Raw genomic sequence first — 250,138 nt, 5'->3', positions numbered from 1 at the left:
CAGTGCTTTCTGAGTAAACTACATCCAGTCTCCAGTTTAACTTTTCCTCCAGTGTCCCAAACCATTAAAGGAATGTTCAGATGTATCCACAGAGAACAGAACTTCTGGAACGTCTGCAGAAAGGATGTGCTTTAAAACAGGCAGATAGTGAGATTTTTCTAAAGTACACACGTAGTTGCTTTCTAGATAAGTGCCTGAAATTAAAAACCTTATTGATTAAAAAAATAAAGTGCCACTTGTCCCAAACATTAAATATTAATTACTTTTAAATACTTTATCTTGCAGGAAAATGAACCCAGGGTCCCCTGTGTCCAACCAGATCTGCATGTCTGCACTGTCCCACCTAATTATTGAAAAATTACTGTTCTCCATCAGGGTGTTCTTCAGATGAACAACAAAAATGGGGTGGGTGGGCAAAGCTACTGGGCAATGTCTACTTTTCCCTCCAATGCTCAAAAATACTTGTCAATGGGAGAGAACAAAAATGGGGAAGAAATCCAAACCCCAGCCTCTCTCTTGATTGTGCCAGTATTGCAGAAAAAAGCCACCAGACCAGGCAAGAGCATCCTTAAAGTGAAGTCACAGAGAACCTGCGCTCTGCACGCTCTTCTCCCCTTCTTTCAGCCCTTGGGTAACTGAAACCCCATGTTCTTGTGCACCAGTAAGGCTGGGAAACTGTCTGAGAGACAGAATATCCTGCTGCCAGATGCTCTTTTTTCATTCTAACACAGTTGTTTTTCTCTTCACTTGATAAAGTTAAAATAAACAGTCTCTGGGGTGAATTACAGGCATCAAAATTGGATTGGCATGTAAACTGTGGAGCAGTTGGTGGTGGGGAGTCTGGGGAAAAGGAAACAGCAGGTTTTAGCTAGAGGGGACAACAGCTTTATTTCCCTTTTGGTCCTTGACAACTAAGCAGATGTCCTACAATTATTGTTTTACCTTCTAGAAATGCAGGGCCTCCTCCCACCCTCCCAGGTGCGCGCGGGCCCGGCCCTCCCGCAGATGTGCAGGTCCATCCCCTCCCTGCCCCACAGCCCTGCTGGTGCACCGCTGGCTCCATCTATTGCTGGGAAATGGCTGGCTGAGAGTCAGGCACCTCCCTGTCTCTCCCTCAGCCTGCTGGGGTGCCTATTTCCCATCCCGTTAATATAGCCACAGCTGCTGGTCTGAAGAATAATATCTTCTCTGATCATCTGGCACGGGCTTTTCCACACCTGTTGTGTTTATCTAGCACAGTGCTGCCTGCAGCGAGGCTTTGGCCGTGTAGCAATTCTGGGTTGGTGTCTGCTGTAGGCACAAGTGTCTGTGGATGTCCTCGAGGGCCCTTTGGTGCAGATGTCCCTGAGCCCTGACAGCAGTGGTGGGTGACAGGAGGTGTCCCTGGGCACCCACTGTGCAGGGCTGGAGGATGGTGCTGTTCTGACGAGCTTGGGAAGTCCAAAAGTGGGCAGAAGAATAAATACTGGGGAAGAGAGTCCAGGTTCAATTAAATTTTAAGGTTCTGGTCCCATCTATAAAGAAGTGCTTGTTGTACATCTGGGAACACCTCGGGCTGCACACCTCAGAGCTCACCTTAACATGCTACAGTGAGCTGCACTCAAGCCTGAAAAACACAAACTTTTCTCTTTGTTTTTTTTTTTTTTTAAGCAGTCCTGAAATCTGTTTCTAGCCTTAACAAAGCTGCAATCCAGGTTTATCATCCTACAAGACATCTGACAGGGAAGTTAAATAGCACTCCAGACACGTTTTTTAAAACTTACTTGGGATAGGAGGAATGCTTAGTGCTATCTCAGCAGGTGGGCATTGGAGCTCAGGTCTGTCTTCACTGTAGTGCACAAACTCCCAGGTATTTTGGTGTCTGCACTGACACCTGCCTGCTTTCCCAGTTTTGTGTTCAGTGCTTTCTCAAAGTGTGAATGACAAATGACATCTTGAATTCTTGGACCTTTTGAAGAGACACTGGGTAACTTGGGATGCTTGACAAAATCTTCAGTGTGGTTTTTCCTCTATGAAGCTTGCACCCGCTCTTGCAGTGTGAGAGGCAAACATGCTGTTGCAGGGTAACTAGAGGAAATCACCAGGCAATTTTTTGCTCTCTAGAACAAAAAGAGTTAGAAAAAGTCAAGTCTTACCAGATGAGGCTGGCCTCTGCCCAGGACAGGTTTTCATTAGAGCTGCTCAGAGGCAATGCAAACTGGCCAGGAGGGAAAGCACTGATGGTGCTCCTGACCCCTCACCACGGCTGTGGCTGGTGATATTCCAACATACTCCTGGTTGGTGTGCATTCCTACCTCCCGAGCTCGCCAGCAGCTCCTGTAGTGTCCCAAGGTGAACTTGTGTCAGGAGAGGAGCCAGGCAGGGAGATAATCGCTGAACCGGAGAATAAATGCACCATGTGTCTCTCCTGTTCCAAACCACTCTAATTTCAAACATCTCGCCTCAACAACGATCTGTTAACGAGCTGCAAGCCAAGAATCTGTCAGAAAAATTTAAATACAATTCTGACAAGATCAGAACTAGATAGACTCCAACTTTACCAACGTGTGGTTAAACCAAAGCTAATGGAGTAAGTGTTTGCCCAGGCAGGACAGAAGGTGAGCTTACTGGGATCTTCTTCATTGCAACTGAAACTTCCAAAAGCAGACTTATTTGACATATTTAAAATCATTAGAGGAAATGGAGTGTTGACTTGACTCCAAGAGGGTGCCTTCATTACTTTGAAAACTGAAAGAAGAGGTTGAAGCTGGAGCAGGCAAGGGGATGATGTGAGATGTGAAGGAAGCTCCACGGAGCTTCTGAAAGAGCCATTTTCTGAATGGGAATGGCTTCTGGCAGAGGCTTGGATGTGAGAACAGACTGTTTCCCTCCACGGGACAGGATGTCAGCAAAAGGGATGCGTGTGGGGGATTCCCAGTGCAGTTGGGAATGTACACTTGAGTTGACTGAACTCCGAAACTGCGGAGACCCCCAGGGCTCAGCTGGACACAATGCGCTTCCTCTTTCTCCACATCTGTGCTCCTGTAAACTGATGTGGAACTGCTTTTGCCAGTTGTTTGTAGACCCTCCCGTCTTGTGACTGTCGTGATTAAACCCAGTAAAGAGATGGTTTCTCCACTGCCAGGCTCCTGCAGAGAAGACTTGGGCCATCTGCTGAATGGTCTGTTGCGTTTCTGGCCGCTGGTGCTCTGCTGTTGTGCAACAGCCACGTATGGAAAGCTTTAGCCTTTAATGTGAAAAATGGGAAAGACAGATGCAATCTGGGTCTCATATTGTTCTTGTGTGTTTTCCTCTCATCTCTCAGGAGCTCTCTTGCTGCTGCCTTTCCTCACTCTGAGCACCAGCGCTCCTGTATTTACTTGATAAAGCAGGCACAGTCACTGTCCCCCCAACCCAGATCCCTGCCTGAGGGTGTTTCTCAGGACCTCCAGAGGATATGAACCATCTCCCCATGATGGTTGTGACCTCAGCCTGTGCATATTGACACCTCATAGAAATGACTGTTTGCAGAGTTTTTTCTAGCTGTCATTCCAGGTTCAAGTAGATGCACAGTGGGTGTCTGGTTAAATCAGCAAAACCCCTTTATTAGAAAAACATGGAAAAAAGGTATCAGGAAAATTTAGTGTTTCAAAGAGGATCAGAACCAAATGCCCTGTCTTGCATGTAGGAGGATGGGAGATTTAGGAGAGTTAGCTTGAGAAAAAAAAATAAGCCAAACCACCAAAAAGATGAGTAATACAGGCAGCTCCCATTTTTTCTATGAAGTTTCTGGGCTACACAGATTTGTAAATGATGGCACTAAATAACCAGCCGTGCCCAAGCTCCCTGAAAGGCTCTGTAATATCAGCAGCTGATGTCCCACTGCGCAGGGACACAATTGGGTCTGTTCCTCCAGACAATACACCTGTCACTGGGAAACAGAAAGCTGGCAATTAATGGGGAGGCTCTGTGTTGGGCTTTCATCCCAGACAATGAGAAGGGCCTGGAAGAGTGAGATTAAGGCTGGCATGTCCACATGAGATTGCTGAAACAAACCTCACTGAGACTTGGGGGCATTTAAGAAGCAAAAACAAGAAAATAAAACCCTGGTTAAATCTAACTCTACAAGCAAGTTAGAACACAAAATAGCACTGGAACAGGATCCTTTGCATTAGAAATGTGAGTCTGGGGTTGCAGAGAAAACTTTCTTATCAGCTGAGATGTCTTGTAGTTGTCAGTGTACCACAGGAAATTAAACCAAGTGAGGTTCTGCACTCAAGAGCTGCAGAATTCTGGGAGCTCTGCATTGCTCAGAGTGTTTAAAGGTGTCCCAAATTACTGACCCTACAAAGGCCCTGAAAGCAACGCAGCAGCAATGCACTGAACAAGTAGAGTCAGTGACTGCTTGTGACCAGTCCTGAGCCTGGGAGGGAGCAGCTGTTAGAAGGGAACTCATTTGCTCAGGAAGTCTCAAACATTTTTTTTCTCCTGGTGCAGGTGTTCTTCCAACACACAGGAAAGCCAGAGGAAAATTAGGAAAATCTCCTCCTCGCTCTCAGCTCCATCTCCCCAGGATGTAACTTAGGATTGCCACTTGCCATAAAGCAGTGGGTGGGGGTCTCCAGTGATTACTCCCATGCTGTGCTTTGAGCAGAGCTCCAAGCAGGGGCACAGCTCCCACTGCAGAGCCCTGCACATCCCTGCTCACCAGCGGCTGAGGTGTGACTGCTGTGCTGAGGAGGTCACCTGCTGCTGGCAGGGGCACGGGGGAGTGAGGGCTGCAGGGAGAGCTGCACATTTTCTGTGTGAGGAGGTGGTTGGTACAGGCAGGCTCTTGAGACCTCCGTGGGTCACTCTGTCCCCTTGGGCAGGTATTGCTCTGCCTGTGACCTTGTGCCCTTTCCCCTCAGCTTCCTGGGGACATATCCATCACCTACCAGGCTCTTGATGGGAAGCCTGTAGCATCAGGAAGTTTGGGCAACCCTGATGTGACAGACTTGAAAGGAGAAGGGGAGAGGAAACTAAGAGAAATAGACAAATAATGGCATTGCAAAAGATGCAGGTGTCTGGCCATAAAATCACATCAGTGCAGACCTTCGGTGTGCAGGGTGAGGAACTCGTTTGGATACCTGAAGAAATAGCTTGAGCACGTGTCCTCTCTGTGCCTGCCCTGCTGAGCTGGGAATGGGAAATGGCACCTGCCACGCCAAGTCCAAAGTGTGCACCTGACAGCTCCTGCGTGGCCCCTCAGCGGCCGCTGTGCAGCTCCAGAGCCCTTCTCTGGGTAAGGGGAGCGTGGGGCTCAGGTGGTGACCCTGTGCCTTTGTCCAGAGGGGCTGGGACAGTTGTCTAGATTTTCCCAGGCACTGCTGCTTCTGCCAGCTTGATCCATGTGAGAGTGGCAGGTGTGTTAAGAGCTCCCTTGGAGCAGCAGAGATGGGATGTCCTGCCCTGAGGAGCAGGAGCAGGGGGAGCCTGAGCCGTGAGCGGAGCACTGCCATGCAGGGTTAATTGCTTCCTGAATGCTGATGGATCTTCTTTTGGGAGAGCTGGCATGGAGAGCCCGCAGCAGCACAAGCCAGCAGCAGCTTGTGAAACATTCAGACGTGTGAAAGGGTAAAGTAATTGCGATATGGCAGTGGTGTGACACGCTTTCACAGCCCCAGTACTGGGGAGGGAGGTTAGTCTGCCCCTCTTCCACTGGTGCCTCCTGAGTCAGCCCTTGGGAAACCCTGCCTTGGGTCAAAACTCATTCTAGTGAAAGTTTGGGTGACACTAAACCGAGTGAGGAGGAGTTGGATTAGAGGGAGTGTCAGTTCTGAGCAGTAAACAGCAGGACAAAAAAGACTGGAGAATAGTATGTACAACTGGGCCAGGGGAATGCTGCTTTGAAGGATAACTCTGCAAGGGACAGACTTGCACATGACTGAGTGATCTCTGACACGCTCTGTGCTTTGTTTCATTTCTCAGTGCATCTTGCTCAGACACATGGCTTCTACTCCATTTGGCAAATATTTGATTTATAAAGATTAACACGTTGCTCGCCCATGTGCTGGGAAGGGCTGTGTGAAAGATGTGCCTTGAGGGTGGCAGCTCAGGGTTTACTCACTGCTAAGGAAATGTTCCTTAAAATGCACCTGAGCTGATTTTTTAAATTGACTGAGTGTAAACAGAACTGCAATGTATTCCAAACCGAGCTAACCCAGAGTGACAGCATCATCCAAATGGCACAAAACAACTTGCCCTTTGCTCAGCTGCTTGTTAGAGAGATTTACCAGCATTAAAAGCGCTTTGGGATTTTGCCATCCAACCATCCCAAGGTTGTATGTCTGCTTTCCAAGGTCTTCATGTGCTGGACAGACACCTCTTAACTCTAGGAACTCTGTCATTTCCCATTTATGTTGAGATGTATGAATGAAGGTGATTGCAGAAACTGCAGTTGCCCTGAGGAGACAGCTGACTGGCTTTGTGGGAATTAGTGCTGATACAGTGAGGAACTGCCAGCACTGGTGGCAACAAATCTGCTCCATGGCAAGGAGCAAACAGCTGGCAGTGCCCATGTGTGCATAGAAATCATCTGGAGAGCCGGGAGGTCCAAAGGAACCACGCTTCCTGGGCTGTGCTCTTTGGGGTGTTTTCAGTGTGATTTCAGGTGAAAGCACAATGGCATGCCAACTGTTGGTTTCCACTTGCTGGCTGTGACCTTTCCTTTGAAATGCCAGTGATGCTTTCTTGCCAGGGTCTCTAGAGCCATCCTTGATGCCAGCCAAAGCATCAAGTCTTATTTGAAAGTCCAGTGTATACTTATGGAAATTAGTTTATGTTTAAATCCTGATAACTGGTGTAGGTGAGGTTGGAAACTTGGGTGGCATTCAGTGATCACAGGAAATTTCCCTTCACCTCTCTGCGCATGCACAGAAGAAGGTTTATTTGAATATACAGAGAAGAGTGAGGCTGAGGGCTTGACCCCTTTTCTAATGCTACCAGAAAACTGTATTTTGTGCTCTTACAAAAGGTGATTCATTCTGTCTAAGACATAGGCACAAAGACCACAGTTTTGCTGTCTGCTGGGAAACTCTAACTCTCATTAAACCTAATCCAGCCTTAAATTTAAAATAATTTTGCAGTTTCCCTCTGAAGATCTTTGGCATAAAGTTGGGCTCTGCCTTGTGCCCTTTGCTCCCTCCATTACCAAGGGAAGCAGGATCCAGTTTTGGGCAAACCACGGTGGGCAGCAGAGCCTTCTGCGGCGCTCTGTGCCGCGCTGCCAGGAGCGCCAGGCCATTTCCCAACTGGCACCTAAGCACCAGAGCAGCTGCCTCCAAGGTCCATTCTTCTGTGGGAGATTTATTGCCAAGAGCAGAGGCGTTGGGATGGGAAAATTGCCTTCATTCCCAGGCGAAGACCCTGAAGAACAAAAGCCAGTTGCTGGTGAATCCATGGTGTGGTTCAAGCATTTACTGGGACGGGAGGAGTGGGAGCTGTGTGCCGTTGCTGTAGCAAAAGTGAGTGGGCATCAACCAAAGGAGCAGCTCTGGCTGTGAGGTGGGGAGTGCCATGGGGGTGACCTGGACCCTCCAGCCTTGGCATTGTCCCCGGGGCAGCAGCAGGCCCCAGTGTGAGGAAACGCCGGAACGCTGAAGCTGCTCGGTGAGGACATGGCACCAGGAACCCACTGGACATCTCCAGACCTGTCCCTCTTCACCCGCACTCCTGGGCTGGTTTGGGTTCTTTCTGCCGTGAGGATCCCTAGTCACTCCCCCACTCCCTGATTTCTCTGCCATGATCATGCGCCAGATTTTCTGGGAAGGTTTATTGGCCACTTCCATGGAGCAGTGACTGCCAGGGAAGAAGATCCCGGCGCTGCTGGCACAGCGGAGCGGGGAGGGTTGTGAGTGCTTTGGTATCGGCGATGGGCTGGGCGGGAGGGGCTGGGCTGGAGCGGCGTCCCGGGGCGCGATGTGGGCTGAGGACGTGGGCAGAGGGGTGCGGGGGCGCAGCAGCGCCCCGGGGACTCGGCATCGCCGTCCCGCTGCCCAGCAGGCCCGGTGCGGGGAGCGGCGGCACCTTCGGTGCGCGGAGCTGCGGCGGAGCCCAGCGGGGCCGCGAGGGGCGGCGGCGGCGGCGGCGTGCGGAGCGGGGCGCGGGGTGCGGGGAAATGTGCGGAGCGGGGCGCGGGGTGCGGGGAAATGTGCGGAGCGGGGCGCGGGGTGCGGGAAGATGTGCGGAGCGGGGCGCGGGGTGCGGGGAAATGTGCGGAGAGGGATGCGGGGTGCGGGGAAATGTGCGGAGCGGGGCGCGGGGGTGCGGGGAAATGTGCGGAGAGGGGCGCGGGGTGCGGGGAAATGTGCGGAGAGGGGCGCGGGGTGCGGGGAAATGTGCGGAGCGGGGCGCGGGGTGCGGGGAAATGTGCGGAGCGGGGCACGGGGTGCGGGGAGCTGTGCGGAGCGGGGTGCGGAGTCGTGGCCCTGCTCAGCAGGTGCGGAGCGGGGTGCCCAGCAGTGGTCCCGCGGAGCGGGTGCGGAGCGGGGTGCGGAGCGGGGTGCGGAGCGGGTGCGGAGCGGGGTGCGGAGCCGTGGCCCTGCTTAGCAGGTGCGGAGCGGGGTGCGGAGCCGTGGCCCTGCTTAGCAGGTGCGGAGCGGGGTGCGGAGCCGTGGTCCCGCGGAGCGGGGTCTTCAGCGGGGTGCGGAGCCGTGGGCCCGCGGAGCGCACCGGCCGCGGTTCCCGCTCCCCGCCGCTCCGGACACGGCGGAGCGCCCCGCCGCCCCGCCGGGCTGTCGCGCTTGTCCCGCCGGGCTGTCGCGCCTGTCCCGCCGCCCCGCCGGGCTGTCGCGCTTGTCCCGCCGGGCTGTCGCGCCTGTCCCGCCGTGGCCGTGCCGCAGCTCGGCCCTGCCCGGGCTCCCCAGGGCGGCCCCAGACCCGCGGTGCCCTGAGTCACCGGGCTCGCCCCACGGGGACGCTGGGCTCTCGCAGCTGGGTCACCGGGCGCTCCCCACGGCCCCGTTTTTCTGCCCAAAGCGGGTTCCGTCTGCAGCATCTCCAGGGCCCTCCTTGGAGAAGGGGACACCTGAGGCTACAGGCGCAGGCTGAGGAGCGGGAGACTGGCGGTGCCGTGGCTCCCTCCCACCCATCAGATTTATAATTTTCCTTGGAGGGCCAAGAGCTGTGTTGGGTGTTTCCAAAGTCTCTGCTGAACTTTGGAAGACTGTGAACACAGAGCCCGGGCTGCAGAGCAGATCTCCGAAGTCCCTTAGCAGCAAAGTGCATAAATGCGCTTTTACAGCGTGCACGGGAGAGCCCGGGGAGAGCAGAGATCACTCACAGCCGCTGATGCCAGTGCCCAGAGCTTTAGGGCTTGTTTGCATTGGCGTTGCCAGTTTCCATCTTGTGTCTTTACGTGCCTCATCTATGATTTTACCAGGCTTTTTACTGTCGTGCACTCAGAGTTCCCTCCCCCTGGGGCAGAGGTGGGCAGATGGAGGATCACTGCCAAGCCCTGACGCTGGCAGCTCCCCGGGATGGCTCCGTGATGCTGGGCTCTGTGCTCGGGCTCACTGAGGCTGGATTTACTGCTCTGCAGGGTCTGCTCCGGTGCTCTGCTCCTGCAGGTTTTAAAGGCAATGAGAAAATCTGCCAGTGATGCAACACTGTTTAATGATGCCATTTATGGTGGCTTTTTTATTTAGTCAATGCAGATGAAGAGGCTCTGCAATCTTTCCTGTTCCCTAATATGGCACATCTCTATGTTTTATGCTTAATTATTTTGTATCCTGCAAACAAATGTTAAACTGAGACCTTAAAATCTTCAAGAAGATCTGGAAAATCTTTGGATAAGATACTATTCAGGACAGGTATTTCAGAGGGAGTCGTTTTCTCCTTTTTGTTTCAACACTTTCTGAGGAAAGCAGCATTGTCATGGGACGTCATTTCTGCAGAATGCCTCTGTCTCTGTGATGCATCTCCAGTAATATTTTATTTATTCTAGCAAAGGGTGAAATCTTCCCAGCTGGTCAGCATGTTTAGGAGAGACTTGAGACCTGATTCTTGCTTCTTCAGCTTTCTGGTGAGTATTACCAGGTTTTTTTGGTTGTTTGTTTTTTTGTTTTTTTTTTTTTTTTTTGGTTGTGTTTTTTTTTCTTTGTTTTTTTTTTTTTTCCTTTTTTTTTTTTTTGTTTGTTTGTTTGTTTGTTTTTTATTCTGAGTATTTGAGATAACATTAATGTTTCTCCAAATGTTACAACACATCCTCTCCACCAGGTCGGTCTGTCCAGGAGTCTCCTCGCCTTTGCAGCCCTTGCCAAGAACCAGACTTCTAAAGGTTAGTGTTTTTATCAGCACTCTCTATGTGTTTTACAAGCAAAATCCAGCACAGAGAAACAAAAGGTGTCTGGTGGTGCAAAAAAAGGTAAAGAAACTTTTTCTGTTACTCTGTTTTGTGCCTAAAATGCTGTTTGCAGAGCTGGTATTTGCCAGGCTGTTTGCTCAGCTGCTGCTCTGTGCCTCACTGCAACTGCAAACCAAACAGATTATTTTGAGCCTGAAAATTGCATCTGCAAGTGCAGGAGCTGGGATGAGCTTTTTAGGGATAAAGCAAGTAAAGTTGTTTTTGCATAACTGCTTTGAGCAAGCTTTTCTGAGGGCCATCCCTGGGCAGAGCAGAGTGAGCTTTTCCTTTGTGCTGAGCTTGGCATGGCTTGTGTGTCCAGGGGAGTGTGCCCAGCTCCAGCCCCGGGCCAGAGAGCACCCCTCAGTTCAGGTCCCATGAGGTCTGAGCTCTGTCACACTGTGCCCACCGACCAGCCCAAGGGCTGCGTGGGGAGAGGAGCATCCTCCAGGATGCACGAGGCAGTGCTTTTAGCAGTGGGCTGGAGAGGCTTTCTGTTCACCCAGGCCACGTGTGTCCTTCTCCAGGTTTTGCTCCTGTCACAATTGAGACCCCGAGACACACGTATGAATACGTGGCCACTGCTCTGGACTGGTGGCAAGCTGACAGGTACTGTGAGCAGCACTTTGCTCAGCTGCTCTTTGAGCCCCAGCACAGCGAGCAAGGCTCCTTCAGCAAACTGCTGCAGTCCCACCACATCAGAGGTTCTGTCTGGCTAAAGGAAAGGGACAGTGTCCTGCACAAAACAAAGAGGAGACGTGAGTATAAGTGGACATGGGCTCTTTAGAGATGTTTTCATACTGAAAAATATGGCTGGAGAAGTCATCCCTTGTTTTTTTTTATTGTCACTTTATTGGCCTATGCTTCTTCCTTTCTGCTGACTGAAATTTCTCCTTCTAGGTGGCCACACTGTACCAGTCCTGGTATTCAGAGACAAAACAGACACAAAATATGTGAAAGTGCTCTCTGACTTCCCGGCACTGCCTGCTGTCACAGCCTGTGCCCACCTGCAGTGGGACACCAGGACCCAGGAGATCGCTACCATCTTCTCCTACGCCGTGCCTGCTTTCATTAACGAGTTCCAGCTCCGTGGCTTTGTGGATGAGGAGGGCTTTGTTCGCTTTGCTCTCATCGTCCACGGGCACCATTCCCCTTACCTGCCTGTGTTCCGTGCTGATGGACAGTGGCATCACTTCTGCGTGACCTGGCAGCAGGAAAATGGGACCTGGGCCATCTATGCCGATGGGAAAAGGAGAGCGTCAGCCAGTGGTTTGTGCTCTGCGGGGCCCTCTGCCCCCCAGGCCATCCTTGGCCAGGGCACCTTCATAATTGGGCAGGATCAAGATTCCCTGGGGGGCACCTTCAGGGCAAAGGAGTCCTTCAGTGGGAACATCACTGACCTGCACATCTGGCAGAAAGTCCTCAGCAGCGAGCACATTGAGAAAGTTCGCTCCTGCTGGGTGGTAGAGCAGGACCTTATTTTTGGGTGGAGCTCAAATGCCCTGGAAGTGGAGAGCACCGTTCAGGCAGTGGCCACACAGCTTCTTTGCCCAGGTAAGTCTCAGTATCCTCGTGGCTACTACCCTGGCTCTTAAGGCACAGCCCACAGCGTTTGTTGTACCAGGGCTTGTGGATTGCTGCAGGAAAGGTGATACCTGCTGGGGGTGGCGTGTCCCTGGGACACCCTTCTGTCTGTGTGTGTTTCCACAGGGCCTGTGGAGGAATGCAGAGTTTTGGAAGTCGGCAGCAGTGGATTCAGTTATGCATCTTGTTTGCAGACTTTGCCTTTCATCTGTCACTACAGCAAGGGTACAGCATCTGCTAGTTATCCATGCATTGCTTCCACCACACGCACTCCTGGAGGTCCCCACCAGGCTGGGCTGGTGGCCAGGGATGGGGAGGCCCCTGCTCTCAAGGGGTCACACGCAAAACCCTCGGGGGCAACTCCAGCTGCCTGCACTCTGGCAGGGGGTTTGGCTCTTCCCCAGCTGAGCTGGGCAGTGGTGGTACACCCTCCATGGGTGCAGTGCTGTGAGTGCCTCCCAGCCCAGGCATTCCCAGATTTACTGGCCAGGGGAGCATGGGGAGAGGCAGAAAAGGAGTGTGGAACTGTCTCTCCAGATGGGATCTTGTGCTAAAAATAAAATACAGCTGTGGAGTCTCCTTGTCCTGCATGCCCTGCAGATTTAGCCACCCTGGGAGGACCATTGCCCAGGCTTTGAACGTGGCATGTGTTAACCATGCTGTTGGACACCTCAGCAGTGGTTCTGGTTCTGGTTTGTCCCCAGATGCATACTGGCAACTGAAGAGAGCTCAGCTGGAGTCCAGTCACTCGCTCGCCAGCCGCGTGAACAGCCTTGCAGTGAGGACTGTGGTGAGTCCTGCAGCCCCAGCAGTGGCACCTGGAGCAGGCAGGAGCTGCTGGGGTGGAACGTGTTGGCACCTAGAGCTGTTTGAGGTCACTTTGCCCACAGCTGTGCCTGGGACCTCTCCTGAGCTGCTGTTGGAGATTGTGACCAACACAGCTGTAACTTCTGCTGTGATCAAACAAGCAGTGTTGCTTCAGATTGACTCATCTCACTGAGGACGGGAGTCTGGACAAGAAATCCCTTCCCCCAGGGTATTCCTGGTTGGCCAGACAGGTGTCCTGATGCCAGCAGGGGCATGCAGGGCATTGCCAAGGCACAGCTGATGACTGGGGGGAGTCAGGGCTCTGCACTGAACTGAACCATCTTTTCCATGACAGATTCCTGACAGTGTCTTCACGAGTGGTGTGCAAGACATGAACCTCTCTGTGGCTCTTGATGCTCTTGATATCTTGGCAACTGTTCTGAGAGAAGGAGAAGTGCCCATGCTTGAGCCATCTGACCTCCTCACAGTCCTTCAATTACTAAAGCAAGTTTCAGATTTGGAAATCCAGGAGGGAGATGAGCTGGAGATGCTGGAGCAGTTGGGCCAGTATTACATGGAAGTAACTGAGTTAATTCTGGAAGAGCAGAATTCTGGGACGTGGTCATCGATCAGCCAGGTAATGGTGTCCCCAGTGTGACTGCTGTGTGCCTCACCTGTTCATCCTTGGCCTGCTGCAGCACCACAGGTGGTCCTGCGTGGCCACCTGTAGCCTTTGTGGCCCTACCTAAGCACGGGAAAATGCTGCCAGCACAGACATGGAGCCTCTTCAGCTCAGACCAGGGCCAGCTGCCTTGTGGTGCCTCATTTGTTGGAGGTGCAGCCAAGTTCTCGTGCAAGCAAGTGCAGTGCCAGTGGTGCCTCCCTTGCAAACCCCTCTGGTGGTGAACTCAGCTCCCCTCAAGTTCTCCACGTTGTCAGCCTGGATTGACAATTCCCAGATTCCCGGGGCTGTTTCCTTGCTCCCACATCCCACGTCTGGCAGGGACACGCCCTTCCTTTACAGTGTGTTGTGTTTTCTGTGGATGGGCTGCCAAGGAGCTGTTTGTCATCAGCCCCCTCACTGCTCAAAACACCATCAGGCTCCGCATAAGGGACTTACATCATCCCACCCCTGTGAGGTTTTTCTCCATGCTCACGTGTGCTTTTTGTGCCTGATGCAAGGTCTGCACTCTCCACCTGCCTCTGGAAAATGTGTGACAGTGTCTGGCCTGGCCTGTGCCCCAGGAACCAAGCCAGGGATATCCAGGGATGATTAAAGGAAGCTGAGCAGTTCAGAGCTGGCCTCACTGTTTGCAGTTGCTCAGGTCTCCATGGCCACAGCCACTCACAGCTTCCCACCAGTGGCACAAACCCAGCGCTGGCCCAGTGCAGCTGGTGCAGCTGACAATCTCAGGGAGAAGGGTGGGAGCTGTGCACTGCAGGGGTGGCACTTGTGCATCCAGCACAGCAGGACCTCGAGCAATGGGACCACTCTTCTGCTGCCCTTCAGCTGGTGAACCCTATTTCTGGGTGAAACCTTTTCCAGGAAGAGCAGATGGTTGTTCTACAGCTTTGCGAAAATCAGAACTCAAGTCTAAAGGTCTTTCTTTCCAGAAGCTCATTTAGTGATTTATTTCCATGCTGTTTTAATGGCTTTTTATGCAGAACAGCAAGTTTCCCTCGTTGCCAGACTTGTCTCCTTGCTGAAGGAACTGGGAACATCCTTCAGTAAAGAAATCACAGAATAGCAAAGCCAAAGCCTTGAGTCTCAACTTCTGTTTTCTGCCAAGGACTAAACGTTTAAGGAAACTCTTGTGAGCTGTGGGAAGGGAGGGCTGATGGTGCAGGTGCTGATTTCCATTGTCCTCTCTGTTTTTGCAGGTTATCAGGGGGCCCATGGCTGTGGTTGAGCTCTGTGACAGAATGGTGTCACTCTTGGTCCCACTGCTGACCACAGAGAGGACAAAGATCACGATCCAGCATGGGAATATTGGTGAGTGGCACTGGAGGGCATCTCACCAAGACGCAGATCAGCCACCCTGTCTGGTTCCCAGTCCAAATCCACTCCTGGCTCCTCTCCTCCTCTGGCCCACCTCTCGCCAGCCCTGCAGCCTGCTCCCCATTTCCTCTGTGCAGCGTGTCACAGTGTGAGGGCACCTCTCACGCTGTGGATTGCAAGAGGATTGTAAGAAACCCTTGGGCCTGGCAGAAAGTGAGCCCAGATGGCCTCAGTTTGCACAGAAAGGGACCTGTCTGCTGCTGCTGTGGGTCTTGGCTGGCCTTGGGTGGGACTGTAGTGTCCTTGTGGTACTTTGCTGCAGCAGTAGCTCTGGAGGAAGGCTGAGCCCTTGTTCAGCACCTGACTTTAGCTGTGCACAGGGATGGAGGTGAGGGAGCTGGAGCTGAGCGAGCAGGAGCTGAGTGGCTCGGCATACGTGATCCCGACCCCTGAGAAAGGCAGGCACGACCTCATCGAAGTTCCCGCGGAGGAAATGCAAAGGCTGAAATCCAGAGGTTTGTTATGACACCTGAGCTTCCCCTGGTACCTCTGCATCACCTTCCTTAGTGGCACAAACTGTTCACTCTGGCCACGTGAGGTCTGGAGAAGTCTGGGGAGGGGAAACCCTTGGCAAAAGGGACATGGGCTGTGGGGGAGAGGTTCTGTACAGCCCCTCTAGAGACACAGCTCGGAGCTGAGCGTGTTCTGGACCCCAGCATCACCCCCCAGAGGAGGGCAGCGGTGCCCAGCGCTGCCCCGTGCTCTGTACCTGTCCCTGTGCCCTGTCCCTGCAGGTCTCCACAGAGTCACAGTGAAGAACATGTGGTTTGGCTACGGCTCCCTGCAGCGCTGCCTGTCCAGCAGCGGCACCAGAGCAGTGTCCCAGGACACGGCTGCCCCTGATGGGGGTCAGAAGTGAGTGAAACAGAGCCCCCCGCGCCCCAGGGCTGCCCTCAGCGCCACGGAAGAGCTCGTTTCCAAATCTGCATCGAGCTGGTGCCTCGATGTTGGGGTCACCTTCATCCCGATCCGTCTCAGCCCTCGCACTGGGCTGCCTGTGCACCGAGATGCCCCGTGGGGTCTCCTGCCTCTGGCTGCCGTGGGTTACCAGCTCAGCTGGCAGGGCACGGAGCCCGCGGGGGCTGCTGCAGGGAGCTGCTGGCTGGGCAGAAGGTGGCAGAAGGTGTCTCTGGAGATGGCGGCCCTGGGAGCGGGAGGCCGGGCTCGCTGCGCTCCCGGAGCTCCGAACACTAGGTGGGGATGGCCGCCCGCACATCCCGCGCACGCTGCGCCCGCTCGGCTGCTCGGCTGGAGCCCCTGGGATGCTCCAGTGCCCATCCCAGTGACGGGCAGCGGTGGGGTTCTGCCGGGTACCGCAAGGTTCTGCCCCGTGCCCGGGGCCCCTGCAGGCGGCCCGGCAGCGACCGCATCTCCGCCGCTGCCCTGTGCGCCGGGAGATCCCGTTCTCGGAGCACGTCCTGTGCTGCCTGTGCCTGTCAGCAGCGTCCTTCCCCTGGCAGGTACCTGAGCACCACAGTGGGCACAGCTGTGGTCTCATCCACCCTGCTCAGTGACGCCCAGGAGATCAGCACGTCCGTGCGCTACCACCTGCAGCACCGCGCCCAGGTACCCCCGAGGGGCTGTGCCCCCCGCCACCTCCTGCCACCACGGCCTGGCCCGGCTGTCCCCAGCCACGGCTCAGCACCCCAGAGCTTTGGGATGAGGGCTGTCCCTGCCCGGGGCTCTTGCCTTGGCTCCTGTGTCCCTGGGGAGGTGTTTGTCCTGTGCTGACAGAGCCTGGTACAGCCAAGGGACTGACCTGCACCCCCGTGTCCAGCACCTGCATGCCTGTGTGACCTCTTCTCTCCCCTCTCTGCCTGCAGGACCTGCCCAATACTCTGGTGGGGCCCATCTGTGCCTTCTGGAACTTCAGCCTCAGGTGCCTTGTTTCAGTTCAGGTCCCCAGATTTATGAGCTTTTTATTTCTGCTGGAAAACCAAACATCTCAGTATAAATGTAATGGTAAGAGTAGAGATCTGGAATTTTTTGCCTCCTTTGCATGCTGACATCCCTTGTCTGCTGGAGCAGAATGATTTCCTGGGAAGATTTCCTTTGGAGAAGTCACTCACAAGCAAGTGACCTTTAATGAGGTATATACAACTCAAATGGAAAGCCCTAGTTAATTATGGTTGTAGCCTGTGACAAAGAAGAGTTAGTCCAAGATATACACCCCAAAGACATGCAGGACTCCCAGGCTCATAAATCCTGCCTGGCATGGGGATGTGTTTTTGCTGAATGTCACTGTGGTGAGAATACTGAGGCTGTGATATATTATAGATTGGTAATTAAGTCATTCAAGTGGAAAAAGCCTCCTTAGAGTCCCAGACTTGTAGCAGGCATGGATCAGGTAGGGGAAGGTGGGAAGGGTGATTTTGGAAACAGCTGGTTATTGTCCAAAGGGTCCCTGCTCCAATCCTGACCTTCCTGTGGTACTGAGGCTCGGGGGCAGTGGGGGCAGAGCTGCAGCCATGGTCCCTGCCAGGGAATTGGGATGGGAGCATTGCTGCATGTCCTGAGGACCCTGTGGCACCATGCTGGCTTTGTGGCAGGCTGAGCCGTGGGCACAGCTGGACACAGCCAGCCCAGTGCTGCTCTCAGTGAAGGGGCTGTGCAGGGAGCTCTCCCCAGAGCCGTGCAGTAGCTGGCTTCTCTTTGAAGCTGTCATGGCTGAACTCCACTCTTTAATGCACACATTGACTCCAGGTCTGTTTTCACTGTGTGCCTGCTGGATGAGGCAAGGCTGCTGAGACAAAGGGGAGCTAAAGGGAAGTCCACATGAAGACCTGTTTCTGATATCCTCATCTTCCTCCCTTAAACTCTGCTTTTTCTGGGAGAATGAAGTTCCCATCATGCCCTGGCTTTCTGTGGAAGTGAAAGGTATTTTCCATGTGTTTTCTCTGGTTTTGCTGCACGTTAGCCCAGATGCTGGTGGGATGTGGTCCACAGCTGGCTGCTCTGTGGCCAAGTCTCTCCCAGACTCCACTGCCTGTTTTTGCAACCACACCACAAATTTTGCCATCCTGCTGCAGGTGTACGAGATGGAGGTATGTGAGGAGCCTGTCTCTGGGGTGGGTGCTGGCACTGCCAGCTGGTGGGGTTAATTCATGAGGGATTTGAGTCTCCTGTTGTTTCATGTCTGGAGCAGAGGACCACCAAGGAGGAGTTCACACTGCAGACTTTGACTTTTATTGGATGTGGAGTTTCCTTCTGTGCCTTGATAGTCACCTTCATTTTGTTCTTGGTAGTTCGGTAAGAAAAGCCTGGACACTTGCAGCCTTCTCTGTATTTCCTACTTGGTATTTTACTTCAGAGCCTTGCTCAAAGTGTCCTTTGTCAGCGTGGGGTGATGCAGCTGTGTGGGAAGAGGTGGGAGCTGCCCTGTGCTCCGTGGCAGAGGGGAGTGGTTGGTGTTGGCTGGAGAGGGGCTCAGCCCTGGTTGTTTCTGTGGAGATGCTCATTGATCTGTGCACACACCTGCGTGTCTGTGGCAAGATTTCTATCAATTGCTAACGATGTTTACTATAAAAGCTGCTCTGCTAGAATTAATTTTTATAAAATAAATGGAGCAAGGACTATTTCCTTGATTGCCAGTCCTTCTGTGTCACTTGGCAAGCACAGAGATCTGCCTTGTGAGCACGGCAGTGGCTCCCTCTGCCTCCCCCTCACTGCCTGTGCCCTGGAGCCGTGGCCAGGGGCTGAGCAGCTGTATCCAAGAGGGTCCCCAGCACCAAGTGCTCGCACAGCAAGGCTGTCCTCTGCCCCTCTGACTGTCATCTTTGCAGTCAGTGGCAGAGAGACCTCAGGTTGCCCAGGCAGGCCTGCACAGCCCGGGAGGACAGGGAGGACCCTTTTGTGGTGCACCCTCTGGTCTGGCTGCAGCTCAGGGCTCCCTCTCTCCCTCCCCAGTGTCCCCAAGAGCGAACGAACAACTGTGCACAAGAACCTGATCCTTGCCCTGGCTGCAGGAGAAGCTCTGCTCATGTTCAGTGAGCTGGCCAAGGCCAACCAGGTGAGCTCACCAGGAATGGCCCATTCAGCCCAGGTGGCCAGGCTCCAGCATCTCTGTCAGAAGTATTTATTGATTCCCTTAAATTAATTAGAGGGTAATTACCTTACCCTTTCATTAACTACCTGTAACTGTCATTAGGGTAGACTTGTCTCTCTGTTTGGAGGTGCACATATATGCGTTGTGCAGTGTGGTTTCTGTCCTCTCCAGGTGCTGTGTTTCATGGTCACTGCCTTCCTGCATCTCTTCTTCATGGCAGCCTTCTCATGGATGCTGGTAGAGGGGCTTCTCCTCTGGAGCAAAGTGGTAGCAGTCAACATGAGTGAAGGCAGGAGAATGAAGTTCTACTACGTGACAGGCTGGGGTATCTGCACACTCCTCTGCCTTGGGTCCTCAGAAAATACTCTTTTTCTTTCCTAGTGAAAGTTTTAATAGGAGAGATGCACAATTGTTTGATTTAATTTAATATGAGAACTGGGTGCCAGTGCCCTGCAGAGGCTCCCTTGAATTATTTGTCAAATTGCTAGTCTTAGAATATAAGCTGAGCAGCATTTCTGTTATACTTCTAAATCCAGGAGTTCAGTAAAAAAAACAGAGGAGGAGATTTATTGTAAGTTCTTGTTCTTGGAGAGCATCACCATTGCCTGATAGTAATTAAATATAAATGTGTTCCTCACTAAGCACCTTTTATTCTGAGGGAGCCCTTTAGGGACATAGAAGTATTTGAATAAGCTGAGTTTTGTGTCAAAGAGGAGCCTCTTTAGGGATGTGCTGCTCAAAGAGCACACACCTCGCTGGACACTGGGCAACCACTTCAAGTATTTTGGATTGGTTTATGTCTTTGATTGTCCATTTTGTTAAAAAAGCAATCTGAGGAATAAATTGCTTTGGTCAGGACTCAGGACTTGGAATGCTTTATACCTCAGAGAAAGATGCTGACAGCTTGTAAATCTGGCTGTGTTGAGCCAGGACAGATTTCAGCTGCAGAGAATTGATGTTGCTCATGGGGTTTTGGAGGCTTGTGCTGAAGTCTGTCTGGTCTGGGGGGTTTTGAAGCAATTGTCTGGTGCACAGTGCCCTGCATGGGGCATCTCTGCTTTTCCCAGGGTTTAACCTGTGGGTTTTTCTGCAGGGCTTCCAGTCCTTATCGTGGGGGTGACCCTTGCAACTTCCTTTAACAAGTATGTGGCAGCCAACCATTGCTGGCTGAACGTGCAGACCAACGTCATCTGGGCCTTCGTGGGGCCTGTGCTCTTCATCCTGGCTGTAAGTGCCAAACCCTGCTGGGAAGGTGGGAGTCCCTTGGGCCTGCTCCTAGAAAAGCAGTGCAGAGTCAGGGGTGCAGCTCATTGTGCCTGCTGCTTTTAGGGGAAAAATGTTGTTTTGCTTTATATAGACTTCTACAACACAAGTAAATCTCTTTAATCAAAAAAGCTTTTTGATAGGAAAAAGTGCTTTAAGAAAATTTTGCTGACCAGTTCTTGGTTGGCTGTTCAGTTAGGAGTGTGGCATGTGACACTGCCTCAGCTAAAGGTCCTGTATTTTAGTATAGGAACATCTACATCCTTGAAATATCATTATACAAAACACAGCAGCAGAAAAAGGTCCAATGTTAATGGGGTCCAGAATAGGCCTTTAACAGGGAAGAGGTTCTGTAGGACAAGTTTTGGGATAAGTTTCCTAGATTTCATACATGTATGCACAGCTCTGTGAAGTCTTCTGATTTCGTTGCTTTCCTGGTAGTGACATTTGTCCCCAAGTTCTGACCCCAGTTTCCAGCAGAGAAGTCTCACCCTCTGGAGCTGAGACTGCAGGATGTCACTGAGCCCAGCAGCTCTGCCCTGGCAGGTGAACAGCTTCGTGCTGCTCCGGGTGGTGGCGGTGACTGTGGCCAGCGCTCGCAGGAGGTCGAAGATGCTGACGCCCAACAGCAGCCTGGAGAGCCAGATGGGAACTCAGATCTGGTGAGCAGGGAAGGGCCTGGCTCTCCCAGCTGTGGCTGCTCTGGGTGTGAAATAAGTGAGATTGTGTTAGATACGTGGGAGGAATCCTTCCCAGTGAAGCTGCTGAGGCACTGGCACAGGTTGGCCAAAGCAGCTTGGCCAAGTGAAAGACAGCGAGCTGTGAGAGTCAGAGCAGAAGGGGCACAAGGGATTCTCTCCCCCAGGGGAACTGTGTCTCACCCAAAGACAGTCTCTAATCCCTGCTGAGAAGCCCAGCCAGCACCTTCAACTTAGGGAACCAGTGCTGGTCTCCATCTGCACTCACACTCCTAAATCTCATCCCTTTGGGACAGGAGACCCTTGGCAGTGCCTGCAGCAACCCAAGCTTGGGGCTTGGTGGGTTGAAAGTAAGGCTGGGGGCTACACACACAGGGGAAAAGGCAATGGGGACTTCTGTAATCAGTCAATACTGAGAGACCTCTAAAAAACTGCTGCCTGAGTCATTACTTTATCATGCTCTGTGAATTTTTATTGTTGTTAGCTGGCGCCGGATACCCCTGCTAGACACGCATTGTTCCCCTGTAGCATAAATAAATTTTCCCAAATTTACAGAAGCACAAAGATAGGGCATTGCTGGAGGGCAGGGTGACATCCATGTGCAAATAAAACAAATAGAGGAACCCTCCTTGTAGCAGAAATTGGGGGGAAATAGCTGTTTTCTCATGGCTGATGACGTCAAAGAGCTCCCTTCTTGCTAACTTGCAGTGATAAATGAAGAGCAGGGCTGGCACACTGGGGTCTGGGATGTGAAATATTTGGTTTTTCCCATCTTAACTTATTCTGTTTGCAGAGGAATTTGTTCCACAGCTCCTGTCTTGGTAGTGTTTCATCTCTGAAATGTGCCCGGATAACCCTGAGCTCTTCCTCCCACCAGGGCCACGGCCAAACCCGTCCTGGTGCTGCTGCCCGTGCTGGGGCTCACCTGGGTGTGTGGGCTCCTCGTCCACCTCAGCATCGTTTGGGCCTATGTCTTTGTTGTGCTGAACTCCCTTCAGGTGAGTCCTGCCCCACGTGGGTGCCCAGGCCACGGCCAGGCCGGCGCCTGCAGTGCTCTCTGCCTGTCCTTGTAGCCAGGGACACTTTAGCTCTGAAGCCAGCCCAGCTTTCCCAAGCCACTGGGCTATTTTGTCTGAGGAAAACTCATTTCATCCTTCCAAGATACAAAATGTGACTCTGGAGACCTTGCACATCTAATGGCTCTCAGCACCAGTTCCTGGCAGTGTCCTACTGGTGCCACAGGTTTCCAGTTCAGATCCTGTTTCTTGTGCAAGTTTTTCTCACATCAGTGTGGTTTCAAAATGGCAGTCACAAACTCATTAGAGTCTATATTTGCTCATATAATGGGTAATTAAAATGGTACCTGTGCAGTCAAATGGGGCAGACATCCCTCCTGCTGTTTGCTCCTGGGAAATGAGCCTCTCCTGCAGGACAGGGCTGGCCCTGGGTGCCACTGTCCCTGTCAGAGCAGGGCTGCTGGAGGAGAGCCTGCCAAAGGCCACATCCAGCCACAGCCTGCTTGACTGCTGCTTGGCTGGTGTGTTCCAGGATGGGTGTTTTCCATCCAGCTCCTGCTCAGACATTCTGAGAGGCTGTGACCTCTGTGAACAGGTCAGGCAGAGCCACCTTCCCCTTGCCTGCAGCTCAGCTTTACTGAGGGAGCCTGGGGAAGAACTAGGAATCAAGAAGTGAAAACTTTTACCTCTGAAATCCATGTTGTCTGCAGCCATGCAGCTACTCCCCAGGGATGCTCCCAGTGCCCAGTGCCAGCTCTACTGGGATCTGGTGAGATGCAGGAGTGTTTGCTGTGCCAGCTTTGGTGGGCTGCTAAGCAGAGCCTTGCTTGGGACAACTGCAAGTTTGGGGGTTATTTCTAGCTCTGACTCGCAAGACCTTGTGTGGATAATATCATCTCCTTCATACTCTTCATTCCTCTTCGCCACCTGGCTACATTTTTAAGGCTTTTTGCTTGTCTTGGAATCTTCCAGGGCCATGGCTGTGACTGCCATTATTGCAGTCACGTTGTTAATCAGATGGTGTTAATAGGGAATTCTGAAAGTAACTTAATTACCTGGTGCATAAAGCAACACTTAGTATTTGTTTCTGAGTTTACTGTTTTCATCAGAAGACTTTAAAGCTTTAGCCAGCCTGTATGTGGTTAAGAGAGCAAAGCAAACCGTGTCAGTCCCAGCAGCCAGGAGAGCTCAGTTCTGCACCAAGCTGGGACCGTTCCCAGGGCCTCGGGATATCTGGAACTCAGGGACACATGGTGACAAAAACTCCTGGAACACGTGCTTGCCACCTGCGATTCAAAGCATCAACAGAGACCTTGCAAACCTTGAGAGCAGGCAGCTGTAGATGGAGCTAGAGAAGCACTGAACACCCCTGGACACCCCTGCACACCACGGCTCCCAGCACGGTCCTCAGGGGGACGTGGAGCTCTCAGCAGGCAGGTGGGAGCGGGGAGCAGGCTGGGGGGCACAGCGTGGAGCAGCCCAGCCCCGGGGCTGAGGCTGTGCCTCACCACAGGTGCCCAAGGGCACTCCCTGGACTGTCCCAGCCCTTGGCACTGCGTATTCAGGGTCCCTTGCCCAGTGCTTGAGCACAAATCCCACTCCAGGGGATCCAAGTCAAGGCAGCAACTGGGCACTGCCCTCCAAACCATGGATGAGAGAGTTTTGCACTGCCATCTCCCATTTTTCTCTGTTTCAGTGGCAACTGGCTCCTGCTGTGCTGGCGGGGCGGCCGGCTCCGCGGCGCTTCCCTCCGGCACACTTGGCAGTTTCCAGCGGAGCGCTGGCCCCGCTCTCCCAGGGTGAATCCCGGCCTTATCACCACGTGCACAAGATGGGTGGCTGCTCAGGGATGTTCTGCCGGGGCTGGCGCTGCTCCAGCTGCTGGGTGCTGCTCACGCACATCCGTCGGGCCCCGATGGGAGGCTCCAAGGCCAGACAAGGGCTGCCTCTGCACATCTCCGCTCTTAAGGATATCAGGAGGGTGGCAGGAGGCCCGTCTTGATGATAATTAAACAGCATCAGTTCTCCGTGTCTCCTCATGCCGTGCTTGGGTTATTGAGCAGGAGAGAACTGCAGGCCCAGAGCTCTGTGGACAGACATGGCTGTGCTCTACTCACTTGCCTCTGCCCCTTCATTACCAAGTTCAGGACACTCTGCAGATTGCCCCAGAGGAGAAATAAATGCTGGTGAGAAGCTGCAGGGTTGACAGAAAGCCATCCTGTTTCAGCCCCTTTGCTTACTTCCTATGGATCACTTGGAATTTCCTTTGAGGCCAGAGTGTTTCTTCACGTGTGCAGTTGTTCTGTTGCTGGGGTTGTTTTTTGTTTGACTGCTTTCTGCTTGTCTGCAGAAGCCCAAGCCTGTCTTCAGGGCTGCTCTGTGCGTTGGCACCAAAGGCGACAACTCCTTGTGCAGCCAGGCAGTGCAGGAACCCAGGCAGTGAGTGAAGAGAGCCCGTGGTGCTGCGGGGCAGGAGCAGGGGTGGAAGGGGAGGGGGCAGGAGGGGCTGCCCCAGAGCTGCATCTCCTCTCCCGCCCACTGCTGCAGCTGGGCCTCCTCTCCTTCCTTGCTCTCCTCCCAGCCGACCTCTCCGCTCCCCCCTCCCCACGCTCATCCAGAATGATTCTTTCAAGGAAGACCTGCCTTGGAAGCCTGGCCAGAAATCTGGTCCGGGGGAGTGACCAGCATTGCTGGCTGAAGGACAGGTCACGGCACGGTGCCAGGGGGCTGCTACCATTGCGCCTGCCAAGAGCTCGCAGATGAGAGCAAGGCTCGTTGAAGACAAGATGAATTGCATCTCTTGCTGCAGCTGATTTATCTAGCTGCGATAACAAAACACCCACAGATATAACATAAATCTGGTGGGCCAGATAGGGCTGCCTTAAGGCCAAAATCGTCGGTCTGGAGCTGTAATTAGCCCCAGGCTGTGGCCCCCAGGCAATGCTCGCTCTGGGCCCGGCCTGGGCACTCTCCCTGGGCACATCCCTCGCACAGCTGTGCCCAGCGCTCCGTGGTGGCCGAGGTGCCACTGCTCACGGCTCCTCTCCTGGTGTGTGAGAGCAGCAGGCTCTGTGAACAGCCTGCTTCAAGTGTGGAAGGTGCTTCCTGCCTGGCTGTCCCTGGCTGGGCTGTGCCCACCATCTGTGCCAGCCTCACCCATCCCAGTGCTCCTCCAGCCTGTTTGCTCCATGAAAAGCAGCACAAACCATCTGCACATCTCTGACCCTTCCTCTGCTCTCTCCCTTCCAGGGCCTGTACATATTCCTGGTCTACGCAATCTATAACAGCGAGGTAAGAGATGGATTCAGTCACCCCTCACAGCAGCTCTGTGCTGGCATCTGGGGGGAGCTGGGTTCTGGCAGTTGCAACAGGCAGCACAGCCCCACTGTGCTTCTGGAACTGCAGCTGCTCTTTCTCCATTCCTTGCTGGAGCTGCTGTGGCCCTCTCTCATGTCCTTGCTCTGCTCCAGGTGAGGAATGCCATCCAGAGGATGAAGGACAAGAAGAAAGCTCTCTCGTTCACAGTAAGTTGGGAGGAATCCCTGCTGCTCCTTCATGCATCAGCTGCCCACCAGAGGAGGGTCCCAGCTGTACTGTGGGTCTGCTTTGAGGAGACGATGACGGAAAGAAATCTGATTTTTTTATTTTTGTCTGCCTTCTTTGTGATCTTGTTGGACACCACAGACCCACAGATAGCCTACCCTTATTAGGCAGCAGCCTGCTCTGCCAGGGTGGATGGGAGCCAAAGCAGTGATGGTGAAATCGATCCTTGATGTTGGACCTGGCTCGTTGCAATTTTCACTGTCCTGTATCTCTCTTGCCCGTCATTCCAGAACTGCTCACATCACATCAACTACCTATCCAGTCCAAGGAACACGACCTCCTGGGACACAGGGAAACTGAGTCCTGCAGCTGAGACTGCCCTGCCAAGCCCTGTGCAGAAAGACCCTCCAGTGAAGAATATCACCAACAAAGGTAAGAGCGTTGTTCTCGCTGTTAGCCCAGCCTGGGTGGTGACACCACAGTAAAATGTTTTTCCCAAGACTTGAATCTTAGTGCAGCTGGCACTGCATTAATTCCTTTGCACACTGTGCCTGTGTGAGCACAGGGGCTGCAGCTGCAGCTGCTGCAGGGGAAGGCAGAGCCTCGTGCATGTGGGTCAGGCCCATGGCTGCAGCCTGGCTGGGTGGTCTCATCAGCATGTTAGGCAGCATTGCATTCTCCTGATGCAAAAATCCATGTTAGTGTCCTAAAATTAATTTTCTGGAAGAGAGGCAAAGGTGACAGTTGAAAATAGGGGTTTTGGCTGTGTGGAAAAAAAGGTTTTGCATTCTCCAACCAGTTTGTGGGTGCAGTGATGCAGAAAACCCATTTGGTCCGTTTGCTTTAGTGGGGGATACAAAGCACCAGGTTTTTGAGAAAGCATGAATATTTCTGTTCTCTGGTCTATGAACTCATTGTGCTGCTTCACCCTTCAGGAAATTTTGGAGCCAAAATTCCCATGGGCATTTCATCCATTATGTCACCCGAGAGACCGGTATGTAACATCTCGTTATCCTTCCACCTTCACCCGTCCCAGAGCACAGCAGCTCTGTAGGGACACCAGCTGAGCCTGGGCAGGGGGGACAACAGGGCAGGGCACCTTTCCAAGGGCAGGAGAGGAGTGGTCCCAGAGCAGTCGAGTTCCAAGGCAAAGGCTCACCCTGAGCCCATGGGGATGCAGGAGGGTGCTGCAGGAACACGAGGTGCCTCTGAATTCGGGCCATAAAGCCCTAACTGAGGTTGGTGTGGATCTAGCAGAAGACTTTCCCAAGGACAGCAATTTAAATCAGGCATGGCAGGTGCCATGGGCAAGGCTCACCTCTCCCAGGAGGGCTGTGCTGCCTGCATCAGGAGGGAGAGCTCAGCAAGGCACGGCCTAAAGCAGGGAACAATTTAAATTTGACTACTCTGCTCCCACTTCCATCTCCTGCTTTTGAAATGATCATCAGTTCTTGTGTACTTGACATACAAGTGCTGTAATTCCCTCAGAATAAAATCCAGCACTACTTTCATGAGTCTCTCACTGAAGGATCTCTCTTTCCCTCTCTAATATTTATCCTTTGAAAACCTATGTCACATAGACAGCTCTTATTTATCCAATAGATAATACTTCTACAGCTGGCATATCGTTCTGAAGGCACTCAGTAAAATCCATATTTCCATCTCTCATGATTTATATTGTGGTTAATGCCGCAGCACCAGGCCCCTTGTGCTGAACAGCACCAGGACTCACTCGCAGGTGATGCTTTTCTCAGCCAGCCAGGTGCTGGCTGTGTGAGCCAGGGTCAGGGCTAAGCTCCTGGCACCAGATACGAGACGTGGGGATTAGCCCAAGGACCCGAGCTCCCTGAGGCAGGGGCATTAGGAGGCAGCAGAGCCCCTAAATGCCAAGGCTGTGGCATTTCTGAGCGGGCAAAGACAGAAAGTGCTTCCCTCCGCTGAGGGTCACTGAGGGCTTTGCTGTATCTCTGCTGTATCACAAACACTGCATGTTTAATGTGCTTGCTCCCTTTTGGGCCAAGGCAGGTGCCGCAGCTCCAGGGCACACCTGGCAGGGTCCGTGAAGCACGGCAGGGCTGGGCACAGCAGGGATGGGCACAGGGCTGGGCACGGCAGGGATGGGCACGGCAGGGATGGGCACGGCAGGGCTGGGCACGGCAGGGCTGGGCATGGCAGGGCTGGGCACGGCAGGGCTGGGCACAGGGCTGGGCACAGGACTGGGCATGGCAGGGATGGGCACAGGGCTGGGCATGGCAGGGCTGGGCACAGGGCTGGGCACAGGACTGGGCACAGGGCTGGGCATGGCAGGGATGGGCACCGCAGGGCTGGGCACAGGGCTGGGCACAGGGCTGGGCATGGTAGGGATGGGCACAGGGCTGGGCATGGCAGGGATGGGCACAGGGCTGGGTACACAGAGGGCTGGGCACGCCTGTGCCCTCTCGGTGTGCCCTGTGCTGCGCGGGGGCTGGGGCTGCTTTCAGTGCCCTCAGTTATGTAAGCCAGGCTGTTTTCCCTGCTCCCTGGCTGAGTCACGGCGCTTGCCAGAGGAGCGGCGGACTCAGAATGTCACTGGCAGCTGCACAATAGTTTGGATGAAGAGAAGATGCTACTTAAAGGCGTTTGAAAACACTTAAAATGACAAAACACTGAGCGAATGGAGATTCAAACACAGACAAGATGTTCTTCGTGCTTCAGCTTTTTTAAATGTTGTTTGGTGATCTTTGTTGTTGTTGGACTGGGAGTAGGAATTTCACATCTCCCAGAGCATTAACCATCCTTTAAGCACAGAGTGCAGACTGTGTGGGCTCTTCCCAGCGCAGCACAGGGGTGCTGTCATCCTTTCCTGGGTTTTTCCTGTGGTCACCAGCCTGGTGGGTCCCCACGGGGCTGGAAGGGTCCCCAGAGTGGGCGTTGGGAGCAGGGTGTCAGCTCCCCACTGCTGAGAGGTGCAGCTGTGTCCGGGGAGCCTGTGCCAGGTGCTCGTCCCTCGGGGCTGCGGTGAAGGCTCCGGTTCCCAGCCTGTGCAGGGACAGTGCGTGGCTCAGTGCTGGGGCAGTGGGTGGGGGGGTTCTGGGGAGCCCTGCCTGGCCCCAGGGAGTGGGTTGGGGGCAACCAGCAGCAAAGCCATCAGACCCATCCCCTCTGCTTACACACGTTCTCCCCTCTTTCAGGCCGTCGAGCTGACAGCGTTCAAATGCTCAGGTAAGCTTTGCCTACATCACGTCCTGTAGTTTTTGCTGCTGTTGGTGCTGGTTCCTGTGGTTGTGTGTTGGAGGGCTGCCCAGAGGGCAGCTGCTTTCTGCTCAGGCTTCAGGAATCGTCTTATTTCCAAACTGCCCTGGTGGGTGCTGTCCTGGCCAGGCTGTGGGAAATCTGTGTCCCCCTGAACAGAAGAGGGACAGCTGGGGGCTGTGGAGCCCCAGCAGCCCTGCCAGTGGCGCTGCCTCTCCCAGCAGCACTGCTGGCTCACCCCAGGGCACCTGCCTGTTTCTCCCCATGTCTCTGCACCTTTCTTGCCCGTCCTTGTCTGCTCCAGCTCCTGGGGCCCTGCTGTGCCAGCAGAGCTGGGGGTCACAGGCATGGGCAGGTGGCAGAGCTCCTGGTGCTGAGCTCTCTGCCTGCCCCCCGGCCCCACTGCTCTGTGGCAGCACCTGGGTTTCTTCCAGGGGGGCAGCAGCTCTCTCTGCCCTGGGCTATTTTAAACCAGCAGCTGTGGCAGAAGGCACTGGTGAGTGCTGGGAGTGCCATGATCCCAAAGAAGGGAAGCTGGGGAAGGTGGGTATTCAGGGCTGGATTTATGAGCTTAAAAGCAGCCATTTAGCTTCTTGTGTTTCAGGTTGTAGAAAGGCCAATGTCACCATGGAGGTGGGTAGAATTAAAACCAGAAATCCCTCCTAAGCCCCAGGCCTCGCTGGATGGCAGCTCCCTGCTACCTCCTCGGCTTCCCAGCCTGCTTTGGGCAAGTCCCCATCTCCTCAGAATACAAATGCAACATATTTCACTTTATTTTCTTTAACAACCACTGCTGGGTACTCCCAGTGCAGCCTCTGGATGGGGACCCTCAGGTGGACAGTGCAGTGAGGACACACCGGGCGTGGAGCGATCATATTTTCTCTGCATTGTGACATTTTCTTTTGTCAAGGCAAGCAGTGCATTAGCAGGTCTCTGATTTTGCTCCACATGAAGTGTCTAAGCAGGGCACCCTCAGACTATTTTCGAGACGATGCCACCCAGAAGCAGTGCAGCCTTCCTCCCCACACTGGACACATGAGAAAGGCAGAAACGGTGGCACCCAGGAGTAGCTGTGCAGCAGCATTTTGGGCACAGGAATGGGGTCTCAGAGGCACCAAGACCTGCACTCACCACGGGCATTTGTGCTCTGTTCACCCACCCTCACCTTCTTCTGGGTATCTTTTAACCCACGTGTGTTATTAAACTCCAGCTGTGCAAAGAAGTGGGTTGTTTAGTTTGGTTTTATTTTCTCAGGGGAGCCCTCAGGGTGTTTTTAGAAGCCCAGGTCTGCACAGAGGGTGATGGAACGCCAGGCTGGGCTCGGTGCCAGGGGTGGAAGGAGTGCTGTGCATCTCCCTGAGCCCCCCAAGCTGCCCCCGTGGCCGGGCAGCCCTTGAGGCTGGGGTGAACGAGAAGATCTGAACCAGAAGAGCTCTCCTCTCACTCTTGTGTTCGTGCAGCCGGTGCCGGCTCCCCGCTGCTCCGGGCTCAGCCACGAGAGTCTCCAGCCATTGAAGCAGATAACAAAGGGCTGTAATGCCCAGCTGCAGGGGTGCTGGAGGACCCAGGGCAGCTCAGCCTCACGCAGGCTGTGCCTTCACACTCTGCTCACAGAGCAAAGCGCTGCGGAGCCCTTGGGTGCCAGGATGGGGACGGATCATTCCAGCACAGACACTGCCCCCCCTTCTATTTGTTGTCTCCCAAACAGTTTAATGAAAAGAGATGTGTTTAGCCCCAGATATCTCTATTTGAAAGCTGCCAGCCAGCTGATGAAAATGGTGCTGCTGCCAGCAGGAGCTGTGGCAGAGTCAGAAGGTCACCTGTCTCTCCCAGGAAGGCTGCGCTGGATCTGGGATGGGGTCGGGGTCCAGCACCTCTCTGCTCCAGGGCCTCAGCCACACTCCTGTGAGAACTCTGGGCATTGCACTGGCTCCAAATGCAAGAGCCAGACAGTGGGTCCATGGGGAGGTGGGAGGTGGGATGGGTGAGGATAAGGGTGGATAAAATCCAGAAAAATTGGGAGTTTTGCAGCGTGGCTGTGGCAAGAGCCAGGCATGGCCTCCCCCCACAAGGGCTCAGTCCATGGAGCAGTTGTGCAGTAATGAGCTCCAGCCCAGCTGTAGGGAGCTGCTCTGTGCAGCGAGCCCTGCCTGGCTTCATTACACACTTTTTGTGAGCAGGGCATGGCTGGGGCAGTTCACATATTTGCACAAACAATAACTCCCATCTTCCTCGTCTTGGCAAACAAGGGCTCCAAGAGGCCTCCACATCCTCCATCTCCTCAAGTGATGGCTGCTTTGTTTCCCCACGATAATTTCATTATTCTGTTTGAATACATTTATATGTTGCTAAGCCACACATAGCAACATGGATCTTGTCTCCACAGCCCAGCCTTCCACTGATCGATACTGAGTAATTCTGCAACTCTCACCATATTGTGTTCCATAAGCTTGGTTTGAAATAATAAGGAATTTACGAGTCTTTGGGATTCAAAGCCAGAAAAGGACCTGAGTGTCATGGGGAGAAATGCAGACCCTGTCCATGGCAGCCCTGCTGGGCTGACTGTGGCAGGATCACCCCTGGTGCCACGGCCCTTCCTGAGGAGTGCCTTGTGTACCCTGCGGAGGAGATGCAGCCCATGGGGCACCAGTGCTTCCTGCCATGGCAGAGCTGGTGTTTTCCTTAAATCCCATTTCAAGCTCATTGTTCCGTGCTCCCAGCACTGGGTGCTGTGCTCAGGCCGATGACTGACAGGGAAGAAGAGGCTTCCCTACAGCCACGGCCCTGTGCATGGAGACTGCTTCGGCTCCCTGTCACAAGGGCCGTGCTTCAGAGGCCCCCAAAGGAACAGGGGGGTCTCTGGGGTGGCAGAGCTGTACCACTGCCAGGCAGGGCTGGCTGTGCCAGCCTGGTGCCAGCTGCACCCGCAGCTCTGTCCTGCAGCAGGTTTGTGCTGTGGGGTCCCGCCAGTTCTCCCCCTGCCCTGGGAGGGACCCCTGCCCTCCCCCACTGCCAGCAGAGCTGAGACCATTTCTCTTTTGCTTTAGGTTTCTGAGAAGTTTCTGGGTGACGAGCCTGCAATGCAGAGGGTTCTCCAGCAGGAAGGATGGCAGGCTGGAAGAGCTGGCTTCCCATGGAGAGCTTCCAGCCCGGGCAGAGCTGACACCCTGCACTCCTTCCCAGCACCACATGCTGCCAAACCAAGGCAGGGGCAGTGTGGGGTCTCATGGGGCTTTGTCTGCTGCTGATGACTGCCCTGCTCCTCTCCCGGGTGGGTACTTGTGTTCTGGGGTCCCCACGGCTCCTGCAGCCTCCGCCAGGGCAGCCAGGGCTGGCCTGGGGCGGCGCTGCCCCCACCGACCCCGGCCCCGCCGGCAGCGCTGGCAGTGCAGGGTTGTGGCTCTCGTTGTGGCTGCCTGGGGGAGCAGGAGCAGTGGGATGGGAACAAGCCCAGCTTGCCCGTGGCAGCCGTGCCCAGGCACTGCCCACGCTCCCGTGCCCGTGGGGATGGGAGCACCCCTGAGCTGGGGCAGGGCTGGCACGGGCTGTGTATGAAGCACATGCACGAGGGAACCAGCAGCTGGCTTCAAGCCTTTTCTAAACCAGCTGACATCAATAGCATCTTCTGCTGTTTAGGACAAAAATCCTCTCCCTGCTCCTGCTTGGGTTCCTGCCCGGCTGGCCTGGCCCCTCGCCAGCTGGGCGCTGCTTTCCTTCCCTCTTCTCCTGTTACCTCTGTAGTGTTTAGAACACAGAAAATGTGGTGGGTTTTTGCTGATTATGACAACAGTAAATGCTGATTTTAAAGACAACCTCCTCTCCTTGTTGCACTGTGTCCAAAGGAAGGGGCTCATGTCCAGCTCTACGTGGCTGAGCCCAGAGATGGGGGGTTTGGCCATGGTGCAAGGACCAGGGCACAGCCCACTAATTGCCCACAAATGTTCCTGTTCCTGCATTCACTTGCAAAACACTTTAAAAGTCACTGTGGCCATTCCCAGCAGCACTTTGAACCAATCTGGGGTGCCCAATGCCCAGAAGCAAAGGCAGCAGCAGCCCCCTGGCACAGCCACGCTGTCCCGGTCCCACGGAGGCAGGTGCCACCCCAGGAGTGCACCCACAAACACCCAGCCCTCCCCATGCCGAGCACCAACCACAAGGCTTAGAAAGACAGCCAAAAAAGACAAAGTTTGCCATTTTAAATGAACTGCAAAATTTATTACAGTGGTTTGCTCCTGACAAGGAAGTTGGTAACCTTCTGCCTGGGAAGGAAGGGGGAGGAGTGGGGAAGGGCAGGGATGAGAGGGAGGAAAGGATGTAAGAGACAGAGAGAGACACTTAAGGGCACTTTTCATTTTCTGAAAATAAAATGTCTTTTACCTCCCAAAACATTTTCTCCAGTTAAGTTCACAAAAAGAAGAAGGTGAAACCAAACCACAGACTTCAGGAGGAAAATGCACAAACGTGTTAAAGCAGAGACAAACATGCTCTTTCTTCCGTGTCTAACAAGCTTCACAAGCGGCGCGGCTCCGGGCGCAGCCTCTGTGGCTCCTCAAGGCACCGGCTCTGCAGAGCTGCAGTGGCCCCTGGGCACGAGGACATCCCCGCCCTGGGAACAACCCTGAACAAGCCCGGCCATGCTGCACGACCCCCGGAGCTGGGGGGCTGTGGGGCAGGGGCTGTGCCAGCCCCAGTGCTGGGGCAGAGGAGAGAGAGCACGGCAGAGACCGAGAGAAAGCAACAGGGAGAGTCCAGCACAGCCCAGTTTGGGGGGGCTGAGACCCCCAGTGCTCCCAGTCCTGTCGGTGAGCCCCATTCCCATGATGGGAGAGGAACAGAGAGCTCTTTGCCCGTGGCTTCGGCACAGCATTTGCTGTCCCCTGGGGACATGGCAGAGTGAAGGAGGGGGCCAGGAGGCCCAGCATGAAGTGCAGGTCAATCCTTATTCCTCCTTACCCACTCACTCAGCAGATAAATGCAGGGGGGCACTGCAGAGCTCCCCAAGTTTCCCCAAGATCCTGAGCACGTGCTGGAGCTTGCACCTCCCTCCTGCCTGGCTGCTCTGCCACCATACCTGTGGGCAGGAGTGAGCTGTGCTGCCCATGGGGCAGCTCTGGGCTCTGGGCGCTGCGGCTGCCACAGAACTGCTGCCTCCAGCACCAGCAAGCACTAGGAAAACACACCTCAGCTGAGGATTCAGCACTGCCCATCCCTGCCTGCCCTGTCTTGGCCAGGGCAGCTTCAGGACAGAGCTGGCAGCAACTGGGACCTGGCATCTGCACCCTGGGGTCCTGGCACTGCTGCATGGGCCTGATGTCTCCAGCCCAGCCCCCACATTCTGTGTGTTCCCTGGTGCCTGGAGACACCTCAACTGCCATAAAACCACAGCCTGGAGGGGTTTCACCTCCCCTCTCTCCTGCCCTGTGCACGAGGGGCCCTGAGACATGGGCAGGGTCAGGGAGGGATGGTGGCAGTCAAGAAACAGCTGGTGGGGGCAGCAGGAGAGGAGCAGAAATAGGAGAAAAACCAGGACAGGCTTTCCCCTTCCTTGGTGCTGCTGAGCCGGGTTGGCAAGTGACAGGTTTGGGCACCGGGTGTGCAGTGGAGCTGGAGGTCAGCACTGCCAACGGGGCAGTGCCAAGCCACGGCCCTGCAGCCTCAACTGTCCTTGCTGTGTGCGAAACCTTCTGGGGCGTTTCCAATAGCAGAGGTTAAATAGCATCACTGAGGAAGGCAGGGTGGGAGGCGGCGCCTGCCAGCCCCGGGCACCAGTCCTGCCCCTGCTGGAGGCGCTGGGGTGCTGCCGGGTCCTGCTGGTGGCCGCTCAAGTCCGCTTGGCGTGCAGCATCTCGATGAGGAGGTTGTTGCAGGGCACCTCCCCGCTGAGGTGCTTGTGGTACAGGTACTCCTCGGCCTGCAGGCTCAGCGCCCGGACCTCGGCCAGCCACAGCAGCAGCTGGCGGAACTTGTCCGTGGAGTGGGGGTAGTGGCACACCGTGTACTCCAGCAGCGCTGCGTTGGCCTTCTCCTGAGCATCCTTGGCCAGCGTGTGGTTCTCCAGGTACTTCACGTCTGCAGGGGGGGAGGATGGGCATGAAACGGTGCCAAACTCACGGGTCTGCCCCATCTGTGCCACACTGCGCTGGGTGAGCCAGGGGGGACCCACACTCCTGGGTCAGTGTCCCTCATGCATGAAAACACAGTGCAGGAGGGGTCCCACAGCCCGTCCCTGCCCAGCCGTGGGCTCTCCATCCCTACCCTGCTGCCCAGGTCTTCCCTGATGCTGAAGACAGATTCCAAACCCCCTGGCAGAAGGACTGGTGTCTCCCTGCCCCTACTGCCCAGGAAGGTGCAATGCCAGAAGGTGTTGCCAGCTGTGCCAACACATTGGGAGTCGCTGCCGTCAGCCCTCTTTAATTCCTGAAGGTCGAGGAAGCGGCTGAATTAATTCCCTGATAAACCCGGTCTTTCCAATGTGGCAACCAGGCTCACCAGCCTGGAAACCCTAATCCTCCACGCCTCGCCAGGGCCACAGCAGCTTCCCATAATCCTGCTGCCAGCTCCGGTGCCAGCAGGGTAGTGACAGCTCAGCAGGCAGCGGCACCGAGGTGCAGGCAGGGCCAATTGTCCCTGCACGCAGACTTCGGTGGCTTTAGGAACCAGTGCTGGGCATTGCCCCATCACCACCTGCAGCTGCACACAGCCATGGCCCCACTCACCTGCCCAGCAGAGACCTCGCTGCCAACCCTGGCACGGTCCGTCCAGGGCAAGAGGATTTTTCACTGTGCAGGACGAGGTACTTGGGAACACTGCCTCGGTCACAGCCCCTCTGGCTGTGCTGCACACAGACCCTGATGTGCCAAATTCCCGGCTGGAAACGGGCAAATCTGGGCACAGGGTCTGGCCAAGGCAGCTGGGAGTTTGGGGCTCCCTTGAAGGGATCGTGGCAGCCGAGGCTGCCGCAGCCCAGCCGGGGGTCAGAGCCGGGGGAACTGCGGAGCCCCAGGGAGGGGAGGCACAGCACAGCCGGGGGGCCGTGAGCCCCCGGGGAGCCCCAGCCTCGGGCCGTGCCCATGGCCACGGGCACTGCGGGGGCAGGCACAAAGGGCACAGGTTGTGCCAATTTGCAGTGGATCGGATCACCCTTCCCTTTTCACGCTGACAGCACATTTGCTCCTATTGTCTCCTGCTACCCGGGTTGTTGTTATGAAATCTCTTTATCTGCATAAGGTTATTGTGCATGTCATTAAAAAAAAAGAAGTTATATTGATAAATGTCAAATCTATCCCCTGAGTTGGCTCAACAATAGCTAGTTCTACTCGATGAACTCACCTGGTTCTCTGAAAGACCCTATTCACTGTTTAATTGAATATTTGAATAATCTTTTCATTCCTGCAAGGAATAAAGAATGTTGTCCAAATAACATTGACTCACTTCATTTAGAGACACTGCAGCAGTTGCAAAGACTGTCCTGTGACAAAGCCTCCCATCACACATACAGATATGCCTGGGATTATTTCTATGCCCTCAAGTGTTCTTCCTATTCACAGCTCCTTTTGTTTGGGAGAAGCTGCTGATAAATTGCAAACGCTTAAGGGAATGTGGGCTATAAAAGCCTCTCTTCCTCCCCTCCCCAAGAGTAGCTGCTTCATGAATGTAAGTCATGAAATCGAATGATAGGTCAATCCATTAAGGCTCTATTAAGCCCTTCTGTAGAACAAAGCTAACCTGTGCCGTCCTCATAAATATTGCTATTTTGAGAAGCCCTAATTTTAATTAAATCTCTTTACCTGCTCAGGAGAGAAATCTATTTAGAACTCAAATGGCAGCTCTTGTGAACAGGGCTTGGCTTTGACTGTGCTGTGGCAGAGTGGTAAATGTGGAAATTCTCTTGTTAAAGGCAATTACATCCTGCACATAATACACAATCCCGTCCTCTACAGCTGAGCCTACGAAGGGCAAATTACTCCAAGTGAGCTCTGCAATATGGAGAGAAAAAGTTGCATTTGGGGCAAAATGATGTATGGGAAAACACAGCTTTTGGATTCCATGCCCTCCCTGAAAGCCGCTGCTCTAAGGAAGCCATCGGAGGGGACGCTGCTCCTGCTCGCTGTGCTGTGCCATGCCATGCCAGGGGACACAGGGGGACCCGGGCAGCACGGGGGGATCTGGCCCTCCTGGTGCTGAGGCCGCGGGGCAGCAGCCGGGGAAGGTACGAGCCCCCCCGGCTCGCTCATTTCCCAGCCTGGGCGCTGTTTGTGCTACACTTTATCACTGCTTGAGCAGCGAATTATCGTCTCTCGTTTCTCTGGGTTTCTAAACAGCTCCAGAGGAAAGGAAAGCCGAGGGAGGAGATGCTGCAGGTGCAGGACGGGATAGCAGCGCAGCTCCCACCGCTGGTCCCTGGACGGGACCCCGCGGGTGCAGAAGTGCAAGCACAGAGCCAAGGCACTGGAACAGGGACAGGGCGGGGACGGGACGAGGATGGGGATGGAGACCGGTCTGCCACAGACGGCGGTGGGCTCACCATGCGCCAGCACTCGGCCGACACAGGGCTCGCAGGGGCAGGAGCTCTGCCACCCCGGGCACGTTTCTGGCTCTGGCAGCAGCGCCCACGGCTCCGGTGTTATTTTGTCTGGGTGAGGTGGGAGGTGTGAACGCGCCGGCCGTGCCCGACCGCAGGCTCCGGGCTGAGCCTAATCAGGAGCGCGGAGCCCGGCCCAGCGCGGCGCACGGGCTCTCTGACGCAAATCCCGGCAGATACGGGCGGCCCGGCCTCTGTCAACACGCCTGTTTTCCCGCAGCCCTATCAGCGCTTGTTTCCCTGCCCGCTGTGATGGGCGAGTGACCAAAACAGGCTCCGCTTGGCCAGAGGGCTGACAACGTCCCCTGCAGCTGGAGCAGAGCCCGGGCCCGCAGCGGGGGACGTTTTGTGTCCCGGGACAAGAGAGGGGGACAGGCAGGTGCCAGCCAGCTCTCGATCCTGGCTCCTCGTTAAAAGCCCCTTTTGTCGCACAGCCGGACCCTGGGCTGCGTGTGCCCCCTCCAGCCGCGCTCCCACCCCAGGCTCCGCACGCAGCAGCACGGCCGTGACCCCGGAGCGGCTGCCCCCTGCCCCAGTGCCCCCCCAGCTGCACTCACCGAGGCTGAAGAGGATGAGGAACTTGAGGCAGACGAATTCGTGCCGGTCCACCTGGAGCGAGTGCAAGTGCAGGACGAGCTCCTGCGCCCGCAGCACCAGCGTGTTCAGGATGGAGCCGGCCTGGGCTGCGATGGCCGACATGTCCACCTGCGAGGACAGGGCTGGCATCAGCTTTGGCAGTCAGTCCCCAGTCCCACCACAGCCTGCTGCAGGGCACCTGACATGGGGCAGGAGCCACGTCCAGCCCTGAGCACTGACTGAGAAGGGGGGGTGTCAAAAAAAAGACTGATGGGCGAAATGGGAACACCATTTAAAACAGGGGGGGCCCTCACAGGGTGCTGGAATTGTAGGCAGCACATCTCCAAAAGCCACCTCCAGGGAGGGAAGGGGCCCCTCCTCCCATCCCACCGCTGGCAGTACAGGTGGGAATATTGATCTCTCCATAAGCAACATTATTCTCCAGAACCAGGAGCTGTGTGGCTTTGGGACAGGATGGGACAGGATGGGACAGAATGGAACCTTCTGCACAAGCAGACCCAGAGTGTAACACCACCTGCCTGCCCTATGCTGAGTTGGTCACAGTGGGACAAAAGAAAGAAAGAAGTCACTCCATTTCCCCATGCAGCCCCTGCCCATCCCCACTGCCCCTCCACAGCACCACCACAGTCCCAGAGGCCGTTTCTCACCTCCTGGCCAGTGACCAGCAGCACGCTGTGCTCCTTGCCGTGCTGCAGCTGCCGGTAGATGTGGTCAAACACCAGCAGCTCACTCCAGCAGTTCTGCAGCAGCTTCATTTGGTCACCCACCTGAAACAGAGTGGGAGCTGACACCCACCGTGCTGCAGTGCACAGCACCCACCCTGTGCCTGGCAGGCACCCCATGGGTGTCCCCCAGGTGTCCCCTGGGGTGAGCACGAAGAGCTGGAGCTGCACCCCAGAAAGGGGGACCCCGGGCTGGAGGAGAGGAGGTGGGCAGATGGCTTTGCAGAGCTGGCTTCAAAGCAGCTCAACATGTTTCAGTGGCACTTGCTGGCTCTTATCAGCACGGGTCTTCCCCCAGCAGGCACAACCTCCTCCAATCGCACACAAATTTTAACAAAATGACTGCGGGAGGGACACGCGGTGGCTGCACAAAGGGCCTGTGTGTCCAGACAGCCCCTCTGGATACTTTAAAACGAAAGAAGACAGTGCCCATCCTGGACTCCCTGGCCAGGATGGCAGGCTGGGGGGGCAGCAGGGCCGTGGGGGAGCCGCCGGGCGCGGGACATCGCTGTGCCCTGCAGCTGCCAGCCCGGCCCTGCCCACGCAACAACACACGCACTTGTGACCACGTGCACTTGTGCACATGTGCCACTGTGTGTGCGCCCAGAGAAACACCTGGGACTGTCCCTGAGAGGGGCTGGAGCCAGGACATCAGCTGGAAGGAACCCCAGAGGTCTCACAGGGCACTGGGGACTGCAGGCAGCAGCAGTGACTGGTGGGATGAGTTGTTGCATTTGCAAGAACTAAAAGGCCCCAGAGCTGTGGCAGGATGCAGGGCACGCTGCCTTCCCCACTGTCCTGCCAAGAAACACCACGGGTCACTGGCTTCATCCCCTCGACACTGCTCTCCACTGAACCCCAACTCCTTTCCACAAAGAACTGAACTCCTGCCCTGCCTGGATTCCCCTCTCCTGCGGGGCCAGTGTAGGGAAAGGGTTGGGATTACGGTGCTGCCTCCACCACCGCCCTGAGGAGCAAATCCAGTGCCAGCAGCCGAGCTCTGCAAGGGCCATTGTGCTCCCCCGTTAATAGAGGGAAGACAGATGCAGCATCACAGGGCTGGATAATGCCCTCGTTCTGCTGAAGAGGCTGCAATAAACCCACGCTGGGAGATTGCAAAAGGAATAGAAGCCAGATGAGAAAGAGCTTTATGGTCTCAGAGCCGGCAGTCCCCGTGAGCCGCCGGGATTTGTCTCTCAAGGGTGGTGGGTGGCCAGAGCCGGGCGCGCGGCAGCGCAGGGAACGACATGGGGGGGGAAGGCAGTGACAGTGGCTGGGCTGTGGCACCTCTCCTGCCTGTTTGTGGGGCCGTGGGCACTGTGGCTGGGCTGTGGCACCTCTCCTGCCCGCCTGCAGGGCCGTGGGCACTGTGGCTGGGCTGTGGCACCACTCCTGCCTGCCTGCAGGGCTGTGGGCACTGTGGCTGGGCTGTGACACCACTCCTGCCCATCTGTGGGGCCATGGGCACTGTGGCTGGGCTGTGGCACCTCTCCTGCCCGCCTGTGGGGCTGTGGGCACTGTGGCTGGGCTGTGGCACCTCTCCTGCCCGCCTGTGGGGCTGTGGGCACTGTGGCTGGGCTGTGACACCGCTCCTGCCCGCCTGCAGGGCTGTGGGCACTGTGGCTGGGCTGCCCCCTCATCCCCCAGCCAGTGCAGCAGCTGCCATTCGTGGCGCAGCACTTCAGAGCATGAAGCTCCTGGTCAGCCGCTCGACAAAACCCTGGGGCAAAGCTCACTGTGCACTAAACCAAAATGGAGACTTTCTGCACCCGTGGTGACCCCTGCCAGCAGGCGAGTGGCCGGCTGTGGCGGTGGCCAGCCCGAGCAGGGAGCTGGGGCCAGCCCAGCTGCACGATCCCGGCCGGTGCCGAGCGCCTCCGCTCTGGCTCACTCAGGGTGTTGTTTTGGAAGTTCTTTCCTGTGCCTCATTCCTGAGCGGGATGAGCTCCAGAAGAGACAGACAGAAAGTCTTGCCTTGAAAACCATTCTAAAAAATTAGCTTTTCCAAAGAAAGCACCTCAACAATTTTGAAATCTTATTTTCTTCCTTTAAAAATTGCTAATCAGCTTCTCCCAAACTCTGAGGGGTGTTTGGCTCCCTCCCTGAAGCCCCTCAGCAGCACATTTCACCCTTCATGGCTGCTGCAGGGCTGCTCCTCTGCCAGCATGCTCCGGTGTGCCGCGGTGTTTCCTGGGAACGTCGCAGTGCACCAGAGCCACATGGCCATGGCATGGGGGAATGTGCTTGGGGACATGATGGGGTGGGCTGGGGGCTCCATGGGCCAGTCAGAGCTGGCTGGGCTCCGTGGAGTTTTCCCCAGCACCAAGCTGGGTGTCCCCAGGCTGGGTGGCAGCGGGCAGCACCCACAGCCCCGCTCCAGCACTGAGGTTCTGCTGCAGGAGGCTCAGGCTGGGGGTCACCGGGGGCACCCCGCCCTGGCCTGGCCTGAAGGAGCAGGGGGCTGCTAATGGAGGGCACTCAGAGGCAATCAATCCTCCCAGCCAGGCGGCAGCACACACACTCGCCGTTAAAAGTTAAGCAAAGGATCTTCCTCTTTTAATGTCAAGGCTTTTCCTCGGAGTGCTTTATCAAAGGTCTGATGCAAGCTGTCTTTGAGAGGCAATCCTTATCTTTTTTTTGAAGCGAGCATTTAACCCATTCACAAAACACGTGGTGAAACCCTCCCCACACTGGAAGAGCAATCCCTGATGGGCTGCAACCCACAGAAAATGCAATTCTCCATGGGAAAGGGTCTGGGATGGTGCTGGAGGGGAGGCAGGGCATACAGAGGCAGGGATGGTGCTGCCCAGGCACGGGGCTGCAGGACCTGCATGTGGGTGTAGTTTTAAATCTTCTGCAACCTTCCCTGGGGGTTCATAGGTGCAAGGTGAGGGAGCCCCTGCAAGTGTTGGGGCTCCCCAGAATGTGCCCAGGCCACGCAGGGACAGTGCAGCGCCACAGCGCTCACTGCTCCCTGCATGGCTGGTTCAGGGCAGCCCCACCTCGGGTACCACGGCTTTAGGAAGGAGAGTGACCCCCCAGCAGCTCTTCTTTGGCAGGAAGCCCTGAGCTGGTGCCAGGACATCCATCCCCAGCCACGGGCCCAAGCAGCACTCAGAAGCCCCTGGCTGTCCCCACCACACAGATGCCCTCCGGGCCTCCTCCCACATCTCAGGTGCAGGAATTGCCCCACAGCCCTCCGGCAGGTGTGTGGCACAAGTCAGTACCCCGAGCAGCCCCAGCAGTTACTGAGTGTGAGCAGGACCCATCACCTTGGCTACTGGGAAGTGTGAAAGTGGACTGGTGTCCACCGGCCACCCGCAATGGAAAACCCGCACACGTGCAAGGTGTTAATGGTCAGTGCAGGTCCCCATTGCCCTGCCCAGATACCACCACGATGTGCATCTTAAAACAAATAGCCATCAACAGCAGTGTGGCTAGGCCAGGATCCCATCCCCCTGCTGGCTCCCAGGCTGGTGCAGCCCCGGCTGAGCGGGCACCACGGCTCTGCAGGCAGGGCTGCGCCGGCCGGGGCGCCACAGCCAGGGCAGCGTCACATTTCCCCCAGTGCATGGGATGCTAAACATCCACATGCTGCAGCATCCACCACCAGAAGGAGATTTTAAATCTGCCAAAAACGCTCTGGCCATTGGCCAGGAGATGGGGTCAAGATGACCCACATGTTAAAGGCAGAGAAGCAATTGACTGCAAATAGGCTTTGTCGCGGCTCTGGGATGTCTAAGCACAGCTGAGGGAGAGCAGCCCAGCAGACAGACCCAGTGACCACAGGGACCCCTGGGTCTGTGGGAACAGTGCTGCCCTCAGCATCCCTCCCATCCCTGGAGCTTGCCTGTGGATGGAAGGGTAGTTTGCCCCAGGCCCTTGGCACAAAAGGGCTGAGGAAGGGGCGACACCATCCCACCACCCTGCGGCTGCGCCGTGCCCCTCCAGTGGCGCAGGGACCCACTGCACACCCAGCCCAGCCCGGCCTTCGGGCTGAAACCATGGCAATTTGTTTAACATTCCTGGCTGCTCATCCCAATCTAAAGGTCACTGCAACCCTGCGTTCACGATGTTGATATGTAGGTATGGCAGTGACACCTATATAAACCAGGCTGTGCAGGACGTGTGTGCATAAACCACACCAAAACCAGACACAATGTGAGCGTGCAAGCACGCGTGCGTGCGTGCACATCCTCTGTCTCCATATACATATAAAAAAATTACATCTGAAAGGACAAAGTTGCCTGAGACTCACAACCCAACAAAATATATTTCACCCCCGGCCTATATTTTTCTTCCTGAAAAGATGCTGCAAATCTTCCCTCAGTCCTGACACATCTCATCTAGACTCAGTTAAAGTTCGTATTTATGGGCGTCAGCGCTGACCTCTTCCACCTCCGCCCGCGCGGCCTCGCGCCGCGGCTGCCTGGCCGGCCCTCGATAAACAAGCGGGCCCCCAAATCCCCCTCTGCCGAGCAGCGTTATTAGTCTTGCCTCCGAAGGCCAGCGCAGTCCGTAATTCTCCTCCTGGTGACACGAGATGAACGCCGCGACATCAGTCTCCCGGCGGATTGGCATGGGGACCCTCGTTTGTCAGTGGCAGACTGACAGAATTACTGGCCCTTAAATGAAACGATATATCTGGGAAGTTAAATCTGTTTTCAATCTGACTGCCCCGCGCCTGCGGGCGGACGTGGCGTGTGAGCCGATGTCAAGAGGCCATTAGCCCGTGGCCCCCCTCCTTCCCCGGGTGCAGTGCTGGGGCCAGGGGGGCTCTCCCCAGTGTCGCCCAGCCCAGCCACCAGGCCAGGAGTGTGGAGACAGCAAAGCACCCGTTCTAGCCCTTGGCAGATTGCTAGGGTGGGAATGGGAACAGGAACAAGACTGGCCAGCTCCAGGGGAAAGTGCTCCCTCTCTCCCTGGGCAGGCACCAAAGGCTCGTCCTAACCAGGAGTGAGCCAGCAGTTCCCCATGTCCCTGAAAATTTGCTCCTTCCTCTCCAGGCACCCTGTGAGGCCCTGGGGAGAAGCCAGGTCTCTGCTAACAGCCCTGTGGAAGGAGTATGGTGGTGCTGGGCAAGCTCAGGCAGGGCAATCCATTGATAGGGCAATCTGCCCACACCTCCCCTTCTCACCTGCCTGCACCTCCTCCCATGGAGTGCCAGCCTGGCACGATGCCCTGGAGAGGTGTCCCAGCACGGTGCCTTTCCAGCCTGGATCCCCGCTCTGGCCTCAGCCAACAGCCCTTCCCTGCTGGGGCTGGGGGCCGTCCCCTTCACACACACCTTCCTGGGGGACGGAGGGGGCTGCTGGCAGCCCTGCCCTGAGGAGCCCCGGGCGGGGACTGCCGCTGCCATCGATCCTGGAGATTGTGATGTTCCTCCGTGCTGGCTTTAGGGCAGAGCCGTAAACCCTGCGCTAGCAGGAGTTCATTTACCGCCCCAGCAGCCGCTTGCTTTTATGTGCCAGGCAGGAGCAGGAATGAGGATTCAAGTTCTCAGACCTGCTCCTGCTTCCCACTGGCTGCTCTCTCATGCCTCAGGAAAAGCCTCGGCCCTGGCCAGGGAGGATGGGCTGTGTGGGGTGGGCAGGGGCAGCCCCAGGTAGGGGCACCGAGGATACCGGGCACCTCTGCTCTGTGCTGGGCTCGGAGCTGCCTGGGGCTCTGTGCACGGGAGGGAGCCAAGGATGGCCATGCCTCATTCTCCCTCTCCCACTGGAGCCAGGGTGGGCTGTGGGTCCTGCAGTCCCCAGCCCTGGGAGATGCTGGGAATGCGCCCCACAATCACCATGAGGATAAGGCAAAATCTTGAGCCCCCCAGGATGGCAGTGATGGAAGTGGGCACCCGCTGAGCACCGAACCCCCTGTCCTGAGCACGGCAGGGCACGTGCCCTGCTCCCAGCAGGACACTGGCAGCTCTGCCCAGGTAAGGCCTGTGGCACTGCCATCCCCCTCAGAGTCCCACGGCAGGAGGAGCACCCGCCAACACCGATTCACACAGGAACAGCCTATTTTGGTGGCACAATCACGCTGACAATGGAGTTACAAGGCTACACAGCTATACAGCTGGGAACTGAATTTACACTGTTTACAATATCTCCTGCAAAACAACAGCCACCCTGTTCCCAAAATCCAGGCTGGACACTGATATGATTGAAACAAGCCCAACCCACCCCCACAATGCCATTTCCTGACACTGTTCTGAACGACGGGGGCTATTTTGAGCCACGAGGCTAGGCCACACTCAGCCCCATGGCACCCATGGCACAGGGAAGAGCCTGGTCCTGTCCTACAGCACAGTCCCACTGGAAGAAAGTGATTTTGGCCAGAGCTAGGCAGCACAATATCATGCTGGAAACACAAGAAAGCACCTGAGTCTCATCACAGCTGGCCCAGGATGTTGCTCTCTGGGTTTTGGCCATGTTGTAAAATTTTCTCTCCCATTTTTGCACCAGTTTGGGATCTCAGGTCAGCCCAGAACATGAATGGAAAATTCCTGAAGGCTTGGTAAGGTGTGCAGGGTGGCAGAAGCTGCTCCAGCCCTGCTAGCCCTCCCCTGGCTGCAGTAAATGTTCAGGGACATTTGCTAGAGGGATGTCTTGGCAGGATGGAGGTGAGCTCCATGTCCCCCAGCCGGGCACACTCGTGGGCTGCTGGCAGCAGACACCACGGCTCTGGAGCAGGCTCGGGCTGCCCCTCCTGCCTGGTGCTAATAGGACCCACCTGACCACATCGATTTTCCTCCTAAAGGCAGGGGAGAGAATTGTCTCAACTATAATTCCTCAACGTTACATTTTTCAATTATGTCTTGAGCTTGACACCACAGTCACTCTGCCGGCGATTGCCTCAACACCTGCCCCCGCCGTGATGAATCTGAAATCATTAGCCCCACACGACAGTGGGAATCGCTTCGGCATCGCAGCCGGGCCCCGGCACCTCCAGTCCTGCAGGGAGCTGGGAGCAGGACTGGCACATGTCAACACATCTGCAGTGATGGCCCCAGGCTTGTGCCCACGAGTGTTTCCCCGTCCTCACAACATTTCACCCTCAGTCCTGCCCACAGCCACATCCCGTCCCCCATTGTCCCCCCAGAGCAGCGCCCATCCCACTGACAGGTCCTACCTCCAGCTCCTTGAAGAAGATGCAGCTCCGTGCCCACTCCACGATGGAGAAGAGGGTCTGGTCGGCCATCTTGCACATGAGGCCGAAGGTGCTGAGCTTCTCGTGCCGGCCTTTGCCCTGCTCTTGCTGCAGGCAGGACAGTATCCGTGCCTTCACCTGGGCCTCGTCGGGCTCCAGCTGCAGCAGCTTCAGGATGACCTCGGGGATGTCGGGGGGGGAGCTGCTGGGGTAGGTCTCTGGGTACATGTAGGCAGGCACGGCCTCATGGGCGTTTGTGTAGTGGTCAGGGTACTCGGACTTGATGGTGCGGTTGGGGAAGGAGGGGTAGTGGTAGCCGGGCAGCGGCGCGTGGCCGGGCACTGTCATTCCCAGGGAGGGCGTCCCGTAGGGGCTGCGCTCGTAATCCACGGGCGTCAGGGCGGCCGGGTTGGGCGGCAGGGTCTTGGACATGGCGTGGATGCTGTGGATGGTGGAGGACAGGCTGTAGTCACTCTGCACGGGGGACATGATCTGAGGCACGGTCTCCAGCTTGAAGCCGTTGGCTCGGATCAGAGCTTTCTTCTGCTGCTTTAAGGCACGGTCCCGCTTGTACATGGGTCCAAACTTGTTCCTTCCGCCACGCATCCGGTCTGCACGCACAGCTGGAGACAGAGAGAGGGCAGAGACTGCAGTGACCCACAAGGAGAGAGACCAGGGCTTCCACAGGGCACAGAGAAAATGCTGGGGGACACGACTTAGTGGCAAAAAGGGTCTGGGGGACACTGGGGAAACCTTCCCAGAAAGCTGACGGCAGATTGTGTCACTCCCAGCCCAGCCAATGTCACCCTCAGAGCGTCTGGGGATTGCAGGAAAGGAAGAGACATTTGGCTTTCACTACAAAATGAGCTGGGGGAAAAAGCAGCTTCCATTCACGGTAGGTTGAGGGGACAGCCCTTAAAGCCTGAGCAAAGGAGGGGATTTGACACTCACTTTAGTTTTAACAACCCGTGTCCCTGGACCAGCCCTGGGATTTCTTTGTCTCTGCAGCGCTGGGACCCCACAGTCCCCTCGGGACCCTGGCTCTCTCCATCCAGGCTGCACGTGCTACTCCTCAGCAGATCTCTGCCCCTTTTTCGGGCAGCACGGCTGGCAGGTCGCAGTGGATGCACTTCACCCCACGGGCCTCAGGCAGGAGGCTGCCAGCCCTGGGGGTGCCAGCCCTGGCGAGGGCTCTGCTGGAGCGTCCTGCTGGCAGAGTCCCTCTGACGGCTGCAGCAAAGCAGATGTTCCCACCAAACCAAAGAGCCCCAAGGATCTGCCAACGTGCAAGGGAGCAGGTGCTTCTCTGCGGAAGGAGCCTGTCCTCCTGCACTGCCTTGCTGTGCTCCGGGGGCTGCTGCCCGGGCATCCCCTCGGAGGAGCCTCAGATCGCTGGAAGGCAGGAGCGGGGGGCACGGCAGCGGAGGAGCGCGCCCGCGAGAACGGCCCGCAGTGAGCATCAAAGGCAAAACCCCTCTGCTATCTTGTGTTCCTGCTGACAGCCAGCGGGTCTTGCTTTGCCTCTCAGCTGTTACCTCTGCCTTTCTTTCGCCTACTTATCCTGGGGCTCACAGCCAGCCCCCCCGGAGAGCTGGAGCACCTCCCCAGCGCTCCCGAGGCAGGCTGGAAAGGCGGGAGGGTGGCCGGGAGCAGCAGCATTTCCAGGACGAGCAGGAATGTGCTCCCAGGAGAGCCGCCCTGGCTTCCTCCCTCATTCTTTATTCATGAAAACAGCATCTCACTGGGAGCGGGCTGCCAGCGGCAGCCTCTGAAGAGAGGGGTGCTGTGTTCCCGCTCCCGAGAGCCGGCCCACGCCCCTCTGGGCGCAGAGAGCTGTCCCGGGGCAGCTCCTGACTCGGGTCCGAGGGAGGTGGCCACACTCAGACGTGTGCACACCCAGCCGGGGTCTCACACAGACAGGCAGGCTGACAGCCCGCGCTGGCACAGGCAGGTCTGGTAGCCCTGGCCACAAACCCCAGAGCCAGAGCACACCAAAAACCAAATCTCACACCCACTCGAAGTGATGTTATCCCCCCACTGCTCGAGGTCGGGCACAGCGACGCCCAGGGATCACATCCCAAAGCAAACCCCTGTGACCCTGGGCAAGGGTGCGCGGGCAGAGACCCTCCTAGGGCTGCCTGCACTCCCACACACAGCGAGAGGTGCTCACAGTCTGGTCTCACAAGCCCTCCAGAGGCAACTGCATACACCTCCTCCCCTCTCCCAGCAAGAACACAAAGGGAGAAAAGGCCTTTTAATTCCCTCCTGCTCTGCTTTTCCTGCCGTTTGTCCTACACTTGGGATTGGGAACGACTTGCCATTTGCTGTGTCCCAGCTGACAGCCGAGAGGAAAATGATGCATCCTGACCTCCAGGGCAAGGGGGCTCAAGTGGAGCCACCCAGGAAGCGCCTGCACCCCCACAACGACCCCAAAACCATCTGCAGGTGACTCCCGAGCCACACACCCACACGGTGGCAGGAGGGGTCTCCAGCACCCTGCAGCCCCCCTTCCCACTCGCACTGCCTTGCCTGCTCTCATCCAGTGCAGAGCCCTGGCTGGGGCAGGCTGCTGGCCAGGCTCTGCTTCCCTTTGGCCACCATTCTTTGCCTGGGCAGGGACACGGAAGGAGCCATGGGTAGTGCCTGCAGGGTGCCCAGGGCTGTGGGCAGCCTTCGGCCAGGGCTCTGCTTCTCCTCCTGGGCAAGTTTCGCTGCCACCTCCCTTCAGGCACTTTGAAGGGTGCCTGTGTCAACACTATGTTCCCAAAATCAATCACCTCGAGGTTGCTGTTGTCGTGTGGACCTATAGACTCACCTCCAAAGCATCACCTCAGATGCCTTGCCCAAAAAATCTCGGGGTTGAAAAAGGTGGTCTCTTTTTTACTACAAAAGAGACGGTTCCACGGGAATATTGCCTTTGGTTGGGCGATTACCTCGTCTGCCCAGCTCTGCCGAGGAGCCAACAGCAAGAAAACGCACACGAAAAGGCTGTTGGGACAGCTCTGGGACTAAAACACCTCCGCACGTACGCGACAAAAACTGCTAGAAAGGGACAAATTGAGACCATGCCTTTTCGCCCCGGGCACCCCAAGCACTGTCCCTGCCCGTCTGTCGTGGGGTCTCCAGCCCCTGCCCAGCGCCCAAATCCCCTTGCGACATCGATCAAAACGGCCAGAGCATGCACCGAGGGATCCAGGGCACCAGTAACTCCAGCCCAGGGAGGAGAGTGGAACTGGGATCTGTTTTGGAAGCCAGCCCACGCCGGGAGTTTGCAGAGGCTGAGTTTGCAGCTCGATGTTGTGTCTTACTCCTGCGCTTCTGCTCGCAGGCTCCCACCCGCTCCCGGAGCGAGCGGCCGCCCTGCCAGAACACGAAGGACTTTCCGATGAACCGCGCTGCGTCCCGAGCAGCGAGCCCGGCGGGCGAGGGGCTCAGCCGCGCCAGGGTCAGGCGGGAGGGCTCAGCCCACTCCCACCCGCTGCAAAACGCAAACGATTTCAAGCGCGATGTGGGGAGGGGGCGGCTGACTCTGGGGTGGGGGGCTCCTCCTGCCTCTGCTTTTGCTCTGCCATCCGTGCCAACGACCCGTCCCCTCAAATACATTTCGTTGCCGGATGCTGAGCATTGCAGAACCCGCAGCACGGACTGTCGGGGCCCGACTCTGATGTCGGGATCCTCTGCGCCGACATCAGAGAGAGGCGGCGGCTGTGGGGCTGGAATCGTCCCCCCGGGGGTCAGAAATCCGTTATATTAAATGTCACCGAGAGGAAAAAATATAATTCGTAGTGGGTCTGCGGCAGTTTTATTGCGATCCCCATAATTTTTAACGTTTTTCCTTAAGTCTCGGCTTCTGGAATTATGTGCTTAAGGAAAACAGTAATTTATTTGCTATTTCCCAGCCTTCCTGCCAGCAAAAAAATCCTGGAAAGTTGAAGCCGTAGCAGCAGGAACCCCGGAGAAACAAACAAAATGAAACAAGGAAAAGAAGGAGACGACGCAAGAAAACGATTTTTTTCTTAACTTGGGAGGGAAAAACGGAATCGAAGCGCCGGCGGGACTGACCGGCCCGGGGAGGAGGCTGCGGCGGGGACAGCGCGACCGGTCCCGGCAACTGCACAGTCCCCGCACAGTCCCGACCCAGTCCCCGGCCCCCGCCGCCCCCCGCCCCGCCGTGCCGTGCCCGGGCCGTCCCTACCTTCCAGGCGCATCCCCACGGTGAGGCACTTCTGGAAGCGGCAGTAGGGGCAGCGCTTGCGCTGGGTCTTGTCGATCTTGCAGCTCTGGCTCTCGGTGCAGGTGTAGTGCTTGTTGTTCTGCACCGTGCGCTTGAAGAAGCCCTGCGGCGGCGGGCGGCGGCGATGCGGTGGGCACCGACACCGGCATCCCGGCACCGGCACCCCGTCCCCGCCGCCCGCCTTCGGCAGAGGCTCCCGCCGCGCTCGGGGCTCCCGTCGCGGCCGCGCTCCCCTCCCGCCACCGGGCGCGAATCCGCCGCTAACGAAAACGGGCGAGAGAAGCCCCGCGGCCGGTCCCGCCGCCCCGGCCCCTGCAGAGCCCCCTCCCCGCTCCCTACAGAGCCCCGGACCCCTCTTCCCCGTGCAGCGCTCCCCTCACAGCCCCGGCCCCACAAGGCGCCGGTCACGCAGAGCCCCGGCCCCTCTTTCCCGGCCCCGCACGGCCCCAGCTGCGTTTCCCCAGCCCCGCACAGCCCCGGCTCCGCAGCCCCGACCCCGCGCGCCCCGGCCGGTCCTACCTTGCAGCTCTCGCAGGTGAGAAGCCCGTAGTGGTACCCGGAGACCTTGTCCCCGCAGACCGGACACAGCTCGTCCAGGTCCTCATCATAGGAATAGTCCATCCCCTCCAGCGGCCCTGCTGCGGGACGAGCCGCGGTCAGCGGGACGGGATGGGACGGGGAAGGGGACGGACGGCGGCCCCAGCCCCGGCGCTGGGTGCGGACCGGGAGTGGGCGCGGTGGAGACCGAGCGGCAGGTGCGGGAGCCGGAGCTCTTTATAGCGCCTGGAAGAGCATCTCCATGTTGGTGCGGGCTCACGGCCAGCCCCCCGGGGCTGGGGAACCTCCTCTGGGAGAGCGGGCGGCTCGCGGCGGCAGGGACGGGGCGGGGGCGGAGGGACCCGCCGGCCCGGGGACCGGGGACACCGCGGCCGGGCTGGGGAGCGGCTCGGCCAGGCCTCGGCAGCATCAGGGATCCCCCCAGGGACTCCCCCAGGGACAGGCAAGGGGCACGGCTCTGCGGGAAGGGGCGTGAGACCCTCCTTGCTCGCCCACACCATCTGTGGGGAAAAAGTCCCCCAGCCTGTCTGAAGGGTCTGGCCTGAGAGAGGCAGGACCTGCTGAGGAGCACGAATCTCGGGGCTGGAGCAAAATTCACCAGTCTGGGCAAGAGCCTGCTCTGCTTGGTGCACAGCCCTGGACCACCAGCTTTGTGGGAACATAACATCACCCCCTACCAGCTGCCCCTGCCAGCCCAGGGAGAGCTGCGTGGGGAACACTGGGGTGTGCAGCCACTCCTGAAATCTCCTCCGGGGCCACCACTGAGGAGATGAGTTTGGAACTAGCACTGGCCACCCCACCAGAAGCACCCACTCCCAATGGTGTCCTGGTCTGCCTGTCAGACAGCAGGTATTGAATCAATGCTTCACAATCAGGGTTTCTTGATGAAAGGTTCCATGACGGCAGCAGACCAGCACAGGAGCGCCCCGGCTCCCTGCATGTCCTGTTTATCAGGATGCCCCAGGCCACACGCCTCGGGACTCGGCTATGGGGAGCTCGAGGCTCCAGCTCTGAGCCAGACACTGGAGCTGAGCCCGTCCTGCAGGGCTCAGGGACCCTTCGTGGCTGGTGCAGAGCCTGTCCCAGCATGGTGGGAGCCTGCTGCCAGCACAGCAGCACTGGGGCCTGAGGCTCTGGGTGCCTGGAGCCCTGGCACAGCTGAGGACCGAGCTGCTGGCAGTGCCCCGCAAAGGAAAGGCATGGCTGACGGCACCACACGGCTGATCCTGCCAGGCTGACCCTGCATGGGTTGTCTTGAAGGGCTCATCCCACAGATCTCATCCCACCCAGCTCACCCCACACTCTCACCCCACACAGCAGCTGCCCACGGGTGCAGCGGGTAGGAAGCGGCGCTGGCAGGGAGAGTGGCAAACAGGAAACGGGCTCAGCGGAGCATCACTCCAGAGCCACCAGGAATGGAGCCCGGGCTAAGAATAGCAGCAGAGCGGTCTGCAGCGCGGGTCAGCGCTGTTCGGCCGGGAAGGAACGCTCCCACCGCCGGCAGAGCCCCTCGGCCAGGGCCCCCATTGTTGCCACGAGCTCCCGGGGGAGCTGCCAGGCAGCCACGGAGCAGGACCTGCCATTCTGGAAAAGGAGCCCGGGAGGGGCTCTGAGTTGGAAGAACTGAGCAAACACTGCGAGGAACAAAAGCAACCCAGGGCTGAAGGCTGTGATCCCTGCCAGTGAAGGATGGGGACGGGGCACAGGCTCAGCCAACCCCAGGAGTCAAGGGGTCCCAGATGCCTCCCATGCCCGCTCCAGGGTGTGGACGCTGCCTGTGCTCCTATGGGCAAGTCCCAACCCTTGGGTGACCGGGGACCCCCAGGCACCACCAGCTGGGCTCCCAGAGCCTCTCAGCAGCCTGATCTGTCATTTCTGAGCAGCAGCTTGGCCGCGGGGCCAAGGCTGTGGTGAGGCCTCGCTCTGCTGCCCGTGATCTGCAGAGCCGCCATCCCCACGCCCGCTGACGGGGACGGGACGGGAAGCGGAGGCCCACACACGACTCCTGCTTCCTCGTCAAGCCCTGCCGCGTCCCCAGCTCCGGCCTTGGCTGCCACCATGCCGGGGAATGGCGGCCGTGGCTGGGAGATGGCTGGGATGGGGGACTGGGTTCCCCCCACGGACACGTACTCACCGCGAGGCGGCTGCACGGCTGCTGCGCGTGGGGCCGGCGGGTGGGAGAGCCTCGCTCGGCCACCGGCCAGGAGCTGTGACCCGAGGAGCCTCCGTGGGGTGTGGGCACCGCTGCCCTGTCCACGGTAGGCTGGGGGATTTATGGGGACCTGCGTCTCTTGGGAAGGTGTTGGGGCTCTGGCTGCGCACACGCCGCCCTGGGCAGGACACCGGCCAATCTCCTCCCCATGGGGGCCAGGCTCAGCCGGGATGGACCCACTTCGGTGCCTTATTGGCTTCTGCAGCCACGTGACCATGCTGAAAAACATCATAATTAAGCTAGAAAACGCTGCCCATAAACTAGCATTAGAAAGTGACAGCGAAGATAAGTGGAACCCCTGCAGCAGATAAGGTGCCCCGAGAAGGAGACCCTGCAGGGAGGTGGGGGGCACCACAGTGCCCCAGCACCCACGGCCACCCTGATTTATGGCCAAGGGCAGGAGGGAGGCGGCCGAGGGCACGGGGCAGGACACCTCTGAGAGGAACGCGAGCTCACCTCACCCACCCAGCACCGGGATGCAGGCATGGCCTCCTTGGCCCTGAGAGGTCTCCTCTGCAGGGGAGGACGGGAGGAGGCTCCTCCACACTCAGGGCCCCACTCCCAGGTCCCTGGGACTCTCAGCGCCGGCGGCCAGCAGCTCTTCATTTGCCAGAACAGCACTCACAGAAAGCCAGTGCCCCTGGGTCTAGGCAGCCACGCCTTGGCTGTGTTTTTGCCATGTGTGATCCCCCACGTTTGACTGCCGTGCTCAGTCCTACCCACGGGCACTGTGCTGGCAGATCTCAGCTTCCAATTGCCCTGTGCAACACAGGAACTGCAGTGCCAAGGCAAGAGGCTGCATAGGAAACCCTTCCATGCTGCCAGAGTGGGGATCTGCTCTCACTGCCAGACCCGTGCTCTGTCCATGCGTCACCACGGTGTCTCCCCACGTTTGCACAGTGTCCTGCTCTCTGCTTCATCCCACAGGGACGACACAGTGCCTTGAGAAGGGCTGGCTGCCTCAAACCCCACACCAGCCCAGCAAAGGCTGTGCCACGGCTCTGCTCTGGCCAAGCAGCTGCTGGTAACCAGGGTGGGACAGCAGGACCCACGGTCCTGGGCTCAGGGAAGGCTTCGTCCCCTCTCTGTATCAGCACAGCCCTGACATGTGTGACAGTGAGGTGCCCTGCAGTATTCCCATGCAGAGTGAGGGAAGCGGTGAGCCCTGGGTGCTGAGGGGAGAGGAGTGGGAGTGTGGGCTGCACAGCCCTGCTTGTTTTTTCCTTGCTTTGCAGCTGAAGAGAGGAGAAAAACTAATGAAAACAGAGCTCTGGAAGAAGCGCCAGGCCTGGAGCGGCTTCCGCCCCGATCCCCAGCAATTATCAGCCACATGCCAGATGTTCCGATGCGATGCCAATGTCAGAGAAAATAAATCTGTGTCAGGTTCAAGGTCCCTGCCGGGCCGGCACACAGCGGCTCGCAGCTCAGCGCCGTGCGAGGCGGGACAGAGCTGCGGGCCGGCCGCGGCCGCTTCCTCCTGCCAGGCATTGTTCCCCTGGGAAGCCCCGGCCTCACACCGGCCACTTGCTATTTTTGCAGCAAGGTGCTTTCGGGGGTAAATACGTCCCTGCCGGCCTTGGGCACTTTCCTCTGCGCGGGGCCTGGCCAAGGCTGTGGCCTGGCTCCTGCAGCGGGCGCGCGGCCACGGTCAGGGCCGGCGCATGGGCCGCGCTGCAGTGCTGCGGGGCCGCGAGGGTTGGATTTCTGAGGGTGGATTTGGGAAGGCCACGCTGGAGTGGCTGCACAGGCACCGGGTAGAGCTGGCTCCTAGCAGCTTTAGGCGTTCCTGGGGACGGCGAGGAGACACTTTGGAAGCCACAGCACCTAGGAGGGAAGGATGAGGCGGGTCTGGCTTCCAGCAGCACGGGACGTGCTGGGGAGGGGATGCTCAGGGCTGGGGATAGGCCCCAAAGCTGCTGCCCTGAGCAGTGCTGTCCTGGCCATGGGAGCAGCACAGCTCTGTGCCCTCGATGGGCCCAAGCACTGGCACATGTCACCAAAGCTCCCACTGTTGGTTTGGAGTCTGCCTGGTCCCATCTCCTTCCCTCACGGCCACGGCGCAGCCGGGAGCCCGCGGATCCACACCACCCGCGGTGGGCCGCGGCATGCTTTGGCTCCTTGCTGGTGCTTAGCCTTGATGCTCAGCAAAGCATATCTCCTGCTCGGATTTTATCTCCATCCACTCAGCTTATCGGCGCGGGGCAGCCCTCCTGCCTGCGCCACGTTCCCGGAGCGTGCCTGCAGCAGGTGTGGCCAGCGCTACTGTTTGCCAAGCGCCGCTGCCTGCCCGCAGTCCCTGACTCCAGGGCCCGCGCTGATAATGCGCGTGCGGCGAGGACTTTGGCGATAGCGTTCCCCATGACATTACCTTGTCCCCCGCATTCTTCCGATGCCACACACGCCTTCGCTCGGGGCGCGGGCGGCCCGGCCATGGCGGCGGGTGCAGATGCTGTGCAGGCAGCACTGGGAAGTGCTGGTGGTCTCCTCCCGGGGGGACTCATTGACATATCAGTCACATAGTTCTGCATAATTGGGACTTGGATGCAGCCTCTCTTTATGTTTCCTCTTGGAAGTTGCCAACAACATGAAGCACTCCTGGGTCAAAATGACAGCCTTTTGTTTACTATTCCTGCTTATGTGCCTCATTTTCTTCAAGGATAAGAGCTCTTTATAGGAATCTTTATTGTGATGAGGTTAGCAGAGAGAAGGATTTCTCTCCAGCTTTCTCTCTCTCTTTCACAGCTGATTAGCAGGGTCAGCCCATGAGGACAGTGATGTGGAGCACAGACCCAGCATTCGCCTCAGGGTCCCCCCAGCCATGAGGCATCTTCTCCAGCACAGCCCCAACCTGCTGGCCCCCCAGCCCCCAGCCCGTGGCACTGCTCCCCTCCTACTCATGGCAGCCTGCAAGGAGGGGATCCACCACCCCGATAAAGGTACTGAAAATCCCAATTGACCCCAGAAGCTTGGACAGGAGCTTACCCGGAGCACACACCTCCCCTCCGTGGTCTTACCAGGCCACCCATGATGACCTATCCTTCATCTGACCTCTGCAGTGGTGACCAACCCCATGGGAAGTGTCCACACTTGGCAAACTGAGATGTGAGAGACTCGTGATGAACCAGACAATGGAGACCCACCAGTCTGCTGCACTCAGAACTCTGGTTTTCAGGTGTGAACTGCAATTGGACAGTGACTGGGGAAGGGATGAGGAGAGATGTGGGAGCAGTTGGTGACAAGATGGGGAGAGCTCATGGAATAGACATGGGCAGGGTGGACATCAACGAAGAACCTTCCCCGACTCTGGGAGAGGCCCCACAGGACCATCCCAGCAGATCTGTCACCCACTGCTGGAGTGACTGCGCCACTGCAGGGAGGTGACCCAGCTGACCCCGCAGCCCTGTCCCAGCCCGTGCCCATGGGGTGACACACTCCTGGGAACAGCCACTCCTGTCAAGAGGAAAGCAGCTTACCCTTGAAAGTTACTTTGCGAAGGTCAAGAGTGGGACTGTGACAGAGCAGCCTGACAAACACATCTCCCTAAGTCCTTGGGCCCGATAATGTATGTCCCATGCAATGTTGACACTAGTGATCCACCAAAGATCAGGTTAACAAGTTTGACGTTAGTGACAGCGTGATTTGTTCTGCGCTGGCTCTGAATTCATAGAGCCGCCGGCCTTCGGTGATAAACTATTGCGCCGCGCACACGGGGCTGTGGCAGTTGTCACCCGCCGGAGCACCGAGATGAAAAGGAAGCAGAGCTCTAATCAAAATACAGTGGTCAGTAGGGGTTGAGCTGAAAATTAAAAGGTGCTGGTACTTTTCCCACTCCAGCCTGGCTTTCCGGGCAGCGCCTGGTGCCAGAGCGGGGTGAGGGGAGAGGCTGCCTCGTCACCTCTGCGCGGCTCCAGCTTCGTTTGAAGGCGAGGACAAACCCGTCACCCCACGTGCACAGAGCATCCTCTGCCACCTCCCAGGGAGCCCCACCACTGCTGGTCTTCAGGGCCCCCTCTCCAGGAATAAATCCCGTGTGGCACAATGCCCTCATCCCAGCTCCCAGCCACAGCAGCAGCCCCAAGGCCTTCCCCACGCCCACAGCCCGTTCCAGAAGCACAGCAGCAGGCAGGGCAGGGCCACAGCCACCACCCAGGGCAGCGCTGGGCTCCCCCACCCTGAGAGAGAGCCACCACCACGAGGGGAAGGCACAAACAGCCTGGAGACACCAGCGGTGCAGAACATTTCACATTTATTAGTTCATACAGCTAAACACTCACTAAACATGCATTCAACACTTATTGGTCACATTTCCACAGGTAGTCAAGTCCCAGGGCAGAGCAGCGGAGCGGGGGCAGGCCGGGCTGACGCGGACCCGCCGGCAGAAACATTCATTTGGTCGTAGCGCGGTGAGGGGCAGCCCCCGGTGCCCGTTCCCCCGCGGGTGACACGGGGCCGGGCACACCCTCCTGCCCCAGCCCCGGCTCTGAGTGTGCCAATGCTCACCGTGTGCCACGCTGAAGCAACATCCTGCTTCCCTGATTTACACAAGGGATTGTGGGAAAAATGAACGGGAGAAACCGTCACTGGGAACGTCACCCAGAAGGAGCCGAGAGCTGGGACTGACCCTCTTGGAAACATCCCTCACACCGGCAAGGGGCCGGCACAAGCAGCAAACCTGACCCAGGGCTGCCCAGGATGGACACGCGAGGAGCTGCGAGGTCCTGTGAGGTCCCAGCCTCTGCACCAGGACTGAGCTGGAACCAGGCCTGGGGCTGGCACCGACACAACCCAAACTGCCACGAGCCACATCGTCCCCAGGGAGGGACACCGGAGCACGGGACACACAGCAGAGACAGGAGCCAGCCCCAGCCCACAGGAAGGGAAACACAACTCCAGCAATCACAGCCCCTGTTCCTCGCTGCCAACAGACACTGGCAGTGTTTAGTTTTTCACACAATCCCTTTGAGATGATAAACAGGATGTCACACGAGGTAGTTTAGTTATGGAAATTGAGTCAATAATGTTATCAACTATTACAAGACATTTTATAAATTGAAAGAAAACAATGAATCACAAAAGGCTTTGTTAAGGTTGATCGTCATCTGGTCTCAATTTCTGTTTCTTTTTGCCCTTGGGGGCATTTCTTCCACTGAACCGTGTTGCTTCTTTCACAGACTTGTCAGAGGGCAGCTCACAGGAGCTATTTTTAATTTTTTTTTTTTTCCAAGGGAAAGACACTGCCTGGATTGGCCTCCCCAGCTTTTTGCGAGGCTGGTTTAAACTCAGATTTGCAGACTCTGGCTGAGGGTGCTGGGAGGGAGTTTCAGCCCTTAAAACTTTTGCTGACTCTCGGTGCTGGCCCTGTCTGTGGCTGGATGGGGCTGTTTGGACACTTGTAGCAGCTGTAACCCAACCAAAGTCACACACCAGCACCCTTCTCAAACTGCCTGACTGTTCCTACAACCATAGTGAGAAAGTTGTACTGATGAAAATTAAGAATTCATAACTAACAAACAGAGTACAGAGCCCTGTGACTGGCTGCCAGGGACACAATGAGAAATTTCTGTTTCCCCTGTTCCATCAACAGTCAAATATTTAACAGCAAAGGCAGAGGGATGAGGGAATGCAGAAATAGAGCCCCACAGACAGAGCTGTCCCCAGCTGCTGGGTGGCACAAGGGCACAGCCTCGTACAGCCCCGTGCACCTTAGGGATGCTCTGCCCACAGCACCACGTCTGGGCCTTCAGCAGGCAAACTTCCCACAGCCAAACCCAAAGCTTTTTCCCCCAAAATCCCCATCTGGGGCTTGGGTCAGCTCTCAGCGGGTCCTCCAGACAAGTCGGGAAAGAAGCAACTGTTGCAACATCAAAACTAGGGTTTCTCTGGGTCACATTTTAAATACTTATCCCTGAGCTTCTGTGCATTGAAACAACACACCGTGTACCCAGAGAAACACCACAGCTTGATACTGATAGCTATGCACTCCCTCCATTTACACATCATCTACAACTTAAAAATTAGTTTCATACTTTAACTAGTTCCCCAAGTTTCCCCCTTTCTCCTGCCTTTCACGTGGCAGGGATGATTGCCGCTTATTATCCTGAGAAATAACAACATTTTCACAGACACCGAGCTTCACAGCTTCAAATCAAAACCAAGAAGGAAGAAAGAATGAATGGGAAATAGCACATTCACAGGAGAATATTTTTTTTCTTTTTTTTTCCTTTTAAAAAATGTAGTAAAGATAAAAGAAATTCAAGTGGGTTTTTTGTTTTTTTTTTTTAAAGTTGGTTTGAAGGACAAGACTTAAACTCCTTTACCTGAAGTGGCTGTGGGTCTGTGCAGAAGGCTGAGGAGCAAGGGCAGATCCTGCTGGCACAGGGGAGGGACAGCAGCAGAGGCACTTGAGCCTTTGCATGGCTGGGGACGAGGCCACCAAGGCACCCTGCAGCAAGTGAGAGCAGCCAGACGGAGGGGTCAAGGCTCAGCCCACCTGGCAGGAGCCTGAGCTGAAGGGGAAGAAAACTCACTCACTTTCCAGAAGGTTCTGTCGAGGCCCCGGGGTCTGGCATTCACCTGGGACGGAGCCCCGTGAGCGGGACCCTTCCAGCTGCTCCTCAGCAGCCTCCCCTGAGCACTTCAAATTTATGTCCCAAATCTCTGCTGGGATTAAAAGTAACTCTTCAGCTTTCTATCTGCACAGATGCTTTGAAGGAGAAGAGGGGTCAGCCAGCCAATCTATCTTTCAAATCGGGGATAAAAATTGACTTGTCATGGCAGAAAATTCTACCAAAGACTATTATTGTTGATAGATTTCTCTATGACAGAAGGTCAGATAAGCAAGAGCAGATAGATACCAAAGATAATGAACTTCCCCCAGTAGCATTAAGCACAAATAAAATATGAGTCCCTGTAAACTGAATGTTACATGAAGAATGGAACGAAAATTCCAACCTTTCCAGGGTGTCCTTCAAACCAAATTCACAAATACATCTACCTAACGTCGCTACGTCTCTAGCTACATTCCTACCTTCTCATAATACCTGAGTTTGCAATGCAACACATTCACATTACCCTGTTTAAAAAATACAAGTCATTAGAGGACTTGGTGCAGAAGATATCAGGAATGACTGTCCAGTGATTCCATCTGGTCTGTTTGCTGCTTCCTTACCTGTCAGTTCAGGAAGGATTTTCTACTCCCTATGGCAAATGTGTATTTGGGAACGGATACTGCTGCCAATCAACCTTCGTAAAATTTGCTTTCTACCACAGAAAGTGGAACATTCATGTCTGTTTGTCATCATAACTGAGTTTAGGTTTTTGGTTGTTGTTGGTATAGCATTAGTTTTGGGAGGCTATTTTAGAAAACTACAGATTACCCAATAGATTATTTTTGTTGGGTAGCTGGCAACAAGATGACTGCTTTTATGTACACTAATTAGAACAGTTATTCATCAACAGATTATAATAATTCAGTAACTGTAGAATAAAATCACTCCTATGCAATTTTAACAATTCCTTGAGTGTATAAAACAGCAAGCCAGAAATAACCCGTAATAAAAAGATCATATCAAGCTATTTGGAAATTAAACTCAAAAGCTGAGAAATACATTCTAACTTACAAACAGATACACTAAAATCTTCCCCTGAACACGTGAGGTATTGGCTGTATGCAGAAGGCTTTCCTGAGAATACACACGTGTCTCATTGTACTGTCAGAAAGTAAATGAGATTTCTGGAGCCACCTTTGGGTGCGAAGCTCCACCGAGCTGAGCCGCCGCTGCGCCCAGCAGCTGTTACCCGTAACATCCTGTTTAAATAATGAAAAGTGAACAGCTATGGACTCTTGGAAGAGGGAGAGCGTTGAGCTGGGAGATGCCCAAGCGGGATGCCCGCGGTGAGGAGGCAGCAGGGCCCTGGCGCGGCGTGACCGCAGCCGCCGGCGCTGACCGGGCCGTGCCAAACCAGCACAGCCCCCTCGGGCTGCGACCAGGGAGCACCCGCCGGGCCAGGGGGGGAGGGAAGGACGACTTTGGTGAACGGGGTTTTGCTCCTGCTCACCGTCACATTCACGCACAGCAGCTGCAGCCTGCTGAGCTGTGCTCGCTCTGTGCCACGCAGCTGCCACCAGGGAAAGACAAGAAGGTAGCGACTCGTCCCTCCTACCCTGAAGGAACAAAAGTTGTTTCCACAAGTGTTTTTAAATCAGCATTCAAACACTTATCGAGGAGCCACCTTTCCAAGCGAATGCCAGATTTACATCTAAGTAGGCAGGGAAGGAAATCCAGCCAAGGCTGTTTAGGAGAGTGACAGAGTCTTTGACATAAATTCCTAATGAAGGAGATGAGATCAAGAGCGTCTCATCCAACCTCCCCATCATGAGCAGGAAATCATGAGGTCACTCACGAGAATGCCCAAGTTTAGCTAAACATCAGCACTTAGCAATCACTTAATCAGCTAATCAGCTGTCATTATCCAGTTCTCCCTCTGGAGTTGTGGAGAGCCTGCGAGATGGAAAATCCAAGCCTTGCAACACCTAGAACACAACAGCTAACCAAGTACAGCAGTAATGTAGTTTTTCCTGGGATTCCACAAGGAACAGGGCAGTCCTGGCAGGATCTAACTATGGAACACCCATTCCCTGAGTCCAGCAGAGAAAGCCATGCCAGAGGACACTGGAGTCCCTCACTCCACTACACAGGCCCCATTCAACACAGGATACATTAACTGCTCCCCAAACAGGGATTGCTGCAATGCAGAAGTCTCACGAGTCAGGTACCATGTGGGAGGCATTAACAGGGGCAATCCTGCCTCTTCTCTAAGTAGGTTTTTCCTGCTTTTGTAAACCTGAAATGGATTTTAAGGAAGTGATGATAAAGTCTTTGTCATTCTCTAGCAACAGGAGCACCTTTGTGTAATGCCAGGAGTCTGCTATGAACTGCAGGAACACAATTTCAGAGGAATTGGCAGGTGTTGTGGCAATAGTAAGAGGGCAGCTGGCCAGGAGGGGCTGGGGAAGACCCCACCTGCAGCTGCCCAGACAGGACAGGGCCAGGGAGCCCCTCAGAGCACTGCCATCCCACTGGAAACCTGCATCTGGAAACTGCCAGGGGAAAAGAAACCAACTGCCTAGACAGACTTCTCCTTCTCCACTCCTGCCTTTTTAAAATTAAAGAAAAAGCTTGGCACTTCTCTAGCACCCACTTCTCCAAAGTCGTCCCTTTGGGATACTAACAGCTCTGTCAACATCTGCTCTCTGTGACAAATGCTTTGGATGCAAATAATGGAAAGAGCAGTGTGTGAACAGCATCTTCTCCTTGAGGTAGTCTTAGTCATCTCGGTCCCCAGCCCCAAATACAAAAGAACTAACCCTAACAAACACTGTAACATTAAACATCTTCACATTCTGTAAACTGCTGGAGAATGCATCTGCCGCATTCTTACAGAACCATGTGCATCGTGTTGAAGATCATACATTCAACTCTGTCGTGAAATAAATATATAGGAAAAGGAGTAAAAAAAACAAAAACAAACAAAAAAGATTCTTGCTACAAGGGCAGGGAGGCCCACTGCCCTGTCTCCTGCCTGGATGGCGTTTGCCCCTCTCCCGGGGTGAGCCGGCCCCAGGCTCAGCGTAAGGCACCGGCCGGGGCCAGCTGCGCTCACTCTTTGCTCACGCTCGTCTTGCAGGAATGTAGAACGGCCTTAAAAAGGAGAGGCAGTTGCTCCAGAGGGACATTCACCATTTTTCCTGGTAAGAAAGAAACCAGAATCAGCAGCCACAACTGAATCAGATTTCAGAGACACCTAAGCCAGCAGCACTGGAGACAGTTTTACCTTGAACCTTTCACAGAAACAGTTAATCATCGTATAACTACATCAGACATTTGATATGCATTTGGACACAATATGATTTATTTACTGAATAGAAAGCAAAATAAATGGGCAAAGTCAGATCAAAATTGTTTCTCCACAATGGAGAAGTATTTATAGAAAGTGGGAAAGGCTAAATCCCATCTCACCTCAAACCCCCTTGTTGATCTCCATGAGTAAATTACGAGAGCTACTCTGAGATTATTATCTAGTTCATTATGACAGAGTAGGATGAAGCATACAGAGCCTTGACACAGGGAGGCAAGCATCTCCCTTTGCCATAACATTCAGGAACAGTTTTAGTAACGCTAGGCCTTGGAGATCTCATAAGCAACACAACTGCAGCTGAAAATTCACCTGCGGATTTCTGAGGTCCAGGTGAGGAAATCTGGGGGTTACCCTGATCTGGCTGAACTGTGCTGATCACTTTCTGCTCAGTTCAGGGATCTCCCTAATTCTGATGAGATAATTACTCAAACCAGGATTACACTCTTTTGAGACAAAATGCCCCCTAGCTGGGAGTGAAAGAAGACTAAGGGGAGACTGAACAATGCACTTAAAGGGTGTCAGGCTGGAGCAAGGCACCTCTTCCCCGAGGGACTAACCCTGTGCCCACCAGCACCACCAGGACACCTTGCCAAGAGCCCCTCAGACTGGATGAGCTCAGGGCAACGGGATGGGCTTAAAGATGTGCAGAAGCCCTGATAGGAAACGGTCCCACACAAACATCCTCAACCAAAGCCCACAAGAGTTTTGCTGCAGTAAGTTAATTATCCTTCAGAAGTAAATGTCATTACTTGCTCCCAGCGGGAGAAGCGCTCAGGAGTTACCTGCAATGTAGCGTATCTCTGGCAGACACATCATTAAATCCGGGAAGCGGTTTGGCTGGTGCGGGTATTTGTACTCCGTGAAGTCCTGGCAAACGTACCAGTACCGCTTATTCAGCTGCTCCAGCTGGGAGGCGTTGGTCAGACCCCTGATATCTGGAAAGGATTACAATTAGAGCAATGAAAACATGACAAATACGTCTCAGAAGAGCAGCAGCCTCGCACTTACTGCCACTTCTTCGTGGCAGACCGATTTCTGTCACTCTGATCTGGGTCCCTGCTTTGGAGACCGGCTGCCAGCACCCAGTTAGACCAATACTAAAACTCCCATCTCCCCTCCTGCTCTGCCTGCATCATGGATGTGTCTTTATATGTGTGTCTGGATCCAGGATTTCCCTTCACAAAAGGCTGGGGAGAGAACAGCTAATGTCCTACACTGGTCACCTGCAGCTCAATAAATGCTCTTGGAGAGAACAGCCCCAGCAACCTGAAATCCCTGCCTGGCACAACACAGCCAGGTGTCAGGGTTTGGTCCTCACAGCAGATCAGGGTAACACCTCCTCAGACAGGAACACATTGGTTTTAGCTCTATCATCTTGGCTGAGGACAGCGCTCAGCTCTATAATTAAAGATATCATCACATTTCTCCCCATCTGCTTATGAATCGTGCCACAGGAGCTTTATAAACTTGTCAAGTCCTTGTTTTTAAATTTAGCTTTGCCAGTGTCAGGCAGCACACACAAAGGAAAAAGGGACAGGCAGGAAGTCCCACTGGCAGTGTGAGCAGCAGCATCGTGAGCACTGGTGGGTCCAGGGAGGATCCAGCACAGCAGCGAGGAAGCTGCGGGGCAGGCTCGGTGCTGGGAGCCCATCTGACGGAAGAGGCATTGATCTACTGCCCAAAAGCTGACTTTTAAAAATAAGTCTCAGGTATTTCACATAAAAAATTGCAAACTCCAACTAAAAATAAAAGAAGACAGGAAGTTAATGAAAATACATTTTGGAAAACAATGGAGACAGCTCGAGAAGTGCATTATCCAGTGTCAGGAAACTGCCCAGGGAAGCAAACCGGAACCTCAGCCCGGCACAGATTGAAGTGTCAGCATTATCTCCCTCTGGAAATGAGCGGGGGAGGAGGGAGCCCGCAGCACATTTTTACAGACTGCAACTATCTTTCACAGTACAAAAGACTCCGGGGACATTTATTTCCAAAATTACAGCTGAACACTGTTCACTGAGCATTTGTCTCTGCATGGATTTTGAAATGCCCAGGGTCTTGAAGGAGCCTGAACTGCCAGCTTTAATATGCTGCTTAATCAACAGGAGGATATAGCCCTTTCCTAGGCTGAATTCATGGCCTGCATGTAAATACTTCATTTGTGATTACCTTTCACTTTGAAGAGTCAGATTTGGGTATAGAACCTAAAAAGTAGGAACCCAGCTAAGAAACCTACGGATACATCCTGAAGGTAAACATTTTAATGAGTCTGAAAAACTCTAAAAAGAGAAGAGCCAGTCTTACAAATTCACCCTTTGAGGCATAAAAAATGAACAAGTGGGGCTGGCAGCTCCTCTCTGCCTCACCTTGGTTGAGGAAGTTGATGGCTTTCATGCAGGCGTACTCCTCGTTGCTGACCTTCAGCTGGCTGAACTTGCGAAAGAGGTAGATCAAGCGCTCCATCACCTCCATCCCCTCTTCACTGAACCTGGAGGACAGAGATCACATCAGCACACAGACTGGACAGTGAAGGCATGAAGCTTATTAAAGTAACTTCAGAGATTTTAACACCTTGCAAGAGAATTAAAAAAAAAAAAGTCATCAAAACTGCCCGAAGTCTGCCGGTACCAAAAATAAGGAGGAAAATGTCTCGTTTGTGAATGCAGAATCATTGAATCATGGAATGATTTGGGTGGAAATTACCTCAAAGCTCATCCAGTCCCGTTCCCCAGCCAAGGGCAGGGACACCTTCCACTAGACCATGTTACTCAGAGTCCCATCCTGCCTGCCCCAGGGATGGGGAGTTCAGAATCTACAGATATTTGCAAGGAAAAACCTCTCTTGGTGATTCAGTTCACCACCAGCCTGCTCTGACAGCAGAGAAGGTTTCACAGAGCCAGGAATCTGCAGCCAGCGACAGAGATGGGCACCACAGGGCATACTGATGCACAGAGAACACCCCAAAACCTCCTGGAAAAGTGCCTGATGGAGATTTTGTGGGTGCAGAATGAGGTCCTCCTGCTAAAGAGGGTGCCACACTTCATCAGGAGAAATACCCCACGTGTGCACCATGAGAAAGCCATGGGGAAGAACCAGGCTGGAGAGGAGTGGGAGGGTGTGGAGGGCTGTGAGTGTCTGCAGGCATCTCCAGACCATCCCACGCCTGCCCAGGGCCAGAACAGCCTCTTGGGAACACATCTCACAGCAACAGCCCTGGCTTCAAAGCAGGCACATATTGCAGAAGCGCTCAGAAGTGGGACAGAAGTGTTTCGGGAAGCTTCAGCGTGCTCTGGCATTGTGCAGCACAAAGAATAAGAGCACAGCCAGCAAGCCATCTCTGAATAGAACAGAAATAGAACCTTTTTCACTGAATAATACCTTATTTTGGCATGTGTGTTTGTTTACTTCAAAGTTATTTGTAAAATGCATGGTGGGGTTTGACCTCTGCGAAGAGAAAACAAGCTGTCTGAACTCCAGGTCAGTTCTTCAAGAAAGTAATATTGTAAGTGATGAAAGCCTTGTCGGCTAATCTAAAGTTGTACAAGTTTTCTTGCTCTCCAGTTGACATTAAAAATCTTGCAGGTGCAAGATTGCAAAGCTCAAGAAGTTAATGAGCACAAAGACCACTCAGTCATCTGTGGGGTTTAATTGTTTTTAGAGCATGCACATTTTTACCAGCCACTCATCACTTCATAAATCCAGGAGAGCTCTTCTCTCATTCCTGCAGTTGAACTGTCTTACTTTTCTGCACATACTTTCCTCCCCCTTTCAAACAAAGCTGTTCTGTTTTTCACAGCCCTATTTCTTCTTGAGGACTGACTCCTCCACACACTTTTCCTCACAGTTTACACCAGGCAAGTTTCTGGCTGGGAGTTGTCGGCATCAGCTGGGGAGGAGGGGGAAGGGAAGCGCTATCAGGAGTGCTGGGGGAGGTCAGGAGTCTATTCATTTCATATTCATCTTCAGAAAAACAGCACAATAAAAGAAAACATTTGATCTAGCAAGCAAACAGAACATTTAGCCAGTTGTTAGAAGCAATTAAAACAAAGGGGATGGGGAGCTTATTCTATGCCTTTATTTGTCACCTATGCTTTAGCACTGCTCTTGTCATTTTGTTAAGAGCAGAAATTAACCCTGAAGTGCCGGACCATCCCTGCTCAGTGAGATTTCTCCAACCAGGTGTGAGCTCTAATGAAGTTCCCTTTGCAGTCATGCCTGATCAATGCCAGAGGAGCCGGGGGCACTTTGAGAACACCCACAAATGGGACACCTCTCCAGAAGGGTCCCTCTCAAATCCAAAGTGACCAGATATTCCACGAGTGCTTTGGACAGGGAGAGTGATACCCATGAGCTATCCCACTGCTGCTGGAGTCAGTCAGGCCATGGGCTGAAGGACCATGAAGACCAGTGGGAAGGAGCCACGCAGCTCCAGGCCCCTCATCTGTGCAGCTTCCTGCTAAATGGCTTTTTGGGTGGGCATTCTCCCAGGTTACTAATGACAATTAATGACACTTGAAAAGCTAAATCACAAGAGGAGACTGCAGAAGCATTCCTCTCCCAAGAACACCTATTTTCATCCATGTGCACAGATCTTCTCTGAAGGACCTTCAAGGCGACCAGCTCTGAATTGCCGGTTTCTGCAGGGCGAGGATTCCTCCTTTGTCTCGTTGTCTTACCTCTCGCTTGTATTTATCACAAACTCAGAATGAAACAAACACTTCTTTTGTGAGGCTCTGACCAGGACAGCAGGAACAAAAGGACAGCTGAATGCAAGAACAAGTGTCATTGTGGTTTTCTATGACCCTCAGTGCTCCTCGCAGGAGCTGCACCAGATGCACGATGAATGGCTGTGCAGAGCAGCGCCGCAGAGCAACCTGTCCCAGGAAATGAGACACCTGGGGCCAGCTCCCCGCCACGGGCTCAGCCAGCCAGTGCCTCTGCTTGTCACAACAGATGCACAAAGGAGCCCCCAAGAACCATGAGACACTGCAATGGCCGAGGACCACAGCAGTGTTTTAAATCTCTGCTCATCAGCCATCCCCTGGTGACTCCGGCAGCATCGTGAGCCCAGCAAGGGCAGAGAGCAAAGGGCTTTAAAGGGAGGATGGGCAGCAGTTTCTCTAAATCCTACCTGTTCTGCCACAGTATGGTGAGATTGGGACTCTAGTACCAAAAGAAGAATCTGACACCAAGACTACAAAACAAAATATCCAAACCAAAAAACAACACCCTGGCCAACATGATAAATGAAAGGCAGGCTCCTCAGAGCATCAGATAATCTGTACCATGGAAAAAACAAGAGCTAAGTTGCAACATCTTTAAATTTATCTAATCAAAACAATGAAATAGCAATTAATAATCAACACTTTGATAATACAGACAACCAGCTATGCGAACAACCTTTCCACTGGCCCAAAGGGTTTTTAAATAAGACTTTCTTTCCTGTGTGTCAGGGTTACCCAAAGTGTTGGTTAGTTTTACCCTCCTCATAAAAAGGTGGCTTGTAGGGCTCTGTTGGGGGACAACAGCATTGCTACATGGAATTCAAACAGCCCCACATACCACTGTGCCCTTCCCTGGGACAACTGTTCCCTAAAAAATAGAAAACAGCCACAGGTAAAGTGACCTGTCCCAGGAGGTGGTCAGAGAACACCTGTCTGTTGGGCTCCCATGGCTCCTCATCCCCAGATCTCGCTGCCTCGCCCTGAGCTCAGCCCATCTCACCTGTGCAGCTCGTCGTCAGAGGGAGAGTACTTGGAGGTGACATCAGCGAGGTCACCAAAGATCTGCTTGCTGTAAACAGTCAGCGAGGAGAGCAGGATCAGCTCCTGCCACGTAGAGCTGAGCAGGCAGGTATAGTCCTTGATGGAGAGTTCGCAGAAGAACGGCAGCTTCTTGATCCAAGCAATCTGCCTGAAAAGCAATTCATCCGCCAGGCGACACAGCAACGCAAACAGCTCTGCCTGAGTCACTTTATACCTGCAGGCACAGTTAGTACAAGGGCAGAAAAAACATTAAAAACGTTGAATGACATCATCTGACGGGGAACTTGGAAACAAATGCCAAAGGAACTGGGTGTCACCTGGTGACAGGAGCCGCGATGGTCGGCACCCACCCTGCCCGGGCAGGGGCTGAGGGGAGCCCTCGTGGCCCCTGGGGTCACCCCCCTGCCCAGCACCCGGCCTGGCCATGCAGCCTGGAGCCCCCTGGCAGCCCCAGCCCGGTGGGACGGGGTCCGCTTTGCTGCTCGCCCTGCGCCCCGAGGATGTCCCCGCGTCCCACGCACCCGTCCTCGATGAGCATGGGCGTGCCGAGCGGCTCCAGGTCCTCGGCACACACCAGCTGGCTGATGAGGCCGTGCGACTGCGGGTCCAGGCTGCGCGGCTGCGGCGCCACCAGCGCCGAGTGCGCCGAGTAGCTAAAAAGGTGCGGCAGGTACTGGTAGTGCGCGGACACCGGCGTGCCCAGGTACTGATCCCTGAGTGCAGCGAACCCGTTCAGCTCCACGGACCTACTGGAAAAGGAAAAGCTCTTCAGTACACCCCCCAAAACTCCACCTGATGCATTTCAGTGTCGCGCCCGGCTCCTGCAGAAATGTTAACAGAAATAGGGAAAGCGAACGGAATGGAAATGCCTTTGTGTTTAGACCCTGCCCCGGAAAGAGCCGGGTGTGAGCTGCCTGCACACCCAGCCTGGCTGGGCACTGGTTCCACGTGCTGGAGATCTGGGAGCTGCTGCTGAGCTGCCATTCAGGGAGCAAAGCAGAAACCCAAAACCCACCTGTGCCCAGCCTTTCCACCCCGGCTTCCTTACGGGGCCAGAACTTAGGACTGTACATTAAGTGCTCACACAGCCAGTGAACACAAACAAGGCCAAGCTTAAGCTGCAACTGAAAGCAGATGGGATCAGGTCTGAGATTCTTGCTGTGTTTGCAATCAAAGGCTGCATCAGGAGCTCCATCAGGAGGTTTGCACTCACAGCAGCCAACTTTAACATAACACCACCAATTACTAATATAAATGGTTTTATTTTCAGAATCTGAGCACTGTGCAGAGAAAGAGCTTATGCAGAATGAGCAATGAAAGGTGATCAAGTTCTCAAGATCTTCAGAAAACACAAACAATATAAACTGAGGTATATTTTAAATATGATTGTAACTCAAGATTGCCTTCCTTTGCTCACAAACATTTCCCAGTACAATTCTCTTCAACCTGGTGACTGTTTGTCTCAGAACACAATCAAGAGGTAAGAACCTGCTGCATGACCAGTTTACACAAAGATGCACACACACGTTTTCCCTACACTGACCCCAAGTATCACTCAGGAAAAGAAATCCAAGATTCCTGTAAGACCAAATTCTTCCAGGGTTCATTCCCACCTTGAAGATGGAGTAGAAACAGGTGAAGGCTGGTTGCTCTCAGAAACGCCATTTCCAGGGGAGCTATGGTCACTGTCTCCATTGTTGCTCCATGACATGTTTGCCTCTCCCTCAAATTCTTGCCCAGACATAATTCTCTCAATCTCTTCCTCTGATATCTGTCAAATACAGAACACTGTGGTTACTTTGGCTGGGAACAGAAAAGCAGAGCCTCTGTTTGCAAGCACCTTGTTCAGGCCCATCCAACAGGGCTGACCCTCCCACCCCCCTGCAGGTACCACATCCTCCCTCTGCATTTAACAACACACATGGAAAATTCTATTTACAGGTGATCGTGGTGACCTCCAGCTCCAGCAGTACTGAGGGGAGCACAGCAGGCAGGAACTGACACATGAAAAGATGATGTCACATGGACATGGCAACGAGCTGTAAATCAGCCACTGCCACACCGTGAAAAACCTGGGAGTAATTGAGGCCAGTGCACTGGGAACATCACTCAGGACTGGCAGAGGGAATGGCAAACAGGAGGTGGGGCAGGCTCTGGTTTGATAAAGCCATCAAGAGAGGCAAGGTGACACATATAAAATCAGTCAGGAAAACACTTACAGGGAGACAAGAGCTCCCAATTTTCCTCCAGACAGAACCAGGTGGCACCTGTAGTAGCAATTGAGCATCTAATACTTAAGTTCTAGAGAACAAAGCTAAAATAGAATTAATAAAATAGAGTTAAAAATTTGTAACATTGAGTTCACTGTAATATGAAGTTTCAAGAAAGTGCTGGGCATGCTCCTGGAGGAATGTTCCACCTCTAATGGGGAAATGCAACAAAAATTTAGATGCATCTTTTTTTTTAAATCCTGTGTATGTCCCTTAATGCAAACGGAGGAAACAGGTTTGTGTGGCTGCAGGCAGGCTGTGTCTGACACTGCCCAGCAGGGCAGAGCGGTGCTTGCTTGGCTCCTCACGCTTTGGGCTGGGCTCAGGGCTCCTTCCCAGGCACTCAGACCCACAGAAATTGCTTTCAGCATTATTTCTATTTTGCTAAAATAAACAGTAAACTTTTAAAAGGCCCCTCTCCAGAAGCAAGCTGGAAATGGCCATCATTTCTCAGGCGTGCGGCTCAAGCTGCTGTGCTGAATTCCCTCTCTTTACAAGGCACCTCTGGACAAGCTGTGCCATCAATCAGAGAGACATTTACTGGTGCCCTGCTTGCCACAACTGAAGGGATTGCAGCAGGCAGACTGAGATTTACTGGAGTCATGGAGGGACAGACGTCCTTGTGTGGCTCACAAAGGACAGGGTGCAGCGAGCCTGTCCGTGTGTCCAGGCAGCACCCAGCTCTGTTTGCCCATCTACAGCTCCTGACGTGTTTCTGACAGAGCCAGAGCCCTGCCACGCCAGCAGGAGGCACGGCCAGGGGTGATGGAGGCTCAACCAAGCCAGCCCCAGCCCAGGCAGAGCTGCTGCTGAGGTCTGAGCCCAGCCCAGCCTAGGCCAGGAGACCAAAAGCTGAAGGGAACCACGGAGGGACAGGCACACGTGCTCACCTGGACAGGTCCGATGCTTTTGTTTCTGCCTCCTGGCATGCCATCCTCCCTGATTGCTGAAAGATACAACCCAACCTTAGTGAGGAACACTACTGCCAGGTATTCCCAAAGTACATAAGCAGATACCTGTTTATGTTGAAAGAAGTTTTTATACCTTAAAAGATTCATTTTTTTTTCATTCAAGAAGTTTACAGAGAAACCTCCAGTGCTTGAGCAGCACACACCATGGTTCTCACCCCAGAAGGCACAGACACATCAATGGGCCTACAAGCATTACTCAAGGATTTTAGTTTCCTCATGTGCTCCTTGAGTGACAGGTAATGAAGAAATAGCAACCCTCTATCACAATTAATTCCAGCATAATTTGAGAAGCAGCACACGGTGTAAGGAACCCTACCTGACCCTGGAAATAACCCAGTGAATGCCCAGGACTGCTGGAACATGAGATGTGGAGCCAGCACGTCCAGCTCCACCTCCCACAGCCCCGTGAAGCACCACGAGCCAGAGCCCACCAGAGAGACACCACCAGCCTGCCACCAGCACAGACACAGAGCACTGCACTGCTGCCTGCCAGCCCTGCTCTCACTTCAGAGGCTCACATCTCCTACAGCCACCACAGAAAACGGAGGGGAGATGTTTGACCCAGCTGGTTGCTTGCAAAGCCACTGTTTCAAACTCAAGTTACCACCCCGAGCTGCACAGCTGCGTTTCAGAGGGGCAGCCTCATTCCTCAGCTGCATTTTTAAGGCTCTTTAATCAATTTCCAGGGAGCTGCAGTGAAATCCAGCTAAGGGGATGAAGCTGGAGCAGTTTCTGCTCCTTGCTCTTCCCTCTGCCTCTCTCTGCAGAAGGCAATGGCAGCCCTGGTCCCCGTGTCCCCCCTGCCAGGCTGGTCCCCGTTTATCAGGGCCCCATCTCTTTCCCACCACGACCTGGCCAGACTTGGCAGGAGGCTCTCCCCAGCTGCACGGTGACCTTGCTGCTGCACAGCCTCACCCTGCCTGGCACAGGGGCTGCAGGAGGCCCTTCCCAAGCAGAAAATGACACCAAACTGAAGCAAAAGTTTCTGTCCCAGAAAAGCCACGCTGCTGCTTGGTTTGAGATATCCTCAGCTCAAATCCTCCTCGTGTGCCTCGAGGCTGCTCCTGCAGCTCAGGGAGTGCCTCAGCAGGGCAGAGGAGAGGGCCACGGGACCTGAACTGTGCCTGCCCAAACCCCAGCCACCGACCTGAGCAATGCACAGCACTGGCTGTTTATTTCCTATGAAAGCTCTTTAAAAAAATATCAGGTTCTCACTTAAAAAAAAAAAAGGTAAAAAAATCTGCCATAGTTAGCCGTTACCCCCTTTAGGTTTTTTTAACTTACTGGAACTACAGGAATTACTGGAACTACAGGAATTCTGGAATTCCTAATAAATTACTGCAACTACAGGAATTTTTCTCATTTTCCAAGATATTTTACCACTAACTGTGATTTAGAAGCTTCCCATCAGCTCATTCCATTATGAGCCCTGGGCATAAATTATCTTGGTCATTTGATTTCAAAGCATAATTTTAGCAGACAATAGCTTACACCTGGAACAAAATGTAGGAATGTTTTTTGCTGGAGGTTCATCAAAAAGGCCTCAAGAATGGTTCCCAAATACAGATGGAATATCATCCTGGTGGTCCTGACTGGGCTGCATGACAGCCAGTCTCCTAAAAGCATACTAAGCTCTGCACCTTATCTGAATTTAAAAATTATTGTATTTAGACCTAATTTTGAAGGGATTTTCCAACCCAACAATGCCATAACTTGGGCACCAGGGTAGGAAGAGAAAGCTCCAGAACCCAACACCGAGGGCCTTCGGGGCTGCCTGGCCGTGGCAGAAACACCAGTGGGGAGTGAAATTCACGTGGTTGCTGGGAGAAGGAAGAAAAAGGAAAGGAGGAAATGAGGGGAAGAGGAAGAGAGGGAAAGGAAGGGAAAAGAGGAAGAGAGGGAAAGGAAGGGAACAGAGGAAGAGAGGAAAAGGAAGGGAAAAGAGAGAGGGAAAGGAAGGGAAAAGAGAAAGAGAGGGAAAGGAAGGGAACAGAGGAACAGAGGGAAAGGAAGGGAAAAGAGAAAGAGAGGGAAAGGAAGGGAACAGAGGAACAGAGGGAAAGGAAGGGAAAAGAGAAAGAGAGGGAAAGGAAGGGAACAGAGGAACAGAGGGAAAGGAAGGGAAAAGAGAAAGAGAGGGAAAGGAAGGGAACAGAGGAACAGAGGGAAAGGAAGGGAAAAGAGAAAGAGAGGGAAAGGAAGGGAACAGAGGAACAGAGGGAAAGGAAGGGAAGGAGGGGAGCAGGGAGGGCGCGCGTGCGGCCGGCAGGTGGCGCTGCGCCCCCGCAGGTGAGAGCCACCCCCAGGTGAGGGCCCCGAGCCGCCCCCAGACCCACAGCACACCCCCGATCCTCGGGTAAGGGGCTCTGAGCCGCCCCCAGACCCACAGCACACCCCCGACCCCACAGTGAGGGGCTCTGAGCCGCCCCCAGACCCACAGCACACCCCCGACCCTCGGGTGAGGGGCTCTGAGCCACCCCCAGACCCACAGCACACCCCCGACCCCACAGTGAGGGGCTCTGAGCCGCCCCCAGACCCAGAGCACACCCCCGATCACAGCTCTCCCATCTCGCCCCGATGCACTTTCTAAGGAAGATCCCGGTGGATCTGCAGTGAATTCATGATGTTTCAGTGCCTCTGACCGGCGGCTTTCGCATGAGCGGTGGCCCAGAGGCCAGCAACAGCCACATCTAGAACCACGTGGTGACACTGGGCTGTGGCAAGGGGGATGGCCACTGCACTGCCTCACTGCATGGCCAGGGCAGCACAGCCAGCTCCCACTTGTGCCACCGAACCGAGGAATCCCTGCTTTGAACGGGTAACAGCAATTCCAGAGGTTAAACACCTGAAAGGCTGGAGTGAGGAGTAGAGATGTGACACCAAAATCAACCACAGCCCGTTCTTTGTTACTAATTTCTGAGTTACTTCAGACTGTCCATCCTGCAGGTGACACCACAGCATTCCATCACCTCTGCACACGTGGGGATCGGGGTGGCTGTCCCTTACCCAGACCACAACTGGAAAACCCTCACACCTCACCCGTGGGCAGCAGCTGCTGGTCTGAGCACCCACGACAGCAAAAAGCCTGTTTAAGTGCTTTAATTTTTGCCTCGTTAGTTGATTGAAGGATGGAAATAGTGACCACTTTGCTCAGTGTAAATACAAACATTCTCAAAATATTTATACGCGCTTTCAATTCATACAGATTTTTCCTCCATACAGGAATGAAGTAGCTCAGAACTTAGTGCCTGTGCATAATTTTTAATCCATGCACGACTTTGCTGAAGTTTTGGGCTCTTTTTGCCGGGAGTTTCGGAGGCAGAGCTGCCGTAGGAGACGGCTGAGGCAGGGGCAGCCGAGGGAAGGGCAGCCCCCAGGGTGGCCCTGTCCCCGCTCTGCGCCTCCCCCGCGGCCGTGGCAGCCCCGGGGCCGTTACCTTTGCGGTTCATGCCCATCTGGAGGCACTTGAGCAGCCGGCAGTACTGGCACCGGTTGCGCTGCTTGCGGGACATGACGCAGTTCTTGTCGCGGCTGCATCGGTACACGCGCTTGTTGCAGATGCTCCTCTTGAAGAAGCCCTTGCAGCCCTCGCAGGAGATGATGCCATAGTGCAGCCCCGTGGCCCTGTCCCCGCAGATCAGGCAGGTTCGCTGATCCACCCGCTCATCTGCAAGGCAAGAGGGAAGCTTTGAGGAGGACCCCGGCATTTCTGTCAGGTGGGTCTGACTGAGGGGCAGCCACGGCGAGCCCGTGAGGATCCATCCCACAGGGGCAGCTCCCTCCTTCCTGTGAGGAGGTGGCTCCATCCCTCCCATGAGGATCCATCCTATAGGGGCAGCTCCATCCCTCCCGTGAGAATCCATCCCCCAGGGGCAGCTCCATCCTTCCTGTGAGGAGGCAGCTCCATCCCTCCCGTGAGGATCCATCCTATAGGGGCAGCTCCATCCCTCCCGTGAGAATCCATCCCCCAGGGGCAGCTCCATCCCTCCCGTGAGGAGGCGGCTCCATCCCTCCCTTGAGGATCCATCCCACACAGGCAGCTCCCTCCTTCCTGTGAGGATCTATCCCCCAGGGGCAGCTCCCTCCTTCCCGTGAGGACCCATTCCATGGAGGCAGCTCCATCCCTCCTGTGAAGATCCATCCCACACAAGCAGCTCCATCCCTCCCATGAGGATCCATCCCATGGAGGCAGCTCCATCCCTCCTGTGAAGATCCATCCTGTGGAGCAGCTCCATCCCTCCCATGAGGATCCATCCTATAGGGGCAGCTCCATCCCTCCCGTGAGGATCCATCCCCCAGGGGCAGCTCCATCCCTCCCTTGAGGATCCATCCCACACAGGCAGCTCCCTCCTTCCCGTGAGGATCGATCCCAAGGAGGCAGCTCCATCCTTCCCATAAGGATCCATCCAACAGTGGCAGCTCCCTCCTTCCCATGAGGATCCATCCCATGGAGGCAGCTCCCTCCTTCCCTTCCCCACTGCCAGGCAGGACCCTTGGGGCTCTCCCCAGCAGCCTCCATGGATCTTCCTGCTGTTCTTAGCAGAGAGGGACAGAAACTCCAATGGGGAAAAGAGGGTTCTGGAATGTCCCACCTCAGCTGCACAGAGCAGGGTGTGCAAATACAGAAACCTGGCAGACACCAGTGACTGTGAAATCCTGTCACATCTCTCAGACTCCAGGGGCACGAGCCACTGCCCAAGAGTTACAGAACCCATCGTTACAGAACCCATCGTACAGCTAAGCCACAGCCGTGTGATTTTACTGATCCTTTCCCAGATCTTGGAAAAGCCTTTGGATGACTACAAATGTAAATTTCAGGGCTCTCCGCAACAGGAGCTGTCACATTAAATTCAGTATTTTGGGACTCTGTCGCTGCCTGAGGGGGAGAGCAGAGGTGATGCTCTCTCGGTGAGATGTCCAGACAGGGCTGTCACACAGAAAGGGAGAAGTAAATGACGCTGAAGAGACCCAGGCAGTTCACCCAGAATCTCATCACCTCAAACTGCACAGGGAGGCCTAAACCTCACTTCAAGTCGGCTATGCTTAAAATAATGCCAGCGAGTTGCACCAGCAGCTCTTCCTGTAGCAGATGTTTCACAGCTCAACAGTTTAACCCCTTGCACGCCAGGCCAAGCTGCCCCCAGCCCCCACATCGTGTTTTAACCCATCAAAATCCCAATGGCTGCAAACAGATCTGCACTGCAAAGGTGGGAGCTATTCAAATACGTTCAGGGACACAGGAATCTGCTGTACTCCAGTATTCTCCATGGGGCTGCTTTCCCAAATGCCAAACAGGCACTATCCAGACGACCAGATCACCCTGGCTGAGCCAGGCCCTGAGGAGAGAAAGGAACCACTCTGCTGCTTCTCACCCTTCCTAGGGATGCTGGTTAAACCAGGCTGTCTCTGGTGTTCCTTGGCCTGAAGGCAGGACAGTGCCATTGCCCACGGGGCAGAAACACCCACGGCCCAGGCAGGACCCAGGAGGTGGCACGGGCTCTCTGTGGCTGCCTGGGGACAGAGCAGGGCACGGCAGCTCCCCGTGCCCACCACCCACCCTGGGAGCCAACGGGGAGCTCAGACTGGGCAGACACAGCTGCACAAACCCACAGCGTGCCTGGGGGGCTGCCCACACCCACTGCTCCTGTCTGGACACAGACCTGCCCCAGCCTTTGGACAGCACTGGCTTGTGAAGATGAGCTGAGTCAAACTCGCTCCAGCACAACACCCAGCCTGACTGTCCTCATTGAGATTTGACCAGGGAGTTTTCTCAGACAAAGCTGTTTATCTACAGGATGGATTTTTGGAGCAGCAGAGAGTCACAGTGAAGCCTTCTCTAGCCTCAATAAAGCACAAGCAAGCTGACAAACCAGGGTGTAGCTTCTTACTACAGCAGCACATGTGAATGCAAGAGAAATGAATGAGCCAAATGTATTGGGACCAGAAATTAAACCAGTTTTCAGTTACACAAGCCAAGCAAAAATCTAAACCAGCTGCTCCTACTCACAAGCAGCTTTCTCCAGAGCTTAAACCCAGTAGAAACCAGAACCAATCTGTGTTAATCTCTAAAAGGTTTGCCATGCACAGCATGCACATTTGCACTGTTCTGCAAATTTCACTGCTATAAAACATTAAAATAAAGGGATGAACAAAGGAAACAGAGACTTTAAGTGAAGAAACATTCCCGATTTGCACCAAAACATTCCCAGTTTCACATGACAGACCACCTCAGGTATGTGCTGAACCCAAAGGAATGTGGGTGCAGATCAGGAGCGGGGCTATCTGAGCATCTCTGAAGGGAGGCAGCTAAACATGACTTTGTAGCCACCAAGTGCATAATCTCCACCTTCAGCAATCTGATAAACGCGGGGAGGGGGCCGGGGATTAGCCAGGACAGAGGAGTCCTCTATCTGCAGGGTTTAGCTCAGCCTCGGCTTAGCTCCTGGCCCTCCCCCTGCTCGCACAGCGGTGCCACAAATCCCGGGCTCGGGGGGCACGGCCGGGCAGGACCAGGGCATCGCCACCGGCTCCCACACACGGCCAAAGGCAGGACCCGCCGGGCTGCTCCAGCACCACGGCACAGCCCCAGGGCTCCCTCCTCACCCGGCAGCCCCGGCTGACCACGTCAGTGAGGGCTCATTTCCAGGCACGGCTCGTTTTGTTGTGGGAAGAATAGGGCCGTCACCCAGGCAGTGTGGGAAGCCCGGATGATTAAAGCGAGGAGGAATCAGAACCCTTCCCTCGCCATCCCCGTCCCCCCAGCCGAAGGGGGAGATGGTGTGAATGGAACTGCACACACCTCCAGCAGAAACTGCTCCTCGGCTTTCCAGGTTAAAGCTGGAAACGGCAGCGGCACAAACGGGAACAAAGACAGACCCAGGGACCACAGAGGCGTCTGCTCCCCACAAGCAAAACGGGGAGATGAAAAAATGGTGGCCTACAGAAAGTCTTAGAGGTTTAGATCTTTTAAAAAACCCTGCAGGGACCACGGCCAGGCCCACGCTGCTGCCCTGTGCCCACGGGTTTGCCGTTCCCGACCTCTGCCAGTTTTCACCCCACGAAATGCAGCGCCTGGCGTGGGTGAAGGATGGAGAGATGGGGCAGAACCACAGGGAACTTCACAGAAATGGCAAAGCACGAGCAAATCTAAAGCAGTTCTGCACTGAGGGTGCTCTGAACTCCCTTAACCTTGAAATTTCACTAGAATATCAAAACAGATCTTTAAGTGAATAAGCCCTCCCTCCTCCCTGTCCCTGTCACCTCTCATCTCACTGATTCCTCTGGTTTCAAACGCTACACAAGACAACACAGATTAGGGCACAAAGCAATTGGTAAGAATTTTTTTCAAATACCTGTTTTATTTCAGAGAGGGAGCCGAGGAAGCTTCCCCTTCCCCCCTACCGAATTTTCCTGATGGGTCTTACATTTAACAAACTCATACACGGGATATTCTGGCTTTGTTCTTCCAACCCATTGTAGCAGGGGCCACTAAATCAAACAGTTGCTGCTACGACAAAAGCACTCACAAAAATCTCAACCTCATCTTGAACCCTGAAGATTTTTATGGCTACTCCCTCGCTAGCCCCTCCCCGAAGCCACATTAAAGGATGTATTGTTTTCAGAGGTCATGGTAGGTTTCATACCACGTACAATGTAAATTCTCCAAGAATATGATGATGTTACACAACAATCACAGAAGATGGAGTAAGAAAAAAAAAATTCTTCTCATCTATGTTTTATAAAACAAACAGTAAAAGCAGTACATTATATTTTTCAAGAAACTGCCTTTTGCCATCAGCAAAATGAGCAGTCTTGATAATTTTTTGAAGAAAATTCCTGCGGAATTCCAAAAGGAAATATCTTACAATCCTGCTGAAACACACAGCAAAGACCCAAACAGAAAGCACTACGGCAGATGAATGAGATTCTAAAATGCACAGGAAATAAACTGCAGCATGGGGACACACAGCCAGCACATCCCTGTCACTGCTCCCACCTGAGCCAGCCCCGTGCACAAACACCCCGAGCAGCCGGAGCTGGGAGCGGGGAGTGGCACCGCCGCATTCCGGGAGGGCACCAGGGGCTGCCGGCAGGTCCCCAGGCTGCCGGGGGCTCACAGCCACCCCTGGAGACCCGACTGAAAACTCTGCAGCAACTACAGCTCCCTGCGAGATCTACCTTGGAAAGCGGGCAGCGTGCTGGTGCAGCCGGCCTGGGGGATTTTCCACAGTGGTGCTTTACGATGGAAGAGAAACAAAGGGTTTATTTCCAAAAGTAAGGCCAAAAGGGAAGGCACAGCCCCTCACCCAAATCCCAGAGCAGACGGTGCTGGGATTTGGCCTGGCTGGAAAGCAAGAGGGAGAACAGAAAAAGCTGCCACAGACAAAACTTCCCATTTATACAACAGAAGGTGAATTTATAGCGAAGAAAAATCTTTTACAGCTGAGAAAAAAATTACAGGCAACACTCAGCACTGCAACTCATTAATATATTTAACATCTTTTCAGCTGTGTGCCAGTTATTTGCTTCTTCATTAACTGACCCTATCGCAGCCCCCTGCAGCACCCTTTAGCTGGGTTTAAATCTCAAGCTGCTAAATACCAGCTGTTTGGGGAGGGGGGCGGAGGGGGAGATCTCACACATGTGTTACTTAAATCCCAACCGCATCTCACTCTCCTCTCGCCTCTGGTGATGCCTCGAACACAAACAAACGTGTTGGGGTTTCTTTTCCCCTTTATTTTTCCTAACGATGTTTTTTCACCGTCAATTTTTAGTTTCAAGAAAACCATCCTGTGAAATTCAAGCCGCAGAACTGGAGGAACTCCCCCTTCAGTGTGAAGCGCTGCATTGTCCAAACAAGCCCACCCCCAAACCAGGCGCCTTTGCTTGAGGGGCCTTTTTTTTTTTTTTTTTTTAACTTATAATCGATGAACACAGGGATTAAATTTTCTGTGCGTTGGCCCCTGCTCGGGACGGCAGCGAGCTCGGCGGCAGAGCCCGCGGCCGGGTGCACAAAGGGCCGGGGCGTCCCTCTCCTGCTCCCCATCGACCCCGCAGATGGGGGTCCCAGCCCCACGCTGGAGGCGGGCGAAGGCACCGCGTCCTGCCTGGCCAGCCCGGCTCAAAGAGCAGATTGTGCTGCCCCGGATCAGGCCGGCCGTGATGAGCGCTGAATAGAATTAACCCTCTGTGAACTAAAACAAAAACATTTGTGTGCCCAGCTGGGAGAAAGGTTAATTTATATGGACAAGCCTCCTGTAAAAAAAAAAAAAAAAAAAAAAATTATATATATAGGAGGGGAAAGAAAGAGGAAGCCTGCAACCTTATTCCCTGTACTGTAAAAAGATGTTCTATTCACAGAGAATCTCATTTTAAAAAGCGCCAAGTTAGTACTAGAAAGAAAAGAGGAGAAATGCTGCACTAGAGGAATGGCCAGTGCATCTCACGCTGCTCTCCCTTTCCAGTAATGAAATCCCAAACTCACGTTCTTATTCCACCCTGATTCTGTTTCTGCCCAAGCAGAGTTCAATCAAAAGAAAACCCCCATTAAAACACCCAGAAATCATCAGCTGCTCCTTTTCGGCTCGGTATAAATCAAGAGCGTGCAGCTGATGAAACCCATCACCCTTCCCCAGCCTGGGACACATCTCCATTTGCATATCAAAAACTCATCTGCGAAATGCAACTTCTCCCGGGCAGGGGAGCCCCGGGCCCGCCGCTGCCTCACCCCGACCCCAGCCCCGCGCCCCACGGACCGCACGTCCCGGCGGGCGGGGGCTGCCGAGGGACACGGGGCGCTGCGGGACCCCCGCCCCGCTCCATTGTGCGGGACGGGGAGAGGACGGGTCCTTCACTCCAGCCAGTTGTTGCACAAAGAGTTTGGAACAAAAGCCCGCACACCAAAATGTGCCCGATGGCCGGGACCGCAGCTGGGGACACGCACGAGGGTCTCGGTGGCGCTGCCCACGCTCGCAGACCCGACTCCGAGTTCAGTCGCTCTCTCAAGTGATCAACTTTCGCTGATCCAATTTTAGCAAAATAAAGCTCCGTGCGCGGTCGCTGCCCTGGCTCCAGCGCGGCCGGCACGCTCGGAATTAACGACTGGGTCACACTGGTTTGGTTTTTTTAATTGGTACATTACAAAGCGGTAAGATGAAGCCCTGACTTACCTGCCTGCCCTAAAACCTGTTCTCTTGGCCCTGTTGAAGCTGTCTAGATGTGCAACCGCTGAGAAGGATGCTGAATTAAGAAAATCTGAAACTAACCCCACCCCCAGCAGTCCGGGCTGCGAGAGCAGGGCCTGGGCACAACCGAAACAGCGACTTCTCCAACGCGTGTTACCAAACACGCAATGCTCTCTCCTGAAATATTTCATCCTCACTCTGAAGATGAGCTTTACCGCTGTCTTCAGTCACAGAGGGGAAAAAAGGCTGCAAATACCGGGGGGGGCAGCGCCGGTCCCGGGAGGGCGGGCGGGCGCTACCAAGCGCCTCCGTGACCCCGATACTATCCATAATTAACGATACTAAAAAAAGCTCCTCCAGATGGTCGGAGGGATTAGGAAGTTTAAAATATAAACAAATCAAGCCACAAAACAAACTAATGCCCCCTTTTTTTTTTTCTTTTTCTTTTTTTTTTTTTTTTAATTGCATAATCCTGCTCGCAGCCCAGGGCTACGCTGCCCGGCCCCCGCGCCCCGGGAGCCGTGAGAAGGCAGGAAAAGGGGAAAGCCCTCACGGCTCCTTGTCCCCGCGGTCCCGCACGCCGCGGTCCGAGCCCCGCACGCCGCACCCCGGACGGGGCGGCCCCGGCCCGGTAGCGGCGGGGGGCGGCGGCCCCGGGCCCGCGCAGCCTCCGGCGGCACCGCCCGGACAAAGGCCCGGCCCCGCTCACCTTCCATGCAGGTCGAGTCCCGCTTCATCCCCGGCCGGCTCCTAGGGCCGCCTCATGGCGGCGGCGGGCGGGCAGCCCGGCTCGGCCATCGCCGCCGCCGCGGGCCGCCCTATGCTAACGACGTGATGTCAGCGCCGCCCCCGCCGCACCGGCCCGCGGGGGGGCCGGGCCCCCGCCCGCCCGACAGAGGGGCTGAGCGACCGGCCGAGACCGACCGACCGACAGACCGGCTGAGAGACTGAGCAACCGACCGACAGACCGACTGACCGACCGACCGGCTGAGAGACCGACCGACAGACCGACTGACCGACAGACCGGCCGAGAGACTGAGCAACCGACCGACAGACCGACCGACCGACCGACAGACCGGCCGAGGGACTGAGCAACCGACTGACAGACCGACCGACAGACCGACAGACCGACTGACTGACAGACCGACCAACCGACAGACCAGCTGAGAGACCGACCGGCTGAGAGACCGACTGACACCGGCTGAGACCGACAGACCGGCCGAGAGACTGAGCAACCGAGAGACTGAGTGACCGGCTGACAAACCGATCCGCCGACTGACAGACTGACCGACTGACCAACCGACTGACCGACAGACTGACCAACCGACTGACCGACAGACTGACCGACAGACCAACCGACCGACAGACTGACTGACAGACTGACTGACAGACCGAGTGAGCAACAGACAGACCGACTGACAGACTGACTGATCGCTGCCACTGCCCTGAGGCATGGCCTGGGCAGTTGCCAGGAGGCAGCAGATACTGGCCATCACCACCAACCACCGGCCATTGGCCACCGGCTGTTGGCCAGCAGCCATTACCGCTGGCCACCGCTTTGCACAGTCCTTCCACCAGCTTGCCAGGGAAGTTGAGAGCGCTGTTCACTGCGGTGTGAAACAGTTACCACTGACACACACAGCAACAAAACCCAGGGATCCCCAGCATGAAGATAAAAGTTGCCCAGAGCAGCTGCGGCTGCCCCATCCCTGGACGTGTTCAAGGTGAGGCTGAACAGGGCTTGGAGCAACCTGGTCCAGTGGAAGGTGCCACTGCCCACGGCAGGGTGAGCTTTAAGGTTATTTCCAACCTAAATAATTCTGAGATTTTATGACTCGAGGAAAATTATCTCATTAAACTGATAACAAGTATTGGCTGAAAAATTGTGCTTAGTTTTAATCACCAGTGAAAAGCAGTACAGACAGAGGCAGTACCAGCCAACAGGCACAGCTCACCATGCTCAGGTCAGTGCCCTCGGGGAAGCCCCTTCCCATGGCCACACCTGGCAGAGCACTGTGAACACGGGCTGGGACTCCCAGTTTCCCAGAACTGGGAATTCAGGTGCTGCTTTGGTGGTGGTCACTATGGGGCAGGGGACTGGAGCCCTCCTCGCAGGGGTCTGCACAAGTGAGGCACTGGAGTTAAGATGGAACACAATAAATCCATGACTGATTTAGCTGGCCACCTCAAAACAGGTACCACTGGCAGCACTGATCATGGTGAGCTCTTCATCAGACACAGCCGCGTGTGTCTGCACCAGAAAATATTTTCATGAAGCTCTTCTGCCCCTTCATTCTCTCTCTGGGCTACAGTGCAGCTCACGTGTCCTTGGTGCCCAATAAACTGTCCTGGTGCTCAGCTGTGTTTGATCAGCCCAAAACAATGCTCACCACACCACAGCATTTAAGGGAAGAGCATTTCTGCTGATGCCCAATCCAACCTGTCATCCAGATGTCTGGATGTCTCAAAACTGGCTTTTCTCAAAAGCCACAGTTTGCTTCTGTTCCTTGTCCTGAGGACTGCAGCACCCAACTGTGCTCTGAGAAATGCCTGGCTTAGAATAAACAAGGCACAGAGGCAACAAAAGAGGTCATATTTCACTCCATCCCAAGCCTGAAATTTTATTGCTTTCTGGTGACATCCAGCAATGCAAGTAACCTCGTGAGCATGCAGGGCAGAGCTCAGTGGTGTCCTCCTGGCAGCCCGGGGCCCCTGCTCCAGCTGACCCTGCTTGGGCAGGGGATCTGGCCACCAATCCCAACCCCAACTCCAACCCTTCCATGATCCTCTCTACTCATAATCCTGTTTTTAACCCAGCATTTCTGCACAGCAGGTGCCTTTGCAGGAGCAAACTCTCACAAGCCCACCCTGCACTGCTTTGCTGAGGCTGTAAATCTGTGCAGCTCTGTGTCAGTGAGACCCTCGTGGGACTGCCCTCTCCTTTATCAGTCACCAAGCCCGGGCTGGCTGAGGAGCCGGTGCCGCCGCCCTGCAGCGCATGGCCAAGGTAAGCCAGCCCTGGCTGCACTATTGACACAGCTGTTTGCAATTGTGCTGCTCCCAGAGCTCCACATTCTTCATCCCATGCGAGCCCTTCGCTGGCTCCCGGCACCCCTCGGAGGAGTGTGACCAGAATGCAGAGTGCTTATTTTGTAAAGCCGCAGCGTGGTGTGGACACAGCAGGCTGAAATGAAGCAACTTAATCTCCAGATAACACAAAGTTGCTCCCACAACTGCTGTTTGGACCCAAAACACAGACACAGAAAAAAAAAAAAAAACCCACCCAGAACAAACCCAGCCCCTCCTGCCCCAATTCTGAAACTGCAATTACAGACAAAACCTGGCTGGGAAAAAATATAATTGTCCAAACAACCCAAATCTTCCAAATTATTCCAAACTCACATTAAATACACACGGCAGTTTATGCATACGAAATCCTTAAGGGCAGAAAATAATTGCAGAGATCCAAAACTATTCTGTAAAACCACAGGCCAACTGGGAATGGGCAAAGGGCAGGTGAAGAGACTGGAAAAAGGAGTTCTGTTGTCTGACCCAAACAGCCATGCAGCAAGTCTGGGCAAAAGGAAAATAAAGTAGCTGGTTCTTATTTTAGCCTGTATCAGCCAATTCCCACCCAGACAGAAAAACCTGATGCTACTGTAACCGACACCTAAGAATTTATAACGACACCAGTTCACAACAGTAAAAGCCAAAAGCATTGCCAAAAAGTGGGCAAGTGGCACTGCTGCCTGCGAGGGATTTATTGTCCTGATGTTAAAGCCATAAGGGACAGGCACAGGAAGCAAGAGGAGGTCCTGCCCCTCTCCCCCTGCTCCCTGGTGATGTGCCATGAGATCATCATTCCAAAGAGAAGGAATTCTCAAAAGATGTGACCTTTTTCAGAAATATGGAGACGAAGTGGCATCATGAGCCACCAAAACGGATTGAACAGTGCCAGGCCAGGCCAGGCCAGCTCTCCCAGGACACTCTCTGCCAATACCATCACTTGTCACAGCCAATCCCAAAAGCTTTGATGAAAACCCCGAACTGGGGCAGAGCAGGGTTGGCAGAGCTGTGTGGCCCCAGGACAGGGGCAGCCCTTCCATGAGCTCTTGCTCTCCCACCCACGGCCACAGTTTCATAATTCCCCGTGCTGCAGCGGGGCTCTGCCCATTTTCATGACAATCGGGGCTCTGTTGTGTCCCCGCAGTTTGAGCCATCAGCCCCTTTGTGGCAGGAACAAAGTCCGGGCTGTGACAACAAAACCCAGCACATCTCGGCGCTGAAGGCGACAAACCCAGGGCTGCCCCCACACCACCGAGCTGGCCGCGGACCAAACGACAACCCCGAAGGGGATTTGATTTCAAGCAACGAACAGACCCTAAGGAAATACTCGACTCCTGGCTTAGTTTTCATTTTACCAACAATGGTGCTGCTGGCAGAGCCTGAGCCCGCACGGGTCGGCAGGAACATGGGGAATGAGACCCAGCACCCACAGCCAGAACCAGCCTGGTTTGCAAATACAGCTGAAAAAATGATAAGAATTCAGATTAACACATCTCAACAGCCTCGGTACTGTGGACATTACTGCTTTCAGGCACTGCAGTGAGAAAACTGGTTGGAGGTAAACACAGCATGTACTTTCCCCAAAAGATCTATTCCACTCACTATGGATGCAGCTATTTCAGAGAAAAAAAAATTAAAATTAATATTAAATTGCTTAGAGGAGCTATAGAAGAAACTGCAAGGAATTATAATAAACATCCACCTGATGTCTGAGCTGTTCTTGATAATGGTTTAACAACAGATTGGGTAATTCTTCTCCTCCCTGGCATTAAACACACCAGGAGTGTGGTGTTAATAATTCTAGTGAAGGTGGTCACATAAAATTAAGCTATTTTCTTCTTCTTACTAGTTTGATAGGTCATTGTGTAAATTGAACCCTTCTATCAATTTCCGGTTTTATCTGTTTATTTATATTTTTATTCGCCTGGCTACCGAATCTGCCATCCCAGACAACTGAGTGGTTACAAGAAGCGTTTCATTGCACCTCGCTTGGTGGGTGACACACAGCAGAGAGCAGCTCTGTAACAGAGGAGAAGGCAGGGGGGAGGTTAAGGGCTCCTCAGAGAGGTCGCCTTCAGAGGAAAAAGGGAAAACAAATGGGATTGTAGGCATGGGAAGTATATGGTTTTACTGCCTTAGTGGGAAAGTACAAGAAAGGGGAATTGCAAAGGGAGAAGCTTTACATTTCTATGAGGAGGCAATCGAGTTCCCTTCCCTCCCTATGGGATAGCTCCATCCCTTCTAAGAGTGCATCTCCTGTAACTCCCAGTAACCAAATCAGGTCACACAGCCTCAGAGCATATGGGAAAACACGGGGAAGTCCCTGGGCTGGGTCCTGGCACCAGCAAGAGCCTCACAGAGCCTCGAGCACTGCATGGCTGGAGCAGCAGCGGGCCCAGGGCAAGGTCTGACCCTTGCACCTCCTCCTGAGGGCAGCTGCTCCTCCCAGGGCTCGATATTCAGCAGTGGGGCTTTGTCCCGGCGTGTCCTTACAGAACCAGTGCACCCATCAGCCAGGACACAAATGAGCCCAAACCTCTTCACCCAAACCTGGGCAGAAGATGATGCTCAGCAGGATGCAGGGACAGAGGAGAGGCCTGTAGGCCAGGAGGCAGAGAGTATCTCCCAGATTTGAAGAGGTGGGGAAATTCTGTGCATTAAAGTGATAAACTGAAAAGCCAAAAGATGACTTTATGCCAGACTTAGACAAACTGCAATCACACAGATACACCAGTTGCTGGTGTTCTTAATAATAGCAACAACAGACCAAGTTTGTTATTGTAACTGTAGTTATTATAGTTCTGAACAGTATTTACAAATTTCAGCTTGGTGGGGAGCAGCAATTTTTTGCATGGCCAGGGAAAAACAAACAAACAGTGAGGACATTTCCTCAAATTTCAAGTCAGATGGCAAAACAAAGAAGAAAAAACCTTCAGAATTACAACTGCAGCCAACACGTTGTTGGGACTGCAGCAGCTTGGGAGCTTCTTTGGATCATTAGGTGTAGGGGAAAGTCCTGTTTGGGAACTCCATGCCTCTGGCACAGCGGTGAGACTCGGCAGAGGGACAGCGGGACGGGGAGGTGGCACACCGTGACACACAGAGGGACCCGGGCCACGCGTGGGACGTGGCCGCGATGCCGAGCGAGGCGGAGCAGCCCCGCCGTGCGCGGGGGAAACGCTTGGATTGTGTCGGGAAACACCGACGGATCCGCACCCGTGGGCTCTACAGCGAGTTTGACGCGGGCTGCGCTCCAGGGCTCCCGCGGCTCAGCGGACACGGGCCCGGCCCCCGCGCGTCCGTGCGGCCGGCGCTGGACGGGAGAGGGCAGCACCCGACCGGGGACACGGCGAGCGGCACGGCGGGACGGCACACGGGAACGGGGCTGGGCACCGGGAACGGGGACGGCACACGGGAACGGGGCTGGGCACCGGGAACGGGGCTGGGCACCGGGAACGGGGACGGCACACGGGAACGGGGCTGGGCACCGGGAACGGGGACGGCACACGGGAACGGGGCTGGGCACCGGGAACGGGGCTGGGCACATCGGGAACGGGGCTGGGCACCGGGAACGGGGCTGGGCACCGGGAACGGGGACGGCACACGGGAACGGGGCTGGGCACCGGGGACGGGACGGCACACCGGGAACGGGGCTGGGCACCGGGAACGGGGCTGGGCACCGGGGACGGGACGGCACACCGGGAACGGGGCTGGGCACCGGGAACGGGGCTGGGCACCGGGAACGGGGACGGCACACGGGAACGGGGCTGGGCACCGGGAACAGGGCTGGGCACATCGGGAACGGGGCTGGGCACCGGGAACGGGGCAGCACACGGGAACGGGACTGGGCACCGGGAACGGGACGGCACACGGGAACGGGGACGGCACACCGGGAACGGGGACGGCACACGGGAACGGGGCTGGGCACCGGGAACGGGGCTGGGCACCGGGAACGGGGACGGCACACGGGAACGGGGCTGGGCACCGGGAACGGGGCTGGGCACCGGGAACGGGGACGGCACACGGGAACGGGGCTGGGCACCGGGAACGGGGCTGGGCACCGGGAACGGGGACGGCACACGGGAACGGGGCGGCACACGGGAACGGGGCTGGGCACCGGGAACGGGACAGCACACCGGGAACGGGGCGGCACACCGGGAACGGGACAGCCCACCGGGAGTAGGGCCAGGCACACACAGAGGGGCCGGGCACACCGGAGCAGGGCCGGGCACACACCGGAGCAGGACCGGGCACACCGGAGCAGGGCCGGGCACACCGGAGCAGGGCCGGGCACACCCAGCGCTGCCAGCCCAGCCCCTCCCGGGACACCCCCGGGTCTCACCCGGCTCTGCCCAGCGCGGAGCGAGCACGGCACCGATGCGGGCCCGGTTCAGCCGCAGCTTTTGCTCCCTCGCAAGGCGCCGGCTCCGTTCCCGGCGCTGCCCCGGCGCTGCCCCGAGCAGCCTCCCCTCCCCGGGGCCGCACTGAAGGGTCCCGCTCACCGGCTGGGTGGCACTTCGGGTTTATTCCTCCTGCAATTAGCTGTTCTGCAATAGGAGCAGCTATTTTAAATTATTTCTGCTCCCAATCATCTTTAAGTATTCAATTTAACTTGTTGACGTTTGTAATCCTTTTTTCCTTTTTTTTACAAGAAAATGAAACACTGAGTTGAAATAGCCTTCCAAAATTTACAAAAACGGGAACAAAATTATGGAGGAACTATCTGGTGTACCCTGAGAAACCCTCAGACTTCCCCTTTGTACCCATGTAACCAGCCAAGAATACAGCCATGCAGAAAACAGCATATTCCACTGAAAAAAAACCACATCACCTGAACTCCCAGCTTCTGTAAGAACCTCCTGCCAACACCTCAGCTTGGAGACTGAGTGATTTACCATCTACAACCATCTATAAACAACAATTACTTATTAAGATGAATTCAAGCTTAAATCAAATTGTGAAATGTCAAAATCTATGGAAAATGTATTTATTAGAAAGGCAAGGACAATTGAGGATAACAGCACAGGACAACAGCACAGGAGAAATCCCCATACTCAGTAAGTCCTTGTGTAAATTCAACTTCCTTTCTGGAGGGCCTCAAAGCAGCAAGGAAAGGCAACCAGCACAGCAGAGTGGCACAGTGACACAGCTGGCCCTGTTTTTTAGGGGGATAAGGGCCCATAATTTGTCATGAGCTCTGCATCTCCTTTTGCTGCCCAGCCATAACCTGAAGTGCCCAGCTCAAAGCTGCAGAGGGGATCCTCTAGAAAAAATACTTCCATCATTTTAAGTTTCTGCTGTTGTAAATGGGAGGAAAATGTCCCCATGAGCTACACAGGTTGTCCTGGCTGCAAGGTCAAATCTTTGTGTGTCCAGCATGTTGTGTGATTTCAGATCAACACTGCAGAGCACAATGGTGCTGGGGAAGTTCTTTGTATCCTGTTCAGTCCTTTGGAGCAGCCTGGAAATCTGAGGCATTTCTGCACTGCTCCCCCCTCCTACTAATATTGGTTCCAATTCTGAATGGGGCAAGAGCTGAATCCTGAAAAAAATATGTGTTACCTCCCTGTCTTCCTCCTGCTAAACCTGATCCTCATGCTTTCCTTCTGATAAACTGGATAATTTATGCATCACCTGTACCAGCAGCTCCCAGGCCCAGATACCACCCACCCCAGTTAGCACGAGGTTCCAAATTAAGATGTACGTGACTGCAAAGAGCCAATTTTATTAGACAAACACTAGGGGGAAAAAAAATCTTCCATCCTCTTCTCATTTGTGAAGCCACACAGGGCAAAGTATTCCCATGCCTATTCCTGACAGGGAGCGAGGCTGCCCCAGCACAGGGGCTGCTGCTCTGGGTGTAAAGACTGAATTGAACATGCAGTATTTAAGACAATTAGGTTTTCAAAGAAACTACACTAAACATTTCTTTCATGTGTAATCAAATTATGTTAAAGCAAACCTCATAATTTAAACCATTCCATTGGTCAGCTCCTATTTGTTTTCCCTGCACCCTCATTTTTGCTCCAGATCTGTCACATTACATTAACACCTTTCCTACTCACTGCCTACAGAAATAACAGCCTTCGACATGCCTGCACAATCCATTTGTCCTGCTCTAATTACTTTTTGACATAGCCTCTTCTGCTGTTATCTTGCCTTTTCTGACCTCTGTCTGTATTAAAGCCATTTAAAACAATCTTTACACTCTGTATCTATTGTGATGTGTCTTACATGATACTGCTGGAGCATCAGGCAGCGACATTTTGTAAATCAAATATTTAAATCTGTGGTAATACGATAATGTACTTGAGGAGGAAAAGCTACAGCACAGTGGGAACAGCTACAACTGGCTGCTCATAACACGAGCCCCCAGGACTGCAGCACATTTTCAGGATGAAATTTCTATAGTCATAGAACTGTTCTACATAAGGAAGCTGCTCAAAGATAAACGGGGTCTTCTGTGTACTGAGGAGTTTCCCTTGATTTCACAAACGGGGAGGAAAGCAGGAGAAACTGAGAAAAGTGGTCATCCTGCACAAGAGAACCCAACCAACCTCCAGACAAATTGAGCAGACAGGAAGAGGATCAGGCAGGGTGCACCAACAATGCAACCCATGACAAATCACACTCTTCTTCAAACCCAGAGAAGAAACCATGAGTCTCTAATCCCAATATCCCTCTGTTTTCATCAAGCCCATTCAAAAACTGTGCCCTCATTTTCTTTTGTGGTGATTCACAGAAGATGAGCCTCTAATTACCAGCTACTTCCCCAGCTGAAGCAGAGGAGGATCTGCTCTGTGCCAAGTGTCTGCTTTGGAGTCAAGAACTTTTCCACATGGTGGAACTAATTTTTTGGATATTAAGTTGATCCCGACGTATGTATGTCTCACCATACAGTCTAACTACATCTTTACATGATATTTTCCACATGATCCAGCCTCGGGCTCACTTAATTGGTATCTAGTCAATATTTTACTCACATTTCCAGAGATTCCTCAAACCTACATTTGCTCTGGTTCATTTACAGGGTAATTATCCAGCTCACACCAAGTCTGGCCTTCTAGATCCAACCAGTGCAGACACAGGCACAGCTCTGCTGGGAAAGCACAGCTCTACACTTTGTCTTCCAGATGACAGCACTATAAAACCGACGGGGGACGAAACCAGAGTCAATTAAAATACATTAAATGCAATGCAACAATTCTATGATTTGTCATAGAGATTTTATTCCTTTGAATTCCTCTGACTGTGTCCTCAGGACATTAAATCCCATGAATGCTGTGGAAAGCTCTTCCCACAACACTTCCCTATGCTCATTTTTCCACTTTCCTGTCAGCAGCCCTGACCACAAACCTCGGCCTCATTAAGGCATCTAAACAGAGCAGGGAGCCGTGGCTGCAGGACCAGAGCAGTCTGCTGGAAAAGCAGGAGAGTGAGACAATGCTGTGCTTGACCATGGAAAGGTTTCTCAGCGATGATTTCCACAGGACCTCCAACAGCAGGAGCGGGTCATGCCCACAGGAGCTGCTGACACAGTGAGGATTTAGGGGACCAAAAGCAACAGACACCAGACCCGGAGCCAAGGCCATAGAGATTCCCAAATGTCATGCCTTGTGTGTGAAGAGGCTCCAAGCTCCTCTGTCCTGGCACAGAGCAGCATCTCCTCCAGCCGGCTCCGGAGCAGCGGAAGTCGGGGCATGAATTCCTCGTGCAGGAACCTCGTGCTCGGAGCAGACCCATGCTAGGGCCCTGATTAGTCCTTAACAGATGCCTCTGAATTGCCTGCCCGAGGAATCCACCTCTCCCCGAATTAGGGGGGTTGATTTCCCCTCATTAAGCCTGTCCTGAGCCGCTCTCTGCAGGAACCGGCCTCGCCACAGCTCCGGAGAAACACTGGAGCTCCAGAACCCCAGCACGGCCTGCTCCTCCTGCCTCTGGGAGTGGGAAAATGGCAGCTCAGCTAAAGCAAACAGATCCTCCTCTTTGGGGCTGAGGAGCGGGTGCAGCCGTGGCCCCACTCACAGCACGTCTGTGTGTGGAGGACAGACAGACAGACAGACAGAGCTGCTCCTGCCGACCACGGCCATAAATCCTCCCCAACACAGCACAGCGGGTTTAGCCCGAGGGATCCTCCACAACACGAGGTGCTGCAAGCAATGTGAGAGGGTTTGAGAGGAAACACGTAAGATTCGGATTTGAAATTAAAATGTTCTGCCCCAACAACAGCGCCTGGATTTCTGCATTGAATCTTTGAAATTCCAATGGCATGATGCATTCGAGTTGCTCACCCAAGATAATCCCACGCGTTTTTTTAGGAGTTAAAAATTAAAATCTGCATTATGGTTTTTATCATACGTCTTGGAAACAAGGCAAATAGAAAACTCCCAGTGCTCACCACCAGGCATCTTATCAGCAAAGCTACGGGGCTCTTTGTGCTGTGTTGTGATGACTTTGCAGCACACGTACTCCTGAAAACAGCCCCTGCTACTCACAGGAGACACCCTGGATGCTCAGAGCCACAGATCTCAGCAGGAGGTGCCACGCTGTGTGTAAGAACAGCCCAAATCACGCTGAGCGAGTTCCTACACCGCATTTAGCAAAGTGCACTTGCACTACGTCTGCAGGAGCCAATGTAAGATGTTAGACGTGGGCCACACCGGGGTTATACACACTCAGTATTTGGGTAAATCAAGAATTACACTTAGGAGTTCTAGGGGTATGAATGTCACTTAACAAAACAGAACATAAATACCCACAGGGCAGCAACCCTCTTCTTTAAAGCAAAAGACACCCAGCTTTTCCTGTGTGAGTCGTGCCAAAGACTAATTACATTATTGCTTGTTATTTGTAGCAAAACATAAACATTTTCCTTATGCCCTGAGACAGCAGTCACAGAGGAACCCGTACACCCTCACCTCTCGTGTGGGATATAAAGCACTCTGACCTAGTCTCATCCACCCACTGAATTGCTCCAAAGTTTGCCTGCACATATTCTCTGCAAGTCCAGGGAGAAGCTGCTTTCTGCACTGGCAGTACAGCGAGCAGGGTGACAGTCTAACATGGTGTCCTGCTGAGATCCAAGAATAGCAATGCCTTAAAAGGCAGCGATGTTGAGATCACAAGGAAAAGAGAATTAGGGCACAGCTGTGGAGTTCTGTAGGCTAAAACATAGACTCAATATGTCAGAGAAAATTAAATCACAGAGCTACATGTAATTTCTAGTCTCATTTGGAACTTTGCTGTAGCTGTGCAGAATTTGTGCTGGGGTCATACATGCGAGTCTCTGTGTTTCTGCGCACAGAAATCAAGCACAAAATTAATTTAGAAAGAAAAAACAAAGGAGCTGCATGCCACAGTAACACAAACAGCTATGTTTGGAAGGATGTGCACATGCTACTGCAGCTCACACACAGTTCTGTGGGCAGCTCTGCAGCCAGACAGCAAAGCCCCAGAGCAGCCTGTGACACAGCCTCACCTGCAGCACAAAACAAAGGTAAACTGACCTGACAGATCTGGAAAATGCCTGTTTTCCTGTGGTTGTCAGATAAGTGAAAGGGACCCTTCCTCAAAACTGAAGGTACGAAAAGTGATAACAAACTTTAGCACAGGCTTTTCCCCTTGAAGATGTTACATTTTCAGAACAGTATGTAGATATAAATTTGCCAGTATTTCTTTATCCTGAGAAGCCCAGCACCAGCTTCTCCTCTGAAAGCATTCAATATCCAACAGAATACAGTCCATTATCCTCTGCCAATATCTACTACTGCAATCTGTGTCCAACTAATGAATTTTCGGGATGTCAGGGCCCGTGCCTGTCGGTGCAAGAGCTGTGCCTTGAGCCAGGAGCTTGGTGCCCTCCCCAGGGCCTTCCCCCCAGCTCCAGACAAGCCTCCAGAAGGCAGAGACCAGCACAGAGGGGTTTGGTGGCAGGACTGTGGATTCCATGGGAGTGCCTGGATGAAAAGCTGACCTTCAGGCAGAGCAGGAGGGGCTCTCCTGGCCAAACCTGGACCCATGGAGCAGCTGAGCAATCCCTCACCCCACAGGAGACCAGGCTTTACCTGACCAGCAGAATTACCCCTTCAAAAGCCTCTGAAGGCCAGGGACAGATAAGAGAGAAGATGAAGGAGATAAAGCAGCTGGCAACAAGGGAGCAAGACTGATTGGGATGAGGTGTAGATAGCCAGGCTTTCCTAAATCCCTGGTACTTGAGCACTACTGTGGTACAGAACAGCAAGAAAACAGAGGTTGGAAGCTGCATGTAATTACAACTGTGTTTAGCTAAGTGTATTTCCTGTGGAGCTCACAGAGCACGGCTGCACTCAAAGCTGGTGTGTTGGTACCAGCCATCTTTTGTCCCTAAAGAGGTAAATTATACCTCTCATTTGTATATAACGTTCAATAGCTGCTAATGGCTGTGCTTGAGCTGCAGACAGAGCTGTGGACTGACATCTCCAGGAGTCAGTTCCTGTGAAGAGTTAGTGCATTAAGAGATTTTACAATGGGGGAGAGATCAGCAGCCAAGAGACAGGGAGAAGTGAAAACAAGCCAGGGAGGGATGTGCAGGGGCAGCCTGGCGAGGTCTGGCTGGGGGACCAGGCTCGGTGGGACGGGACCTGTCGGCCCCTTGGTGCCTGGTGAGCGGCAGCGCTGCCCACAGCAATGGAGCCAGAGCATCATTGAGGTCCAGCCCGAGCTGTTCCCTGATTCTGTGACCCAGCTCCTGCCGGAGTTCCAGAGCTGTGTGCACGTGGCAGTGCTCGGGAGAAGGAGGAATGCACCGTGATAGCATCACATGGGAAGGAGAGACCGCAGGAGTGCGGATGAGCGGGAGGGATGTGGGAACGCAGCCCGCAGTGATGGAGGAGAGCTCTTCTGGAAACTGCCAGCACCGGGAAGGGTTAACGGGGCAGTTCCCAGCACAGGCGCTGCACGCAGGGGCACACGTGCACACCACGATCTAATTAACAGGGAAGATGCCAAATGCTGCAGATGAATTGCTCTTCCCGAGCAGACCCCACGTATTACCTACTTTAAGCACAGCCCGCTTCATACATATGCAATGTTCCTCACAAACACCGCACGTGGTGCGGGAAACAATCCCGTAAATGAGGGTGCGAAAGGAGGTCACTGATTGTCCCGGAGTATCCCCGGGAGCCGCAGACCGCACACGATCCCGGCCCGGCCCGGCCGAGCCGCAGCCCCGCGGCCGCTGCCAGCGCCGCTCGCCCTGACCCAGATTCCCGCAGCATTTCTGCATAGCGACAGAGGTCCGGGCAGGACAAGTGGCACCTCCCAGCCCGCGGGATTCTCCGCTTCCTACCGCTTCCACTGGATGTGCCCAGCCTTCACACGCAGGCACACACACAAGCACGGCACTGCACGTTAAGTGTAAGTAAACACGGGAAGAGAAGGAATTAGAACAACAACAAAAATCCTGTTTTCGCTCATAGAATATTCCTCGGAAGTAGATACAGGGCTGTGAGAGTGGCTACATGAATATCCATCCCATGGATCCTCCTTGGGAGAATCCTGGCAGTTCAATTCTGGCCAAAGCTCTTTCAAAGAGACTTTGCTCGTTTCTGGCTGGTCTGAGCATTCCCGTTGCCCTGAACCATTCCTGCCCTTTCACTTCCACCAAAAGGAATCCTATTTATTGAGCCACCCAGAAGATTACAATTCCTTCATTACCCCCAGCCAAAGCTCTGACGCTGTGAGGAAATGCATTTTCCCACCCCACATGTACTGTCCTATTTCCCTCAGTCCCTGTGGAATTACAGTGTATTGACTGCAGATATACTGGCAGTTCTGATGTCATCTCCAGGCTTTTTCTTTGTATTTTTTTTTCCTAGGTGAAGCACCTTTATTTCCTCTGTTCTGAAATTTTGTGCTGAAGCCATAACAAGCCAAAAATCTCTTCAATGGGAAATTTCACAAACGGAGGATTATGACTTCAGCTCCAGAATAAGCAGCAGGAGCAGATGGAACTCTTCAGAAACAATGATTCCATTTTCATGCAAATTTCCTTAGTAGTTAAAAAAAGACGACGAAGAAAAAAAACCACCAAGATATCAGAATGGTCTCTAAATGGAAGATTTTTGAATGATGCTAAAAGCAAAGGGCTGGTAGCTCTCCAGAGTCCCAAGCATTTTAGCGGCAGCCAGGGTGAAAAAAAACCGTGACAAACTAAACCCAGACTCCATCCCCACTCAGAGTCAGGATAAGGGAAAGGGAAAATGGAGTGCATGTGTATTTTAGTTTTTATGATTTTCAACATCCTCGGCTTTGTGCTAATGCGCACTTCAGAGCTAATTCTTATGCTCTTTAGGAGCACAGGCTTCATTCATGAAGCAGCATGACAAAAATTCTTTATCCACTTGATGACTACAGAAGGTGACAGGCACCGAGAAGCAGGCAGCCACGGGGACCCTGTCAGAGTGCTAACCTGCAGCGCTGCTCCTCGGAGGACAGCGCTCCCCTGATTGCAGGAACACAGGCATGCATATTTCATAGCCCAAGTGTGGAAACGGAGCCAATTCTTTTGTTATTAATACTGGCAGCATACCCTAAAAAACAAATAACGCACAGAGTTAGCGGACCCTGTGTCTGGCTCTTCTGCTGACTTCTTACTCAGTTTTGGTCTTGTGCCTTAATTTTCCCCTTGTGTTTACTTCCCAAGTGAGAGAATTCGAGCTGCTCCCTCACTCCCAGCCTGGTGAGGACAACTGGCTTTGCCCAGCAGAGCGTGACTGTGCCACACTGTAGTGCCAACCACTGTCCTGTGGTGCACAGAGCACACATCCTCTCGGTAATAAATGCAATACTTCGGAAGGCCCAGGGAGTTCCACTTTCACAGCCACTCTTTTACGCTGAGGTTTCAAAGCCAGGAGGAAATGACACGCACAGAGGAGCAGGAATGCAGCAGCCCAGTGCTGTCTGTCAGGGGGAATGTGCAGCCAGGCCTCTCCTGAGCAGAGCTGCAGCCACCGGCACGGCTCCCTCCAAATCCACGCGTCCCTCCTGCCACAGCTGCTCCCTGATGCTGCTCCTGATGCTTTGCAGTGAGGCTTCATAAATGCTTATCAATCCTATCAAACAATTTCTGTCTCACTCAGTTTCACATTGATTTTTTAAATTAATTTTATTGTTCCTTTTTCATGCAAAAGAGATACAAATTTGGCTTCAAATAAGGCTGCCAAGAGTAAAGGCCTCTGAGCCATGTGTTCAATACCAAGAATACTTCTGTTTAATCCCATTCTACCTACACTTATCCCTTTCATCATGTCACTGGCCAAATCTTTTCACTTTGAATTTGCTCTCAAGCTGAATCTCTTTCCTTCTTCATCAAGTTAGATGGATTTAAGCAATGACAGCTACCAAAAGGGCAGAGCACATACAAAATAAATCCAAAAATGGACTCAACAAGGTTTATTTTCAATCTCTTCCCTTGCTTACTTCTTAGCAGAAGGATGTAAAGAAACAATTTCCTCACTTAATCCCTCCTTGACCCAAATTAACTTTTTCCAAACTATTTTCTTAAATAATTTCTTTATAGTTTTGCCTGAATGAACTTGACAATAGGCACATCTCAATCTCCAAAGGAAAGGAAGAGAACAGCAATACAAAGATAACTTAGCTGGCCTGACCAGCACAGTGCTGCACACTGGGGTGGTAGAAGAGGGGAGGTTCAGATGAACACTCTGGATTTCTCTTTATTTCTCAATAAAGATGGCACAGGAGGGAAAAAAGACACTTATCCTTTAAGCCCCCCCTTCTTCAGTTGCTGGTCTTTGAGGTATGAAGAGAAATGAGATCCATCTGCCCTGGGTCTGTCTGGATCAGCACACTGCATCTGACCAGAATCATGGGAAGTCTTCCTCCCTCCTTCCTCTGTCTTGTCACAGCCTTTCTCCAGGACGAGAACTGCCAGAAAGACTCAAGGATAACTGGGGGAAGCACAAGGGAGCACTGGCATTGCCTCTCCTTTAGAGATCAATGCCTCAATGGATCTCCATCGCTTTTTCAATTTGACTTGGGTAAATTCTAAGCAGCAAAACGTAACACAAAGTTGATGACAGCACTGTAAAATGGCTGAAAGGCTGAAAACTGGGTCAACCCCCACCTCCTGCCCCCAGCCCCATCAGCACTGACAGGGTCCTGCAGGGCCCAGCTCGGGCTTGGAGGAACAGCCACGGCACCACGGCCTCGGCTGCAGTGCCCTTGCCTGGGGAACTTGTTCTCCACGGCTGTGCCAGCAGTTCACTTCCCAACGGGAAAGGATGTTTTCCATGGACTTAGCGAAGCACGGTTCTAATTTAGCAATCGCCATGCTCATCCTACTGAGCAGGACTGAGTGTTTTGAGAATGAGAGCAAAATAATTAGGACGAGCCTCAAAATATTCAAGCGACTCAAACATTTGAAGATCACCTCTGATGTGGGGACAGAAGAAGGCACCTGGAGATTGGCATGTGGTTGTGCTTGTACGCTGGGCCAAAACTCTGCTCCCTTTTCCAAACCCGAACATTTCATATTTGAGGATTTCTACAGTATTTCTGCTAATCTTAGAATGGGTTCCATAGCTGTTCAGACACCTTGTAAAGCCCATATGACCCTCAAAAACAATCTTATGGATTCATTTTTATTTTTAATAAATATGATCAAAGATACCATGTGTTTTTCAATCAGAAGCCCACTCTTACCTCAGCAAGCACCAAAATGCATATTTTAACAACTGCATCAACTGTGTTTCAGGAGTGTAACTAAATGACTCAAGAAATGAAAGACAGTCCTCAAAAGAGGAGGCAGATAGGAAGCTGTCTGGGAGCTGGAGAAGTTACTACAACGGTGATTGTGGGCAGAATGGACAGCAGATAGGAGTTATCTCCTTCACACTCATGCCAGGGAGGTGGGAACCTCTTCACCCACATCAATAGCAGCTGCGTGACAGTGATACAAGCCTGGGTCAACATTAAAGCAGCATGTCAAGCTGCTTTTTTTTTTTTTTTTTTTTCTTTCCAAATTGCTTCCTTTTGGATGAGTTCCATGTAACTGTCATTTGTTTCCTCATTCCATTTTCATTTTCCATTTATGCATTCATCCAGCCCTTGAGGGGGAATTCTACAGAAATCCGTGTCAAGAATGCCCACAAGGGCCCTCTGACCCACCCCTCCCACTCCTCCGTGTCCCTGCCAGTGACATCATGGCACAGCTGAAAAACTCAACAGACTGGGCCAGCAAAGGGCAGGAACTGCATTGCCACTGCGGCTCCTTCCCTTCATCCCTCACCTGCAGCTGCCCCGGTGCCCTGTCCCAGGGTGCTGGGGCTGCCACACCACCGAAGCACCGGAGCCCAGAGCCAGCAGGGGTTCCTGCAGGGCATTTTAACAGCAGCAAAACAGAGAGAGAACAGCCGTGCAGTGTTAGAGGATGAGAACCTGTCCCGCGGGACAGGATCCTAGGTCAGAAGGGAGCTCAGGAGTCACCCAGTCCAAACCCCCTCCAAGGAGGGTATCCAGGGTTTTGGACTCCCCTCTCAAAATGTACTCAGAGAAAAGGTCAGTAACTGAAAAAAAAAAAAAAACAGAGAAAAAAAGTCTAAAAAACCTGGAAGAGTTTTTAGAGAAAATACAACACAGACATTGATTTCTCCCCACTGCTCAGCCCTGGGTTCCCTCTGAAAACACTTTACAGAAAAAAAGTTAGTGCATCTTAGTGCAGCTCCGGAGACATGCCAGTGTCTTGTTTCACTGTCCTGGCACAGGGAAGGGATGCAGACCAGTTGTGGGAGCAGCTCTGAGTTTTGTCAGTGTCAGGCCACTGAAACTAGCAAGGTAGTGCACTTCATTCATCATCAGGTGGTCTCATTGAGAACGTGTTTTAAAGTGTTTTATTCGGTCCTGCCACAGAAACGGCAACGGCTGTTCTCGCTGTGCTGAAGAATGGAAAGGAAACCAACACAAGTGGAAAATCTCGTCGGTTCCTACGTGTGGATCAGGGCAAGGCTGCCGAAGGGGTTTGGAGGGGCTGTCCCGCCGCTCGAGGGGACAATCCCGCGCCTCTCCCGGAGCCCACGGCGCTCCTTAAAGCCGCTGCAGCCGCTCTCTGGCACCTTTCAGGCGCCTCCAAGCGCCAGCGCGAAGTGGCCTCGCGCTGCCGCCCGGCTCTGCCCGCGCCGTGACCCAGTTTCCCAGTGGCCCAGAACGCCCGGGGATAACCGGGGCCGGCGGACCAGGCCCGGCCGCCGCCCGCCGGGGCCGGGTGACAGCGCCGGCGGCGGAGCCGTGCCCCGCGGTGCGGCCGGGGCGGGGTGCTGGTGGTGGTGCTGGTGGTGGTGGTGATGATGATGACACCGCGTCGCGGCGGGGCCGCGGGGCAGGTGCGGGCCGGGCCCGCCCGGCACCCAAACAAGCGCGGCGCTGCGCCCGCCGCCGGGGCGGGCCGGACCCTCAGGGGCGCGGCCCAATGGCGAGCCGGCCCCGCGCCGCCGCAGCCAATGGGCGCGGCGGCGGCGCGCACGTGACGGCGCGCGCGGCCGCCCGTCAGCGGGCGCTATATAGCGGGGCGGGGGCGCGGGCGGCGGCGGCCGCGGGGGCTCGGCGGGTCCGGCCGCCGCTCGGGGCCCCGCCCGCCCCGCGCCGGTGGGCCGCCGGTCAGCGCCGGGAGCTGCCGGGCCGGCCGCACCGCCGCCAACTTCTGGGGAGAGCGAGCCCAGCGCGGAGCCGAAGCCGGGAGCGCCCCGCCAGGTAAGGCGTTAATCCGAGTCCGTCCCGGCGGGCCGGGGGGGGAGAGCCGCCGGGGGCGGGGGGGGGGGGCGGGTGTCGCGCTGCTGCCCCGACCTGCCGCCAGTTGGTTTGGGTTTTTTTTTATTATTTATATTTTATTTTTCCAGTCTCATTTCTGCACGTGCTCCTTTGTTCTCCAACAGAAGCGCTTTTTTTTTTTTTCATATATGTGTGTATATATATATATATATATATATATGCGTTAATGTAACGCAGCTGGAGCAGCCGCTCCCCGCCGGTACCGGGGGTGGGGGGAACAGGCAGCAGCTCCCCCTTACCCACCCCCCCACCAGCCCTCCCCGCTTTATTCCCTCCTCCCCCGAAGAAGAAGGAGAAACTCGAGCGATTCCGCAGCGCTGGAAGTTGCTCGCGGGTCCGGGTCGGTAACCAGACACGCGTGTCGCCCGAGGGCTGGCGGGGAGGAACTGAGCCAGACGGGGACACAAAGGAGGGGGGCAGCCCCAGACACGCCGTCCCCGCCCCGCGGCGGCAGCGCCCGGCACCGCCGAGACCCGGGCGGGGACGGCGAGGAGGGAGAGGATGCCCCCGGTCCCCCCTTTTGTCTGGCTCCGGTGGCACCTGCGGGGGCGAGCGCTCGGCCGCCCCGCCCGCGGACCGTATCGCGACCGGCGACGGATTAGCGACAGTTGCGGTCGGAGAGGGGCGAGACAGCCCCGGCCTCGGCGGTTTGGTTCTGTGGCCGTGCAGGGCTCGATTCCGTAAGCCTCATGTTAATTAAGAAAATCATTAAAAATACCAAAAACTGCAATAAAATGAGCCCCGATGTGCAGTATTCCGCCAGTTCTTGCTTCATCACACCCGGAATTTTTATCGTAACTTGCTCTAAAAGAAATGTAACGTATTTGCTCCCATACTGTCGACAGCGATTAGCTGTGCCGATTGCAATGAACTCAATACAATACCTAAAAGAAATTTAATGTATTTGCTCCCCAAAAGCATCTGCAGTGATTTACTGTGACGATTGCAATGGGCTGTGTATACGATATCTAAAAAGAAATTTAACTTATTTTCCCCCAAAATCCTCTGCAGTACTGGTTGGGCTTCATAGAAGACGTTCAGCGTACACTAAAAAATCTGGTATTTTCTAAGAAAATAATTTTCATAAACTTTTCCTATCATTTCCTCAGCAAAAACAACCCATTACGAAAGCTCTAAGTAGAATCCTTCCACAAGTTTAGCAAGTTGAGAAGGGGACGATTGACCCTCCTTGTTTTGTCCAGGAATGCGAGATAGCATATTTTAAAAGTTAATAAGTATTAAAAGCCACGAGGAGCATCAAAAGTGTCTTTCCAGGCGGCGTGCTCGCCGCGGCGCGGAGCCGCCAGCGCAGCGCCTGCAGCTCCACGCAGAGCAGAGGTTATTCACATGGCTGTTCGAGAAACTCCATTCATATCTCTGACTACCTGGATTTGAATAGAAACCAGACAGCAATTCTTTGGTCCCAGCCACTATTCGCCCCGCTGGACAATAGAGATTTGTTAGCACACAGGCACAAGCCCTGGGACACAAAGCTGGAGGCAGCAGAGATAGGGGCTTCACTGCACAGGAAATTACAGCTTTTGATGCACTGTTGGCAGGTCTGTCGGTTCAGAACAGCAACATGCCTGTGCCATGTTTAAGAGCTCCTGACTGCCATTTTTAACCACCTAGAATGTCATAAAAGCTTTATTGTCGCAGTACATAAAATCATGAAGTCCATATGGTTACTTTTCAGCTGCCCTGGGTCTGGAAGGCAGAAGCATGATCTGGCTGGAGATTTTAATTTGATGGGGGGGAGTGGGGGAGAATTAGAATTTGAGAACAAAAAAACCTCAAAGTGTTTATAAAAGCAGAGATTTGTTACCGAGGCAGCTGATGTCCAGCCTGAGATGGGGTGGTGTTCTAATGGACTTGGTTTAGCAGTGGCTGTAAGGGCAATATGGCTGGGCAGCTTTTTTCATCTTAAAAGGTCCAGTAAATTTACTCCATGCAGCTCCAGTACCAGCTGTGGAGAAGAACATTGTTCAGTTGTGTCAACTTGGCAAACACAAAAATAAATAAGAAAAACCAAACCGCTCGGTGTCTGGTACCTCCCATTTCCCCTGCTTTCCCCCCAGTCTGGAGTTAAAATGAGAACTGCTCGGAGACTGGGCTTTAATCTGCTGATTGGAGCCAATGAGCAGAAATTATCGAGATTAGAAAACCAACCAGCAGGTTTTATTAGCTGAGAAGCCAGCCCCTCGCTGTGCGCGGCGCCGCGGCCGCGCGCCGGGGCTCGGGGCAGTCCTCGCCCAAAGAGCGGGAGGCTTGGGGCTGGTCCTCCTCTCTTTTTGTATTTCTCCATAAATCTTGCCTCCCCTACCACCTTAGAGCCAGATGAAATACCCGGTCCAGCGGGCTTTTAGACAGTTAAAATTCTGCCGGGCACACAGCGTGTCTCTAGGTGTGAGCCTCGCTGCGGGCGCAGCGCGAGTGACATGACTTGGCTCTTCTTCGCCCAGGAAAAACAATGAAAGTGAGAGTTGTGTATTGCACTTGGGAAGTGTGTGTGTGTTTGTTATGAGCTGCAGCCATACAGCTGCATCCTAAAATACAGAAACAAACGTTGGGCTGTTTGCTGCCGTTAAGCGTGTTTTTACCAACACAGTCCTGGTGAGCTCAGGAAAAGGGGAAGAGTTAAAGTAAGGAAGGTCCATCCTCCAGGAGACACCTGGGAAGAGCAGTGCCAAGGCTCTGCACCAGCCCATGAGGCAGATGATGGGCAAAGAAGGGCAAAAAAAGGCTGGATGACTAAAAGAACACACTTCTAAAAAAGGTGCCTCTTGTACGGCTAACAAGCACTCGTACATGCGAGGGGCCAGCTTCACAGAATTTTCAGCTGCTATTTCAGAACATTAAAAATATAAATGTGAATGTAAATACTTTTCACAGGAGTTAGTTTTGTCTTAAGTAATTATATAACTTCCTTGAATTCTCTTCCTCATGGAGTACAATGGCTTGGGTGTATTAGTTCTCAGTAGAACTTAGCTTGATTGTAATCTAGCCCAATTCTTATCACCGATTTTGATTTTTTTTTTTTCTTGCTGGTACTGACAAACCCAGAAGGACCTACCTAAAATAGGCCTTTGAACAAAAGCATTATTATTTTTAATAAATGTTAAGGATATTGATGGCTCTATCTACAACACGCTTTCACATGAAATTCCATGGTATTCTTAAAATGCAGCAACTTTTTCTCTTACCTGTAAGACTGCTAATACTTAATATTCATCCAGATGCTAATGTTAAAACCTACCCCTTGAAAGTCTAAAAAAAATGTGCTGAAAAGTTAAATTCAGTCCTTGCAATTGGGTCGTAAGATTTTGAGTACCTGTTAAGCACATAGTTCTGAATGGAAACCAGACCATTATAGGTAGGCAAAAAGCACTTCAGCTTAATCGAAACAGCCATAAGGGGAAAGTCTGGGCATAACCCGCCCCCAACAACATCAGCAGACTCAGCCTGGACATGGCAATAATCCCATCAGGCACACAAGAAAAGGATGCTGATGGCTCTTCTCATGTGGTCAGGGTTTATTTAAACCGCACATAGAAATAACAGATAATTCCAAAGTCAGTTCTCAGAACTCCAGTTACAACTATTCCAAGGGAAAGCTTATAAAGCCTGAAGCACTGTCACAACCACTAACAGCACTGGAAGTTGCAGCAGATGCAGAAGACCAGCGCGTGCATAATCCAGCCATTAATAGATGCTATTGCATTACAGGGTTGGTTGCCAATAAAAATGTGTCAGGTATGCTGAGATCTCACAATACACTTGGCAATTTAACAAAAAATGTGGAATCCTAAGAATTTCATTTTATCTTAATAATAGCCAGCAGATGTAATCGTTTCAGACCCACAGTGTTGATTAATAGTGCTCAACAGTTTCAAATGTTAAGAACTCAAAAGATAACAATTGGGTGTTTTGATAAAAGGATAACGTGGAAGCATGTGTTTCCCTAAGAAGCACCATGGACACACAGACGGATGACATCACCTTTTCAAACAGACTTCAGTCATTCCTGCCCTCCCTGCTCTGCCTGAGAGTAGCTCAAACCATCTGCAGCTGCCCTGTACCATAACACAAAGAAATGAACCCCACAGCCAGCAATGACCTGGGTAAAACTGCACATTTCTGAGTGCTGCATCTCAAACCCAGGAACCCTCCTGCATTAGCAGTTAATTGTGTGGGAATGAATATTGCAGGAAGCCTGGGAATGGGGATTCAGCTTCGGGATCCCGCACAATTTGGGTTTGCAGCACCACGCTGCTCAGCCCTGCTGTTAACCCCTGTTTCCCTGGCAAAGGCTGTGTGTGATGGCATGCCCAGCTGCAAGGGCTGGGTGGGCACGGGCAGCACGTGGAGCATTAACGTGTCCCCTCGCGGGCACTGCCCTCTGCTCAGAGCTGCCCCAACACGCAGGGGACGAGGGACAGGGGCTGTGTGCTCTGGGGTGGCACAGGCACTGCTGATCCAGGGCAGGCACATTGGAACGCAGTGAGTCCAGCAAAGCATCAGTCCCCAAAATTCTATCAATACATTCATTGATTCTCAATTTGGTAACCAAATCAGTTTATAGTTCTCTTGGAAAAAAACCTTGTCATAGGAGTATTCGAGGCTTTCCTACTTCGCTTTTTCCAAGCTTTGAGCACACATTACTTGAGCATTAGAGCACACATCCATCCTTCTGTTCCCATGTGCAAGCCCACAGTGTCTCTGTAAATAGTGCTACATCCTGAGTCTGGTGTCATGAACAAAAAGGATTCATCTGGTCTATGAGCAGAAGTGGTCAGGGTTTCACCATGCGCTGCAATTCCCAGTCTCCCATATTTACTTACATTTCCAGCTGCACGCACGCCAGTGCCCTGGAGTGACAGCAGCTCCTTTTACATAACCAGGGCTGGGTACCCCGGGGGCTCATGCTGGAGCTGAGCCCCCCAGTGCAGGCAAGGAGAGAGCTCTCACCTCTCTGAGAACGCTGCTCCTCGCTGGGGGAGGCTGGGGGGGCCCACCAGGGCTGCCACGGTACAGAGGGTGCTCATGCCACGGACAGAAAACCCTCCCCTGCAACTGCCTGTGATGAATGGCTCTTCCCACTCAGATTTATCTCTTTAGGCAGAGCCTCAAATTCAGACTGTTCAGATGACCAACACGTTTGCAGACAAGGTTCACATTAAAAAGGTCCTAGTTACAAAACAGAATACATTCAAGTTTGCCATATATTATTTTCTGCTAAAGATTTAAATATCATGTGGCTTTAGCTTTCTTTCTGTTCACTGAATATCAAGGTCAATTAGGAATGATGTCTGGCTAGTACTCTCAGAGCAGATTAGACAGTTGCATCAAAAACTAGGACCATGTATAGGTCATCTGTTACTGTGACCTAGATTTCTGAGAATCTGTTCAATTTGTTTTATTGAAAATGTGATCCTTTCTCAGTTCTGTTTCTCACAGCAAACCTTTCTGTAATAGCAGAAAATAGCTTTATTAGATACTTAGAGACATTGCTTACTACTTCTGCTAAGACACAAAGAAAATCAAATCCATGCAGCAGACCTGTGCCTGTCATCCATTTAATTTTAAAATAACTTAAGGTTCTGAAAGGCTTATGCCTTATAATCTAAAGCATTTGGTCCACATGCCAAATACTAAGCAGTCTGAAATACATAATAGCTTAGCTCCAGCTTTGTTTGCCCTATTTAATTCATTTTTTGCCTTCAGTAACCAGTGTGTAGATGCAATATTTCTGCAGTCTACTTTGGAAAAGAAGGAAGTACTGAAATATTTGAGTGAGGCTGTTTTGTTTGTACCTGTGTGTGCTTTGTGGTGCCCTGGGAGGAGAGTTGGTGTGGACTGCCCAGATCCAGACGTCCCTCCCAACCCCGCCTGTTTACTGAGGAGAAGGATGGGGCTGTCTGAGTCCTGACACTTTACAGTACATCCACCTATGCTTGCTGGGTCGTCATTCTGAAACCACATAAAAGCAGATTTCCATTTGGAACATTTTAGCCAAATTTCCTCTCCTCTCACAGCTCTTAATTGTTCCGGTAGAAATCAACTGCTAGAACAGAGACCATGCAAACCCCGCCGTTGGTGGTGAAAGTACGGGCGAGAAGGAAGACAAGAAGGTGTATCTTAAAATATTAGAAAACCCATTTTCTAAACACCAATGAGTTCAGTGTAAAAGAAAAACTATAAAAATGTTGAAGTGATTGCAGAACTCGCAATCCAAAGACCACCAACCAAATTTGAGCATTACCGTCGTCATCAGTCTCTGTGGCTTTATCGTGCTGGGGTACAGCGCACATCTGGAACATCTGTGCTCTCATCACACCCCAGGACAAAAGGTCTCACTCCCAGGCATCAGGAGAAAGGGCACCAGAAAAGAAAATATGCCAATAGGTTGAGATTCACAAATGAAAATCCCTCAAATCCCTCACATCCCTCCCTCCCTCATACATCAATCTTAGGAAATCTGTTCCCATTTTTTCAAAATTCTAAAGCCAGTTCTACCAACTCATCTGAATTTTATACTACTTTCATATTCAAACTTTTATGTGCATCTCACAGCACACTGGGACCAATTTATTTTATAGGCAAGATAAAACCCTGCAATATTTGGTGACGTTATCCAAAGATCATTCTTCTAAATGAACATAAGTACATTTTCTCCTTTTTGTTTCACATGATGACTGCATTTAAATAGGCTAAATGGATAATTCAGAGAAGAATGGCAGAGTCCTGCCCACCTGGGGGTCATATCCACATCTATCCAATATTTAAAAGCACGCAAAAGCAAAGAAATTAAATATATAAGAGACGGGGGAGGAAGGCTTTCTTCCAACGGAATATTTGCCTGGTAACCAGATAGAAGAGACTGCCTCTTTTTTTACCCCCAAATCACAGTTAGTAGTTCTACAAGTCTTTGAAGACACTTCTATTTTAAATGTTAACACCTGAAGGAGCAGTTCAAGATGTGCTGCTTTGGCTGAGCCACACACGGTGGGAGGAAAGTCTCACAGAAACACAGCTGAAGCTCTGAAGCCAACACTGCACATTCAGACCACGTGTAAACAAGGCTGAATGATTTTGGTGTGAGAATGGGAAAAAGGAGCAAGGAAACACAGTGGAAATCCATCTGTGGTGTGGATGGGACCGTGCTTAGGATGTGATGTTTCCCTGTCAGCCCCGAGCACGTCCATCCAGGCCTTGTGGTACCTGCTGGAGCTGACTGGGAATGACCACGGCCAGAAGATGGGAGCAGGACCTTGCAGAGGTTCAGTGAGATCAGGGCATTTCTGTGTGGCACCTGCTCAGCTCAAGGAGGACACTCCTCATGGAAAGAATAACGCGCTTCCAGCTAAGCCAGATGTTGGCAAGAGATAAGAAATCTCATAACCTTTGTGAGAAGGATGAGGAGAAAGCCCCGTAAGGATTCACTTTCCTGCTCATTACAATGTCATCATAATGTCATTTTCTTTGCTTCAGTTATATATACTTACTGGAAATAAAATCTTCATTGCAGTGAGTGTATCGTGAAATGGAGTCTTACAAGGTGGCAGCATAAAACTGACCTGGAGGTGCCACACCACCAAAACTGAGCCAAAAAGTGAGATTGAACAGGTATCTCTTGAGAAGAACTTCAAATCTTGAAGTCTATCAGATGAGAACTGCTGGATTATAAAGATGAAAACCAGGAACTAATTATCTTCAAAGGGACAGTTATCAACAAATCACAAGGAGACATTATGATTATGAAAAGCAAATCCTCCATTTGATCCCTCTCCATCCATACTGCTTCCCAAGCAGATAACCCAAGCTTTATCCATATGGAATTGCTAATATTCCAAACAGGGAATCAAATATAGAAGTCCCAATTAGCATCTTTTTTAAAACTGTATTTTTATAGTGTTGTGTATGATCAGTGTGTGAACAGGGACACATGGCAGCAGTTCTGTGGGGGTCATATCCCTGGTCTGAAGTCACAGGAAGCCATCTCATCAAAACAGACCTCAGATTTTTCTCTCAGTTATTTTGAACCATATTTTCCCCATGTTTGCCCATTACAAGTGCAAGTTCTGGGCATGACTTCAGTATCTCACATGGGAAAACTGAAGTGATTGCTGTGAAACACATCCAGGGTCAGGCATCCTGTTGGGGTGAGCCCACCCAACGCACCGCCCCACCAAAGCCAAGGAGACCTTCACTCCAAACCCAGGATTCTCTGGCATTATCCAGCTACATTATCCATCCAGAAACAACGGCAAGGAAACCTCAGCTGGACTCGTGGGACCAGCAGGAGAACCAGTGGTGCTTCCTGCCCTCCCTGCCCTGGCAAAGACCAGCAAGTCCAGCTCCTTCCAACCTCAGCACAAGAAGGCAATTCTCTGCAACGCAGGAATGAATTTTTGTGAAAACTGTCAGTCTGATGATGCTGCCAGCAATTTCTAAAAAGCTAAAAGGTGGAAGACAACCTCGGTAACAGAATCATCTGCAGTTAGGATCATCTCTCTCCTTCCCCAAACAGGCACAGGAACTATGCCTGAATCCACAGCTAATGGGAAATCTTTTGATCTTCACAGACACAAAGCTGCCAACCAAGAAGAGCAGTCAGCACAGGACCTTCTGAAGAAGCATTTATCCTAAATTCACCACCACAATAAATGTAACACATCCTGGGTCTGGAGCAGCGCAGTCCTCAGTGATGAAGACCTGTGAGCATGTTTAATACAGCAGAAAAGACAACACTATTTATATCTCACAAAGCTGCTTACCCAGTGTTAGATGTGCCTGGCTGTAGTGCAACTGCAGGAATCCATCAGGAGGACACCTGAGATTCCTCTCCATTAAAAGGGATGGATCTAACACAGCCAACCATCTTCATGGCAACAAATGTTATCTTAAAAGACGGGAGATAAAAGTTCACAGGGAAGCTGTGCAAATTCATGAAAAGAAAAATGCATTCCTGGTGACTGAACGCACAGAAGTCTGTCTCCAGAAGTCTGTGTGTGTTGAAAAATGTCTGGAAGACAGGAGATGATTAGCAGGAAATATGCAAGCTTCTCCTCCTTGTATCGTTCTCCAAACATCCATTAGCCACTGGTTTGATTTTATTTTAAGTCAGAACTGCTTTATTGATTACAGCCAACAGCTGCAATTCAGTAGTGGCCCCAGACATCCAAAGTAGTTTTTTCCCAACAAAGACAATTTCTGAAGTTCTGTGAAATGAGACGACGACATCATTACTGAGACATCCTGGGCTGAGGTCATTTTTTCCAGTCCAGGTATAAACAGTTCATAAATGGAGCTCCCTCCAAACCCATCCCTCTTGTCTGCTCACAACAACATCCCTGCCACCACCCTTGGGGTGCTGGGAAGCTCTCAGAGTGCTGAAGAAGCTCCAGGTCCCCTCCCCAGCCTGCCTGGGTGGGAATGTGCCCAGTCCTTGGGAAATGTGGTGTGGGGGCAGGCAGGGCTGGAGACATCACGTGCTGATCCCTTCACCTTGCACACAACAACTCTGGAGACAGGACAGCGAGCTGGGCTCTAATCCAGGCAATCACTCCTGTCTAAGTAGGTCAGCAAGGAAGCCCCCCCTGCCCATGGTTGTGTCTTCCAGCCCCCCCCAGCAAGCAGCTTTGACAACTGTTTCCTTTAGGAGGTCACAGGAGATGGAGAGTTTGAATCTGAGAGCTTGTGTGTTTGTTCTAGAAACATAAAACAAGTTTCACTTCAAAAATACATCTATCTCACCATTTTGATAGCTCAGAAAGAGTTTGGTGAAGCACCTAAAAAACCACAGCGTTACTCAAGCTGGGATATCAGATTGGAAGAACATTCAGAGTAGCTCATTCATAAATGCCTTATTTTAAAATATTTAGGAAAAAATCATGACCAAAATAATTTTACTTTTACTTTTCGTTGAAATCACTTGTTGAGTCTTAGCCTAGCATTTTTCAAGCATGAGTGTCTAATTTTCTTGCAAAATCACATCCCAACAGGTCAAAAAAGCTTTCCACTCTTTCATATGCTCTTGAAAGACAAGTTGGTGCTTTGAGTTTCTGAAGACTCAAACCATTTTTCCCTCCTGCTCACACCCACTGCCAAGGTTCTGCTTCCCTGCTGTGAAGCCAGACCCATTCCCAAACCCAGAGCAGGGTTGCTGTGCTCTAACTGGCTCAGTTGTGCAGGTAAAGATGTTAAGAGACAGGACAAAACTCCTGAAGCTTCACTGGTTTACCTCAGAGAACATTATTTTCCTGGTGACAGTCTTTAATTGCTCTCCACTGAAAACTTTCAGAAACCTGCTCAGCTCAGTGATGTCTTCAGGGCAGCCTGTGCCAGAACTGCCTAAGCATCCATCCCTTCAGCAGTTTCAGGAGAAGTAAATGCAGATGCACCAGCCTGTGCTGCTGTTCAATATTTCATTGTTTGCACAGTAGTAGGAGTCAGATTGTGCACACACATGCAGTTAATTATCTCCGTGGCAAGTACTGCTTCGTGGGCCCAGCCCTTTATCCTCACACATGGTCTGTATTCCTTGTTCCCAAACATGGAACTCTGCATTCAGCTGTGCCAAAGCATTCACTTACACTTGATTTATCTGGAGATCCAAATCTGTGTCACTCTTTGTCTAAAAACCCCAAACCTGCTAATATGGGATACTACGTTTCCCCCAGGCCTAAAGGGATGCTTTAGGATGTGGCCAACTCATTCTAAGGCTGTGCCAACTGGATCAAGTTCCCACTTGGAACTGCAGTTAGACCTCCCCGTTTGTCATTTGTTAATCCTTTTAACATTTGCCACAGCAAATTTGTATCATGCCAGTTTAAATTGTCATTCAGTATTAAGTCAAACACCTTACAAAAGTCTAGGGTATGGTGCATCCACAAGCAAGCTTGTCAACTTAGAATGAGATCAAAAGAACTTGATAAGTCCTCCCTAGATTGCTGGAAACTGGTACAATCAGCATTTCTCCCAGGTCCCAGAAGAGCTCTGCATCTCTTTAGGATGATCATCACAGCACTGTGTTCTAAAAGGGCAAAAGGAACAGATTGGTGACTTTGTCCCCCAGTTTTATGTAGCCCCCAGACTTGTCAAGTAATAGTCCCAAGGAATTTCTGGGCAGTTAAAAATAACCTCCAGTGCTCACTATAGAAGACTGCTGAATCTGAAGTGTTTGGCCATGGCATTGCTGTTAAACACTCACCCAAATTTCAGTGAAACAGCAATAACTAAAATTACTGGCAGCAGTTCCATGCTCTTGTCTCCCCAAGGGGTATTTGCATGCTTACCCCGCTGAAGTCATTTACCTCGACAAAGAAAACACATTTTTATAATACAATTAAAGCTTGTTCCAGGACAAAGCAAATGTGCTTGCACATGGCATTTGTGTGGATGCTCTGGGCAGGCAGGAAGAGTGTCACGTGCTGAGGACAATCCTGGCCCCAGTTTCCTTCACTGGGGTCACACACCTCCCTCATGAGAGTCACAGCTACAGCACAGGGGGTGGGAGGAAAAGGGAAGCTGTTTTACTACCAGATGCATATGTAAAATTTATTTAGTGATACTTTAGGGCGGTGCTGTTGGGATTCCTGCCCTGCTAAATAAAAGCCTTATTGTGAGGAGCTAGTAGAATGATTGGATTAGGGTGTAAGAATTGTTCAGGCACCATAAATACAAAGAGCACAAGAAACATGCACCAAATTAACTCAGTCCTGAACAGTTACCTCTTACAAACAGGTTAACCACTGTGTTTCAGGGTTTGTATGCAAATTTTGAGGAAAGCATTTTCTTCATACAGAAACCCATTCTCCACTGTAATTTGAAAGAAACCCCCGTGTGCTCTGAGTGTTCAATACTTCAATTCATAGAAAAGGTCTTGTTCAGCAGTCACTGCCTCCTGACTGGTGGCCTTACAGGGATCCCACTGTACAAGGTGTTCATGCAGAGAACAGAGCTGGGTCTCAGGGACCCCTGTCAGCATCTGGGGAGGGCCCACTTCATGCTTTTTTCACAACAAAAAATAATAATTAAGGAATTACAATGGGGGTGGCAGCTGTCAGGTCTAGTTTCAGTGCTTCCTAGGTGAAAGAAGTCTGGGAGAAAGGAAGGTATGTTGAAGGTTCCGTGCAGACTATAACTTTTGGAGTGTACCTTGCACATACTGCCCATTACCGTTTCCAGAGAACTATTTTATCATTTCAGAGTCTGTCCAAAAAGAGAGCTTTGAACTTTGCAAAGGGGAAGGAGTGTGCAGCCAGGATATAGAAATAACATGTACAGTTTAACTTAAGAGAAGAAATTCAGGCTCTGAAATCGTGGAACAAGAAGATGAAAGTTCCTACCTCGAAGGTCATTGGAGGGATAAAGGAGGAAGAAGTAGTAAATTGAGAAAAAAGCCTTTCTCACAATGTCATTTAAATATAAACACACTGTTTTGGTTTGTTGAAACCAAAATTTCATGCTTGACTTGAACTGAGTTTCCTTGATTTATGTTATACCTACCACATGTAGTCACCCTTCACACTGGGACATTTCTGAGGCTTAACGCTCCAGGCTGAGCACTGCTTGTGATTAATTCAAATTGTCTTTGTTCTTTCCACCAGCTCCTACTCCAAATGATGGCAAGAAAAAGGTGAGACTAATTTTTGGAGAATTCTTTTGATTTTCAGTATCAGCTGATGTTTAATGATACCATTAAAATCAATCAGTTTAAGTGCAGGCTACAAACTGTATTCCTGGAGCAAGATTGCTTCAAGGACTTCATTAGACAATACACTTACTGTTAAATTACATGTATCAGCTCAGGATATTCAGACAGAAACTGTTAGATCCCTACAACAAGAGAAAACACTCTGAATTTAAAGCAAGTTTCCAGCATTTAAGCAGTAAATTATCCCCACTGACTCTGTAAGCTCCACTGCACTCACAGCAAAGTTACTTCAGATACAGCAGCAGATTGACTTTTTAACAAACAAACTGCAAATAAGTCATCCCTCTGGAACCATGCAAGCCAGGTGGAAAAGGTGAAGATAATTAGATGCAATATAGAGCTTTAAAAAGACTAAACCCCCTTTTCCTCTTTTTAGGGGAAAGAAGAGCAGGAACAGGAGCTGTGGAAACACAGACATTATGTACTCCACCAAGTAGATCCCCTTCTCTCACTTGTGTTGTTTTAGCACTGTGGGTGAGCCCCCACTCTCAGGTTTTTTTCAAGTGAACTTTATAAAGAAATCTTACTAATTTTAAACATCCTTAGTGCTCTTATTGAGAACATGCATGTCCACAAGAGGAAAGGCTTTTTCCACAACTGCAATTCCGATATATTCAAAGCTGGTTTAAGAAATACTAAGTGAACTCAGCATCCATAACCAGAGTGTTACACTTCTGCAATTCATTAGTCCTCAAGGTTCCATTCCGTAATTAAAATACTTTGCAGTTTAAGGCTTTACAATAAAGAATGTGCAGTCCTCAGCAGTGTTTCCACTGCCAGTCTATGGAAAACATATGCATGGAAAATCTGTGCAGTGCATGCGTGCAGCCATCCTTGGATAGCTTCAGCGAACATTCAACGCTGTCGGTGAGTTTGAGAATTAGAAAAAACCATCGACCGTTGACTGTACCTTGAGGTTTATCACAAACCCTCTGTTAAATGGAAAGCCTGAACCTTCAGAGATTTCACATGTGGTTGCCATTAGCAGGTCATGATTTACAGATTATATTAAGAGCTACAGAGGTTGAGTTTTTCCAGTTCTACTTTCTCTAAAAGTGAATTGGTGTATAAGAAATGCTTGTTTTCTCTTAAAAAAAAAGAATTAAAGCTTTATACTAGTGCAGAATTTCTGCAGAACAGAGTATAAGAGATCAATGGAAGGTTTTGTATGGGCGGCACAAAAGCAGGAACGTATCTGCACCATATGGGACACTTGGAAGCAAATCTGAGCATGGTATATATTCAAAATAGCAGAATATAGGCCAGATCAGGAGGGAAACCTTTCCATTTGGGCTGGCAACTTGAGCTTCGCTGGAAAAAGCTCTGGAATGTCAGTTCATTTGCTCCCAGGAACCTGCAGCAGCTGCTCACCGGGCAAGGAGCAGGCCAGGTCCAGCTGCTCCCGCGGCTCAGGCTGTCGCCCCGCAGCCAGGCAAGCAAGGAAGCAGCCTTGCTTTCCAAGGCACAGCAGCCAAGGGCTCAGGCACCTCAGTGGTAGCCACGTGGAACCTTCTCCAGCCCAGCTGGCTGACCAGGACTGCAGGCTCTGGCAGCGGGTGCCTTCACAAGGGTGCAGGCACTTGTTCTGCCTGTACAGGGACTGCAGAATCCATGAAGTAAGGAAAGACCCAAAGCACGTGCCAGGGAATTTTGTCTTGGGCTGCTCTGGAGTGACAGCACCATCGCCGTGGCGTGGCATCTTCAGCATCTAATGGCTGCAATCAACATTCATTGCTGTCGGTGGGTTTTCATTTCTACCAACTCACTGATCAATGAATGCAAACTGCGGACCAGCCAGCCAAGGAGCACCCCTCCGATGGCCAGGGTGGCCTGTCCAGCAGGAAGAGTGACACTTTGCCAAAGAAATGCCCTATCCGAGTTCTGCCTCCCAAAACTGTGTGAGGCTGTGCCATTGTCCCACCAGAGAAGGTCAGGACACATCATCCAGCTCCTTCATGAGCAAATCTGAGTGCTAATTAAGAAATGCACAGGGATTTTTAAAGGAGCAGAACATTTGAGGAACTAGTTCAGTTTTAATAATAATAAAAGTGACACCCAATTGGTAAATCTCTCAGTAAAGCATAAACCTACAGTTTTACCATGTTATAGGAAATTAAATTACCAGGTGATAGGAAATTCAACTTCCTCCTGAGTGAGCCAAGCTATGGAACAGCACTGGTCCTACAGAGTGACCAGTGAGAGATGAAAAGGGACTGAACTGTGGGGCTTTGGATTGACAGGGGCAAGAATGGGAGGAAGCAAAGCAGAAAATAACGATTTAAGGTGCTGCTGCAGAGAACATTCTTCAGGGCTGTGGTGGGCAGGGCCAGCCTCAGTAATACTGGAAAGGTGAGGAGCTGGAGCTGAGTGCCTGGGGCAGGCAGGGACCTTCCTGCTCTGTGGCTGTGCAGGGAGGAGCAGGCATCTCTGCATGACAGACAAACTGGCACTGCAGACAGAAGAGCAGCCTCTCGAGCTGCCCTCCAAGTATTTCCACATGAGTGGCATGACATACCTGTCCCAGAAATGCCCCTGTCTCTGCACAGTGCGGGGCAGGTCAGGAGGGAGCTCCTGCGGTGCCCCCACGGCACTCAGAGCAGGGATGGTGGATCTCACTCTGCTCAGCAGTGGTGCCAGTCACTTCCCTGGGCAGCAAAGGGTCCAAGCACTTCTCTTACACCTGGTTTGCTCCCCCAGTTGCTCACAGGATTATCCTGAAGAGCCTGTTCAGACATGCTGTGCTGCCATCCCACAGGAACCCTGTCCCTCTCTGCAGCTCAAGTCAGAACAACTCACCAAGGACTTCTAAACTCCAGTTTGGTGAATATTCAAAATATATCTGCTTGCTCTGTTCAAAGACTTTAACTTGTTCAATTTTACACAGGAACAGCTCCAAGTTCAACAGCTACACACTAAACAGACTGAACTTTGCAAAAGTGGAATTTTAGGGAAAATCTCCCCTCTCTCTGATGGCAAAGAGCCCTATTCAGTCACCCACAGCCCGGGTAAGTGTGGTGGCTTGGTACAGGGAATTTACCACAGCAGTGTAACAGTGAACAGCCCTAAAGCATGCTTGCCAAATTGTTTTAACATTATGAAAACAAGACAAATGACTCATTTTTGATGCAGTTTGACATTCTGCCTTTGAAATCTCAAAATTTTCAGCATGCTTGGCAGACTCATTCGGAAGTGAGAGTGCACAATTTGGATTTTTTCCAGAGACATCTTACATGATGTACAAGAAAGCACTTTTGTGTTATTTTAAACAGACATTTCAGCCAACTGGTTTTCCTCATGTATACCTGCATGAAAGTAGAAAATGTAGAAGTCCTGACAGAGGTGTTCATCTTTACTGTGAGGACATGTGAAAATAATTCACTGCAATTACTCTGAATAAGACATTTCAGATAAACAGGGAAAATTACAGTAAAGGGGCCATTACCCCAGTTTGCCAATGCACAACAAGCCAAAGGCTTGAGCACACATTCCACACCTCTCAAATGCTCTGGATGCACAAATAAGCTTAAAACTTGGGTTCCTACTTAAAAAATCCTCCAGATTTTTTTTTTTTTTGCTTTAATTTTGGTAAGGAGACAGCAAGGGAAAAAAAAACTAAGGGAAGACAGGCATGTTCAGAATGTTTTTAAATCCATGCTTGGGAAGCTTCAGATGTTTGTGTCAGCAACTGTTTGCTGCCTACCAGAGACACCACCCCGCAGATCCACCTGCCCCAGGGCACATCAGGGTGACACTGAACACCAACACACTCAGTGCTGCCACCACAGCCATGGGACAGCTGGGGCTGGGGACGTTTGGGACCTGCCCAGCAGGAACTGCCAGGGCTCATCCATCCACACTGGAGGGCTGGGTCATGGTCATGAGTGACCAGAGTGGCCACCAGCACTCACCGGGTGATCGAGAGACAGGGAGACATCAAAAGAACTCGAGGAGCTCGGTTTATTTAGTTTATCAAAAGTTTATATAAATATCTTCATAGGGAACAGACAAGCATTTTTCAGTTTAGCAAAAGATAACAGACATGAAAGCTGTAGCTAGACAAATGCACACTGGCAATAACATACAGTTATTTAAGGGGGGAAAGAGGGTCAGTCAGCTCATGCTGGACAGCCCTGCCCTTTTTCTGCAGATACATTCTGCTGGGAGAATACTGTGGAAAATTTAGTTATGTTTTAATACCTGTCAGTGCACAGGAGTAAACATGAGCTATATCAGGCCACAAAGGTTCAACAGAGCATTAGCCAGTATATCATCATGAACTACACGTCTCTACATAACAAATTATTCTACACACGCATGTGAAATTACCTGTTTCCATATAAAATTGATAAACTGCATGAAAACCTAGCTAGATACCAACAAAGATGTGTTTTATTAATCAACAGGCAAGTAACTGCACACATGTTCACAACTGGGAGCCTATCCCCCCGTGCATGCACTCCACAGGGCTGTTCTCACTATAAAGGAAGGAACCAGATTTTCACTCCCATCACACAGGAACCACAGTTCCCCAGTAAAAGTAAGTGCAAGTCCACCAGCACAAAGGCATGTGGAAAGGACCATGTCCTGGCTCTGGGAGGCTTTTAGCACTTGTGAACATCTGAACATTACTTTGAACCGAGCTGCCAGATAAAAGTCTGCCACATTTGAAAAATCCACAGAGTTCCCAAACAATGAGATGAAAAGTTGCTCTCAATGAGGGGTTCTCAGCCCTGTTAAACACACGGTTTCCCAGTGCCACCAGTCTGACAAGGGCCTGTTGCCATCTAGTGGATTCCCATCGACTGGTCCCTCCACAAAGCAAATGCCACTAGATGGAGTGTTAAGAAGGAATTCTGAATTCCTACTTTTTCAGGTGTCCAGCAGCTCAGGTTTTTCAAAGTGTCAAAAAGTTACAGGCCCAGAATTACCCTGAAATTGAGGAGGATTTCACCAATTGCTCTTGGTTTCATGAGAAATTTCAGGCTATAGATTTTCAAGTGTAATAATGACACACTACAGAAAAATACTCCCACGTCAACATAATTTACATCAGTGATAGAAACCCTCATTTAACACTCATTTACATGAGTGATAGAAACCCTCAGGGGTTTCTATCACTCATGCAAGGGTCTCCCTCACTGAGATACCTCTGGTGGCAACAGGTTTGACACAGCCTGCATTCTGCTGGTGTAAATAGTGATGTACAGACCTGGTCTGTGCTACTTTAGTGAGAAATACCTCAGCAGCTCTCAGCTATGGGAATCCCCACTTCCATGAACAAATACCAGCTGTAAAACTTCTCCAAGTCTCTACCATGGAGTATCAATTCACATCTCTGGATTATCTCAGAATGAGAAATTCTACCTGGTCACACATGGCAAGAAAAGGGTACTTACTGCCCACGGAGTTCACAGGGAGGACAGGAGAGGAGGAACTCATCTGCTCCACATCTGTAGCTAATGGGAAAGTGAAAATGAGAAAGATGTGATGTGCATGTTACCGAGAAGGTTTTACTTTGAAAACTTTCATTTACACTGAAATGGAATACACATGTCTTCAGTCACCCGAGGAAGCTGCTTTGAGGAGCAGGTCATTTTAACAGCATCAGTTCCCCCTTTCAAGGTATTTCTATCATACACATTATCTGTAGATCTGCTTTTCTCAGCAGTCATATTAGTAATTTATAACTTGTGATGGTTTGAGAATATCAATTCAGAGCAACTTCCAGCACAAAGAAAGTCTAAATTATATCAGGTTTAAACTGTATGCAGAGCATTACTGTGAAATGAAAGGACATGATGATCTCCCATCTGTGGCCAGTGAACCTTCAAAAGATTCCTGATCAGAAGAGAGATCCTCTTCCAAAGGCTGGCAAGCTGCTGGAATTTGATCTGGAGCAGCATCAGAAACAAGTGTCTTTAAGCACAAGACACTCCAAAGCTTTATTTTCTAGCAGCTGAAAGAAGAAACAGAACTTCCTGCCTGTGTCTGCCAGTGAAAACCCTCAAAGTCAGAACGTGATCAAAAACAAATGCCAGATTGCCCTCTGTGTTTTGGAAAGGATCCACCTTTCCAGGACTCAAACCAGGAGAAAACCATCTTGCACTAACAGGGCCAGTTTTAACCCAAGATGAGGTGGAGCCAAGATGCAATCTTTGGGCTTGATCTCTCCCAAAAACCACAGCCCCTCTCAGCACATCACCACCAACACCCAAGTCAAGCAGCTCAGTCTCCATCTCTGTGATTTTGATGCTGGTAGGTCTCACATAATTATATACTGTGTAACTCTTGTTTAGCTCTAAGACCCAATAAATGCAGACTACAAGTTTGCATTCCTAACCACAGAACACAGCCCCAGAAGCACAACTCCAGCCCACAGCCAGGCTTTGCTGCCAGCCCAAATCCTGCCTTTCACATTCTTGCAATTCCCATTTCTCGGGCAGTTCCCTGAGGACCACTGTTTACACTGAAAGTGCAAAGTTCTGCTCTAATTAGGCAAACCACAAACAGAAGTAAACACTTCAGCAGACCATCTTTACAGAACGTGAGAGCAGACACTGCACCACACTGACTAAATCCTGCTGCCCTACTTTGATACCACCCCGAGCCTCCTCAGTGTAGCTACTCAAAGCAGCAGCTTTAGTTCATCATGTTAAACACCAGCCATAGCTGAGAACAGCAACAAACACAATTACAGACTTACTCAGCAGTGCCCTGGCTTGTTCCTGTCCCACTCCCCACTGAATTACCAAGGCATTTACTGCCTAGAACATCTACACATTAATTTATCATCTTGCTTGGCTCTTGCAGCAGTGCTCAGAATGAGCATGTGACATGCTGGCTGCAGACCCCCCAACAGGCTCTGGATTACACTGCACAGGGCTCTGATGTGCTCAGAGAAGAAAAATTATTTTGCATCTTCCTATTTTTCACCTTAAACTATAGTCTCCCTAATTTAGGAACTAGCAAGCCATATATTACACGTGTTTTGTAAATGAAAAAAAAATATATATATATTCATATGTAGTACAACCATTTCAGGTTCCTGGAAAGAGTTTTGTATTTTGCCTATTGAAAGCTACATATGCTTTCACATACATCCAAATGAAGGCAAGCAGTAAGTGCAGGCTGAAGTTACTCTGACTCTTTGGAGAGCAGAGCAGAGTGAGCACAAGCTGTTTTTGAGGAGGGTTGAGGGAGCAGCCCAGCAGATGGTCACTGAGGTTACCTGCTGCTCTGGCACACGGAGGTCACTGCCCGGCCCCGGCCAGATGGCACAGGGCAGGCACTCGAGCTGCTGCTGCCAGAGCCAAGGCACTCAGGGCAGTAAGCTACACCTGCCAACATCTGGAATAGCTTATCAAGTATCATTCAAAGAGCAACTAAATAATGCATGTGCCTTCTGAAGAGAGGTTTCTGAGCGGGAAGTGTTTCAAGAGAGGCAGCGCAAATTCTCCAAGTCCTGAAATTTTAGATGTAATGCCACGTTACAGGCTGCAAACAGCAAAGTGTAACTATTTCCCAGCCATGCTTGGAAATTTCAGTTCCTGCTTGGAATGACGTGTTTTACTGACTATTTGTGATATGTTCACCAGCACAGACACCATGCTCACCACCATGCAGCTGCTCAAGTCTGAGGTCAGAGTTCCCCCAATGCCCTGCCCTGTGCTGCTGGGAACCCGGTGGTCCCACGGCCCGTGCAGGAACCTGGCACAGCTGTGGCATCCAAGAGCAGCAATACAGCAACATTGCTGGTCTTGTGCTACTACTGGCAGATGGTATTTATAACATATTAATCTCAAAATCACACTTTGCTTTTTTTCTAAGTACGTAGAAGCACAACTGCTTATTCTACACCTGGCCTTGAATAGATGGATTTAAAAAATTCTCTCTGTGTAAAAACACAGCTGTTTATTGAAATATGGTAATGCTGGTTTGCTCTCTTACCCATAATCCCCCACCCTTCCCTCCAGCCCTTTTTATCTTTATAATGATACATAATCCATTAAATTCCTAAAAACAATTTGTCTAAGGGAGAGGAGATACGGACTAACAGCCAGACTAAGATTTTGGAAAGTGGTTTGCTCTAAAAGAGGAAAAGGACAGAAGTCTGCTCAGCTATGAAGAGCTGCTGCTGCCAGTACAAGTATTTACCTCCTGACCTCTCTGCCCACTCAGTGAACAGTGCCAATTGTCTTCCTGTATTATATACTGTTTACAAGCCCTGAGTGGTATGAAAGGAATTAATAATTCAGCTCATGGAGCTGATGACCTTTATTGGGGTACCCCTATTTGCTGAGCAGAAATCAAAGCAAAAAGCTCCCTTGAAACCACAGGGTTTCTTTTTAAGAGTTTTTCACTTTACAGTCTAATTTGCCACCATAACATAAATCAATTATTTCTCGTGCTTTAAGCAACAATGCTACCTATTCTCAACCCCTCGATTTCTAACTTCCCATGCATCAAGCCAGGCCTTGTTCTTTGGCTTTTCCAACAGTCTGGTAAACACACTGGCAATGCCAGCATGGAGGATCAGGAACATTTGGGAAAACCAGCAAAAAAGATGATGCCATTTTGAACTCCTCTTGACCTCTGCCTGCCCTTGTCCCTGTTCATGCTAATTGAAGGGGTATATGGGCTACTCCTAGAAATGAACTTAGCCTGAACCTGTGACTCAGCATTGGACTTTGAGGTGCCCCCTCCCCAGTCTGGAGGAGCTCAGCAGGTGGCACAGGGCAGGTGGCACAGGGCAGGTAACAGCCCAGGTAACACAGTGCAGATGGCACAGGGCAGGTGGCACAGTGCAGGTGGCACAGGGTAGGTGGCACAGGGCAGGTGGCACAGTGCAGGTGGCACAGGGCAGGTGGCACAGGGCAGGTGGCACAGGGCAGGTAACATACCACAGGTGGCACAGGGTGCCCTGAGCACTCAGGGATTCCCGAGGTGGGAAGGAGCAGAAGGGGCTGACTCAGGGAGTGCCACCATGTCCCCCGTGCCCAGGATCAATCACACGTGGATCCGTGTGGCACAGGCAGTGCTGCTTGTGGGGCTGCAGGCAGGAGATGTGCGTGGGACAGGATGCTCCAGAGGTGACCCTGCCATGTCCCACACAAGGCACCAAGGGCTTCTGTTGGCCTCGTGGCCATCAGCTGTCACAGGCCCAGCCTGCACCATTCCATGGGGTTATCCAGGTCCAGGACTTGATGGTTGTGTCTGTTTAATTTTGAAGTTTCCATCAACCTTTTCCTTCAGGTTACTGAGGTCCTTCTGAACAGCAGCTGTGCCCTCCAGAGTATCAGCCTAGTGTCATCTGCAAGCCTGAGGAGTTTGTCCATCCCACCATCCAGATGGTTGATGAAATTGCTCCACAGTGTTGGCCCCAACACTGACTCCCGAGGACAGTCACAGCATAATGGCCACAGTTAGTGCTTGAACTCGACTGGCACCCTTTGAACAAAACAGCCCAGGTTTTCACCCAAACTTCCTGCTAGGATGACATGGGAGACTGCATCAGAAGCCTTGCCTAATGCTAAGGTTAATGACAAAATTAACCATGGATCCAGTCATTTCATCACAGAAGGAACGAGGCTGGTCAGGCACGATCTCTCCCTCTGGTAAACCCACAGTGAATGTTCCCAATTACCTTCCTGTCCTTCAAGTGCCTGGAAATGCCTTTTGGGAGGATTTGCTCCATACCCGTCCCACTGAGGGGCTGAGACAAGCCTGACCAGCCTGCAGTTCCCCAGAGCAGCTACTACTCAGCAGAGCTGAGCTGAAGGTGATTCATTATCCCTTATCAGCTAAATTTTACTATACAGAGACATTCCTCCCCTTTCCCCTACATTGGGTAGAGCTTGTCTCACCTCAGCGCTGAAAACACACATTGTTTGCAGAGAGGAGTGGGAAATAAGGTCATCTCATGATAAGTATTTTTACTTATTTTCATTTACATGGAACACAATCCCAGTTCCTGCTCACCAACAAAGCTGAAAGGAAACCTACACAGAGCCATGTACCTGCACTGTATTCCTCAATACACTCTCTACAAACATTGTTATTTTAAATGCCTGTTTACATTCCAGTAAAATTCTGTCAGCATGCTATCTGATTTATTGATGCCATCAAAAGTCACAGGATTCCTGACGTGCCTCCTGAGGCACAACAATCAAAGCAGAAAGGAGATGTGGTATCAGCATTACCACACACCTTATGGGCTGGGTTTCCAGAAGCCTCTGTGGTTTCTGGGACAGAGCACAGTGCTCTTCTGGAAAGCTGCTGCTTCCCTGAGAGGTTCAGCAGGGTCTGCTCCTGAAAAATGGGGGGGGCTGTGGAAGAAGTGCCCCCAGAGCCAGCTCGTGGTAAGAGCAAGACTCAGAGCAGCTCTCAGCCAGCTCATTCCTCTAAAGGGGACTCATACACATTTGGCATCTTATTTCAGACTTTTAGGCTACCAAAAGGGAAAACACAGTCAAGCACCAACGCTTTTCAGAAAAATTATGATGATGAAGAAAAAAGCCTGCCCTAGAAGACAGTGATCACGTCTCTGTTTCACACCCAGTGCCTCTCAGCACGCAGCACCCCAGCCCACAGTCACACTGTCTTTGTCCCTGGGCATGAGATTTTTGCATCTTCTCTGCCTGGAGGATGTTTTGGTTTATTCGGGTATTGCCTACCAGGCAGCCCAGCCTACTCCAGTACTGAAAGATCAATTGCATAATCAGTCTGTAAATCTGGTGGAAATTCTTTATTGACTTTTTGATCACTGATAAAGTGTTGGCCAACATAAGGCATACCACTGCAGCAAAATCCATCTAGAGTGCACTGGAATTTCCTACATTAAAAAAAGCAAGAATTGACTGATATTATACAAGAGATGCTATTTTCTGAAGAGTTACCATCCATGCAGATTAATACTGATCTCCTGCTAAATAACAGCGTGTTATGATATACAGAATATGGCAGAAATGTTGCAAACGAGGCAGCATTCCCAGAGGCAAGGTGTGCTAGACGGGTTAGAAACACCCCTGTAAGGGGACACCTGTCTGTGGGAGCAGAGACAGGTGTGGCTCTCATCTTTGTGAGGCCACCAGGACGTGCCTGTGGCTGCAGTAACTGAGCAGTCCTTCAGACTCCAGGTTTTCCTTCCGTTATTGATTCGAGCGTCTTGCTCCCGAAATTCAGCGATCAGAGCCCCACGGAGCACGTCCCTGTCACCAGAACAGCATCCCAGGTTTTGCTGGAGTGAAAGGCTCATATTAAGCATTTGGCCTCCCAGGGACAGGGATTACAAACGGGCAGGAATCAAGGGAAATTCGATTCTTTCTCCCCACCTACCTCTCTGCCTACTGTCTTCCATGTTTGCAAACCGTATTAGCTCCTGCTGCTTGCAATTCCAGAAACACTTCCCTTTCTCCTTGGGGCTCATCCCAGCCACATCTGCCTACTGCTGTAATCTCATTTTGCAGGATGCCACATCTCTTTGTAGCTTGTAATTGTGGTAACACATCTAAGCATGTTAGAAAGCACATCAGAAACTGCCTGACAGAAAAATGCTGTTTGGAATAGAAACATCCTTCCTGGTGTTTGGATATTTGTGGATATCTGTCTCCACTTGTACTAGAAAACTACCTTAAATGCAGAAAAATATCTACATTTTTAAAGAGAAAGCTCCTAATCTTTTCAATGAGAAATTAATTTTGGATTGAATTTAGTATACACTGCTGCTCTGAAGAACAATCTGACTCTTAAATGACTTTTAATCTAACCTAAATATACAGCAGTTCATGTTTTGCTGATTTCCATGAAAAGACAGTGCACAGTTTTGTCTTTTATAAAATCTATGTTGGAAGACATATGATTACAAGCTTTACAATTTAAAAATAATTGTTACATACATTTCTGTCTTCTTCCTTTAGGTGCTCCACAGATGGTGGTGTTCTGCTTGGGCAGTGGTGGGTGAGGCTGGTCCCCTGCACCCCACCCAGCCACAGACCATGGCCACACCTGAAACATCTCACTCTCCTCAGGAAAAATCATCCCAGCATGATCCACTGTCTGCTGGGCTGAGGGAGATGAGAAAGGCTGTGGCACTGCCATTTATTTTGCCATGATTATGGCATTTCTTATGTAGCAACTATTGCAGAGGTTTTCATAGGAAAAGAAAAAGCTATAAACAGGTCTCTTGTTCCAATTTATAGCATCTTACTATAATATTTTGTAGTATTTCTTATTTGAATTTCAAATTATTATTTGAACTCTTACTTGAATTCAAATAATCCCTATCCTAGAATAAAATATCCTACAGATGTTGGCAACTACAGTTCACTTATTATTGAGCAATCTACATATACTTCTTTTAGCATAACCCAAAGACAGAGAGGTCAAAAACCCAGAGGTGCATTTCTTCCCCAGGACCAGTTTGCAACAGAAGCTGTTTCAAACTTATGTTGTTTCATGAAAAAAGAGCAAAATTTTAAAATTCTGATCTTCTAGATAAAAACACGCTGCTGCTGGACCTGCCACTTCAGAACATGGAGGTTTGGGAACAGGAAACAAACCCTTCACCTACCAGCTATGGAAAAGAGGTAAATAAAAAAAATACAATCTACAAACACAACTCAGCATTACTGAAAACAAAACCCTGAGTGCAGGCTGGAGCTGGCGATGCAGCACAGCCCGTGGTGTGCACAGATTGCCTTTTACAAAAGCTGGGTGTAAGTTACCACTTGTGAGTAAGGACCAACACAGCCCCTTCCTTCTGTCCACACGAAGGGACGTTTCTGGCAGGGCCGGCGATCCCTGTTTCCCACATCGTGTGATTGATTGCACTCTCCCCCTTAGAAGAGTTGATTGGTTTCCTGGTGCCAGGAAAATGATTGATGAATATTTCAGGCCATGGGCCTCTCTTCCTGCTGGGTGTCCTTTTCACATGTCTCCAATGGGCCTGGGGATTTTTTTTCAAGACTAGGAAGTGTCATTTTTATGGATATCATCCTGTGATAGGGACAGTTCACTGAGCAGAGGCCTTATGTAAATCCAAGTGAAATACTAAAGGTCAGCTCAAGTGTTAAGGTGATGGGCCCAGCTGGCAGTGCCAGGTAAGCAGGAAAGCAGAAGTGGGCAAAGAAAAGCTTCACAAAGCAGCAGCAAACAGGAGGCAGCGAGCAGCCACACCCTGAGCTTGGCACAGCAGCAAACTGGTACCCAACACTGGCACCTTTCCTCAGCTCCCTTCAGTTGTGTACACCACCACGAGTACAGTAAATTTGCAGGTAAGAATAACCCACAGAAAGGGATTTCCTTAGCACTGCTGATAAAACAGGCAGAGGATAGAGAGTCTCCTGGCAAAAGCACTCACAAGACATCTGAAACAACATTCTTAGGAATAATTCTTTGTAAGTATTGCCAAACAACATAAAGCTACAGCTGTGAGACTGAATGGAGAGATTTTTGGAGGACAAGCTGGTGTTTGGCACAGCTTTCAGAGACTCGGAGCTCCTTTACAAACCTTTACTACAACCACGACAGCCATCATTGGATCACTTGGATTCAGGACCTGAGGGCTCTGCACCAGTTCCCACAGGTAAACCCTGGGCTGCTGAGCAGCAGCTAATCAGAATAAACCCTGCTCTGCCAGGAGCCCCGTGCTCATGCACAGCTCAGGTACAGCACCAGCAGGTGGGTGGGCAGTGCAGGGAGCCCACCACAGTGAGCCCCTTCAGACACTGCACCCCACATTTCCTGCAGCAACAGGAGCCTTTATCCAACACGAAAATTGTCCAAAGGACATCACAGTCCAGATTATGTTCCCATAAAAACCACTGAAGGTGTCCCCCCAAGTTTCACCTGGGATGTATTTCCAGACAAGGACATCACAGCAGTTTGCAGTCAGCCTGGTGTTAGAGCTGTGATAGATTTTTACTGGTTTTGGGTTGTTTTGGTTTTGTTTTTTACAAAGGAAAAAAGGGCTTTAAAAAATTAATCTTTCCCACTGACCAGACATTTCTCTGAGTTTAAATGTCACCACCTCTACAAGCCTACAGCTGGGATGATTGGGCAATGGAAGGCAGACATGTAACTTGTGCTCTCTGAAGGACGCAGGGTCCACCCTGGGTAAATGAAACCTCCTTATCGAGGTGCTGGGGAGAGCTCACATACCCCAGGCATATACTGCTTTCAAGATAAGTTATTGGCAATCATTTACCAATAAAGAACTTCGCTGAGGCCAGCCTCTCCGTGGAGTATTTCCTCTTTCTAACAAAACCTGGACAGAATCATTTTTATCAACACATAAAATCTGGAAGTCTTCTAATTATGTAATTAGAACTGTAATAATTAAGACCAAAGCTAAAGCTTGAAGGGTCCCCTTGTCCCCCAACTTCCCTTTCTCAATTAACTCTGCACAGTGATAACCACTTTGGCTTAAAGGCTAAAAAAAGGACAGGATCAAAAGGCTGGTTTAATACAGCTGGAGGGAAAGAATGCATTTCAGCTCCCCAGCAGCCAACTGATGAAACCCTGGGCCAATTCCCTATGTAAATGACTTAATTAGAATTACCAGATTACACTGCTGAAGGCTTTATTTAAATAGGCAGTTTATCAACAGGATAAACTGTGCTCCCATTCTCACAGAATGCTGGTGTAAATGCATCTGCTCAAAGCTCTACCACGTAGGAGTTGAACAGTAATTCAATAAACCACTGGCACATTTTCCCCACCAAAAAAAGAAATACCACAAAGGACTTGCCAGAGGCAGGACAGAAAGACAGCTATTGCTTCCCAACAATCAAGAATTAATCTCCCAGATGGGAAAGTTCCCTCATTTTCTATAATTCAATATCTTTATATTGTTTTATAGCAAAGCAGGGAAAAAAATCCTGTGGTTGCAGTGTCACATCACACACTGCAGCTGCTCAACATACAGCACTAGTCCTGGGCTCAGCACAAAAAGGCATGCATAAACCCATTTTCCTGATTAATGATCTACAGAAGCCATCAATACCAAATTCCAACTTTATACCAAGAGGTATTTTTCCATCTTTACCATCAAGTCAAAGAAAGGAGTTAAGTTGTTCCTAAATTACAAGTCTTTCATTTCCCATCACAGAACTGAGAAAATAATGCATAGGATTCTGAACTATTATTATTTACAAAAGCAAGAAACATCCACATTCAACAGGCCAACACTGAGCTGAAATAACACTGTAGCTTCTTGTTTATTCAGAGACATTTGACTTCAGCAGCGTTGCCATTCGACAACTCCATTTGTTTTTCTTCCTAAATCTTCAAAGAAATGTTTATAGCAAGTAAACTAAGACCCAACTATATCAATGAAATAGTCTTTGTTAAGCAAAGGCTTATCTCATCAGATGCAAAGCAACCAAGCATAAAGAACCACTAAAAATGTCAGTGTGCGCCAGTAAAGTTTGGGAATGCTGTGGAAAAGGGAAGGGATGCAGGCAAAGGGATTTTTCTTTGAAAACCTTACATTCTTTGTGCTCTGACAACTTTCCTCTTTTCTCTGGTATGAAGTTTATCCAGATCAGCAATCTGCCCATCTGAAGCTCTGATCGTTTTACGGGAACACAAAATTCAAGTTTTCTTCTTAGTTTTCTGATAAATCCAAGACCACAGTACACAACAAAGCGTCCAAAGCTACTTTAATTCAAGCTAATCTGTTGTGTCCCTGTTTTAGCTAAGACAAAAAATAATTAAAACTACATAAAAGCATCGTATCTCACAGAGGAAAAAGATGCCAACTGAAGCTACAGCAAGACTGATCTTAAATGGGACCCTGTTGAGAAATAATTGCTACTACTGCAGGAAAAATTAATGCCTTAATGAAATTGCTTTAAAAAAAATGGTTTTAGGAGTTGCTATTGATTTGCTCAATGACAAAATATGTTTCTTACATGGAAGAGGAAGTACCCAAATTGGCAAGGGAAAACCATCCTCTTATGTTCTAAGAACGTCAAGTGTCCCCTCAAATAATGAGGCTGCAATTGCCTGTAACTGCTGAAATAAAACTACACCTCTGCATTTCAAAGTTGTCCTGAGGCTTCTCTCACTGAAGGCGCCAATAAACTTGCAGCAGTTTACTCCGGGTTAGCACAGAAGCCACGTGCACAGCTTAAGTTCATTAATGATTTTAACATTAACATTTTAACACCAAGAATACAGTCTGACTTTTATACCTCTGTCCTCATACAATTTTCACTGGTTTTGTTAAAATGCTGTTCTTCCTCAAGGTATCGAAAGTACCGTGAATCTTTCTTAAGAAAACGAAATATTCAGAGTCCTCATTTGCCATTATCATTTGCAGGTATTTTATAAAACCATGAATTAACAACCCAATCTTTCCTGCTCCTCCCCCAGAGGCTTTAGAAAGACTGAAGGTCAAGCAATGTCTCAACACCGCACCAGTATTTCACATTTTTGAAGGCAAAGTAGTAAAAGGTTGTTACATCACCCATTCAAAAGACTAACCACAGCCACAGGTACGTCTGTCACAAGAAACAGCTACACAAGAAACTCTTAAAGCTAATCTGATTAATCAAAAGAGATTTCCCTCAAAATCCCGCATCTGTGGGAAAAACAGCAAATGCGGACAAAGCATTAATTCTGCTGTACTCTTAGGGACACTAAAGCAACAGACACTTCACAAATTAAATCAGAAAGTTCAAAAAGTATTAAGGCTATATTAAAGCATTAAGAGTGCTATTAGAGTGCTATTAAAGTATTTAAGAGTATTAAGTGTCTTTCATCCAATTGGACATCTAATCAAGTGAGGAGGAATAAAGAGCTTCCAGGGACAACCGAACATTACACATCAGGGCAGGTACAGAAATGCCCATTTCTGCAGTTCCCACACTGCCTATCTTTTGGTACCGCCTGTATCTCGAAAACCGAGGATGCTGCCTGATAAAAAGCCTCTTTTGTCTGAGCAAACCCTTTGTAGAGAAGCCGAGTACCTTAAGATGGTAAAATGCAATTGTAAACCATAAAAATTGGCAGGGACATTCAAGTGCAGATGCGGCATCTGCATACGGGAAGTGTAAAAGGGTCCCAAATGGTGCCCATAAACCCCGGGCAGGGACCGGCTCACAGGGGCTGAGCCAAGACACCCGCGGGGCAGCGGGAGCAGCCGCGGGGCACGGCCGGGACACGGCGGGCGGTACCGGGACCCGCGGGGCAGCCCCGGGACACGCGCCCGGAGCGCTCGGACCGGCCCGGCAGCGGCCCCGCGCACCCCGCAACGCCGCGGCCGCACGGGGGAAAGGCGATTTCTGCGAGACGGGCTCCACTCGCAGGACACGCCGCCCCGTCCGAGGGGACCCGCTGCGGGCGGCGACCCCCGCCTGCCCCCCGAGCCCCGAGCGGGTCCCGGCGCCCGGCCCGGGGCAGCGGGGCCGGGCGGGCAGCGGCCCTTTGTTGTGCCCCGCGGCCGCGGAAAGTTGCGGGGCCGCATCGGGCGGGGCGGAGCCCCCCGGCAGCGCCGGCCCCGCGCCCCCGGCCCGCCCGGACCCCTCGCGCTGCACTCACCGCTGCGGGGCGGCCCCTTGCTGGCGGCGCGGGGCTCCGGCAGCTCCGCGGGCGGCTCCAGCTCCATGGCGGCGCCGGGGCCGCGCCGGGGCCGGGCCGGGCCGGGCCGGGGCTCGGCGGTCTCAGCGGCCCCGGCGGCCGCGCTGCCCCATGGCCGCTCGGGCGCTGCTGACAGCCAGGGCCGCGCCGCGCTCGGCCGGGCCGGCCGCGCTCCGCCCCCCCGGGGCACCACGGGAGCCGTAGTCCGAGCGCCGCCCGCGGGGAGCCGCGGCCCGGCCCCGACGGCCGCGCCCCCGGCCCGCCCCGCCCCGCGGGCTCCGCGGCCCGGCCCGCCCCGGCTCCCCCCCGGCCGGTGCGCCGGGAGCGGCGGGGCGCCAGGGGGCAGCCGGCGGGCCGAGCCCCGAGCGCTGCCCGCGGCACCGCGCACCGGGAGGGGGGAACGCGGGCGCCGGGCGACGCGGCGCTGCGAGCGGGGCGAAAGCGGGCACGGGGCATAGCCCGGGGAAAGCGCACAGCCCCGGCGAGGGTCCGGGCGGGCTCGCCGGGGACGCCGCCTCCTCAGAGGAGGGGAGCGGCCAGCCCGGGGAGGGACGGGCGGCGCCGGCGCGGGGCACCGGGCAGCCCCCGGGGCAGCGGGAGCCCCGAGGCGGGCACGGCCGGCTCCACCCGGGGGGAACGCGCCGCCCCCGCGCCGCGGCGCCGCTGCTGGGGCCGGTGCCGCCGCCGGGACGGGGCGGGGCGGGACGGGACGGACGGGCGGACGGGACGGGCGGCTCCTCCCCGCCGCCGGGACGGGACGGGCCGGGCGGAGCGGGCGCTCGGTGCGGGCGGTCACCGCCGCTCTCGCCATGCGGGCGCTGCTGCTCCCCGCGCTCCTGCTGCCGGCGCTGGCCGCGGTGCGCGGCGCCGCCACGGTAAGGACGGGCCGGACCGGCAACCGGCACCGACTGGGCTCGGGAGCGGGATCGCGATCGCGGCCCCGAGCGATCGCGGCGGTGGTCGGGAGCGGGCAGGGGCGGCCCCGGCGCTGCGGGACCGGCCCGGTTTCCCCGGCGATCGCTGCTCTCTGCGCCCCGGCGGAGCGGCGGGGGCGCGGCCCGACACGGGCAGCGGGCGGGGGTCCCGGGAAGGGCCGGGGTTCGGGCTCCGGCGCTCCCATCGCGGCGGGGGTTCGGCGCTGGGAATGACCCGGGCTGTGGGCGCGTTCGAGCCGTTGGAAGGTGCCCAAGCCCCGGCGCTGCGGTGATGGGCGCTGCAATGAGCGACTCCGTGCCAGAGAGAGCAGCCCAGACAAGCCCATCCCCGCGGGGATGGGGAGCAGGAGTGAGACCGGGCTGCGGGGGGAGCCAGCCTCCCCCGTGCATCCAGGAGCCCTCGGTTCCAGCTGGAAGACGTCTCCCACGGGGTCAGTGGCCGGAGCGGGGCCGGAGCAGGGACACCGGCACCCAGCCCAGAGGAATGGTGGTGGGAGCAGCTACTGCTAGGATCACCAAATGTTAAAAAGACAGGGTTTTCCAAGACATTTGGTGGAAAACGACGCTAACACAGCTGTTGTCGGGCAGCACTTAGCTTGGAACAGATATCCGAAGCCTGGAATGCCCTGTTGCTTGGGTTCCCGGCGGGGTGCCAGGGGTGATGCTGGCAGGACTCAGCGATCCACGCGGTGCCGTCTCCCTCCCCGCAGGTGCTGCCTGCTGTGCTCAGAGGTGTTTTCTCCATTCTTGCCGTTGGATGAGATCCCAGCGGTGGGCATGCGTGTGCCACACAAGCGCTTGGCATGGCTGTGTCCCTGTGACCAGCACGGGACGCCCAAGCAGCGCCAGCGCCCGGGGCCTGGCTGCCGTCAGCCACGGCCCAGCCCTGCCACCAGCACCGTTCTGCCTCGGCTGCAGGACGTGTTTGACACTTTGTGCCAAGCCTGGGAGGAGGAGGAAGAGGAGGGTGACATGGTTTCCCGACCGTGACGGGGACATGCCTTCCAGCAGCTGTGCCAGAGGCGTGCGGTGTGGCAGCTTATCGACACAGCGTGTTTTCCTCCGAGACGAGTCCTCTGGCAGCAGCCAAGGGACAACTTAAAAGCTGGCCAAGGGTCATTGTCAAAGGTCCCGCTTTCTCCAAATAATGTCACAAACTCTGTGCTCACATGGATACTCTTGCAAGAGGTCCCGGAAACCGGGAAAATTATCCAGCTCATAAAACTTGCAGTGAGGAAACCCTCAGCAAAGTGCAGGGACGCTCTCCCACACCAGCCATAGGCCTGCAGCCCCTGGGGAGCTGGGACCCGCTCGGGAGGAGAGGCAGCAGCCACCTGCCAGCACCCTGGGCTGGGGTCTGCAGCGAGTGGGGGATCCAGGGAAAGAATCACCAGAGCCCCTGCAGGGCTCCATCAGCCCCCGACGCAGGTTTCTCGGGGAGCTCCCAGATTCCCAGCTGGAGAAAGCAGAGCAGCACGGGCTGCCTTCTGCACTCACATCCCCAGTCACCTGTGCGCTGCTGGGGACGGGGTCTGTGCGTGCCCTGGTGTGGGCTGTCCCCTGCAGAGCCGGGCACGGGCTGACAGAGGCACCCACCCAGCCGAGGGACCGCGGTGGGCGACCCTCACAGCGTCTCCCCGCGTGGGAGCCTGTTTTTTAATACTTCCTTGCTTATGGGCTTTTCTGTATAAATAGAACGAGCAGTTCCTGTTTAGGGAAGCTGGCAGAGGGCACAGCGAGGTTTAGTGTTACGGCCCCACGTGAAGGTGGGCGGCGGCCCGGGCACGGTGCAGAGACACCCGCAGCGCGTTTGCCCACGCGGGACGGACGCGGCCGGAGCCGGGCGGGTCTCTGGGAAGGGGCTGGCTCTTCATGCCGTGGGAGAGGTTCTGTGCGGCGGACACCTCCACGATGGGCAGTGTCACAGCTGCTCCGGTGGGTTCGCTGCTCCGGGCACCCGCCTGCTCAGCCCAGCCTCAGCGGGTCATGCCTCCCAGCACAGCGTGCCGGGGCCGAGGGAGGGGATGCACAGCCCAGGGCCACCTGCTCCCTCAGGATCGAGCTTCCAGCACAGGCAGCTGCAGCCCTGACCTCCAGAAGGTGCTGGGAGCAGGCGGGGTCACAGCATGTGCCGGGGTCGGGCTGTGCTGCCGCAGTGGCACCTTCACCGGTGGCTGGTGCTCTGGGTGCTGGGGGACCCCAGCTCGGAACTGAAGTGGGCCTCCAGTGGGGAGGATCCCTCATGGGATTCCCGCGGGGATGCGTGCTCACCGGCAGCGCCGTGCACACGGGTGGGCGCTGCCCGCGGCCGGGACAGCGCAGCTCCGGCGCTGCCGGCTGTGCGCAGCGGGGCCGGCAGCTCACGGCCGGGCTGGGAATCGTCCTGCCTGTTTGCACAAGTGCCGGCGTGGCCTTGGGGGAGGTCAGGGGCCCCGGGGACGTGCGAGCCCGGCGAGGTGGTGTTTGGGGAGGGGGTCCCTGCCCCGCTCCCTGCTGAGAGCTTGATTAGATTCTGCTCAATTTACAGCCCTTTGGCTCCCTGGTGTTTCCCTTCAGCCAGCAGGACCTGGTTTCCCTTTGAACGAAAGAGGGTTTTTTGAAATGCAAAATGTGTCAAGTTTTGCAGCCCTTCAGAAAGGGGAGGAAGCCTCTGGCCCGTGCGGGCTGTGGGGAGCTGGGGGTCCGTGCCCAGCTCAGGGAGCGCCACTGCCCCGGTGCCACCAGCGCAGCAGCCCCGCGGCGCAGGAAGGAGGATCCCTGCGCGGCCGTGGGTGCTGCCTTGTGGCAGGACATGGGCCCCGTGGGCCTCTGCCCTTTCCCACGCCGCTCTGCGCTCCGCTGTGGTCCGGGGAGGACCGGGAGCCAGAGCTCAACTTGTTTCCCAGCTCTGCCACCGTTCTGTTTCCCAGGATGAGTCAGAGTCCCTGTGGGCAGAGCCCTCTCCCTCCGGGGTCACCGCGCTGCCTCTCCCTGCTCCCCCGGCGCTTGGAGCAGGCGCATCCCCGCCCGTGGGACACCCAGAGCGGCCTGGCCATGCTCCTGCCAGCCCAGGGGTCCCCCGCAGGTGCACAGCTGGTGGCAGGGGGTGGGAGGGACTCAGCTCCCCTGTTCCTGAGCACAACGGGAGAAATGAGCTAAAGCGGCCGAAAAGCACCCTGGGCTCTGTAGCGTGAATCAGGGCCATGTGTGGGAACAAGGGAGTCCTTGAGCCTGTGCCTCGGGCCATCGCGGCAGACTGAGGGGCCGAGCTCACCCCGAGGTGGCTGCATGTCACCACAAACAAGGAACCCTGTGTGGGCTTGGAGCCGTGCCGTGGGGGCACAGAGGCGCTGCTGGGCCCTCTTGCCACCATCCCTGCTCACTGAGGTCTTGCTGGAGGCTGGGAAGCAGCCACAGAAACGAGACTGAAATACCTGGGCCACAAAACACCGCAGGGATGAGCAGCTCCCTGGGCTTTGTCTCTGTCAGCCCGGCTGCAGAGCGGTGGGACAGGGTGCTCTGGAGCAATGCCTCACACTCTTTGGGGCACAGCCATGAGCCCCAGGGGCAGTGGGAGATCCCTGGGCAAGCAGCACTGGGGGAGTTGGCTGTGATGGTCTTCTGGGGTTGGCGAGGCCCTGCGGGACACCCGGGTGGGGCACCGGGCTCATCACGTGTCCCGCAGGCTCTGGGTGACGTGGACCAGGTCCGGATGACCTCAGAGGGCTCCGACTGCCGCTGCAAGTGCATCCTGCGGCCGCTCAGCAAGGACGCCTGCAGCCGCGTCAGGAACGGCAGCGCGCGCGTGGAGGATTTCTACACCGTGGAGACGGTGAGCTCGGGGGCTGACTGCAAGTGCTCCTGCACCGCGCCCCCCTCCTCACTCAACCCCTGTGAGAATGAGTGGAAGATGGAGAAGCTGAAGAAACAGGCCCCTGAGGTCTTCAAGGTATCTGTGGTGTGGTGGGAGTGGGGGCCAGACCCCCTCCCCAATCTGCGCCGCCGTGCCCCTGCCCTGTGCCCTGTGCCCTGTGCCCTGTGCCCTGTGCCTTACCCCAGGCCCCATCCCTGCGTCCCCTCTGCAGCTGCAGGCCATGGTGGACCTGCTGGAGGGAACGCTGTACAGCATGGACCTGATGAAGGTGCACTCCTACATCAACAAGGTGGTGGCGCAGATGAACACGCTGGAGGAGGTGAGCGAGCTCCAGCAGCCCCGTCCCCGCAGTGCTCCCCAGTGCACAGCTCAGGACTGTCTGTGAGCTCCCTGAAGGGGGCTCCAGCCTCTCCTCCCCTCTCCTGCAGACCATCAAGACCAACCTGAGCAGGGAGAATGACTTCATGAAGGAGAGCGTCCAGCACCTCACCGACCAGATGAAACGCTACGAGAACTACTCTGACATCATGATCAGCATCAAGAAGGAGATCTCCAACCTGGGCTACCAGCTGCTGCAGAAGGATGCGGCTGCCATCCCCGAGAGCAAGGCACAGGTACCCCAAGGCACAGGTACCCCCGGGGCCCGGTCCCATGCAGGCACAGCGGGCGCTGCCAGGGACAGGCAGGGCCAAGCTCCCCTGAGCTTGTGGGGGATCTTTGGGGTAACCCCTGGGCCGCTGCCTGTGCCCACTGCCTGGCACGGTGGTGGCAGGGAAGAGTAGGGCACGGGAGGGAAGGGGGTCCGACCAGGCTGTGCCCCCCAGGACACGACAGGTGGCCGAGAGAAGGAGGCAGGACGGTACCCCAGCACCCGCAAGGCACTGGGGGACAGGGCAGGCCCCCGAGCACCCAAGGAGAAGCCGCTGAAGCCCGAAAAGCCCAAAAAGGAGAACACCAAGGCCAGGGCGGGGTCACAGCCCACGGCCAAGCCCAAGCCCCTGGCGCAGCAGCAGACTGTGGTCCGAGGCATCACGTACTACAAGGTCGGGCAGGCGGGAGCGGCGGAGGGTCCGGCCGGCAGCCGCGGTGAGTCCGGAGGCAGGGCAGGGGTGGTGGGCTGGGAGGGCACCTCTCACCGAGGCGGGGGGCCAGGGCCTGCCCTGCAAACACAGTAACCCCCAGCTCATCCCCCCACAGAGGGCCCTGTGAGAGGGGCAGCTGCGTCAGAGCAGCAGGAGGACAGGGGCCCCCTGCCCCCCTCAGCTGAGGGCACCCCAGCCCAAGCTGTTGCACAGACAGAGACCACCGTGCCCAGCACCACGGCTGCGCCCAGCACCGCCCCGGCCCCCCGCAGCACCACCCGCAGCCCCCCCAGCCCCGGGCAGGGCTCTGACAGCACCGGGGACCCCGAAACACCGAACAGAGGTGGGTGAGCGGCTGGCAGAGGGCACCCAGCCCCGTGTCCCCGCTGGCCGTGGCCAGGCTAAGGCAGCAGGAATCTGCCACGGGGAAGGAGCAGCAGCAGTCAGCTGCCTGGGGCAGGGATAAGCCTTCCTCTTCCTCCCTCTCGGCACCCAGTGAAGGAGGTGGAGTGCGAAGGCACTGTCGAGTCCGTGGAGCCCCCCACAGAGCAGCACAGCTACGGGCGCAATGAGGGGGCCTGGATGAAGGACCCGGCAGCCAAGGATGACCGCATCTACGTCACCAACTACTACTATGGGAACAGCCTGGTGGAGTTCAGGAGCCTCGACAGCTTCAAGCAGGGTGAGGGGCAAGCGGCCGAGTGGGCACAGGGGTCCTGGCTCCTCCTAGGTGGGTGTGCAGTGCTGTGTGACACCAGCTGTGCTGGGCCCTGGGGTGCTGGGCAGCTGAGGGGACCGTCCAGAGGGCAGCAAGGGTGACACAAGTCCCCTGCTGCTGCCAGCATGCTCTGGCCATCGTGCATGGGACCCCTGTGCTGCGGAGGGTCTCAACACCTCTCCCACCCGCTCGCAGGCCGCTGGAGCAACCTCTATAAGCTGCCCTACAACTGGATTGGCACCGGGCACGTGGTGTACAAAGGGGCCTTCTACTACAACCGTGCCTTCACCAAGAACATCATCAAGTATGACCTGAAGGAGCGGTACGTGGCAGGCTGGGCGCAGCTCCACGACGTGGTGTACGAGGACACGACGCCCTGGAAGTGGAGGGGCCACTCGGACATCGACTTCGCTGTGGATGAGAGCGGGCTTTGGGTCATCTACCCCTCGGTGGACTATGACTACTCCCAGCAGGAGGTGATCGTCCTCAGCCGACTGGACCCCGTGGACCTCTCGGTGCGCAAGGAAACCACCTGGAAGACGGGGCTGAAGCGCAACACGTACGGGAACTGCTTCATCATCTGTGGCATCCTCTATGCTGTGGACACCTACAGCCAGAAGGAAGGGCAGATCTCCTACGCCTTCGACACACACACAGACACGGAGGCAGAGCTCCGACTGCCCTTCCTCAACCACTACTCCTTCACCACGCAGGTCGACTACAACCCCAAGGAGAAGGTGCTCTACGCCTGGGACAACGGCCATCAGATGACGTACGGGCTCCGCTTCGTGGTCTGAGTGCCCGGGCGGGTCCCACTGCACTCCTGTGCCCACCCTGCGCCGTGCCTGGCTGGGGCACCCTGACGCAGCCTGGCCCTGGCACCCCAACTCCAGCCAGGGCTGTGGCAAGAGCCCCAAAACCTTCCCCATCTACTATGGCCATCACCTGCACTGTGCCCACTGTGCTGCAGGGCAGGGAGAGCACATGAGAGCAGCCCCCAGCAGACACCCCTGTGACAACGTGGCCCCCGGGGCCGTGGCAACTCGGCCAGCATCACCTTCCCGGGGACACAGAGAGGAGCCCAGCCCCGCATCCCTCTGCCACCGCCCGCCCTGCAGCAGCGCACTGAGCACCTCCTGCACTGCCCCCAGCCCAGCCACGCTCCCCGCACGCCCGCCGGGACCGCGTGTGCCATCACTGCCAGCCGTGCCAGTGCCGGGACAGCCCCGTGCCCTGCCTGCGCCCAGCCCCGTGGGGCGGGCGGGCCCCCTCACTGCCAGGCGCCAGGAACAGGTGCCAGTCGCTATTTTAGGAAGTGTGGTTAAGATGCCTTTGCTTTTGCTGATCATGAGTTTGTTATTTAAATGCATTCACTGGAGCCGTGCAAGTCCCCTTCGGCAGCAGGCGTGGAGGAGCCTGCCTGGGATGTCCTGCCCTCACACCTGCCCTCAGCCCTGCCCTCACACCTGCCCTCAGCCCGTGCCCAGCACGGGACAGGGCAGCCCTCGGGCCGCTCGCTCTCCATGTGAGGCAGAGCGAGGGGCTGCGAGCGCTTGGCTTGGTTTTGGTCATTTTAGACATGAACAGTACTAAAACATAACAGATGTGAGAGCGGGCCGCGTGTGTTGTCATTTGTCCTGGAACTGGGCAGGGAGGAGTGGGCAGGGTGGGTGCTCTCCATCCCCATCCCTCGCTGTCCCTGTCCCTCGCCATCCTTGTCCACTGACCCCACTTCCATGGCCAGGAGTGCCAGGGGTTGCTGTCGCAGCTGTTGCACACCTTGCAGGCACATCTGCCCAGAGCGGGCACCCCGCGTTCCCCCAGCAGCACCAGCACGGTGCCACGGCAGAGCAGAGGCAGGAGGGTCCCGGGACAGACCCGGGACAGCAGCCCCTGCGGGACCGGGCGAACAGCTTTGGCATTGTCCAGCCTGAGCTGATCCCGAGGGCCGCCGGGAGCCGAGGCGGGTGCCGGGAGCGCGGAGCAGCTGAGCGTGGGCACGGCGAGCAGCTGCCCTGACCTGCTCCGGGCTTGGCAGGCGCGGAGCTGCCGGGGGGCCCGGCTGGGAGCAGCCCCCGCGCCCGGCGCCCTCCCGTTCGCGTCCGTGTGCGCGGGGCAGCGTCCGCTGGGCCCCGCCGGGCCCCGCACGCACCGGCTGCCGGCCGCGGGCACCCCGTGCCGCGGGGCTGGCACCGACCGTGTCCCTGGATGCGGAAAGGTTTCCCGCTGCGACGACCTGAAGCTGGTGCCAGGCGCGGGGCAAGCCCGGCTCCCCCTCTCCTGGCCCCACGCTGCTCCCAGGTCCTCCTCTGGCTCACGGCACCACCTGTCCCTGTCCCTGTCCCTGTCCCTGCCCTTGTCCCTGCCCCTGCCCTGTCCCTGCCCTGCCCCGAGCCCCGGCGCTGGCCATGCGCTGCCTCCTCGCTTGGCCGTGGGTCCTCGCCACCAGAAAGGAGCCGGCCGACTTTTCCCCCCGACTGCGTCCCTGCCAGGCTTTTATCTAGCGATCCCCAGCAAATCCCTGTACAAACAATACGGATTTCTGACATTTTTTTGTGGTAAAGTAAACTCCCAGCACATCTCTAATTCCAGGGCTTTGTTGTTCTTCCGCAGGGGCTGCTGTGGCTCCGCGCTGGGCTGGGCTGGGCTACGGACACCCCTCGGTCAGAAAACATGGGAAGGGAGGGACGAAACCCACATGGTCAGAGGATTACGTTGCGTTGGGTCCTTTGCACTGTGGTGGGGAGTTTCAGTCCCAGCAGCCCTTTGTGAGCTGATCCTTGTTCTGGCACGGGTCCCCGATGGCTGGTTGGTCTCTGGTCCCGTGTTCTGCCCCTGGTCCCAGTTCAGTCACAGGACAAGCCAGGCTGGGGAGGACAGGGGTCCCCGAGCAGGACACAGTGGGGATATGTGGGTGGGGGCAGGATGGGCTCCCGCTGCGACAGGCGCTGCTGACTTCCAGACATTCCTCCTGTGCGTGGCCGGCACCACCTCGGCTCATAACGTGATTAAAAGATTAAAATCTCTCAGTTCAGCAGCAAGCAGCAAATGAAGCTTGAGACAGGGATGTTGGGGGGCTGTGGTGCTCAGAGCCCCCGTGACAGCGATGTGGTGCCTGGGGAAGGGCAGCTGAGGCCATCTGGGTAGGTGGCTCTCCTGCCACAGCCCTTGCTCCCAAAATCTCCTCCTGTCCTCGGTGCAGCCAGGCAGTGAGCCCTGATCCCCCCCGCCCCCTTCTCAGTTACTGGCCGGGCTGGTTTGTTTGTGGTGGTTTTGCCTCCTTCCTGGCCCCGCTGCCCAGGCTGGCGTCCTGCTCTCCCCACGGTGCCGGCGCAGTGCTGAGCTGTCTCAGGGCTGAGGTGAGCCAGGGGTGGCCAGTCTTTGGGTGGGCAGGATGCACAGTGGGCAGGTGACATCCTGGCCAGAGCCTGCCCATGGTTGCAGTCTGTTGGCACCCACTGAGGGTGCACCAAAACCTCAGTCCTTGTTCCACCCCAGGACCTGCCTCCACCTGGATCCCCTGCAGCTCAGCTGTCTGGGCACTGCCAGGCTCCAGGACCAGGGGCTTGGCAGAGGGCTCTGCTTGGGACATGGTGCCCAGCCATGCCAGTAGCCCCCAGGTGATCCCTGGGGAGCAGAAGGCTCAGTGCCAGTGCCACAGCCCTCATGCTGTGCCCCCACCCATTCGCTGCCCGTGCTGGGACATGTTTGGTGGGAGAACGTTGGTGCCACCAGGGCCTCTGGTCGGTCTCCAGGAGCTGCAGGGAGGTGCAGGGACGTGGTGTGATATGGGGACACAGGTGCCAAGGCTGACGACCCCGAGCAGCTGTGGGAAAGGGCTGGGCAGCGGGTGGTGGGCGGTGGCGGTGGCCGGAGGGAAGGGAGGGGAGCCACGGGCCTTGGCGGTGCCGCCGCTGACTCACTCACCAGTGGAAACAGAAATCTTTCCCAGGCTTACGCCACCAGCTCCACAGCACCCTGGCCTCACCATGGCAGCCCCTGGGGCCAGCTGGGTGCACCTGCAAACACCCCTTCCCTGGCAGCACCCAGGGCACAGCACGGCACGGCGCGGCACGGCACGGCAGGGAGCAGGGGGCTCTCATGGCCGGGCTCTGCTCGGCCTGATGCAGGGGTACATCTCCCTATGGATGCACAGCCAGGCTGGCTGGGAGCCAGGAGCCCCAGCAGGCAGCAGCCCCCAGCCCTGGGAGCCCCAGGGCCACCTTTGCCCGGGAGCCCCCAGGACGGCGGGAGCCGAGCCCTGCGGCGCTGCGCCTGCGTCCAGACACTGCCCGTATTCATGGGGCAGCAGGACCGGGGCAGCGTGGGGCAAGTCCTCCCCCAGACTGGCCAACAAAACGGGCATTCAGGGCCGGGCGCGGGCGGCTGCCCTGGGCAGACCTAGGCCATCTGTGAGGCCAGCGGGACGCGGCGCTTTCCTGCCAGGCCTCACAGCCTGGGGCTTGTGGTCACCAGATGCACCAGACACGCTGCTCGCACGCAGCCACGCAGGGCCAGCTCTTCCAGCACGCCTGTGCTGGGCACGGCACAGCCGAGGGAACTGCGGCGTGCCCAGGTGGTCGCTCCCAGGCTCCCTGGCCCACAAAGCACTTGGCATGTCCCTCCACGTCCCGCTGCCCACACGTCCCACTGTGTGCAGAAACCAGGGACAGCCCTGTGGTAGCGCTCAGGGCAGCAGCCAAGGTCCAGCCTGAAGGAGGAAGGTGACAGGAGCATTAGGAGACCTGGAGATTGTGTCCATCGCAGCAAACACCAGCCAAGGGAGGTGGGTCCTGGGCTTTCCTCTGCAATATTTGGTTTACAGCTGGACTCAGTCTTGAGGGTCATTTCCAACCCAAAAGACTCTGTGATTATACGGCTCACATCTGCCTCTGCCCCTCTGCAGCCCCTCCTCCCCCAGCCCCCAGGCCCTGCCCTAGATGCAGAATTGGGTCCAGGGGTGGATGCTGCCAGCTCCCACTGACACCATCCGCTCCGGGCCGGTCCCGCTGTGCTGGGCAGAAACATCTGGTCCTGTTGGATGCGTTCCAGGGCACAGGGCCAGGGCTCCCTCTGCTGCAGCACCAGCCCTGGGCCGTGCCCTGCAGCCAGCCAGCAGCTGCTCCTCCGTCCTCATCCCCGCCCGGGAAATTATTTATTTGTTGAAGAACGTCTTTTCCCAGGAAACCTCCCCAGTGCTGAGGGACATCTTCAGTTACAAGGAGTAAATAAACAGTTTGAGTTTCCAAGGCTCTGACACTCCGCAAACACCGCTGCTAAACCCAGGGATGCTCTGGGGAGTGTGTGGCCCTTAGCTGGGGGTTCCTGCCACTGGCCTCCCTCGCTCTGGGGACCAGCAAGGCGGGAGAGTGTTCATTCAGCCCTGACAGCAGTGGCTTCTGCCAGGGAGCTGGGGCAGCATGGGCACCCTCTGGGGCTGGCTGGTAAAGAGGGAACCAGCACAGACCACCAGAGACCCCAGCCAGGACAGGCTCTGCCTTGTTCTCACAGCAGGAGCAAGTGTGGTCTCCACCTGTGCCCTGAAGGAAGCTCATCACTTCACCTCTGTCCTCTCAATCAGTCTGTTGTTCCTGGTCACTTAAAGGGCTACTTGTCTGCAGGATGTCTCCTGTGACAGGACAGGGCAGCTCTGATGGAAGGGCCAGACTGGTTGGTTTTGTCACACAGCTATGGGTGGATGGAGTAATTCAGCCCCAGGATTTAGTGCAGTGCCAGAGACATGTTCACCTCCTCAAATGGCTGCTGTGGGCTGTGCACAAACTGAAGTCTGAGCTGTTCTCCAGGACTGCCTCCCACTTCAGCATGGGGATGGCTCCTGGATGCTCAGTGCCTGCTCAGTTGGGGTTTTCCCCCGTTTTTGTGTTTCCCACCCTCTTGTTACTGATTGGCATGTCAGTGATCTCTTGGATCCTTGAGACAGCAGATCCTGTCTTGGCAGTGCAACTGCTCCCATGGCTGGCGCGGGAGGTGACACCTGCAGCACACCCTGACACTGTCAGCAGTCTCTGCAGTGCAGAGTTCAGGCCCTGTTTGCTTTGCTGTGTTGTCAGGAACGCTGGCAGAGCCGCCAGGCTCCCCTCAGCCGCGCTGCTGGAGCAGCACAGGGCACACAGCTCTCCAAAGAGACACCCAAATGCAGCCAGGCACGATCTGGCAGCAGCCACCTGCCCCAGCCTGCCCCGCTCCCAGCACAGGGGATCTGCCCCTCTCCTGTCTCCCTCTGCCATCAGGCTCCTGGGACAGGAGCGTGTGGATCTGGGATCCTCAGGGGTGCTCCTGCTCCTGGGGAGGCAAGCAGCTCATGCTCCCCCTGGAGCAGGCCCCAGCAGGACAGGGGGACATGGAGACACGGCCCTCTGTGACCCTGCCTGCCTGCCTGGGAGCAGAGCCGAGCCAAGGAGCCGGTTCCCACACGCAGCTCCCCTGGCCCAGCGCTGTGCCAGCCCGGCTCCTCTCGCTGCCAGACACGTCCCATCCACCCCGGCCCAAAGAAAGGCAGGCACAGCCCAGGTGACATCACAGCGCAGCCACCCCTCGCAATGCCACCATGTAGGGGAAACTCCCTGCACCACACGTGATTAGGCCTCTCTGGGTAAAACTAGCTTGAGGCTTAAAAAAGTCCTTAATTGAGGGAGCAGAATTAAGATATTTTTCCTAAACAGAATCTGGATCCAATCTAGGAACTCCCTAATGGATAGGGAATTTTTTATGTTCGAATGCATTGGCTGCACTAACACAAACCATGAGTGCTGCAGCTCTCACGCTCCAGCAGCACTGTGGAACTCTTCCTCACAATCAGCACCAAAAAAGGCTTTTTTGCAATTCCATCTCTGAGTCCCAAAGTACTCCACGGGGGACAAAGACAAACCATTTAACCCGTGCTGTGCTTTGCAGGTATAAAGTGTGGCATTGTGAGGCCATGGATGCCCTGGGAGCTCAGACCTTTTCCATACCCTGAGCTCACGTGCTGTCAGCAGCACCCACACGCACAGAGAACACCTGGTCTGACACTATCCCCCCCCAGGGGCTCTCCTTAGCTACGAGCTGCCCACGGATCTGAACCAGGTGCTCACAAGTTTCCATGATGTCCCATAAAATCCCTCAGCTAATTAATTTATTTCTATTAACCCTTAAACACCGGCACGAGATAAAATTTTAAACTGTGATAAATAGTGGTTAAGTATTGACTGATTACCAACAGTTGTGAAAAACTTCCATTTTGTACCAATCTCTGGTTAAATACATGTTTGGATGAACCAGCCTCACAGATCTGTACCCATCCGTGCCTGTTCCTCAGAGGAAAATAAAACTGCCAGGTCTGTACGGTCATTAGCAGCTGCAGTTTAAACACTTTCTGTGAATCCTCCCATTTCCCTCCATTAGGCTGATGACTCCTTTATGGCCTCTCTACCCACCACCCCCAAAGAAACCAGCAGAGACACTTCCAAACCAAACTCCATTTAATGAGCCCAGACCCCAGCCCGGAGCTGCAGCTCGCTCGGGGCTATGCCTTGATGGCGAATTTCCGGGCCGGGTACAAACGTTCCTTTCGCTGCTGCTTCTTGGTCTTCAGGTTCTCCTCGTGCTTGTTGAGCCTGCGCCGCATGGCCCGAGTCTTCTTGGGCCGCAGGTCCAGGGGCTTGTACTTCTTGCCCTGTTTGCAAAGACAACACAGCAGCCGAGTTCAGACGCGGCTCGGAGCCGAGCTCCTGCCACGGCACCAGCACCGCTGCCCGGCCTCTTTTCCTTGGGACTATCATCACAGCCTGGGCCTTCAGGAGACTCCTCTCCGCTGGGAAGCACGAGCGGATTGTAACTTCTGCAGCAGCTCTGACTCAGGTTTAAGTAAGGTCTAATCTTACAAGCCCCAGTTATCCAGCACCTCCTGGAAAGATCTTTTTTCCCCCAGCCAATATGATCTAATTCAAACTCCAGGAAGTGATAGTCTTAAAATTACAGAACCGTATCAAATTAAAGAATTTCTTGGTCACCTGTGAGATTATTAGATCTAAAATAAAATAGTGTCTGCATTTCTGCAAACTCCAATCTCTCAGCTAGTTCAGCCCAGCCCACAGAAGGGATGCTGCCAGAGGACTCTCCTGCTAAAGCAGACTCACACCAAGCTCGCAGAATTCTTGCACGAATATTTAAAAAGCAACCATGACCAGAGAACTTTAAACTGAACATAAATTACAGTTATTCAAGTTTTAAAGCTTTTAAGTAGCAATCCTTCCCACAAACTTTGTAATTGTGAACGGCAAGAGTGTGAAGGCCACTTGGGGAAAACGTCTGTCCTTACCTTGTAGAACTTCCTCAAGTTCTCCTTCTGGGTCTGGTTGATGACAGTCAAGACTCTGGCAATGGATTTGCGCACCACACGGCTGCAGGGGGGAAAGAGAGAGGGATCTGAGGACAGCCTGCAGGAGCAGCTGCATGGATCGAGCCCGCGTGTGCTCCGGACCCCTCACACCGTGCCACACTGCAGCCCGGCTCAGCGCCTCTGAGCAGACACAGCCCGGCCTCGGAGATGCGCTCCTCTTCCACGCCGCTTTCTCTTTTTTTTTTTTTTTTTTTTTCCCCCAGAGCACACAGCCAGCCCAGCCCGCGAGAGCAGCTCTCAGGCACGGCGCAGCCGGGGGCTCGGCGGCCCCGGCCCAGCTGCCCCCGGCCCCACTCACATCTTGGACAGCTTGGAGGCGGCCCCGCCGGTCACTTTGGCCACGCGCAGCTGCGACAGCTCCACCTTCAGATCCTCCAGCTGCTTCAGCAGCTCCTCCTTCTTCTTCCCGCGCAGGTCTCGGGCCTTGATCTTGGCCTGCGGGCGGCGGACAGGCCGTCAGTCCCCCCGCCCGCCCGCCGGGCCCGCACCCCGCCCGCCCTCAGCCCCCGCGGCGCCCGTGTGCGGGCCCAGGGCCCGGGGGATGTGGGCGGACTGCCGGGATTCCCGGTCCCGGCTGCCGGTGGATCCCCGGGTGGCCATTCCCGCGGGATGCCGGCAGATCCCAGTGGATCCCGGCGCCGCTCCCGCGGGATCCCGGCGGATCCCAGTGGATCCCGGTGCCGCTCCCGCGGGATGCCGGCGGATCCCGGTGCCGTTCCCGCGGGATGCCGGCGGATCCCGGTGCCGTTCCCGCGGGATCCCGCGGGATCCCGGTGGATCCCGGCACCGTTCCCGCGGGATGCCGGCGGATCCCGGCGCCGTTCCCGCGGGATGCCGGCGGATTCCCGACGCGCGGCCCGGCTCTCTCACCATGGCGGGCGGCGCGGGGCGGAAAGGCGGAAGCGGCGCAGGGACGGGGGCGGTGCCGCGGCAGGACCGTTCCAACGCGCGCCGGGCGGGGGGAGGAGCCTGCGCGCCCTGCGCCCCCCGCGGGACGCGCGGTGGGCCGGCCGGGGCGCTGACAGGCAGGGCGGGAGGCACGGCCGGCCCCGGGCTCTGGGGCCGCAGCCCCGCGGGAGCCGCTCCGTGCTGCCGCCCCCGCCCTCCCTCGGCCAGACCGCAGCCGGTGTTCTCACGCTGGCCGAGGTGCGGCACTCTTACACCGACAGTGATGGGGACGTGATGGCGGACGGGGCGGGAGCGGCCGCCGCGGCACCGCGGGGCAGGGGCAGGGCCGTGCGCGCCGGCGGCCGCGCGGGACGGACGGACGGACGGACGGGCGGGCCGGTCTCGCTCCCCGCGGCGCCGCCGCCGCCGTATCCAAGCAGCCGCCGCGCCTCACCGGCAGTGCGCGGCAGGGCGGGGCCTCTCGATTGACGGCCGGCGCAGCCAATCAGAACGCCTTCTCGCCGTTAGCCTGGGCGCGCGGCCAATAGGAGCGCGGGGGGGCGGGGCTGGCCGGCGCGGACCGGCGCGAGGCGGCAGCCGCGCTCCCCGAACCTCGGCGGCGCTGCGGCCGCGCCCGGAGCGGGACCGTGGTGGGGAGCGGCGGGTACGGACGGTGAGCGGGACCGTCCGGCAGCGCCTGCCCCGCTCCGGCCCGGCCTCCAGGTGCGGGGGGGGCGGAGCGGCGGCGCGGGCGGACGCGGGCGGGGCGGCGGCGGGGGCGGGCGGGGGCTGCGGGCGCCTCGGGGCAGGCCCGGCGGCGGCGCGCCCCTCACCGCGGTCTCGCCCCCGCAGAGCTCCGGGCCCGGCGGAAGAGCCCCGCCGCGCGTGGGAGCCCAGGTGAGGCGGCAGGTGCGGGCGGGGGCTGCGCGGAGCATCCCCCGGCGGCGCGGCGGGTCCGTGCCCGGTGCCGCGGTGAGGGGCGGCGGGGGCGGGAGCTGCCGAGGCCCGGCGGCGGCACGGGGCCGTGCTCGCCGCTGTCTTTGCTGCTAACGGAGAGGAGGAACGCGATGTGACACGTCTAACGCTTAGGCCCGCGTTGGCAGCGTAGCTGGAATACCGAGCGACCCCCTCCTTTTTAACTTCTCCGTTCCTCGCGCTCCCTCCCCGCCCGCGGCGGGCGAGGCTGTCGGTGCCGGGCACGCCGCTGACAGGTAGCGGCGTTCGGCACCGGCAGACGAGCCCGTTGGGATGGACTGTTGCAGGATTTTACGGGGGCAGTCCGTGCAGCGCTGGATAGCCAAGCTGCCGGTTTGATGGAGTCGTCATGGGTTTGTTCTGATTTTAAACTTCCATCGCAGCAGTTCCCTTGTCACCAATTTTTATTTGGTTTTGTACAGAGAGGTGTCTTGGACAATAGGTGACATGAGATGCCCTTGGGGATAGAAGCTGGATGGTTGTTATGTTGTGTCATCCCCTCAAATTTCTTGCCTTATAAAAATGTCCATAACCTGTTAAAGCATTCAGGATCAAGGCTGCAGGTTTTCAGCTCTAGATCTAATCTCCCACCACAGAATAGGACCTGTTTTTATCAATGTCTGAGTTGCACGTCTGTCATTTAATAACCAGACTCCAAGCTTCTACATTTAGCTCTGTCTGGGCCAAGCACTTCTAGTCCTCCAACCTGCAAAATGGACCCCTTAATATATAAAAATATAAAATCTGGATTTTGCACGAGCTCTCCAAATGCAACCGATTATTCATGGCATCTTTTGCAAGCTAATGTAAAGCAGCGCTGTGGGACCAAATGAAGACTAAAATGTGAGTGAGTCTCCCAGAATGTGTGTGCTTCCCTCCGCTCCTGCGGGCAGCCGGACTGCTGTGGTGGTAGCAGTCTTAGAAAATTGTAGAAAATCATCCTGGTGTGGGTCTTGCTGTGGGATCTGCAGGTGCAGTTCCTGCCTGGGGTCTCCTCACCCCGCCTGACCCCGTGGTGTGGTGGTTGTGCTGTCCCTGGCGTGGTGGAGGAGGCACTTCGGGAGCCTGGTGCCCTGCTGGGGATCGTGTGTGTAGAAAGAAGAGGCTTCAATTTCAGATCAGTTTAATACAGTCTCATTCAAGATGTTTGGATAAATTGGACCACGATTTATATTAAATGAAAGAAAGTGAGTCACTTCACCAGGAGCAGAGAGCATTATTCTCCAGTCATCCTGGGCTGCCAGAGCAATACAGACAGTCACGAATGTGATGGCCAGGTCCTTTACTGCAGGAAATAGAAAAAGCATTCACAGAAACTATATGGAGAGAGGGAATATTTTGTTGTGCTGCAAAGGAGAATGTGATCATTGTTTAGTCTTGAAACATAGCTACAGTTACACTATCAAAATTCAGTTGGCAATCCGTGTCCCTTACAAACAAGGGAATATTTTATCACGGCGATGTCTAGTTGGGCTTTGCTCTACGTGTAAGAATGATCCTGCGTTCTGTGCTCTTTTGAGAAAGTCGATCTACAAGTGATAAAGATGCTGAAAGTGCATTCCAGCAGGAGGAACATGAAGCTCATTGTTAATCATTCCTGTGTGCCTGTTTTATTTTGTGGAGGGAAGTAATAAAAATGGAGTGTAACGATCCAAAACGTCGAGAAGCTTCTAACCCGAGTCAGTTCTGCATTGGGATCAGATGGTGGTGTCGGTGGCCTTGCAGGGAGGGCACAGGTTTGGGGAGGTGGGAGCCGGGGGCTGCAGCTCTCCCGAGGCTGCTGCTCCTGTCACATGATGCTCTGCACAGTCCCCTGCTCGCACTGCAGCTGCCTCGCTGCCGTGTGCCACTCACATCTCCCCTCTTCTTGCATCACTTTCATTCTGGTTTAGCTCTGTTGGCGTTAAATGGAGTTGTTGATGATGTGCTGCGGCACAGATGGATAATGGGAATTCATTGGGTTATCTGGACGCGTTACTTTGTTGGCTTATCTTTTATTCTGCTTGGTGTGCTTTGGGTAAGGAAAGAAGATCTCTGGTGTGAAAGTCTGTTCTGAGGTGGTGTTGCTGTCTAAAGAGCTGCAATGGAGCTGATATTAAACAAAAACCCCCAACACCCCCACTAGCCCCCTAAAGCACAGTACAGCTATTGGATTCTGACCATAAAACCTGGACATTGATGTCTTTTTACACAGAACTTTACTCAGTTCTCATTTTTTCATAAAAATGATTGCTTCCATTGGAGCAATCTTGGGAGAAGGACAACCAAGACCTGTACATGCAGATTTTATAATAATTTAGTTTGGTGTTCTTGCGTAAGAGCATTCTGCAGGCTTGGCTTTTATGGCTAAGGTGCACTGTTGAAGCACAAAAGCTCTGTTCAAGCTGTGTAGTTTTTAAACAGGCTGGAAACAGAGGTATGGTATGGAGCATGTGTTAGAGCAAGAGGAGACAGTTCAAAGGAGTGGACCGAGTTGTGTGTGGGAGCTGCACTGAGGGTCAAATGGAGGTCTGGTTCTGTAAAGTATGTAAGGAAGTTGCCAACACAAATATTACCTTGCAGCTTACATGTGCTGAGAGAACGCAGCACAGCCCTGCAGCAGGGATGGAGCAGAGTAACCATCAATCTGGTTCCCTGAGGATGTCTGTCAGTCAGGAAAGGGAGTGTGCAATGCCAGAAAGCCTGGATGGAACTGCAGGTTTAGAGGACTTGTTGTTTGAAGTATTTTTAATTATTGCTATTAATATAATGGAACACAGACTAGGAGCTGAGTTTTTAAAATATAATTAAAGCAGAAGTCAGCAGAGGGATTTCTCTGCTGTGAGGCAGAGGCACGGCTCAGGAGCAGTACCTGCTCAGGAAGGTGAATTCCCAGAGTGGTGATGCTCTCCACGCAATTCCCAAGCGTGTGGCAGCTCCCACCAAACACCGGTTTGGAGGGAAGAAGTGAACCGAAGGGATCAGAAAGCTTTCCCAAGCTTGTCCTGCATTCCCTTTTGTCGGAATACAGTTCCAGTTGGAAGGCAGCCACTGGCACCTTGGCCAAGGATGGGAGCAGGCTGCAGAGTGTGACGATAGCTGCCCTCCAGATCGGGCGCTGGCCTCAGCTGCCATTTGGGCCAGCCAGTAAATCATTTGGCTCGCTGGAAGGAAGCCTCTCCATCCCATTGCTGTACAATGCAGCTCCGTGTTAGCTGTTTCGTTTCAAACTAATGAGTGTACATAAAGAGTTAAAACATCAGTTGCAGTCCGAGAAAAGAAAGAAAAATCTTTCTTGTAACTGGGGTGCTTTTCAGGAACTTGGCTGCTGGGAAGGCGAGAGGCATGTGCTTTTCCACCCTGCTTTAGGTGATGGCTTAGTTCAAGGGGGCCCAGATTTGGCTCAGTCAACAGTTGTGTTGGCGTCTTGCCATCAAATGTGCATAAAATGGAGCTGACTGCAATTCCCTCCTCACTCTAACATGGAGGGGCAGCCGGAGGGACCCGAGGCTGCTGTGCCGTGCCGGAGGTCGGCTTGGCTCTGAGGGTTACCCTGGCACGTGCAATCCCTGCAGCACGAGCTGTTGCATCGTGACTGGGTCGTTGCTTTCGAGTCCCTGTGTTGTATTTTGGTGTCTTGTCATAAGTAATGCATTTCAGCCTTGTTGTGCCTGTGCTCCCAAAATCTCTCTCCTTTCTCACAGTGGCTCATGTGCTTTTCCAGATGTAGGAGGTTCGTCTCTCGTTTGCAGACTCTTCCTATGATTCTGTGGCTTATGCGCATTGCCACAAAATCGAGATAAAACACAACTGGCATTTTAGCGGCTCCAAGAACATTGTGTGTAAATAAACCACTAAATAGTTCAGCCTGTGAAATGTAAATACACACAGCTCACTGCCACAGCTGATGGTGTTTTTCTGTCTCCTTTCTACCCTCCCACCCCTGCCAAGAGTGGGCCAGCCTGATGGTTTTTTTCCCTCTTGCTCTTTCATACAAAGCAAATGAGTGCTAAGTACCATGTAGGTGGTATGCAGGCACCACAACAGATTCATGATTTGAACTTGGATGAAAAGAAGCACTTGTGTCCTCTTCCACATTGCTTCTGCACCATCTTCTGGAGATTCCTAGACTCTGATGACCCAGAAATTCTTCTTTGGTCTGACTTTGAGCTTGAGCCTATTTTTAATAGCAAAGCAGTGAAGTCAGTAGAAGAGCAGAGGCCCAACTGTGATGACATTTTTAGCCTGTGCCCTTTGTTCATCCTATACACAAAAGGTCGTGAACTGCAGTGAAAGAGGGATCACAGAGGGCGCAGAACAGACAAAGGTGGAACAAATTGTCAGTGGCAGAAACATAAAGAAGAGAAGCGAAAGTTTTGTGTTCTGAAGGCGATTGAAAGCCACGTGCATCCCACGGTGAGATCATGTCTCCTGTGTTCAAAGTGAGTCCGCCCGGAGTGAATTCAGAGGAGTCTGCTGGCGAGGTGTGGCTTCCATGAGCTCAGTGTAGGAGGCAGGAAGGGACTGCACAGTTTCCATGGCATGATGTTAATGAGCACCTCCGCATCTTTCTGTGAGAAAAGATGCCAAAACTGCAGTTCTGGATACAGACAGGTGTGCTTCTAAGCAATAAAAGGATTCTTAAATACGTCTGAAACATACGAAAAGCCTGATTCCACAGAGGAAGCACTTACTTGAGGTTAAAATAATGGGATTGACACTGCATGTTGTATTTTCCGACTCATTTGACTCAGAACCGAGTTGAATTTGTGGTGTTGCCTATTTTCCTACAGGAAGTCATGAGACTGTTCCTGACGAGGTTTCACAGGTAATGCAGAGGTGGCAGCTCCCCTTAACTCTGTGCTCTTATTGTGAGGCTATTTGCAGATCGTCTCATCTTCTGAGGTGCTGAGGAAGGAATTATGCATTCATGTGAGAGTAGTAAACTTTCAGTTTGCAGTAATAAAATTTGTGTACCTTGTGTAACAGTTCTTGTGTAACTGTGAGTGCCTGCTCTCTGCCACTTCCCCTGGCCGCAGCTGGGGAATGTGTGTGTGTGGGTTTATCTTGTTGTCTTATTTATCCCCTGCCTGCTCCTTTCCCTTTTTTAGGAATGCAATTGCACGATCAGGCTTCCTCTTTTTTCTTCTTCTCCAAGCAGCTTTTAAATCCCTTGTCTGATGTAACTGTTGTTGCTCTAAGGGGAAAAGGTCCTCAAGATTATCTAGTGAGTAGTTTTCACAAAATTCAAAATAAGTTGAAGTAATGTGTTTAGAGCATCGATTAAAGGGAAGGACAGACAGAAGAAAGATGTGTTGTAGGAAGCATCTGGCCAGCCCCTCAGAACATCTGGAGCCCCAGGGCAGTGGCAGCTTTCCCTGTGCTGGGGAGAGCTGGGATTATTGGGATGCAAAGGGAAGGATCAGTCCAGGTCGATGTGGGACCAGACTCCCTGTCCCTGTAGGAGTGACTGCTGGCCCTGACTGCTTGTGCACAGGAGTGTGGGTGTGTTCATACACAGGCTCGCTGGGGTTTGTGTCTTTTTATTATTTTTTAAAGTAACTTCCCTCTTGCCTAATCTTTAGAGGTAGCAGTATTTTCGCAAGTTAGCTGTAAAAATGTGCAGTTTAGTAGGAAAACCAGTTTCTTGGAGAATTCCCAATAGGAGGTAGTTGCTAGACATAGTTGCATTTACATAGGTGATTGCATAGGTGATTTTGCCAGCCCCGCTGTAATTTGTATATGAAGTCAATAATTCATTTCTCCATAGTGCCCTTTGAAGTAAACAAACATCCAGGCAGAGAGAACACGATTTCACCAACATTATCAGTTAAATACAACAGCTACTTGTTTCTGTTTCTTAAGTTAAAGGTGCGTATCATTGTGGCATTCAGCCAAAAGTGTCCCCAAAGGCCAGGCTAGGTCCTTTTCCTTGTGCAGTCCACGTGCACGGCCACAGAGCACTGAGCAGAGCTGGGACACAAACTCGGGTTTCTCTGAGCTGGCCCTGGGCATTGCTGTCCCCTGGGACTGAGCCGTGCCAGGAGCTCAGGTGCAGGCTCAGCCTGCTCCCAGATGCCTCCTGCAGCATCCAACGAGCTGCTGGAGTAGGAGGAGGATATGTCTGGAAGAGCTGCAGCCACTGCAGTGCAGACGTGCCCTGAGGTGAACAGTGGTTGGGCTGAGGAATGTCTGTGATTGGTTCCAAATTTTACTAAAAACCTTGGAATCATAAAGAAATCTTTCCTCTCCTGCCTACATTTTGTAAAGAAATGGTTTGATGTATAACTGCTCATTGCCATTCCCTCTGAATTCCTGACTCCAGCAGGCTGTGAGGTTTTCAGTGCCTGTCTGGGGGAATTGCTCATTATTTATTTCAATGTTTCTTGGGCAGAACTGAGTGGTGTCTTGGGAACTTCAGGGCAGTGGCCCTTGATGGAGAGTTAGGTATTCTGGCAAGAGGAATGAATTTGGTTTCTAATGCATTTTGTGTTGTCTGAGGCTCTGTCAGGACTAGCACTCTGAGCAGATCACATGGAAACACACAGATGGTTTTCCCAAAACGTGCAGTGCAGCGTTGAAAGAAAACATGAGACGTGAGTGTGCCAGTCTGCAGAAGAAAAGGACAGGCAAATAGGGAGCCAAGGTAGGCATCCTGCTTGGTGATGGTAAGATGGGCTGGAGTTTTGAGACATGATGGTTCCAGGCTTTGAGTATGGACGATCAGGAGGTTAGTTTTATCTGTGTTGTAAATTTGCAGTTAAGGACTAGATACCAGCTGCGTGCCTGGCTTTGTGTCGCATCCCCTTTTGGCAGTGATGTTGTGGGAGATGTGTCAGGATGAAAAGTGGAAAGAGAGCTGGTCTCTGACTCAAGGTTTGACAGCTTTAAAATCCTGATAGACTGGAATGAGTTTTCCACCACTGGCTTCTGTAGGGAGCAGTTCTAGGAATATCTTTGTTTGGGGAAAATCCTGTATCAACAAGGTAGATGAGCAAAGTGTGTTTGCTTTTGGTTTTTGGTTACTACTTGTGCCTCTAAGCAGGGAGTGGGAAACATTTGAAAGCCAGTCAAGATTCCATAACTGAGAAGAAGTGATGGCTTAAAAAAAAGGCAGTTGTGCAAGTGCTCTGTCAGGAGGTCAGGGTGCTGCATCCAGGAAACTGCTCCTGATTCTGCCTGTCCTCACTGATAGATGAGCTTTCAGGCCCCTGACATCCTCCTGTGTCCTGTGCCCGCTGGTTACACCGTGGCTGCACCTTCAGTGTGTGAGGTTTCCTTTGCTCCTCCACGTCGGTGGGGAGTTGTGACCCTCCCCTTCCAGCAGGCAGCTGAATGGCAGCTCACAGTGATCCTGGCTATGCAGCAAATCTAAGGGGATGTAATGCACTTATTGAACACATCCATGCTGGGCTTGCATTGTCAGCTTGATTTCCCTGACCCAGAGCATTCCCTCCCTTGCAGGCCTGAATCCCAGGGCAGGGCCAGTGGGGAGTGCATACCATTAACTTCAGCACTCTTTTTCCCTTCCAGCTAAGCCTGGAAAACCTTAGCCAAAAGACAGCAAACCACAGGGAAGTGGAGACGTGTGTGATGTAAGTGACATCTGACTTTAAAAATACTGGCCAGCACCGTGAAACCTCTATCCCTGTCCCATATCTCTCTTCCCATTGCCCTTCAGCTCCAGCTTTAACTGCCATCCTCTGGGGTGTCTGTGAAGCTTTGCTACCATGGGTGCTGCAATGGGATGAATTTGTAAAATCCAATAATGTACTGCATTAAGCAAACCTGGAATTGTGTGTTCTGAGGGCTTGTAGGGAAGAACCTGGCACACCAAGTGTCGGGCTTGGCGAGCACGGGTTTTCTGCCTTGTATGGCCTGAGGAGCTGGCAAAATCTTTGAGAGAATAATAAGTTCTGCTGGAAGCCACCATTTTCTGACTTATTCTAACAGTCTTTTAAACCAATGTTTCAGTGTCTCCTTCTGCAGACTCTGGAGAGCATTTTTTAATGTGTTACTTAAGAAAAATTGTCATGCAAAACAGCCCAACAGTTTCTTTTGCCTGAAAGAAAGCAAAAAGCATCAAACAGAGAGCAAGAAATTAAGTAGGTGATATTCCTGGTATAGTTGAGCTGTCAAAACTGGGAGAACTCTCTGTCTGCAGATGAGCAGGGATCCATGTGATAACTTCTAGTATCAAAGGGAAGGAGAGGTCCCCGTTGTGGATGTGCTCCTGGTTGCTTTTTATTTACATTGTTCATTTGGAGCTGAGCAGTCCCTTAGGAAAGGGCCATGTCAGGAGCTGTACTCCTCCCCTTACTGTGCCCACTTGCTGTTCTAATAATAATTCTCCCTGCTGTCTGTACTGCTGCTGCATTACAACACAGTCCTTAGTGCATGAGCACCTCCTCCTCTCCCGAGCTGCTCCTGATAGTAGCTCTTCCTTTGTACAGCACCAAACACCACCCCCTTCAGAGCATGGTAAGCCAAAACCAGTGCATGAGATAACTAATTTTATTTTCCTTCTCTGTCAGCTGGAAAAGCCAGCTTCACATGTTTTTCCAGCCTTCTGATACCTTTCACATTGGCAGGCTATGGATTTTCTTGTGTATCTTTTATTGATTGCATAAATGGCCTCTTCACAGTGGGTCTGGTGAACAACTCCTTGCATGTGAGAAGGAGTTGGTTGTAAAAAACAGCCCAAAGCCTAGTTGGTTTTATTTGCCTGTGCCAGGGCTGACATAGGTTATGTTGGCAGGGGTTGGGGTTGTTGGGTAGTATAACTTAAGGGTGATGTAAAATAAAATTCGCTGCCATGAAATCAAAAGACTGATATCTAGATTGTATGAAACATACTTTGCAACTTAAGCAAGCTCCTCAATTTTTGCAAATATATCTGAAGCTGCTCTGGAGTGCCTGGACTGCCACGGTGGAGCGCAGAACCTACGGGCTCGCTGCAGGATTTAGGTCACCCTTGCTGTGGAGCACACAGGACCTGGGGTATTGTCCCTCTTCCTGAAATCCCTGAATCACCTCCTGGCTACTTCTGACATCTGTTTTTTAGGTCTCACTGTTCACTTCAATCTCATATGTTGGTGCTTTAAGTACTTGGTGTTGTTTGTTCTGTGCTGTGTAAATGTGAATGTTGGGAGGTTTCAGGCGCAGGCTGGTGCTCACAGTCCTCACGTCCTTCTTGCCAGGCTCATGCCAAAGCTTGTGACATCTGGGTGGTATTGTTTTGGACTCTGGCACCCATATTGCAGTTACCTGACAATACAGAGACACTTTTTACCTTTTCCTGGAGCTCTTCAATTAGTGGTTTGTGCAGTGCCCCCAAGGCCTTGCACTGGTGCTCTGCTGGGCTGTCACGTGGGTGTGTAAAAACAAGTCTATGTGGGCTGCATCTTGTCTAAACTGGGGAATCATGAGACTGCTTGTTTGGCAGGATGGCCCTCTAACTTACCCCAAAAGCTGGGTGGAAGCTGCCAGTTTCTCCTGCATTTGTTTGGCATGAGGTATTTGTTCAGGGAAGCATTTCTGAAGCCTCTTTAGTTATTGTGAAGGATTTTTTTGTGACAGTTGCTGAAAGATGCTTCTGGGTGCTTCCTGATGGCTGGAAAGAGTGAGCTTTGCCTTTTCCTGGCTTGGACTGGGACATGTAGGTAATTGTTTGTGCAAATAGCATCCAAACAGAGCTGCTGCACAAATGGAAACCTGTTGCTTAAAAAACACACCAGAACTGGTAGAGAAGCTGCTGGAAGTAAAAGCTCTGCATGTGCCCAGTTAGAGGTGTGTTTATCTTGCACAAAAATCCTGAGCATGGCAGAGCTGAAGACCTAGCAGCCATTTCCAGAGATGTTTTGTTGTTGTTTCTGCTGCAAAATCTGTAGCTCATCTTTATATGCTCAAAAGGATAATTTGATATCTGTATGTTTGGAGTTAGATTTTTGAAAGCCACTCTGCCTCTGTAAGCTTTCACATTCCCCTACTTACTCAATACTACAATTATCTACATTATGTCTTAGGTTTTTGTTCAGGTGACTATTGTACAATATAACATTTTACTCATAGGAAGAATAAAAACGGATCTGTAGGTATGATTGTGGGCAATGCAAGCCATGGAATGAAACAGTCATGAGGATGCAGAGAGGAAGGATGGTAGGGTACTTTTTAGCATTCTGGCTAAATTTGCCTTGTTTTAGCAACAGGAGCCATTGAGCTACAGTTTTCAGCAGTAATAGAAGAAAATGAAATGTCAAGAGAACTGAGGCTAGTCTCTAAATACAGCTGCAGGATAAATACCTCTGCAGAAGACAAATTTGGAGAGGATTTCTTTGTCCAAGTGTGAAACCCAAGTGCTGTTTGTGCTGCAGTCCTTTCATTGTCAGTGTTGTGTTTGTGAAGACAGTCCTCAGACTTTTTTTTTTGTGACTATTGCTGTTACTTTTAATTTTGCTCTGTTAACTAGTGCATTGTGCAATAATTAGTGCCATGCCTTGATTCTCAGCTGTTTTTTTAATGAGTCTTGACAAGAGTAACCTGTGGAGAACTGCATGCTCTGTGTTACATCCCCATGGAACTGAACATGCATCTCAGTCTGGATGAGTTCATAGCAGCCGTTGATTTTTGAGTAATATGGCTGTTTTTTTCTTCATAGGACTAAGCTTGCCCTAAAAGAAACCATGTCATCAGGGGGAGCTGAAGATGATATTCCTCAAGCAGAGAGAAAAACGGTGACAGACTTTTGCTACTTATTGGATAAATCTAAGCAGCTCTTCAATGGCTTAAGGTTAGTGGATTTTTGACAGTATTCCTTCAGAAAAGCCTTGGAACTCACACTGCAGTATGTGATGCTGAAGTCAGTACAGTGAATATTTCCAACCCAAACCCATTAAGTTTGTTTAGGAGAGAATAATGCACCTCTGTATGAGTACTTTTGGACCATGTATGTAAGAATGTTTGTAGGAGCAGAGGTTCCAGTTAATAGTAACCTAGAATTTGGAAATCCCATGAACTTGATGTGATTATTGCTGAAATGGTGTGTGTGAAGGCCACAATTAAGGATTAGGTGTGCCTGTGTGTAGTCCACAGCATGCAAATGCAAACCACTACTGTCTCTGTGGAAAAAGAAAGAAATGAGGAGGATTTTCCTGGGTGGGAGGAAAGGAGGAGAGGGAATATCTTTGGGGAAGGAATTTAGGAAGCGATAAACAGAAACATCAAAACCATACCCTGTATGTGTCTGCTGAAACAAGTGCTTAATCTGAACTGTGGAGAAAGGTAAAATCTACATTTATCTACTAGGCAGCTGCAACAACAGCTGGAAAATCCAACTGGTTTGTCTGCAGGGGAATACACATTTGGACAGTAATATGGATATCCTGTTTATGTCAATATATGCTGAGTTAAACAGCATGTATCCAAAGCTGCTTTATTTCTAAGCTTTGCTGTAGAGTCTCTTAAGTAACAGGGGTTTGAGCTCATATCTGGTTGGCAGTTCAGCCTCTTACTGCTCTCTGAGTAATGCTGTATGTTTGGGCCCTTATAGCTTGCTGTTAGTCAAACACAGATGGTTAGCAAAGATGCTTTTAATTCCTCCGCCCCCCGCTATTGATAATCCTTTCATGTGCTTTAGAAGTTGATTACCAAATCCAAAACAAACATTTTGTGCTCCAAAATCTGAATGGCAAATGGGCAGTAGAGACATGGAGTTCTTGGTGATTGCATTTGACCCCCCATGAAAGACAGTCTAAAGCAAAAGGACTGAGATCTTGAGACCAGGATTTCCAGGACTGTATATGACATTACACTGGCTTTCTGATAGATTTTGCTGGAAACTTTGGCCTGAAATGAATGCAGTTCATGTGTGGCTGTGTGCTGCTCCAGTTCAGATCAGAGAGGTGGCAGAGAACCTCCAGCCATTCTCTGCCTCCTCTGCCATGGAGGGAGGTAGTGCTTGTATCAGATTTCGAGATGAGAGATGGAGTTTCTCAGCATATCCATGGTACTTTCCAGAAAGAAACCTTCTTGTCCAGCTAAATGAAAAGGAAATGGAGAATACCTTTGGATGAAGTATGGCAAATAAAAATAGGGATGGGTTTAAGCAGCCAGTTCTGCTGTGCGAAAATAGGAATATTGCAGAATGGGAACCTCTGTCCTTACTGTAACCTGGCACAGTTACTTCTTACACTTGACCATCATTTCACCTCTAAGACCTGTGATTCCCGTGGGCATAATGACAGGATAAAGCAACATTATAACTCTCAGGTATCTGCTCTGTTAGTGCTTGTTCTCTGGGGAGTTCACCTGGAAATATCTTGGCAAGCATCCCGGTTCTCAGTCCAGTTGCTTCATTATAAATGCATTTGGTTCATGCCTGACACCTTCTGTTTTGAAGATGATGACGGCCTTTGCTGCTGTGTTTTATGCTATTCTCTTGCCTCTACCACATTTCATAGAAAAGAAGTGATGGGGGAGGGAGAGGAGAGCAATGATTTCCTTCCCAAAACCTCCTCTGGGCACTTCAGCTACAGGGAGCTGAGCCTATAGCTGTGTTGGCAGCTGCTTAGCTGTTGCTGCTGCCAAAAATTGCAAGGGCCCAGCCTGCCACGTCTTTGTTTCAGTAGCATTTCCTTTCTCTCTTCCCAATTCAGATGCCAAATACGGCATTTGAGGAAAATATATGATGGTCTGCCAAGGTTGCTGCTCGAAAGTGTACTTTGTGCTGGTGCTCCCGGTGGTAGCATCTCCTGTGGCCATGCCTGCTAGGATAACCCAGGGGGGCTGTCTTCCTAGTGTCTCTACCCTGGGCTATAAGTTAGAATAAACTGCTAATGAAGTATGTTGCAATGGCTCTCTTCTTCCCTTTCCCCACTCCCACTTGCTTTTTTCTTGAAAAAGGCTGGGAAGAGGGGGGCTGTAAGGAAGCAGTTTGTCATGGTGTATTGTCACTTGTATTATTTTCTTTTAAATGTTAAAAAGTGCTTAAATGTGTTCAGTATCACAAAGAAGCCTGAAACTTCATGGAATTAAAAGATTTTCAGCAACTGTATTTTAGGGAAGTGATTGTCCCTTTGTAGTGGGCACCGGTGAGGCAACTTGTCCTGTTCTGGGCCCCTCATGGCAAGAGAGACACTGAGGGGCTGGAGTGTGTCCAGGGATGGGAACAGAGCTGGAGAAAGGTCTGGAACACCAGGAGCAGCAGAGGGAGCTGGGGGGCTCAGCCTGGAGAAAAGGAGGCTCGGGAGGTACCTTCTGGCTCTGTGCCACAGCACTTTTATCCCACTGCTGCTCAGGTTCTGGGAACAGGAGCCCATGAACATAAAAGGAAATTGTCTCTTTTTATCACCTGTCAAAACTGTGAATATCTTTAAAGCTTTGAATGTTAAACTTACAGTTATTGTAGCCTTCCTCTTTGAAGCGTGCTGCTGAGTCTCTAGGATTTTCTCAACCTCTTTAGTGTCCCTGTGTGACAACTTCCATGTGGCGCTGGCCAAGCACACCTCAGCACCTTTAATTGGGTTTCAGCCAGTATTATCTGGCAGCATGGCTGAAATGAACTCCTGACAGAGAATTAATTATGAGCACATAAGTGGTGCTGGTCTTTGTGGAGACAAAGAGTACAGCAAGAACTGGATAAAATTCTGGACTGTCTGTGAAATTTATCCACCAGCCACACTAGTGCAGCAAGAGAACCAGTCTTCTGTGCCCAGTGTGAGAAACCCATCATTCTAGAACATCAGAGTTTGTGTCTTCATGTCCCATTTGGAATGTTTTAAAAGCCAAGAAATTGGAAATGGTTTCCACTTGTAGTTGCAGGCTATTGTACTGTCCTAAATCAAATCTCCAGTCCTGTCTCTGCATTTGGATTAGTTTGGTTGCCCCTTTATCCCTCTTGTAGTGATGTTCAGCCAGAGCAGTGCTGAGCCAGCAGCCTGGCTGGGCACACCCCACAGGAAAACCTGCTGCCTTTGTCTCTGCTCACTGCTCTGGTGTCCTCCTGTAGATCTGGAGGCAGCAAAAAGTCTTGTTGTAACATAGGTCTTGAGCTCTCAAGTTGGGTGTATAATTGCTTCTGGGTCATGTATTCCCTGTCTCCTTTGGTGGGAGGAGCTGCAATCAGTCGAGGCTTTGGGATTCTTTTGGGCTATTTCTCACCAAATAATGCACATCCCCATGTTCTGTTAAAAAAACTGTTCTATTTTAAAATGTCCTCTTTTGCTTATGCATCCATTTTCTCATGGCAAAATTTCTTGGTACATGGGAGCAGCATGTGTGATGTTCAGCACAGAGCAGTAGAGGGATGGCAGGAAGGGCAGCTCTTGTCTGCAAAAAGCTGTAGTGAAACCACAGTAATGTATTGTCATAAATGAAGTTTTATTACAGCCATGTCAGAATACTATCAAAAGAACAAGTGCTACTGTCTGTTTCCATGGAGATCCTTCCCGTTCCCTGGGGAGCCGAGGAATCCGTGGTGTTGTGCAGCTATGCCAGCTGCAATTAGGGGAGCAGGCTGCAGGAGGAATATCCGTGTGGACAGGCAGCAGTGGCTGCAGACAGCAGTGCCAAACACACGGACACTGCACTGGCAGAGGCTTCTGAAAGCACCACGCATTTCCACATCCTCACATCCACTGCAGCTGTGTTTGGGTTATGTTAGAATGCTTAGGCTTGTGCAGGGGAAGGTGTGGAATGGGGAGGTGACAGGTGAGTGTGTTAATTAGCTCACTGATGAGGGATAGATGCATGAGCATCATCAGCCCATAGTTACCTGCTTAATTCTTAGTTTGTGCAGGGACTGGTGTTTGAGAGAAGGGTACTTTCTTGGATTAGGGTTCTTCAAGCCAACTTGTTCATTCAGTCATTCCATAAGTTAGTGCCAGGGAACTTTGATTTGTACAGTTTAAAAAAAAAATGTATCCATTTTAGTGTTGTTTTGTAATTATTATTTTTTAATATATACTATAACATTGAGTCTTGTGGATGTGCTAAATTAAATTAAAGCTCTTGCTGTGTCAAAGTCTGTGCTGTATCTTGGGTGTATATTTGGACAGTGCCTGAGCTTCTTTTGTTTAGCTAAAATGTTTACATCTATTACAACGAGAGAAGGTGGTGAATTGTTCCTTGCAGAAAATGCTTTAAATTTGCATGTGTTTATATTAAGCTGTATTTGAATGAAGATGTTGGTACCCCGAAGCACATATTTATATTCCTGTTTACCCCTTGCTACACCAACATATGTTGCAAGATTTTGAGCAGCCCATTACAAGTTTGAAGGGATTTTTTTTGGTTTTTAATTTGGTAAAATCCTGCCCAGATTCCTTGGCATCTTCATGGAATATCAGTACCAAGTACTGGAATGCTTTTCCAGGCTGGTAAGAGCTGTAGCTGGTAAGGGATTCATTTTACTTGTAGTAGCTGAGCTAGGTCCCTTCAAGCTGTGTGGGAAGTACAGTTGGCTGACGAGCAGAGGAATATTAATTTCCTTTCCTACCTCGGGTGCTGTTAAAGCAATTACAGTGAGCAGAAACAGGCCAGAACGCTGCTCTGAAATGGTGTGCACTGCTCTGCTTCCCTGGCTCCTTCAGAGGACGTGGCAAGGGTTCCTAAAGGTGGTGCTTCGCTTGGTCACTACCCTCCAGGCTTGGGTGTGGAATGTGCTGCTTTTCTGTCTGCTGAAGGTGGTACATGAGCCAGCACAGTGATTTGAGAGAGCATTCCTGTGGAAATCAGTCTTGAATCGAATAAAAAAGGATTCTGTCTTGGAGAAGCTGTTCTACATCCACTTACAGAGTTGTGCACCTCCTTTGAATGAGCTTTGGTGTAGATGTGTAGGGAATGTGTGCTCAGTGGGACTCAGGGGTTTGGTCCCCTCTGTTGCATTTATTTCAAGATTCAGGTCATTCCTGGGAGATGGGAGGAGTGAGGGTTGAGAGCACAAACGTTTAAAGCTAAAATCCTTATAATACATCATAGTTGTGGGGTGGAAATACACCCCAGCATGGAAATTGAGGGGAGGTAGGAGAGCAGAGCTGAACTGGGTTGACTGCTCACCTTGTAGCACTGGAGAGTGACAGGAAAAACCAGAAGTTCTCAGGCTGTGTCGTGTCACTAGCTGTGAGTGAGAGGGTGACAAATGTGGTGATGGTGTAACAGAACCCAGTGTTAACTGTGAGCATCCATTTGCTGGCCTGCCCTGGTGAGAGTGGGGCAGTGGTTTTGTTTGTGATGTCACAGGCTCTGTTTCTGAAACACGGCTGTATCCATTTGAAAAAGATTCTTTCCTTAATCAGTAGCAATAAACTTTATCAATCTGTATTAACTAATTTCCATCTGCTTGTTCTTGGGTAGGGCTTTCCTGTATTATGATAGTTTAAGAGTCCAATTTGTCTTTCTGTGCACATAACTATAACATTACTTCTCTTTTAGCAAAATTGTAAGATATTTTAAAACACCTCTTGCATGTAGGAACGTGATCATTTCCTATTTGGAGAGATCCAGTAACAACAGGTTTTGAAAAACTCTGGCAATCATGGTTCTTGTAATTCTGGGTGCAGGCAGAATTCTAAAGTATGTCAATGAATCCTGAACAGAGCAGTTCTGACTTTGACACAAACATGCTGCTGTCATGTTGGGCTGACTGGATTCTGCTTCCTAATTCTGCTTTTGTCACTGTCTCTTGCAGGGATTTACCTCAGTATGGGCAAAAGCAATGGCAATCCTATTTTGGGCGAACATTTGATGTTTACACCAAACTCTGGAAGTTCCAACAGCAGCACCGGTAAGGAAATGTTGTAGGCAGATGTGTTGTGTGGGTTTAAGTGCAGCTTTCATCTCTGGAATGCCCAGAGCCCCAGCTGAGATTGAGATTTCACTGTGTTGTTCAAGCATGAAGGGAGGGAACAGCAGCTTCCTGCAGTGCTCACAGTCTATTGAATTAAAATGTTGCAGAGTGTTCAGTGTGACTTTTTTAACAAACCCTTTTGCTCTACCTGAGTGTGTGGTGCTTTAATTTCTTACTGAGGAGGTGATAGATTCTGCAGAGCAGAATCTGGAATGGTGTGAAGTCTCTTGCTGCAGTGTGGGCTCTGATCCTTCACACCTTCCTCTGGCTGCACAGTCTGAGTGTTCTCCTGGGAAGTGGTGACCTTTTGCTGTGTGTATTTTGTGCAACACACTTATGTCTGGTTCTGGCAAGTTTATGCAAGATAAATGGCCCTTGTGGGGTGTGTGTGCTGTTGGCTCTGTGAGGGGCTGCTGCTGGCAATGCTGCACCAGTAATGAAAGCTGAATTTGGCCCTGCAATGCCTCTTTGTCTTGTCTGGTGGGATGTTCTGGGAAATTTGGGAATCCTTTTAATCTTTCTTTTCTCTCTTGCGACATAGACAAGTATTGGACAATCGGTATGGGTTGAAGAGGTGGCAAATTGGGGAAATTGCTTCCAAGATTGGGCAGCTCTATTACCATTATTAGTAAGTAAGCACAGAAGAGGATTCAGTGGGCAATGCAGGGTTAGTGGCAGCTGCGTGCCAAATGTCTGCATGCTCAGTCAGGAGGAATCAGTGAGTGGGCTGAGTCACGATGCCAGTTTGTGAATGAGGGCCCTGGGGACTGCATGGGGTGCTGCAGGGAAAGGCCCCTGTGAGCCCAGTGCCACACTGGTACTGCCCAAGGACTTCATTCCTGCCTCCAAAGCGTCTTCCACGTGTGCTGCACTGGAATATTGTGCAAAAGTGTGATTTACAAGTTTAGGAGCTTAATGTTCCTTTAAGCTGTTCAGAGACCCCATCACCTGTACGTGTGGTGCAAGATGGGCAGCTCTGATTGTTACCTGAAGTGGGATCCAGGCTCTGGCATCTGCTTTCCCAGAGCGAGAGCCTGGCTTTCATACCATGGCACTTGAGGAGGGAGTTCTGCCAGGGGTGCAGGGGATGTTTGAGGGGGCAGGAGGGGAGGGTTTGGCGTGGCTCTCCCTCTGGGGCAGGGAGCTGACGCCCTTGTTCCCCGCAGCCTGCGCACCTCCGAGACCAGCTATCTCAACGAGGCTTTCTCCTTCTACTCAGCCATCAGGCAGAGGTCCTACTACTCCCAAGTCAACAAAGAAGACAGGTATGCCTGAATGGAGGCCCTTGTTTTTTCAAGACTAGAAAGGTGTGTGGAAGCAGCAAGGAGCTATAAACTGTAGGAGCATAACTAGGATAAAATCCATGCTGTTGAAGGAAGTTTCTTTTAATCCTTCTGCCACTATTGAAAAATTCAGGATAAGTAAGAGCTTTGCTGTATGACTGGAAGAATATTCTGTTACCTGGTCCTGGGTAGAAGGCTACTAGCCCCAAAGTTTTGTCATTTTAAATCTTGAGCAGTATCAGTGCTGGGAGCTGGAATGCTGTGGGTGGAATATGGGTCAGCTGGGCTGGAATGCCTCAAATAGAGGCATCTATTTGATTCTCATCAGGCCTTTCAGGGGAGCAGCAGCTCATACTGCAGTACAGCAAGGTTTGAACAGCCAGCCATGATATCTGACTCCCATGCCCCTGTCAAGTAAGGAGGCTGTTGCTTTCTTAAATTATTTTTTTATATCCCTGTATTCAATTTTAACTAACCCTCCAAGCAGCCAGGTGGCTATTCATCACCACATGAGTTCAGTCAGAACTCTTAATCTGCAAGTGTTCAGCCCTGCTGTGTTCTTAAACTCCTCCTCTCCATTAGCCCTGCTACCTGCCTCTGTTCTATTTTAATCTCAGATTTGGCTGTGGTGTTTTTGTTGTTGTGTCTAGGCCCGAATTAGTGGTTAAGAAGCTGCGTTACTATGCAAGGTTTATAGTGGTTTGTCTCCTGCTCAACAAGATGGATGTTGTAAAGGACCTTGTAAAGGTATGCTAGAATCAGAATAAAGGTGCTGAGGGGTGGGAGGTTGCTGATCCTTGCTTTTCTAGTCTATCTGACATCCAACATAGGGAATACCTTCTGTGATTCAGACATTTAATAATGACACTTCAGGATCAAAAGGTTTGGTTGCATTGTTTGAACAGCAAGTAAAAATATTCCAGTAGCTGCAGCCCAGACAGGGAGTGCAGCAAAGGAACAGCAAGCTGCTCCCCACAGCATATGCTTCCCAGCCCCTCTGACAACCTCGCTGCAAGCAGTTCCTGGGCTTGACAGCTTTGTGTAGGTTGCATTGCTGTGTGTGTCACAGCTCCCTTGAACTGAAGACTTAGCTTAGCACAGCTAAACCAGCCACACCATCCCCTTTCTCAAGGTATTTAAAGTTACTTGCAAGCTGAAATTTGAGTCCTTGGTATCCGTAGCTTATGGTAATAACCAGTGACATAGCTGTGAGTGGGATAATTATACTTAACTCCAGATATTCTTTGCATTTGGACCTACGTAAAAGACAATTTGCATTGCCAGAACTCAGTGTAATGTTGGCATTCTGTCTGCTGAAAGAGCGCGTTTTGGCTGGCATGTTAGTCAGGAGTGTGCTGCATATGTTCTCAAGGAATTTATTTATTTATTATTCTTAAAGGCCAGAACAGCTAACCAAACATAAGGTTACTGACTGCCTGTTAGAGTCTGGTTTTAGGACTGACTGTGTCTGTCTCTGAACCGTTTACATCAGGAGCTGTCAGATGAAATTGAAGACTACACGCATCGTTTCAATACTGAAGATCAGGTGGAGTGGAACCTGGTTCTTCAGGAAGTGGCAGCATTTATTGAGGTGAGAATACCATCCCCTGTAGTTGTTTCAGAGTTTTCTGTCTTGTTGATGGAAGTGTTGCTGTATCACCACATTTGTGAGGGAAGCAGGTGTGCCAGTGCAGGAACAGTATGCCTGTCCACGAATCACTGACTCGTGTTCACAGGAATATTTAAATATTGCCAGAATGGCTGGCACGATTATCATTCACTCTCCTCCTTTGCTATTCATTTCTACAAAGGGAAGGCAAGCTAAAATAGGCAAACTAAAATGATTACGACTGTAGGAATATGTAGTTTATCCTGCATGAATTTGTAAGGTTGTTGATGACATGGGACTCCTCAGGTAGAGCGAAGCTGAAGCAGAGTCCATGTCACTGAAGGCAGTATGCTTTTCTCTCATTGCTGTGCCTTCATGTGCTAGTCCCATGTATTTCTTGCAGTCCCTAAGAACTTTGCCTTTCCAGCTGGGAAGGCTTTACCCTCTAGCCTGCATACAAATATATAAATACACGTATGGCAAAGAAATTTAAAAAATCTCCCTCATTTGTGAAATGTTTATTGTAAGCGCCGAGACCTGCGGACTTCTCTCTGACTGCAAATCTGTATGCTTTCCTGAATTCTTGATTTATTCTGGTTGCTTTTTTTAGGCAGACCCTGTCATGGTTTTAAATGATGACAACACCATTGTAATCACCTCTAACAGGCTTTCTGAGACGGGAGCTCCGTTGCTGGAGCAGGGGATGATAGTGGGACAGCTTGCTCTTGCAGATGCGCTCATTATTGGGAACTGCAACAACCAGGTAAAGGAATTCTGGGCACCTGGGTTTGCATCTTTGGAGTCCCCCCCTATGACATCCCTTCTGATCATACAACAGACATTCCAACAGAGGAGAACACTGAAATATTTTTGTTGTGATGGTTGCAGTGGTAGCAAGAGGAAGACAATTCTCAGAAATAAGAGCTAAAAATGAAATGTTAGATGTTAGGTCTGTGGTACTGACCTCACTATTTATATTCAACTTGTCAGTTAAGTAAACACAATTGATTTTCATATACTGGATTAAAAGTTCAAGCATGGGAGACCCTAAGATACATCCAGAAAAAGCTTGACTTGAGCTTTCATATGCCTCACTCCAGCTTGTTGCAACTTCAGTGGCAACAGGAAGAGGTTTTCAAAAGACATTCTAGGTCCTGTTTTTAGATGATAATGATAGTGAAGTTGTATAAATTTCATGGCTTCTCTCTGAGCTCTTTTCAGGTAAGCAAGGGAGTTATATTTAAACTACACTTCATGTGTCTTTGTCAGATTTTGTCTGAATTGACAGTGCATAGCCATTTCAGCACCTGATTAGTACACATCCCAGAGAAGCCTGTAATTTGGAAGCAGGGGTCTGCAGTGCAGTGACTTGGCTGGTAGATCAGTAACAAATAGACTTTGTCTTCTGTGAGCTCTTCTAGAAGTCATTCACAGCTCTTCAGAGATTCAAAGATGACACTGACAGGTCCCTGAGAGAGAATGGTCTCTCTGGTGTGCAGTGGAGTCGCTCAGCTGGATAATTCCAGAGAAACTCTGTTTCATGTGTATCTGGCAGAATAAACTGTGTGACTCTCCTGCAGGTCAAGTTCAGTGAACTAACAATCGACATGTTCCGAATGCTGCAAGCCCTGGAGAGGGAGCCCATGAACTTGGCATCACAAATGAACAAACCCGGAATGCAGGTCAGTTCCACTTGAGCAACAAACCTGGCAACACATCTTAAGTGGGATTTTGTTTGATTGATTGCCTTTCAGTAGTGTACCCCTTCAGTATTGTCACTGTGCAGAGCAGGTTAGTAAAGGTGGTGTAACTTCCACTAGAAATTAGTGAAGAGTAGCTCAAACCCATGGACTCATCAGATTACTAAGTCATCTGAAAGGTAATGTCCCTTTCAGAGAAAGCATCAAGTGTTCTATCTGGGGCCAAAAGAAAATATGAAGATTTTCCATTTAATTAATTGAGATGAAATGTGAATTTTGTCTCTCATTTCTTGGGTGATACTTGAGAGAGTAAGAAAGATTTAGTTCACAAGTTTCAGTGAGGGATAATACAAAGTTCTGGTTTGAATACTGTGAATCTATGTAGTAGGAAATGCAGAATGGGCAGACCATTTGTGTGGGTACTGTGTTGGAGCATTCTAATAACTAGAAATTTAGAGGGTTATGAAACTGCTTTGGTAATATCTGGTTGTTGGGGTTTTTTGAGTAGTATTTTGTTTCTTTCTTTTAACAGGAGTCAACAGAGAAACCAGCCAGGCGGGAAAACCCCCATAAATACCTACTTTATAAACCAACTTTTAGCCAGCTATATACATTTTTAGCAGCATCATTTAAGGTTTGTGGAATCAGTGAATTTATTTGTAATTAAAAAAATATCCAGGATTGTTTGTGAGACTGAATGAAATGTAGATTTCCACTGATCCGGAGAATAGAAAAATCTTAAGAGTATTCTTTCATTTCACATCATGCCAAGCAGAAACCAGAATCATGGAAGTGCATCAGGAGATTGTTGCTCTCAAGCACTGTACAGCTACTGAATCTCCAGTCCTGTATCCCATTCCAACTGTAAACAAAGCTTCCCTTGTGCATTGTTTGGGAGTTGGGGTCTGCGTGGGTCTTGGCAGCTTTTGGGTTCCATATCTTGGAGAGCCTCATGTCTGGATAGATAGTAAAAGAGTCTGTGTGGAAGCAGTGCTGCTTGGAGCTCTGATATTAGCCTAGAGGTTTGTGTGGAGAGCAGTTCAGACATTTCACCAGGGGACACTTCTGCTCTGTTGGAAGGGGTGTCTGTGGTGGGGCAGGGCCAATGCATGCACCAAGAGCAGAGTGGAGGGGAGCCAGAGCAGGAGTAGCACAATTATAATGGCAATGTGTTTGTGGAGGTGATGACTGAGTATTAAAATAAACTTGTGCCTGTCTTCCCTTGCCCCTGGTCCCCTTGTTTGCGTTGCAGGAGCTGCCTGCCAACAGTGTGCTGCTGATTTACCTGTCTGCCACGGGCGTGTTCCCATCAGGTCGTTCGGATAGTGAAGGTACAATAAAGGAATGCTCCCTGTCATGAACAGGGCTTGAATTCTCCTTATGTTCCAGGACAAGTGACCAAGAAAGATGTCACAAAGCTCCTTTTAAAAGACAAGTCAATTCGATTCTCCTGTCTGCTTAGTAAGATAGCCTTTATTTTCCACAAACAAAGTTCTGGTTAATTAATTAAATCTTTGTGTTTTAATTAGTGTGCGTTAACCTGAGAACTTTTTAAAGGACACATCCAGTTTTTGATGCATCTGAAGTATTAAAAGCCTTCCAGTTTTGAAGACCACATGGCTCAGTTGATGCATCAGCACAAAGTTCATAAAATGGCTCCGTGGCACTCTGATTCTTTCCAATGCCCAGCACCAGGAGAACGTGTGGCCAGGACATGGGTGGTGAAAGGACTCAAGCAGCTGCAGGGACTGGTCTTTTTGCACGCTCATTAACCTGACAATTCAAGCCCTTCTCATGATTTTTGACAATCCCCCTCACCTCACCCTCCTGTTCTTTTCAATCTAGCAGAATATTTGGATGCAGCTGCAATGTAAAAGCTGAAAACTGGTTGACTGAAGTAAACACGGTCCAAAGATTTGTTTATATAATTCAAGAAAAAAAATCAAAATAACTTTTTCACATCCTAAATATTGTAAAAAACCTCATCTGTTTGAGACTTGCATTCCTTTATAAGATGCATGCTTTGTCCTCCCCAGTGCATGATTTATAGAGCTCTCAAAATGTTAAAAGGGAAAAAAAAAAAAATCCCTGTCAGTTTTGGATGGTGGCAGTGATTTTTTTAAAACGCTTTTAACATTTTACTTCTCGCTGCAGCTTGGTGATAGGTCCTGACTGCAGCGTGCCCTCTGAAGCCTGTGGCATGTCCCCCTCTCTGCATGTGTTGTTTCAGCTTAAGGCTTTGTGGCAGAGGCAGCGAGGCTCGGTCACCGAGGAGCTGCACAGCCAGTGCAGCTTTCACCCAGTGCCCCCATCCCCACTGCATTCTTTTAATAAGGTGGCGTGGTCTGCACACAGTTCTGCCTTATTAAAAGGGAGAGAAGTTGCACTGTGCATGGCCTGCAAGCCGTGTGTTTGGCAGACCGTGTGAGGTGTTTGTAACAGTGCTAAATTAATGTTTGTCCTGTTCCTGATTTTGTATCCCCAAAGCTTCCCTTAAATGGAAAGGCGCCTTGTATCCAAACCTGAAAAAATTGCATTTGGTGGCCAAATGTGGGTCAGCCAAGTCTGCAAATGTATGACAGAATGAGGAAACCCTAATACTTTATTTTACTGAAGTTAGTGACATTTCATACCCATACCAATGGCAGAAATATTTCTTGGTATCTTGTAGGATTTGATACTTTTTATAGCCATTGCTTTTGTGTTTGCTCTCCATCAGACATTCAGGGGGTAGCTCAGTTTTGCAAATTTAGCAGAATATTCAGCTTACAGTGGGAACACATGTCCAGGGTGTGTGCATGTGAAAATTGTGAATTCTGACTTTGAAATCTTGAAATAACTTAGCTACAGATTTGAAATCTGGTTAAAACTGTTTTGTCCCTTTGTCATTCTCCGAGTTCTCTCCTCTCCCCTTTGCAGTGTTAGAACTGCAAATGACAGTAGTATTTCTAGTATTTTTGATTCATTTAGCCTTATTTTTTGATCAAATTCTGAATCTGGAATATGCGAACTCATACAGTAATTTTACAAAGGTATTGATTTTCCTGTATCAGACGTGTAAAATGGGTTTTAATCTTTTATCTCTGTAGTGTAACAAGAGCCAATATTGGGATAATTTACATTAATTTGTGGGTTAATAGTGAATAATTAAATTAGAAGTTATGAAATTGCATTCCTTGCTTCTATTTGATAGATGCTGAAATTTCTAAAAAATCATAAAAAGGAGTATGCAGTTAGTGAAGTCTCCACATTCCTCTCTCCCCTCCTTACAACTGCAGTAGTTCAGATGCCCTTTGTTTTCTGGGATTTGGTGTTGCTTCCTCCCTTCCATGTAATCACTAAATGTCTAACGGGGCTGAGTTGCCCCTGCTGATTGCAGCTTCCTTTTCCCCGTGAAGGTCCCTACGATTTTGGGGGTGTGCTGACCAACAGCAACCGGGACATCATCAACGGGGATGCCCTCCACAAACGCAACCAGTCCTACAAGGAGATGCACTGGTGAGTGTGTGGTGCAACCTGCAAATCCACAAGAGCTTGTCTTCAGTAGAGGAAAATGCATCAACGCCTCTGGAGTCCAAACTCCTCAGTGCAGGACGTCATAATGGGGATTGGCTTGAACGCTCAGAAGTGAATGTGCAGCTTTAAATGATCATTTTAACACTTCAGCCGTGCTTATGTAAGTTAATATAAGTTCTTCATTACTGACAAACTTCAGGTCAGTGGTGGATGACTTCTCAAGAAGTTAAACATCTCCCACACTAATAAGTCCCACAGCCCATACGATAGACAAATATAGACAACAGTGCAGCTGCTCTCTGAGGATGGATCTGGGGACTGGGGCATGGGAAATATGTCTGCTTTTATCTGGCTGTGGGCAACTGTGTGGCTGAGATGCTTGTGCAGTGTCAGAGCTGTGCAGCAGTTGTGGTGCTCTGAGGTGTCCCTTTCTCTCTGCAGCCTTCACCCTGGAGATCTCTACCCTTTCACCAGGAAGCCCCTGTTCATCATCGTGGATTCTTCCAACAGCGTCGCCTACAAGGTAAGGCCCTTGGAGGCAGTTCCTCCTGTGGTAGGATACCGTGCCAACCCCTAGTTAGCTTACACTTTTAACAGGCTATTTTTTTAAACAGTTTGTATTCAGTCTTTCTTTTCTTTTGAGGTTGTGCATGCTAGTCAGGATCTGACCCTATGAATAGGAACAAGAAGGAGAAGCACATGAACAGCCGCTCATTGGAAAGTAATAAATCCTCCTGGAGGGAAAAAAGGTTCAAGATTTCCAAGGTCTCTGGTGGGAGGTTTACTTTTGTTTTATACCAAAGACAAATCTCGGTGTGTGTGCATGGGGGAGGGAGATAACTAATGTGCTTTTCTTTTTTCCAGTCATCCAACATTCAGTTGCTTTTAAGCAACAGAAAGGAATCAAAGCATTGAGCCTGATCTTAAAAAACACAGGGTGTCTGTGTCTGAAAAAGTGTCTGAACCAAGCAAGTAACAAGCCTCAAATTAGCATCCAGTGTTTCTGTAGAGTGGTGTTTGCTTGGACACTGAGCCTCCTTCCTAGGGTGCTCTGGACTTACAGTAGAATTGCTCCATGCCAAATCACCTCTGGGAGTCTGCAGTTCGGGTAATACAGAAGCAGGCGTTGCACTTGTGGTGGCCAGTTGAATCTGGAGAGCATTACACATGTATTTCATTCATGAATGGGGTAATAAGAATGTGCTATATCTGGGGAAAGTGCCACTTCTGTGTTCCTTTTTATAGCTCCATTATGTGCAGCGAGGGAAGGGAACATCCACAGCTGCGTTCCGGAGGAGGAACAGGGACGTCTAGTGGCCAGAGGAACTTGTGCCTTGTTCAGTGCCCACAGGCTGTGCTGTTTGTTTTGAAGGCATGTGTTGGCCAAGGAGAGGTACTAAATCAGTGGTCAGTGTGAGTCAGGGTAGGTCTGTACTGAGCCAGGGGACTCCTGCCTGGCAGCCAGATAATGGTCTGGCCTCTCTGTTGGCTTTTTGGTTTGTTGCAGCGTAGTGTAGCTCAGAGGGCTTTTTAAACACCACTTTATTTAAGTTCACTGCACTGGCTTCAGAATAAATCTGCTTTTTCTTGAATTCCCTTCCCCATTCAAATGGAGAGAAACACAATTGGAATTATTTACTTGTCTTTCTGAGAAAGTGAGCATTTGGAAGGGATTTATTTCCCTATGCTCTTTCCTTACATTCATTGCAGTACAACATCAGGAGGATTGGTTTTCTTTCAGGGGAAAAAGGTATGGCTTGTGTTCGGTTTTTGGTTTGGTTTTGGTTTTTGTACCACCTTCCTCTCTAACAGAATTCTTAAAAGATGTCAAGTGGATCAGCTCTGTAAGAGAGCAAAGGATTCCAGCTCTGGACGGATTGAGGTTCTGTGTAAAGCTTAGAGTAAAGGACCTATTTGGGGCAATGGATTTCCACATGTAGATTTGTAGATCTTGTGAGAATAATATCAAGTGTTTACAGTAGAATTTGCTTTTTGTATTACATTTAAATTTGATAATTAAGTTTTCTTTCTGTTTTGTGAGCACACAGTAAGCAACTCTGTAACTTCCACTGAGTTTCTTTTCCTTGTTCTGTAGTGGGCTGACAGGAGTGTAAAACCCACCAGTCTGTTTAGCACAGCTGGTGGAGAGCATCCAGCTCTGTCTGTGTGGAAGGAGCCCAGAAATGTGAGCTTTGGAAGTATTTCAGGACAGGATTATGGAAGTGACGGTGAGGAGCACTGACCCAGATCAGAACAGTGTGGGCAAAACTGCAAGGAACCTAAAAAGAAATAGGTTCAGCATTTCAGAAGTGACATTCACCTTCCCCATCTCCTGCCACTGAACATAGGCAGGCGTGTGAGGGGCCTGTTTAGGTGTCTTGTTTTGTTTTTCCAGTGAAGGTTCATGGCAGAGCTCTCAAGGTCAGTGTTTCCAGCCCTTGTACACTGCTGCCTGTGCTTGTGCTGGGGTCCTTGTCCCCAGAGTGCCCTGACAGAGCTGTCCTGTCACTGTCCCCCGCTGGGCTGGGAGGTGTCTGCAGGCTAAGTGCTGGCATGAACAAAGAGCTTCTGTGCCACCGTGTGAGGAATTGAAGTCAATACTGGCTTTTTTCCCCGTGGCTGCTCTGATCTTTCCTGATAGGACAGGAGCTATCCTGACATTTAAATGTCACTGCCAGCAGTAGCGGCAGGAACAGCAAATGCTCACACATCCTTTTCTGCAGCCCGTTCCTGCTCTCCTGCACGCATCCCCGTCCTCTCCCTCTCTCTGGAGGATTTAAATGGTGATGACTGAAAGTAAGTCCTGCCAGGAAGTGACTTGCCAGTTTGTCAAATCAGCGGCACTTGAACAGCTTCCTCCCCTGTATATTTAGCTGAAAGTGGAAGATAACTGCAAATCGAGCATATCTACTGAAAGCCGTGAATTTTTTTTAACACTTCCATTTAAATATAGCTGTCTGTGTGTTCTTGAAGGTTACCACTGCATATGTGGATGAAATAATATTTTTAAATCAATATCTTCCTGTAGCTGTGGTTGTCTAGGATCATGGTAAAATGCAAAGTCTTCAAACCAAACCAAACCAAACCAAAACCTCCAGCCAGTGGGAATGCAAGGCCTTTGTCAATGATGTGGTATAAATACTTAGCTTAGCAAAGCTTAATTGTGAAGTGACTTCTTTTGGAGATGATGGGCAGTCCTTTCTTGGAAGGAGATGTACATGACATGTGTTGTAAAAATCAGCAATACTTCTGTTGGAAACCTTGAACACTGAAGTAAAAAACCAGTCAATTGTGAAACAAAATGGAGTTTATTCTTTTTGGAGTTGTCCATGCACTGAAGGGTAGGGCATTCCATATCCAGACCTCCTGTTAACATCTGGATTGCAGGGCAGGTTCTCCTGGCTTAACCTGTGCTGGGACAGAGTCCAGAGTGCTCTCAGCCAGTGCCTGAGACCCACAGGTGACCCAGGGCTGCTCTTGGCTCTTGGACTGCAGGGCTGTTCTCACGGGAGGCGTGGCTGCTTTGGTCTGTAACTGAGTGACACACGGTGGAATTAATTAAACATGTCAGTCTGCCCATGGCACTGAGGATAAGAATTACTGGAGAAGGTAAAGCCTTGCTGTGTGTGCACAGTTCAAACCAGCAGTGTCTGGGGTGACTCGTGGAGGTTGAAAGGTTTCTTCCACCAATTCCTGGGCTGGCCTATTGTTACTGTCTGCAAGGGTTGTCTTTGTTTCTTCCTTAGAGACCAAACCTTAGTGTCCAGCATTATCAGTCTTCCCTGGGCTCCTAGTGACCTGGAAGGGTTTCTAGCACTACTCAGCACTCTGTCAGAGATGGAAGAGGTTTTGTTTTGATTAGATTAGATTTCTGTCTCTAGTATTTAGCAGATTTAGATCAAATTAATTCTGTAAAACTAATATAACTGAAATATACTGACTGGAAGGGAAAGTTCATTTGAATTATGCAGTTGCCCAAAGGAATTTAGAAAAATAGCTTTTTGAGGATTCTTCACAAGCAAATACTTGTGGTGTTGTAGGTCTTACACTTGTAAACTGCAGTTTTAAGAATCTGATCTGCAGATGTGTGTGTGGCACTCGTATGCTCTGGGTTTGAGTCTGTGCTCTGAAAGGATGCAGGCACAATCACATTTTCTATAGCTTTGCAAGCCTTCGGTTTAAGAAAGCTGTTCTGGTGACAGCTACTGAGGTTGTGTGCATGATTTTTGGCTTTTTTCCCTTTGTGATAATTGTTTGCCACCAGGCAGATACACAGCAGGACTGTTACCAGGTAAATATTGGTGAAAGTGGGCAGTGGTGGTGTTTCGGGTTCTGGAGAAATTCTTGTGCAGTTGGACACTTTGGCAGCATTTAAGGTTCTGGTGAAAGGGGCAGTACAGCAGATGTTAAGGTTGTGACATATTTGCTTTAAAGGAAACTTACTTTAAAACTTTTCTCTGGGCCCTCCTGTTTCATCAGACATAGCTGTTCCTGCTAGAAAGAAAAGGGGAAGAAATGGTTTTGACTGGGCAGTTGAGCTGGTGATGAGGGAAGATGCTAAACCCAATTGCTTTCACTTTTTCTGCAGAACACGATTTTTTTATTTTCAAGTAATGTGTTACTACTGAAAGCCATATTTCCATGAAATTAGTGTCTGCCATCAGTAGCAATGAAATGAGAGAATTGTAATTAATTTAAAATATAGTTGGTTATATTCCTTCTGTGCTGTGGTCTCTGAATAAGTGAACTTGTCAGGCTCATTGCCAGTACTGAGCTGTGTGAGGGGCATTAGTGTCTTCCGTCATTAATATGATTTGTACCCTTGACTTGCTGAATATTCAAGGCAAGCAAAGTGACCATCAATACTTCAAAATTCTTATCTGTTACAGAATTTCACAAACTTATTTGGACAACCATTGGTGTGCTTGCTTTCTCCAACAGCATATCCAAAAGCATTACAAGGTATGTGCAGTATTGCATTTCCCAACAAGCTGCAGTTGCATCCTGTGTCTGTCCCAAACAGAGCTTGGATTCCTCAGGAAAAGACAGCTTTTCACTACTGTGTAACCCCTAAATCAGGCTACCAGTCCCTGAAGTAGTATGATAAAGTTTAGCTAGTGTATGTGGTAAATAATTTGTTCCAAAGCTGGTGACATTTCTACAGATGGCTCCAACACGAGCTGGGAGCAAAGGCTCTCCTGCACGGCGACTGAGGCAGTGGCCAGCCCAGCGTGGGTGATGGTGGTTGTTACAACTCTGGGCAGCGTTGCTGCTCCCAGAAAGGGAGCAGGGTCAGTTTAGGTGCCGTGGTGTTAATGCACGTCTCCAGCAAGCCCTTACTGCCAGTCATTGATCAGGTCTGCGCGAGAGAAGGTGTAACTAACACACAGGAGTAGCTCCTCTGTGACGGAATTTAGCGGGTGAGCGACTTCGTTGTGCGGCAGGGACAGCGTTTCTGTTTCATGTGCCAAATGTATCCCTTTGTCTATTGATTTATTTTCCCTTTTAGATCAGTCTCAGCGGGGTAGCCTCTTCACACTCTTTCTGAACAATCCGTTAATGGCATTCCTGTTTGTCTCTGGATTATCAAGCATGCGCCGAGGATTGTGGGAGAAGTGTCAGGATTACCTCCGAAAAATCAACCGGGACATTGCCCAGCTGCTGACCCACTCCCGATCCATAGGTACGGCCTGGCCAGGCCCAGCTCAGCCTTCCGGGGGGGTTTGGGCCTTTCTAAACTGAGCTTTCTTTGCCTTCTGTACAGATCAGTCCTTTCTTCAGTTTTTTGGGGATGAATTTCTTCGCTTGCTTCTCACAAGATTTATCTTCTGTTCGGCTACTATGAGGATGCACAAAATCTTCCGGGTACGCAGGGATGTCTGTGCCTTTGTGGGAACTCCAGGCCAGGGCCTGTAGAACTGCCCTGGTCAGGTGGGAGGCTCCAGGGTGACCTCAGAAAGGGGACTGATGCTCACATGCTGTTCCTGCAGCTTGCACCAAGGCTGTGCCTTTGTGTCTCTCCAAAGGCACGGAGCCCTTGGCTTGCAGGAGCCTCATCCTGCACGTAACACAGCAGGCACACTCCAGTTCAATTATGTCACTCTGGACAGCCTTGTCTGCTAGAAAAACTCCTCTTTATAACTTAAGATTATTATTTCTACACAACCAAAAAGGTATAGAACAAGAATATAAGAGGAAGTTGGGAGGAGTGGGTCAGTATTTCTGGAATGTGTTCATGTGAATGGGTTTTGAAAGGTCTTTGAAATGTAAATGAATACACTAAATAGGAAGATGGTATTTGCCTCCCTGTTGGTTAAAGCTGTGCCAGCAGAGAAGTCTGCTCTGGATCTACACCATTTTATGTGAGTGTTGGCATATAAACTGCCTGCTCCATTTTAAATGCTGCAGGGGAAAATGGGACTGGAGCACTGAAAGGTGCAGGATTCAGTTGTGGAACTGCAGATGTCCAGCAGCTCTCCAAGCCTAAGTCAGCTACCTGGGCTGCTCTGATACCAGGGAAAAGAAGTAGGTCTGTGTTAGTGGGGAGAGATTTGCCCCCAGTGTCTTAGATATTTGTTTTAGGATGAGATGAATCTCCCACTGGAGATACTTACATGTCTGTAATTTCAAGAACTGAACTCCAGCCTATTAGGTAAGTACAGGTGAATATTTTTTGTCTCTTTTAGTGGTTTCTTTTTTTTTTTTTTTCTGCAAAGCCTCAGTGAACACACCAATAACTATCTGAGATGAACAGGCATTTATATTGCCACTGTGACCATCTCTGAATCAATGGAAAGAGAAAACTGAAAATTCTAGAATGTTTTCTGTCTCTGTGCCATACTGAATAGATTAGGATGAAATTGGCCTTTTGCAGTCTTCTTCCTAGAGGGTGTGAGAGAAATGAGTGTCTGATTCTCTTTGTTTTCACTGTCATCTAGCAGGAGACTCGAAATTATCCTGAATCTTATCCTCAGCTGCCAAGAGATGAAACGGTGGAGAACCCTCACCTCCAAAAGCACATTTTGGAGCTGGCTTCCATACTGGATGTTAGGAATGTTTTCCTGGAAAACACACTCGATGACTATTAAGAGAAACTGTCTTACTGCAAAGGGGATTCCCTGGCCACAGATTTTGAATGGTGCAGTTTTATAATGTGAAAATCATAAAAGGAAGTACTTGATTTTATTTTTAAATTTAGGACCATTATTTTAAAAAGTAATAATAAACAGCTGTTAGTTGAGCTGTTCCATTCTGTATGGGGTCAATTTTATAAGAAGAAGTTTTCATGTCTTTTAAATGTTAAGCTAAAGAATCACTAGAGGTTTATTTCTGGTCTTGTGGCTGTCAACCACATTTCCAACAGCTGATCCTAAGCATAGAAGTATTATTGGTTACCTTTAGCCCACATTTGTGGAAATCCTTTATTTTTATACAATTTTAAGAAATTGGAAAGAAAAAAAAATCAACAGAAAAAAACCAGTATTTTATCCCCAAAGAGTTTGGATTTGAAACGGTAAAGATGGAACCACACAGTGCAAACCAACAATAGCAATAACACAGATTCCTTCATAACAAATATATTTTTTCAGTCTTAGGCAAGTGAGGAGACAAAACTGTGGGCAGTTAAGTTGCATTTGGAGCAGTGTTTTGAAGGGAATTTGTAAAGATACTTAATGCTCCCTATAAGTTTGACGCAGCAGTTTTCTGTGTGAAGTGTGTACTGCTGGCCAAGGAGCTGCTTGGGCAGGTGGTCAGTAGTGAGCAAACTGCAGACCCTGACAGTCAGCCCCCGCCTCTCACTGTCATGTGGGGCATCCTGCCACAGGAGGAGGGGGCATTCTTCAGTTTGAGGTACTTCTAGAAATTCCAGCATTTCCAGCAGGTGTTACCCCTCGTCTCCGTGTGTGGATGGAATGTGTGGCTCCCACAGCATGACCACTCCCTGGCAGGAGCTGAGAGGATGTCCTGTACCAGCCCCTCTGTCCCTCGTGTGTCTGACCCTGCTGTGCCACGGCCCCGTGCCCCGCCAGAGGTGCTGGTGTTCCCCTTGCAGGTGAAGCCACTGGGAGCTGCCAGGACCCCCTGGATGTTTTGCATGTCCCCCCCCCCCCATGGCTCAGTCCTGCCCTGGAGCCAGGAGCAGCGAGGGGCTGTAGCTGTGGCAGCACCATTGGCTCCCCAGCCCAGGAGCTCGGATGGGTGGGTGTCTGCAGGAGGACAGTGGCCTTTGGGAGGGGGCTGGCTGGAGAAGGCTCTTGTGGCTGATGGGAAGCAGGCTGGCTGGCTCATTTGGGGCTGCACTGCCTGCCCTGCAGAGCTAGAGGAGCTCTGGCAGCTCCTGGCAGTGCAGGTGAGCAAGGATGAGGGAATGGAGATGCTTTATTAAATGAAAAAGCCAATTGTCGCTGTTCCATGGGCTGCTAGAAAATAAGTGAGAGGACAGGTCCTTTTAGTTTAAGCCCAGCCATGCCTCTGTGCTTAGGAGGAAACAGTGCAGAACTTGGTGACTGTTGTAGTGCCATGGCAGTCCTGGGTGCAGAGCATCACCCAGGGCGTGATCTGGTCAGCCAGAACAGCACTGGTGGATCCATTCTGCTGAGGGAGCACAGTGTGGAACAGCAGGAACGGCTGCAGTGTAGCTGGGCAGTTTGCATGAAGGTTCTTCGTAGCTGGGCTGAAGCTTGCACCACCCATTCTTTATTTCCCAAGTGTACAAAATCCTGTGAATGCTTGTGTTTGTCCTAAGCAGTCGTGAAGCTGGTACATTGAGACCCCCCTTGGTGCTGCTCTTTGGACTCTGGCAGGACTTCCTTTCCCGGGCTGTGGAGTCTGTTCTGACGAGTGTGTGTTCGTGTGTGTGCATGTGTGTGCTCGGCGTTTGTGTGTGTATGTACAGTACACACATCTACTGGCTGGTGTAAATTGTAAATATGTATATATGTATAGGTACCTGTATATGTATTAAAAAGAATGAACCACTACAATGTCTATATACAAAATTTATATATACACACATACGCCATGTTGGGTGGATTCCACAAGGTGCTGCAGACCATTTGTGGTTGTACTAAAGGTTATGGCTCTTGTGCCACTGTAATTTGCTGTTTCCAGGGACTTACCCTTGGACCTTGAAGTAATTGATAACTGATTCCGGGTACAGGAGCCCTTAGTTAGCCAGGGGAATGGGTACCCCTGTCTGTATTACAGTGATAAGATCCGTGTATTTACTGTGAAGCTGATCCTGGCCTTTCTGCCTGGTAGGAGGTCCCCAGTTGCTAAAACGTGGGATTGTATGTGGAGGCTAAAGATGCAGGAAGCCTTTAATGCAGCAGAGAGAGGCAGGTTATCTGTTGCCCTGCCTGCTGTTCCTCTACCAGCAGCGTTCAGCTTGCATGGAAAAAGGGAATTGAGTTTTCCCCAGCTCACTGCCTTCCAGCCAAATGCTTTTGCTTTGCTTTAGCTTTTGCTTTGACGAAGCTATTCCTTTTTTGGTTCCATCTCTGTGGAAAAGAAAAGAGTATGCTGTTTCCAAGCATAGGAGTGATGATGATGATGATTCCACTCGTGTGGGCTGGTGAACCTCTGGGACATTGCCTGTGAACTGACTGGGAAAGCCTTGGTGGTCCTCACCTTTGTTTAGCCAGGCTGAAGTGGGGAGTCCTTGCTTGTGACCTGAGAGGCTTCTACCATTTGCAGCCCTTCGAGGAAGTTCTGTTTGCTTTTTGCCAAGGTAGATCTCGTCAGAGAAGAATGCACTTTTTAAAAGAAGAAGCTGGAATGTAGGAGGAGAATTTAGGCCTTGAAAATTAGTCCAGAAGTTGAACTTAGCAGCAATGACTGGCCAAGTCAAAAATTAATTCTTGAGGTTCCTAATTCTCCTCTTACCCGCTGATCTTTGTTAGAAGGTCCAGTGCTGGGACGTTCAAAGATAAAGATTTCACTCCTGTTGTGTTGGGAGGAGTATGGATTTGTACTGTGGAAGCAGAGGGCTCACACCCTCTGTCTGCTCTAGCTGTAGCTAGGACGAGTGTCTGCTCTTGGATTTTGAGCCAGCCCCTTCTTTCCCACCCAAAGAACTGCTTTCAAGATGAAAATGTTGATATTTTCCCCTCCAAGTAAAAGCTTGTCTTGTTTGAACTAAGTCATTCTAAACTTGTGCTACTTTGTGCTCTGTGCTATGGTCGTAGGTACCTCTCGGTGTATGCTTGTGTGTACTGAAGAAAATCTGGTTTCTGTATCTCACAGTCCTCAGTGTGGAAGCGAAGCAAAGACTGAACCATTTTTAAGTGAGAAGAGAACAAATCCTTTTCTTCTCAGGCCTGATGCCTTCCCTCTTGTCTCGCTCTCCCTTTCTCCATGTATCTTTATTGCTTATATTAGCGGAGAAGACTTGCCAGCACCAGGCAATGCCACATTAAAGGGGTAAATTCTGCATGTAAAACATTGAGAGGACAAGGTGAACTGGACCAGCTGTGTCCTTACAGGACTGCTCCTGCCTGGCTCCCTACTCCCTGCGTGTGGTGTGCTCAGATGAATCCTGCTCCCACAGTAGGTTTGTGCTCCTGCTCAAATTGGCTTTGGGACATCTCGCCAAAGTTACTGCTGTTGCCTTTTTTCCCCCTTTGACTTCTCAAAATAACAGTGCTAGGGCAATGCAGGGTTATGAGTCTTTAATGCTCTGTTTTTTAATTCCTCTTGGGATGTGATGTGTCATTTTGCTTTGTGCACCAGCTAAATGGAGCACTAACTTCCATGAGCTGTGCAAACAGGACTTGCTCCCTGGAGTGCTTTCTTGAGAAGTTTCAGGACCTTTCTTTGAGTAATTCATCAAAATAATGTCTGTCAAGTCGTGACTGACTAAACCCCTCAAGACTGTTCCCCAGGGAGATGTGCAGAGATGTCTTTAAAGGATCATAGGAAATAGATGGGGGCAACAGGAAATCTAGCTTCAATTAATAATCTTCAAAAGCTACAATTTGAGTAGCTCTGGTCGGGCTTCTCCCCTAAGGATGGGATGGGAGTGCTGTTCCATAGCCCACCCCTGGCATGAGTTAGGAAGCACCTCCCCTGCCTCACTGCCTCCCGTGTCCTGTAACCATGCTGTGCTGCAAGTCTGCTCTTCCCAAAGCTAAAAATCTTGGAATCTGTCTGAACAACTGTTTTGTCTTGAGGTTTCTTTTGTAAAAGCTTTACCTGTGTTTGATTCCTCAGTAACTGTCCGGGTGCAGCTCAGAGGTGCAGCAGCGGCCGAGCCTCACTCAGCCCTGGTGGTGCTGGGAGCTGCTCTGGTGGCTGTGGCTGCTCCTGGGGCTGAGGGAGCTCTGCAGGCAGGAACAAGGGAACAAAATTTAATACAGAGCTGAAAACTGCTCCGTGTGCCTCCTAAGGTCAGACTGCACACAGCAGCTGGGGTAAACTCTCCAGAGCACATGATACACTCCTGAAGGGGCTCTCTGATTTTTGTAACACCAGACTTCTAGAGCAATACTGTTCTGTGACCAATTGTATTCAGGTGCTTTGAAGATCAGTAGAGATCTGCTCAGTAGAGCAGAGGACACACGTAACTGCTTCAGATTTAGGAGTGACAGCCACTTTTTGTTTTCCCGTCTCAACCATTGCCAAGACTGAGGAGAGTTAGTTCAGGATTTCTGAATCTGACATTTTTTGGGGTTAAGGACTGAATTCTGCCCAGAGGCACACATAGATGTTTTGTTCCTGGTTTGATTCCTGTTGGGAGCAGACCCCAGCACAGCTTGCTGGAGCCCCAGAGCAGAACAGATCTCACCAGCCCAGTCCCAGCAGCCGCTCCTTCCAGAATAAACCCTGCGGGGAGGATCTGCCCCCTTGACTTCACGGCTCGCTAATCGTTCTGCCATTGAACTGGTTCGTTGGGAGCAGGATTCTGCCTCGTGCAGGCCGAAAAGCACAAGTTGCTTCTGCCCTGGGCCAGGCCAGGCAGAGAAGGATGAGGGGAGCGCAGCGGGAGCGTTCGGGAGCGTTTTGGGAATGCAGAGGGACCGTGCCTCGGGCAGCCCAGCTGCGGAGGTACAGGGAGCGTTTTGCCTCTCTGAGAATCAGATTATTTATTACCAAAAGTAATTTTATAGTGAATTGGTTTAAAGTTATTTTACAGCTGTGTGCCTGTATATCGTATTTTGGTAAAAACTGATATTTTCCTTAAAATATATAGAGATATATAAATAAACTTTTTTTGGAGCAAATGGACTTTTTTTTTGCAAGGGATCTGTAATCGCCAAAGCAGTGTGATGCCAGAAGCGACTCTGCCGTCGTCCGGGGAGGGAAGAAGCGTGTTTGTGTTACTGCCGGGCACTGCGGGGAGCAGCAATCCGCCACGGAGCTGGGCCCTGCCGCTTGGCCCGGCCCGGCCGGGTCCCGCCGACCGGCGCCAGCCCCCGTCCTGCTCGTCACCGCCTTTCCAGAGACTTCGGAGCAGCTTTCCGTTCGCTTTTGTCCGTCCCCGCCGCGCCGGGGCCGCTCCCGCCCGGTGCTCGCGGTCGTGCCGTGTCCGAGCCGTTCGCTGTCCCTGTCCCGGCCGCCGCCTCGGCCCCGCCGGCGGACTGTGCTGTCAATAAACTGTGGAAAACGCTCGTACCGAGGCGCCTGCTCCGCTGCGGGCTGGGACTGCGGGCGGGAGGAGCGGGGCTGAGGCGAGAGCGGAGCGGGGGCGGAGCTTGGTCGGGGGCGGAGCTCGGTCGGGGGCGGAGCGGCGCTGTGGGAGGTGCTCAGCCGGAGGGCGGAGCGGGCCCGGGGCGGAGCGGCGCTGAGAACGGAGCTCGGTCGGGGGCGGAGCGGCGCTGAGGGCGGTGCTCGGTCGGGGGCGGAGCTCGGTCGGGGGCGGAGCGGGGCCGGCGGCGCTTCCGCCCCGCGCGGCGCTTCCGGGTCGGCGGTGTCCGGGGAAGCGGCGGCGGCCGCGGGAGCGGCGAGGCCCGGCCGGGCATGGGCGGTGAGGAGCGAGGGGACGGAGGACCGGGAGAGGAGGGGGCAGCCGGGCCGGGGCCGCGGGGGAGCGGCGGTGACAGGCCCTCGGTGCCTCGGAGCAGAGCAGCCTCCGCGGGCCGGGCCGGGCCGGGCCGGGCCGGGCCGGGCCTCCCTCGCGTGTGGGTGGGGGCCGCGCTGAGGGGACCCGCTCGCTCCCCGGCCCCGCCGCCCTTTGGGGCCGTTGGTTTGGGACTTTAACGGATTCTGCTCCGGGACACACGATTTTTTAAGGCGTTGTAACAGATGCGATGTTAAAAGGTTTTCTGTTACCTTCAAATGATTCATGCCGGTGGGATTTTTTAGTGTGGAACCCACTTCTGTTTAATTTGCAGGAACTGCCAGGCCTTGAGGGCTTCGGTGGCACTAGAAATGCAGTAAACCAGTGGATGAGGCTCAAAATTCAGTCTCAGCATTTGGAAGCTTTAGACAAGAGTGTCAGCGCATTAAACGTCGGAGGCTGTGGCTTTCCAGAAGGAGCTGGCTACTTCAGGGCTGTCGAGCAGTAAAATGTTTGCCAAATTGAAGAAGAAGATCGCAGAGGAGGCAGCGGTTGCTCCCAGGCCCGGAGGAACCGCCCGCATCCCCAGGTCTGTCAGTAAGGAATCGATCACGTCTGTGGGAGCAGACTCTGGAGACGACTTTGTGAGTTGCACCTTGCTTTGAAATCTCATTTCTCTGGCAGTATTTTTATTACGGTTTTGCAGACAACCGTTTTAAGTCTAGTGTGTGATTTGAAAAGGTGCTGGGGTGTCTTTGTAAGTGTATCTCGTAATGCATAAATGTATCATCAGCTTGAGTGAAATTAAATATTAAAGAGAAAACGTTTGTTAAACATAGTAGTTGCCAGGAGGCTTCCATTCCCATGTAAACATGAGTAACAAAGCTGTTTCAATGCAAAACATTGATAAGTAGACATAAAACTTTGAATAAAGCTGTAATTATGTGTATGATATATATTAATTACTGAATCATAGGATCCTGGAATGGTTTGGGTTGGAGGTGACCTTTAAGCTCATCCTCCATGGACAGGGACACCTTCCACTAGACCAGGTTGCTGTGAGTCCTGTCCCACCTGGCCTGGGACACGTCCAGGGGTGGGACAGCCACAGCTTCTCTGTCACTAGAAAAGCCAGCTAGATGCTGGCCAGTTGTCATTTTACCTCTTGGCTTCCTGGTGCTCTTCCTACCCGAGACACTGCACGTGTCTCTGCTGCAGACGCGTGCAGCGTTGTTGCACTCAAAGCTGTTTAGTTCCTGTCTTTCACTATAAAGCATTGTTTAAACAAGTGCTGAAGTTCCAGGAGCGTATGGGTTAAACAGACCCTGGAATGCTCTGGCACCTCTGCCCTGGCTGGCTGGCTGTCACATTTTTGAAAGCCTGGATTAAGGCAGTGTCACCCCACTGCAGAGCCAGCAGCAAGTCTCTGTTTGGTGTCTGCAGAGTGAAGAAGATATTTACACAGTTGAGCTTTAAATAATTTTTCTTTGAGGCTCAGCTGAAATTTCAGTTTTGTTAAGGAGCTCTTAATGTTTAAATACATGTTATAGTGGAAATATATTAGTCTTGTGTGCTTCTGAGGCTTTTTTTTCTTTAGCACTTGGGAAATTCTCATGTAGAAATTCTGTTTGCCGTCTTGCAAGCTTGTAGAACAGAAAACAAATAATGGCAAACAAATAATGAATTGGCAAAACAAAATAATGAAATAATGAAATGTCAAAACAAATAATGAATTTGAGTGGTCTTCAGAAAACCTCCAAGAGTTAGTTGTTTTATCAGTATTCATTTAACTGCTCTTGCTATTGACTTTTTTGGAGCAAAACCCACCAGAGGACTCACAAGTCAGCTGTGCAGTGAATTTTGTGTGGACAGATTGCTGCATCAGGGCTTCAGTGACTTTATCCCACCTGAAAAGCATTACTGCTTCTCTTTTCATTCCTTTGATTTTCACAACCCTCTCTTTGACGTTTCCTGGTGCCTGTGCTGTGGAGCCTGATTTCCTCCCCCTCAGTGACTCCATTGCCCCATCCCCTCAGTGCCAGTTTGGGGAGCAGGCAGCCTGGCACTGTTAAGCCCTTGCTGGTTTCCTCCTTCAGCATTTTTTACATTCTGCTGTGCTAGTACAACTTTCCCCTCTATGGGAAAAACCAGTGCTGTTCCTAGGCAGGAGAGTGGTTATTATCCCAGACTTAATGTATGGCAGGATCACTTTCTCTAAATTTTTTAAGCTAGAGTGTTGCTTTTCTCCCAAGGCTTCTGATGGAAGCAGCTCCAGAGAGGATCTTTCATCCCAGTTGTTCAGAAGAAATGAACAAATAAGAAAACTGGAGGTGAAGCTATCTGGTAAGTGCCCTGATGCATATAAATCTTGTTACTTTAGGAAATGCTTTCCTTTGAATTTATATAGTTTAATTCATTAAAAACACATGGGATTAGGGTCTTTTGAAAAAAGTGATTTGTAACAGCCCTGTTGATTGACAACAAGGGAGCATCCAGGATCATTAATTTTTTATGAAGGCAACTAGATCTTTGCTGATTTCAACAATACATTTATGTGATTCCTTGGAACAGCTGGGATAGCTTTCTGTCCCATGTTTCAAACAGCATCTGTCCCCACTTGTGTGCAATGATTTGTTTCTCATAGGGTCTGAGCTTTCTGATGTTGGCAGTAACACAGTGCCATCCTTAAAGAAGAGGGCTTGGAAATGAAGTAGAAACAAAGAATTCAACATAAAACAGTCCTGAGGCTTTTTTCTTTCTCATTCCTTGTTCTGTAAAGCTGTAGTGAAGACTGGCACTGCTCTCCATCCCTGTTGTAGGGAGGGGACCAGAGACTGGGCTGAACTGCATTACACTCTTCTTCCCAAAGCTCATGAGAGGCCTTGGGAAATTAGGAAAGGTTACAGCCAGATAAGGATTATTTTGGTTTATTCTGGAGACTTATCGGGCTTCTGTTCAGTTCAAGAAAATACAGGCTTCAAAAATTATTTCACTTTGAATTTGAAAGGCCCAGGTGCTCATCTGCTTGCACAAGGTAAACTTAAAAGTGCTGGCTGGGGCTTAACACAAGAGAGGGAGGCTCTGGGTATCAGGGGTCTCATGCAGGCAACCAGTCAGTGAGTAAATCCTCTTTTCCCTTGTTCAGGAACTTCCCAGGGTGTGTGTATACTCTGTTTTGGTTTTTATTCCCTCCTGTGTCAGTTCTGCTGAGCAAGGGTGAGGGCAGTGCTGTGGCACTGCAACAACGAGCAGATGGATGCACTGGCCATGAATTAACCCTTCCTTGCACCTTCCGTTGCCAGACACCTCTCCTGAACAGAGTGAAATGTATCACTGTTCTGGGATGAAGTAAAAAGGGAGGGACAGTTGTTCATTCTGTGGTTCTGCTCTTGTCTGTGTGACTGACACCCTGGGACAGGCCCTTCTGTTTGTGCCAACCCTGTGGACAGTACAGAACTATTTGCTTGTGTTCATTGTTGTGGTCACCCAAGATTTCCTCAGCAGGAATGATTTTCTGATTGAGAAAATCATTGTCATTTGCCACTCATCCTCTTTTCTTTTTTTTTTTCCCTTTCTTTTTCTTCTTTATTTTTTTGTTACCCTAAAAATGTCCTTCCCCAATGTCTGTCCATTCTTGGTCTGTTCTTCTCCCTCCTCACACAAGATTATGCTGATCAGATCCGAAATCTGCAGAAGATAAAAGAGAAGCTTGAAAATGCATTAGAAAAGCATCAGGATTGTACGTATTTTTCTTTTTTTCCTTTTTGTTCAGTTAAGTTGAAAATTGCTGTGGTTGGAAGGAAGAAGGTTTGGTGTACAGGTGTGCTAATGATTTCCTTGCAAACTGTGCACCTCTGTCATGTGAACAATTAGAACACGAGTTGTTACCTTATTTACAGCATAAAAAGCAGCAGCAGTGTATTGAATGAAGTTGTTATTATACTCCTTCTGCCAAATTTGGGACTAGCATGTAGGAAAGACCTTTTGGAAACCCACAGCTTTGTTCTAATCCAGCAAGGAGCAGTATTCCTGTCTGCTGCTAGCTTTGGCTCCTTGCCAGCCTCCAAGCAGTGTGAGGGAATGAGTAGCACAGTGCTACTGCTACAGTCAAGATGGGGCTAATTACTTGCAGAAGAAGCTCTTTAATGTTATAAATAACTTACAGGACAGTGAGAAGTAATTTTAAAAGATGAGTTTTTAATATAGCTGGTGGTTCTCTGTTGATAGCCTCCATGAGGAAGTTTCAGGAGCAGAATGAAGCCCATCAGGCCAGTCGAGCCAAGATGGCTGAAGGAATGGCTTTGGCCTTGGAAAAAAAGGACAAGGTAAGAGAGCTTGAGCAGGACTTCAGACTCTCATGACCCTGATCTTTTAGGCAGGTGTTGCTATTAATTAAAATAATTGTTCAGCCCTGTGTGTGAGCGTGCCAGTGCTGAGCTCAGTGCCAGGAATGGTGCAGGACTTGTCACTGCTCAGACTGTTCCGACTGGTTTTAACAAGAGCCCACAAAAATTCCTAATGAAAGGTTAAGCTTGAGCTTAGATAAGATTCAGTGGCAGTAGGCTTGTTGTCACATTTATTTTACTTGCATAAAACTTATGTATTCGGGTAGCATGAGTGATTCCTCAGCCTTCATCTATTCAAGCACTGGCTGTTACTGTACTGCTGCTGATTATTTTTTTAATCATTACCAAAGCTTAGTATCTGCTAACAGTACAAATTCTTCTTTTTCTTTTTTTTTTTTTTTTAACCATAATTGCTGTCCTTGAAAGTGTGCAAATAGATTTTGATATCTTTTTTTTCTCCTTTCTTTCTTTCTTGTTCAGGAGTGGATGGAAAAACTTGGCCAAGTTGAAAAGGTAACCTTGGATGTTTTTATCGGGGGTGTAGTGTGTCTCTGTGTGTATTTGCAAACACCATCCTGCACACTTTCAACTCTATCAGAACTCAGCTCTGTTCAGCCCTTTTTATTATTCAGCAGGGAAGTGAAGAATGATGGGTTATGATGGGAAAGTTGTCCTTCTGTAAGGTGGAACATGGTCCATTTTTAAGAGTTCAGCTTAGATGGTCATTGGTGGCATTATAATGAATTCAGATTTCTTTTTATGTTTTTCTGAAGTTTGGTAATTTTCACTGTGACATGAATCTGAAAGGATTTCTAGTTCTATATGGATGACCATCAGGAGCTGTATGGCTGCAAGACAAGATTTCTTTCCCAGAGAGTTTACCTGACATTAACTTGACATAAGCATACAGAGATCCTTTGATATCCTTTGGTTCTGTTCATTTATCAGGAAAAAAAAATGCTTCAAACACAGTTACAAGAAATGAGGGAGCAGAGTTTGAACCTTTTCCAAAAACGAGATGAAATCGATGAACTGGAGGGCTTTCAGCAGCAGGAAATTGCCAAAGTTAAACACATGGTAAGAATATTTTAAACTTTTTGTTTCCTGAAGTGTTTACCAGGATATTAAGTTAGTGGTAGCCCAGCATTCATTTTTTCAGCCTTTATGCTTGTACACAGATTTAGTTGGTGTCAAAATCCTAACAGTAGGTACTGAACACAATATTATGTAGTTTATTATCTCACTTAGTTCAGCCCACAAATTAGTGAAACAGGCAGGTTTCAGTGAAATGTTTATCAGTGTTACTGGTGTCTGTAATGCCAAAGATAATCTTCTACTGTTCAGCTTTTGAAGAAGGAAGAGTCTCTGAGCAGAGCAGAGCAGGAGCTGGAGGCGCGTGCCCAAGAGCTGAGCCAGGCCAGGGCGGAGCTGCAGGAGGCTCGCAGCGAGTCCTCGGGCCTGAGGAGGGACCTCCAGCACTTGCAGCAGCAGCTCCTGGAGCTGGAGGCTCGGAGGTATGCAGCTCAGCGTTCCAGAGGAGCAGTGGATGTGTTTTCCCTGTGTTTTTACTTCATGCTCACTTCTGTCTCTTTGCAAGAGTTTATATATGTAGTGAGTTGGCCGAATCTTTGCCTCTGCTATGGCCATGGGGATGTAAATGCCAAGCCAATGATAGTAATACTTTTTTGGTAAATTATTTCCTTTTTTTGTGGTTTGAATGCTTAACTGTCACTTTTTTGAAAATGTATAATTAAGCAGTGATTGATGATGGTGGCTGGTTTTAGGACAAGAAAATTTTGTTGATGTCCATTTTCATAAGCAGCAGAATTATCTGCTACAGATTATTTTTCTGGAATGGTATTTCACTTGTTTTTATTCTCTTTCTGTGAAGAGATGAACTAATGACAGCTGAGACAAATGCAGAAAATAAGATCACTGCTCTGGAGTTAAGAGAACAGGAGCTACAAACTGTCATTCAGCAGCTTTCTGTAGACTTGCAAAATGTAAGTTTGAGCCAAGTGAGATTTGATTCAAAGAGCTCCATGCCTGCAGAAGTTAGATTAGATACCAGTTATGTGGTGTTGGAAATTTAAATTTCAAAGTAAGTAATTTCTCAAAATGTTTAGGCTCGAGTGGCTGGTACTGGTTGTGAGAAGAGACTGGAAATGTTACAAGTGGAGCATGAATCTCTGAAGGTGGAATGTGAGCAGCAAAAGCAAAAGGTGAGGTGGTTTCAGATGCATGTGTGGTTGCTGGTGTAAAAGTGCACATTTGGGTAATGTACACCTTTGTGTAGTTGGAAGTTTGGTGCCCAGAAAGTGTTCCAGGATCATATTATCTTTTCAAATAGAACTTTCCTTTCTATTGGCATTTTCAACAGTCAAACCACAACAGTTCAGCTGAAAGCTTCATTACAAAAAAGATTCTGTGATTTCTCATTCTCACAGATGACTTTTGAACTTGCTGAGAGAGATAAACTTACTGAACAGCTGCAGGAAAAGGTGTCTTCTCTGGAAAAAAAGCTAGAAAGAAATCTCTCAGGAGATGAACACATGCAGGAGCTGCTCAAAGAGGTAATTACACAGTTAAAGGCTGCTTAGAAGTACAGTATTAGGGAGTTGTTTGTTTTGGGTTTTTTAGGTCATGCGTTACTTCTCACGCATTGAAAGAAAGCTGCTGATGTCACACAGCCACATTTGTCCTGTCAGTGTGTTTTGGCACACTGTGCTGGGCAGAACATGTGGGTGGCTGCACTGAGCCTGTTTGTGTAGACTCTGCACAGATGGCCTTTCTGCATTGTCTGTTTAGGCACTGCATCTCACTGCTTAGAAGGAAGAGAGCAGCTTTCTACCTCTACAGGAGGTGGAACAATTTGGGAGTTCTAATTAATCCTCTCAAGAGCAGTGAATGCTTTTCCTTGTTCTTTGGCAAGGCAGTGGGGCAGGGAGGGGAACTGTTTGCACATAGATGTGCAAACAGAATGTTGTATGCTGAAAACCTCAGCCTCAGAAGTGCTAAACAACAGCTGGAAACAGAAACTTAGCTGTGCTTAATCCCTTTTTTCTCATTGCTTCTTGCTGTCTTTCTCAAGCACTGATGCTCTGCTCAGAATCAGCCTGGAGCAATGTTTCCCCAGCTGGGTCTTGGGGAGACAAGGGGATGTTTGCTTTTCCCTGGTCAGGGTGCCTACAGTCATGTCACCTCCGTGTTGCTGTGACAAAAGGACTTGGCTTAGTAAACTCAAGGCAGTTTAAAGTTATCTAGAGATATTAAAACATTCTGTCCCTTTTTAGTTTCACCTTATAAATGAAATAAAAAGGAAAAATTTTATGACGCCCACAACTTATGTCTTTGTCCATCCTTGCTCGTGTTCTTGCCCTCAATGTAATCTTCAGAAAGCTGCTCTTGAGCAGAGGCTGGAGGAGAGCAGGCAGCAGGTACTGACAGACAGGACACAGCACGGAGAGGCTCTGAACCTGTTGGAAACACAGGTGAGCAGTTTTTAATTTCACCACAGATTCCCCCTCTTTTCATCCTCTATGCCCTACTCCTCCCCTCACTGCACTCCCAGCCAAAGATGAGATTGTACATTTAGTCACATTTGGTCTTGAGAGTAATTGATCAGTGTCTCTGGGCATCTCCCCACTTCATGGGTGGAGGAGGGCCTAGAGGTGAAGGTAGAGGTTTTGTGCAGATCCTCCCTGTACTAAGAAACAAATAACTCAAGTGCAAGCATTGCTGGGGCAGTGCTGTGGTGAAGAATTTCTGAAACCTGCACGTGTGAAATAGGCAGCTTCTCTAGCTCTGTGGTTTCAGGGATTTAATGTTTACCTTCCCCTCCTGGGCCACTCTGTATTATGCAAACTTATTAAATAACACAGATGCCAGTGGATAAGGATTTTAATTAATGGTGTAATTTTAGAATAAAGAACTGGAAGAGAAACTACGGATTGCAACAGAAACATTGAAAAAGAGCAAAGAAGCAGCTGCTGAGCAGGATCTGAAGATCCAGAAGCTGGTGAGTATCCTGCATGTTTCACTGACCAGCAACAGATCAGTCTTCAGCATCTCCAGAGATAATCACTTCTCTGTTTTGTTATTCAAGTGTTTGTTTTCTTGCTGTTTGTCTCCTGAACTCTGCTCTGTGAGTACATGACACTGCTGCCAAAGGAATAATGTTCCTCAGTTTGAGTGTCTCATGGGATGGTGTCTGATCTTGTCAGAATGATGTCAAAATACCATTCTATTAATGTAGTTTTCTTTATTTCTCTTAAGCAAGCTGATCTAGAAGATGAAAGAAAACAACTGCAGCAACAGATTTTAAGTGAAAAACATCAGTATGATCAGAAAGTTACTGGGCTGGAGTCTCAGATTGCTGCTCTTGAAAAAACTTGGGAATTGGATAAAACAGCAACTCAGCACAGGATTGTAAGTACAGAAACTGTCTGGTGGGTTGTGAGAGTCTTCACAACATGATTTTAACACAGCTTGTAGAGCTTGCTGGTTGTCTGAACGTTCTTATTCAGCGCTCCTGGCATTATAATAGAAGATATACTTTGAGGCACTAAGTATGAGCAAAGCATTAGATGTGTTTAATTGTTCAGACAAAGCATTAGAATAATTGTACTGTGTATTCAAACACTTTATTTTACAGAGCCAGTTGGAGAAGGAAAATGAAAACCTCAAGGGAAGCAAAGAAGGGTATGAGAGTTCACTGAAACAACAAGAGTCTGAACTGAACAGGCTAAAGGTAAGGCTGGACTGGGTACTTGGGCATTGTCTTGGGACAGAGCTGAGGCTGAGGAACAGTAAACAGCACAGTGGGTTACATTCAGTGCTTGGAGGCCTGTTATGTTCAGGTTGCAGGTACTTGGAGCTGTAAATCATCTCTGGTACTCAGCAGAAATGTGTTTGAGAAGCATTACAAAGGGCTGATCCTTTTCTGAACCAGAACCCTTGGGTCTGCCTAAATCTGGCAGAAATAACACATTCCCATATTGTCAGGGATGTGAAGAGCTTGGAAATCCTGTTAGCAGTGGTGAATACAGAATGGTTCAACATCAGATTCCACTCCAAACCAAAAAGTTTAAAACTTAAATTAGTTGGGTATTTACAGTTTATCCAATTTTGACTGTGATTTTAGATGGTTGAAATTTTTTTCATAGCTACTCCTGGATGCACAATTGGAATAAAGTTCTGTTGTAGCAAGGAGCTACTTCTTTGTAATAGTGACTTCAAGCTGAAAGATGTTGTAAGCATTGGGTTTGTTTGGGTTCTTACATCAGTTCTATGTTGCTCTTGCATATGCAGAGAGCAGCAATCAGTAAAACAAACCTGACTCATTTGGAAATTGTAGTGTGTCAGAGCACTCATAATTGTAGTCCTAATAAATTTGGGGTTAAAGATGAGAGACTGACTTGATTTAGTTGTCTCACATAACCTCTCAATTACTTCTGGTTTGCAGAATGAGATGAGCAGCAGAGAAACTGTCAGTGTGGAAATTGCTAAAGCATTGGAAGAAACACGGAAACAAAGAGAGGAATTACAACAGCAGGTTGGTTAATAATGACTGTTTGAAAATGTATTTGAGACGTCCCAACCTTTCAGAGAGCAGACTAGGTTTGGATTTATTTATCCTAACATTCAAGACCCTTGGTCAGAGTCATATCCACAGCATGTGAGACAGCAGTGGTTGCCTCAGTAAACCTGAGACTGTTGCAGAGCCCTGCAGTCTGTGAGGTGTTACTGTCTCAGTGCACTGGCCATGGGGAGCCCCTGACATCTGGCTGCTTCTTTGGAAGAAACCTGTTTGTTCTGGTTAGCTGCTTTCAGGGCCTGTGTCACATCTGGGTTCCTCTGGAGCAGAGCAGTTGTAAAATTGTACATTTCCTCATAGGAAGGAGCTTGTGTCCAGTACCAATTGTCAGTTCTAGGTAGTCTTGATTTGCTCCTCCTGTATAAAAAATAGTGGATAATGTGAGCTTGTGTTTGCTTAAAGTAGGAACTGTCAACTGAGCAAGTTTGGCTGGAGTTAGTCCCATCTTTTGGTTTCTTTATTCTTCTGGGACTGCTGTAGATGTGTGCTTGCTGGGCCAGATCTGTGTAGAAGGGGTTTAAGGCCATCTCCTGTTTTGCTCAGGAGCTTTTGCAGCTGCCACATGCTGGCTGTGACAATCTGATGGTGGCACAGAAGCCAAGTGGGGTTTAGCTCTTCCAGTAATAACTTCAGTGCTTGTTACTGAGGGCAGCATTGTGGAGGTGATGCCTGCTGAGATTCTGAAGGATGTTGGATCTTTCAACACCCTCTTCCTCTTCCTGTTTTATATCTTTCATGACTTCTGTTCACTGTTTTTCTGCTTTGAAGGTTTCACATCTGAATACCCTAATAAAGGAGAAGGACCAGCTGATTGATGAAAAATGTGATCTGCTGCTGAAACAAAAGGAAGAACTGAACCAACTCAGTCAAGGTTAGACCAAATGAGTCTACTGTATGCCAGACAACTTTTAAGTAGTCTCTAGTTCTGGCCTTGCCTGGTAGATTGTAATTTTTCTAGATTTCTCTTCCATATTTAATCTTTTAGCATTTTCAAAATGGCTTATTGGTCACTAACAATTGGACAGTCTCTCTTCTGTCTTTCTGTCTCTCCCCTGGCTTTCTGTCTTCATGACAGACCAAATGGATTAGAAACTCCCATCTGATGTGCAACACTGGTACTAAGCAGGTCTCTCCTTTCCCAGACCATGAAGCTGTGTTGCTGCAGGTGCATCAGTTACAGTTGGACATAGAAGCAAGTCAGAGCCAAGCAGTGGAGATAGAGGAAACAGCAAGAAAAGAAATTGATGAGCTGAAGCTGCAGGTACAGGAGTCCCTGTTGGCCAGAGAGCATGAGAAAAATGTGAGTGCAGTTGCAAATCCATTCTCTCAGACTTCCTGGGAAAAGAGGGAGGTGTGCAGGAGCCCCCCACTTCTGTCCTGCCTGAACAACCAAAAAGAAGTCTGGCTTTCTCCCTGGGCAGTGTTCTTGGGCTGCAAATGTCATGATATCTCTCCAATGTTTATAGGTTTTAGAACTGGAGGAATCAACGAGGGCCTTGAACAATGAGCATTTGCCTTCTCCAGAAAACTCTGTGGTGGAACAGAACGGAGAGGTGGCAGCTGCAGATGTCATTCAACTTCAGAAGGATAACAGAGAGCTGGAACAGCAAATTGCTGAGAAAAACAAGGTGAACAGAAACAGCTGGTACTCTTTCCCCTTTTAATTAGCAAGCCAAGTAATTGGTGCTGCCCATGCTGCAGCCTTTAAAGGACAGGCCTGTTCCATTTGAATCCAGTATGCTGTGAGTAAATGCTTTTCTCTGGATTGCACAAGTATCTAGCAACCATGAATAAAAACTGCAGCAAGAGCTGCATGAATCCTGATCTATTTTGGCAGAAAGATGCACCAAATGATGCACTATTTACAGCTTTCCTGCAGAGCCCTTCTGAGTGAATTCGGTTCAGTTCCATGCTGCTGTCACATGAAAGCCCAAGTGTCCTGTCACATGCCTGCTGCTGTGTGCAGCTGGCAAGGCAAGGCTTTCGGGTTGCTTCTTCACAGCTGTCAGTGTTGGTTAATTATTATTTCATTCAGTACTCATTTATTATGGGTTTTTCCAGATACCTGGGGGTCCTGACAATGAATACTGTGTTAAACTCTCCTTTGCTGTGCTTACAGATGATAAAGCAACTTCAGCAAAGAATGGCAGAACTCAAGAAAACTCTCCAGAAAGAGCTGGTAAGGGTTGTGTGTTTTCAGTCTCTTCAGAAGGTACTTGCTGGCAGGTACTTGCACTGTTATTCCAAAAGCTTGACTGCTAATTCCCATTGCATCCCTCTGCAATGGTTTATCTCTCCAAGAAAAAAAAAAAAAAAAAGTCTATTTAAAAGAAAATTAACAGAGGTTTTAAAATTGTTATTTTTGCTCTGACGTTGAAAATTTTTCTGAAGAAAGCCCACGTTTGAAAGGCTCAAAGCAGGTTAGTGGTAGGAGAAAATTACCAAGGGATAGTTTCCACCATAGAGCCAGTTCCTGGCTGGTTTGGGTAACGTACACAGAACACTGACATCAACCAGCTCCTGTCCTTGAGTGTAGGGAGAGCTGGAGACACTTCTCTGCTGTGACCCATGAAGGATGAGGAGCTGTTGATGCCCAGTTTGTACCCACCTGTGGGTACAACCCTCTTCAGATATCCTGAACCCAGACCCTTCCCAGTGTCAAGCTAACAGCATCTGCAATGTGCTTCTCTTTTTCTTCTGTTGGTTGTTTTTTTTTTTTTTTTTTTGTAGAAAATAAGGCCTGACAGTGAGGTACCTGAGCTACGTGTGAATTCTGAAGTGCCTAATGCTTCTGTGACTGTCACCAACAACTCTGACTTGAACGACTCGAGAGAGATAAACTTCGAATACCTTAAACATGTTGTACTAAAGTTCATGTCCTGCAGGGAATCTGAGGTAAAGGTGCCACTTATCTTCCCTTTCTACATCTGTCTTTCTCTAGAAATTGCCACTGTCACCTCCTAAGGACGCTGTATGCCAATTCCATAATTTGGCAATTAAAAAGTGTACAGTGGGGGCAGTAAAACAAAATAGCTGACAGCAACATGTTTGGAACACAGCTGTGTGGTTTCTTTCAGGCATTCCATCTCATCAAAGCTGTGTCCGTGTTACTGAATTTTTCACAAGAGGAAGAAAACATGCTCAAAGAAACTCTGGAGTACAAGGTAAGGCTTCTGTGCCGTATGTAGTCTCTAATGAGACAATGAAAATTTCTAGATGCTGGGAGATTAGGAAAAGTGTCTTTTTCCCAAATGTTAGCTACAATAATAAATGTAATATATTATTAAAATGTTAGCTGACTGCATGCATGCCAGGAATTGTCCCTTTCAGTGAGGGAAATAGCAGCTTTCTGGTGCCCAGAGGAGTTGGAGCACAGCTTTGCCCAGTGGACTTGATCTGTGGGGAGAAGCTGGAAGCTCATTGCTCTAACAGTCAGTGTTTAACAGCAGGAGCCTAATTCTGGGCTTGTCCTTTTGGCATTGGGCTCAGACACCAAGATCTGTGTTTCCTTTCCGTGGGCTAAGCTGAGATCTGCGTGGCCCTGGCTTTGTGGTGGTTAGGGAATGTTCTACAGTGAGTGCTGCCTCAGCTCCAGGTCCTGCACCATCCCTGCCCACGCAGGGAGTTGGGATGTTCAGTCTGCAGGTGAAGAGATTTCCTCACCATCTGGTTCAGGGAACACTAATGCTACATTGACTAAAGGCACTGTGTTTGAATGACTGTAGAGTTCTAATTTGAAATTATTTTAAAGGAATATATGTAAGTATAATCTTCAGTCATTTTCACCTATGGGAAGTGGGTGCTGTTCCTTCCAGATCTGGTTGTGTGAAGCTGCCTGCTTCAGTCTGGAATCTGCAGCATTCTGATTTATAAATAGGTCTTTCCATCAAATGATGAGAACATGGCTGAGTACTGTATTGCTTCTTTTTCACATCTAAAAGTGTGACCCCTGTGTGATGTGTGGTGTGCTGTTGTGTCCTAGATGTCCTGGTTTGGGTCAAAGCCATCTCCCAAAGGCAGCATCCGGCCGTCTATCTCGAGCCCAAGGACTCTGTGGCCTTAAGGGAACCTGAAGGTGGCAGGCAGTATCCAGGCACTTCTTTCTGTGAAAAGAATGCTGAACACACTGCTCCAGGTGTGTCTTAATCACTGTCATTGCAGTATTTTGTACAAGAACTTCTGGCTCTGTTTACAAAACTAATACTGTGCAAGGAGACACTTTCACTACAGACTGGAACAGCTCTGGGCTGGAGTCGGGGACCTCCTCGGTGTCTGTGATGGGAGCAGCTCCTTGTGCTCATCACTCCTGGGTTCCTGGCACCAGAGGGTTCTGAGGACCTCGCTGACAGCAGGGCTGCCAGTTCAGTCTCTTGGGATGGTGATTCCAGCTGCTGTTCCAGAGTCCAGTGACTCTGGGCACAGAAAAGCTGCTTGTCTGGCTGTGGGAAGCCAGCAATGAAAAATGTGTTGGCAGAACAGTGTTGAGAGTGGGATGGTTTGCAAAGCCTTTCACAGGACAGGAGCAGGAGCTTTAACCAAAAAAGAACTCTGCCTTGCCTTCTAATACTGACATTAACTAATGGTTGGCATTTTTTCATATCACTGTGTAATTTAAGGTGCATTTATCCTGGCCTGCAGCCCTCAAGGCTGCATGTTGATGATTATTTAATTTGAGAGCACAACTTTAGAGTTGTCTGATTTTACTTTTCTTAAAGAAAAATAATATTTAAAATGGTCTTAATTATAGTACCTAATCCTCAGTCGCCTTTAAAACTAATCCATTAGCCTGTTCCATGGGTTGTTAGCAGTGGGAAAAGGGGTAGGAAACCATTTTAAATTTTTAAAGCTGAGTTCCAGGTATTGTAAATCCACACTAAAAAATACCTTTTATTTAAAAAAAAAAAAAATCTAGTTACAAAGGGTGAAGAATGCTGGTACTAAACATATTGATTCCTTTTTTTTTCTTCCAAGTCTGCTAGCAACAAATCCTTATAACCAGGATCTGCCTCTTTGGTTGTGGTTTTCTGTACTTCAAATACTGATGCTTAAAAGCTGTTATGAATATGTTAACTGTGTCCTGACTATTAAGGTAAAAGAAATGCTGCTCATGAGGGGTTTGAGGGCAAAATTCAACTCTTAGTGAACAAGTTGTGGTTCCAGCAGCTTGTTTTCCTAATACAATAAGGAAAGGGGACCAAGGTGGCACTTCCTCCCTGGAAGCACAATTTTGCCCAGACTTATTAACACCACTGCAAAATCTGGATCCAAATGGGAAGCAGCACTTAGTCTGACTTCTGAAAACTGAGACCTATGTCCAAAAATCTACACATGTATGGAACTGAGTGAGCATGCTGCAGTTCTGGGACTTCTCTTACAAGGAAGTTCATACTTCTGTTAAATATATTCAGGATAATTCAAGCTTTCCCCAATGGAGATCCAGCAGGAGGTGAATGTGCTGATCCAGAGCCTGCTGGTCTCCCAGACAGCCCCACCCCAGACACAGGTACTCCCAGGAGCTGTTACTGGGCACAGGTGCTGCTCCTCAGTCAGAGCCAGGTTGGATTTGGCTGAAGTTAAGAAAACCAACAGAATTTTTTGGTACACTAAAGCTTGTCCAAACAGTCTTTAGTAACCAAATTCATGGCACTTCCAGACAGGATAGAGCATGGAAGGGTTCAGCCCTGCTCTACTGTGGAAATAGACAATCAAAAAGTACATTTATTTAAATTGTTTCTCTACTGAGATACAGCGGGGTGGAATAACCCTGCTGGTTCTGGGAAGATTTTATTCTCTGAGATATTTTCCTTTCTAATGTCCCTTTGCCCTGCCCTGTTTCTGTGGGACCAGGGATCAGGACTCCCTCACTCCCACTGCTCCCTGCTGAAAGACTGTTGGGTTTATGCTGATCCTGGCTTCAAAGGTTACTGCTGAACAGTAAGGAAAGCAGGACAGGCAGCCTGGAACGGAGTGACAAAGTAAGATCTTAGGTTATATATTCACTAACAACTTCAGTTTCAGATCCCAAAGCTCATAAAGGATCAACTTACCATAAACTAGTTCTTAAGTGTTGAATTTTCGTTAGGTATCAGAGCAAGACTGGTGTGTATACATGTATTAAAAAGCTAATGCACTTTCCCTTGTCTCAGAACCGTGGTTATACATAATCCTTTCTATCACCATTGGATTTCTTTCCTTCTGTGCTGTAAATATGGATTGTATGATGAAACACTATGAAATTTGTGGTGCAATACATTTTGGATCAAACCCCTAATTTTGATTTCTGTCTTTTTATAGTTCTGGTTATCTCCCCATGGATACTATAGCTATTTAAAATTGACTTTTAAACCATGACCCAAACCCCACCTTTGCCCAGGGTGAGGATGGGTGTGCCAGCTGTGCCACCAAGGCCTCTGACAGGGAGTTGTGCCACAATGAGTTGTGCCACTGCTGCTTCCAAAACCACCTCCCGCCAGGACCAGCTGCTGCTGCGCTTTGAGCAGCTGATGGAAGCAAGGGCTGGGTGGAGCTGGGGCTCCCCAGGCAGCTGCTCCTTGGTGCCAAAGGGCAGGGAGCCCTGCCCGAGCCAGAGGGACGAGGGGCCAGCCATGGATCCAGGAGTCGTGTCCTGCCTGGGCAGAGGACACACCAATACTTAAATCACAAGTTCTGAAATATCTGCTCGACTTTCTAGCGTGGATAAGAACACCAAAATCAAAGCCAGGGTGCTTACTATGTGTCCTATTCACTGCATCTTGTAAGTCTTGATTGTTACAGCTGAACTCACTCCCTGCATCCAGGACAGAGTTGGATTTGAGGACAAATTCTCTAAGCAGCAGGAGTTAGGAGCAGTCCTACAAAGGTGGACACTGGGTTGGACTGGGTTATTGCAGGCCTGCTTTGGAGTGTCAGACTTAGAATTTAGCTGAAAATAAATGTAACTCGCGTGATCCAAGAACTTTATTGATGCAGCAGGCACTTCACTTTACATTAACCCAACCCCAGAGTCCAAGAGTCCTTCACCCACACGTTCACAGCCGCCGTTCTAAGAGCCCTTCTCCCACCCTCAGCTGCAGGACCTCAGCCTGGACACAGCTACCTTGGGACTAAGCAGGACACACGGGAGCTTGTATCACCACACCTGGCTAAAGCAGCATCTGAAATACCTGTTCACTTACAGTAATAGGAGGCAGGAGTGTGCCTTCTCTCTGCCTGTCAAAGAAGGGAGCAGGAGAATGTCTTGGCTCCTGTATGTGATAGTCGGAATATGCAGGAATACCTTTACTCTTCCCCCACCTTTAAGGTTAAAAGCATTCCAAGAGGAGGTTACTGTAGGATTTCAGTAGATTGCAATCTCTAATAAAGATGGACCAGTGTAATTTCAGCTCATTCCTTCTTCTGAGTCCAAACCTGACCGTCACCTCTGTCCAAGTTAACAGTCTTTACACAGTCTTTCTTGCTGTGAGAACTCTTATTATGGAGCCCAGGCCTCCTACTGCCAGTGCCTGTGGGAAAGGAGAGAGGTTACAGAGTCACCACGTCCCTCACAGAACAAACACTGAAGAGTTCAGCCACAGAAGGGACTCTGGCTCTTCTCCAAAACTAGAAACTCTAATTCTCCACAATCTAACCATCTTTTGGATCTCGAGGGCTCCAGTGTTGCAAGTCACTGACAGAGCAGAATGTCTCACCTCCCGTATCCCTGAGGAGAGGAGGAGGAAGGGCTCGCTTCAGTTGCATTTGTGTCCCTCAATGTGAACAGTATTTCCTTCTGAAGTCTAAAAGATGGAGGTGATTATGAAAAACTAAATATTTAAGCTGACTGCTGGAAGTGGGGCAGTTACTTTGCAGCCACAATCCTACAGAGCACAGGGGTACCAGAGCAGAGTGAGACGTGGGGAACACGACTGGACAAATGCAAAGCACCCACCTGGAGCAGGACTGGCAGGTAAATGCTCCTGAGCTACCAGTCCTGCCACAGGCCTTTCCAGAGGACAGACTGGTACTACCACTGAGCTGACTCTGCTCTGAGCAAGCCACACATCCTGCCAGTACTGCCACAAAGCAGAACAGCAGGCTTTAAACCCTGCCTACTCAGACCTGCCTTGTTCCTTTCACAACAGAGAGGATGAGATGCCTTTCATGTCCCTACACGCTCTGAGTACCAGTCAGGGTGGTGGTGTGTCACCTCCCACGCTGGGAGCACCACCCACACTTACCTGAAAGCACCTCAGTGGAAACAACAGGAAAAAGAAAGAAAACAAAGCAAGCAGAAACATGTTCTTTGCTGTCCCAAGAAATTCCCTCCTCCCTTGTCAAGGCCTGGCAAAGCTGGTGACAGCAGCCAATAGCTGGAGTCACGCTACACCAGGTTTAGGTACTACAGGAAAAAGCCCTGCACCCTGGGAGAAGGACACCAGCACTGGCAGCAGCTGCCCTGCATGGGAGCTGCAGCATGCCCAGGGATCAGTTTTCCTAGGAGCACTGACAGCCAGGGCTTCAGCTGAAACCCCTGCAGGGGGAGAAGACTTCACTTGGATTCCTGCCCGGGGGCAGGGGCACCCAGCAGCTGCTGCAGGGATGTGCCTCAACCCAGAACGTGCCTGAGCCCAGCACAGACAGGGAAGAAGGTTCCACAGTCAGCTGCTGAACACATCCCACGCTCCCTGTTTCACAGCTGACATTCCAGAGAAACGCAAGAGGCCCCTGCTGGTCCCCAGTGGAATCTTTGGAGACCTCAAAATCCTCTCCTGGGCAAACCAAACAGGTTTGCTGTGACTCAGGGGATGCCAACTGCAGCTGCCCCGTCCATCCCGGCACATCTCCCCCCCGCTGGAGCAGTACTCAGCAGTACTTCACTCCCTGCTGCAAGTCTCCTCTCCCCGTGGCACAGGGGGAAGTGCAGGCAAAGGCTTTGTGAATGCAGGCTCAGAGAGAGCAAAGATAAAAGGAAACACTGAGCTCCTCAGGGATGAGGCCCTGCCACCACCTGCTTCTCTTCAGGGGCTCTCCTGAAACCACTGGCCAGGAGCCTGCGAGCGTGGCTGAGCCAAGAGTGCCCCCAGCACGTACCTTTTCATGCCACTGAAGTAATATTGCACTGCTGTTTTCTGTTGGCTTTTCAAATCCTTTATAAATGTACTTCATTAACAAATCAACACCGTTTCTGTCTAAGGAATTCACCGCTTGTTCTATTTCACTGCTTTTAAAAGATGTGAGGACTTTAAGCATCGTTCCCTGGGCCTGCTCCTGGGAAGACAAGGCAGAGAGAGAAATGTGAGAAGGAGAACAGCTGGGAACGATCCCAAGAGTCGTGTTCGGCAAGAGGCGGCCACGCTCCAGGCTGGGTTATTTCTGTAAGCGGGACGAGCAGAGCTGGGGTTAGGGGAGGAAGGGAGGGGTAAGCGCGGGGGGCTCACCCGTGCGAGCACAGGCTCGCTACCCCGCTCAGACCTGCGGCTGCCGCGCTCCCTCCGCGGCGCCTCCCGGCCCGTACCTTCAGCGCCGCGTTCCTGCTGTGGCCCGGGGAGCTGCGGATGGCGGCGTGGAAGGCGCGGAGCGCCTCGCCTGTGCGGCGGCGGGTCAAGGACTCAAACGGGACCTGCGTGCGCGGCTCGCGGGCGGCTCCGGCCCCGAGCGGGCGATCGCGGCCGGTCCCCGGGACTCCCCCGGCCCCCCCCGGCCCAAAGGATATTGCCTGAGCAGCGCTTCCACCTCGGGGCTGGCATCGGGCTCGGCCGCCGCCGCCTCCTCGGGCTCCTCCACGAAGCGGTTCTCGTCGTACTGGTCGATGTCGAGGCGGCGGAAGCGGGACGAGAGCGTGCTCCGCGCCATCCCCGCCGCCCGGCCCGCGCCAGCCGGAAACGGCGCCGGCCCCGCCGGAACCGGAACCGCGCGCCCGCCGCGCCCCGCCCCGGCCCGCGCGGCCACGGAAAACACAACGGAGCCGGGAGAAAATCCGAACAATGACTTTAATGTACAAACCCCGTCGCTGCAGCAGGTCCGCGGGTTTAACCGGGATCCCGAGGAAAACGGAACAGACCGGGAATGGGGAACAGCCCTTCCGCCGCTTTATTGGGATCCACGTAACACTCGGAAAAGGCCGGCTCGGTCCTGCGCCGTGAACGCAGCACGGGCAGCCCGGCCCCGCCGCACACCGGGCACTGACTTTGCTGCTGAAATCTCTTAAAACTTACCAAAACCAAAAAGCTGAACAAGAGACGGGCCCGAGCGGCTCCCGGGGCGTGGTGGTTAAAGGAATCGGCTCATCTAACCCAGGACTAGGCGAGGACTACATGCAGTAGTACAAATCTCAAGGACATATTACAAATACTCTGAAATTAATCTAGGGGCGGGGGAAAAAAAAAAACCAAAAAAAACCAAACTTGCTACAGACACCATAATACACAATAAATTTAGATAATTTAAAAATAAAAAAGGCAAGAGGCAGCATTTCAGCAGCAAAGTGCTCAATAAAAAGTATATTGTAAAGGGGCAGGACAGGGAGAGGCGACAGCAGGCGGGCGAGGGCTCAGAGGAAGTAGGGCGTGGTTGTCCTGGGAGGAATGACACGCTCTGAGTCTGGAACTGCGCGGAATAACTTTGGTTCTCTTGTATTTACATCTTTAAAGACCATGATGGACGCGATGTTCCCGCAGCGGTAGCAGTAGTTGGGAGCTGACCATACCGTTACCAGCTTCTCATCAAACATGAACTTGTAGCCTTCGTGGACCAGCTGGTGTGCTCTGCAGATCAGCTTCAGGTTGTTGATGTGAACAAACTGCAAGGCAAGGGGGAAGGTCAGTGTGGCCCGAGCTGCCCACACCACGTCTGCTCCTGGCCTGGCCCCACGGAGCAGGACGAGAACACCACAGGGGGCTGGAGACCCGAGCACTGAGAAACCCCTGGGAAATACAGCTGGGCACTGAGGAACAGCGTGACATCCAGGGCTGTGTGCCAGGGCCACACACCAACACAGGCTGAGTGTGGCCAGGTCAGAGCCTGGCAGCGTGTAGAGCCCTGAGGAGTCTGCTCAGTGCAGACACAACAAAACTAACTCGGGAATTGCTTAAAAAATGGTATTTTTCTCCTAGATCCTTAGGAAACCATTCCACACAGAGCCCAGGGACACTAGTGAGTCCCACCACATCAGACTTTTCAAAAGCAAGATGGGTATTAGTACATCTGACAGTTACATTTGTGCTTTTAGGTTCAAGAGGCTCATTTTTTTCCAGCTGGCACAAGCCAAGCTTCCCCACCGCCAGGAGTTAGTGGCAGAGGTGTGACAGGGTAGTTCAGTGTCCTGCAGTGCCCTCGGTGCACTCAAACACCACCGAGCCGAGCCCCTTGGTTCCATGCCCACCCTCGGGCTGCGTGGCCCTGAGCAGCAGCGTTACCTCGTTGGTGACCTTGGCCCCGAAGAGCCAGCCCGCCCCGCGCGGGCTGATGGCCCACGTGTCCACGTCCTCGGGGTCCGACCACACCAGGTCGCAGAAGGCTCCTTTGTGAGGGATCTCCTGGTTCCGCTCGATGGTCCGGATCTGGTCGAGGGTCTTGATGTCTGGGGAGAGGCCTCCGTGCACACACAGGATCTGCTCGTCTATTAACTGCAGGGAAACAGTGCACAGAGCCCTCAGTGTGGCTGCCAGGGAACCTGCAGTGCCCATCTGGACAACCTGCTGCTGCTGCCAACGTTTGCACTTACAGCTGCTATTGTGAGCATGTCGAAGACTTTGGTACAGTATCTCCAGGCGTTCGCGTTCCCGTATTTGGTTTGGCACTCGTCTGTTGGAGAGAACGGATTTCATTCCTCGTGGATCTCGGGAAAACACTGACAGCAGACCCTGCACACTCAGGTGTGTCACACGAGCCCTGTCAGAGCCCTGTGCAGAGGAGGGAGCGAGCCCTGTGCTCTGCCTGTGCCCCTGAACGTGGCACCGCGACACAAGCAGAAACCCCGCGTGCCAGAGGAAAAGAGCAGCAAGATCTGCCTTAAACACGTTCCATTTCAGAAACACCATGACCACGTTAGCAAATGACAACGTGGAGCCCGTGTCCACCCAGCCCCGGGAGCCCCGGGCACCGTGTCCCTGGAGCTGCAGCGTGTGCCACCAGGCAGGACTCACCGTAGAAGCCGTACACCTGGGTGATCTGCCTGCTCTCGTGGTTGCCTCGCAGCAGCGTGATACGGTCAGGCCACTTGGCTTTTAGTGCAAGGAGGTACGTGAACGTCTCCAGGCTGTAATACCCTCGGTCTACAAAGTCCCCCTGAGGGCGGAGACAGCCGCACATGGAGCAACAGCCGCACGGGAAAGTGCCCAGTGACACACCCGCTGCCCCAGAGGAACCCGGCACTGGAGGGCAGCGGGATGTGCCGGGAGCCGCGGCAGCGCCGGGCACTCCCTCCCCTCTCCGCCGTCCCGACGTGACCCCGGGACACCCGCGCAGGCCGGGATGCTCTGCCTCCCCCCGCGGGGCTCCCGGCACCACGACCGGCGGGCAGGAGCCAAGAGCGGCCCCGGCGCCGGGCGGGGCCCGGGGCTCGGGAGCCCCTCGGGATTTCAGCCCCAGCCGCTGTCAAACCCGGCGGGGCCGCGCCCGACAAACGTACCATGAAGATGTAGTTGGTGTCGGGGACCTGCCCGCCGGTCCGGAACAGCTCGCACAGGTCATAGAACTGCGGGCGGAGAGAGGCGTCAGGGGGCACCGGGCACCGGCACCGACTCCGGCCCGGGGCTGCACCGGGAGTGGCCCGGCCCGGCCTTACCTGCCCGTGGATGTCCCCGCAGACGGTGACGGGCGTAGAGACGGGTTGGACGTTGGACTCCTCCAGCAGCAGGTCACAAACATAGTCACAGAGGCGCTGCGGGACGGAGCGGGGCAGGGTCGGGGTCAGCGCCGGGACCACCGGCACCGCCCGCTCCGGTCCGCCCGGCAGCGCCCACCCCGGCCCCGGCCCGCCCCGGCCGGTCCCGGCCCCGCCGCCGCGGCCGCACCTTGAGGTCGTTCTCGGGCAGGTACTTGCAGAGCCGCGCGATCTCCACGTACTTGTCGAGGTCCAGCGGCGCCATCTTGGCACGGGCTCGGGCGGAAGCGGGCCCCCCCGCCACTTCCGGGCGGCGGAGCGCGCCGCCGGCGCGGGCGGAAGCGCGGGGCACTTCCGGCGACACTTCCGGCCGGGCCGGCCCCGGCAGCGGCCCCGCCGCGATGGCGCCGCGGGCGCTGCCGCTGCTGCAGGCGGGGCGGCGGCCGCGCCCGGGACGGTGGTGAGCGCGGCGGGGGCACGGCGCGGAGCGGGGCGGGGGTGATGGGGGGATAGCGGTGAGTGGGGCGGCGGAAGCGGCGGGAGCCCGGGCCGGCGCAGCCCGCGCTGAGCGCCGCCCTCGCCCCGCAGGTACCGGCTGAGCCCGCGCGGGGAGCGGCCCCGCGGCCGCGTGGGACTCGGCTGCCTCCTCCTGCCCGGCCGCGTCCTGCTGCTGGCCGGTGCCGACCCCGCCGGCGCCTTCGCGGACGCGCATTTCGTGGAGCTGGGTGAGGGCCGGGGCTGGGACCGGGACCGGGACCGGGACCGCGAGCGGTGCCGGGTGCGATCGCCTGTCCCCGTCCACAGCCCCGCTGCGCTGGGTCCCCGCCGGCTGGCGCGGGCTGCGGCCGCGCTACGAGCACGCCACGTTCCTGGCCGCCGGCGGCCCCCCGCGCCTCTGGGTGTTCGGCGGAGCGCACCCCGCCGGGAACCGCGGCTGCGTTCAGGCGCTGGACCCCGGTGAGTGCCCCAGCGCCGGGCCCGCAGCGGGCCGGGCCTCGCGGCTGCACGGCCGGCCTGGCCTCTGTTGCCCCGCTGGTGGTTCGGTTAATCAAATGTGTTAACTAGAAACAGGAAGGTGGCAGAGCCCTGCCGTGAGGGGGGAGCAGCCGCAAGCTCGGACATTCCACACGTCCTCGGCGGCCATCGGGGCCCGGCTGTTCGTGTTCGGGGGTGGCGACAGGGGAGCAGAGCCCGTTAAAGACCAGCGGCTGCACGCGTTCGACACAGGTACCTCCCACCTGTGGGCTGGCAGCTCTGCCCTTGCGGTGCAGTCAGGGGCTGGAATGGTTGAGCTCTGTTTGGAGGCGAGTCCCACGGGATGGGTTCTTCCTTTGGCAGGCCCTTGTGCTCATGTGGTCACTGGGAATTCAGACCCAGTGCCTTGCATGGGAAGCCTTGGCTGGGCTCCGGGGTTGCTGCTCTGTAGAATTTCCAGTTTTCTTCCTAATGCACGTGCACTCCCATTTTTAGGCACCCTGACCTGGTCCCAGCCGGAGACTCAGGGTGATCCCCCTTCTCCTCGGCACGGACACGCCGTGGTTGCAGTTGGGACCAAACTCTTCATCCATGGGGGTTTAGCTGGAGATGTTTTTTACAGTGACCTGTTCTGCATCGATACCAGTAAGTGTGGATGGAGGCACTGCAGTGCCTGTGGGCAATGTGCTTTCATTTCAGGGGACGTTTTTTCCTGAAATACTAGTCCTTAAGTACTTAAAGTGTTACCTTCTTTGTTTAAATCAACAAAACGCGTGGGGTTTGTGCAGTGCATGACCGTGGACGTGTTGTTTCCTGCACCAGATGACATGAGATGGGAGAAGATCCCGGCCACTGGGGACGTCCCTGGAGGACGGGCATCCCACTCCTCGGCAGCATTCCAGGAGCACTTGTACATTTTTGGTGGAATAGGTCCAGATGGGACACTGGATACCACGTACAAGTATCACACAGGTAGGGAGGCTGCTCTCAGGGCTGCCAGGGTAGATGCCAGGCAGCTGGGGAACGTGGTACCTGCTCACCCTGGGCTTCCCCCAGAGTTACAGCACTGCCAGACTGAATGCTCAGAACTGTTTTAATTCATGGTGTCAGTCTGGCGTGTGATGTTTAAAGCTGTGACTGTATCTTTGCACTGCAGGAAGGCAGCAGTGGACACTCCTGCAGTTTGAATCTCCCCTGCCCAGCGGGAGGCTGGACCACGCCATGTGTGTCATTCCCTGGCAGGCTGGGGCACACGGGGACACAGGAGACAGCCCAGCTGGGACAGAGGCACCTGTGGCAGCAGGGGACAGAGCTGAGCCCCTCCAGCAGGACCTGGGAGAGGGCTGTGCTGAAGACACCTTTGTCCATCTGCTGTTCGTGTTCGGGGGCATGGACACACAGGGGCAGATACACAGGGAGTGCCTGGTCACCCTCATTGAGGAGAGTCCCACAGCACCAGCCTCAGCCCCTGGGGTCAATTCTGTCACTTGAGCACGTCCTTACCCCTGGGCAGCTGGCACGGTGCTGACACCCCTGAGGGGCAGGGGCTCTGCCTGAACATGGTCCTGCTGCAGCCCCAGCCCAGGGAACGTGGCAGGAGCCAAGGTGTTTTCAGGCACTGCTGGAGCTGGCACCAGACAAGGTCACTGTGGACTTAACTAATCCCATGGATTGGAAAAGGATCAGTTAAATAAAGAGACCAAATTTCAATTAGGCTTCTTTTTTTTTTTTCTAAGAACCTTTATTAGGTGTAAACTACTTTTCAGTCTTCAGAAAACTGGTCTGTTTCATATGACACTTCATTAAAAGCTCTGAAGTTTTAATACTGCAGGAAAACATAATTAAGCCAAGCTCCTCCCTCACTGCTGGGCACCACCACTACTACAGGCAGTGAGTGCTGGTGGATAACCTCCTTCTCCCAGCTCAGTAAAAGCTGCCCCTTTTCAGGCAGCTCAGGCTTGATCCCCCCCTTCCTTATCAGGATCTGCTGTAAAACTGCAGTGAGGTCCAAGTCCACCTGCTCCCTTCAGAAACTGAATCCCAGCTCACCCCAAGGCAACAGAGGCCCAGCTCCTGCTTTCAGACCTCCCACTGTCCATGGGCCCATGAAAGGTGACCTTGAGGGGGTGAGCTGCACTCCCCATCCTTCTTTAGGGTTAATCCAGATCCTGGCTGGAGCTGGGGAATGGAGATCACAGAACCAGGAGAGAGTCCAGTGTAAATAACAAATTTATTGTGGTCACTCCAGGTAGAAAAGCTCTACACCAAGTTCACATGACCAAGTTGTTAAATAGAATGTTCCACTGCCAATACTTCTAGACCCACATTTACACTCCCACCCCACTCCCCATCCCAGACATCGAGCAACTGCTAACGAAAAGCAGGATACAGCCACGTCGGGCTAGCGGTTCCAGCTCCACTCACGAGTGAAGATTCAAAGTTACATTCCAAATTAAGAGTTCAATATTTTAAACAAGTGTTCCTGAGTCCAATATATACACACACCACATTCGGAGACGCCGGTATCTACAACTCGTCCTTCTCTGCTGCCTCCTCGTCGCCGGGCGGGGGGCCGGCGCTGCCGTACAGCTTGCTAACGATGGGCTGAACCACCTCCTCCAGCTCCTTCTTTTGTGCTTTGAAATCTTCTATGTCCCCATCCTGATGGCTTTCCAGCCACTCGATCTTTTCCTCCACTGCTTTCTCTATTGTTTCCTTGTCCTCAGAGGACAGCTTCCCACCCAGCTTCTCCTTGTCCCCAATCTGATTCTTCAGGGAATAGGCGTAGCTTTCCAGCTCATTCCGGGCATCGATGCGTTCCTTCAGCTTCTTGTCTTCCTCGGCAAACTTCTCAGCATCGTTCACCATCCTCTCGATCTCCTCTGGCGTCAGCCGGTTCTGATCGTTTGTGATCGTGATCTTGTTCTTGTTGCCGGTGCCCTTGTCCTCGGCCGTGACACGGAGGATCCCGTTCACATCGATTTCAAAGGTGACCTCGATCTGGGGGACACCACGAGGGGCAGGAGGGATTCCCGTGAGATCAAAGGTGCCCAGGAGATGGTTGTCCTTGGTCAGGGGACGTTCACCTGCAAGAAACAATGAGACAGGGTTACTTTCTTTCCCAGCCGTGGCCTGTACTTTGTGAAACCATGAGTGACACAGTTCCACGACCAAAGTACCTACAGCCTTTGTGACAATCAGAAACAAGAACGAAAACCCTACAGCAGACAGACTGCAGCTGTCACATGGGCCACCACAGCTGACACCCACCTTCATAGACCTTGATGGTCACAGTTGGCTGGTTGTCAGAAGCTGTGGAGAAGATCTGAGACTTCTTTGTGGGAACAACGGTGTTTCTTGGGATCAGCTTGGTCATGACACCTCCAACGGTCTCAATGCCAAGAGTCAGGGGACAGACATCGAGCAACACCAAGTCACCTGGAACAGATCAAAGGCAAGACTGTGACACAACTTCAGCACCAAACACAGCACTGCAGACAGCATCCTGAGGCCTCAGAGGCACAGAACTCCAAGGACTGGAAAAGATCCACGTTTGTCTGCATTTGCTTGTCCATGCCCAACATGCAGTGTTGAGGCAACTCTTAGGTGGCAGTGAGGGTGCCATTACCTGTATCCTGGTCCCCAGAGAGCACCCCGGCCTGGACAGCCGCGCCGTAGGCCACAGCCTCGTCTGGGTTAATGCCACGAGAAGGCTCCTTCCCATTGAAGAACTCTTTAACGAGCTGCTGGATTTTGGGGATGCGAGTCGATCCACCAACCAGGACAATCTCGTCAATATCAGACTTCTTCAGGTCAGAATCTTCCAGGACTTTCTGAACAGGCTTCATAGTGGAACGGAACAGGTCCTGCAAAGACCAAACCCCAAGGGCTGTCAGACTGTATTCCCAGCACAACCCATTGTGCAGCCCCAGAGGTACAAAGTACAACCACTACAGAGCAGAGATGTCAAACTGTCTGAGGCCCAGCTCCCTGGCAGGCAACAGCTGCCTGCTTACACAGAGTTATTTATACTCCAAAGTGCAATGTCACAGCATGAGATGCTGCACATTCCACAGTCCCAATCCAGAGCTGAGGCTGTGTAACTTTACCTTTCTAAACTTACCATGTTCAGCTCCTCAAACTTGGCTCGAGTGAGTGTCTCTGAAAAATCTTCTCCTTCAAAGAAGGACTCTATTTCAATCCTGGCCTGGTGCTGAGATGACAAAGCTCGCTTGGCCTTCTCCACCTCCCGCCTCAGCTTCTGCACAGCTCTGTTATCCTTCCTAACATCTTTGCCAGTCTTCTTCTTGTAGAGCTTGATGAAGTGCTCCATAACACGCTGGTCAAAGTCTTCTCCACCCAGGTGAGTGTCACCATTAGTAGCCACCACTTCAAAGACTCCGTTGTCAATTGTGAGGAGGGACACATCAAAAGTTCCACCGCCCAGGTCGAATACGAGGATGTTCTTCTCTCCCTCTCTCTTGTCCAGTCCATAAGCAATGGCAGCAGCTGTTCTGTACAGGGAACAGGCTGTCAGGGCTGGGGGTGCCAGCACACAGCTCCCCTGGGGCAGGACAGGGCGAGGTACTCACGGCTCGTTGATGATCCGCATCACGTTGAGCCCCGCGATGGTGCCGGCGTCCTTGGTGGCCTGGCGCTGGGCATCGTTGAAGTAGGCTGGCACCGTGACAACAGCGTGGGTCACCTGAGCAGGGAGGGACAGCTTTGTTAGAGAAATGACAGAAAAAACAGTCGGTAAGCAGTAGCAGCCTCTCTGAGCAGTGCAGGGAACGAGCAGCCCATCTTTAGAGATGAAGAGCCAGCACCAGCTTAGCCCATCGAACAGGGCTGCTGAAGGGGCCTGCAGCACTGGCTGTGGTTTGGGATGGCCAGGGCAGTCCTGGGGCAGCCTACCCTCCTCCCTTTTCCTAAAGCTGCTAATCCAAGTTGTCACCAGTGTTTCCTGTACACTTACCTTCTTCCCCAAGTAAGCCTCTGCTGTTTCCTTCATCTTTGTCAGGACCATTGCAGAAATTTCTTCAGGAGCAAATGTTTTTGTCTGTCCACCTCCAACATCAACCTGAATATGGGGCTTGGCTTTCTTCTCAACCACCTGAGGAGAACAATGGATACTGTCCCATTCAACTATTCCAACTTGTTCCCATGGTTCTTTCTAAACATCAAGCAAAACCTCTATGACAGGCATAACATGACTGCAGCTAACACCAGGAACTGTTGTTTACACACCAATCCTCCTGGGGAGCACTGTGAGCAGATGCCTCTTCTGACCAGAACTGTAGGTCCTCCCCTCCAGCCCCCCCGCTGCCTGTGCACTCGGGGCCCACCTTGAAGGGCAGGTACTTGATGTCCTGCTGCACGGAGGGGTCGTTCCAGGTGCGGCCGATGAGCCGCTTGGCATCGAATACGGTGTTCTCCGGGTTGGATGTGAGCTGGTTCTTGGCAGCATCTCCGATCAGGCGCTCCCCCTCGGGGGTGAAGGCCACATAGGACGGCGTGATGCGGTTCCCCTGGTCATTGGCGATGATTTCCACGCGCCCGTTCTTGAATACGCCCACGCTGGGGTTGGGGGGGAGCGGAACGGTCAGGCGGGGCCGCGGCCTGCACACATCCCCCCCCCGCGCCCGCCTCCCCCTCTGCTCCTCCCTGCGCCCGCCCGGGCCCGCAGGCGCTTCCCCGCGCCTCCCGTAGGCCCGGCCGCCCCAGACGGGGCCCCAGCGCTGCCCACCAGCCCCCCGTGCCCGTCCCCACGCACCAGGAGTAGGTGGTGCCCAGGTCGATGCCCACCACCGTGCCCACGTCCTCCTTCTTCTCCTCGTCGTCCGCCCAGACGGCGCCCAGCGCCAGCAGCGTCAGCAGCAGAAGCCTCATAGCGACCGCTCACCTGCGCCCACCTACCGAGAGGCCGCCGGTTACACAACGGAGGCGCCACGTGCGTGGCCGCCCCCCCGCGCCGCAACCACCCAGCCCCCGCCGTGCGGAATCACCCCCCTCGTCCCCACCCCATCTTTCCGTGTCCTCAACCGCCATTCCCCCCCCAGCACCGGCCCAGCCCCGGTCGCGCCCGGCCCTCACCGTGCAGAAGCGCCGCGCCCCGATCGCCGCTGAGGCGCCAGGCCGCGCCGCCCGCCCTTTTATACCTTCCGTTACCCCTTCGTGGAGCCTCTCCATTGGCTGCCGCGCCCTCGCTGGAGCCTCCCCATTGGCCGGCTGCTACCAAGCTGGCCTCCCGCGATTGGCGAGCACCGCGCGGCCGCTCCGCCGTGCCCGGCGCGCCCCCCTCGCGCCGCCCCATTGGTTCCACCCGCCGGCCGCGGCCACAGAGAAGCGTGAGCCAAGCGGAGCGTCCCCATTGGCTGGGCGGGACCACGGCCGCGGGGTGGGGGGGGCACTTCTGGAAGTTTCCATGGTTACCGGCCGGGGTGGGGGAATAACCCGCCGGTGGTGGTGGGGGGGGCGCCGCCGCTCCCGGGGGCACCGGGGGTACGGGCGGTACCGGGGCACTGCCGGGAGGGAGGTGCGGGGAAGGTTGGAGCCGGGCCGGCATCATGGCCGGGCCATGCGGGGTCTCCGGGCAGAGCCCCGCGCCGCCCCCGTCGGGTGTGAGGTGACACGCGCGTGCCCAGCGCCCTGAGGCGACACCGGGACCCGTCCCCGGGCAGCCGCCGCCCGTCCCGCCGCCGCCAGCCGGCCGCGAGGCCCCGCCACGTCGCGACACCGAGCCCCGCACGCACAAGCCGGGGCCGGGCGGAGCCGGGGCTGACGGCGGAGCGAAGCTCCGAGAGCGGCCCCGGCTCCGCCCGGCCCTCGCCCCGCTCCGCCTCGCCCCGGCCCCGCTCCCGGTGCCGGCCCCGGGACTACAAGTCCCAGGAGCGCCGTCGCCGCCTGCGCAGTGCCGCGCCCGCCCGGGCCGCAGCGGGAGCCGCCGGGGCGCTGGCCGGGTAGGGACACGCTCGAATCCCGCGACAGTGCTCGGCTTCCTCCCCCCGAGGAGGAGGAGGGAGCGGTGGGAGGCGGAGGAAGGCCCGGGGCCTGACAAAACCCTTTGGTTTTTCCAGGGAAGCGAGAGGGAAGGCGGGCAGCCGAGGAGAGACGGAGCCGAGGAGGGTATGTCGGGTGGGTTTATCGCGATAGAGCGCCCGGGAGGCGGGGGAGCGGTGCGGGGGCGGCGGCAGAAGTTGTCGGTGCGGTTTGCTGGCCGTTCGTCCGTGCCCCTGTGCCCTGGGCAGCCCTGCCCGCCCGGCCGCTCCGGGCACCGGCGGTCCCCGTGCGGAGGCATTCGGAGAAGCGGAGCCCTTGGAGCGGGGCCCTGGCGGCTCCGGGAGCCGCTCCTGCCGCCTCTCCCTCACGGCTTTTGTGTTGTGCAGGTTTAAAACTTGAAACTTGACCAGTGTGGTGACTTCCCTTTTTGGTTCCTCGCAGACCCCTGACGCTGGAGAACTCGAGGCGGGCAGTATCGGGCTTTTTTTCTTGCAAAGTCATGATACCGCGCTCCTCAGAGCTGTTGGGATGGAGCTCTCGGAGCGAGCATGTGACACTACACTTACTGATAGGTGAAGTGCTATTTTGGTGAACGATGCAGTTGACTCACGAGTAGAAGCTGCAATCTGAAGAGGATGGAGGGGAAATGGCACGGGCGGTATGCGAAATCTGAAATGCTCTGTAAAAGCAGCGGGATGGTGGCTTCAGGACGCACTTTTCAACTGCTGCTGCTGAGGAGGGTTCCAAAATATTTAAGATGCTCAGCACACGGATTTTGATGTGATATTTGTCAGATAATGGAGAACATACTCTCCTCAGTAGCAGCTGCCCTTCCTGGTGGATGAGAAGGGAGCTGCTCTCAGGAGAACAGGTTGGTTTTGTCAGTTTGAGCAGCTTCAAGTTCTGCACTTGTTCTGGCTAAAACTTTATTAGCGTGACTCTCACCTAAAGGAAACTCCACTTTCTGGCATCACAAGCAACTGGAATAGATTTTAGCCTGGTTATGTGCTTTTGTTGATTTTATGCAACATGGCAATGCCATAATAGATAATTTAGTAGCCAGCTGATCCTGTGCTTTACTGATGAGTTCTGTTACAGGGCACGAGAAACAAGGCTCTCCTCACACGTGGATGTGGACAGTTTGTCCAGGGCTAGCTGAGAGCAGCCTCTGGGCAGAAACAAACGTGAGGGATGAGTTTCTTACTAATGACAATTAGACAGTGGACCCGCATTTTGTGTGTTACAGGTGTGTTTGAGCTGGTGGGTGCTGTAACGTGAGGGTTCAGCAGTGAGTCCTAGGTCATGGTGAACCGTCCTGCTGAAAAAGATCTCTTCTAGCTCAGCTGTGGGAGATGGGCACTTAGCTTGTGTAAAGAAATAAGGCTTGTGGTGAGAAGCTACTATAAATACTAATGAGGAAAGAGGTACTTCATCAGGGCTGAATTAGCTTGGAAACCATTCAGGCTTGCTTAGGAGTTATTTTTCTGCAGGATGGAGTGATTTTGCCTTGCCCTGCCCTGCCTACGTTAGATGTGCCCAAACTTGCTCTGGAAGTTGAGTCTTGCGTAGCGAGACTCAGGAGGAGCAAGTAACCCTGAGCAGGAAACACAGGAGGAGGAAGAAGGATCTGGTGTACCAGCAGTATTTACCACTTTACTTAATCTCTCTGCTGTCACCTGAATCACAGAAATATGCAAGGAGATGTGGCTCGTTCCTGTATGCCACAGGACAAAGCCACAGACATTGTCAGGTGGAGTTCAGCTCCTGAAGATTCAGTGTCGTGTTCTCCAGGGCTTTTGGGAGTGGGAAGCAATCTGTGTCCTGTGTCCATCAAAGGAGAGACTGCCTTGGGTTCTGAACAAATGTGTGCTGCCAGCAGGGCAAGGCATCTCAGATGCTGTCAGGTCATGCAGTCTTTGTTGTTGATATGTGGAGCATCATGAAGGGAAATTGTCTGAGTTGTTGTGCTAAGCTGCTCTTACTGTGTCACAGTTACTTGTAGGTTCCTGAGTAGTCTTGAAATGACTGACAGAAAATGGAAATGTTTCCATATCAACGTGAAATTCCAGGATTGAAAAATAATCTGCACATAGCACAATCTTACATATCTGTTGTTCCTTCAGCCACAGCGGGCTGTTGGATGTCTAAATATCCTAAAGTGACTCCCTTATACAGCTGTGTACAGATATCTGCTATTCCAGGTGTTGTGCGTGGTAGCCACAAACCAGATTGCTGGATAATTACAGGCAGCTTTTTGTTTATGAGCAGCTGACAAGGTAATCTGACAAGCGAGGAATCAGCAGAGGCTCTGCTCCAGAGCTGTTCTGTGGCGTGTCACTGAGTGTTGGCTGTGGCCAAGTGCTGCTGAAGCTTTGGCCCAAGAGCTCTGGAGTGCACCTTGTGGAGCCTGCTCAGAGGATGCAGCTGCTGTCTTTTTGTACTGCTGTAAAGGGAAGAGGTTTTGGGGAGGAGCAGTGTGTGTCAGGTAGGTGTGTTAGTGGTACAATAGCTTTTTCTTTCAGGACAAGCTGTGTTGGTAATATCAGTGTCTGAAGAGAGGGATAGCGTGTGCATCTTGCCCAGCTGGGTTTTTTGGGTTTTCTTCACTGAGCCTTGCTGAAGTACATTGTGTGTTAAACTGCTGCTTTACATCCCTGATGTTCTCAGGTGTCTGCCAGGGACCTCAGGTGAAGACAGAGTTGTTTGTGCTCTTGCTTGCTGTGTGTGTGTGGCTTCAGAATAATTAATTTAAAAAGTGGTGGAAGGCAGTGATGAGGTGTTCCTCTCCACAGAGCTGGATCTCAGCAGCAATCCTTGCAGTCGAGCCACTTGGATTTTTATGGAGGTTACCAAGCTGGGGAAGCTGCTGATCCCGTTTTCTTGTACATAGGTGAAAGCTGCTGTCATGCAGATTCCTGTGGATTGAGAGGAAAATCCTGTGGATTTTCACAGCTCTTGACAAAGCAGTGGCACACAGTGACCTGCTGTGGCTCAGTTCTGGATCGATTCTCCTCTCGCTTTCGTTATTTCTGGTGTTCTGCAGCAGAGGCAGATAAGACACACGTGGGCAGTGGCCAACTGATGGGATGTTATCAGGTAGTCACAGGACCAGTATATTTAGCAGCACAGATACAGCTAAGGGAGCTCTTTGGAGCCTTGTTTTGGGCCTGGAGTTCAGAGAGGCAATTAGTTGAAAAGGAGAAATCAGAATGCACGGCACTTGGCAACTTCCCACAGCTTCTCAAGGCCTCAGTGTCTGCTCTTCGTCAGGAGCTGCCCCAGTTGTTCTTCTGCTGGGTGCTCACCTCACCTTCCAAGCAGGGGTGAGGTTTCTGCTGTCAGTCTTTTTCAGGTGACATCACCAATGGTACAATGCAGGAGTGTGACCTCTTTTTGCTGGGCAGGTGGATTAGTGCATGTGTAACAGGACTCTGGACTGTGTGGGACTGCGTGGGCTGCTGCAGACAGGGCTTTTGGAGCTTGCTCTGACCCATGGGCAAAGGAGGAAGGAGCAGAGCATCTTCCTCAGAGGCTTCTTAGGGAGCTTTGCCCATCCTTGATGCTGGAAACATCTTCTCTAATTAAAAAAAAAAAAAAAAAAAAAAAGACCCTAAGTGAAACTGAGAGAAGTTTCTTGCAAGTGTAGGGAGCACCTCAGGAGCTGTTTAATCAGCTTGTCTGCTCTTAAATGGGGTTGTTACACAAAAATAGAGACTTGTTTCGAAATTTGGCAAAACAAAGGCATAGGACTGTAGGCAGAGGCAACAGGCTGTTCCTAGGGGTACTCCATGTGGGCCTCCCCTTCCTTCCCAAACTTGCTTAGAAGCAGGAGATCCACTTGGACTGGCTTTCTGTCCAGGAAAGTGGAGACTGTGGGTTGACACCTGAAAGTGGAAAATGCCAACTAAAGCTGTTGGGTTTGGTCGAGTATGAGCAGCTCTTGAACACAGCCCTACAGTGGGAAGCTCTGAAAGGGCAGAAGGCAGCTCTGCAGGTCTTGTTTGTGTGTGTTTTTATGGATTCAACTTCTTTTTCCTGGCTGATAGCACGAGCTCACAGCCTAAAAACTGGTTACTACTGTGTTTGCAGGCAGTAGCAAGTTTACTGCTGGTTTGTTTTTTTTTTTTTTGCAAGCTCTTAAATTCTGAGACTAAAAATAAATTTGTTGCAAGAAGTTGATATTTGTTTCACAAAGAACTTTGGCAGTAACAGCAATGTTTCTTCTTCTAATCATTTCTCTGAGACTGTCCTAGTTAAAAACGTCTGAATTAGCACATCCTTCAAGTTCCTGTCGTAATCTCATTTTTGGATGCATCAGCTGTAGCCTCTGGTTAGGGTTGCTGAATTTGGTTTGGGGTCTTTTTGAGTTTGGAGGGGTTTTTTAAAAAGAGCTTTATACCCAATTTTCTGTGCTTACTAGGAATGGCCTTTAAACCTTCAGGTGTAATAAAACTGAATTTTTTTATGCATTGTGACAGCTTTTCTGTTCATGTATGCCTGGCTTCTGGTTGTGAGGTTAAAACTATAGATGAAAGGACTTAATTACACAAGGAGCAGTGATGGTTGTCAGTGCACCTGGTTGTCAGGCTGCAAAAACCCAACAAATGGGAAACCTGTGCCTAATTAGGGAGCTAATCTGTGTTCTTCAGTGAGGATCACCTGCTGCTCTGCTGAACAGTGAAACACAGATCTTTAAAACACTAGCAGGGGAGAGCACTGGGCCAGCACGTGGTATTCTAGCACATTATTTGTAGTTTCTCAAGCATGGTCTAAATGGGTTTGTGAAACAAGGCTTGTCCAGAGTCACTGCAGGTTGTGGGAAGTAAGTTTTTATTTTAATGTAGGATTGCTTTGAAGGGTTCCTCACCAGAGCCCTCTGACATCTCCATTACTGATACACACGACAGGTACATTGTGGTCTGTTACAGGTGGTATCTACATCAAACCCTTGTCCTTCCCAAACTAGCTGGTGTGGCTCTTAGTTCTGGTGGGGAAGACATGAAGCACTTAACCATCAATTGCATGATCTGCATGATTGTACCTTTTCCTTTGTCCATATTAATGCACTTGATGGGGCTTTTTCCTCCCAGACAGTTAATTTTTAGATGGATTTTCTCCTGGAATGTGTCTTGTGTGGTGCAATACTCTACTGAGATGTTTTGTAGTTGTGAAGTTAAAACTGATATTACATTCATACAGAGCAGGGGTTTGTGTAGATTTTAGCCCCTGACGTGCTATGAAAGCCTATGGTTGTTTCCGTTTTTCTCACTATAAAACAACATTTTTGGATCATGGCCCAAAGAAATATTCTTCTGAATTGAAATATTTGAGGAATTTTTTCTGAATGAATTCTACTGTTGAGCAAAGTCTCTAAGCTTATTTCCAACTACTGCCTTATCTGGGTGTTGATACTCCTTGGTTTGTGGTCTGGTGGGTTTTTTCCTTAATTAGTAATATTGTTATTATTTAAAAAAAAATATTATTTTTTTAGCAGAAAAGAGCAGCATTGAGAGCTTGGTGCTTCTGGTGCATAGATGAGAGAGGCAACAGGCCAGAGAGATTCCAACACCCAGATCCTTGGGTAGTGCTGGATGGGCTTTAGGATGAAGGAGGGGTCCCATTCCCCAAACAGCCTGTGGGAATGGGGGCTGTTCTTCATCTCCCTGACCTTGTGTCACCTGAGCTGTAGCCAGGCCACGTGTCCCCAGGTAAGGGCAGGTTCCCACCTCGTGTACCTGAGGTGTGGTCAGGGTTGTGGCAGGGCTGTGCTCCTGTTCCTGCTCACCGGGGCGAGCTGAAAATACCATCTGCTTGTCTGCCAGTGTCCCTGAGGAGTGACAGCAAATGGAACCGGCCCTGGAAAGCTTGCATGAATTCAGAGAGTGCCTCGTGCAGGCTGGGGGATTTGAGGAGGGGCACAGCAGCGTTCCCTGCTCCCTGCCTGGGAACAGGGAACAGCCTGTGCCCGCCGCCCGCCCGCGGGGCTGGCAGGGCTCCTTCCCTCCCTGCTGGGGCTGACACGCTCCCTTCTGTGTGCCAGGGGGGCTGTGGCACCATGGTGAAGCTGGACATCCACACGCTGGCCCATCACCTGAAGCAGGAGCGGCTGTACGTGAGCTCGGAGAAGCAGCTGATCCAGCGGCTCAACGCCGACGTGCTGAAGACGGCGGAGCGGCTGTACCGCACGGCCTGGATCTCCAAGCAGCAGCGCATCAACCTGGACAGGCTCATCATCACCAGGTACTGCACAGCCCGCCCTGCTGCCCCCTGCACCGCTCCTCACAGCCTGCAGCCCTTGCTGTGCTGGCCATAAAAATAGTCAGGCTGTAAAGCAAACCTCAGCTGGGGAATCTTACACCGAAACTTACTTGTTGGCCATTGAAACAATTATTTTTTAATACCTGTGTCTGTTTTGCTTCTGTTCATGAGAGCAAACTATCCAGAATTTGCAAATAATTTGTAGTAACTCTCTGGAAAGACTTTCTTCCTCTGTGGCAGCCTGGTTAATAGATAGATCACGTGGCATCTCGTAGCAAGTTTGTTTACTTAAGAGTTACTTAAAGTGTTTCAATGTTTTTCTTTAAAGTGCTGAAGCTTCTCCTGCTGAATGTTGCCAGCACGCAAAAATCTTGGAGGACACGCAGTTTGTGGACGGGTACAAGCAGTTGGGATTCCAGGAGACTGCTTACGGAGAATTCCTGAACAGACTGAGGGAGAACCCCAGGCTTATTGCATCCTGCCTGGTTGCTGGAGAGAAGCTCAACCAGGACAACACCCAGAGCGTCATTCACACAGTGTTCACCTCCATTTACGGCAACTGCATCATGCAGGAGGATGAGAGTTACCTGCTGCAGGTGCTGCGGTACCTGATTGAGTTTGAACTGAAGGAGAGCGACAACCCCAGGCGGCTCCTGAGACGAGGCACCTGTGCCTTCAGCATCTTGTTCAAGCTTTTCTCTGAAGGACTCTTTTCTGCAAAACTTTTTCTTACTGCTACCTTACATGAGCCAATCATGCAGCTTCTGGTTGAAGATGAAGACCACCTGGAAACCGATGCAAACAAGTTAATCGAGAGATTCTCCCCAGTACAGCAGGAAAAGTTATTTGGAGAGAAAGGCACAGAAAAGTTCAAGCAGAGAGTCCAAGAGATGGTTGACTCCAACGAGGCCAAGCTGGTGACCCTGGTCAACAAATTCATTGGCTATCTCAAACAAAACACGTACTGTTTTCCTCACAGCTTGAGGTGGATTGTGTCGCAGATGTACAAAACGCTGTCGTGTGTGGACAGGCTGGAGGTTGGCGAGGTCAGAGCCATGTGCACAGATCTCCTTCTGGCCTGTTTCATCTGCCCTGCCATCGTCAACCCCGAGCAGTACGGCATCATTTCTGATGCTCCTATCAATGAGGTGGCAAGATTTAACCTGATGCAGGTATGATTCACAGTAAGGCACTCTTAAAAATACATAAATGGCTTTTTTCTTCCCTCTAGAACTGATGCTACTACAGTAAAAGTGAAGGTACTGTCTCTCCTACTTATAAAATGAATGCTAACGAAATATTTGTGTTAATTGTTGCTGAAAAGGCAGGCTCCAAAATTTATCTGTTTGCTTAAAATACTGGCTTGAAAAAATTGACAGCATGTATCCCTTAGAAGAATTGAAAATATCCTTTATAAAAGCTGTTTTTAAGGGATGGAAGCTAAGGCATAAGAATGACTAGAAGATGAATTCTGGAACGTATGAAAAAGAATGTTATGCTGTTCTTGCTAATGTTAAATATTATGCCAGGTATTGCAAAAAATAAGAAATACTTTGCTGAAAACCCCTTGTTGTCTGGCAGTAATGTCCAGTGCTCTACTTGGAGCATTCCCCAGCCCTCATGACCAGTTTTTGTCATTATGCAAACACTTGGACAATTTAATGATATTACATAGAGGAGTCATCTGAAGGTGTTGAGCAACACTTGTCTGACTGAGGATGTTCCTCCACGTGAGGAACAAAACCTGCTTTTTACTGTAGTCTATAAAGTGGGCAGGGAGTGATTCTTACAGTGCAATCACGCTGGTGAGTTTTGCTCAGTGTTTGTCTAAAATCCAGCAGCAATCCTCTCCTGTGTCACTGCTCACGTGCTGTAGCAGAGCAGTTGGCAGCTCTTTAAATTGAGGGTTGCTTTGCAGTTGGGGATGAATAAGGGATATGTGCTCTGAAATAAGAGTTAGCCCTCCTTAGTAAAATATATGCAGCCTTTGAAAATCTCTAGGTTTAGATGACCTAGATTCAACTCTCAATTCTGACATGCTGCAAAAACAAAACATGCTTTGTTCCTGGGAGGGGGAAGTATGGATGGTCACAGCCTACTGTGTGTGCACATTTTCTTGTTAAAGGCAATGACTGCTTTTTTTCCTAAAGCTTCTTGCATTTTTGTCTTCCCTGAAAGCAAGCACAAATCTCTGTCCACTCAATCAGAACTATTTCTTGGAGTATTAAATGAAAAAGGATTTAGAACGCAGGAGGCTTTTTGAATATTTTTTATAATCAGGTCCATCATGGTTTGAAAGGCTTATTCTGTGTACTTCTTTTTAATTTCAGGTTGGGAGACTTCTGCAGCAGCTGGCAATGACAGGCTCTGAGGAGGGAGATCCACGTACGAAGAGCAACCTGGCTAAATTTGACAAAGTAAGAATCCAGGCTGAAAAAATCCAATACATCATCATCCTTCTGCAGCTTTCTTTCTCAGACTTTGCAAAGGACTTACCAAGTGTTTAATTTCCAAGTTACATGTAATCAAAAGCAGATTAAATCCTGCACAAAGCTGGGAAAAAAAATCTTGAATACTAGAATTAAGGGTTGGGGGTTCTTGCTTCTATTCTGACCTAATAGTTCTTAAAATAAAATATTTTTAAAAATTAAATTAAATGGTATTTTCAACTGAGCACTGTAAGTGTTCAAGGCCAGGTTGGACAGGGCTTGGAATAACCTGGTCTAGTGGAAAGTGTCCCTGCCCATGACAGGGGGTTGGCACTGGATGGTCTTTAAGGTTCTTCCAACCCAAACCACTCTGTGATTCTGTGAAATACTGAATGACTGTCTGTGGTTTTTCAACTGAACCTAACAAAACATTTGATCTGAAAACAGCCTTAGTATAATGTCTGTTTTAACACCAAGTAATTTCTTAGTGCAAGTAACTTCTCTTTCTTTTTTGCATAGTTTTTCTTTTTTTATTCAGCTTTTGCTGTCAGTATGGATCATCCGTAGCCGTAGAGCAGTTCCCTTCATCAGAGCAACAGTGAAGCTGATGGCCTTTGATAGATTGTCAAGTGTTTAAAAACCTGTTGGCATCCTTGGTAACCTTGTATCTGTCCAGGTTTTGGTAATTCTAGTTGTTACACAGTCACCACACAAAGCTACACGGTTATTGTACAAGTAACATTTTCACTCCGATTTGAAAGTGATGTCCTTGCTTCTTTGTTTCATTTTCAGTCTGTGCTCAGCAGATTCTTCAGGAAGGGCCAGTTTACTGCCATTATTTTTTTTCCATTAATTTGTAAGAGGACACTTAAGTAAGTAACACTTTGGAATGCAGGAAAGGAACGAAGGAAATGCTAAAAGTAACTGCACACTTTCCTTGCTTGCTTTTCAGTGACCTTAAAATTTCTGCCATTTTATCCCAAGATTTCAGAAGTAGGAAGCGAAACTTAAATTATTCTGTAAACCGCTTAACTCCTGTCCCAAGTTTCATTCCAAACTCGAGGGATGGTGTCTCATTCATGCTGTCTGCTGTCTCTCAGAGCTGTGTTGCTGCTTTCCTGGACGTGGTGATCGACGGGCGCGCGGTCGAGACTCCCCCGATGTCGGCCGTGAACCTGCTGGAGGGGCTGAGCCGCACCGTGGTGTACATGACCTACAGCCAGCTCACTGCCCTGGTAATGCCTCCTGCCCCTGGAAAGGGCCACTGTCAGCCTGTTCCCTTATGTTCCACCTGGGCAAAAGCAGGCTGGTTTGCACTGCAGCTCTTACCCAGACGATTGTCCGTGTTTAGGTTGGCTTCATGCGGAACGTGATGTCAAGCGATCAACTTAAGGAAGATCGGATGGCTTTGGAAAACTTGCTGGCAAATTTACCCCAGAACAAACCAGGGAAAAGCAGCAGCCTTGAAATGACTCCGTATAGCACCCCCCAGCTTTCTCCTGCAACTACTCCAGCTAACAAAAAGAACCGCCTGCCCATAGGTAAGGAGGGCGAGTGGAGCTCCCCTGTGATTTCTGACACCTTGGGCATTTCTCTGCCATTTTCTCAGTCATCTCTTGGGCCTACTCTTCACCTACACCTTCAGTTCCTATTTCTTCTGTGTAGATGGTGAAGAATTTTTCTTAAACCAGAATTTTTCTGAAAATTTTTTCTTAAGGTAACTTCCTTAGTGTCTAATGCAGGTGTGGTGAATGACCTTCATCACTCCAGCCTGTACTGGAGAAGATTTCTGGAGGGGTTGGTAGTCGTAAGGGTGGTGGTTGGCAGTGATAATAGAGGGAAGGTTTGAAGGTGGGAAGCAGATCTAGGGGGAAAATTGCTCAGGAAAGTAGTAAGACGGAAGCAGAGGCATTTAATTAGTTTAAACTAGATAGAACAGGGATAGAATAAGTTTAACATTTTGTTAGAGAGCAAATGGACAGGAGGGTGAACAAGCAGGAGCAGGATTTTCAGAGTATGTGCTGAGAAGAGAAGGTTTGTCCTTTCTCCATTCCTTGCCTGCTCTAATTCCAACTGTTAGTATTCTGGAATGCAATTTTTGTTTTTTCAATAGGATTTCTGGGTCTAGATTTCTTTTCCATATTAATAATACTTTTTTTTTTTGAACAGGAAGGGTGGTACTCTTCTTCAGTGTATATTTATGTGAATATGTCCACGTGGGATATTTTTGTTTGAGAGATTTGGTGTTGGTGTGTAAAAGGATGAAAATATACAGAGGCCAATAAGTGGCAAAAAACACCAAAAAACCTCCCCCAAAACAAACGTGTCCCATGTTGGTTTAACTCTGCTTTTGAATGGTTCTGGTCTTACACCTGTAAAGTGGTGGCACTTTACAGCATTTATTTTATGGTATAAAATAGCTTTTGCTCAAAGTTTTTGTTTCTTTTGTTTCATTTTAATGCTTTCGAACTCCAGGACAGCAGTTGGCAGCGATTACTGCCTGGGATACCTCTGCTACCAATCTGTCAGCTCACATAACTCTAGTAACCCCTTTTGGTGGGTAATGCCCTCTTTCCATTCTTCTGTGAAACTTTGACTCGTGTCACATAACTCAGCATGCCTTTGGGCCACCCTGGCAATCAGCTCCCTTGGCAGATTTCTGCAGTTTATGAACTCATTTTGTGTACATGTGGGTTTTAAAGACCCCTCGGTGAGATAATCAGAATTTGGCTGCCACTTCTGCACACTTGCCTTGTTTTCCTTGGGTCAAATAAAGTAGCAATTGGTGTCATGCTGCCATTCTTAGAAACTTTAATTTCATGTGGGTGTTTTTACTTCCGTGGAGCCACGTGTGGGAATCTGAGGCCGGTGAAAAAGGGGACGTAAGAGTGGCAAAGTAATCAGAGTAAACCACTTGATGTTGTGTTGTGTGTCTGGGTTTGAGACACCTGTTAGAATAAGATTTCCTACTTCTTAGAAAAAAAAGCCTTTTAAACAAATTAATTAGAGTTTTAAACCACAGAAACCTAGACCTTTTTTTAGTAATAAACTTAATTTTCTCATATAATGTATAAAAGGTCTTTCTGTGATTGGAATAGGCTGAATTGCTGTAGGCAAACAGGTCACAGTGCACCTTGTTTTTCTGCTTCTCAACCTTTGTGTTGAAAGTTTCCTTTTCCACAGGGCAGTACTCAAGTTCAAATACCAGTTCCATCTCTCTAAAGTTTAATAACACTTTGATTTTAAAAATTTCCTTAGTGTGTATTGCTAGTTAAAATACTACAGTTCTGCATTTCCATTGTATTGTCTTTTTTCCCTTTTTTTTTTTCCCTCATTAGCTTTCTAATGTGGATATTTTGAAATATTTTCTTAGCCACTCGAAGCAGAAGTAGATCAAACATGCTAATGGACCAGCACGGAGATCATGAAGGATCCTCCCAGGAGACTATTCCAGAAGTTCAGCCAGAAGAAGTGCTGGTGATTTCTTTGGGGACAGGTCCACAGATTACTCCAGGAATGATGTCAGAAAATGAGGTATCCAGAAACGATGACATCTCAGGTGTTTTGAACCGTGCAGCCTCTGTCTTCTCTAATAGCACAGCAGTGAGATTGCAGAGCTGGAATGGGAATAAAAATCCTTATTCTGTGTTACTGAGCTTGGGGGTTGTAGCTTTCAAACTGGCCTTCGTTAGGTGGGTTTGTTCCCTCACTTAAGAAGCTTAAGAGCAAACCTGGGCTCTTGTTTCTGAGCATTAAGAAACTGCTGTGTCTCTGCATGCCCTGTCCTTTGGATCCAGGGACACAGGTGAATGGCAGACTTGGAGCACTGATCCTGACGCTTTTGGCAGCTCAGGAAAGGCACAGGCCCAGGTTCTCGTGAGGCCAGAGCTGAGCTCACAGTGCCATCAGTGCCTGCAGACTGTTCCTGGGCCAGGGCTGGTGTTCCAGCCTTTTCTTTCTCCAGCTGTAGCACAGCTACTGCTTCCAGCTTTGCTCCCCGCCTGGTGGTTGGGATTATCTCCTCTGGCAGCCTCGTGCAGATCCTTTCCATACTGCTCTGCATGATGAGGGAGCTGTGGCTCCCTTGTTATCAGGACACTCCTAATGTCCACGGGGTCCCTTGTTATCAGGACACTCCTAATGTCCATGGGGTGGTTCCTTGCTTTCTCCCCAGGCTCTGACTTGGGAGTTTGCTGTCTTTTCTCTAACAGAATGTTAGAAATTCGATTGTTCCATTAACAATACAAAAACATGTCTCCGATGTTTTATTTGCTGTTTAATTATCTGAAAAACAGATGATTTTAACGAAGTCTTGTTTCTTTCTCCCACCCTCCAGGTGTTAAATATGCAGCTTGCAGATGGCGGGCAAGGAGATGTCCCCATCGACGAGAACAAGCTCCACGGTAAACCTGATAAAACCTTGCGCTTTTCCCTCTGCAGTGATAATCTGGAAGGAATATCTGAAGGTGAAGGGCTGCTTAAGTCTTAAAGAAGTTGTGTTGCTCTGTTGGTTTTTTCCCCCCTTAACTGTAAAAGGAAGGTGTGTTAAATACAGCATCTAGACTTTGCTGTTTTGAGGACTGTGCTATTTCACTCTGAGAGGCTCTCTTCTTTCTTAGTTGTTCAGAGAATAAAGCCTGGAGCTAAATTTTGACCTACAAAGGCATAACTGAATCTGAGAGTTAGGAAAAAGAAGACTAAGTGTGTTTAGAAAGAGAAAATAGAGGGTGTTTTTGTGTTTTTTTTTTTAACTTAAGTGCAGTACTAGTCCTAGTTATTAAGATAATCTAACTTAGCTCTAAACTTGAACTTCTCAGACTTGTTTTTCATCCTGTTCTAATTAGTTTCAGAATAGTCAGAATAGTTTCTGCAGAACTCCTTTATATGAACCTCAGACATAACAAAGCACAGATGTCTGTGGGATGGAAGAGGTTTGGACACATAAATTTTGCATTATTTTGTATAACTTCCATAACTTCATTTCTGCTCTCTGTCTGCTCAAAATAAGAAAACAAAAGAAACAAATGGGCAAGTAAATAAATTAAAGACAAAGACTTTATTGGCTTTTAAGTTGCAGCTAAGTACAGTAGCAGTGAGAGTCAATATTTTGTGTTGGAACTGCTACTTCATTTCTTGTAATTTTTCCAGTGAGTTTTTGTGTCCTGGATTGTTAATGCTGTATATTTAGGAACTGTTATTCAAAGGAGTTTCAGAGTAAAATCTGTTTTTGCAGGCCCTTCCAATCGCTCCAACTCTGTGTCCTCCCTGGATCTGGAGGGGGAGTCGGTGTCGGAGCTGGGCGCGGGCCCCTCCGGCAGCAACGGCGTCGAGGCTCTGCAGCTGCTGGAGCACGAGCAAGGCAGGTGCCAGTTCTCTTACAGGTGCCTGAGCTGCTGGAGATGCTAAAGCCAAAGTCTTTGTGGAAAGAGGTTGCAAATTTGACGAATTCAAGGAAAAAAAAAGTAGATGTTTTCCTTGTGCAATCGCTCTTGTATTTATTGGTGGTTTTGGTTTGGTTTGGTGGTTTTCCCCCCACCAAGAAATATTCTTTGTAGTCTGTTGTTAGGAAAAGGAAATCACCTGGAATTTTGAGACTTAAGTCCTTTATAGGAAACTGTAAAGTTTTGCTTGATATCAAGCTCTTCCCTTCAGGAATAGAGTGATCTGGATTGGAGTAGTCTGGAAGTACCTGGATAATTTTCTGTTTAATGTCCATTTGTCAAACACTGAACAGGTTGCCTAGAGGTTGTGATGTCTCCAGCCTAGAGATGCTCAAAATATGACTGGACATGATCATGAGCAACCTGGTGTCCTTGACCAGGGCAGGGAGTTTGGGCTGGAATGATCCCTGGAAACCTCAGGTTTTCTGTGATCCTATTCCTCTACAGAAATTGTATCAGTGTCTTTGTAGCACTACCTTTCATTTATTTTTTCTGTCAATTTAGTTGATAGATTACCATGTGTACTTCCAGATTTTTCTTCTTATGTCTCAAATGTTTTTTTCAGGCAGCATTTCCTGAACAGTGTAATAGTGCTTTACAGGCCTTCCTTTAAACCACTGCCTTACCTGACAGAATTAGGGGCCTGTTTGTTTGGGATTTTTTTTCTAATGTGCTCTTACAGGCTTTCAATCTGAAATAATTGGAGAAGCCTTTCAGAAAATCAAGAACTGTTTCTTTTTCCACAGCTACAACTCAGGATAACCTGGATGACAAGCTCCGTAAGTTTGAAATCCGTGACATGATGGGTTTGACTGATGACAGAGATATTTCAGAAACTGTGAGTGAAACCTGGAGCACAGATGTCTTGGGAAGTGACTTCGACCCCAACATCGACGAGGACCGGCTGCAGGAAATCGCAGGTAACGGCTGTGCTCTGGGTAGGAGCTGTGCTGCTCTGGAACCTGAGGCTGCAGAGCCCTCCTCCTCCTCCTCCTCCTCCTCCTCCTCCTCCTCCTCCCTTCCTCAACAGGGGCATTTCCACGGATTCAACTGGAGATTTGCTCTAGGAGGATTTTTGTGTGCATGACCTGGACTGTACTTAGTTACTCATTTCTTTTCAACGTTGTGTTTCCTGATTGCTTTATCAGGGACACTTAAGATGTGTTCTGACTTTTCTCTCTAGAGCTGACTCCCCAAGCCCAGCTCTAGCCATACGCTCCGGCTTTACTTTTGCAGGTGCAGCTGCAGAGAACATGCTAGGCAGCTTGCTGTGTTTGCCAGGTTCAGGATCCGTGTTGCTTGATCCCTGCACAGGTTCAACCATATCAGAAACCACAAGTGAGGCGTGGAGTGTGGAAGTATTACCAAGTGATTCAGGTCAGAATCGGGCAGTTTTGCGTATTTCTTTAGCATGATTCTAAGACTCTTCCAGAGGCATAGAATGCAAAACAACAGCCTCTTCCTCTTTCTTCAAGAAATTACTGTCCTAGGCTTAAGTTAGTTTTTGTGAATGCTTCCAGGATTAAAAGGACAAAATGCTCCTAGGCAGAAAGAAGATGGAAAGCATTAGGAGAGACTTCTGTTACTTAAGAAATTCTTAAGGTTTGAAAGGGAAGAGAAGGGTTTTCAAAGCAAACTTGTGTTTGTGTTCCTTCCCTGTGGTAGGCACTATCCAGGACCACGGTTTACTTTGGTTAGTGAAGATGTGACTGTATCCTGTTGTCTAAGACATACAACATTTAAAACAGTAAACACTCCTTAGCATGCCTGTGCAGACAGAGCATTGCTGTCTGTGCAGAGTCCTGCCTTCTGTACCAAAGGATATAAGAAAACTCTTGCTGAGGTGGCTGAGTTCCCTTAAAACTTGATACACTAAATCACCCCTGACCCCTTCCTTCTGCTTGTGAATGTTTAGGGAGCATGGCATTGAGTAATTATACTTTCTCTCTCTACTGTCCATTGTCTCCCTTTTGTAGAAGCTCCAGATTTAAAACAGGAGGAAAGACTCCAAGAGCTGGAGAGCTGCTCTGGGCTGGGAAGCACGTCTGATGACACAGATGTGAGGGAGGTCAGCTCTCGGCCCAGCACCCCCGGCCTGAGCGTTGTGTCAGGTGTGTGCAACTCTCTCTGCCAGTGCTGCTCCATCACAGCATGGCCAGCACTCACTTCACTGCACGTGCTTTATTGATACATCACTCATAAAACAATTTCCTGCACTCCTCCTGGAATTTTCAAAGCTGTGATTCTTTGTTCACCTAACAGAAGAAATAAAAAAGGCAGCAGAGAGGTGGATGTCCTGTGCTGCAATAGCAGTGGTTAGCTGAGGAGTGTTGCTTTGGAAGAAACTCCAGACTTTCTTGCATTTAACACAGTTTGTTTTATTTAAATAAATCATAGCTCTAGTTCTTCATTTTCTGCAAAGTATGTAAGAGTGGAGTGTCTTTCTAATGCCTCTTGTCAGGGTGTATTCATGGCTATGGTTACACTTTTGAAGATGTAGAGCAAAAATAAACTGTGATTTTATGAGTATAGAAATTTGTAGTGTCTGTAGGTGCTACTGTGAGTTGGAACTTGATTACTCACTGTCCACCAAACACTTTAACATCCTCAGGATTTTGCTTCCTTGCTCTTTGAAAGGCTATTACAGATGCTTCTTTTGTTATGTGTAAGGTATTAGTGCAACATCTGAAGATATTCCTAACAAGATTGAGGATCTCAGGTCTGAATGTAGCTCTGACTTTGGGGGAAAAGATTCTGTAACAAGTCCTGACATGGAGGAAACAGCCCATGGTAAGTTACTTATCTGGAATCTCTGATAAAAACAAGTGACATTTATGGAATCCTTAAATTTTACAATTTCTCCCCAATTTCAAAGTGCTAGTGACTAAGCTTAATATTTTCCTTATTTGCCAGTACTGTATTTGTTTGGCAAAGAGGCTCCAGTGCTTTGCAGTACTAGAGCTAAGATCCCTAATTCAGTTTGATTACATTGACTGTCCTCCTTTGATTTGGAACTGGGCTGCTCCTCAAGAACTCCCCATTTTTTGTGATGTAACTCTTTGATCATTTCAAGGTACTACAGAGATCTTTCCATACAGGAATATCTTTACAAATACTTTGCAGTATAAGTTTTGTAAACTTTTGTTGCTGAAGTCTGTTTTTCCAGTGTCTCTCGTGTTGGAGGCACTTTTGGTATGGCACTAACTTTGTTCTTTCTCTATTTCAGGAGCCAGTCAGTTGACATCTCCTCCTTCTCAGACAGATTCTTTGCTTGCATTGTTTGACCCTCTGTCCTCAAATGAGGGTGAGTTATAAAGATTAAGCTTTGTTTTAAAAATAGGCATTTTCAATGCTTCTATGTTAGTACCAGGTAATCAGGTAATTTGGAATAATATTAAAATAAATGTGTGTGCCTTCTTTTCTGCTTGTGACCACAGGTGTATCAGCTGTAGTAAGGCCTAAAGTGCACTATGCAAGACCCTCTCATCCACCTCCAGATCCACCCATCCTGGAAGGAGCCGTGGGAGGTAACGAGGCCCGATTGCCAAACTTCGGCTCCCACGCCTTGGTCCCGGCAGACCTGGAAGCCTTCAAGCAGAGACATTCCTACCCGGAGAGGCTGGTCCGCAGCAGGAGCTCAGACATCGTGTCCTCAGTCCGGAGGCCCATGAGTGATCCTGGGTGGAACAGACGTGCTGGGAATGAGGACAGGGAGCTGCCCATGGCCTCCAGCAGCAGCGGGGCAGCGGTGCTGGCGGCCGCCTCTCAGTCGTCATCTTCATCTCCCAGCAAGGACTCCTCCAGGGGAGAGGTGAGGCTTCTATTTATCATTTTATTTTTGTCTCTCATGCCCACTTTAGCAACGCATGTAATGCCAGAAAGTTGGGATTAAATGTCTAGCTAAGGAATTACAACACACTTTTGTTATCCTTTAAACACTGGCCAATAATGTTTTATAAGATAAAGGTGCAGATGTTCAGAGTGGCTTAAATGGATCTGGATTTTCTTAAATTTACTGGATGAGGTTTACTGGGGTACTTCAGAAACAGATTCATTGTAGTGTTAAATTGCTGCAGCAGCCTGAAAATTAATTTTCTTTACAAGAGATATAAGTGAAATCTAGGGTTCTTTGTGGCTGTGGGTTTGCATTTGCAGGATGTCTTCTTTAGGAGAGATACTTCTGACTTAGTTTGCTCTTTGTGCTCTGCTGTAGTTCTGTTTTTACAGTCAGTGTAGCAAAATCTGATGTGAAGGAGAAATTTTCTCTTTACACTTGATTTGGTAAATGCTCAAATGTAGACTCTGCCCCTCTGCAGATTGAGGAACGGAAAGACAGTGATGATGAGAAGTCTGACAGGAACAAGCCCTGGTGGAGGAAACGCTTTGCCTCTGCCATGCCCAAAGGTAGGATCATGTCTCTCTGGGTTTGGTGCTTCAGTCAGAGTTCACACTGCCTTTATTATCTCTTTAGTCACCTTTATGGTTAAAATATAAATAAATATGTAAATAAAAATGGGAAGCTACCTGACTCCCTTGGCTAGTAGCTCCCTAGAGTGTGCTGTACCTGGAAGGCAAAACTGTTCTGCCTGACCTCATGTCTGTTAAAGGTAGAGCTGGCTGTAGGTGATGACAGTACAGTTCTGCTCTACCCCATGGATAAGCTTATGCTTTTATGGAAGTTGATTTGATGAAAATTTTCTGCATTAGCCCCTTCCTTAAAGTTTCTGTTATTTGGCCATTATCTCAGAGTAGTCTTTGATGAGGTACCTTGCATTTCCAGCTCCTATTCCATTTAGGAAGAAAGAAAAACAAGAAAAAGACAAAGATGACATGGTGCCTGACAGATATGCAACGCTTCAAGGTATGTGAATAACATCATCATAGTAATTTTCTCTGAGTGTACCTCCTGGAGCTCCAGAGTGCCCACCAGGTAGCTATTGACAGACAGGCACATGCTGTTGTAGTTCGTGTTCAGAACTGACATTTTGAATAAGAAAATGGATAAAGATTTCCTCACTTGAAGGCTGTTTTTAAGTTGTCACATGTCTGTCTGTGCATGTAGTGGATTCTCAACTCAAGTCCTCGCTTTTCCTCTGCCCTCATTATAGAGCTCCTGTCCTTGTCACAGCTGAGCTGTAAGGATAGCTCTACACACAGTCCTGTAATAGTTACTTAAGTGTTAAATTAAACATGGCTTGAAACCCTGGGTGTTTCGTTTTCTGTTTGCCTGATCCTTTCTTGAAGTCTTCAAATACCCAAGGACCATTTGTGTGTGCAGTATAAATGTGCTGAGGATCTGCTCAGGATCTGACTTCATTTGTTCACTTTGATTGCACTGTTTGTTTTCTGATTTGCTTCAGAATTTATTAATGCATTTGAATTTGGGCTGCACAGGACACAAGCACCTCTTTGTTTCATCTGGCTGAAAACAGAGTCCAAATGTGTAGGCTTAAGTTTTTGTATTTGCTTTCAGTTAGCCCAGCACCAGGGTAACTCCTGTTGTTTTTTATGGTCCTTTCAGATGATCCCAGCCCAAGGCTCAGTGCACAGGCACAAGCTGCTGAGGACATTCTGGACAAATACAGGAATGCAATCAAGAGAACAAGTCCCAGTGAAGGAGCCATCGTGAACTACGACAGTGCAGGTGAGAATCTGGCTTTTGTAATCACCACCTACATAGTTTCTGCTCCTTAAAGATAAAAACACTTTGGTATTCTGGACCAGTGTGAGCTCTGAACAAGGAATGTTTTGTCAAATAATCTGTGGGACAGTCCCTCAGAGGCTGGGGATTAAATCAGTATTCCCAAGGACAGCTCTTTCGTATTGCCATTGAGGGAGCTGGATGTTGATAGAACATCTCCTACCAGTTTTTTGTTTTCTTTTAAATGACACTGAAGAAGTGCCTTCCAAAACTTTTGCAATTTCTTCTTAGGAGCTTCTGGATTATATGTTTTAATGTGCATTTTTTCATATATCCAGAACAAGCTGGTTTATTTGCTGTCTCCATTCCCTCCCTGACCTTAGAATAACAAGCAGAAAATTAATCTGGTTTCTTCTTCTGATTCCTCTCTTGAGGTGTAACGTGTTCTTTGTTTCCACAGAGGCAATTGGGGATGGTGAGAGCATGCACGACTCCCCACGGGACGAGGCTTTGCAGAACATGTCTGCAGACGACCTCCCAGACTCTGCAAGTCAAGTAGCACAGCCACAAGGTTCTGCTTTCTCCTATAGGTAAATACATTTGCAGGTTTCATCTTACCCACAAAGTAGAATTAAAAGCTGAAGCTGTGTGACTGGTTCCCACAAGAATCTTAATATAGATTCATTGTAAACTTGTATGTGCTTTTAGTTTTAAGTATCTCAAACTGTCATATTTCCACTGATGAGGGAGGGTGTTGTTACCAGAGAGGACAGAGCAATTCAGTGTTTAAGAAAATCCCTTTGAAAATCATGCTGTATCAAAAGAACTGATATTCTGAAGTCTTAACAATGTTGTATATTAAAATGATGTTAAATAACTTCTAGGCAGTATTAAATAAAAAAGGAAGTAAAGACTTCTTATTGAAGAAGCAGACCTCTCATCAACTGTGTTAAGAAACTATTTTTCCTCTTTAAGGGATGCAAAGAAGAAATTGAGATTGGCTCTTTGTTCAGCAGATTCTGTTGCCCTCCCGATGCTGACACATTCAACAAGGAATGGTCTCCCAGACCACACAGACCCTGAAGGTACAGGCTCTTTGCATTGTGTGTGTCTCTCCTTGTCCCCATGTAATGGCACTTGTGCTGCACCATTTATGGTCCCTTCTCTTTGCCATAAATATTGAGGGCACAAGCTGCTTTTTGCCCCCAGAATGTTTTCATTCTTACTCCACAGACAAACTGCCATCTCAGCCCGCTCTAAGATTTTTTTGTAATGAAGTATCACAGATACAGTGCAGGTAGAGCCTGGAGCTATAGAATAGACTCTGAAAATACATGTGCTGTTGGGAGTTGTGCCACTTCAATGATTTACTGGGTCTTTATGTTGACTTAGTATAAATGTGTTGTGTTGTATCCTTTCATTCACTCTGGGTTTATTTGCAGACAGGTGAATATGTCACCTTATGTGGTCCTCTTCCCATTTCAGAATGGTTCTAAATACTAGATAAGATAGTGATATGGAAGCTTATCCTCTGATAGCTGGAAAATTCAAAGAGGCTTATTAAATTGTTCTAAAATAGCATTTATTCCCTAATGTACAGAAGTTTTGGTTTAGACCATGAATGTGTTTCCCATATTCAAAGACAGTTTATTTTCATCATGCCTGTGTTTCTTTTCCTTAATATTTTTCCTTTGTTCTTTATTAGATAACGAAATTGTGTGCTTCTTGAAAGTTCAGCTGGCTGAAGCCATCAACCTGCAGGACAAGAACCTGATGGCACAGCTGCAGGAGACGATGCGCTGCGTGAGCCGCTTCGACAACCGCACCTGCCGCAAGCTGCTGGCCTCCATCGCAGAGGACTACAGGTACCTTGTCCAGTGCCTCAGCAGCAGCAGGCTCCCAGATTCCTGTCTTTATTCACCAGCACATTGGGAAGTTCCCTTTTGGTTTAAATTGTACTTTACCAAACCAGGTTATTGCATCTCTGCTTCTCCCACAAAAGGATGCAATTGTCTCACCCGTGTGAGGCAAACTTCCGAATTCAGGCATTGTTTTGTTTTAAAAGCAACAAGTGGAAGAATCCTTTGCACCACGACTCAGCAGTTTGTAAATCTGTTAGCCTCTGTCTTTTTTGTGAATCTGATGTGGAGCTCTTTGCTTTAGGAAAAGAGCTCCATATATCGCTTATTTAACGCGCTGTCGCCAAGGCCTGCAGACGACACAGGCGCACCTGGAGAGGCTCTTGCAGAGAGTCCTGAGAGATAAAGAGGTGGCCAACAGATACTTCACTACAGTCTGTGTGAGGTTACTGCTGGAGAGCAAGGAAAAGAAAATAAGGGAGTTCATTCAAGGTAAGATTAATGCAGACCAAAGTTTTTATATTCCTCTACTCTGTATTTAGATACTGACTTGGGTTAATGTTTTAAAATATGTCTTTTGATCTGAGGAGTAGATTCCTAGAATGATTTTAATTTCAGATGGTGAATTAATGGCTGAACAGACAGATTACTGTGACTTTACAGTATGTTGTGGCAGCTAAGCTATGGTAATTGTCTGCATTTTTCATGGGCTGAGAGAATGAAGGTAATTTGACCTTACTTGGCCAAAAAAGTTATGCTAAATCACATTATCTGCCCCATGGCAGAAGCATGAATACTATTAATTGTTTTATATCTACCGATACATGATAAATTAAATTGCAGCATTCAGTTCTTAATCCAGAACCTATGGCTGCACCTTGAAGATATGGGGGATAGTAATAGTGTGAATCAAGTAAATCAAAGATTCAAAAATATCACAGCATAAGAGACAGTGGCACCAGGAAACTCAAAACAGCCCCTTATACCAAACTGGCTCTGTGTTCTCTGTGCACATATCTGACTCAATGAAGCACATATGGAATTTGGAGTCAGTTCTTGCTCCTGGAGCATATAGTGCTGCACATTAAATGTGCCTGAAAAACCCATCAGAAATAATATTTTTTTACTTAGGAGAATGTTCTTTCTCTTCCTCCTTTTTGTCAGATTTCCAGAAACTCACGGCAGCAGATGATAAAACAGCCCAAGTAGAGGATTTTCTGCAGTTCCTGTACGGGGCTATGGCTCAGGATGCCATCTGGCAGAATGCCAGTGAGGAGCAGCTCCAGGATGCACAATTAGCCATAGAGCGCAGTGTGATGAATCGCATTTTCAAACTCGCCTTCTACCCGAATCAGGATGGAGATATTTTGCGTGACCAGTAAGTTAATGGAATTCAAAGGACTTGTTTTCACTTTTGCAGTTGGTGCAGCGGAAGCTGTGCAGCCCTCGTGCCACAGACTTGTCTGAGTCAGCCACACAAATTCATGTTTTCGTTCAGAACATTTTGTAAAAGAACGAGGAAGGGCTTTAGCATCATGTGCAAATGTGTTTGCAACTAACTGCTAGAACAGAAAAAAAAAGTTGTAAGTGTGATCATTCGGGGTACAGACTGTCAGGTCTGCAAGTGTGTGTGCTGAGAGAATGATCAAAACCTGGTTCAGGACTGGACCTGGTCCATTTTCTGGTTTCACTCAGTATTTTCCATGCATTTGGGGATCCTGTGGTTTAGAACAGATGCTGTTGGGATGCTCTAGAGGACGTGTGGTTGTTCTTGGCTGCACAGAACAATCCTCTGCATCTTCACTGACCTGGTGTCCATCATCTCTAGGGCCACATTCCTGAAGATCTTTCTTGTCCTATCAAACATGAAGCAAGTTTCCTCAGCTGGCTGGCTGCTGCTTACTTTTCTCTCTCGTTTTCTGTGTTTCAGGGTCCTTCACGAGCACATACAGAGGTTGTCCAAAGTAGTGACTGCAAACCACAAGGCACTTCAGATACCTGAGGTAACAACTCTTTTCCTTTCCTTCTGTATGTGTGTTGGGGTTTGGACTGGGATGGGGATGGGGAGAGGATTGTTCTGTTTTACACTTAGAAGGGTTGCTTTGCTGCCTGTGACAGCTGAAATATCCTTCAGGAAAATACACTGTACCCATGCTGTGGCTGTACCCAGCCACAGCTTCTCTGGGCAACCTGTGCCAGGGCCTCACCATCCTCACAGGGAAGAATTTCTTCCATGTATGTAACTTAAATCTCCCCTCTTTCAGTTTGAATTCACCTTGCCTTAACACTTCCCATTTCCCCAAATACCTGTGGGCCTCTGGTACTTGAGCTGCTCTGCTCCACAGCAGTGGAGGCCAACGAGGAGTGGTTGGCTTTCCCCAGGTGTATCTGCGGGAGGCGCCGTGGCCGTCGGCGCAGTCCGAGATCCGCACGATAAGCGCTTACAAAACCCCCCGGGACAAGGTGCAGTGTATCCTGAGGATGTGCTCCACCATCATGAACCTGCTCAGTCTGGCCAACGAGGATTCGGTACCTGGGGCTGATGATTTTGTTCCTGTTCTGGTCTTCGTTCTCATAAAGGTGAGTTCTTTTGCAGAGATCACAAAGCCCAGTTAATTCCTGTAATAAATAGGCAAATTTAGGAGGAGAGAGAATGCCTGTGGGTCATGGGGAGCTGGCCAGGCTCAAACCCAGATCTGACTCAGCAGGGTTTGAGTAGGAATGTCAGAAATGTGGTCAGAGTTATGGTTGTTGAATGCAAGCAAATTTTTGGAACCAAGGAAATTGGGGTGCAGATGCTGTGTGTGGAGTAGAGTTTGTCTGAGGTATGTCCACCAGCATCTGTCATCTGTGCCTGCTTCATGCTGTCCTCAGGACCAAGATCTAGACCAGGACTGACTTGGGTTGTGTTGCTGGTCTTTCTTGACATGAGTGGAGAATGGTCTGACGTGTAAGATGCTGAAACAACAGGCCCTCATGTGTTGAGGTCCTGATGACCTTCACAGATTGTGGCAGTTCCCCTCCTTTCTCCTGGCCTGTTAGTCATTTTTCCTTGTTGGAAAAATGTTCCTTTCATCAAACCTGATGCCTTCTGAGTGTGTGAAGTGGGGCTGGTGAGGATAAACAGTCCCTACCCTGCAGGCAGGTTCTGTACTCTGTAGGATGAGGATCACTGCACAAAGGGAATTGTGTTTCTGTTCTGTATCTGGCGGTGTTTGTTGATGTTGGGCTTTGCAAACAAGCTGTATGTCTCTTCTCCCACCCCAGGCAAACCCCCCTTGCCTGCTGTCCACTGTGCAGTACATCAGCAGTTTCTATGCCAACTGTTTGTCTGGAGAGGAGTCGTACTGGTGGATGCAGTTCACGGCAGCCGTGGAGTTCATCAAAACTATCGATGATCGCAAGTAGTTCGCACAGCACAGGCAGACTGAGCAGGAGAGGAGTTTCTAAGAATGTACAACAGCTGCAAAAGCTGAAGAAAAGACTTTCCTTGTAAAATACTGTACAGAATTGAGGCATTTTAAACCACACCTTTACTAATCTAATTAATTTAACAGATTTTCCTCTTCTCTTTGGGTTGCGTTTTTCTCCCCTCTAGATACTGGCACTTCAAAAGGGACCACAGTTTTCAGGTATTTTGGAATCTCAAAACCTTCAGAAAATTCTTCATGCTTTCTCCACCACCCCTTTTCCTGAATTCACATGAATAATTCACTTCATTTAATTTCTAACAGAAAACTGAAACAAGAGGAAACAGGGCAGCCATGTAGTAAACTTTCTAGTTGAGTACACCTTTTATTAAGAAAACACCAGCCACACTGAAAGTTTGTAGTAGCTGACATCAGTTATTGGTTATATTGCACCTAAATCTAAAATCTGAGAGGACAGTGTAAATATTATATAACTATATTTAATGCATTGCAAGTATCTTTGGACTTACTATCCTTTGAATAAACAAGCAGAAGCCTCTCTGACCTCTAACAGGTTGTGACCTACCATGTTTTGGTGACAAAAGGATTTCCTCAAAAGGCTAAGATTTAAAAAGGGCAAACTGAACTATTTATTAAAGATGTAATTACTGAAATTTCTAAAACTGGAATTTATAATAGTGCTTATTAGCTAGCTGAACACTTCTTGGCTAGGGCATTAGGGTGTTACAGAGGTTTGGATATATAGAGGAGAGGGACTGTAAGTTACAATAGAAAAGTCTAATATAAAAAGGAGAAATAAAATACCTTACTGTAATATTTTTTTCTGAGCTATTGTGTATACTGTACAAACCCCAAACAGAGATCCTTAACAGAACCTTGGGCTGTAATATATATTTTGATTAGTGACATTAAATACATATGCCAGGGGGTTCAGTGAATGTTTTTACTAAATGTTCTTCGTGTTGTCTGCTATGCAGCAGTGCAAGTTTTACTGTTCATAAAAGATATTTTAAAATAATATAACACTGTTCTTTATGAAACATATCATGACATCAGTTCAGGGTGTTTTATAGATTTCTCACCCCGCCTTCCCCTTAAACTGACAGTTATCAATTTCAAGAGGTTTTTATGCACAACCCCACATGGGTTTTTCATGAGTGAAGTGCTCTGGGGCATGGCCAGTGGGTGTTGGCTGTATATAAGCACTCGCTGCTCTTTTTCAGCTTCAATACAGTGAAAAAGGACAGCGAGCACTGAACTTTTCCATGTCAGTATTACTTCTTGCTCTTTCCAGAGTGTTCATTGCACTTCTGACAGAGGGATGTGGTAAGACTTGGTGTCTGTGTGTCGTAAAGAAAACAAAATCTTTCTCACATTCTTTTCAAAACACGATTGGTTTGTTTTGTGTGTGTGTGCATTTTAATGATTAAAACCTGTAAGCAACTAGTACTTGGGAAAATCATGTGGTCAATTGGAATTAGAGCAATTTATGTAAAGTATTGAGTGCTTGATTTGGCTGTGCTACTTGTCAAGGCATAATCAGGAAACTTACTTTTTAGGGCTCTCAGATATAACTCAATCGAGCAGTTTTGCCAAAATAATCACAGGTGAGAAGGTGGGATGGTAACATTTTCTTTATAGTCTTTCTCCTCTAATAGAGACACAATTGTGTGGAGGAGCAATACTCAGTCAAAACAGAATTCTTCTGATCTGCCTTACTCGGTGTCTCAGTCTGTGTAGCATTGCAATATTCTGGTTATTTAGCCTTGATGGGTTTTTGGTGCTGAACATGTAATTCAATATTGCAAGCACAGCCCTGCAGCAAAGCACAAACATGCCCTTGAAGATATGGCCAGATCATATCAAAAAGCAATATAAATTAATTTCTATTGAAGTGTCCTGTAATAGGTGATTATTACTTGAATATCCGAGGTGTTAAGACTGATGTGTGAAAGTTCTGCAGTTTGGGTGTTGGTTGAGGAGAGTATTTGTAGGATCCCTGAAGAAGGCACAAGGACACAGGAGGTGGTGGTCACCCTCTGTGCTGGCCTGGCTCACAGGGTTTGGTCAGCGCCATCAGGACTTTCAGGCTCACTCTCCTTTATGGAAGGGGCAAGAACCATTTCCTTCACAGCTTTTATCACTTGGTTTCTCTGCATAGAAAAATACTTAAAAGAACTGGAGTCTTTTTTTTTAATATTACTTGGTTATTTTAAAACCAGTAGGAGTTTCAGTGAGCCCCAGGTGAGCTGAGAGTTTTTGTAGCAAGATGGTCCTTTGCTTCTTTTTTCCAGCCTACTCTGAAGGTCCTTTATATAGTCTTGATAGGTGTAGTTAGAGAATTAGGCTTTCCAAAGAATTAAAAACCTGCCTGCAATGTCCTTTTACTGTTTTCCCCGGCGTCCCGTAATGTTTTGTTTTAAAATGCTAAATTCCGTGTCTAGGAAGTGATGTTGTTAGGTTTGATGTGCAATAGCCAAGGTGAAAAGACACTGCATAAAGGACCAAAAGTACCAGAACTGCTGCCAAAAGGTGCCAGCCACGGGCCTGTTGCTGTAATCCCGGTGCTTTCTGTGAATTAAACTACTTCAGCCACTGGAGGAGGAATGGAACATTTTGGGCAAATTGGAGCAGGGAAGGGTCCTTGGTAACAGGTCACAGTGTGGGCTTCAGGCTTGGCCGTTGTCTCAGTGCCCATCTTGGCACATTCTGAGGAGCTGCCACGTTAAACAATGGCATGTCTGTGCCTGGGAATAGAGGTGCTGGTTTCCTTTTTGGGTGGAGGAGGGGAAGGAAAGGGCTGGGGGTTTCATCTCTAGGAGATTCCTTTGTGCTCCTAAGTGAGATTTCTCTTTAGACCTTTTTAAAGTCCTCTTTAAGGAGAATCAGAATGTGTCTGGCCTATCAAGGATTTGAGTTTAAAAGTTTTTGTTTTGAAGACCTTTTACTACCAAATGCTGAATGTAACTGCCATAAACTTCAGGAAAAAAAAGCCACGAACATGATGCTGTTTCCTGTGGGTGAGTCTGGTGAGCACAGTGTTGGTTTGTATTGCTTGAAAATGTTCTTGTTCTGTTAAGCCAAATTCTCACAGAACTGGAGAACTCACTGCCATGGGAATGGGGTGGGGGAAGGGGGTAGGAGAGGGGGCAGAGCTGCTGGCAGCAGAGCTGTGTGTTGGCACGAGTGAGTCAGTGTGCCTGGAGAGCTGGAGCAGCAGGAGGCAGTGGGGACAGAGGGGGAAGGATGCTCGGTCTGGGTACAGCTGGGGACGTGGCTGAGCCTGTACTACTTGAGAATTAACCTCTGCTGAGTTAGTAGTGTGTGTTCTGTACCTTTTAATTGTGCTTTACCTCTATTGAAAAGCTTTGTACTGCCTCTCCTCTTTGGTAAAGCCTTTATAAATCTAAATTAACGAGCTTGCACAATCTTGTATACAGGAACCCCATCTTGTCTCTTAACGTGATTATTAATGTATTATTCTGTAAAAACTGATTAAAAGGAGAGCAGTTTACCCGCCTGGCTTTGACGTTTCTGCCTTGTTCCAGTGCCATCAGCAGTTGTGCTGGGATGGCCCTGCAAGTGTGAGCGCTTCCCACTAACTCTGTGTGGTTTGTGTTGGGCATTGCTGCTCTGCTCCATCCCCACACCACACAGGGAAGGGACCTTGGCAAAAAAGAACCAAAATCCAGTAAAGGTGAGAGGAAACTCCACTGCGCTGACTGCTTAACACAGAGCTCTTCAGTTATTATTTTGAATCTGCAGCTTGGCTCTTCTAGTAGCTTGAGAGGAAAGAAATAGCTCTGCCTGCAGCAGGACGCTGCCTGTCCCTCTGCTGGCTGCTGCTTGGTGCCTTGTTGAGAATGGTGAAGTCCAAAAATATTATGTTTGGCGTCTTTCTTCTTAGGAAACGTTCATTTTTCCTGATGAGACAGGAGGATTTCTTCAGCTGCCGTGCACCCACCCGGTGCCGCTGCTGGGCAGGGCGGGCGGGGCGGGCGGGGCCGTGAGCTCGGTCCCCGCAGCGTTATTGACCTTGATTCTCTCTCATTTGCATCCAGCATTTTTCATCCTCTGGAATATGGTGTTTGGGGACCTTTCCATCATTAAGTGGATTTACAGCAATTTCCTTATGTGTTTTCTCCAAGGGATTCTGTTATGAGAGGCACATTAAATCTCCATTAATACCTCATTATCCGACTGATAAGATTACCATGATAATGAGGCAGAAATTCTAATTGTTTCACTTCTTATTGTGCCTTTCATTAAATCATATACCTGGAAGTTGCTGTCAGAGTGGGGATCTCCAGCCTGCAGAGCCTGGGAGGTGACCTGGTCCTGTGCCTCCCGGTTCTGTCCCATGGTATGGAGGGATCCTGGGGTGTGCTGGCCTTTTCTCCTGGGCTCCTGTGCCTCCTGACACGGCCTCTCCTCCATGGCCATGCTACCAGAAGGGCTTCCAGTGGCCCCAGGGCCCTTGGCAGCCTGCGCTGGGAGCGTGGATTTGGAGAGACCGTGTTCCACGTGGCCCCATGAGCTGCTTGCTCCTGAGGGTGGTTAAGCACAGGGGTGTGCAGCCTCTGTCGGAGCTGTTACAGCCCATCAGGTCAATGATCCATGAACTAAAAAGTCTCTAAGAAAGAGCAATTATTGTCTATCATGTGTCAAAGGCGCCCGTATTGACCCCGAGAGATGGAGCCATTATGGCCTGTTGAGGCAGCGATCCATGAACGGTTCCTGGGAGCCGAGGTCTGGACACACCACGAGGTGAGGGGGCAGGGAGGGCTCGGGGGCAGCACTGGGGATGCTCCAGCTGCCGCGTCCTGCCATGGGCAGCCTGGAGCCAGGCCGAGGTGGGGAATGGCTCTGCTGGGCCCCAGGGATGTCCCCAGCTCCTGCTTCCCTGTGACCAGCAGGACAGCCATCCTCACCAGAAGCACCAGAGAGCCCCGCGTGGCACTGGGCGCGGCCCTGGATCCAGCAGGCCACCCCTGCCCTCAGCCTGGTCCCCAGGCCCAGCTCATGAGGCACAGGAGCCCGCGGGGGATGGCGCCTCTTGTCCCTGCCGGGGGTCCCCAGCACTCCCAGAGCCGCTCTGGAGCCGGGCACGGCCGTGCTGCCCCGGCCCCGGCGCCCGGGTCTGCGGAGGAGCAGAGCACGAGGGGGCTCGGGCTCCTCCTGCGCGGAGGAGGCGATGTCTCCATAGAAACTGGCACGTTTGGAGGGCAGGAGGCGCGGGGGACCGGAGACAAAGCCTGTGCGGGAGCGGCGGGCAGCCCCGGCACGGCGACCTTCGGGCGATGCCACCCCGGGTCCCGCTGTCCCCGCTGCTCCGTGGGGAGACAGCGGTGGCACTGCCATGGCAGCGTCCCCTGCCCGTGTGGCGGCGTCACCCGTGTGCCAGGGGTGGCTTTTGGCACCAGCCTGCAGAGCCGGAGCCGGGCCGCGGCTCCAGCTGCGCTGCGGCACCTGGGCGGGCAGGGCCGGGAGGGCGGCGGGGCCCCGCGGGAGCGGGCACTGCAGGGCCGGGCATTGCGGGAGTGGGCATTGTGGGAGTGGGCACTGCGGGAGTGGGCACTGCAGGGCCGGGCATTGCGGGAGCAGGCACTGCGGGAACGGGCACTGCAGGGCCGGGCATTGCGGGAGTGGGCATTGCGGGAGTGGGCATTGCGGGAGTGGGCACTGCAGGGCCGGGCATTGCGGGAACGGGCACTGCGGGACCGGGCACTGCGGGACTGGGGCACTGCGGGACTGGGCACTGCGGGACTGGGGCACTGCGGGAGCGGGCACTGCGGGAGCAGGCATTGCGGGGCCGGGCACTGCGGGACTGGGGCACTGCGGGAGCGGGCACTGCGGGACTGGGCACTGCGGGACTGGGGCACTGCGGGAGTGGGTACTGCTGGAGCGGGCACTGCGGGAGCGGGCACTCTAGGACCGGGCACTGCCCGCCCTGCCCTGCACTGCCAGCCCTGCCGGCAGACTGCACCGAGCCACCGAGCCAGCAGAGTCGTTGGGCTGGGGTTAATCAACATTCATTCATGTTTCCAAGTGTAAATTGAGCATTTGTTTAATTATGTGTAAGCAGCAATACATTCTGGCCATTATCTAAATCACTATTTTATTTCCTGGATGTGGTTTCATAATGCTGGGTTTGTGCTCCAGCCTCTGCATCATTAACAGAGAAGAGTTAATGAATATAAAAGCGTAAAGGCTAATTACACTTTAATTTACAATCATGGTCTCATTTTGGGACCACATGAAATCTGTTTTGAAAACAATTAAAACAAAAAAAAAAGCCCAGTGAAGGTCTGGTGAACGGAAGGGTTTTGGCACAGAGCGGCGCCGGTGGTCACCGGGCCCGGGAGCCGCGGCCGCTCGGGGCTGGTGGGGCCGGGGCTGCCCAGGGCGGGTCTCCCCTCGGCCCCGCGGGGCGATGACCCGGGCTGGCAGTGGGACCCCCGGGCCCCGTGCTGCTGCGGGGATGGTGCTGAGGGATGTAGGTTGGAGCCTGAGAAGAGCACAGTTCACTGGAAGGAGACAAGGATTTATTGGGCTGCAGATGTTGAAAGCAAAATTGAGCGGTAGTGCTGACTGCAGCACTTTGCAGCGTTTACCACTCCTGGGGATCCTGTTCTGTGCCTCCCTGCAGGTGCCGGTGCCTGGTCCTTGGAGGGACGGTGGCTGCAGATGAAGCCATGGCAGGAGCGGTGCCGGTGAGCGGGGCCAGGCTCTGTCTCTGCCGTGCTGTCTGTGGGAGGATCGTGCTGGGCAGTGGAGATTTTGTCACCTCGGGTGCTGGGTGTCAGGGCAGCTCCCTGCAGGAGCCCTGGCTCTGCTGCCATCATCCCTGGCAGAGACCACAGATGTCCCAGAGCGTCAGGACACTGTCACAGCTGATGCCATGTCCAGGCCCAGGGTGGGAACTGTCCCTGCTGGCTCAGGATGGCCTTTCTGGATCGGGCTGTGGGTTACAGGTGGGATTCTGGGGCCAAGGTGTAGGCTGGAGGAGAGCAGGGCCCTGGGGAGCAGAAGTGGAGCCTGTGCTCCCGTGCTTTGCAGTGGGTGAATACCTGTTTGTATTTCCTTTATTCTGATTCCCTCAGCAATGGGATAAAAGCTGTGTGCTGGGACCAGGAGGGAGCAGTGGCCTCGGCACCAGAGGCTCGTTTCCTTCTCTGGGCTGGCTGCCTGCAGCCAGCAGAGGAAATAAATCTCCCTGAAAAAACCACTTTGCTCACACAATTCCAATCCAACAGGGCATCGTGGCATCACTCACTTCTTGTTTTCTTCAGCTGATGATCTTTTACTGGGCCAGTTGAGCCCTCTAGCAGCACGATGCCTTTACCAGCTGCCGTGGGTGCTCAGAGCCAGGGGCTCATGGACCTGGGCACTGTGAGGGCAGCGATGCCCGGGCAGTGCTGGGGCTGTGCTGGATGTGTCCCCCAGGCCGGTGCCCTGAGCTGATGCCCTGCAGAAGCACTGAAGTCCCCGTGCTTTTGCTCACCCTGCCTATGGTGGAGGACAGGAGGTGCCCTTCTACTGCCAGGTGTCTCTGCAGGTGGCTCAGGGACACCTGCTCAGCGGGATTTACAGGAGCCAGGGGCTCTGTGGGTGCCTCTCCTGCTGGTGGATG

At 51.2% G+C, this 250,138-nt stretch overlaps 12 protein-coding genes and 2 long non-coding RNA genes across 30 annotated transcripts; 7 read left to right on the top strand and 7 right to left on the bottom strand.

Moving 5' to 3' along the window:
- Nucleotides 1-9,973: 9,973 nt before the first annotated feature.
- On the top strand, nucleotides 9,974-32,007 carry ADGRD2 (adhesion G protein-coupled receptor D2). The gene is made up of 25 exons (XM_053996353.1): nucleotides 9,974-10,042; nucleotides 10,237-10,297; nucleotides 10,891-11,121; nucleotides 11,264-11,917; nucleotides 12,074-12,172; nucleotides 12,652-12,737; nucleotides 13,110-13,391; nucleotides 14,636-14,747; nucleotides 15,134-15,268; nucleotides 15,548-15,668; nucleotides 16,274-16,379; nucleotides 16,637-16,692; nucleotides 17,731-17,857; nucleotides 17,959-18,062; nucleotides 18,720-18,822; nucleotides 19,030-19,183; nucleotides 19,952-20,085; nucleotides 20,668-20,783; nucleotides 21,697-21,817; nucleotides 25,085-25,126; nucleotides 25,306-25,359; nucleotides 25,669-25,810; nucleotides 26,314-26,372; nucleotides 28,549-28,579; nucleotides 31,657-32,007. Exons 1-25 carry the CDS (start codon nucleotides 9,995-9,997, stop codon nucleotides 31,662-31,664), a joined length of 3,186 nt encoding a protein of 1,061 aa, XP_053852328.1. The 5' UTR covers nucleotides 9,974-9,994; the 3' UTR covers nucleotides 31,665-32,007.
- An 801-nt stretch (nucleotides 32,008-32,808) lies between these two features.
- NR5A1 (nuclear receptor subfamily 5 group A member 1) lies at nucleotides 32,809-53,045 on the bottom strand. Of its 3 annotated transcripts, XM_053996356.1 has the most exons (8): nucleotides 52,579-53,045; nucleotides 50,406-50,524; nucleotides 49,848-49,989; nucleotides 45,635-46,275; nucleotides 38,435-38,554; nucleotides 37,748-37,895; nucleotides 36,397-36,585; nucleotides 34,616-34,678 (listed from the first exon to the last, which is right to left on the bottom strand). In XM_053996356.1, exons 1-7 carry the CDS (start codon nucleotides 52,886-52,888, stop codon nucleotides 36,425-36,427), a joined length of 1,641 nt encoding a protein of 546 aa, XP_053852331.1. In that variant the 5' UTR covers nucleotides 52,889-53,045; the 3' UTR covers nucleotides 34,616-34,678; nucleotides 36,397-36,424. The 3 variants fall into 3 exon arrangements, with proteins under 3 accessions (XP_053852329.1, XP_053852330.1, XP_053852331.1); XM_053996354.1 differs by lacking the exon at nucleotides 36,397-36,585 and having other exon boundaries at nucleotides 32,809-34,678; XM_053996355.1 differs by lacking the exon at nucleotides 36,397-36,585 and having other exon boundaries at nucleotides 32,809-34,678; nucleotides 50,406-50,521.
- Nucleotides 53,046-56,885: 3,840 nt separating this feature from the next.
- NR6A1 (nuclear receptor subfamily 6 group A member 1) lies at nucleotides 56,886-131,994 on the bottom strand. 3 transcript variants are annotated; one of them, XM_053996358.1, is made up of 10 exons: nucleotides 131,911-131,994; nucleotides 119,766-119,825; nucleotides 75,014-75,244; nucleotides 71,497-71,552; nucleotides 69,950-70,107; nucleotides 68,858-69,085; nucleotides 68,296-68,550; nucleotides 64,938-65,059; nucleotides 63,357-63,509; nucleotides 56,886-62,404 (listed from the first exon to the last, which is right to left on the bottom strand). In XM_053996358.1, the coding sequence occupies exons 1-10, from the start codon at nucleotides 131,975-131,977 to the stop codon at nucleotides 62,316-62,318; spliced, it is 1,419 nt and encodes a 472-aa protein (XP_053852333.1). In that variant the 5' UTR covers nucleotides 131,978-131,994; the 3' UTR covers nucleotides 56,886-62,315. The 3 variants fall into 3 exon arrangements, with proteins under 3 accessions (XP_053852333.1, XP_053852334.1, XP_053852335.1); XM_053996359.1 differs by having other exon boundaries at nucleotides 68,858-69,082; XM_053996360.1 differs by lacking the exons at nucleotides 119,766-119,825; nucleotides 131,911-131,994 and adding an exon at nucleotides 82,471-82,562.
- Nucleotides 101,467-115,457, top strand: LOC128817661 (uncharacterized). The gene is made up of 3 exons (XR_008440250.1): nucleotides 101,467-101,573; nucleotides 114,263-114,291; nucleotides 114,746-115,457. It is a non-coding gene; the product is annotated as an uncharacterized LOC128817661 (long non-coding RNA).
- A 710-nt stretch (nucleotides 131,995-132,704) lies between the features above and the next one.
- Nucleotides 132,705-140,146, top strand: OLFML2A (olfactomedin like 2A). 2 transcript variants are annotated; one of them, XM_053996687.1, is made up of 8 exons: nucleotides 132,705-132,824; nucleotides 136,549-136,812; nucleotides 136,949-137,056; nucleotides 137,166-137,351; nucleotides 137,562-137,823; nucleotides 137,935-138,162; nucleotides 138,316-138,501; nucleotides 138,733-140,146. In XM_053996687.1, exons 1-8 carry the CDS (start codon nucleotides 132,759-132,761, stop codon nucleotides 139,332-139,334), a joined length of 1,902 nt encoding a protein of 633 aa, XP_053852662.1. In that variant the 5' UTR covers nucleotides 132,705-132,758; the 3' UTR covers nucleotides 139,335-140,146. The 2 variants fall into 2 exon arrangements, with proteins under 2 accessions (XP_053852662.1, XP_053852661.1); XM_053996686.1 differs by lacking the exon at nucleotides 132,705-132,824 and having other exon boundaries at nucleotides 133,106-136,812.
- Nucleotides 140,147-146,000: 5,854 nt separating this feature from the next.
- On the bottom strand, nucleotides 146,001-152,564 carry RPL35 (ribosomal protein L35). The gene is made up of 6 exons (XM_053996780.1): nucleotides 152,483-152,564; nucleotides 148,660-149,079; nucleotides 147,809-148,275; nucleotides 147,237-147,373; nucleotides 146,858-146,939; nucleotides 146,001-146,212 (listed from the first exon to the last, which is right to left on the bottom strand). The coding sequence occupies exons 1-6, from the start codon at nucleotides 152,562-152,564 to the stop codon at nucleotides 146,063-146,065; spliced, it is 1,338 nt and encodes a 445-aa protein (XP_053852755.1). The 3' UTR covers nucleotides 146,001-146,062.
- On the top strand, nucleotides 148,272-186,343 carry SCAI (suppressor of cancer cell invasion). 4 transcript variants are annotated; one of them, XM_053996248.1, is made up of 19 exons: nucleotides 148,511-148,549; nucleotides 148,679-148,723; nucleotides 156,314-156,375; nucleotides 159,438-159,569; nucleotides 165,465-165,560; nucleotides 166,165-166,251; nucleotides 166,790-166,888; nucleotides 167,557-167,653; nucleotides 168,399-168,497; nucleotides 169,126-169,278; nucleotides 170,096-170,197; nucleotides 170,748-170,849; nucleotides 171,468-171,546; nucleotides 173,614-173,713; nucleotides 174,173-174,254; nucleotides 178,621-178,693; nucleotides 179,241-179,414; nucleotides 179,496-179,596; nucleotides 180,670-186,343. In XM_053996248.1, coding segments are annotated over exons 3-19 (1,728 nt in total). In that variant the 5' UTR covers nucleotides 148,511-148,549; nucleotides 148,679-148,723; nucleotides 156,314-156,373; the 3' UTR covers nucleotides 180,820-186,343. The 4 variants fall into 4 exon arrangements, with proteins under 4 accessions (XP_053852226.1, XP_053852224.1, XP_053852223.1 ...); XM_053996251.1 differs by lacking the exons at nucleotides 148,511-148,549; nucleotides 148,679-148,723 and adding an exon at nucleotides 148,272-148,490; XM_053996249.1 differs by lacking the exon at nucleotides 148,679-148,723 and having other exon boundaries at nucleotides 148,500-148,549.
- LOC128817605 (uncharacterized) lies at nucleotides 163,138-164,924 on the bottom strand. 2 transcript variants are annotated; one of them, XR_008440243.1, is made up of 5 exons: nucleotides 164,834-164,924; nucleotides 164,570-164,685; nucleotides 164,274-164,454; nucleotides 163,551-163,666; nucleotides 163,138-163,419 (listed from the first exon to the last, which is right to left on the bottom strand). It is a non-coding gene; the product is annotated as an uncharacterized LOC128817605 (long non-coding RNA). The 2 variants fall into 2 exon arrangements; XR_008440244.1 differs by having other exon boundaries at nucleotides 163,138-163,292.
- Nucleotides 186,344-186,489: 146 nt separating the features above from the next.
- Nucleotides 186,490-202,941, top strand: GOLGA1 (golgin A1). 3 transcript variants are annotated; one of them, XM_053996157.1, is made up of 23 exons: nucleotides 186,490-186,695; nucleotides 187,063-187,372; nucleotides 188,981-189,071; nucleotides 190,393-190,467; nucleotides 190,956-191,053; nucleotides 191,555-191,587; nucleotides 192,023-192,151; nucleotides 192,419-192,588; nucleotides 192,966-193,077; nucleotides 193,201-193,296; nucleotides 193,522-193,647; nucleotides 194,470-194,565; nucleotides 194,997-195,092; nucleotides 195,350-195,502; nucleotides 195,729-195,824; nucleotides 196,539-196,628; nucleotides 197,439-197,541; nucleotides 197,813-197,931; nucleotides 198,137-198,298; nucleotides 198,790-198,849; nucleotides 199,401-199,565; nucleotides 199,748-199,834; nucleotides 200,653-202,941. In XM_053996157.1, the coding sequence occupies exons 2-23, from the start codon at nucleotides 187,238-187,240 to the stop codon at nucleotides 200,731-200,733; spliced, it is 2,373 nt and encodes a 790-aa protein (XP_053852132.1). In that variant the 5' UTR covers nucleotides 186,490-186,695; nucleotides 187,063-187,237; the 3' UTR covers nucleotides 200,734-202,941. The 3 variants fall into 3 exon arrangements, with proteins under 3 accessions (XP_053852132.1, XP_053852130.1, XP_053852131.1); XM_053996155.1 differs by having other exon boundaries at nucleotides 197,813-197,970; XM_053996156.1 differs by lacking the exon at nucleotides 186,490-186,695 and having other exon boundaries at nucleotides 186,927-187,372; nucleotides 197,813-197,970.
- A 668-nt stretch (nucleotides 202,942-203,609) lies between these two features.
- ARPC5L (actin related protein 2/3 complex subunit 5 like) lies at nucleotides 203,610-206,556 on the bottom strand. Its single transcript, XM_053996159.1, has 4 exons — nucleotides 206,362-206,556; nucleotides 206,164-206,236; nucleotides 205,740-205,916; nucleotides 203,610-204,172 (listed from the first exon to the last, which is right to left on the bottom strand). The coding sequence occupies exons 1-4, from the start codon at nucleotides 206,499-206,501 to the stop codon at nucleotides 204,110-204,112; spliced, it is 453 nt and encodes a 150-aa protein (XP_053852134.1). The 5' UTR covers nucleotides 206,502-206,556; the 3' UTR covers nucleotides 203,610-204,109.
- A 63-nt stretch (nucleotides 206,557-206,619) lies between these two features.
- PPP6C (protein phosphatase 6 catalytic subunit) lies at nucleotides 206,620-209,765 on the bottom strand. Its single transcript, XM_053996158.1, is given in 7 exon segments — nucleotides 206,620-207,447; nucleotides 208,064-208,273; nucleotides 208,372-208,451; nucleotides 208,793-208,934; nucleotides 209,278-209,343; nucleotides 209,434-209,613; nucleotides 209,615-209,765. Coding segments are annotated over 7 exon segments (1,050 nt in total). The 5' UTR covers nucleotides 209,738-209,765; the 3' UTR covers nucleotides 206,620-207,198.
- Nucleotides 209,766-209,864: 99 nt separating this feature from the next.
- Nucleotides 209,865-212,157, top strand: RABEPK (Rab9 effector protein with kelch motifs). The gene is made up of 7 exons (XM_053996776.1): nucleotides 209,865-209,932; nucleotides 210,061-210,197; nucleotides 210,277-210,429; nucleotides 210,538-210,699; nucleotides 210,943-211,092; nucleotides 211,270-211,419; nucleotides 211,604-212,157. The coding sequence occupies exons 1-7, from the start codon at nucleotides 209,874-209,876 to the stop codon at nucleotides 211,936-211,938; spliced, it is 1,146 nt and encodes a 381-aa protein (XP_053852751.1). The 5' UTR covers nucleotides 209,865-209,873; the 3' UTR covers nucleotides 211,939-212,157.
- Nucleotides 212,158-212,658: 501 nt separating this feature from the next.
- Nucleotides 212,659-216,691, bottom strand: HSPA5 (heat shock protein family A (Hsp70) member 5). 2 transcript variants are annotated; one of them, XM_053996775.1, is made up of 9 exons: nucleotides 216,606-216,691; nucleotides 216,221-216,359; nucleotides 215,793-216,024; nucleotides 215,423-215,560; nucleotides 215,040-215,152; nucleotides 214,571-214,961; nucleotides 214,076-214,313; nucleotides 213,718-213,885; nucleotides 212,659-213,533 (listed from the first exon to the last, which is right to left on the bottom strand). In XM_053996775.1, the coding sequence occupies exons 2-9, from the start codon at nucleotides 216,334-216,336 to the stop codon at nucleotides 212,974-212,976; spliced, it is 1,956 nt and encodes a 651-aa protein (XP_053852750.1). In that variant the 5' UTR covers nucleotides 216,337-216,359; nucleotides 216,606-216,691; the 3' UTR covers nucleotides 212,659-212,973. The 2 variants fall into 2 exon arrangements, with proteins under 2 accessions (XP_053852750.1, XP_053852749.1); XM_053996774.1 differs by having other exon boundaries at nucleotides 216,541-216,625.
- Nucleotides 216,692-216,709: 18 nt separating this feature from the next.
- Nucleotides 216,710-246,019, top strand: GAPVD1 (GTPase activating protein and VPS9 domains 1). 5 transcript variants are annotated; one of them, XM_053996769.1, is made up of 27 exons: nucleotides 216,710-216,794; nucleotides 217,524-217,572; nucleotides 223,487-223,686; nucleotides 224,033-224,876; nucleotides 226,035-226,121; nucleotides 227,234-227,368; nucleotides 227,485-227,674; nucleotides 229,507-229,667; nucleotides 230,470-230,599; nucleotides 231,367-231,492; nucleotides 232,321-232,494; nucleotides 232,811-232,951; nucleotides 233,551-233,685; nucleotides 234,245-234,364; nucleotides 234,801-234,878; nucleotides 235,012-235,385; nucleotides 235,891-235,978; nucleotides 236,355-236,435; nucleotides 237,096-237,218; nucleotides 237,676-237,805; nucleotides 238,191-238,300; nucleotides 238,921-239,080; nucleotides 239,379-239,566; nucleotides 240,239-240,452; nucleotides 241,005-241,077; nucleotides 241,457-241,654; nucleotides 242,342-246,019. In XM_053996769.1, the coding sequence occupies exons 3-27, from the start codon at nucleotides 223,502-223,504 to the stop codon at nucleotides 242,480-242,482; spliced, it is 4,386 nt and encodes a 1,461-aa protein (XP_053852744.1). In that variant the 5' UTR covers nucleotides 216,710-216,794; nucleotides 217,524-217,572; nucleotides 223,487-223,501; the 3' UTR covers nucleotides 242,483-246,019. The 5 variants fall into 5 exon arrangements, with proteins under 5 accessions (XP_053852744.1, XP_053852743.1, XP_053852748.1 ...); XM_053996768.1 differs by lacking the exon at nucleotides 216,710-216,794 and adding an exon at nucleotides 217,271-217,406; XM_053996771.1 differs by lacking the exons at nucleotides 216,710-216,794; nucleotides 217,524-217,572 and having other exon boundaries at nucleotides 230,470-230,536.
- Nucleotides 246,020-250,138: the final 4,119 nt, after the last annotated feature.

The sequence above is a fragment of the Vidua macroura genome, chromosome 21 (assembly GCF_024509145.1).
Source record: "Vidua macroura isolate BioBank_ID:100142 chromosome 21, ASM2450914v1, whole genome shotgun sequence".
Lineage (NCBI taxonomy): Eukaryota > Metazoa > Chordata > Aves > Passeriformes > Viduidae > Vidua > Vidua macroura.
Note: the sequence above shows the minus strand (reverse complement) of the source record. Positions and strands in the feature narration are given on the sequence as shown.

Excerpts from the sequence above, each read along its gene's own strand:
- NR5A1 (XM_053996354.1), bottom strand. The coding sequence starts at position 52,888 with ATGATGTTTTTCAGCATGGTCACGTGGCTGCAGAAGCCAATAAGGCAC. Across the intron at positions 50,525-52,578 it reads AGCCGTGCAGCCGCCTCGCG|CAGGGCCGCTGGAGGGGATG; the intron begins GTGAGTACGTGT and ends CTCGTCCCGCAG. Across the intron at positions 46,276-49,847 it reads CGTGGGGATGCGCCTGGAAG|CTGTGCGTGCAGACCGGATG; the intron begins GTAGGGACGGCC and ends CTCTGTCTCCAG.
- HSPA5 (XM_053996775.1), bottom strand. The coding sequence starts at position 216,336 with ATGAGGCTTCTGCTGCTGACGCTGCTGGCGCTGGGCGCCGTCTGGGCG. Across the intron at positions 216,025-216,220 it reads CTGGGCACCACCTACTCCTG|CGTGGGCGTATTCAAGAACG; the intron begins GTGCGTGGGGAC and ends CCCCAACCCCAG. Across the intron at positions 214,962-215,039 it reads ATGCGGATCATCAACGAGCC|AACAGCTGCTGCCATTGCTT; the intron begins GTGAGTACCTCG and ends TTCCCTGTACAG.
- ARPC5L (XM_053996159.1), bottom strand. The coding sequence starts at position 206,501 with ATGGCGCGGAGCACGCTCTCGTCCCGCTTCCGCCGCCTCGACATCGAC. Across the intron at positions 206,237-206,361 it reads GTGGAAGCGCTGCTCAGGCA|AGGCGAGGCGCTCCGCGCCT; the intron begins ATATCCTTTGGG and ends CCGCCGCCGCAC. Across the intron at positions 205,917-206,163 it reads GCAGGAACGCGGCGCTGAAG|GAGCAGGCCCAGGGAACGAT; the intron begins GTACGGGCCGGG and ends TTGTCTTCCCAG.
- OLFML2A (XM_053996686.1), top strand. The coding sequence starts at position 136,321 with ATGAGCAGCTCCCTGGGCTTTGTCTCTGTCAGCCCGGCTGCAGAGCGG. Across the intron at positions 136,813-136,948 it reads AGGCCCCTGAGGTCTTCAAG|CTGCAGGCCATGGTGGACCT; the intron begins GTATCTGTGGTG and ends TCCCCTCTGCAG. Across the intron at positions 137,824-137,934 it reads GGGTCCGGCCGGCAGCCGCG|AGGGCCCTGTGAGAGGGGCA; the intron begins GTGAGTCCGGAG and ends ATCCCCCCACAG.
- RABEPK (XM_053996776.1), top strand. The coding sequence starts at position 209,874 with ATGGCGCCGCGGGCGCTGCCGCTGCTGCAGGCGGGGCGGCGGCCGCGC. Across the intron at positions 211,093-211,269 it reads CCTGTTCTGCATCGATACCA|ATGACATGAGATGGGAGAAG; the intron begins GTAAGTGTGGAT and ends TTCCTGCACCAG. Across the intron at positions 211,420-211,603 it reads CACGTACAAGTATCACACAG|GAAGGCAGCAGTGGACACTC; the intron begins GTAGGGAGGCTG and ends TTTGCACTGCAG.
- SCAI (XM_053996251.1), top strand. Across the intron at positions 171,547-173,613 it reads AGGTCGTTCGGATAGTGAAG|GTCCCTACGATTTTGGGGGT; the intron begins GTACAATAAAGG and ends TTCCCCGTGAAG. Across the intron at positions 174,255-178,620 it reads CCAACAGCGTCGCCTACAAG|AATTTCACAAACTTATTTGG; the intron begins GTAAGGCCCTTG and ends TATCTGTTACAG.
- ADGRD2 (XM_053996353.1), top strand. The coding sequence starts at position 9,995 with ATGTTTAGGAGAGACTTGAGACCTGATTCTTGCTTCTTCAGCTTTCTG. Across the intron at positions 13,392-14,635 it reads CGTGGTCATCGATCAGCCAG|GTTATCAGGGGGCCCATGGC; the intron begins GTAATGGTGTCC and ends CTGTTTTTGCAG. Across the intron at positions 21,818-25,084 it reads TTGTGCTGAACTCCCTTCAG|GGCCTGTACATATTCCTGGT; the intron begins GTGAGTCCTGCC and ends TCTCCCTTCCAG.
- GAPVD1 (XM_053996769.1), top strand. The coding sequence starts at position 223,502 with ATGGTGAAGCTGGACATCCACACGCTGGCCCATCACCTGAAGCAGGAG. Across the intron at positions 234,879-235,011 it reads CCCTCTGTCCTCAAATGAGG|GTGTATCAGCTGTAGTAAGG; the intron begins GTGAGTTATAAA and ends TTGTGACCACAG. Across the intron at positions 237,806-238,190 it reads GGTTCTGCTTTCTCCTATAG|GGATGCAAAGAAGAAATTGA; the intron begins GTAAATACATTT and ends TTCCTCTTTAAG.
- NR6A1 (XM_053996358.1), bottom strand. The coding sequence starts at position 131,977 with ATGGAGCTGGAGCCGCCCGCGGAGCTGCCGGAGCCCCGCGCCGCCAGC. Across the intron at positions 70,108-71,496 it reads AAAGCATCGGACCTGTCCAG|ATATCAGAGGAAGAGATTGA; the intron begins GTGAGCACGTGT and ends TGTATTTGACAG. Across the intron at positions 63,510-64,937 it reads CATCAACTTCCTCAACCAAG|ATATCAGGGGTCTGACCAAC; the intron begins GTGAGGCAGAGA and ends AATCCTTTCCAG.
- GOLGA1 (XM_053996155.1), top strand. The coding sequence starts at position 187,238 with ATGTTTGCCAAATTGAAGAAGAAGATCGCAGAGGAGGCAGCGGTTGCT. Across the intron at positions 195,825-196,538 it reads CTGAACTGAACAGGCTAAAG|AATGAGATGAGCAGCAGAGA; the intron begins GTAAGGCTGGAC and ends TCTGGTTTGCAG. Across the intron at positions 198,299-198,789 it reads AAATTGCTGAGAAAAACAAG|ATGATAAAGCAACTTCAGCA; the intron begins GTGAACAGAAAC and ends CTGTGCTTACAG.
- RPL35 (XM_053996780.1), bottom strand. The coding sequence starts at position 152,564 with ATGCGCATAAGCCACAGAATCATAGGAAGAGTCTGCAAACGAGAGACG. Across the intron at positions 149,080-152,482 it reads GGAAAAGCACATGAGCCACT|TCCATCCCAACGGGCTCGTC; the intron begins GTGAGAAAGGAG and ends ATCCTGCAACAG. Across the intron at positions 147,374-147,808 it reads GCCCCGCGCCGCCCGCCATG|GCCAAGATCAAGGCCCGAGA; the intron begins GTGAGAGAGCCG and ends CGCCGCCCGCAG.